Source organism: Hippoglossus stenolepis, chromosome 12, assembly GCF_022539355.2.
Source record: "Hippoglossus stenolepis isolate QCI-W04-F060 chromosome 12, HSTE1.2, whole genome shotgun sequence".
NCBI lineage: Eukaryota > Metazoa > Chordata > Actinopteri > Pleuronectiformes > Pleuronectidae > Hippoglossus > Hippoglossus stenolepis.
Window position 1 is genome coordinate 13,221,848 of NC_061494.1, and position 284,914 is coordinate 13,506,761.

The window sequence follows — 284,914 nt, forward strand, 5'->3', positions numbered from 1 at the left end:
CTCGAATGGAATAACGTTTTTAACCCAGCCAGGAGTGCTCCCTGATCTACGTATGTGCATTTTAATGTTTGGGCGACAAAAACATATATATCAACCGTTTTATGATTTTGTATAAGCTGTTGTTATGACCATATGTACGTGGGGGCAGGAGGGGGCAGAGCAGGAGGGGGAGACAATGAGTGACTGAGAGTCACAGAGAGTGAAAGAGAGGCTGTGTGTGTGAGCGAGGGAAGGAGGGAGACAATCACTCATTGGTGCTCGTGGACAGAGTTGATCAGCTTCATCCTGCATTTTCATCGGTGGAAGGTAAGTCTACTCATATCTGATCAAAACCATTACATTTAAAATATACATTAGTAAATGTAAAACTAGAATCAGCATGATTTTGTAATATACAGACTCTGCTGTCAGTGTAACAGGTTGTAGTGTGTGTGTGTGTGTGTATGTGAGAAATGTTAATTGAACATTAGGAATCCTGTCACACTCCTCTTAAATTACCCTTGGATGTTTGACAGATGAATATAATAGAGTGCTGTGCATGCTGTGCTCACTAATTGGTCTATTTTCATAGTTATTTAATTTACCCTAATTTATATATTAAACTGTCAATTTGTTCTCAAACAAGTGGTATTATTTGTTCTGATGGAAAAGGAGTTTGTGTGTTCATTTAGGATAACTGAATGAAAATAGTCATGTGTATGCTCATTGGTCTCCTACGTAATTCTTGCCCATGTCTATTATGCACTGAAGGACATGGTTTGTGTCACTGACTATCATCTGGATTTTATTGATTTTGTATGGTGTGATATAGAAATCATATGTTTAATATAAGGCATTAGCAACAAAAAAAAACATGGATAGCAGCAGATTCCCATCCTCCTTTCTGGGATCAAGATGCAAGTCTCTCATAAATATTTATTCAGAATGAGAGATCACATGTACAACAAGCAACCCTCTTCCTCATTTGTGCTGAGTTGATGCACAATACCATAAAAAAACGCAGCATTCTTTCACAAAGAGACTTTACTTAAACAATGGCTTCAGACCTAAATTACACACGCTAATATCCAATGTTACAACCTAACTCTGGCAAGACATTGTGATTCAAACGTTCATCTGTTACATGCTTATCCTCCACATTCCCCACCAGCTGCCTGACCATGAACCTCTCCGAGCAGATGTCGATCCTCTTCAGCTGTAACGTCAGCCAGAGTGAGATGCCACAGCTCAACATTGGTGCCACTAAAAGGGAGCCTCTGGCAATCGCTGTCCCCATGACCATCCTCTACACCACCATCTTCCTGTTCGGAGTATGGACATGTAATTTACTCTACGCACTTGACTCACAATCCAATTTTACCCTCTGAATTGCACTGGTACATGCGATGATTATATACTGGTATAGCTGCAACAATTCAGTATTGTGTTAATGATATACTGACAGCAAACCATGTTCACACTGCGACTCACTGAATGCTGTTCCTCTATGCTCCCCAGGTCTTATTCAATGGGGTGAGCATCCTGACGCTGCTCATGGATGCTCATATGAGAGCCAGCGCCATTCGTTTCTACCTGCTCAGCCTGGCAATATCAGGTACACCAGCATTCACTATATGGAAGATCAGTGGCCACAATATTAATCTAAATTATTCAATCAGAGTGAAGTTTCATTTATAACAATTTACCGAAACTGTTTTCATTTTCATGCCTTAAAACATTTAATCATCTTTGCCAAACATAACTCCACTTCAGATATAACTAGAATGGCCCTCAGTAGAGTGCATACCACTGCCCATACCCAACAGCCCCCATAAGTTCAATTAAGCTGCACCAAGATCCATGAATTATACCCCGGGAAAACTGAAAATGTTGAAAAACGCCCCATTTCACAATGTTGAAGAGTTTCGCCTCTCTGATTCGTACCTGCACCAAAATGTAATGGGTTTTCCCCTGCCCCATACCACATCCTTGGACCATGTTTCAAGGAAATCTGTTCAGTTGTTTTTGCATAATCGTATTAAAAAACCAACAAACGAACAAACAGGGCTGAAAACATTTCCCCCTCCATGGTGGAGGTCAGCAGGGGTTTCAGTGTGACAGAATGATCGAAAACCGTGTTCCTGCACTTTTGATTGATAACTTAATACATTTCAGTGTGTAAACAAGGCGAGAGAGACACACACTTATCAAATGCACTTGTCTTTAATGCTTCTAATTCCATTTCCTATAGACTTTGGAGTGCACTGAAAAGGTTTGGCAGTAAAAAGGTATTCCAAACTTTTTAAATTGAATAAAAATGAACAACTTATTTTCCTTTAGTATTGTCAAACCTAGTTTTTGGTAGTCCCTCTTAAACACCACGGCTACAGTGTATTAACCTGCGCTTTAAGGAATCATCCTCAATGCGACTTTGTCATTATGGTGAAGTCATGTCCATCCTCTTCTTCACTTTAACCCTCAGACATTCTGCAGCTGCTGACCATCCCAGTGACTTTGTATCGGTATTACTGGGAAAGCTACCCATGGCGACTGGGGCAATCCGTGTGCAAGGCCTACTTCATGGTCCGCCAAGTGTATTGTGCCACCACAAGCTGGGTCATCATGACCTTCACCACTGAGCGCTACGCAGCCATTTGCCACACCATGTGGTCTGTTTCCAGCCTGAAGGTGCAGTGCTTGCAGAAGAAGCCATTCAATTTCCTCATGATAGTGTTCTTGCAGAATCTAAAGATGAATTACAAGAGTTTTGGGCAGGAAAGCCTCTGGTTTCTGTTTCTTGTTTGACCAATCACGTTTGAGCAGGCTTTGGCAGCCCGCAGTTTACCAGTCTGTGTGGAGAGCAAAAGAGGCAGAACACATTGACTGAAATGCATCAGCAATCAGGTCTTTAATCTGCTTTCATATGCTTTTGACTCAGACTGTAAACGGTGTACAATGAATGGAAGACGGAACAGAGTGTTGGCGTGGGTATCCACTGACTAGGCCGGATACCCCCAAATAGTCGCCATTACCCCTAAAACATGTATCTTGTTCTTACTTAAAAATAAACTCTGCAAGTATATATACCTATAGTAAAAAAAATAATTAACTGCAGACATATTAGGACACAAATATATTTTGGAAAGCTACTTGATTTGTAACCTGTACTCACCAGATTACTTTATTTTATTTATAGTAGTACCCAAGAATATTATGCAATGAAATAAGGGGGGAAATACAGAAGGTGCAATATTCAAAAAACAAACTTTAACGTGGAATTTTCTACCCTCTCTCCTCTGCAGAAGTCCAGGCTGCCATGCCTTCTTTTAGTATGGGTCATTTCTCTGGTCTCAGCAGTGCCCTTCGCTCTGGTCTATGACCAGGCAAGTGCCTGTATCCTGGACTACACAGCCACCACAAGAGAAGACGCCTTCCACGTCTCCACCATGTGTGAGATGGTCGAGCCTGATCCTGCACACATCTACAAAGGAGCTTTACTCCTGAGAGCAGGATTCTTCTTTCTGGTGAAATTATTCGTATCAGTATTTATTATTTGACACATTGCATTTGCTGATCCGCACCAAACACATCAGCCACTCAACCACCCCCTTCTACTACAGGTCCCACTGGTCTCCATCTTCACTCTCTACCTGCTCATCCTGCTCTACCTGAAGAGGAACGGCCATCAGAGAAGAAACATGGGTCTCACGCGGCAGAATCCTGAAGGACGACGAGATATCCAGTGCCATCAGAATGGAAAGCTACTATTAAACGAGAAGAGAGCTCTGAAACTTATGGGTGAGCCATGGAAAATGATAAGTTACATAAGTTTAATGAGCTTTGTAAATCCTCAAAATGCTATGATTGATCTCAGTCTGATGAATGCCACGTAAAGGTATCTGGTCTCTCCAGATGGTGGGACACTGAATTTCCTTCACATGGAAAGTACTTAACACTGCATGACACTCACACACTGATGGTACAACCATGCAAGGGCAATTTGATGACACTGTCGACTGCTTCTTCAAACGTAAAATAACATCAGAAAATGCTCCATACTGCTCCTGTGGTGTAATTATTGTGTCCGTAAGCCCTGACATTCAAATTTGACTCGAAACAGCGTCATTTACATCAAGTAGTTTGCCTAAATGTCCACTGTTATCCTCCCGCATGGAGCCGCATTCACGTTTACATGCCCTTTAAGGACACATGGACATTTTGATGTCTTCCACTAACTAGCTAAAGAAGCTACTAAGTGCAAATGAATTGCTCTGACATATTGCAGTAATGTTGGTTACATATACTTGAGCTGCATTTTCTTTGTTTTGTTCCCCAGGGGCAGTCGTAGTGGCCTTTTTCGTCTGCAACTTTCCAGACATTGCCTCGTCGCTGATGCAGGTCTATGTGGTCGTGTGGTCCGACACCGTCCTCTCTGTATACACGATCCTGAAGTCGTATTTGTCGCTTCCACTGTGGTATATCAACGGCGCCCTGGACCCACTTCTTTTCTGCATCTCGTCCCACATATTTCGCAGAGCGTGCTGGAGAACTCTGGGCAGGCTCAGGCCTTACTGCTACTGGAGGCATTGGAGCGTGTCTAGGCTCTGGCAGAGAAGCTCTACTGAGGAAGCGAGCACCTCAGCTAGAGAGAGGATCAGTGGTAAATGCTCTGGAGAGCAGATAGACAAAAAGAGAAATAGAGTCACTAACAAATCAGATCAGAGCATCAAAGACAACCATTAAAGCCCCTGTCAACATAAGCTGCAACAACAAACACTCTGATTTGTCTTTTAGCATGTCTGATCCTTGGATTAGCCGAGAGCAACGCTTATTAAATTGGATGATGAGTGACACAGATGTGCTGCTTTACATTTTTAATTATGACTAATTCAGCCTGTAAGTTTCTTGATGTACAATTTATTTCAAATATGCATTTTATAGATTTGTGAATCTTGTTGTATTTTGCACTGCTCATAATAAATTGAATGTCTGTACATGCAGTGGAGTTAATGAGTCTTCTGTGTTGTCAAGGCACAGGCAGGAGACATGATGAAATACATTAGGCCTCTTCAGCCTGATGTTGGTTTGAATCACTAGAATCAAAATCCTTTGACGAAGCTACATTGTATCTTAAAGTACGGTGGCCGACATGCAAATAGAAGAAACACGTGCAAATTAAAAAAACAAGTTCATTAATTTTGACAACACATGCACTCAAAAAAGTCACAACACATGCGTACACAGAAACGCGCTGCAGAAATTGTAGAAAACAATTTTATAAAACGAAACGTTTCCAGGGGATGCTAAAAAGTGATGAACCTGGCTGTAGCTTAAAGCTTTGTGATTTTCCATCACCACTGACGAGTAGCAGACTTCAATAACTTCTTATGTTACTTAAAATCTGTTCTTTTGTATAAATTACATGTTGACATGTTTTATTTAAATTGGTGGGCACAGTTAATAATACTACTTAAGACTCACTACTTACTTACGTTTTAATCGAGTAGAAAAGTAAATGTGGTACTTTTACTTTTGTTAACATTTGATCACTGCCTGCTAAACATGCTTCCTAGTACAATAAATACATTTTATGACTCAATACTATGACAATGTTGTTGCACAACAACAACAACTAAATAATTTGACCTTTGTGTGAATACAAAATTACTGTTGTAATTTCACAAGAAGAGAAATCGGTCCAGTTACCATCACTTCCTGCTTTTTAATCCACAAATTACAACAGCTGTGTGGAGGAGATCGCCCCTCCCTCCGTGTGACGTCTATACAGTTACAACCAATCACAAACGCGGGGGAGGGACTAAAAATGAAACAGCGGAAGATTCAAAACGAAGATGGCGGCTGAAAATGTTCCCCAAAACAATCACAAACTGGGCCGGAGGTACAAACTTTTCTTATATTATTACGACAAATTAAGACATTAGAAAACGGGTGTATGAATTGCAGGATTATGGGACCAATACAATTGAAATGAGTTAATTTGTTACTACTCTTTCAGCAGTGTATCACTTCACCAGACGTGTTAGCTAACGTGGCTAACCTAGCAACAACGTTTTACACGTTGGCCCGCTTACTCAACATGTTTTATTCATATCTTCCGTTTTTATTGCTTCCTTGCTCATCAGCTGTGAGCTTTGTTGTTCCTCTTCATGTCGAAGCCCAACACAGCCTCCGTGTTTATCTGTGACAGGGGGACAAGATGCAGTGTGTTCAACAGTCAAGAGAAGCCGAACGCGAGCCAGCCGGTGATCTTCAACCCGGACTTCTTCGTGGAGCGACTGAGACACGAACATCCGCCGGCCTTTGCGGATCTAATACTCAGCAACCTCACCCGGCTCATAGACCTCCCGGGGGATGAGTTCGCCCAGCTCATCGGGGAGTCTGAGCCCAGGGTGCCCTCCTCCAGCGGCTTCCTCCGCTCCTTCAACTTCCTCAAGCGAAAAGGTGAGATCCTCACTGTCACGTTGTATAAAACTAAATTCAAGTTAAATCATCAAGTCATTGCTTTAGAAATGGGTACAAAAAACTAGAAAACGGCTCTTCAAACACATTTATACACATTAATCGAAATATGGTCTGAGGTTTCAAAATATAGATATTGTAGACATAATTAACAGTAGGCCTATAATAATCAGAATTTCTCTTTGTGATTACAACAATATGGGTACAAATTATATTAAAATTATCTTACCAGTCCCTATCGCTGATTATCAGAATAAAATTCTGCATTATTTCTTTTAAAGACAACAGTGAAGGTTGTGGTTATAACTGTTCTTTATGGATAGAGAATGACTTGTTAAACGACAAACATTACACATCTGAGGTGGGTCAATTATGTGTTATTCCCCCTCACTGTCACAATGCATACATATTATATCTATACATTTGACTTTTGTTAAATTGCTAACAATGAAAGTTATGTAGTGATGATTATTTATTTTATTTTATTGCCCAGTCCCAGCATTGATTATGCTTGTTATTTTCTCAATTATCTTCTGGTCTAAAAAACTGACATAAAACATTTAAAATGCCAGCCTCTGTATCTCTCTGCACACAACACCTGTTTTCATTTTTTTATTTTCAAAGTTGTCTTGATTCAATTCAATGGCACTTTCCGCGGTCCATGTGATCTACGTGAAATTATCACGATTGATTGGTGAAATGGAATTAATGCATTTTACATACAAATGAGACCAATAGTCTTACTGTGCTATTTGATGCTTTTCAGACAAAGGAGTGGTTTTTGGTGCGCCGTTAACTGAAGAAGGGATAGCACAGATCTATCAGCTCATTGAATACTTGAGTAAAAGTGAGTATCTCCTCCGTGCCGTTCAGAGGACAATGTCATCCAAAGCAGTTTGTGATATTATGACTACATACATTTTGCATGTGTGACCTCAGAAGGAAATTAATCTCTCACTAAAACCGTGTTCGTGTTACAAAAACACCACTAAACAATAACCTGATTTAATTAGTTATTATTTAGTCAAATGACTTGATAAGCCTGTATGTTGTACTATTTGTTCTGTAACTTAGCTGGAGAGCAGCAAAGGCAGTGAGGTGATGGTTTATTTCTAGAAAGGAATGATGTCATTCACTGAAAGTGGACACTGGGAGCAAATGGTTGAGTCAATAATTTATCTGAAAGCACTTTGCTCCTGCTGTCCTTCTCTTTCCATTTCGTTCACTCTGTCTCTCTCCTCACTTCTGTGTCTTTGTGTCTCCTTCGCTGTGTGTCTGCGTCTACACACTGCATCTCTTCTTTTTTCTCCCCTTCTCTTTGGCTGTCTCTCACCATCTTTCTCTCCCACCTCACAGACCTTCAAGTGGAGGGGTTGTTCCGTGTGCCAGGCCACAGCCTAAGGCAGGCAGCCCTGAGGGAGATGCTGAACACTGGCTCAGAGATAGATCTAGAGACAGGAGACTTCCACCCCAATGATGCAGCCACACTGCTTAAAGCCTACCTGGGAGAGCTGCCAGAGCCGCTGCTCACACAGAGACACTATCATGCTCACCTGAAAATTGGAGGTACTAGTTCAATTTTACGGACCTTCTTGTTGCAGCTCAAGATGACATTAAATTAAAATGAATATAACTTTGAGAAATGAAAATAATGACTCCTTGCTCTTTGGTAATAATTCCGTTTTCCGCTGTGTGCAGAGCTCACCCGCTTTGACGAAAAGGGGGATAAAACCAGCGTGTCTGACAAGGAACGCCAGATTGAGGCATTCCAGCTGCTTTTCATGCTGCTCCCATCAGTTAATCGCAGCCTATTGAAGCTGCTACTTGACTTGCTATACCACACTGCTCGCAATCAGCACGTCAACAAGATGTCTGCGATTAATCTTGCCACAATGTTCGCTCCACAAATCATCTGGCCGAAAAATGTAAAGACCTTTTTGATAAAATTTATTCTAACCTCCAAAGTGTTACAGCCCAACTATATCTCCATTACATTTGCAGTTAAATCAATGTTACGTCACTTTTTTCTATATATATTTTGCAGGTAATGGCATGTGATCTTCAGGGAAGCATTGAGAAACTGAACAATGGCATAGCGTTCCTCATCAGGCACTCACAAAAACTGTTCAAGGTAAGCAGCTTTAAAGCCCGTTTCTGTGGAAGTGTGGTGTTGCTTATTTATAATCCTTGTACATACTGAAAACTAATTGCAACATCATTTTTTATCGTTGCATTTCTCTCACAGACAAGAAAGCTTACATGAAGTGTCTTTTTATGTTTGTGCTCTATTATTAAAATATACAACAAAACACCGATGGCTCTTTTTAATAAGATTTTTTTTTTGAGTAGATAATTGGATGCCATTTATTTGACTGCATATACAGCACATCACAGCTATGTGGCAGAAATGTTTCCCCATTATCTCTGATCTCTCCTTTCAAAATGTACGACACATACATCCTCCCCTTCGAATGAACCCTTCATGACGAGTGCTGGTGTTGCCAGGCTTACAAGAAATGCAAACGTGGTCAATGTGAAGCATACAGAATTAACATTTTTAAAAAAATAAGAAGAAAGGGTGATTGTGTTTCCAATGTGTGTTTCTCAATTACGCACCTTTTAGATCTTGATGATTAGCGTAATTTCTTTAATGAGAATACATTTTATTTAATTTTCTTGGCCTTTAATAAACCATGTGTTTGCACGAGAATGAGAACCATGAATTTCTAAGTACCAGTTGTGTCCATTTCTGATCTATGTTAATTCTTCACAATAATGTTTTAATCAGAGGGTTTAACGTGCTCATTCACTCTCATTGCAGGCGCCTGTGTATATCAAAGAATATGCCCGCTTATACTTCACAGGATCAAACTCTCTTCAATCAAAGGTGAGTTTCTTTTCTATTTCTAACCAAGTTCATCTTAATGAAAAGAGTGTTTACGCTGCATTATGATTATTTGTAAAGTTACTGTCAAAGCTCCCACAGCAACATTTCTTTTCTTTTCTTTTCATTTTTCTTTTCTTTTGAATCTGTTAACTTTGTTGTCTTGTTAATTTTAGGTACTCCGTGTCTAAATTCAGAATCTGTTATCTGCTGCTTTGCACTCTAATAGACTGACTTTCTTAGAACCTTGAAATAAAACTCTGGACCATATTTGAATTTTGTTTCTTTCACTTGTTTGTGCCTTGTGAGACTCTGCTTCTGTAAGATAACAGAATTTAAAATTGTATGTAATGTCCGACCTTTTTTAGGACGACTTGACGCTCTGTTCTCGAAGCAAAGATGGGCCGATTGCAGCGGTAACGCCTGCACCCCAGTCTCCCTTCACACGATCTATTGGAAGTGAGGTCAACAGCACCACCCAGTCACCTGAGACTCAGCGTTATACTGAAACTGCTCTAAGAGAGCTGTACCAGCAGGTCAACAACATGCCCGAATCTGCCAAGAAGAAGAAGCTCATCAGACAAGTATGGTTGTTCGGTCTGGAGAATAAGATTTAGATTAAAGTTCTTCCAGCCCAGTCCATAAATGTGTTTTTTGGGGGGGTTTTTGTACAGTTTGAAAAGCAGCCTTTGCTGACACCATCGGCCGAGTCTCGCACACCGTTCAGCAGGAAACACTGGCGTTCACGCTCTCTGGGTGGAATTATCAAGGTTTGTAGACAGTTCTCCTGTGTCAAGTTACAACTTCACTTTTCAGCCTTGTAACTATTTTGTTCTGACCTTTCATGCTCACACAAGTTTTTTTTATTTATTATTTGTGATGCTGTTGAACAATGTTTTGATAAGTAGACTGCAAACACATGTAGAGCAGTAAGTTTGGGATTAAGAAAATGCATTGTGCATATTTACAAGGTCTTAATGTGTTGGTTCCACTACAGAATGTGTACATAGTAATATTCATCCCCCAATAGTAACGTTTTGTTTATAAAACAGAGGAAGGTGTTGGGAAGCCAAATATTGACAGAGAAAGAAAACGGCAAACAGCAGACTCCTCTCCGCAGCACTTCTGTTGATGGCCAGGGAACAGAAAACACCGGCTGTGACCAAGTGAGTATTTCCCTGTTACACCATAAAACAAACATTTCAATCAAGTCTTAGCTAATAGCAAATGTCATCACCCACCACTGTGGTCGAGTAGGCTACAACATGCACATCTATAATGCCAGGATGAGTGTCTGTTACCTTTGCTGTTATAACCGAGCCATCAAAACTGTGAATTTGTCTCTCACATTCCCATTAATTATCATGTTCATGTATGGAGGAACATTGAAGTAATAGTTCTCTTTTATTTCAACCAAAGCCAATCAAAACGTCCAATTTTCATAGTGGGTCAGACTGATTCATTCCTAAATCTGTCATCAACCAGTGAATAGTATGGTTGCAAGTGTGGCCTCACTTTGACTTGCTTATATTACTAATGATGCCTGATGTACACGGCTCGAGGATTCAAAATGACCTAATCCTTTATTTTCTCTCTCTTCCCATCTCATTCAGGATTAATCGTCTTTAAAAGAATGTGTCGTTTACAACAAAGAAATCCCCAGTGTAACAGTTATGTTGGGAGCATTAAAGGACCTTGATGCGCTGACTCAAACTAAACAGTGTAATCCACTGCACTGCTTTGTTTTGACACCATGTTTGGAACTGTTCTCTGCTGTTTTTAGTTTTTTTTAAAGTGAGTTTGAGTCTTAAAAGTTGTTACGATGGCAAGGAAATCCCCATATCAATCTGCAGACTGGACGTTTTACTTGCTATGCAACATGAAAGAGGTTAATGGACGAAAGTGAATGTCATATGCTTTATTGCTATAGGTCAATTTAATACAATTTTTCGTACGTTCATTAGTTCCCAATTTAATACAATTTTCGTGTCCATTTATGATCTTAAGCATGCAAATAATATGCATTTACACCTGTGAAATGTCAGTATGTAGTTTTATCTCCGACTGAAATATGTTTTTATTTAATTTGCGAACCTACTTGTATTTATTTCTTATTGGTCATCTGGCTGTTTCAAGTCCAGGTGCCCTGTGCATTGGATGATTTCGTACGATGTGATCTGCAGGCTTTTCTATTTAAATGTTACATTTGCTTTAAAGTTAGAGTAAGTTAAGATAGACTCTCACAGTCATCGCAGGCTGTTGCAGACGTTTATTAGAGAAGTGGTAAATCCAGAGATGTGCCTTAATTGAATATGTCTTGCTTTACTGTATAACAGTTTTTATTCAGCATCAACTTACAGGGGAACTTATTCCCCTCAAGTTTTCAATAGCTTTAAGAGTATACTGAACATTTTTATGAAGAATCCATTCAAGTGTGGGTAAGTTAGGGAGTGAAGACTAACGGGGAAAAGAAGAATAAAGGATGGGGGATACTGAGTGAAAGGCCAAAGGACCAGCTATGTAGATATATTTGGGTGTCAACACTGATTCTTTTAACTACTGCTTCTTTAAACCATATCTTCTCTTTGCATCTTTATATTTCAGTTTTCTCAGGATAGTTTGGATTCTTATGCAACATTATATGCAGCTTTGTATGCATGTTTTCAGTTATTCAGTTGTGGTTTATTTTAATTTGTTTTTATATTTTTATTGTCAGTTTTTATCTTATTTTCAATGGTTGGCTAAATGCAAGTGTAAATGAGTCTATTGCCTCCTATTGTGGTTGTCGACCCTTTCTGGGAGAATTTGAGCCATTTTTGAATCCTTGGTGTCTTACGCTTCTAGCAACTGGTTCAAGTTCAGTGGTGTCTGTAACAAGCTGTCGCAATTGAACTATAATGTGATAACTAGCTCATGATCAACTTAATTGACCATGTAAACAGATGTTATTGATAATGATCCTGCTGTGAAGCTATGCAAGTCGCTGTGATTAAAAGACATCAAGCAGTTTTCTGTCGTCTGTCATTTTTTCTTTTGAAATGTCAGAATGTGCTTTATTAGGATGTATAATAATAAACCTTCATTAATAAACCTTCTGAAACGAAGGCCTGGTGTTTTTCATTTCCTGCCGCCAGAAACTATGTGATGCGACTTGCAACCACAGGGTGATGCTGTTTAGTTGCAAAAAAAATTCAGTTGGAGCACCGAAGGTAGAAGATATGACGTCTTAGAGAAAAACATATTATATATATTGTTTTGTTAAATACCATAGTATGTGAATGCTCACTAAATAGCAATATAGGAAAAAAAACTATTAATTAATTGAACTGAAACACACAAGCCCAAGGAGCGTTGCATAATAAAACTCTTCCCTTAAATACCTTAAATCTTACTTTCTGTTTCTCATTCATACAACTTGTAGACTATTACGTGGCTGTGTCCGTTGCAGAAAAATGGAGAATCGGGAAGAACAATTTTTAAATCAACATTTGCAACAAAATTAAAATTAAATAAAAAAATAATTACCAGACAGCCACCAAAGCAAAAGCTTAAACTTACCCAGGGGTCTGTTTGCAGAAAACTGTTTGCCCAAATTGAACTTATTCTATGGAATTGGAGGATGAGTGGGTGGATAGTAAGGGAATGCAGCTCCCCACAATGGGAGGAATTTCTCAGTGTGTCATTATGGTGTCCATGTCAATGCATGTTTGGTATTGTAAGTATATGTTGTAAACGTCTGTGAGAATGGGTCTGCTCTTTCTCATGTTCTGTAAATATACAACAGCGTCCAAGTTAGGAATAGTATTGTTTTGCAGCCAAAAATCCAGACGGGTTATATTTAGCATTCCTACTCCACAGTGAGCATGATGACTGTAAAATGAGTCAGACTGTACTGTAATCAACTTAACATTATCGGGTGTGCACACAAACCCACAAGTACATATGATGACTGGATGGGATTTTACTCTAAAACGTATATACGGTAGAATTCCTTTCAGAGGGAGCTGATTGGACAGAAAAATCTGATTCGAAATCTTAGCCAGTCAATGTCTGACACTGAAACAAAATTGAGAGGGCTTTATTTTTTACATTGAATAAATGTCTTATTATTCAGTATATGCCTAAGGACATATCACCTAAATGGACGATCTTGGCTGCACATACAACCACATTACAATAGTTAGTTTTGCCTAAAAGTTTGAATGATAGACAAAATGTAAGGACTGTGAGACTATCAGTGGTTCACAAACATTTGCTTTAAGCATTAACTACCAGCATTAATAAACAATTTACATTCTGAGATCACTTTGTATTATCCTTGGATGAAAGATTAGAAATTACCTCCTTGTAAGTGACTTTCAAATGTTGTTCCTCATTACATAAAGTTCATTTTGTTTTCGCTGATATTTAATCCAGTAAAAACATCTGTGTGATAAAGTCCCACAAGGTTGTTCCTCAGTCCTCCGGTAATTTATAGATATCTTGGCAGTTTGTGTCAATATTGTTTAAATGTTAGTTTTTCAATATGAAAACATGGTCCCTTAATTCTAACTTGGTTTAATGGATTTTTTAAACATAGGTGACTGCTGTAGAAATGTTGATTTAAAGCTGAATTTTCTACTTTAACCATAAGCCATTGCAACGTTTCTCACCATAGCTCAAACAAGTTTAGCTACAACTCATAGTAACGGATCATTTGTGTTAAAATAGACAAGATAATAAATTTAAAGTTAACACACTTTCGTAGACTGACATAGTTTTGTGCTTCGACACTTCTCTCGTGCAGGAGTTTCTTTTCTTCCTTTCTCTCAAGCGCACAGCTCCTCTGTGAGTGAAATACAAATAACTTGGGTTGAAGCGTGCTGTGGAATTTTCTGGATGCCAGATTTGGCTTCTTTCTATTTTCTCACTCTTAAGAGGAGCATTTCAGTTTTTGTGTGGCGAGCATGCCGACGTTAACCGATTCATTCCCCTATTCAGCCACGAGCAGCTGCCAGCTTCGTCTCGGTGCACGTTTGCCTCCTTTATTTCTAAATGTAGGTGCAAGCTTGTTTGTTGCCCACAGCTCCGGCAGCACTGTGCATTTTTTGAACGTGGTGTTATTCCCCATTAATTGCTGTTGGTCCTTCATTTGAGTCGAGAGTTTGTGGGGTCTCTCTCTCTCTCCCCCAGACTTAATGGAAATTGCTGCCATGCCGTCCCACGTCTTTGAGAGCAGCAGAATAATTCCTGTTGTGTATTTGTGTGCATTCCTATCACGGCTGTGAGAGAGAAGGGACTTCACCCCCACCCCCCATTACCGCTAAACACCACTGTCTCCTCTTTAATTAGCCATTCATAGGAGGAAGATCTACGCTGCACTGACACTTTTACTGGGACAGATGGAGCTTCTTTTCCCTGAGGTGTGTATTTGTGTGTGCACCTGAATGTTGCACATATATGCATACGCACATGTTTTCGAGTTAGTCGAGCCTAAAGGCAGGCGGATGATCACAAAGTCAAATGTTTCGGCTTGCATCTTCCCTGCCGGTTTCTCTTTTCTCTTTGTCAGTTAAAGTGAATGGGATTCTTAGGTCTGTGGGACTGTGCTGCTGTTTGTGTTGGGAGGGATCCACCCCACTGCAAAGCCCCCTGCGGAACTAGACCACATATCAAGTGGCTTTAGCCGAGCTGAGACAAGGCAGGTTTAAGGTGAGCTGTATATTCGTATGCCACAATTTTCTATCAATATAAAAACTCAGAGTATTCACCAAGCACAAAGTAAGGAACAAATCAGAAATTGGACTAGTTTCTGAGTGACTCAGAATCAAGGATTTTTCAAGAATCCTTTATACACCACAAAAACAGTGACGGGGAGACTGCACGAACACAGACACATGCTCAAAATCTGTCTCGGTTGCCATTTTTGCGAAACGATTTCAAGCATCTTCCTTACGTGTGAGCATGTCAAACTATAGTAATTTATATTTATGCATAACAGGAAAACAGCCAAAGCATTCACTATTGGTTTTGTGCCTTTCAGCAGCTGACACAGCATTAATCAATGGTGCTTCATTAGGAAAGGGATCCACGCAGACTCACAGATACCTGGGATCTAATAATCACACATTGGTTCAATAGAAAAAATCTGCGCCACAGACCGAAGTGAAGAAGTGCTTATTGTTCTTCTTTCCCCTCGGTAACTGCTCACTTTAAACTGGTTTGATTAATTGAGCGGATATAACTGCGAACAATGCACTTTGAACTGAATCATAAAAACAAGAGGTCCGCTTCCTGAGCAGAATACTGAATGCTAATTTGCAAAACCCACAAGCTGCACTACAATATGCATTTGGAAAAGTTTCGTGAAAGCTACAATTACACTGTCAACAATGGCTAGACTCTAATACATCCCCTGTTTTAACTAGATGTCGACCTTTACCGAGTGATATTTGTTCAGAATTCCTTCAGAATAAATAATGGGCCGCAGATGCTGCTTATCATGAAATCCCCCCCCCCTTCTCAACACAGTCCCGTTTATGTCTCGATGCTCTCAGTCCATTTCAGGGAATTCACGGTCCTGGCACTAAGGGGGGGATTGTGTGCCAGTTCCTCCAGGAGCAGAGCAGGTATGGCTGTGAGTGAAGCTGTTTATATTTTCATTTGTATATGTATATATATGTGAGGATATAATCTCTGTTCCTGTACCCATGCTGCGCTTAAAATATAGTGTTGACTTACTTTTTATGGCTGTGGTCTGCCTTCCCAACAAATCATGAATGTGTGCGTGCGGTTGTGTGTATTTCGTGCTTTTTCACTCCAGTTTCATGCTGTAGCTTCTGTGTGTGTGTGTGGCCACACTTGATCTACACGTTAAGACCCACACTTAGGATTATTTATTCCTGCTTTTTTGCCTCCGAGGACCGAGGTGTTGATTCCTATCTTCCCCAGTGGATTCTCCTTCGTTACATGTACACATTCACACACACACACACACACACACACAGACACACACAGACACACACACTCGCGGAGCCCAGTCTCCCCGCTGCTTCTCCCTTCGGGCTGGGGTTATGCAGTGTCATGTAGGTTAGGTCTCTCTCTGGGGGGTTCGCCTGGAGGCAAACCTGAGAGAAAAGGATTGGAGTGAGTGAAATAAAGAGGAAAAAAAAAAGATACTTGGAGGAGTAGATTTGTATTGTGAATAGAATCAAGGGAGTGAAAGACGGATCTCAAGAATGAGAGTTCAGGCAGGGTTCTGGGGGGGTATGATGTGTGAGGAGGGAGAGGGGTGGGGGAGGAGAGGAGGGGCAGGGGTGGAGTCGGGGGCTCTGCTATTTGTAGATCCTTGTGATGGATGACTGGTGTGTGTATGTGTGTGTGTGTGTGTGTGTTGAGAGAGAGAGAGAGAGAGAGAGAGAGAGAGAGAGAGAGAGAGAGAGAGAGAGAGAGAGAGAGGGAGAGAGAAAGAGACTGGCTTTTTTTTCTTTCTGCTCTTTCCTTATTCCCTCTCTCTTCAGGCAGGCAGAGCAGAGCGGGACTGAGTGAGAGCAGGACAGAGACGCAGACGTGTGCACGCCAGAGCACAGCAACTCCTCAAAGACAAGAAAGGAGAAGAGTTTGCAAGGAAGAAGAAGATTAAGAGAAAGAAAGAAGCCTTTTTTTTTTTTTTACATCAACAAACTGTGCTGGATATCAGACCTACATCAAAAGAAATCTAGAAGAGCAAAAGGATTTGTTTTGCTTCACAGCAAAAAAAGGAAAATATTAGCATTTGTGACAGATTTCTTTCTATTTATATTCACCACATATTTAGAATTATTCTAGAGGACTTGTGAGGTGTAGCAGGACTCTTGGTTTTGCAGAGAAGCAGAAAGAGAGAGGAAGGTGGACAGAGAGAAGTAGGGGTTTGCTGAAGAAGAAGAAGAAGAAGAAGAAGAAGAAGAAGAAGAGGAGCAGGCTGCAGTGGTGGTGAATATGCCTGTTAGAGGTTGCAGTTTTGGGGCGGACATGGGCACTCGGGTCGGGCAGCCACTCTGGATGTGGGTGGTGATGCTCTCTGCCCTGCTCATAGGCAGCGCCAGTGCCTGTCCAGCCCTGTGTGCTTGCAGTGGCACCACAGTTGACTGCCATGGACTGGGTCTCAAAACCATGCCAAGGAATATCCCCCGCAACACTGAAAGACTGTGAGTACCATCTGCACTCTGCCTCGGTGTGTGCGTGTGTGTGTGTGTGTGTGTGTGTGTGTGTGTGTGTGTGTGTGTGTGTGTGTGTGAGAGAGACAGAGAAACTCCCTAACTGACCCTCTCTGCTCTTTTCTCACCGTTTCCTTGCAATCTTGTAGAAGTGCACATGACTTTGCTTAGACCAAAAGAGAACAATAGCCCTGCCCATAACACTGTGTGTGTGTGTGTGCATGTGTGTGTTGTGTGTGTGTGTGTGTGTGTGTGTGTGTGTGTGTGTGTGTGTGTGTGTGTGTGTGTGTGTGTGTGTGTGTGTGTGTGTGTGTCAGTCACTGGCATTCCAGTCAGGTATAAATAGGCATGAGGGACTGGAAAGAGCAGGAGCAGATGTGTGCCTTTCACATGTGTCCATAATTTACTTACGTGCTTGCTCATGCTTGCTGTATGTTTTTTATATTTCTGTCAATTCTGAAATTAAATATATGGAGTTTAATTTTTTGCTCCACTATTTTAATGTGTCAGAGTTTAAAAAGTAAAGTTTGACTGACTTGTTTAATTTGTATTAAATCAAATTGTGAGACAACCAGATTTGCAGCCTGGTCTGTGACGAGGATAAATTCTGTTCTGCTTGGGAATATGTTCCCCCCCACATATCAGGAGTCCTGTCTGCAGGGCGCTGTGTCTCTTTTTATCTCCTTTCTTCCCTCCATTCGCCCCCTTTCACTTTCTTCCACTCCTGGGCCAAAAACTCCCCTCTCTCCCCTTCTCATGCCCCCTGAACACTCGCTCCGCGAATTGTTAAATCATGTAGAAAATTAAGCAAATCTGCTACTTAAGTGAGTCTTGCAGGAGGATCACGTAGCTGTCTTGTAAAACCAAAGGGGAGGACGGGAGAGGGAGTGAGAGGTGATGCGGGAGCCGGCTCGCAGAGTGGAGTTTCTCTGTCTTTTCTGACATTCCTCTGAAATATTCATCAGTAAATCAGAAGTGAGGAGTGCAAGGGGAAATAGATTGTTCTATTTCAGCTTTTAGAATATCAGTCCTGAATAAAACATGCGGTGGGAACGGAGGAGAGAAAGCCTGTGTCAGAGGCAGCGTTGGCATAGTGGGAGCTGGCTGCATATTTTATGCTTTTCATATTTAATTTCTAAGAACACCTTTTTTTTTCCTCGCTTAGCAGTCGGCATGTTTCCGGGTTTAGTTATGCGCACATGCTGGTTCAACACTGAAGCAGAGAGGAAACATGGTCATTTTGTGGTTTCCTTTTACATGAATGGCCATTCACCCTGGAAATATACTCTGCCCCTTCGCTCAAGAGCATTTCTGTGTCTAAAGTTGTTTGGGCATTCAAAGGTCATGTACAGCAGAGGATTTTATCGCTGTAGCATCTCTGGACATTTTCAAGCATGTCTCGCACACTCAGGATGCTGCAGTTGAAACATGGTGTGTGTAGAGATCATGTGCAATTTATTCCTGGGTCCCTGCCTTTGTGTGTGTGTGTGTAGTGGTGCATGTACTGTATTAGCTGTGTGTGTAGGTCACACAGAAGATAGCCAGCCTCCGCAGAGAGTAACTACATAACAATGGAGACTCTCGTGTTTTTTTTTTGCGGGCCATTATACGCGGTGATTCATCAAGGTGATTGTTGCGAGTCAACACAGCCCTCACTGCCCCACACGATGGTCCCATGTGCACGGTTAGATTTATGTGTATGAATTTGGGAAATATGTGTTCATGTGAATGAAATTGTGCAGCTGCTACTGAGGTCAAACATGAGTAATGAGCAAGTTAAGTTTATACAGTACGTTGTCCCAGACGTTGGTGCTTTTTATTGTAGAAATGTATTGGAAGTACAACGATTTCAAGTGTATCACGTTGCAAAAATGTACTTTAATGGAAGGAGAGGGTGTAGTGTAAATGCTGGGAAGAGAAGCAGACAAGAGGAAGCCGAAAAGGTTGCACTTAACACTGTGTAGCTGGTCCGTGGTACGTTTATGGAATTTGGCGTGAATGCATATGTGTGCGTTTGTATGCAGGGTGATGCTTTTGAGTGTTAAAGCAGGAGGGGTTCGTTTTTGGAGAAAGTGTGTGTGAGAGTTAGTGGGGTGGGGGGTGTGTATGGAGGGGTGTTGAGACAGACAGCAGAATCCCATTTGCACTTGTCACTTAGGGTTTGGATCAGATCTGACCCCTGTGCTCCTCAGACTGAGGCCTGTAATGAGACGGCGAGCTCCACGTGTTAAAATCACACCCTGCCTCGTACGGGCCACCGGCCGCTCCCTCCCCCTCTACCTCCCTCTCTGTATCCATCCTCTCCCTGCCTCTCTTCTCCCCCGTCGTTTCTTTATTCATCTGCTGTGGCAAAATATCAAATTAACATGGTAATCGCATCGATATCAGACGCGGAGAGAGAATAATCTGCATCTGTGAGGCTGATTAAAGTGACTTTACACAGACGCCAAAGGTTGTTAGTGAAGCTTTTAGGTAGACTGGTATCGACCAAACCTGCAGCTTTTCTCTCTCCCTGCTTTATCGCCTTCTGCTTAGATTACATGTGTCTCCTCTGTGAGTGAGATGATTTGCAATAGCTGTGTGTGTGTGTGTGTGTGTGTGTGTGTGTGTGTGTGTGTGTGTGTGTGTGTGTGTGTGTGTGTGTGTGTGTGTGTGTGTGTGTGTGTGTGTGCGCAAACATGTGTGTACTATCCCCTAATTGCAAAAAGCCAGGGTATTGATGATGAATTTTCTGTGCCAGAAAATACCCTGTGCTGAGATTTGGGGGCATATTGGAGATCATCCAGAAGAGGGGGTGGAGGCTGCACACCATATGCGTGTGTGTGTGTGTGTTTCATGCATGCCTGCATAAATTTGACATTAACTTGTGTTTGTTCAAACACTTGAGCATGTACACCCACATGTGTTTGTGCATGCGTGCAGTGAATAAGTAATGTTCGATGAAAACACATGAGGGTTAGAGGTGTTTGAAGATGGGGGGCTCCCTCGATTCGATAACCATGTATGTATGTATTTGGGGGAGTGGAGGTGGGAGGTGTGTGTGTGTGTGTGCGTGCTTGCGTGCGTGAGTGTGTGCGTGCGTGCGTGCGTGCGTGCTACTTGTGTGTGTGCGTGCCAGGGAATGCCTGTGGTGTTTCTGGCACCAGCACAGAGCTGGTACAACTGATATCTCACCGGCCACCTGATCCATAATTTACACTGACAAGACTGAACACAGCCTGCCCACTACCTGCCAGCTCCGGCTATGTGACGAGACAAAGAAGTGGGGTGAGGGGTGGAGCTGGGCTGGTTGAGAGTTGGACGTGGAGATCCTTCAAGGCGAGGCTGGCACAGTAACTGAAGTGGTTATCGCTAATGAAGGGATTACCGCACAGATTGAAGAGACTTGTAACTTAACCACAAAGCTAATGAATGAACAAGATTATGTTATTTATCATAAAAGGCTAAATAGGTCCAGCCCAGGGGCAGACTGAATTTCATTCAGGTCCTTTCCCCCCCCCAGTCTAATATATCCATCCTCGTAGCCGCTAACCCCGTGAGGAGTGATAATGCCTGGAATGGAAATCATTCAGAGAATGTTTATGTTCAGTGTAGCATTGTAAAATTACAGACCTGGGACTCAGTCAGTTCAATTTACTGCCTGTGCAACACAGCTGTGGTCTTTTCTCCTGCACTGAAGACGGAGGTGGACGCCTTCTCACTCCATAGCTGTCATTTGAGTTTGAGGATTTTGTGAGTCGTAATAAGCTACTGTGTAGTTCATAGTTTGTGGCACCCAGGGCTCTTTTTATTTTTCGAATGGTATGTGAAACTGCAAGAATTATTTGAGTTTCTGTCATTGATTAGTTGATGGACAGAAAATGTATCTGGAACTAGTTGATAGTTGTTTAAGCTATTGCATAAACACCAAACTTATCACAGTTATTCCAATGTGAGAACTTGCTGATTATTATATTAAAATAAATATTTTGGATTTTGGTCTGTTGTCCGGACAAAACAAAACATTTGACATCATTGCCTTAATGGTCTGGATGGAACGTTTAGCTGTTTACCGATGTTTTATAAACCAAACAATTAATCCAGAAATTGATAATAATAGCAGATAATAATGAAAACAATTGTTAGCTTCGGTCTTATGTGTCTTTGTATCCCTTTTAAAATTTCACTTACATGCACAGGTAGTGTGTTGTACGTTTTAAGTGGAGCGATGACAGACTGCTTAGCATCAAAGCCGGCAGACACGTACTGACCTGCTGTCCCGATGAACACATCGACTTTCTGGAAGTGTTTGATTGCCCTCATGAGAGCTGAGAAATGACCCTCGCAAAGCTGTGAGCGTGTGTGTGTGTGTGTGTGTGTTAAAAAAACGCCAATGTCCTGCACTTTTTCTACTTGTGCATGTCTGGCACGCTTATATATGAGGTGTGTGTGTGTGCATATGTGAGTGCACATGCGTGATTGTTTTTCACGCCTGTCTAAAAGTGGCTGTATCTCAGCAGACCATGAAAATCTAATTTGGAGAGTCCACGTAGATCACCTTTCATCTCTCAGACGGGCATCTTCGCTTTTAACCCTCCTGGCTATGGCCAGTAAGAAGCCGGTGTTAGAAGAGTGAAAGGGTTGGGGGGATAAGTGTGTGTGTGTGTGTGTGTGTGTGTGTGTGTGTTTAATTGATGAACACTCTCTCACATTGTAGATATGCCTTCGTAATCCACAGTCACGCCTCTGATGTGATACAAGTTTGAGAGGAAACAGGATTCCAGATGCAGGGGCAGCTTGAGATCTGCACATTTATCAAACCAGTGCAAAACAGTTCACCGTCAAATAAATGAGTCGGTCAATTTAATTTCTAATGAAATAATGAAAAAAATACAAATTTATTAAACAAAATTCAAAATGGTCGCACCAAATACCAGAATTGTTTTCACACAATTGAAACAAATATATTAAATATAAAACTAAATTACTTTGCTTTCAATTTCTTTTCTAAATCTTTTAATCCATGAACTGTTTTGTCTTAAAATAGGAACGGAAGAAACCTTTATTGTCCCTCAGGGAATTTAGCTTTGCACAGAGAGCTTAAAATAATATTTAAAACAAATGAAAAATCAATCATACAGGACAGCTCACAATAAAAGATGAAACATAAGCGTGTAACAAAAATCTTAAAAGCATGTTAAGAAAGCACGATACAGAAATCAAAGAGACTGGGTTAATAATGCTCATGTTTGTCGGTTTTCTCCAAAAGTGGCAAAAATAAGTGACTAATTACCAAAATAGCTGTTGATAGATTTCCAACACTAATTGATCATTTAATTGCCTTGGATTATATATCTTGCTGTGGGAGATATCTCCGAGCAGATGAGCTTAGTTCTCAGTGTGCTCAGTGGAAGACAACTCTTTATTTATCGGGGTGAACAGACAGATTCAAGCACACGCGCAGCATCCATCAAACTACCAGTCGTCATTGCACATGCCTCAAACTTCTCCTCGGTCTTCTGCGTGGATGTGGCGGAGCAGATGTTTTGTCCATATGACACAGTCAAAGTACACATTCATACAGGCTCAATGCCTTCATGTGTGACTCAAAGCCACAACAGAACCTCGGCGTCTGTCGCTACACAAACTACAGATACAGTATAAGCCATGAAAGACCCCTCTGTCTCTGTCTCTACTACAGTCTGCTGTGTGTTCTTTTCCCAGCCTGTGGCAGCAACACACGTCGTCGGAACAGATGTTTAATTGATTCACTACGGCCTGAGAGAGTGTCATAAGTTATCTATGTTTGATCACAAAGTGTCTGCGTGCTACTTTCCTCCCATGCATTTTTCCCTGCCTCCCCTTTTCCCCTCCCATCTCCCGGTCCTTCCCGCTATCTGTCTGTTTTTTTTGCTGACAGCAGCGTGTTCTACTTGGGAAAAAACAACAACCGCGTCTCCTTGTCAAGGTTGTAGTTGTATAGTGTGAAGGCCGGGTAACAACAGCAAAAGACAGATGCTTGGGTTCGGGTCCCTGACTTTTACCTGTAGCTGTTTAGAAAAATGAGAGGGGCTCAGCAAGATGCAGGAGATTACACGGGTCAAGGCTCGACAAGGGGTTATGTGTGTGTGTGTGTGTGTGTGTGTGTGTGTGTGTGTGTGTGTGTGTGTGTGTGTGTGTGTGTGTGTGTGTGTGTGTGTGTGTGTGTGTGTGCGCCTGTGTGCGTCTGCTTGATGTTTACCTTTCCTATCAGCAGTCTTGCTTTTAAGGCCTGACAAAGCAGAATCAAATTACAATAAAAAAAAAAGTAAACATCCCTTGAGGAGCCCAGGAGCCGGGAAAACACTTGTGCACAGTCTTATCACGCTGAACGCACGCACACTTAGACGCTCTCTGACGCACACACGCGCACAAAAAATGTACAGTTGAGGGCCCTAACTGCACGTCTGAAAGCCACATTTCAAAGGAGAGGGAATGTTTTGTTCAAGCTGAGCAGAAATCTGACCTCTCAGTCTGGATAGAAGTGTTCCAGTTGGGTTTAAAGTGTGTTATTTTGGTCATGGTGGTCTGCTCTCTCTCTCTCTCTCTCTCTCTCTCTCTCTTTCTTTCACTTTCTCAATCTTGGACTATGTGAGTCTGGATGGTACTGCCCGGTCCTGTAGCCCGTTGGACCAGCTAGTATGTAGGTCACTTTCTCTGTACAGTCTACCAGCCGTTGAGGCATTGTGTCCTTGCTGACGTTTCCCAGACAGCCCATCAGCTCCTCGCCGCTCCCCGTCTACTCGTAACACTCCACCACACTTCTCCAGTCCGTCGCTTTCAGGCAGCTAACAACACTGTCAGAGAAGCTCTCTCTTTTTCTGTCTCGCGGTGACTCTATCTTTCCTCTCCTCCTGCGTGTTTCACGGCTGTCACGTCCATATGTTTTCGAGTCTGGAGGAGGAGAACCGCTTCGCTCTTTGGCAGCTTTTCAACCTGTTTACTTCATTCATTAGGGAGTGCGCTCACTGGCCGGTCAAATACCGTTATCAGTGTGGGATTGTTGATTAATGGGCGTCCGTGCTTCAACAGTACAAGACCTCGGGCTCCTGGTCATAAGATTGTTTCCTCAGCATGGAGCTCGGGCAGCGCTGTGCCACCGATCCTCAAATCAGCTGGCTTCTGTCTTCCCTGCCAGGCTAAACCTGTTCAGGACAAATGGTCCTGCGGTGCCAACAGCAGCCAAACAGAATGGCTGCACTGCAAAAAAAAAGAACCTTGATAGGTAATTTAAATCTAATTTCAAAGAGGAAGGGGGCCAGAGAAATGTACTTCCTGTCAAAATCCTTATGGTAGAGCCCATGTAGAGTTTGAATAAACTTTAACTTGCAGTAGAGCGGGTTTCACCAATGTTCAGTTTGGACCAAAGTCCAGATCAGGACTTTGGTCCTGATCTGGCCACAGACACCGGCTTGTTTTCTTTTTTCACACAACTTTATTTATTGGTGGCTATCGGGATGCGAAGAGGATTTCAACAAATATGATAAAAAAGTGTTTTAGAAAAAACGTATCTACCCTACCCTTAAAATTACGATGAAAGGAACTAATTTCAACTTGTGAAATACTTGCTTGCACCCCTGGACTCTTGATTTCTTCTCTTGCTTATGTTTTGCTACAGCCCACTACTACTATTTATATTGTTCATGTTTTTCTTTGTGGCTGAAAGCTGAAGTGTAAATTGAAGCTTGGTAGCAACAGTGACCCATCTTCGTGAGTCGTGTCTAACCCCAGCGAGGGAGCACATTTTCATATACATTGCAGAAAAAGAGTGCGACAACAACTTTTCAGTGCCCTCCCAACTCTAGAGACCAAAGTGGGACAGCTGATCAATACAAAAAGACAGCTTTGACAAGACTGTTGAGACGTGTGAACTTTATATTGAGTGGTCTGCCTTATTATACGTCGTTTTAAGAGACTGACTCATCATTTTGGCTTGTTTGCGAGCCCTCGCTGTCCCACTCCGTCTGTATTAATTTCAGGTCTGCAGTGTCTGCATAAATCGATAGTGCTGGGGGAAAGCTATACAGCCAGCAGTAGTTTCTCTTGTTATCATTATGTTCTTTGTTCCCAGCAGAACAATTGACTTTTCCCACTGGCTCTGTTTGTGTGCATGCCAGTAGGGGTGCTTGTGTGTTTTTTCCTCGATGCTGTATATTTATGTGGTCTTCGTGTATGAGGGTCAGCACATGTGGATATCTCTATCCGCGTGAGTGTATGTGGATGCAGGCCTTAGAGCGTTTGCTTATCCTCCCTCCAGTCGTGGGGTTTCATTTTATGTAAAGTTTCTCAATGCGAACCAGGTCCCCCTCGTCCCAGGGACCCCAGCAGCTGGCAGAAATAAACATAATGAGTTTTTCAGCATTGTAGCACTCCTCTGAGCCCCTTTGAATTATAGAGATGTAGAGCAGTGGAGCGTAGCTGCCGCGTGTCCACCCATGGGAAGGTGCACCAGGAAGTACTCTTAGGCATCAATCAGCTCGGGACGGAGGATGAAAAAGGATTAGATAGTGATGTCATAAATCCACTTGCTCTCCAGGAAGTGTGTCAGCACCGGGGATCCTGACAGAGTTTCCAGAGGATGGAATGGATTTGACTAAAGCAGCTGGAGGTGGAAATCCTTTGCTGTAGGAACTGGGAATGATACCTAATAATTTTCAGCCTCTGAAGTAATACTGAAGTACCATGATGTGAAAACCCGCATGAAGTCCATACTACAAAACATCTGTGTATGAAAGGAGTGCGCCCGCCTTTGCTGCTGTGCCAAAAACCATTTCTGAGCTCCTTTTGATTGTAAAACAAAGAAAAATACCACTGGCTGATATTGTCGCTAATAAACAGCAGATTTTCCTTTGAGCCATTGACTCCATATATTACTTTTGAACACAGTGCACTTATTTAGACGTGGAGTCAACGCAGAGATGAGAACCCATGACTCCAGACTGTATGAATGCCTGGAGTTCATATTCTCTTCTATAAGTTGTGGGTTCACCTAGACGTGTTCATCCATGCAGAACCATGCACCAATGTTCATGACATTTACATATCACTACAGTGTGTGTGTGTGTGTGTGTGTGTGTGAGCACGCACTATGATGAAAGTTACTTCCCAGTCTGAAGCTGATGGGAATCCCAGCTATTTTCCATCAGCCCGAGCAGCAGAGCATCCTCACAGACAAGGGAGTAACTTGGCAAGATCCCCCCGGAGACAAATCACTCCCCTGGGTCATCAGACATCATCAGATGGGTCAAACACCATGCAGGAGCTATAACAATTTATATGGGCCATGTGCTCTTTTCATAAAGCCAAGTGTCCACTTCAAAATGCATGCTTGTTACTGTGAATGTTAAAAAGTGCTATCCCCAGCTCTTCTCGTAACGGTTAACTGCAGAAGGTCATGTCCATATACTGTACACAAGTCATGAGTCCTTGAAGCATATGAGCTATAGTGGGACTGATATTACCTGCTCAATTTCAAGGTCTTGAGAACATTGCATGGTTTCTATTGCAAAATGCCAACGGAAAAGGTCAGAATAGGAAATAAACAGCGTTGACTATGATTATTTTAAACATCATAAGATGCTGGTGGCATTTGAGCATTGCCTAAATGTCACCTGCATTGATGAGCAGGTGCACGGCCAATGTGCTCTTTCAGATGACTCTTGCAGCAGGATATTGCAACATCCTCTGAGCGCAGGGAAATTAGTTCAGTCACCACATCTTAACGCACAAAATACTTTGAGAGTTTGTCTGATTAGTCAACCCCACAGTACAAGCTGAAACTATGACATGTCTCTTATTACAGGATGAATTAAGACTTCGTAGCTGCAGGATAAAAGTGTGATTTCACTAGTTTATGTGTGAGTCACACATTCTCCCTGCCACCCCTCGCTTTTACCGTCTCTTCCTCCTCTTCTATCTTTCTTCTTTTAAATGTTCTCCGGATGTCATCCGGAGTGACCACCCTGAAGATAAGACATTGGAAATCCAGAAGTGTGTGTGGGTGTCTGTGTGTGTGTGCGGCTATCTGCGTAAGCACCTGTAATGAGCACCACATGTGTGTGTATCAGAGCCCAGGCTAATGAAGCCCAGTCCATTATTTATTTCCCGTGGCCCTGTCGCTTGGCCTGTCGATGCACCTGTGTACACACGCATGCACGCACACACACACACACACACACACACACACACACACACACACACACACACACACACACACACACACACACACACACACACACACACACACACACACACACACACACACACACACACACACACACACCATCTGTCTATAATGACCGTTCTCTTTCGTACTGCATAACGCTACAGTCCCTGGAGTGGTCATTAGACGAGAGAAGGAGAGAGTGACTGAGGGAGAGAGACCAGCGCTTTTGGCGTAGATTTGGAACCAGTTTTTTGGTTGTACTTTGGGGCGGGGGGGTTGGGGAGGTCAGGGTAGGGTGGACCCATAATGCTTAGGAAGTGCAGTAGCACAGAGAAACTCTCTGTATTTTGACTTGTCTCAGCACCTGGGTGGCTCGTACGGTTTTGCGTGCTTTGCCTGCTTTTTTCTTTTCGCTCAGTCATGAGAATACAATCTGGTACTGAGGTTAAATATTAATCTTCCACAGAGTTCTGCAGAAACAAATAACAATACAAACCTCTCTTATATCAACAGATGAAACTGAATCCACCAAACGACCGCAAGTTCTGTATGCTACCTCTGGAGTTATCAAATACACGACACATTGAGAAGTAGAATGGCACTCAGTAGGCCGGACAGGCCCCTGAAGAAACCACATTTGAATTCACTGGATCCAAAATTTTTTGTTGGATCTGCACCAAATTGCGCTAACTCATAATTATCAGTCCCTATATGCCAGATGTTTTTCACCAAGACCCATGAATTATTCTCTGAGAAATCAAAGAAAATGTAGAAAAACTCCCGAAAATTCAAGAAAGTGAAAAACGTTCTGTCTCCTGATTTTGATCCTCACCAAATGTAATGCTTTTATTTTCTTACCCATATTGCATCATTCCACCAAGTTTTGTGGGAATCCGCGCATTCGTTTTTGCATTATCTTGCTTACAAACAAATAAACAGGGTGGTTGACAGAGGTAATAATTATTGTCAACCAGTTAGAAGATGACAATAATACTTGTAAGAAACCAAAACTAAATTCAAATCCTCTCTTTTTCAAATACTTTGTCTTTCTCTTTTTTAGCAGCGCTTGCCAGCTCTCAGCAGGGAGCCTGCTCCCATTATATCCACAGCACTTAGCTTTCTGGCCTTGTGGCCCTTCCCAAATCCCCTCCACTGGCTCCTGCTAATCCCCACCAATAGCGGAGGGACGCGGCAGACAGAGACGGGGTGGCGTTATGGGTGTTGGTGGGAGAGGGCTGGAATAGAAAGACAAACAGGCCACTCAAATGTGGCTTCCATTTTAATAGGACTCCTTAATTTCTCCCAGTGGTGTTAGAAATAAACATGAACTCCCCTTTAACGCAGCCTTTCCATTTCTACCCGGCAGTGTATGTTACATTTAACATCACATTTAAAGCAATTTGCATTTCATGAAAACACCAGCAATTAAAGACCTTCTCAGCATATATTACACCAGTAGTATGCTTGAACAAACAGCTCGGGGCAATGTGTGTGTCTGTGTGTGTGTGTATGTGAAGTTGTGCGGTTGTTTTCATGCTCCAGATAAGAAATTTGACTCAGGTATCAGTAGACAAAGATGCCTCCGTGTCATCGTCTGCTCCTTGAGTCATCAGGCTGAACTGGTCCAGAGGGAGGATAACAATGTATTATTCATATGTATTTTCTGTGTCTGTCTTCGCAGGGAGCTGAATGGGAATAACCTCACACGCATCACCAAGAGTGACTTCGCTGGACTCAAGTACCTCCGAGTTCTGTAAGTACTTGGCTTCATGTTATTGTGCAATGATGGGATGTTTGTATGTGTATCCCGCAGTGCATGTCTGTGTCAGAGTTTATCTATTCATGCCTGCCAGAGCTGCATCCAACCTTGCAGCTCACGAGTTGCACAGACCTGCAGCTCAAACTGGCACAAACCCAGCGGAGTGGAGATGCTTCCGTCAAGTGTGCTACTCGGGAGTACATTAAGCTGCTGAGTGACTGTAGCCCGTGATGTAATGGACTTCTCTCACTGTATTCAGCCTGTTGTAGTGGCACTTATTGTCCCTCAGACACACACACACACACACACTCACTTGCCCTCTGTTCCCACACATCAACATGTAATGTGTACACAAGCGCCACTACAACTAGGCTCTCCACACAGTTAACACATTCAGGCGAAGTCACTACCTCACCCTGTGCTGAAATTAAAAAGCACTTGTGACTTCAGGTAATAAAGTAGTTGTACAAGTGTCTATGTGTGTGTGTGTGTGCGCGAACACACTTGTGAGTTGTGGCATAGGTGTTAAAAACCTCCGCTGAAGAGGAAGCCGTGTAGACCTGAACACATTTTAGGTAACACGAGCTGCCCATAATTCCTTCTACCCAGCGAAGCCCGACTATTTTCGAGCCTCGACGTGACTCGCCCATCCCCCTGTTGTCCCCTTCTGTTTCCTCGCTTGTTCCCACCGCTCCTTGTCCCCTCTCGTCTTCCGACGCATGCCTCCTTTTCTGCACCACCCTCCAACCCCCACGTGGAGGTTAAATGCCTTCATGTCACCAGCTTGTCACGAGCAAGTAAGAAGGAAACAACTCCTTGCAGGGGTATTAAAGACAGAACTCCCTTTGCTGTAAAAAGCCAAATTCTCTCACAACACGACCCCTGCACCACATGTAACACACACACACACACACACACTGCACACTGCTCGCTTTCTCAAATGTCAGACAACCATATACATGATGCATGATTAGTATGGTGTGGGTGCATGGCGTGTCTGCATGTGCAACCAGAAAAAAGAAGTCTGTCTTTGTGTATTGGGGGGGGGAATCTCTGAGGGGCAACAGCCACAAGACTACCAGTAGTTAGACCTCTGACCCTGCTGACCCCTGGGAAACCCTCAGAAGGAGCCAAACAGGAACAGAGGTTTATCTTTACAGTCAGCTGCCACCTCTCCTGTCAGTCTAAAATCAACACAGCTGATTTACCACCATTCATCTGGTTCTGAGTGCTCGGCTGGTCTAGATCAAAAATGGGTGTGTTTGTGTGTGTGTGTGTGAGGGGGGGGGGATGCAGAACAACAGATGAACCATCTGAGAAAATTGAAGGCAGGATGACTCTCTGCAAAAAAAAAAAAAGTTTTCTCGATTCAAAAGTGCTCACGACAATTTTTCACTTCCATCTAAATTCATGAGAAAGAGATCAGAGGTGAATTACACTTTTCTCTGTGTGTTTGGAGTGCGAACAGTGATTAGCATTTATATTCGATGGGGAGGAAGCCCAGACTGCTGAGTTGCAGCGCGGCGCGGCCTCAGAGGAGACATGAGAGGTTTGCTTCAACACAGAACAGTTGTACACGTAATGAAGGGAAGCTCTTGTTGCTTCTGAAGCCGCTGGACGCTTTTCTCTCATTCCTGACCTTGTGTTGTTGTAACACATCCAAAACCATCCGAGCCTTCTTTTTGGTGCGTTGGCTTTGGCAAAGTAGGCTGGGGCAAGGAAGTGCAACTGCCTGTGTGTTTGTGTGCATCCATATTAGCATTTGTTTGACTAATATCCTTCATGTAGTGCCTTAAACTCAGATTCTGTCCAATTATCCGATCCAACAGGCACACATACACACACACAGCCTACTGTCTTTTAATTGTGCCAACTGTAAAAACCTCACAGTCCAACTCAGTTTCCCCTCTAACACTTTCTGACCCCCTGGCCACCTTTCATCTCGTCTCCACCCAACCGCTGCACCCAGTGGACCACACCAGAGCCCGGACCCACGGTTCCTGAGCCACCTTGGAAACTTTCCTGGCCGCTATTCCTGCTTCTTTTGCCAAGATTCCACACTGTGCCCTCAGTCCACACCACTGCCCCCTGTGTGAGAGTGTGTGTTTGAGGGAGAGAGAGAGAGAGAGAGAGAGAGAGAGAGAGAGAGAGAGAGAGAGAGAGAGAGAGAGAGAGAGAGAGAGAGACGTTGAATAAACTGCATGCAGCTTGAATATACATACTGCAAGAAGTCTCGCCACCCAAACCCGAGCCCCCCTGCACTTTGTTAAAGCCTGAGTGACCATCTACAGACTTGTAAAAAAAAAAAAGTCAAAGCCGCACTGTATCATGTAGTTTCTAAGCCTCTGTTTCCGTCCTCCCTCTCTCTTTGCAGGCAACTGATGGAGAATCAGATTACTGTGATAGAGCGCGGGGCCTTTGATGACATGAAGGAGCTGGAGAGACTGTGAGTACCACCCAGCGTGACCAGAAACAACACATTTTTTATTTCTTCTCTGAACTTGAACTCTTAAATGAAAATCTCACCCCTCCACCGATCTGTGCTCAGTTCTTGTATTAGTTGTGTGTAATGAGCCTACCAGGGGGAACTGACCGTAAATGGTGTATCAAGTGTGAGGCACTTCCCTGTCATTCCATTGTGGTCGGAGGGTGCAGAGAGGGCACGGTGTAGGCTCGGGAGTATTTTTTCTTTATTAGCTTTGCCTGACAGGAATGCCCTCATTGGGATTTGTGGGCTTAAAGAGGCCTCCCCACCGCAGACCCCGGCTCATCTGGACAGCACCAGGCCTCCCTCGCAGCTTGTAAACAGGCTGGGAAAACACACAGACAAACACAGTCAACCACACCTCAACCGGCTCATTAGCAAATCAATAGTGCTACCCGCATGGAAACCTGCACAGCAGATGATTTTATGGATACATGCTGTCATGCACACATAGTGGTTAACTTATAAAAGACTTTCCCCTGATCTGAAACCCACATTAACAATTTACATTACCAAAGCCGAGGCCATGTACAACTTGCCTTCCCTCCTCCATATTCATCTGAGCCCAAACATTGGGTAGACAAATCCATGTGCCAGACCAATGTGGAGGCTCGTTTCTCTGATGTTTAAAAGCCACTAACCCACCAGCAGGTACAGTTGAGTGTGAACGGAGCAGCGGCAGACCATTAATGCCCATTAAGCACTAAATCTCCACCTCAGCTGGCCAAGTGCTCTTCTTGGTGTATACTGTAAGTGGCACAGGTCCCAACATCTGTCTCAATGTGTCCAAAGGCATGGCAGCGGCCTGCCTTACAGATTTGTAGCCTCTCTGTAGCACAGCCGCTGCATTCACTCCAATGGGCCATTCAGAGGGAAGAGAGTTGTGGTTTCCAACAGATTAGCAACAGTCTGTTCCTCATTGACTTAATTGTTGTATTTGCATAAAGCCTGCCAGTCTTGGACGTTAGTTGTTTGACACGGAGTCTGTTGCCAGCCATCATTCCTGTCAGGGCTTCCTTGGGCTCGAATGGGCTTGTCCGTTTCTCTTAATTTTATTTGGGAACATCTTGTTTTGATGGTTTCCCCCCAGATAAAAATCTGGTCATGTTCACATAAGTGGTGTATTTAATTCATTTGTTTAAACAGGGAATGCTGTTGCTGTTCCATTTCTCTGGGAAAGTCGGGACAGCAGTGAATTCTACCAGGCGCGGCATTCTAATTTAACTGTGCAGAGATAATTTACAGCGCTGTCTCTTACTAGCAGTTTAATTCCCCTGAACTTTCAGTTGGATATTTATGTGACATTCAGAGCACACTGAAACACAATAGCCTGTGGCTAAGCCGATTCTACGGCAGCTAGCAGATATTATTCACAGCCTACACACTCAAGGGCACACACACACACACACACACACACACACACACACACACGCACACGCACACGCACACACACACACACACACACACACACAAACTCACTGGTTGATCATATGTTTTCCCTGCCGCAGGCGGCTGAACCGTAATCAACTGCAGCAACTTCCGGAGTTGCTGTTTCAGAAGAACCCTGCCCTGTCTCGACTGTAAGTTCACTTTTTTTATTTCAATGACTTTCTCTTTTCTATGAGTAAACACACCATCTATCTTTCATCTTCCTATCTTTTCTTTATTACGCAAGCCACTGTTGTTGCTCAGATGTATTGTGCACAACTACAACTATATACTGCACAGCATGGTTTCAAAAAAGTTTGAAATAAGTTGGCTTCGGTTTAAACATAATTAAAGGACAATTTAGATTTGATTACATTTGCTGGAAGGTGATCAGACCTCATTAACATTCAGACTTATTTTGTGACTATACCCTGTGATTTCCACTGCACTGTCTGTGTGTGAGACTTAATAAACTGAGCGAGTGGAAAGTTACTTGCACATTGTGGGGCCGCCATGCCAGGTCGTCTGCAGTTTCTCTGCGAGAGAATCCGCTGTTGACAGGGAGTTGGTGTGACACTGGGATTTGAACTAAGGGACACGCTAGACCTTAAACTCTGTTCCAGGTGAAAGAACGTCTGTGTCACCTAATGAGGTCGTTTTATGTCACTGGAGATGTCCCAAAGCTCACTCTGCCAATGGACTCAAATACCTCAGTCCCATGAATGAAATGTGTCGTCGCAGTCCTCATTTGGTTTCCACTTGTTAAGGCCTATCCCATGCTGCCACACACCCACGCATCCTTACACTCATGCACCCCATACAGCGAGACAATCCCACAGTAATGTTAAACTTTTATTCCCATCTGCAACAAGGCTCAGTGTTTTTTTTCCCCCTGCTTCAGAATAATCAGTGTCCCTGTTGCTGGCTGATCATTCCAGCTCCCATTATTTCAGTTCAGATTACCTGAAGCATCTGGGAATAATGAAACAGTGGGACATGGAAAAATCATTTCCCTCCCTTCTATCCACATAGCGGTGCTGCTAACCCATGATCCCCAGCCTCAGCCCGCCATCCGTTCATCTCGCGTTTGATGTTTAACACCATCTTGAATCTATCTGTCACTTCCTCGCAACTATCTCCCCATGTCACCTATCATTATGGCAAAACCAACCTGTGGGGCTGTGGGGGCAAAGCTTTACCCTTGTGGGGGCAAGGCTGGCCTACTTGTGGCTGGCTAACACTGAGCAGCGCTGGGTTGTCTGTCTGGCTGGAGCAGACGCAGAGCAGACCGGGGCCTTCCAGACCAGTGGATGGCCTTGAACAGGCGTGATTAGTCCATCTGGAGCGGCGAGCTCTGCCAACAGCCAGAGGATTGTGCTAGCACAGCTCCCCTGTTTCATCCAATCTAACTTCATGCTCATTATTCTAAACCTAGCACCCGCTTTCCTGCCACGTTCTGGAGAATGAGACTTTGTTTAACGTTGCTTAATCGATTCACTATGTGTCTGTGTATAAACTCATTTGTTCTTTATCCCTAGCCTGGATAAAAGAGCGCTGTAATCGACCTTGAAGCTTTTCAGGTGTGCTAGTGGCACACATTCTTTTCACAGTTAAAACAAATGTACCATCCAGGGCCGTGCAATTGAAAATAATACAATTTTTATGGGGGGCCTATGTTTGGTTCATTAATGAAAAGCCTCTTGCTTGTTAAAAATGAGGTCTAGTATGTGTGGAATCAGTAGCAGCGGTAGAAGACTACTTTCCTTGCGTGTTTCTTTAAGACCTGAGCGCGGTGTGTCTGGGTCACAGCATAAGTTCTGGTTCCAGCCTGACGTGGTTAGGTTACAGCCTCGTCTCGCTCCCACCAGCAGCTTTTAATGGACTTAAAAGGTTCTCGGCTCCCAGGGGACGACTTTCGCCGCTATTTCATTTCTGCGTTTGTGTGTCTGAGGACGGCGGAGAGCGAGAGTGAAGGAGTGAGAGAGTCCATGGTTGTGTATGGATTCGTATGAGTATGCGAGTGTGTGTCTTTGCACTTGCTCATAGTGCACACTGGGGCTTGTTAGTGTCTGCCTTTATGATCTTAACAAGAGGGGTTAATGTGAAAGCCCACTACCCTCAGGTGGAGCACTAACCCAGATGGTTTCCCTTCTCATAGACACAGGATTAATTGTCCCACTTCTCTTTTTCTGTATTTATTTCACTCTCCGTCTCTCGCGCTCTCTCTCTCGCGCTCTCTTTCTTCAACTCCACTCTTTCTTTCTTTCTTTGTTTCTCTTTCTCATTCTAGAGTGAGGGTTTGAGGAAAAGCTTGTATAACAAAGTGGCTGTTTGTCTTAGACGTCCTGCTGAGAGGACAAACGGAGAGAAGGACGTTGGGGATGGACGGAGGGTGAGGGTGGGGGTGGCAGATGAGATCGTTGCTCTCATTAAACTTTAGAGGAAAAGCTAGCAGGGTTAATAAAAGGCTGTCAGTTAAATGAGCAGTGAACTGCCGTTTTGTGGGGAGTTTTAAAGACTTGACTCCCAAGCAGTCATCAAGGTAACGGGGTAATGAGTTTTCACTACAAAGGGAAGACAGAGAGTTTTTAGCGGAACGTAGATTTTTTTAAAATGCCATAATTATCTCCTCAAAAAACGAACTAATTCATATTTACATGTCATTACTGTTTGACTTTTAAGGTGGTTGAAAAATTTCTTGATCTTAATGGAGAAATGAGGTAGTGCAAGCGTGTTACTGCTCTTTGCGTCGTGAGAGCCGACCTCTTTATCTTCGCCGCTGCTCCGTGTCTTCCCAGGCCCGAGAGATATCAGAGACACTGATGCATGAGGGGCAGAGGAGAGATAATTGGAATTGATTAGGGATGATTAGAGATGGTTAGAGTTAGTTGCTGGTGATGGATTGCCCTGACGAGAAGGTATGGGAACGGCGGCGCAGAGGTGAGAGGCGCGGCGCGGAACATCAGTGAACAATAACAGTGAAAATAGAGTTGCATTCATCACTGTTAACGACCTGTTGCCCCCCAGCCCACCACCCCTGACTTCTCCTCATTCCATTTCCACTGCACTTCAGATCTGTAATCTACTCATCCATGTCTGTAATTAGTGTCTTTTCGCGGTGGGGGAGCAGGAGGAAGGAAGGACAGCAGGATGGTGGAAAAAAAAAACCTTAAAAAAACCTAGGGATATATAGGTGAGCGGAGTTGGAGGAGTGCTAAGCAGTTAGCCTGATGGCTGGCCCCGGGGAATAGCATCTGGTTTGGGCTCAGGGTGGGGGGCGTTTGGGGGGCGGGGGAGGCGAAGGGGTGTTCTGTGGTTTTTGATTACCGTCTTGCTTGTTGCTGCCACAAACAAATGCTGGCAACTACACGGGCTTGTTTGAAGGGGTGTTTCTTTCATTAACGGCTAACGTGCAGCATTACGCTGTGGGGTGAGGGGACGGTTAGGAGAGGTCTTCCCTTGTGTGACTCCCCGGGAGGTAAGGGGGGATAAGGGAGGAGGGGAGGGCGTGGTGGTACCTGCTCTACAGGGGAGCCGAGGAATACCTGGCAAAGTATTGCAGAGGGGGGATGTCTCATACTTCTTCGAGATGCATTTTTCCATCTTATATTCTTGAGTTATTGCTTGACAACGGCTATCCTGACGTACACAAACTTTGAACACACACCATGATATACTGGTAGGGGGACATAGATGCACATGCGCGCACACACACACACAAGGGAGAAAATGTAAATAACTCTAATTAGACTCAAACACACAGAGAAAAACACTATAATTACATCTCTGTGTGCTAATGTGAGGATGGCAGGCATACACAAGGGATTACGTTCTTTATATGGCTTTGACTGTAGATAAAAGAGCGGCCTCATCTATGTGTTGATGCGGAGCTGCCTCCTCTGTGTTTGTGTTGGCGAGACGCTGCTTTCTGTTTGTTGATTGCTTGATGCTTAGGGAACGGTAGCTCAGTGTAAGAAAGAGAAGAAAGAATTATTCAAGAATAAATAACATGCACTATCATTAAACCTATGAATCATCTTGCTGTCACCGCATTCCCACTTGTTTTGGACTTTGTTGCTATTCAAAATACAGTATTTTCTCCTTTTCATATGGTGCAGATTGATTGGCTCGTAAACTCAATGTGGTGTTCCAAGACTTTTTGTGCCGCAAAGTGAGAAAGTTAACTCTTGCAACCTTTGACTTTTTGTGTATGACTGCATGAAAGACTGATGTGAATGTGTGTGTGTGTGTGTGTGTGTGTGTGTGTGTGTGTGTGTGTGTGTGTGTGTGTGTGTCTGGCAGGCTTTTAATGGTCCAAGCTGGTCTTGTCGTTTCCTTCCCTTTGTCTCTGCTGATGAATGACCTGCCTCGACGTGCTAGGTCTCTCTCTCTATCGCTCTCTCTCTCTCTCTCTCTCTCTCTCTCTCTCTCTCTCTCTCTCTCTGAGGACCGTTTGGGCCCCCACTTGGCAGCGGTCCCCATGGCAACCCGTCTTCATCAGGAGGTTTCTGTGCCACGGCAGACATTCTGATTTCTTGACTGTGGTTGATCTGACACTAAGTAAACACTGACAGCAAAGAGTTCAGTGAGTTGGGGGAACTTTAGTTCTGAGAATAAAATACCTGCGTGCATTAGAGGCTGCTTTACTCACCACGAGTGGTTTCCACCCTTACAATTGGTATTGGTTAAATTTTTCCAAGAGATGTGCTGTGCATGCTTTTTTCCCTATCTTTATACAAGATTTTTCCTGGTCTTTCAGTTTTTGATTTTATGTTCAGATTTAATAATGCTTTTACCGAAAACCCTGTGCTTGCACTCAAATAGCCCCTAATTGTGCCTAACTTAGCTCAGCCTGTTCTTAAACTGTGCGATTTCCTGCGCTCCAGCTTCAGTTCATCTCATGCTGCTTCTGTGTGTGCATGAAACGTCCATCAAAAAGCGTGCAGAGAAGAGCTGAAGCTGGAGTGCAGGAAATCTGTCCAGGCAACAAAAAATCTGAGTGCAAGCTCACAGTTTGAGCACAAGCAAAGCAAATCTAGGCACTAGGGTCTACTTGAGTGCAAGAGACAGGTTTTGAGTGAGAGCATTACAAAATCTGAACGTGATATCACCTCCTGCTCTGAAACTGAAAGACCATCCTCTTTGATAAAGATAAGAACAAACCCCCATAATGTACGACTCAGAGATTTGTGCTCACAATACTGAAAATGTAACAGCAACATCTCATTAAAACTTAATTCTATTAATTCATTATAGTCATAGACAGAAAAAAAGGCCGTTCTTTAAATCCTAAACTTTCTAGATGCAGGGCTAAGGCTCCGGCTTTTGGCAGGACTCGGAAATACCTGACCTGGCCGCCAACCCAACAACACCAGGCAGGCCTCAACTCCTTGCCCCTGCCCCTCTTCCTGCCCCTGTCCTTGTCAGCTGGTAAAAGTGGCTTTTATGGCTTGTCACTGTTTTCTTTACGAGTCGGACTGTGTGTGAGAGAGAAATGCAGACCAAACCATGTGAGGAGAGCGGAAGCCAAAAGGGGGTAATTTAAAAACCACTCCACCATCTGAAATATTCACAACCACAGCACAATGGTGGTGAGGGAGAAAGAAAGGGAGGACATAAAAAGAGGTAGAAAGTGAAGAAAGACGAGAGAGTGAGATGGTCAGAGGTGCAAAAGACGAGGAGCGAAGACGCGGCGAAAGCGGGGGAGAAAAAGGCAGTGTTTATATTTACTAACGATTCTGTGTCCGTCCTCATGAATAATTGAACAGATGGATTGAGGCTTGTTAAATATTCACACTAAAGCGCTGGGACATCAGTGCTGTTTTGTGTATGTGTCCAGCGTCTGGTACACACTGCTCTACATACCCGCACATACCAGCTCTGATGCTCTAAATAAACGCACAAGCATGCATGCACACACACACACACTTGCACACAACTTCTTCTGCAATGACCGTCCCAATCGTACACATGTGCGCAGACTTGTGTGTGTGTGTGTGTGTGTGTGTGTGTGTGTGTGTGTGTGTGTGTGTGTGTGTGTGTGTGTGTGTGTGTGTGTGTGTGTGTGTGTGTGTGTGTGTGTGTGTGCGAGCATGCATGTCTTCACATTGGGGACTGGCCTGGTCATTATGAATTGATACAGCATGAATAAGACATCACAGTGTGATCTAAATCCGTCATGAGTATACACACACAGGGATTTCAGTCGCGGGGCTGCCGAAGACGGAGGCCTCCTCCTACTCCTTTCTGTGCCGCTGCCGACAGTTAGGCTCTGTGACGGCTGCCTCTCGCCAGATTGGAACTGACACACGGGAGAAAAGGCTGCCCTTATGTCCTCACACACACACACACACACACACACGCACGTGCAAACACACATACGTACACTTTACTCCTTGGAATCTGGAAGCAGGGGCTTGTGGAATGCAGCAGTCCCAGCCAGGGATAACCTGCACAGTGCTAGCTGGGTTGTCCTGCTTGTGTGCGTGTGTGAAGCTTAATAGATATGTGTGTGTTCATGATGGCTGCGTAAAGTTAAGCAGCATGGAGCATGTGGGCAGCTATCAGAATGAGAAACCCAGCTCATTCATCACAGCCATAATAGAGTGCAATCTCCCTGCCGTAGGTGTTTCCCTCACTCAGCACATCTGTCCATCTCCTCACGGTTTTGGTTTATGATCTGGGGTTTCCATCGATGCTATCTGCTCAGCATCATCATGAGGTTGTGTCGTGTGCGAGAGGCTTAGCAGGAACACGACTTTGTGTGTGTGAGTGTAATCTCGAGTTATGAGCTGTAAGGGTCTGGATGTGAGACTCTGGAGCTCTGCGTTGGAAAGAGCCCAAGCAGACCCAAGCACAGCCTCTCATCGTGTGGGCGGGGCGGGGAGAGCCGGATCGAAAACCCTTCCCAACATCCTCCCGAGCAGGAAGAAGCAGGAAACGTCCCACACAAGCGCGTGTGTTGCCCAGCAAACCCACACGTGGACTGTAAATGGTTGCTTCAGCCCAATCTGTGGCCCCGGGCTCTGTCCCTGATTCTGAGATTTAAAAAGAACAAACAAACAGCAAATTATGCCTCCGCACACACACTTTGCCAACCTCCTGTTGACTTGCAGCAGCTAATGCTCTGCAGGTCTTAGACTTGGGCTGTTTACGTTTTCTGAGCGAGCAAAAGACACGGAGAAAGGAAGAGTTTGGGGGGGAAATGGTTAACAAAGAGCCTCATATTTTCTGAACGAGGTCTGATCCATTTGCATGGGAAAAGTGTGGCGTAATGGATGGAAAGAGATTTTTGGATTTTTAGTTGTGTGTGTGTCTGTAATTATAAGCTTTAGACACATCCCTTTATCCTCTGGAAGGAGTCTTTGGTTGAACTCCTTCCTCTTCCCCCATGGCTATGTGTGTGTGTGTGTGTGTGTGTGTGTGTGTGTGTGTGTGTGTGTGTGTGTGTGTGTGTGTGTGTGTGTGTGTGTGTGTGTGTGTGTGTGTGTGTGTGTGTGTGTGTGTGTGTGAGAACTCTGGGCTTTGTCTCCTCCCTGTCTGTGGTGAGCAGGTCCATCTCTGGGGCTTTATACTCAGCACACCTCAAGGCCTTTTGTATTTGACACTCCACAGGCTGCAGAGCTGCTGCCTCACTGCAGCTGAACCTGGAAACTTGGTGACCGAGTGTTTCACTGCGTAATGACAATGCCTCGTTTGCCTCCAGGTTGATGAGATTATGGCGCAGGCTGATGGTGAAAGAGGCAAACTTTGATTCTCAGCTCAGAAAATCTTGCTTGATAAAGTGAATGAGGCAACGTTTTTCTTTCTGCAGCTGCGTGCTGCCTCCTCCATCCACCTCCAGCAGAACTGCTAATTGATAGTTGTGGTGTGTGGTTGTGCTCGGAAGCTTCCATGCATTATACTATATATCACTGACGCCATTTAGATTAATTACAGTCATGACAAATTCAAGGCATCATTCAGATTTATGCACCTGTCATGTTAAAACTCACCAGATAATCGTGGGTCGAAATAGTTTTGTATGAATTATGTCCTGTCTCCACCTACGTGGGTGGCGTCTACTCATACTTGACATTGATTAGCTTGTAGACGGCTGTGTGTCTGATGTTGGCGTGTTTCAAGTTGGCTGTTGTATTTGCTAACAGTTTTGAATTAACTGCATAGGAAAAAAAAGCAGTTGTTATGTTTGAATGAAGAAAATTAATGAACCGGTTCACTTCGTTTTAGTTTTGTGGCCTCTCTAACATCTTTATGGTTTTATTACCAGCTAAATCAATGTTCTAGTCGTTCAAACATAATTTTGTTGGAGGCGAAGACAGAAAGCAATCCTGGGCGCCGCTTCTGCTTCTTTTTCTGCTTTTCTTGTTTAATGTTCAACTTCATGCGATTTGTCAGAAAGTCCTAAATATCCCAAAAAGTGTTTTTAAACTGCAAACAAACAAAACCAGGGCTCAGATCCATCTGGACTGAGACCACCTCTTCTGGTCGGACTAAATACCTGGTCTATTGGTGCGGACTCTTGCCTGAGGCACCTTTCACACTTGTTATTTTGGTTCAGACTAAACTGTTGAGTCCAAATGTCTGGATTAAACAAGGTAGGGAAAGACTTCAATGTTCCAACAAAAAAGTAGACCATTCATAACAGTGTTGTAAACTCAGTTTATATAAGATACTACCTCAATTCATCATTAGGGAGATTTTCTATGGAAGGGCCAGCGCTGTAAACAATGTTTCCCCAGTATCTTGATCGTTTTAATGAGTTTGCAAATGGGTCTGTTGCTGACAAATACATTTAGAGTTTTTACTTTTCCTCGTTAATTCTTATAATAGTAGGCTACTTAAAGTGTATTTTATGTAATTTATTATTTTCTTCAGCATTACTTTTAAACAACTTCTGGTCAGCCCCCCAAAAAAGCTCAGATCAAACAGAAGAAAGTATTAACACAAATATTATCAATCTCTAAAACCCTGGTTTGCAGTGCATCAAATTTAAAGCAGAATAAGTTTCAAGTTTCAACAAACACTGACAAAATCCATCTGTGGTCCCTTTTTTAAACCTTTCTATTGACCACCAGACACCCTGCCAGATGTTGTATTGACTTTCAAATAAACAGCCATACCCTGACTCATGTAAACACTTAAATCAACCTGTTTACACATATCGGGTTATTCAGAGTAATGAGTTATGTGTGCATGTAAACACACTCACAGTGACTAGTGAGGGCTAGAAAACAGGCGCAGCACCTGGAAAACGAGGTTTAAACACTCATCTATTACAACTTTTGTACATGTTGAACGTAACCAGAAGCTTCTCTCCTCTGCCTCTTTGCTCTGCACTCTCTCCTCAACCATCCCACCTTCTCAATAAACAAAAGACACTTGTCTGCCATGGTCTGTGGACTGCCCACATTCCTGTATAAAGACATATTGAGCCGTGCATGCGGGGCCCGTGAGCAAAGCAAACAGGGGAAAAAAATGAATTCTAGAACAAATGTCTATCTGTGTCCAATATTGGGTTCCTTTCACAATACTCTCCTGCTGGTATCACAGCATGTAGCAGTGATCTCATTAGCTCCAGTGTGTGTGTGTGTGTGTGTGCCGACATGCAGAGATATTTTTTGGTGAGAAACAGTATGTTGTTCCGTGCAGGGGGTGACTTTCCTTCTTTCCTTCTTAGCTTTGTATACAGTATAACAGGAAATAACAGAGGGATGGAATCGATTCCCCCTCCCTGCTGTTTTGACTTGAAGTACACACACACACACACACACACACACACACACACACACACACACACACACACACACACACACACACACACACACACACACATAGACAAACACATGCATGCCGGCTTTCATATTTACCCCAACCAAACAAAGCTTCCAGAAATCCCCCATCTGACATGCAGCCGGATCTAGTAAACTGTGTGTGTGTGTGTTTACCTGTTGTGCATTATAAATGGGGCTGGGTCTGCAGTCACACCAATCTGACACCTCAGAGGGAGCGAAGAGGAGGTGAGAGGCATTGAGTATTGATTGAGAAGGAGGGAGTCACCAAGCGATAGACGAGGCACAGCTGGAAAGCAAATAGGATTGAAAGAGAAATGAAGGTGAGGCAGGGGAAGAATACAAAATATAGAGAAGTCATGTTTTATTCTATTTATACAGCTCAGAAAGTAGATTTATTCTTATTAACTTAATATTGTTTTTTCAGATCGGCTAAATTTTTCTTCCCTCTAAATCCAGTGAAGTGCTGTAATTCAATCATGTAAATAGACAGAGAATGAGAGGAGTGGAAAGACTGTAGAATGAGCCAAAGGGCAATAGAAGTACCTGAAAGTGACGGACAGTGCCAGGGAAGCAATAAATGGTGGTGGGATGGAGTAAGTGAGGTTGACAGATTAAGAGAAAGAAAGAAAAAGAGGAAGGGAGAAGAAAGATTGGCCTCATCTGTAGACTTTGAAAGGATTTTCATCTCTTCTCATCTATGTGGACTGTGCTGGGAGACAGAGAGGGAGCCAGGGGCACCTGCAGTGGAGCATTAGCCAAAAGCCCCATTATCACTTCAAAGCTGGACTCTGCGAGAGGAGGCCTGTGTGACACTGGGGCCCTATATGGAGGATGAAACACTGCACAGAGATAGGAGTAAAAAGCCTCCTCCCTCTGTCATCTCTCCCCCATTTTCCCTCCATCATCCCCCCGGCCCCTTTTCCTGTACCTCACTTCCTCTATGTCATCTACCTTGTCCTACCTTCCTTATCGCTTCCCTTTCCTTCCCCTTATTGCTTCCTCCCTGAGCCTTATCTGTATCTTTAACACCTGGCTGCCTGAATGGCAAGCCCTATATGAGATCTCTTTCCATGCCTCTTCCCTCCTGGCTGAATTTCTCCATCCTCCCTGGCTTATAAAAGGCCCTGGGACTGGAAGCCCTGATGAGCCCCAGGCTGTGGTAATGAGCTTGCAGGCCCTTTCATGTGGAGATCAAGCCGATGGCTGGAGGGGGTGTTGTTGGTGCTGGTGTTAGTGGAGTGGATTTTACCAGCGCTGGATTGTGGCTGGTGGAATAGATGAGTAGTAGGTCAACCCAGAGACCTAGATCAGGAGATACAGACGGTTCCCATGAAGTCAAAGGTTTCGCAGCCCAGACACACAATGCGGTCAAAGAAATCTTTATTAGTCTGTGTAGGTTAAGCATTCCTCTGTCCCATACATTATCCCAGAGACCTTTCCTGATATTTACAGGCCACAGAGGGTCAGATACTTTAAGCAGGACAGGCCAGAAATCACCCAAACATTTAAACCTATACAACATCTTCTATTACTGCTGTCCGCTCGCTCTCTGAGTGGGTCAACACTTCATAAATTTGCAATCTGAATAAGTCCAGGGACAAAGAAAGAGCAACAGAGGGGTGTTTGAACAAAGTCTGATGCTCTTTGATTTGACTCCACCCAGAGGCAGCATCGCCACTCCTTAAATCCTGTGTGCCCACCCCAGTTAAAGAACCAATTTATGCGTGTGTGTGTGTGTGTGTGTGTGTGTGTGTGTGTGTGTGTGTGTGTGTGTGTGTGTGTGTGTGTGTGTGTGTGTGTGTGTGTGTGTGTGTGTGTGTGTGTGTGTGTGTGTGTGTGTGTCTATTAATCCGTAATGCCTAGCCACACACCATTATTGCTCCCTCCCCCTGACACCTTCATTACGCCCACAGACAGGGATTACCTCTACACTGTGAATGAGGCCACTTATCACTGAGCAATGTTTTGTTGCGTGTTTAGGGGCAACTCATTTTATTTTCATAAAAATGTATTTAGTATTTAGTTACCTGTCTGGAAATAGTGAGAATTCCCTTTACAATTTCACCGAGGCCAAAGTGACGTCACAAAATTGCTTGTACTGTCGGAGCAATACGTGTGTGTGTGTGTGTGTGTGTGTGTGTGTGTGTGTGTGTGTGTGTGTGTGTGTGTGTGTGTGTGTGTGTGTGTGTGTGTGTGTGTGTGTGTGTGTGTGTGTGTGTGTTACACACTGGAAGCAGAGGAGTAATGCCCAGGTTCCACTTCATGAAGCTGTTGTAAAAAAGAGGAGGCTATTCATGGCTAACAAAGAGTTTTCACATGGACGAGCTAGTTCCAGACAGCCGTCCACACTTCCTCATTTTGGCCATTTTATTCCCTCTCCATTTCTTCTCTTCCAATGACTCTTTCCCGTAAATGAATCCGTTAAATGTCTTGACTTTCCAGAGTGTGTCGGAGTGTCAATTTTAGGATCTGAAAAAACCTAAAGTTGTTTGTACTGTGAGAAACTTCAACAGAAGCCTGAAAGATGTGATACAAACCTCAGTGAAATCATTACTGCATGGGCCAGTTATCTTGGCGTGTTTGTCTTTGTCTTTTTATAGTTTCGCTCCTAATAGTTTCTATGGAGACTGGATTGGCAGAGTGTTGTTATGCTGTATTTGGCCCCACGGCAATCTCACCCTCGTTCACCTGCCTACCTGTGCGTCTGTATATAGAAAGCTGAAAGACGGTTTGTGTTAACACCCTCGCTCCTCCAAGGGCATGGAGAACTGAAGTTTCTCTCACAGCCGGAGTAAAGTCAAAGCTTTGGGACGTCGGTGTCAGCGATGCAATCTGTTACAAGCTCCCTTGGCTGAATGTGGGGAAATGCAGAAGTTGACATAATGTTGTCAGTCCTGTGATAGTCTGCGCAGCACAACAAAGATATTTTGACAGACGTCTCTGCGGAAAGGCGGATTACGTAATGTTTTATTTCCCCCCTGTTTTTTGCATTTCCTGGCTTCACTCCTGGCCTCCCCTCACACTGTGCAGATGCGGAGGAGAGGCTGGGATAGAAAAAAAAAAAAAAAGGTAGAGGTCAGATTGTTTTGCTACTTCTTTTTTTCTCTTTTCAAGTTGTGAGAGTGAGCTGAGCGGAGCGGAGTTGAACAGAGACGTCCAGCAGGGTTAGAGAAGCACAGCCTTGTTTCCCAGGCAGGCATCCCCTTTGTGACATGGTTAAAGATGTGTCCTAACACCATTCCCATCACCCCTCATCCCCTCCTCTCCTCCCACCTCGGCTCCCATCCCTCCATCCCTCCCTCCATCTCCAGAGAATAGCCTGCCCTTTGCTCAAGCCATTCCGTCTCCTTGGAGCTCATTGTTCCCTGGTTGCTAGGCGATAGCTGGGGCCTCATTTGGTCACCTTGGAGACAGGGGGGAGCCTGGGTATTTGGTTTGGGGTCAGGGCTGACAGAGGTGATGTGAAGGTGTGTGTGTGTGCGACCACGTACAAGGATGTGTGCACGCATGGTTAGCCATCAAGGTTTGTGTGTGTGTGGGTGCGTGTGTGCGTGTGTGTGTTTGGTTAAGGGTCAGGCGTGACAGCACCGGTACAATGGGGTGGGGTGTGACCAACCCCTCCTTCACCATTTATTAGCCTATTCAGTCACCCACTCCCCTGCTCAAAGCCAGGCTGGGCCAGGAGGCAGCCGAGCTGTCAGTCAACAGCGAGGGGGAGGTGCGGAGAGGGGATCCCAGAAAACATAATTAATGTGAAACACAAGCGCTGCCTTATTGCTCTAAAGAGGAAATTAAAGAAACAAGCAATTACACAGCGCTGAATGGACCAGTGTGTTTGAGTTGTCAATACAGTTTCAGGCACCCACACCTGCTCTGGCTTTCATCTCTCACCATCTCTCTCTCTCTCTCTCTCTCTCTCTCTCTCTCTCTCTCTCTCTCTCTCTCTCTCTGCCACTCTTCTTCTCTCTGTGCTTCTCTCTCTCTCTCATTCTGTAAAACACACACCAGGGGAGAGCCTCTTTGTTAACCGCCCTCCTGAATTCCGATCCTCAATCGTCAAGCTGGCCGTGGCTGGCCGGCCTTGGAGGGCCCTGGAGTGGCTTTCATGAACCTACGATACACATGCACATGCACGCAAGCACGCACGCACGCACGCACGCACTAACATATACTACTGTTGCCGAAGCTGAAGTACCCACCAAGAGCGTACGAGTTGTGAAATGAACAAATCGGAGAGGAAGATTTTTAGAGGCAGAACATTTATTCAAATGTGACCCATTCTCTCCTCTTTTCCTCTCTCCATCCCCCCCCCACCTCTCTCTCTTTCTGTGCTTCTGCAGTATAGTCTGCTCAGTGTGTGACTGTGATGTCTGTTCGCTGATATCATTCGACTCTGTGGTGCATCCCTGAGCCCTTCGAGCAAAACCAGCAACGAGTGTTATTTACCCTCCAAATTAAGCTTCATTAAAGGATGACTCACTGTCAGTGTTGTGTGTCTGTGAGTCATCAGTGTGTTTTATTTCCTTTATACAACTTCTAAACAGGTCACCTTTTCATCCTACTTCTGCCGCTCATAGTTGCCCCCTTCTCTCTGGACCTACTCACATTAACGACAACATACCACAGCCTTAACTTTTCATCCAGCGATAATATGAGTTGCAACAAACAAGCACCCAGAGCGGATTTTGCAACACAATGTAGAAAAGCTCTGTGGCTGCTGTGTAGAAAAAAATATTTCCTCAGGAATTATTTTTCCTCCTGCAGAATGTGCGTGTGTCTGTTTGTGTGTCTGTTTTCCAAAACCAAGCACGGAGCTGAGATTGTTGCCACTTAGCAGCTAAATCGCTGCATTGTGTTTGCAACGCTCATAATGAATCAGGAGGAATGTGGTGTCCTCACCTGAGCTGTCACTGATAGCACATATAAAGAGGCTCTAACATGCCCACACAGAAGGAAAAAGAAGAAAGCCTGGCAGTGTGGAGGGCATACCTGCGCTGGAAGGGTGTGCCTGGCCTTGCAGGGTTCACCATACAGACAAAACCGCAGTGGTAATGCAGCAGAAAATGACTCCAGTAAATGGCATATACACACACTTGGGCTCAGTGTGACATCGGGGGAGTCGGTTTTGCTTTTTTTGTCCCTGCCTCACACAGTTTCCGGAAGAGTCATTGAGGAATCATCGAGTGAGGAAGCAGAGAGATTCATATTCATGGAATTCATCAAAACAAGTTATTGAAAGTGGCCAACGCATTAATTTGAGTGGGTCGGCTGAATTCATCCGTTTGGGGCTGTATTGATGTGGCGCTGACCCCGGACCACAGTGTGCACTGCTGTCAGTGTGGCTTTGTGGGTGAAGCAGTAACCTTTCTTTGTGCCCGTGTTTGGGCCAGTAACCTTGCTTTGTGTTGCTGTGTGTATCAGGGTGTAGTGTGACTCCCTTTCTCCATAAATCACTGTCAGATTCCAGTGGTACAAAACAAAGCCCTCGCCTGAAGCTTGGATAATGGGGTTGTTAGTGTACATGTGTGTGTGCGTGCACCGGTACGTGCATGTGTGTCAAGCCTGTGGTGCTTCATTTACCAATCAGCACAGAATAGAGTTTATGAAAATTCATTGAGTGCGAGAGGGGCTTTTTTGTTTTTTTTTCTTTCTTCAGATGAATATTGCACGAAACACAACATTGGGTGACAAAACAGTCCATCGATTTCAAGGAAGGAAGAAGGGAGGGGGGCGGAAAGAGAAGGGTGAGGGAATGAGGTTGATCGCTGGTGCGTGATGGAATAAACTGCAGAATTTCAGTCACTCTGTGTGACTGTGTGTGTGTCTCACACAGGGGGCTGATAAATAAATGATGTTTGAAATGAGAGCAGCTCTCCGTAGACCATCTCCACTTCATGAGAAGCGCTTGTTTACAACTCCACACACACACACACACATATATACACACACACACGTATACACACACTCACACGCACACTCCACATCTATGGATACTAGAGCTGACAAATATACTGTCGCTCTCCTTTCCAGGAACATGTCTGTCCTGTGAGCCTCGAAGTGTGTGTTCCCACTCTCAGGACTTTGTCGCATTATACTCTGCATTCCATCCATGTTGATGGTGAAGGGATGGGAAGCATTACGGTGCAGGCCAAAGCAAACACACACACACACTCGCATATAAACACCTACCTTGTGAGAGAAGCTGGAGAGCATTAGCGAGCTCAGCAGAGCAAACACAGTGATAAAGGCAGGATTTGGGCAGATTCTAATGGGAGGAAGCAGTGGGCCAGGGAGAGGATTTACCCCCAGTATCCCCGCAGGCCCGGGCACGATAGATGCCCCTGAGTTTTGTAACCAAACAGTGTGCGGTGCTGACTCACAGTTCCTGTATTTGCTCTGCGGGTTGTCCTAACATATCATTACTTCTCCGTGGAAAGGCAACAACCTTTTCCTCAGGAGAGACAGCTGCCTATACCTTCCAGACAAAACCTGACCTTTTTACTTTGTCTCCCAACGGTAAAATGAACCGATGCCTTTTCTAGATGAGCTGCGAGTGAAGAGGCGATGTGGCGGTGGGTGGTGATGGGGTGCACATGAGAGAGAGAGAGAAAAGGAGAAGGAGAGAAGGATTCATGGGTGTCAAGGAGAGGGCAGTTGTTGCACAGAGTATTCCCACAGTCTCATTGTTTTTGGAAGATTTTCAAACATCCCATTTCTAGGCAACTGAAGCAAAGGTCAAAATGGAGGAAGGAAGACGAGACTAAAAGAGAGAGAGAGAAATGGGTTGATGGGGTGAGGGTCCGGGAAACAGCGTTGGAATGCTGCAATGGTTTTAATTACAGACGGAGGAATAGTCTTTTTAAATATTTAGAGTACAGATGATCTGAGTGTGTATGTGTGTGTGTGCGTGCACGCTTTTGTACATTCATGTGTAAGTGATTCAGTGCCATGTGAGAACTAAGCATCTCTTGTGTACATAAACACTTGAGTTACTGAAGGTATATTTATGTGGCTGTTTGTGTGTGTGTGTGTGTGTGTGTGTGTGTGTGTGTGTGTGTGTGTATATATATGGGGGCTCATTACAATGTTACATATGGGACAAACCTGTGGATTTCCCTGAGCAGCATTATATGTGAAGTAATTCAGCGCTTCTCATTTACTGCAGAGTCACTTTTGTGTCAAAATCCTCAGATACCTTCAGATCATTTTATTTATTACATTGAGAAAACTCTTGACTTCTTAGTTACTCAAAATATTAATTATACTTTAATCACCACCCTGATTCACAAAGGTTTTTTTTGTTAGATTCCTAAATTACATTCCCAAAGACATGTATCCACAGCAAGAACCTTCAAATATGTAATCCTTGGTCCATTTTAGCCTTGTTTAAGTTCTTAAAAAAAGCTTTTCATGTCGTAGATCATAACTTTCTACGCTCATGTTATCCATACTTTATTTGCAAATGCTGGCACCCAATGATAGACAGAAGAAGTGACAAATCAGACGTAAGACTCTGTTAACGGCACTATCCTTATCTCCCAGACAGATTCGAACAGAGATTCTCTTTCACTCCTCTTTACTCAAACTAGCGGGCCGTGAAAAAACAAGGACGAGCAGTAAAAATCAACAAATGAGATGGAGCAGGAGACAAAAAAGACATGGAAGAGTCAAGAGGTGGTTTCAAGGTGCTAAGTGCTCGATCTTGACAATGCGGGTCGTGCTGAGTGAGACAAGTCGGAACTGCTCTCATGGTTTTCGCTCTCTGGTTGGCTGCGTCCGCGTGACTGACGTTAGGGTGCAAAAAAGACAGAGGGGCCGTAATCTCCTGATCATTAGACAGAGAACTACAGGATGTAAAGAGATGTGGCTGCAGTCTGCGAGCGCTAAGCCGCAGGAAGTCGAGATGCCAGAGTTAAGTGGGCAATATCCTCTTTGCACGTGTGAGGGGGCTGCTCTTGTTTAATGGGTGCTATCGTGAGCGAACAATCTCCCCGTCTCTCGCTGCATTGTGTGCTTGTTCCGAGCCGCGCCGAGGCCAGTTCGGACTCGGACCCGGGACGGTAAATGGGCTGTAATTTTGAGGAAGCAAAGCCTTCTGCGGGCTCACATTGATCTGTCATTGAAAAAGTTAATGAGCGTGGACATAAGGCACGGAGCCTCGCCACAAAGACATCAAAGTATCCGCCGCTACGACTGACCCGCTGTGAGACTGGCTTTCAGGCAGACACCCAGGCTGCCGCAACCCCTGACTCCTCGGGAGGGGAGGGGAGTGAGGGGAGGGGGTCTTGGTCTCATTGCACGTCTCCATCCATAGTCCTGTCTCTCACACACATGTTTTGGTGCACGTGTTTGTGGTTCTAAACAGGGTTAATTGCAGAGTAGCAGCAACTTTTGAGCAGCAAACAAGATTCCTCAACTCCGTCCATACTCTCTGCTTGAGCTCACCACCTGCTGCCTGGGAACCTGCTGGCTACGCACACACTCTTACTCATGCACACACACATGCACAAAAGTCTTGCTACTAGGTAACCCGCTGGCTATCTGCCTTTTCATTCCTCTCTGTCAACAGCAAATAAGAGAAGGGGAAAAAGCAAAATCCAAGAGCAAATATTAGCCGATGCAGACAAAGGCATTCCAGACAGGGTTGTCACTCTCACTCGCTCATCGTTTGAGTCCCATCCTCCTCCTTCCCTCCATCTCTCGCCCTCACAGGGCCGCTCCTGTTCCTTCCTTTATATCCTCCCGAGATCTCTCTTTTCAGCTCCAAGCGAAGGCATCACACGCTGTTGTGGCTGAATGCATCTTCTTGTTTATGTGTAGAGGTGCAGGATGTGTTTGAATTGCTCGGCGATCATTTCGCACTTTCTTACCGGCAATGAAATAACTTCTGAGAGATCAACTTTAGTTCGTCAAACAATAACGAAGAATCAAAGTTGTTTTTTACTCTGACTTATGCCTCGTCTCCATGTTTGTGTTCTGCTTATTTATTTGTCTTAGCTTACTCTCTTACATAGTTTTGTTAATAAAATCACTGCAACCTGCAGTCGGCTATAGAAACAAACCAAGGATGCATCATTCCAGAAGTACAACCACAAGCACAGGGCAGAAGTCAACAGTAACTATTTGCTTCAAAGACTTCATCAATAACGTATTGTAAAAGTTTTTGGGACAGCAGCCCATGTCCTCCCACTCATTTTAGTAGCCCTCCTTCTGTTCATCGTCTTCCTCCCTCCCCTGCCTCTGGGGGTTCAGATGTCATCCTCATCCTTGTCAGAGGAGTCTAATGGATCGGTCACGCTCTGGGCCCTCCCAGCCTGACTCACAGTGCCGGGGTGAAAGGTCATGGCTAGGGTGAGATAGGAACCTCGGAGAGAGGACATCCGCTAGACTGTTCCCAGCCACATGTGCGTGCGTGTGTGTGTCTGCACAGTTGAGTGTGTATGTGTGCGTGCGTGTATTATTTTCTCAGTAAACATCTTCTCTGTGCCAGTGTGCAGGGTAGCTGGGGGGGAGATTTGCACTAAAGCAATAAAATGCACCAAAGAAAATAAATGGCAAGTTCAGCTACAGGATGTAGCACTGTCAGGTAAGCATACTGTGTGTACTTACACACACTAACACACACACTGCTTGTGTCTGGCATATCCATCATAGCCTCTCGGGGCCTCCTGTTCTTTCAGGAGGTCAGAGTTGAATATGGTATATAGGCATACAGCATGTGTGTTTGTGTGTTTGTGTGTTTGTGTGAGTGCATGCGTGCCAGAGCTGCCCTGTCGTTGATTAGGTCTAGACCAGTGGGGTGATCTATTGCTATCACAAGAAACACAAACCAAATGTATGTCTGGCAACACAGCCGGTCGACAGATATGATGATGTATGGTTTGAAGTTCTGAGGGTCAGCAGCACTTTTTCTCCAAACAGCTCCTTCTTGTGTTTTTTTTTTTCTTTGGATAGTTGTAGGATTTTCAGATTTTCTTTCTGTCAGATCATATTTTCCCCCCTGAAGCAGATATGGTATAGAGAGGAATCTCAGCAGGCATCATTAATGCAGAACACATTTTCACTCTGCAACCCAAATCTGCCAATTTCTTTTGTTTCCTATTTGACTTGGGTGATGTTATATCGCCTATTGTGTCCTGTCCTCCCCTCTGCATCTTTATTATCCTTTGTTTCTCGTCCGCCAACCCTCTCTCCTCCTCCTCCTCCTCCACCTCCCTCTGACTTTTTCTCCGCCTCACCTCCCTCTGTCCTAGGTTGTGAGTTTTAATTTCATGCCCCCTGCTCTGGCAGTGGTTCCTCTAGTGGGTGCCAGGCCGGCTTTGTGAGACGCAGCTTCCTCTGGTGCTACCAGTCTCAAACATACATGCACATACACACACACCCACATACACACACACACACACTCAACCACAAATATGCATGCTCTCGGCCCATGGATATGCATCAGCATCCATGCAGAACTTATAGCAATAAAACGATCCAGAAAATGCTCTGAAGAACACACGAAGACACACGCTGTCAGAGACGCAATTACACAAGAAAGCACACTGGCATGTTTGTACAAATGGCCTCAATATTGTTTTCACACATGTGGAACAAAAAGTCACTGTTTTCCTACTTATCCCTCATAGCTGTCATTGTTTCAGTAATTCATCTAAAGGTATTGTCCTCATCTGGCTAGCGACAGCATGCTAACTGTACTGGTATGCACTCATTACTCCAAACAGACGACTCGCAGCCCTGGGGAGTAATCAGTCTTTACGTTAATGCTCGTGGATGATGATAGATGTGCTTCACCTCCATTGTGTTTGACTCCATGTGTTAGAAAAGGGAAAGAGTGTTTCCTTCATTCAGGGATATATTTATCTTCAGACACTGCCAAGAAGAGTTACAACGATAATGTTGAAATACACTTCAGCTATTTTTATTGATGAAGTGTAGTTGAAGGTAGACAAAGAGATGCTTTAGCACAAGTCTGTCTGAGTGTGTGTGTGTGCATGTGTGTGTGTGTGTTTGGCCCCCATGTTAATAATCCATGCCTACAGCTGCACCTCTGTAAGGGTTCATTAACCCTGAACGTTCAGTCCTCTCAGGCCTCATCTTTACCTCCTGAGCACTGCGGCTCACATCTGCTGCTCCAGGCTGGTCACTCATTAATGAATACACATCAAGCCCATATCTGACAATTCTAAAAAAAAAAAAAAGAATTAAAGGAATGTAAGTGGGTCATATCACATATCAAATGAACTGAAGGGGCAGGAGGAACCTCAGGCTACATCCACACTACTATGTTTTCATTTGAAAACAACTCAACTCTGCTACGAGTACGCTTGGCGTCCACAATACTCCGGAGTCGTTAAAAACTAAGTTCAACAATGCTGCAGGCCCACTTTTTAGTTTAAAAACATTTAGTCTGGACGGGCAGAAACTAAGATGTTTGGAAACGATGATGTAGACACAACCGCTTGCTGATTTGGCTCTTTTTCGTTCACGATGCAGTCTTTGCTGATTCAAGAAAAATAAATTGGCATTAGCCTCAGCGTCCAGTGTAGAACGCAACATGGAGAATCAATTACAAGTGTTGTTGACCCTGTTGTCTTTGCTAACAGCTGCTGTGCAAATTCTGCATTTTACAATGACACAACTGTTTACATGTGTAAAAGACAAGCTATTGTTCGTGCAATTTCATTTGGAGCCTAGATCTCTCTGCAACTAGCAACACAATGCTTCCTGTTTACACTTGCATGTCCATGCCCAGTGTACGTGAGTGGTCACATAATATGAATTTCCAGGCACATTAGTATGGAGATGAAATAGGATTATGGGATTAAAGGTGATACATACTACATATAGTAGTATGGATGTAGCCTAACTCTTAAATCAAAACATAAAAGTATTTTCAAACCATCATTTATGGCATCAAACCTTGTAAGTTGTTTTGGTTCCACTCGTTCAACTTTTTAGATCTGTGCGAAAAAAACGGTTTGAAAAGAGCAGAATTAAATTGAATTTGTTCAAGGCTAAGTATTGAGAGAAGGACATAAGAGCGATGTGTTTTTCCAGAAACAGTGTTATGGTTACACTGGATCCTCCACAGACCTCAGCGTGAACAATTTTCTTTGGAACTACTTTTACCAAAGAAATAGTTCCAATGAAAACTGTTCACTTTGAGGTCTGCCATAAGAAATAATTGTAAACGTCTCGTTGGTCACAGTAGCAGCTCATTTATAACCATTAGCAGAAATTGTTGGTCTTTGTCTGCGGTTGTACGCTTTGCTTCACTCTTCACTCTCCTGCCTATATTGTATGTGGGCTGTCAGTGTGGGAGGATGAGGGTGTTCCAGAGCATTGTCGAGGGCAGAGCAAACATCCAGAGCAGTCACTGATGTCCATTGTTACGCGCTTTTTCTCAGGACGTCTCCCACCCACTGCAGCACAGCTGGGAACAACTCCATTGTCCTTTTCCTTCCTCTGCCAGGCTCAATCCTGCTACACACACACACACACACACACACACACACACACACACACACACACGCACACACACACACAGGAACACACAGATACGCTACCCTCAAGGCTTAGTCATAATTCCAGCTGGGTACCTTTCGTCTCCTAGCAACCAGCACCTCTGCATTTTCTGGCCTCGCACCTCTAGTTTGGGCTGAGGACCCATCCCATCATTAGGAGTACACACACACACACACACACACACACACACACACACACACACACACACACACACACACAGTTGCTGCCTGAGCGAAAATGAATCGGAGCAGTATTGGGCTTTTAGCTCTTGTGGAATGACTTTCTTTATGCAGTGAAGTTAATGAGGAGCACTGATAGAAAGCAAGGCTGAAAATGAAAGCCCAGAGGCTCTGATTTACATTCATTGCATTTTTCTTTTACTTTTGTTCTCCCTGAAACTGCAGCCGCCCAAGGTCAAATGACTCCACAAAAAACGTCAGCGTCGAAAAGCATGTGCATCAAGTAGAATTGCATTTAAGAAAACTATCACTAATGCACAAGTGATCAGAAAGGAGAAGATGTTAGTTGTTGCAACCAGATTAATTGTGAAAAAGATTAAACAATATAATCACAACAATGGAAGTTTGAAAAAGGTGAAATGTTTAAAACAATTCTTCTATTCCACAGTTTAGGGTTCAACACTTCAAACGGAAAGTTTTAAAAAAGCAAATGAATTTAAAGTTTGTGTGTGTGTGTGTGTTCTGTTGGTCTGTGTGCACTGACACCGGAGTGAGAGCATAGCCGTTTTCCTTCCTGACAGCCTCATGTAATATTCATGAAGATTTCCATAGTCTCAGAGACCCTGCAGTTATTTATTCATAGCTTCACGAATGCCTTTACTGACCCCTGACATGTACACACACCTGTCACGAGAAGGAAACTATTCACACACACACACACACACACACACACACACACACACACACACACACACACACACACGCTGCCAGCTGACCAGTGATTAACCTTTACCTCTTTACTTGTGTAACAGGGAGTCTGCGATGAACAGATGGAGACGCTGAGTTCTCCTGATCACTGAGGATGACTAACAAATCTAAGAGCAACTCTTTCGTTCTCAAACTATTGTTTTGTGCAGTATGTATCCACTTTATATGTTTTGGTCATCGGCGGCCTTGTTCTCTGGGGAACTCAGTCCTCCAGCTCCTCATACACACGTAGCTGCAGTAGCCACACGTCACAGCTTTGGTTCAAATTCCCGACGATGCAACTATGTGCTTCAGTAATCTTTATCTTTTCATCCAGTTAAGTTTTGTCAATCAGCAAACAAAGTTATCACAAAAATGACCCTAAATCTCTGCATTTAACTCCTCAGTAGAAATATTTGCTATTTAATAGAAAAAATAATTGATAAGTTGATTTATTAAATATTGAGCACATTAATCAATAATGAAAGTAGTTAGTAAAAGAGAAAATTGCCAAAAATTTAAACAGCAATATGTTTTTATTGAAGTTTGAACGACAATTCTCTCAAGGCAAACTGTCCTATCATTCTTCTACTGTAGGATGAAGTGAATCAATGTAAAAAATTACTTACATCTTTAATCATATACCCCATCGATATATGTAACGGTGCTCTCAACAGGTGAAATTTGGGGGACCTTGTGGCAAGGCTGTCGTATCCCGTGACGCACATGTCACAAATTCTACCTTCTGTTTGTGACAGAGCTGCTCTTGTCGTAGTTTACCACCAGTCACCTACACTGTGTATTTTGCAGAGATACGGGAAGATGAGAGGCCTGACCTGCTGCTGATTACATTGCTGTCATCCACGTTGAGATAAATCGTGCCTGCGTGTGTGTGTGTGGGGGAGTGAAAGCACTGTATGTATGTTGCCTCGGAGGGATCACTTGTTTGCATGTGAGCGTGTCCCGTTAAAGATAAGGTGATGCATGCCCTGGGTGAGTTGTAGACTTGACGTCAGCCACAATGCACCTGCCTCATACATCATGGAGAGGTGGGAGGCAGTGAAGGTAGCACGGAGAAGAGCCTGCAGCCTTTATTGTTCCATCAATTCACCTCTCTCGCCTGTCCTGTGGGACAACTACATCTCCCACTCAGTGCAAAGTGGCCTCACTTTCCCCACTGCAAAAAAAACTGCATATATACTATATATTTACTACATATTTGCATCAGTGCACAGCCACAAAGTGTTTATCTAAACATGTGATGAGGAAATAAAAGAGCAATTGGTTATGAATTTAGAGAAATAATTGTATATCCAATAAGAAGAGGAGTTAAAGGGGAAATTGTGCTTTTTTCCCCCTTCTATAATGAGTTTTGACCACATGTCCTTGAACGTGTATATTAAAGCTAGTACCTCTGGGCAGTTTTTAAGTTTAGATTTCCAAGGGATTTGGACAGAGAGCAGGCACAATATGGACATAGCTACCCTGCTCACCTTCCCTCCGGCTCAGTCCTCTCCTCTCCTCTCCTCTCTCCTCTCCTCTCCCCTCCTCTCCCCTCCTCTCGCGCTGATACTTTCCATGTGTGATGGCGGCTATCGTAATGACTGGGAGGTTTCACTCTCGACTACAGTGAGTCCTGACAATAGAGGAGGCTGTGTACCAGTCCCTGAGGAAGAGGGAGGCAGAGGAAACGAGCTGATCCATGCAGGGGTTCATTTTGGTCACCATTCATCAAATCTCTCTTTCTCTATGCTCCCACTTCTTCCCACGGAGCAGTGTCCTCACTCTGCATCTCTTCGAAGCGCATGGACTCCATTAAGTTTCCTGAAGCGTGCTGGGTTTGCGTGTTGATTGAAATAGCTCCTGACTGTGTGCATCTTCCTGACCGGCCTCTGATCTGGTATCAGCTGCCTGTGGTTAGGTGTGGTGGGTCTGTCATCAAAGCGGCTCAATAACACCGACCTCAGACCAGCGCTTCCAGGAAGAGCTGTCATCCGATCCCCAGGATCAGTTTTCCACTTTCTAGGTAGACAGCTGTTCACAAAGAGGCATCTATAAGTAGTTTAGCGGGACCACACAATGTGTTTGTGTGTGAGCCACCCAGATTGGCTTTGTCGTCTTCCTAAATGCCTCCTTCCTTTTTACTACTGTCCCGGCTCAGTATAAAACATTACTCCGATCTGCAAAATGATTTTCCAGGCCGATCTCAGAGATAGAGATCATTATTTCTGAAGCCTGCTGGCTAATGTGGGGATAGGTAATGGACGTGTTGAGAGGTGTGTTCTCTCTCGCCCTCCCTCCTTTTCTCCGTCTCTCTTGTCTCCTCACACTTTTCCTCCATTGTCCAGCAGGTATCAGCATGATGGATGGACGGGGCCTGGCTGTGTCACCGTGCAAAGCGGCGCTATCGTACACCCCGCCGTCGGTTGATAGCGCCTGTAAGCGCTTGTCATGATCGATGCCGCTCAGCCCCGCTCCATCACTCAGCCTGACTGCCAATGAAAGGCTTGGACATACTCAGAAACACAAGTACACATAATGGCAGGGGGAAATTAGGGGTGAATCGAGAGAGCCGGGATAGATTTTCCTCCCCTCCTTCTTTCTGTGCCCCGTTAACTCTTTCATTTACTTCACGGGTGGCAGCGGAGCGCACGGCCAAATGTATGCGCTCATATGGGATTTTTAAGCCGACGAATACACACAGACATCATGAATCATTTATGGTGAAAGAAGAGATGTGGGCAACAGTTAAACTAGCTCTGTCTTGATTCTCTTGCTGTATGTGTGTGTGTGTGTGTGTGTGTGTGTGTGTGTGTGTGTGTGTGTGTGTGTGTGTGTGTGTGTGTGTGTGTGTGTGTGTGTGTGTGTGTGCGTCTGCGTCTGTCAGCCCTCATGTGGATTTGATAAGTTCCCCTGACATTGTGTTTTCTCTTGGTGGTTGTTGAGCGTTCCAGTCTGGGAGCACTGTGTGTTTCTCATTGGTCGGTGAGCTGTAGATGATTAGAGTGGAGCCCATCCATGAAATCCCCTTTAGGTCCCATCGACAGGAGACAGTTTGGGGATGTGTGTGTATTATGAGAGCGGGGCGGAAAGGCGGAGACAGAGGGTGTTACGCTGGCCGTGTGTTTTTCAACATCGGAATAAATCACAAACCCTCTCCAGATGCACCCACATGGCCTCCGTTCCCCTCTGTCAGCGTGTACAGAGGCGTACGACATTAGAGGGTTAAATACATAAATGGGCGCTCTGCTATAATGGTCCGCGGGGTCTGTTGGAAATGAGATAATGCTGCTTGATGACTTATTTCCTGAAGTCCACATAAATAAATAGAGAAAACGATACCGCGGTGGAAAGAGAGACTGTAGTGATGTGACATGCAGCTCTACTCGAGCGTTTTCCCCGGCTGTTTGCACTAGTTTTTGGTGGACTGCTGTTGACATTAGCTTTCAAAAGGGAAAAAAGAATCTACAAAGGAAAACAGATGCTGTTGAATTATGCTGCATTTGGTATTAGTGCGGTGTTTGTTTTTCATTAGGATTCTTTGTAAAGTCTATATTTAGTCCTCGTAGAGGGACGTACGGCGGATGAGAGCCTCTCCTGGGTTTTTTTGTGCGAGAGTTTTCCTAAACCATGCCTGTTTATTCCTCCCTTTATAAAAGCAGCAGTTTCTCCTTCCCCACTTATCAAGTCCTCCTCCCACCGAGCTCCATCCAGCTCTCTCCTCCTCCTCCTCCTCCTCCTCCACCTCCTCCTCCTCTCATCTCCACCACAAAGGGACTCGAGAAACACTTTACACACTGCGCGTTCTCGCGTGTGTGCGTCTGTGCATGGTAATTTGCGCCAACATGAATGAAAGATTTTATTTTTAAGGCCGTGCTTTGACCTCCTGATGATAATGGTAATCACGACGACGATGATGATGATGGTGGTGTCTCGCTCCCTGGTCCAGATTGCACTGACTGCTGCACGGAGGTACTGAAACTGGGGAGAAAGTTAAGCGAGGCACGGCCCTGGAGGCTTGTTTATCATTCGTTCGAGCGAGAATTGAAGGTGTGTAGAAAGAAGGATGAGAAAGGGTTGCATGTGGGTGAGAAGGAAGGCGCAGTTACTGTTGACCACACACAGAAACACACTCCCTGGGCCACACATACACACACACACACACACACACACACACATGCCTGTGTTTTGGCAAGCACCCAAAGGCCCTGCAGCCTCGATCCATATACTCCTTCTCACCTGTTTTTGTTATCCTGCGCTTTTAACACCTCCCCTCTTTTCTCATCCGTCTGACACTGCAGTTTTCTTCTTCTTTTGGTCTTGTTCTCTGTAACTCAGCCAAAGATGTGTCTTCACATAAATGCAGTATGTTAACATATTCAGATTTTTTTTCCACTTCTGGAGCGGGGTGTCATGTATTCTTTGAAGCTCAGAAATGTTCTTAAACCATGGATAACAGCTACCTCCTGCCTCCATGGTGACAGGTCTAACAGCGACATTGTTACACCTACGTCACATTCACTTCCTCCTTCCCCTCCCCTCCCTGCTCCTGCTTGCTGGTGTCTCATCACTGACAGAAAGAGCCGATTTTTTTAATTCAACTCAGAGTGATTTAGGATGAGTCTAGGTTTTTTCAATAATTCATTACAGCTTTTAGACGAGTGCTTACAAATGAAATGACATTTCAACATCAAATCTGTGCTAATAAGTAACATGTAACTTTTCAAAGCTCAGTCAATACAGTGAATAAGTAGAGTTTAGAAATCATGCATTTGCCGCAGATCAAGACAAAATATGGATTTAAACATAAATAACTTTTTTTGCCCTTTTATTTGCAGTTGCATCTCGAGCCGTTTGCTGCTGCATTTCCATTTTCAGCCACTTCTCTTCTCCTCCGCTTGTGTGTGTGGTTGTTAATGTGTGCGTGTGTCTTGTGGGTTCTTAACCGTGCAGGGAGGAAGAAGGTAGTTAGCAGTTAGTGGCAGCACACTGCCATTCTTTTAACAGCCCGCACACACCTCATTAACTCTCTTAATGAGTAAGTAATCAGACACATTGCCGCTCTCTTTCTCCGTCTCCTTCTCCCCCTTTTGAACGGTGGAATGAAATTAAGGGCATTTTTGGCGAGGATAAACATTTTCTTATCATGCGGTTGAGTCGAGAAATCAAGAAAACAAACACTCTGTTTTGGTTACGCACACACAAACACACACTCTTAAAATAATTGCTCTTGCACTGGCACATATGCAAGCACCAAACAGGCGCCTCTTTTCAGGATCGGACGGTTTTTATCAGTATGAAATCTAATCATTATCCGAGAGGGATAAAAATGTTTTCTTAGCTTGACTGTAGGGCTGAACCGTGACTGTGAAGCTGTGGGACTGTTACCAGCAAAACTTTAAGTCAACATTTGAAATTGTATTTTCCAGAGCTGTTATTAAGAAATCAACCTTACTTGCCCTTACAGTGAGAAAATGTGTCCCTCTCAAGTTACATGATGCATAAGTTAACTGGAAAAGACAAACAAACAGAAGTAGTAAAGTAGGTGTTAAGTTAGGTCATTGAATTAAAGTGCAAATGTCCACGTATAACCTCAAATGACAGCGTTCATATCTCAAACCTTTAAGAAGATCAGGTCAAATTGTCTGATTTATGATCCATCGTTATCTGCCTAGTGTGGAGGCACAGGGTTATGAAATCATTCAGATATGAAAGACACAAATGTTTGCGTGGAGGCATGTGCGCACATGTGCATGTTTTCATTTGTGCATTAGAAGTTGTATATTACAGATACTCTCACGCTTTGCAGCCCTGAGCCACTGCAGCCTCCCCACAAACTTCTTTAGCTGTCAGGAAATATAGTTATACGAATTGAAAGTGTGATTATCATACATATAATATGCTAATCTCTTTACACAGATTTGTCTTTTTTCTGGATTGCTGGTATTAACGTCCCATTGTGTACAGTATTAGTGCAGTGCACTGTGATAGAGATCAGAGGTTAATGATGTGAATCAGACAGGAACCAGACATTACATTCGGCGTACGGCTAATCTCCAGACCAGGCGCCTTGAGCTATGTCTGATAACATTGCTCATTATTCCAGATATAGACTCTGCGGGGATTCTTGTAAACAGGCATATCAGTAGCTGAGTTTATTGTCGGAGTGCTTTACACTGACTAAACGATACTGCTGTTTGAGGTCTTGTGTGAGATAAACCTTAAATATCCTGATCGCATGCGGCGCGTTATGGGGGCGGCAGTTCCTACGGCGAGAACACACCTGAAAACATGTGTGTTACTCCATCATTAGGGCTACAATAGGAATGAACTGTGAGCAACGTCACCTAAAGAGAGCCAGGCTACGTTAATGAACTAACTGCCCACTTCAGGGTATGTAGTGCATTAAGGGTAAATCCATACCAGGTCGAGGTTGTTTGAACACACTCACTCTCGCTCACTCAGGCACTGCTCCACACACCTGTAATGAAAACAGACTGGTAGACATGGTGTGTGCAGGACATGAGGAAACACAAAAAGTTGCAGGTCTGACATCATTATACAGCCCTCTGTGAGATGCCTGGAGGCCTGGACTGAGGCTGGAGGCTGCAGCCGTGCCGCAGGATCGTTTTTTACAGCACTGTAATGAGTGCTCGGACGGAGTGGAGGCAGTGGAGGGTGCATGGCTCTGAAGGTTTCCATGAATCCTTTTACCCTGAACAAGAGGCCTGTGAGTGGAGTGAAGTTGGGGGTTAGGACCTGTGCTCCTGCTTCTGTCTGCTCTCCAGCCTCACAACCTGATGACCCCCACATTGGCTGAAGTCTGAGGCAAAATACAGAATCACATTTTGGAAACTGGATTTGGCCGGATGCTCAAAGGGAGGAAGGATTTGATGGAGATTTAAAAAAGAACAGAGAGGAGGGAAACTGTTTTTGATTTGTTTTCATCTTTCAAAAGCTGCTTTCAGACATGCACTGAACTCCGGATATTCTCCTTAAATTTGCTCCACGGAGAATATCCCTCATATGTGAAATACAAACTCCGGAGATGATGGGCTATAACATTAAATTTACTGTCATGACTGAGTGATGGAGACCATGGTGGCCAATATCCCTCTTTGCGGTGACTCCTCTCACAAAATCATGTCTGTTTTTCGAAGGGATCAGCGCTTCCCTGAAAATCTGCTTCCAAACTAATCAGAAATGTCAAACATCTCAGAGCCAGCACGGCCGGGCCCGAGCTCAGAAAATACCAGTGAGGGGCAACCACAGACTATGCAAAATACAGCATGGTCTCCCACAGAAATGTCCTGTTTGCCGTTTTGAGAATGTGTAAATGCAGAAATGTAACGTTGCTAAATTTAATGTTGCTCTGGCTCCCGTAGGAGATGAACCCGACGATAAATACTCAAAAGGACACAGAAGACTGCAGACTCCAAACCATGACCACTGTGATTATTCTGTTAGATGTGACAGGAGAGTGAAAGAATCAGGCAGAAGGAGAAAGCCAATATAATTGGGAGAAAGGCAGACTTTCTGGCACGATGGATAGCATCATTTGGGATTGTCATGGCGCAGTTTTTTGGGCACCCGTCGTCCCAGAACAGACCTGCAGTTATAAAGCGACCTCCCAGGACTTTAGCATCTAATCCAATCAAACAGCACCATAAGTGGGAGCATATAGATCACTCCAGCCAATCGCGTTACAGCGTGCTAACAGGATTATGGAGGATTTAGTGTGTGGATTCCACCCGAGAGCTTTGATTTTACTACTTACACACATTGCATTGTATTCGTATTGTCAGAGCCGTCTCGCCTCGTCTTGCACTCCAGCCTCTCTTCGTCTCTCCGTCTTTCTGTCTGTCTTTCTCTCCTTGCTGCCACTTTTGCCTCTGGCTTTCCAACATCACTGTCCTAGCACGGCAATCTGTTATCTCTTCTTGTTGTAACTCGGGGCCGAACACACACATTCAGACGCGCACAGAGGAGACATGCCGCACTCCAGATGTCCAGGGGGAGAAGTCATTAACAGTGTGTCTGCACTACGGCATGCATCGCCGTGTGTTTCAGTTGTGTGTGTTGCAGGAAGGTGAGAGGACTAATTAGTCATCAGGTAGAGTGCAGGCCCAGGTAGAGCAAAAGCATTCCGCTCACTTGGAGCAGCCGCCTTGATAAGAGGCACCATTATATGCCGGGTGCCAGACTGACTCAGCTTTCAACTCTGCTATCAGGCTGTTTTGCCACTAGAACAACAAGAGAGCTAGAAGCAGCTCAACTGCTCTTTGCTCTGATTCCTGCCAGTGAGGAGGCCTGAAGCTGGTCTGAAGTTTGGGATGGGATTCTGCAAAATGTGGCAGAACAGATAGATTATTATTGTGTAATTGCTGAAATTGCCTGCTAACTGTATTACCGGACTTTGTAAGCGAGTGCAGATGTTTTTCAGATTTGCAGAGGGAATGAAAGTCACAAAGCTCAGATGATAAAATTAGAGCGTGCCATCAGATGGAGTATTTATGCTCTCTTTGATGACAGGCCACATGTCTTTGATGTGCGTGCTCGCATTGCGTTACATTTGACTTGAGAATAAAACTGTTGTTTTTCCAAGCTGCGACCGTGCTCATTTTATGGTCATGTGACGTTAAATAAACAGCCATCGTCTAATGGCGTGTGTGTAAAGATGGGGCAAGACCCAACAAGTTAGACTGTCAGTTTGATCCACTCACTGTACACACGCATTCGTTTCCCATGAAACACTGGGACTGTGGGAAGAAAAATGCAATATTTTATTTTGGTAAAAGTTAAATAGCTGTCTTGGATTTAATATAATAAGGCAACAAAAAAGCAAACACACAAATTCCATTTTTAATTGTGGTGTATTTTGCCGCGGCCTACAGAGCGCTTTTAATTTCTGCTGCACCATAAAGGCACAACCACCCATTCATTAGACAGATTGCACAACACAACCGCTTGTGGTGGGTTTTTTGCTCCCATCTTTTGTATCCCACCGAAACAATGTGCAATATTCTTTCCAAGGATGGACCAATGGGTATACTGTGTGAGCTTGATGTGTTGTGGCAGTCATGGGAGATAGTTTTAACATCCCCCCATGGAGTTTTATAAGTGTGGATAGTCGTTGAGTGCATTGTGGGATTGTGTGCTGTGGTGTACATGAATATTGAAAAAGTAATAATCATCAGAGCCCTTAAAAAAAACTCTTGTGTAGTTTTATAGTTTCTGGTTTTGAACTTTGGCCTCTCTGTGGGCGACCATGAGCACTTTGTTTACGTCCGTCTGTGCTGTGGGAGCCCTCCGTGTGTGTGTGTGTGTGTGTGTGTGTGTGTGTGTGTGTGTGTGTGTGTGTGTGTGTGTGTGTGTGTGTGTGTGTGTGTGTGTGTGTGTGTGTGTGTGTGTGTGTGTGTGTGTGTGTGTGTGTGTGTGTGTGTTTCAAGGCAGGAGCCTTAATAGCGCCTTACAGTTTCTCTGTGTATTGTGTGTGTGTGTGTAGAGGAGCGACAGAGCCGTTCACAGTGAGGTTAGCTCACCATTTAAATGGCAGACAAAAGACTCCGCTAATTAGAACTATGGCTACTTGTGTTTCTCTCATTCTCCGTCCCCCCTAACCCTCCCCTCCGCTCCGTCACTCTCTTACTTTCCACACATATGCACTTTTCAAAAGCCTTATTTGTACCCTCCCAAGTGCTGGACACACACACACACACACACACACACACACACACACACACACACACACACACACACACACACACACACACACACACACACACACAGAGAGCCCAAAGATAATGTTCTTTGTGCAACCGCGTCCTAATGAATCCACCCCACAGGATCGGTGAGGACCCCTCGCTGGTCGCTGCCCTGCTGCCTGCTTGTTCGGTCTGTGCGCAGGCAGCGAGTTGGTCACCTCACACCACAGTGTGGTCAAGGCACAGAGAACAAATTATAGCATGAGTGAACAGTGAATAACTCGCAGCCACTATAAAATAACCACTCCATTGTGAGCAGAGCTCCCCATGCTGTAACACCTAAGGGCTTTGGTGCACATTAGAGAGGGAAACAAACTGCCCTCAGCTTTCTGTTCTACACCGATGACTGTGGTAACAAGGAGGGGACTGAACAGAGTGGGAATAGCTCTGGTTGAAAAAAACTGCTTTGACTCTGAAAGGCTGCCTTTATGCAGGAAGTTGATAAAATGTGTTTGTACTCATTCCAAACAAATCCAAACAACCAAACCTGCACATTGACTCCCGTTGTCAAGTATAAGTTATGTGTAACTTATGTCTGCTTATTGTCTCCACAGAGATCTGAGTGAGAACTTCATCCAGTCCATCCCCAGAAAAGCCTTCAGAGGAGCCACAGACATCAAAAACCTGTGAGTACCTCGCCCTCTCCAGCAGGAATACATTTACTCAGAGGTCATTACCTCCGTCCAGGTTAGATTTTCACCCCTGTCCATTTGTTGGTTGGTTTGTATGTTTGTTTATTTGTTAGCAACACTGAGTGTGTGAAAGCTTGATTGAATTTAAAGGGCATGTTGGGTCTTGGTGCAGGTATGCACTCTACTGCTATAGTTTACATCATTGATTATTGTGTGATCTATAGAATTTTTGCAAATGGTAAAACAAATGCCCATCACAAGTTTCCAGAGCCCATTATGATGTCTTAAGATATTTCTTTTTTGGGGTCTGTCAGCCCAAAAAGCTAAAGATACAGATCAGTGATAATTAAAGGGATAGTTCACCCAAAAATGAAAATTCACTCATTATCTACTCGCCACTATGCCGATGGAGGGGTGGGTGCAGTTTTATTGGATTTGGCTGCAACGCTGTTTACCCCTGAAACTCCAAAAGTGTTTTGTGGACTCAAACACTTCACCCACCCCTCCATCGGCATAGTGGTGAGTAGATAAAGAGTGAATTTTCATTTTTGGGTGAACTATCCCTTTAAAGCACATCACACTTAGCTCCTGTTCATTCACAACTCGCTCTGATTAATTCCAACATGTTCACAGTGTTTTTTCTTTGTGGGTTAATAGCCCTCTGTAGTCGTGTTTGTGTATGCATGTTCAGTGGATTGTATATCACTCTGATGGAGTAGACTACCTACCTCGCACTCACACATGCAGCTCCCCAAAGACGTCTCGTAGCAACTGTGATTTACATCCTCACCAGAGTGTATGCACATTCACACGCACTCACAGATTTATGTCGTGTATCAATGCAGATAAACAACCAGTAAAGTCGTCTTGCGCTGCTCTCGGGGTTACATGAGCTGCGGTGACTAAACCAGTATCGATTTACCATGGTCCATCAGTGTACTACTCACAGTATCGATGATTACAACTACTCCACGGGGAGACTGAAAGATTGTGCATGTGTCTTGTTTAACAAAGCCTCTCTCTCTCTCTCTCTCTCTCCGTGTGCTCTGCAGTCAGCTGGACAAAAACCACATCAGCTGCATCGAGGATGGAGCCTTCAGAGCGCTGAGGGGCCTGGAAGTGCTGTAAGTATCTGAAGTGATGGTATTCATCCAGCCCCGCCCTGTATCATTCCATTAAAGTTTGATGAAGAAATGAGATAAACGAAGACCTTGTTTTGTCCTGCCAATAACCACAACTAATATATACACATAGCACAGGCCTTTAATTAGTATGGCCTCGGTTATTATGCCAAAATACCCCCAGTGGGCCTCGTGAGGGGGCCTGCATCATGGAGACCAAGCTCCATTAACTCATTGTTCCACACATTTGACAGACGCGTTCCCCTCCATCACATTAACACCCCACCTACCCGCCCCACCACCTCCCTCCGCACCCCATCCAGCCCTGGGCGGGCCATCTGACAGGGGAGCTCCAACCATCTCGAAGCTAAAAAACCCCCATTCATGTGAGCGTGCCACCCTGGACGACCACGCTGTGCAGCTTTTAAAGCGTTTAATTAATCATCCCTTGTCAAAACTCATAATCACAGGCTTCTGTTGGAACGCTCCACCTGAAACAATGTGGACGAACAGCGACAAAGGCACTTTGACAGCCTTGTTGTTTTTATGGGGAAAGACGGAGCTGTGCATGTGTGTTTGTGGTGGGATTTCTTTTGAGGGGGTGGGAAGACAAAAAAAAAAAGCCATTAAAGGCTGCTTTCATGGCATGGATGGATTGCAGATGTAGTGATAGGGTTGTCATATTGGTGAAAGAGGCAGAGGTGGGGGGCGTGTTGATGGCGTCTGTATGCATAGGTTTTATGGGGGAGGAGGACAGGTTGTGTTAAAAGGGGGAGCAGGTTGAAAAATGGTAAAGGGTTATTAGGCTGATTGAAATGACCTGATTCTCTCTCTGCAGCTGATGCCCAGGGTTCGAGAGAAGTGCGTCCGTGTGTGTGTGTGTGTGTGTGTGTGTGTGTGTGTGTGTGTGTGTGTGTGTGTGTGTGTGTGTGTGTGTGTGCGTCCGTGTGTTGTGTGCGTCCGTGTGTGTGTGTGTTGTACATCTCTCGGACTACAAGTCTCTTGTGATCGTGCGTGTATGTGCTCGCGCGTGTGTATATTTGCATGCATGACTGTACGTATGCGTGGGAGGTGCAAGGGCTTCCCATCTGTGTGGAATGAGGTGTTATTCCCAGTGGGACACCACAAAGAGAGATGGAGAGAAAAGAGAGGGAAGGGGGGGATGGATTTATAAAGATGGAACGGAAGAGGACGGGCGCAAAAAAACTCTTTTAGAAGTATAAATTTAAAAACCACATTTCTTACCCCCCCCTGTGCTGACAACGTGTTGACATGTTTGGTCATTTCTGTTTTTTTAATTTACAGAACGCTGAACAACAACAACATCAGCAGCATCCCAGTCTCCAGCTTCAACCACATGCCCAAGCTACGAACCTTGTAAGTCACACCTGGGCCACCACGACGATTCTCTGCCCCTCTTGAGATTTACTGTAAGATAAAACTTTATTCCACTAACATTGCACAGAAGAGACAATGCAGCAGTCACATATGATGGAATGGGAGTAGATACTGTAGGTTTCTATCATTCCAGGCATTGCTGGGAGGCAGCCATAACAACACCACAGAGGGGTCTGTAGCATTGCCAAGGGCCATTATCTCCCCCATCTAAAGCACACACAACAACAACTTGCCCAGATAGACACAAATAGCCCCAGAAGCCTATTGTGTATTGTGCCTCGTATGTGATTACTAAATCTGAAATTACGTACAAATTAAAACAATTATACGAGCTAAAATGCTCAGGGCCGTGACTCCACTGTTCTTGTGGTGACTCTTTGGGCTTCCTCGCTCTCCGTGGGGTTGCATTATATAGCCTCTCTGTGTGTACACACATATGTGTCTGTGCACATGGGTTTGCAAGTTAGCATATGTGCTCCAGAGGTCCACCGCACCACAGCAAGAGTTATTCTGGACAGACACAGCATTCCTGGAATGCTGTGTTTGGAGTACTGGATTTAGAAAAGTCCTCTTTAGCGTTCCTTCTTTTTAGAATGTGCCATTTACAATCATCCATGAAGCATATTATTTAGTGTGTTTCCCCACAGGGATGTGATCATTGAGTTTTGGAAAGAATAGATGCTATTTATCCTATTTTCAGTTGGAGGTATTTTAGATAGCAAAGAGGTGAAGATCTGTTAATGCATCCATGTTCATTTGTTTGATGTTTTTTGCTTTTTTAACAGCCGTCTCCACTCCAACAATCTCAACTGTGACTGTCATCTGGCCTGGTTGGCCCAGTGGCTCAGACAGAGGCCAACAATTGGTCTATTCACCCAGTGCACTACCCCTCCTGAGCTCAGAGGACTCAATGTGGCAGAGGTGCAGAAACACGAATTCAGCTGCTCAGGTAAGACTTCTAGAGTTACATAAAATCTGCTTTCAGACGTGCACTGGACTCATGTGTGAACTCAACTGACCGAGTGAGATGCTCCGCAGTTTCTACGGACTTTATCCACCTGGCCTTCTAGTATAAAGTCTGTAGAAATCCAGGAGAAGTCGATGTTTGAACACAGCAGGGGGTTCCCCCGCCGGATTCACTGCGAGCGAGTCGTTGCTGTCGTGAACTCGTCGTGTAGAGAACCTCCCGCTGCGTAGTGAATGTGTGAAAGGCAAACTCTGGGTAAACTGTGTAGCTAATTACCTGGAGGTCATGTCTGAAAGCATGTCTATTATTAATTAAGTCATTAACATGCACAGGGGAAAGGGAACACTTCTTTTCCAGCATCTCAAAAAGAGAAACTTTTCACAACAGATGGTTACTTTGATCAGATCATTCGATCCTTCATGCCAAAACCTCCTCGCTCTTGCTTGTAAATATTCTCCTCCCTACACTCACCCTTTGTTATTGTCTCAGTGTCTTCACCTGCTAGCCACCTGACCGCTCCTCATGCCGCCGGGCAGCCCCCTGGCTCTCTCCTCCTGCCCTTTCATGTGTCTCCAGCTTTCAGGAGCTGGCAGCAGTGCCAGGAAAATGCCTGACATGTATAAAAACCCACAGCTGGCGCAAAGGCAGCCCCCGCTGACAGTAGTACCTCGCTCCTCAGTTGTCATTATTCATGACCTCTCACCTCCTTGCACATGGATCACTGTGGCTTTGAACTTGCAGCGTCTGAGGGAGAGAGCATGTGCATGTGGGCGTGCACCGGGGTTATCATATCAGGACAATGGAAAAACAGCATGAGAACCTTCACTCCCCACAAGGCCATCTCATTCTCAACACCAGCTGCGGGGAGCGATTCTGTCTATATGTGTGTGTGTGTGTGTGTGTGTGTGTGGATGTGGGTGTATGTCCCTCTCTCTCCATGGGTTGTGATTTTTACGCAGCCATACGGCGTGACAGCACAGATCATTAACTATTCATCGCCCAGGGAAAGAGACTCAAAGCGTGGGAGTGTAATGATACGGAAGGGGAGCAGGGGGTGTCAGGGTAACTTTGGGGTCTGGTTGGTTGAAGACAAAGAAAGTTATGGATTAGCGTGACTGGCAGTTGCAGATTAGGAAACGTGCTGATATCACGTTTCATCTTGTAAGAACTGGCTTGTTTTTTTTCTAAGGAAGATGTTATTAGATCAACACTGATTGGTTCTCTGCGAATCTCAATAGCGAATGATCATTCATGATTTTTCGGTCAAAACAAACAAGGTGGACACGAAATCTATTGCTTTGTTTCTCTGCCTGTGTCATGCATTCATGCATTCACACAAACACATATTCCCAGTTTCTTCTGGAGTGGATGAGTGACCAGAAGTTGAACTCCCAGTGAAGGACTCATTAGGAACTGGCTCACTGGCACACACACTTTTTTTTTTTTGTATTTCCAGTGTTCAGCACAGTGTGTTTTTCGCGTGCTAACTAGTTTGTGTTGCGACCAGGCCAGGCCACCTGCGGGGGATTTGGGGCGGGGTGGCGCTGTGTCGGAGGAGAAGAGAGGAGGGAGCGGAGAGGCGTGTTGTTGTTGTGAAATCCAGGAGAGGGAGAAACGGGGTACAGCGAGTTATTAGTTTTTGCAAAATGTGATAAAATTCTGCAGCGCTCTCGGCATCACGACTCACTGACTCCCAGTATTCGGCTGGAATATTGGACATTTTTGTCAGTAATGAGCAGAGCAACACGTTTACTGCTTCACTTTGAAGCGTAATATCACATTTTTCCAGGCAGTCATTTCTCATCATCAACCCAGAGCTCGTTATTTAAAAAAAAGCTATGAATTTTAAATGATTGATTAAAATAAAAAAATTAACTAAATCTGGTTTCAAATTTGATTTAAGAATTATCATTTTCAGAGCAAACACTTCTTCTTTTATTTTTAATTAGTTAAGCAGACTGTGGTGCATGACCACCAGCTCATTTGAGTTTTCTCTCCGTTTTCATCTGCACTTTCCAAGACCCCGAAGCAGTTTGAGCTACTCTCAGAAAATCATCTTGTTTATTTTATGCGAACAGAGGGAAACAAGATTTTTCACTGTGAGAGGACTTTGTGTCTGCATCCATTAGCTCCTTTTGAGAAACTCAGGAAAATATGAGGGCTTTACATAAATATCTCGACCATTTTCATCGTAATTATTCATAATCCTCTGACTCGAGTTTAGATTAGAGCGACTTAAGTTTGTCGGAGAGCGGCTTCTGCAGTGATTCTACCAAGCAAAACATTTCCATGTACACGCCCCCTGATCATTCACATGCTGCTTGCGCTAATTTAGGGTTACAGAAGAGAAAATTAATGACTCTTGCAGTGAATTACTGCTCCCAAGGAATAATAAATGAAGTAAAAATATTATGTTTGAAATGGGCAATGAGCAATAAAGTAATAAAGTGCTTGAGGGGTGGAATAAAATACAACTTGTGCTGTGGGAAACAGGGAAGAAATGACTGTGAAAAGAAAGAAAGGGGGGGAGAGAAGAGAGGGGGAAGCTTGCTGTTGTGCTAGAAGGGAATTTAAGGGAAGGGACAAATGGAAAAAAGGCGAACGATAACATTTTGAAATGATGAGAAAAAAGAGGGGGAGTGAGGTTAAATGTAAAGGTGTGTGAGGACAGGAGGTAATGGGCTGCAGTGGCAGGGATATGGACGTGGAGAGGCTGAAAATAGTGAGAGAGAGAACGGAAAGAGCAGCTGTAGGAGGAGAGAGAAGAAAGCAGATAAAACAAGGGAAATGAGACGGGAATAGAGTGGAAGCGACGGCGGATGGGGAACGATCTAATGGGGAACACAGCACTAAGACAGAACGCGGGACGAGCGCACATCAAACAGCCTCACCTCAAGTATACCTGTCAGAGAGCTGTCATTGTTAAGGCCGCTCCAGCTGTGCTGTGCACTCTCCCTGATCCCAGACCTGTCAAATGTGCCATGTTAGATCAGAGGGGACTTCTTCTCTGCCCTACACCTGATCCCAGATCTGTCAAACCTCATGCCATACCAGATCACAGGGCCTCAGATCACGCAGGTTGAGCGACTGCGCACTCTTGATGCTATTTGTTGTGTTTACCCGCTTCCCAGTTCCATCAGAGCATCCCCTCCCTTCAGTTAACTGTTCGGCCACGGACATGAAACCTGACCTCAAACTTTGGTCAATAGCTAAATGGTCCAACTGCTAAAGCCACTGACCTCATGGTAAAGTTTGGGTGTTGGGCAGCGACCTTTCTCCCTGTTTAAGGGAGTGGCGTTGTGAGCACCGTGTTTTCCCTGTCGCTGACTTTCACCATCACTCACTCTGTCTTCCTCTCACTGACTCTACACCCCCCCACCCCTTCACTCTCTCTCTCTCTCTCTCGCCAGTATTTTGCACACAAGCTGAGCAATAGATAGGAAGGTAATCAAATATTCATGGTTTGAAACTTGGATTAGTAATGCTGTGTAAATGAGGCCATTTAAAAGTCTGTTTTATTCATTCTATCTGGGTTAGACACACATCTTTAACACACACACGAGCAACACAACACACGTACCAAACGCGCCGTACTGGCAGCGCGAGCGCCCGCTCTTCACCACATCGCTGACAGTGCCTTAGCTATTTGAACAGGTGTCTAGAGACAGTGTGATGGGTTGCGCGCTCTGTATGCAAATTGAAAAGTTGAAAATGTTTTAGAACAAATGGAAGTGAAGAGGTGGGGGGTTGTAAAGCTGAATTTGCAGAATGGCATCAATTCCACCCAGGGAACGCAGACTCAGGAGGAAAATTTGCAGCGAGATCAATGGATGTTATTGGGAGGCCATCAATCGCCCCACCCCCCCCATCCCCCCTCCAACTCTATTGTTCACGTCTTTCTCCTCCTCTCTGTGGCACTCCTTTAATAGATAACCTACTTTCTTGCCCATTGATTCTCAAGGATGTACAGCTTTACAATAAAGTCAAGAGAGGGATGTTTCATTTCTTACTCTCAATGTCAAAACATCTCAGGGAACGAGTTCATTTGCAATTCACTTTACAAAGCAAGCACAAAGGGCCGATGACAGTGTTTGAGCTCCACTTGAGTGCAAGAGCTGCTCCGTGTCACCGCGCAAATCCTCCGGCAAACAATCTCTCCCTGTAATCCTGCTGAAAGTCATGCTGCTATGATTTAAACCAGCCCGATCCACCTGTGCTCGCACACCTGTAGGAGCTGCATATTCCTCTCTTCTCGTCTAATGTTCCTCCTTGTACACCTCTCATGCAGCTTCTTCTCTCTCCCTCTTTTCTCACCAGGTCACCAGGAGTCTTCCAACCTGCAGCCGTGCAGCACGGGCGGAGGCTCCTGCCCCGCCATGTGTACCTGCAGTAACAACATCGTGGACTGTCGAGGGAAAGGTCTCACCGCCATCCCGGCCAACCTGCCCGACACCATGGCAGAGATGTAAGCATGCACAGAACGTTTTTTAAGTCAATGAAGGTCAATAAAAGATGTTTACGAGGCCAATTTCACCACATACAGATGCACAATCCTCTTTGTCCCAATTATGTATAGATTTAAATAACTCTAAATCTTATATGGTTGTTCCATAAACAGTTTCATGTATCTTTTGTATTAGACTACTTGGCATGTTTGAGAACATAAGCAACTTAACCCTTTGTAAACATACTATATTAATATTAACCAAGTATCAAAACCGGATTACATTATTAATTGTCAAAGATTTTTCATTATCTAATGGCATCTGAACGCATATAAATTCCTTCCCCCAAGAGGATTTTTATAAATCAAATTTTTATTTAGTTTATTCAATTTGCAGATAAAACTACATTTTTATTTATTGCTATCCATCATGCACATCTCAGAGTAGTGGTTTTGGTTATATTAATGCACAAGATTACTCCCAGTCTGCGTGATTCATATTTAGGACATATATATATTTTTCACATAAGTGCTGATTGAGCAGCAGAACAGGACACAGAAGGCTTTCAGAGAATCACAGGCACGTCCTCAGCTGCGTTGTCCTCTGAAGCCTGGCTCTGCAGGGCACTTGTTTGAGTTAAAGATGTGTATATGAATTTCCATTTGAATCTGTCGGCGTATACTCACGCAGGGGTTTAACCAGGCTGAGGGAATTTAAACATGGATGTTGTATGCCGTTCCAGCTTGCTCCTCTCACCATGCATCACCTGGCAGCGAGATCATCCATTTGCTGTTCGCTGAGAGAGACATGCAGACTTTAAAACTCCGACTGCAGGCTCTCACCGGCTCAGATGGCTGCGAACTGCGTGCGAGTGCTGTGCCATCATCCCTCCCTCGCTTTATCAGTCCTGTAACATCTGTCTGGGCATTAGCTGTTTACGGCCCACATGCTATCAGCGCTCTGCGATTCATGGGAATGCACAGCTAGACTTTTCAGGGTGGTTCTTTTTACACTCTTTATCAGTGGTTTAATGCCCCCTGGCAGGAGTCCGCATGAAGCGGCACAGTAACTTCTCGATTTACGCACGGTGAGAAAAGGGGAGGGTGAAGGGAGAGAGCCAGCGGTCGTGTTGCATGATCTTTGGAGGAGCATGTGTGTGCTTAGGAGGACACAGCAAGTTTCTAGGTCTCCTCCTCCCTATGGGGTCTGTTTATAAATACCCAGCTAGCATGGAAGTCACAGATCCCATGTTCCCCAACAACCCTGACCTATTTCTCCTGGAGCTCAGTTTCCAAATTTGGACAGGCAGTTCACACTTCTGTGTGTTCTTGTCTTATTGTATGACCACCCAGGATATATTGAAATACTTAAAATCATTTAAAAGTTCTCACACATCCTGTGTATTGATATGTGAATAGTTCAGTCTCAGTTTTTGGCATGTTTCATGATTTGTAGACCTCTGCCTGTAATGTTCCACAAGTGGAGTGTCTCATTGGAGACTGATGTGATCTATGATCCCCGTAAGTTGCCAGCAGCACTGATGGGAGAACAGGGAGACAGCTGAAAGATGGGTCTACTAAGAACAGGTTTTATAGACATTAGATTCTCTGTGCACAGCAGATGAGTAAAGACATTTTAAAAGTCTCCCTGCCCTTCACATGTAATTGGTACTTAACCGCGTCCTGCTAATAAACTCTGCTATGCCCTGATTCATCTTTTACAAGACCGGGGTGAAACTCTGTCCTGCCCATCGGGGCCGTATCGAGCAGGTTATTTTCACACAATGCTCTTCTTCACTCCTTCTCCTCTCTTGATTTTTTACTCTACTCCACTTCTCTCCCTCAGCTTGCCAAATCACCACAGGCAGGTTGCAGGACGAAGATCAGGCAAAAGAATAAATACAGAAGGGGGGGGGGGGAGTTGACTCAGTAATTTGGTGCAGCAGGTTTGATCTGTGCTTGAAGTTCATTATAAAATCAGTTTCAATTACAGCAAGGCGGGCTGCTGGGTATCAAGGCCAGCCTAATGCCTTCTTAATGAGGCACTCGGAAACTCACATACACACACAAACACACACATGCTGCTCTCATTATGTACAAATAGGAGAATTGCAACCTCCCTGCCTTGCTCTCTCCCCCTAATGAATGCCAGCGTTGTGTTTTTGGCTGTGAGGATGTGAGCTGGTTTATGTACTCCTCTCTTGCGAGACCAGGCCCAGTTGGCCTAAACACTACCACAACAGATTATTATGCACCATAGTCTCTGCCTGCAGTGACTGAAGTCTGCCATAAAAAATCTCCCCCCTCCGCCTTTCATCCGCTGCTGAGGTCCTGCCATCCATTTCTGACACACGCACTGACTGGGTGAATACCCAAAGGCATAATGTGTTTCCCCTTAATGAAAACCATGCTTAGACCCTAATGAAAAGGATGAAGAGCATTGATTGGACTGACACAAACACCAGCTCCCAGACTCACAAAGACAGACATACATACAAATGCTCAGTCTGATAAATTGGATGGGAACCATTGATTTTCCGTCCGAAGACAACTAGAGATTTTCTTTTTTTTTTCTCCTCTGCCAATCGGACAAACGGCTCCTTTGTTGATTGGAGGGATTAAGTTGCTTGCACAAATCGATCTGCGACGAGCGACAATGTGAGGCCATAAAAGTTGTCACCCAGCAGTGTGTTTGTGTGTGTGTGTGTGTGTGTGTGTGTGTTTGTGCCCTCGCCTGCCCCAGAGGGTTTTGCTATATGCTGACACACACTGGAGGACCACAGCACGTATACGCGGCCGACACTGACACTGCACACACATGCAGGCAGCATGTAGAGTGCCAGACTGGTTTGGGCCAGTCAGACAGACGGGCTGATGAGAGAGGGCGCTAAAGCCACTTGGCCCAACACTCTGCCGCATGGTGAGGGCAGAGGAACCACAGCGTTGTCACTCCGCTGTAAATCCACGGACACATTGGGACCGGCAGGCGAAAACAGACGGAGAGAGCGTGTCCACCGCAGGAATCTGTGGTCTGGAATCACTGCTATCCAAAGAATGTCAATTACTCTCCTTCCATATCGCTGCATAAATGTAGGCCACTCCATTGAAGGACAAAGATTCTTGATTGAAAAATTTGGAAACTCAAAACCGTTAAATGGCTGTGGTTAATGTCTAACAAAACATTTACCCCCCATGAATAGACATAAACACAGTGATAGCCTCAGGCCTGAGAGGCACGCGGTAAATCTGAAACGTCTCGAACAGAATAATTAAATCATGTGGAAATGGTCCCGAGCCAAGAAATCACACACTTAAGAGGCGGAGAGTTAAATCTATCAACAACGTTTTGTTTGCCAAGGGGTTTCGCAGATTTTAAGATATTTCACATTTTTCCTGCGGTGGCAAAAATAATGGTCTTTAGATTCCGTCGCTGCCGCTCGTCTGCCGCTCCTCGCACACGCATGCAGGACCGCGCCTCCTGTTCCGCCGCCAGCTCCTCTGCTGGGAGGCAGCATGGTAGGACAGGCCCACAGCTGGCTCCCGCCGGGCCCTGCTAAGCCTTGTTAAGGACAGTTTTAAAAGCTGTGAACTGACCTGCAGATAAACAGCCCCCTGTCAGCTACACCAGGGAATTGTTCTGGGACTGAGCTGGGACATAAGTAGCAGCCGGCCTGAAAACACAGACATGCATGCCCACACTAATGGGGTTTGGTGATGTCTGTTTCCCTGGGCCCATCTGAGACTGATTAGAGTTTGTGACTGTTCGGTATTAAATGACCGAGTGCATGCTCGTCTATATATTCATTTGGTTCTCTGACAGTTTTTTTATTGCAAGATTTTGTCAGACCTTTTTCTTGTCAACTCTGCGTCAGCGGCTCTCGAGCTCACAGGGGGAAAAAAGTAAACTAAGAAAAGTAATATTTCACCACCCTGCACGGGTTTCACCGAACACTCTGCAGACAACCCACAGGATGAAGACAAATTTCACTGGAACCAGTCAGATCATTATTGATTTCAGGATGTCATGTGAGAAACGTAAGTGCTGGAAACTGTAAATGTTATAACAAGAAGAAATATGACTTTTAAGTTGAAGGCCTCAACACCCTCGTACAAACCAAGACAGAGCCCCCTCCAGTCTTTTTCCACAGCACTTTAGTATTCAGATTGTTTATTGGTTCTGAGGATGTTATGACTCCGACATGCCTGGACCTATTACAGCTGGGGAATAGATCTCCCTAATATAATCAGGCCAATCACCAAGGGTCAGAGGTTATGGGGGGGATTACTCAGCACTGTTGCCATGGAGAAGTCTATTGTTTGGTTAACTGATGGTATCTCCTCTTCTTCTCCTCTCCTTCTCCTTCTCTTCTCCCCTCTCGTCTCTTCTCCAGACGTCTGGAGCAGAATGGGATTAAGTCTGTTCCTCCCGGAGCCTTCTCGCCCTACAAGAAACTGCGTAGGATGTAAGTACAGCAGTACACTCACCTCAGGGCTAAATAATACAGATGAGAACAAGAAGTTGAGGGCTGAAAAAAGAAACGACAATTGGCAGTCCTCTCATTCCGCTGCTGAGGAGCATGCAGTATTTATTTTGTCAGGGCCTAAAGAACATATTCTTGTTCTCAGACGTAGGGTGGTATGGAACGCAAGCACTCCGATGTTACACGAGCATAATAACAGCTCTCGTCTTCCACTGCTGGGCACTGGTATTTCCCTGGTGAGTGTTGTGTCCAGTTTGTGTGCGAGTTGTGCCTGCGCGGGCAAAATTGTAAACTGCGGCTGGGATGATGATGATGATGAGGAGGAGGAGAGGCAGAGTGTGCCGGAATGAGGCTGAGGCTTCACTCTCGCTTGGAGTGAACGGTGGCAGACTGAGAGCTGAGACTGAGTGGGTTTTTCGGGTCCGGTCAGCCAGCTGCCTGGTCAACCAGCCAGCACGCACCAGTCGGCCAAAACCATAACTCCAACAGCACCAGGCCTGACCGACATACCAGCAGGGAGACGGAGGAAACGGAAGGTCAGGGAGTTTCTCTGCCCTTCTTTAGAGGATTCCTCGCCGTTTTTATCATTCAACTCCCGGGACAGCGTGAGGTTCAGACGAGGTGAATACTGAGCAGCCGGAAGACCGGAGCAGCTGCTATCTCATCGTAGCTCCAGTGAAGCCTCACGGGAAATTAATATTTATTCTCCCAAAAATAAATGTTTTTTTATTTCACAACTCCATGTTGAAAATTATAGTGAACCATCTGAACTCAGCGAGGCCATATTTCAATGTCGGAGTAAAGTTATAGACACCACAAATCATACAAACTGGGAAAAATAACTTATGATAAAATATCTTATGTCATGATAACAGTCAAACATGAAGATTTTCCAATCTTAAATGGCATAAAATAATATATCAAAGTAAATTGAGCTCTTGTCAAGCTAATAAAGTTTTGTTTTGCTCGCCTTTTTGCGTCATATAAGCTTTACCTGTAGCTTTGTCCGTGACAAACGACGAATGATGGAGAAACACACTGCTAGCCACTTAGCCAATTTGCCAGTCTGCATTTTTTTCCTTTCACTGTTATATCGGTCACACGTAATGGGACCATCTATTGCCATTTGCTGCGTATCATGAAAAAAACTTGAATACATTACCTTATCCAACATGATTTGTGCCTCAGTAGATTTTTATCAGCAATGGTGGTAAAGACAACAACTCCCATGATCCCACTCTGCTTCGTGACATCATCAAACTAGGTCTTTTGTTATTGTTTTGGTTGCGGCCGAAGTTACATATTGTGCGTTTAACAGCAATTAAAAAAAAAACAACCAAAAAAAATTGTTCTCAGCACTAACAACCTGATGTGTTATCATAGTAGTCCTGACCCTCATCTCAAGGGTAATTCATTACAATCTTTTCCAGTACAACTATAAACCGCCTTTTTTTGCCATTTCTTGTGGATTCAATCAAGCGCGTCAGGATTTCCCATTTAGTTATGTGAAAACCTAAATATCTGAGCTGAGCCAGAATCAGATTTTTTTCTAAAGAAAATACTATTAGTTACACCTCGTTGTGGGAGACGCGTCAGAATCTTGTGGTTTTCATCAAACATCCACAAACCAGATTTAGCCGCAGTGAAAATGTGCTGCTCTCTTCCATCTGGTCTTCCAAACACACACGACCTGCTATTGTTGCTGCTACTGGTTCTGCTTTTAGTAACAACAATGTGCGTCTGCATGTCTGTGTTGACCCACGGCGCCTCTGTTGATTCAGCTGGCTGTGTGCCCTCACTGGCCTGTCCCATGTCCAACAGACTCAGTGCGAACTGTGTGTAGACAGCATTCATCTTTCATGATGAATATGGTCACTCATCTGGGTCAGGCTCTGCCGTTGTTCATTTTGGTTTCTGGCACACTGTGTGCGCACGGAAAATAGTAAAATAATTAGTAATAAGGCAACATTAGATAATAATAGGTTATACATACTTTCCTGCTTGTCTGTGTATTTGTTTGTTTATTTGTGGCGCACAGGTATGTGTGCAATGCCTCTCCAGACCCTCCTCCTCCCATTAAACGCCAACCACACACAGACTCGTTCACCTTGTCCCAGTTTGAATGACCTACACGTGAACCGCTCCTTAAAGAGATGGATGCCGAACCAACCCTCAGACACCGACACACACACACACCGACACACACACACACCGACACACACACCGACACACACACACACACACACACACACACACACACACACACACACACACACCAGCGTCTGAGTTCGCAGACACACATCAGTGCAGATGTTGGCTCCTTTGCCACAAATTTTTTTTTGTTTCCAAGAAACCTCAAGTCCTTTGCAAGAAGACAAATGGGTACTTATTTAACTGTTACCCCCAAATGAGAAAATATCTCTCCTCTTCACCACATGATGATTTTCCTTCAAAGGTATCCAGTCGACTGGAGTTCAGTCCACATACTCCATTAACTCTCTCTCTCCATCTGTCTTTCTCTGTCCCACTGTTCCTCATTTAGTGTTGCGTTTACTCGCGTAGAAACACACATGCGCACACATAAACACATAGACACATAGGCTTAGTGGTTATCCTGTGGGGAGAGGCCTGTGGATCCTATTAACGACAGCTATGTTCGGAGGCAGTCTTCTGTATTTCGGTTTGGATTGCACCCCATTTTTACCCGTACACACAAACCCTGATACAACACAGAGCTGGCTCATAGGCCACAAATAATACAAGTAAATGTTTTGATTGGCTACAAGACTCTAACCAGCTCCATTTCATCAAATCCCCCGAAGGGACACGCCATCAGATATGGGAGAGCTGGAACTCATCTTCGTCCAGCTCACACTACATTTGCCTTCTCGTCACGAACAGGGGCTTCACATCCACCCCACCTTCCTGTGAGGGTGATACCCAGTTGACGTTGGGGGTCAAACCTCCCACAGGAAAAAAAACGACGTTGACTCCCCCCCGAACCCCAAAAATCTAAATTTCTGATTCTTCTACACAGAGACCTGAGCAACAACCAGATCTCTGAGATAGCCCCTGATGCCTTCCAGGGTCTGCGCTCCCTCAACTCCCTGTAAGTGGCCCAGAGCCCAGTTTGTTTTATATGCATGTGCAGAAGTATCCACTTGGTTGTCATTTCCCGTGTCTAGAGCAAGTCTGTGTTGTGATTTCCTAGCGTGCTGTATGGAAATAAGATCACCGACCTGCCCAAGGGGGTGTTTGATGGCCTCTACGCCCTGCAACTGCTGTAAGTGGAACACACACTTCACTCTCTGCTGATACACTGCGAACATACACTGAAAACCAGGCAACCTTTACTCCCACTCAGGGAAGGAGTCATAACCTTCATGTAAAGCCTGCGCATAGTTTTCTAACATGCATAATGAATGACTGTATAAAGAAACTTTGACAAGCTTCTTCCCTCCCTCCTCATCTTTCTCCCTTCCTCCTTTTACCGTTCGCATTTTTTTTCTTCACTTTTTTCTCCCAGGTTGCTGAACGCCAATAAGATTCACTGCGTACGTGCCAACGCCTTCCAGGACCTGCAGAATCTCTCGCTGCTATCGCTCTACGACAACAAGATCCAAACCCTCGCCAAGGGCACCTTCACTTCACTACGAGCAATACAGACCCTGTGAGTCAAACGCACACACACACACACACACACAGACCTTCTGCTGCACACTCTCTGACACATACTGAGCTGTCACCATAAAACATGAGCCAACACAGGAGTTGTTTACGCGCAAGTCTGTGTAATAACACAGGAATGGAATCATGAGGTAGAGAGGAGAGTAAATCTATCATCTTCACAAACACACACACACACACACACACACACACACACACACACACACACACACACACACGGCCAGATGGAGATCAAAAAGGCAACCACCACTGTTCCAAGTCCAAATGAAGGCCTCCTATTTTCTGATCCAATAAACAAGGCACAACCACACGCTGTTATCAATACGGACCCCACACTGTGGCGCGTCCACCACGTCTGAAACACATAGCGTGATAAAAAAATCTAAGTTGCAAACATAAGACATGCAAGACACCTGTTGCACACATACACTTTGCGTAAAGAGGGGTTTAACGGTCGAAGTCTAAAAGAGGCTTCTTGTTTTGCCTGCATTCTGAAACCACAGTCAAACATAGACTTGAATACACAGCACCGCAGCCTCTGGTCATTGAAGTTGGCTACATTAATTGGACGGCAGCACATATTCTTTAACCTGGGCTGAGAGATTTGTCGGATATGGCAGTAAGAATATTTTTGCAATGCAATTAACTAGCAGCTCAACTACAGCCTCTAAAAGAACCATAAAGTTTTATGTGCAAAATCACGTATAAACTTTGAGGGAAATTTTGAAAAACACCTTACTCAAAATTCCTGGATCCATCCCATGATCCAGATCAGCAACAAAATGTAATGGGTCCTTCTCTAACCCAAACCACATCCTTCCACCAAGTTCAGTGGTAATCTGTCCCATAGTGTAATACAGCTACACAAAACACAAACAAATACACACTGATGAAAACAAGAGCTTAAGTAGCCACATTTGTTTTAATACAGAATACCACAAAAATCTATCATACATAAAATAAATAATTTGAAATGTCTTTAAATACTGTTAAATAATTTATATTCACTTTCTTGCTGCATGGGGAGTAGATCTACATCACTCTCCCGTGTGTATGGCAAACAGGTTAGCTCAGCTCATCCCAGGGAAACATCTGCTGTGGCTCTGTTATTGACAGACAGAGCCAGGAAAGCTGCTTCTCCCCGTTTCCCGTCTTTATGCTAAGCTAAGCAGCAGCTGCCAATCGCTTCACAGACACGGGGGTGCTCATCTAACCTGCAGAGAGTAATAAAATACAAAATAAAAAAATAAATGCCAAAATGTCAAACTTTTACTTGAACATGATGAGCTCATATTATGATATGAATTTAATAAATTCAATAAATAATGATATTAAATTATTGCTAATCTACACCTACAAACACGGGTTATTATGGTTCCAGGTTAGAGTTGTAAGTATATGGTGCTTATTTTTAAATGTAAGAATATGACTTGCTACTTTTTAGTACTTTTTATCAGTTTTCATTAGTGCTCCTTTCCCCTCCTCTCATTCTCTCTTCCCTCTCCCTACCTCTCTCACCTTTTCCCCATCTTTCCAACTCACCTCTCCCCATCCCTCTCTCTCTCTCTCCTCCAGTCACCTGGCCCAGAACCCATTCATCTGTGACTGTAATCTGAAGTGGCTGGCAGACTACCTGCGCTCCAACCCCATTGAGACCAGCGGTGCCCGCTGCGCCAGCCCACGCAGACTCGCAAACAAACGCATCGGACAGATCAAGAGCAAGAAGTTCCGCTGCTCCGGTAGGCCGGTGCCTCTGTGTCACTGCTGTCTGTTATTTCTCTTCTGGGCTCTCTGTCTGTCAGATTTTGGTGTTTTTTATTCTACCTGTCTCTACTCTTACCTTCGCCTCTTCTCTCCACTGGGAGTGGCTGTTTTTATCTCTGCATTTCTCCCTCCACCTCATACCAAAATTAATGAATGATCATTCCTGGCAGAAGGTTTTATACGGCCCATCATTTGCCGTGCCGCTTCTCCTCAATCAATATCTCCCCCAGACAAAGTTGAGGCATAGGGGAGAGGCCTTGTTGGCTGTTTCTCCATTTCCCCTCCATATTACCACACAGTGAGTCTGGTTTCACATGCAAACCGCACTGGGCTGAGATCACCGGGCGAGGCGAGGCTGGGTATACTACGGCTAGAGTTTCTGCACGTGCCCACCGTTCCCCCCCATGCCCTCTGCCAACCTCCGGCTGCCCTCCCTCACAGCCTCCATCTCCTCGCCCACTCATCGCCCTCTGCCTGCCAGGCTCAAGTTCCCCTCACGCCCCCTTAACCCCTCAGTCCTCTGCACCACCAACCCCCCTGGGCCCACTATTGTGTTTATGCAGCGTGCTATGCTGTCTGGCACTCTGCACTGCTGAGGTTTCACACTCCTTTACAGCCTCGTTTGTTTGGCTAGACCTGGTGAAGACAGGGGAGTGCACGTGTGGTTTTTCTCTTTCATTTGTGTACTTTTTCCCTTCTTTTGTTTTTCTTTCTTTCTTACTTTCCCCCTCTTCCCCTCATGCCACTCGTCCTTAGCAACAGCCAAATATTGACCACCTCTTTTCACATTTCTCCACCATATATCATACACAGAGACAGTGTGATGCTTCTCTGTTTATCTGTCATATATACGTTGAGTCATGAGTCGTCATATATAAACTCTATATATGACTGTTGTGAAGCATAGCGACGCCACAGCTATGCGGACCAGGCTGGTCTCACTGACACCCGTCCCTCTTTCTTTTCTCCATCACAGCCAAAGAGCAGTACTTCATCCCAGGTGAGTGTAAATGTTCACACTTCTCATCACCTTTCTCTTTCCTTTAATCATCCACTCACAGCCCTGTAGCAGCATCAATTTTTCCATTACTCACTCTTCATTTCACATTAAATTCTCCCAGAGGTTAAAGGATAATTTCAGGTTTCATTACAACGTGGGTCATGTTATTGTAATTTTGGCCTCGGTCCTTTTGGAACATTTTATTTACAGAGCTGGGAACATGGTGAACTTGTGGGGGGAAGTCAGACGAGTCAAGCAACATAAGCAGTCGGTTGATAATACAGGTGTTCCAAAGCTTCTCGGTTCAACTTTGGCCAACTATTCCGTTTTTATGCACAACGAGGGATTTAAGACATAGGTTGCAATAAATTCTATTTTAATGAGGATGAAGGAAGGATGAACCCTTGGAGGAAAGAGTCTGCACGGCAAAAACATTGGGCCTGTATGTGTAAAATCTGTGGAAATGTTTGTACTGGTGGTAGTGGAACGTAGGTATTTAATGGTAATTGGGCCCATGAGTAGCTTCACTTATGTGTGTGCATTTTAAGGTGATATACGTGCGAGAGCTTCTGCTTCTCCTCAGCTCTGTTTTCCTTAAAGTCTCAGCAGATAGAGTCCAAAGGAAGTGGCTCTTTGCTTTGGCATGAGCACAGACAGTCACTCACTGAGAGGGGCAGAAGAGGAGGGGGACAGAGGGAGGACAGGGGGGAAGGAAAAGTGTGTCCCTTCTATCAGTTAACGCTAAAGAAAATAAAGCCCACCAGAGGACCCAGATTCCTATCAGCGGATGTTTCCGGACCTCTTAACAAGAGCACTTCCAAGAAAATAACTAGGAGGATCGGTGATGTGTGTCGGACCTCTCGTGTGTGTGTGTATGTGTGTGTGTGTGGTGCAGACGTCCATTGTCCATGCCTGTGTGTGTGTACGTGCGTGCGTGTGTGTGAATTAATGTGTGCTAAGCTGAGATAAAGCTCGACACTGGCTTAGAGAACAAATGGGAGTTCTGTGTAAGCAGAGGAAAGATCAAACTCAATTGTGATTAATGAGAATTTCACCCTCCCTGAATGATAACTAGAAAGAGCCTCCGCAAAACACACATATGTGCACTGAACACACACAATCAGAGAGTTCTCAGGGATTCCATAATACACTCTTAATGAGGAACCGAGCTGCAGGGGAACTGTGAGAACTTCCACAACTCCAGCGATGAGTCATGTTGTGCCTCAGTGACGGAGAAACCTCGCTCCCTCTCCGCTGTGTTTTCTCCGGTTTCCTTCCAATCTGCCGACAGTAAAAGTGTCGCCACCACGCACTTGTGACGATGATGATGACTCAGGCTCACAAATCCTCCCCTGGCTCCTCTACATCCTCAGGATCAAAGTGCTGTGCTGTTACTTTCATTGCTTCCCCTGTAGCAGGAAATGCCTTGTCCCGTCGTCTGGCAGGACAATTCCTTAATGACCCGCATTACTGTGCATGCTCCGGCGAGCCACTCGGAGTGGGGGCACATTTCCAGAAGAAAGTCCTTACCCATGCAGGCATGCAGAGGAAGTCTTTCCGTAAAAAGCAATTCCCCTTTTTTTTCACTGTCCGACCATATTCTAATAAAGTCAACGATGAGGGTTTGGGGTTGGGTTTTGGTTTCAAATGCCGTTCTGTCTATTTGGACGGATTTTTGATTCTCAGCTGTAGGATTTTGTCTGGGTTGTTTGAGGTTTTCCTACTCATGGTCTCGGGTTGGGAGCCCCACGCCGTCCCGCTGACGTCATCTCCAAACCTCAGGCAAAGAGGTGCAGTGACGTGCGCATGCAAGCGGGACACAACGATATCCTGACACAAAATTCAGGGCTATTCCCTCTAAATGGAACATATTCACACACATAAGCTCTACACGCACAGATACGCAAAGACAAGACACACACTCACAGACACACACACACTGTTCTGAGTGGCTCCCACAGCTGTTTCATTATTGAGCAGCCATGATGTAACTGTCAGCACGCTTTTTGGCACGTAACGTCTATTCATAGACGGAGGTGGTGCAGGAAAACGTCCCACACTCCCCCTCGCTGCCTCATTCTTGCTCCTCCTCTCTCTGCACCTCTGCCACTCACCTTCCACTTCTTTTCTCATCTGTCTTCTCTGCCTACCTTTTCTTTCCCTGCATGCGTTTATGTCCCTCGTGCTCTTTCTGCGTCCTCCCCTTCGACCCCACCTGTCTGCTCACTCTCCCTCCGCATCATTTCAACCACCTCTCTCCCACCATCCCCTCTCTCTCTCTCTCTCTGCTTCATTGAAGCAGGCTTTCCAAATCCTCTTTGGCATCCCTATCTCAATCTCCCCTGCCACTGTTCTTTTCACCCCACTGCTCCCACTCTATCACCTCTCTAAAATAACTCACCCCTCGTCTCCTCACCCCACCATCCTCCCGCCCTCACCCATTTATCTCCCTCCTGTGAATGGCAGGAGAGCTGCAGGATGTTCTCTAGGACGCCTAAGGTTAAAGATTATTTGGGGAAGCAGCTTCCCAGGTCACAACAGGACAAACCACTAAAATACAGCGGCAGTGGGAGCAGATGCGTGACTGAGAGCATCATGGGAAAGTGCGGCGCCTGGGTTGGTTCAGGGACAAGGCTGATATCATTTTATTTTTGTGACAAGAATATTTGTGTTCTCCTGTTTAGGTACAGAGGACACCCGTGTGAACAATGCGTGTAACAGTGACCCGGTGTGTCCTCCCAAGTGCCGCTGCGAGTCCAACGTAGTGGACTGCTCCAACCTGAAGCTCACCAAGATCCCCGAGCACATCCCCGAATCCACCACTGAACTGTAAGGAATCAGGAAGAACTCTGTTGTACACTTCTGCTCACAGGAAGAGATAAAGGGAGGGGGAAACCATGAAGCCATGAAAATAAGTAGAAAAAGTAACATGATGTTCCTTTGAATTTTATATGAAAGAGACTCAAAGTTGTTGCACCCATCAAATAAAAAAAAAACATCTGGACTGTGAATTCAAATGGATTTATTTGTTTTAATGGTTTAAAATGTTTCAACTTTTCTCTCTGTAGCCGCCTCAACAACAATGACATCACCACTCTGGAGGCGACAGGAGTTTTTAAGAGCCTTTCCCAGCTCAAGAAAATGTAAATGAAACTCTCGTTTAACTTTTTAACTTGACCTTTCAGCAGCCATTCTCTTAAATCTCATTCTCTGACATGCTTCTGTTTCCCACAGTAACCTCAGCAACAACAAAATCACAGAGATCGAGGATGGGGCGTTTGAAGGTGCGTCGTCTGTCATCGAGCTGCACCTCACAGCCAATCAGATCGACTCTGTGCGGAGCAGGATGTTCCGTGGCCTTGAGGGAATGCGTATGCTGTGAGTGATGAAGAAAACACAAACACTCAACACACATGTTTCTGAATCTTTGGCTGAAGTATTTGATTCCCTTCGTCTTCAGGATGCTGAGGAACAACAAGATCAGCTGTGTGCACAACGACAGCTTCACAGGAATGCACAACGTGCGCCTGCTGTCTCTGTACGACAACCAGCTGACCACGATCACTCCCGGAGCCTTCGACACTCTGCAGACCCTCTCCACCCTGTGAGCCTCTGACATACACATACACTCTTAACTGTGCATTTTAAACTTCTGGATTTTAACAAATCTGCTACTTTCTCCCCAGTAACCTCTTGGCCAACTCGTTCAACTGCGACTGCCGGCTGGCGTGGCTCGGTGACTGGCTGAGGAGCAAGAAGATTGTGACGGGTAACCCTCGCTGCCAGCGTCCCGCCTTCCTGAAGGAGATCCCTCTACAGGATGTGGCTCTGCCTGACTTCCGCTGTGAGGAAGGTGGGTGGTACCGAGACAAACCACTCCCTTTAAGTCCATCTCTTTCTCTCGCCATCCATCTGAAGTTTTGCTGCAGCTTCTCCACTTTAGATGAACTCATCCGTCTCTTTCTGAAGGAGACAAACATCTTCACGTTAGATGACCCCCTCCATGTGAATGAAACTCGCCCGTCTGGGTTTGACTGATGAAGATTTTCACATTGTGCCGTGCTGCTAGATAGATTATGAACAAGAGCTGCTTAAAGTGTCTGAGATCATCTTAAATAATGACCGCTATTGTGCGACTCTTTTGTTTGCTGAATAGATTGCTTCTCAGCAGTTCCTAAGCTCCTGGTCGATGCCGGCCTGAGTGCAGCTATTGAACTGTTTGCCTTATTGACCAGTCAGCCTATTTGCACCTGAATTAATGTTAGACTTGTCTTCGGGCCTCGGGCAGCTTCCATTCTTTGCTCTCGCTGGTCGATATTACATTAGCGAGGCTCCTCTCGCTCTGTCCAGTTTTACTTTTCGCATTTTTCACTTCCTCTTTTTTCATTGTCTCACTGCCTCGCCATCAGCTTGAGAGATCACGCTGTCTGTGTCTTTCCTTTTGTTTTATTCTGCCTTTCCTGATCTGCCACCGTTTCTTTTGGTTGTTCTCCAAGGCTTCTCCACCCTCCTCTGACCTCCTCCTCCTCTTCGTATCTGACTCCCCTCTTTCTCCTCCTGTTTTCCCAGGCCAAGAGGAGTCAAGCTGTGTGCCCAAACCCCAGTGTCCCAGTGAATGCACTTGCCTGGAGACCGTGGTGCGCTGCAGTAACAAGCACCTCCACACGCTGCCCAAAGGCATCCCGAGAAACGTGACTGAACTGTGAGTTCCCCGGTCTTAATTATGCTAAATGCATTTGCATCGTATCAGTTTCAGTTGCAGGTATTGTTGTTCCTTTCTCTTGGCTTTTATGGAGAAAGGTCCGGAAGGGAAAACCAAAGGAGACAATAAAAAGGTAGAGACGATCTGAGGAGGTATGAAAAGCGATAAGAGTTAGTGAAAACAAAGGAGGTAAAGAAAACAGATCTCATCATTTAGAGAAGAGGGAAGGAGTCAATAAACCCTGCAGTTATTCTCTCAGACATTCTTCTCCTGTGTTCCCTGCAACCCTCAGGGCGAGCACTGATGTCACTCTCACACTCAGAGCCAAGGATCAGTGTGTGTGTGTGTGTGTGTGTTTGTGTGTGTTTGCATATTTGTGTGAGGGCCAAAAGCCTGTCCACAGGAGTATAGGGGAGCAAGAGGACATTTTAATGAGCAGTTTTCAATGGAAAGGGGAGGGAGTGGAATAGGCCTGGAACTTTCCAATACTGCTTCAAGTGCCTCAGTCTAGCTCACACACACACACACACACACACACACACACACACACACACACACACACACACACACACACACACACACACACACACACACACACACACACACACACACACACACACACATGCTGTGGAAGCCTTTAGGCCTGTCATTGTCCCAGCAGGTGTGACCAGGTGTGCCCCTCTGTTCTGGGCTTTCATCTAGTCATCTGGAGAGTTTGCTACTCCATCATTATCCAAAGTGTCCTCTCCACCGTCATTACCTATCATTACCTCTGAACCCGAGGGTCCCCCTGAGCTAACCAGCAACCGCCAACCCCCCCTGCTCTTCCCGCCCTGTGTACAGTCAACAACAATGGCAGGAGAAAGCTCCTGTAGCTTCACTCAGAGGGAGCGAGCCCTGAACTCTGTGGTGGCAGCCGGCAGGGTGCCTGCAACCCTTCAGGCATGATGTTGCATACACGAGCGTGTTAACACACAGATGCATGGCTGCCCCCACAAGTGCTTGTATCTCAGTCACTTCAACAAGTAATACGTTGTTTTCGTTTGCAGCCTTCGCCCAGTTATTCGATCTCAGTAGATTTATATAACAATGTATGTGTCTGGAATAAAAAAATCTATGTTTACTAAACCCTGATTTCTGCTTCAGACATAATATTGGGTCATAAAAAAGTAATCGAAAGACAAAACATTCTGCTGGTTAATGTATGTAATATTAAATTGGCTGCAGGCCAATGGGAAAATGTGTTCTGAGTGAAAAGTTTGACATTCTGAAATTACTGCCTCCAGGTCTTCTCCAAAAGAAAAACGAATCGACTGAAAGAATGTGCAAATATAAAATTAAATCATCTTTTTGCACCAGCTTTAATATAATAATTCATATAACCAGTTTATGTCATTCAGTTGTTCCATAACAAAAACCCTCGTTCATTACCAGGCAGTTTGTAATTTTAAAATCAACTACATTTACTATCTATGTAATCATGTAATCCAACAAATTACTACAGAGCGTGAGTGACTGAATATATATACAGTTAATTCTGGTGGGTTAAGGTGACATGACAGGATGATGGATACTGATCAATAAATGTATGTCTCATCAAATGATTCACTACTTCCTGGAGCACCTTCACAGTAAAGGTCATAATTCTCGGCACGACTTTTATTCTGAAGCAGCTATAGTTGTGTTGCTGAGCCGGAGCATTCATTCTTACACCGCATGCACCTGCTTTCTGACAACTGCAGTAAAATAAAACCTTTTTTAAAAAAATATTAAACTAAGATCCTGCAACAACATCATTTTTTAAATGTATTTAATTCAATACATATTTTCTCCTCCCTCTCTTTCTCTTACTTTATACTTAATATACATTTTATAACATTCCCCTAATGCTGAGCTGACCTGTTCAACACTTTTCATTCTGCTGTTGATCTTGTTCTAGGATTCAATCTGTAGTTGTTCGTAGTGTTGTGAAAATACTGTATTTGAAAACTCAGGATACACATCGAACCCTGACTGGATCATTTCATGTCCACTAACTCATTACTGAACTGCTTGTCTGTCTTTGTTCAGGTATCTGGATGGAAACCAGTTCAGTGTTGTGCCAAAGGAACTGTCAGCGTTCAAATATCTGCAGCTGGTGTAAGTTTTCATCTCTCTGTTTCGTCTGTCTCACTGTGCCGAACAGTTCGCTGAACGTTTCCCTTTTTTCCTTTTCCTTTTAGAGATCTGAGCAACAACAAGATCAACTCTCTGACCAACTCTTCCTTCGCTAACATGAGCCAGCTCACGACTCTGTAAGTCCTGACCACCCTCAAAACAAAGAGCTAGTATTTCTTCTCTCGTGCTGACAGCAGGGTGGACATTTTATATTCATAAATTTGTGATATGTAATTATTTTTACATTGCAGAATCCTGAGCTACAACTCCCTGCGCTGTATCCCCAAAATGGCCTTCAGTGGACTGCACTCTCTCCGACTGCTGTGAGTTTATACGTGCTTGTGTGTGTGTGTTAAAAAGACGACGCTCAAAGCAGCCACTTTATTGCGAACAATTGAAGTTATTTTGAAAGGAGAGATTTAAAACAGGATAAGGCTGCCTTTGAGACGACCTGAGATATTAAGGAGGATATTTTTGCAGCTTGGACTGACTACAGGGACGGTGCAGCAGATGCCGAGAATCTTTGATTGACTCCAGGGGACTGAAGCGCAGTCTAAACAGTTATGACAGCTTGTGAATTCACTCTTTCAGACACACACATACACAACCTCCGACCTATTTTCTCTGTTTAAACGGCAGCCGTGTTCTTCCACCCCGTCCTCAGACATCTGCACAGTCTGCCTGCTCACCTCCAAACATCCCCAGCTCATCGCTGCGTCGCCATCAGGGCCAAATGAGCGCCCGGCTCCCCCCACAACCCACTGTGCAAAATCACTCTGACACTGATTACCGGGGAATGTTTGTCCCGCTAACCATAATGGTTACGACTGCCCCCGGGTTTTTATGAAGTTATGAGGTCTTGAAGTCTGATTGTGCACTCGCAGTGGCCGTGGGTTCCCCGTGGATAAATTGGTCTGCGAAATAACTGAGATGTAGAATGCAAATGCATTTGACAGATGGATGACGAAACCAAACCAATCTTTGGACCTGCATCCAAAGATACAGCAGCTGGATGCCTCACACTTTAACTCAAATGTACAGTTTAGTTCTGTAAGACTGAAACAGAGACCAGGCCCACCGGTAGCGCTCCTTATGAGATTACTGTATGTATTCATCAGTGTGTGTGTGTGTGTGTGTGTGTGTGTGTGTGTGTGTGTGTGTGTGTGTGTGTGCATGTACTGGTGCCTGTACTCATAATGTTTGTCATCGACTTAGTGCCGGTTAGTATGTGTGTGGGAGTCGACTTATCCACCTTCCATGTGTGCTCATAGCAGGCACACTTTTTACTACTGACAACAAAGCTTCAACAAAGCCTCTTTTTACGGCGAGATTCGACTAATGCCCCCCGATCATTACGAGACACAAAGCATAAGAGCCCTTTTAGCGTGGAATGAGAGTGAAGCTCGGTCATCATTAGCTGATGCCGCCTCGCGAGGCCGGGCGCGGTGCTTTGATCTCTAATGAAGCTGCGGCCATTATTTCTGCTCTTACTCACTCACGCCACCTTTACTTCTAAAATACTCCCTGTGCCAGTGTTCTAGACGCCATGTGAGGCCCTGCGCCAACACAACACACACACACACCGTACAAGGCTGCAAACTACATACAAGCTCGGACACACACACACACACACACACACACACACCCGTATATACACGTACAGACTGTCTGGTCTACCTTCTTGTCTCAATCAGACAGGAGTCCAAACGAAGCAGAAAACTTTGATGTCTTTACTGCTGCCGTGATCAATCATACGTCTCCCATTAAATGTCAATTGGTGCCGTTGCTTTTCTTCTTTTTTCTTTTTTTTTATTATGCACGTCTGTGGGGGCGCAACAAAAACTGAAGCGACAATGAGCTCCATTTAATAGTTTCGACTTTAAGACTCCGCACCGGGTTCAAAGTTCAAAGTTGGAAGCTTCATAGAAACCGCAGTGAGATGCCAAAACCGGCTACGAGCGGAGAGCGCTCACACACACCGAGGTGCCAAAGCCTTTATAAAGCTGCACCTTTGGCTTTACAGAGCAGTAAAGAGGAGAAGAATCATTAACGCTCGAGGCTTCAAACAGACCAGGGGCCTGAGCCTGGCATAGATGTGGCGCGGTTTGGTGTAAGTGTGTGTGTGTGTGTGTGTGTGTGTCTGTGTGTATGTGTATGTGTGTGTATGATTGTGATAGTTGTGGTTTGAGCTGTAGATTAATAAACTGCTAATTGGCCTGCTGGGTATTAGGTGTGAGGTGTGTGAGCTGAGACAGTGCTAGGGTGCGGCCAGCCAGGGTTGGGGTGGGAAGCTGTGAAAAAAGAAGGTGGATATGAAAGCTTGTGATAAAGAAAGAAAAGAAAGCCAAGCCTCAAACAGACGAAATCAAAACAGACATATTCTCAAACTGCTGTTGGAAACGGTGCAGTGAGAAACCAGCATCACATGATTCTCAGCACAAGAGCTAAAGCACAAAAAAAAAAAACATGCCGCTCAGACGGCTCATGTGATCGCTAAACATTATTAAGTAGTTGCAGGTGAACGGGTCAGTGGGAAATCTGTGAACGAGCGCAGTCAGACAACAAATCCAGCGAGCATTTTCAGCCATAAACCATAATTTCTGCCTGTCAAGTAACATCACATGCAATTCCATTCAGACAACTGCGCCAAGCTAGAGATCAGTTGACATAGGAAAGATGGAGTGATGCAACGATATACAGCTGTAGAGAAGAAAAGCAACACAAAAAAAAAAGTCACACAGCAGAGACGGACCGAGAGAAGGTTAGTAGAGGAGCATATCGAGTTTCTTCCTGGAGACTCTCTGGCTCCTTTCTCCCATGAGATCTTTGCCTGGCTGGCACACAGCTGCTGGCTTCGTGCCCTCAGTATCCGAACTGCTCTCCGACTACCACAACCCAGCTACCCGCTCCACACTAATAGGCATTCTCCCTTATACACAGGCCAATTAGCGTGTTGTCTCAGACGGATACGCTGTATATTTTCCCTTTCGCATCTGAGCGCGGCTGCGTATCCGTAACGCTCACCAGCTTTTGCTCTTTGTATCTTTCCCCCCCCCTAACTCTTTCACGGCTTAGCGGTAATTCGAAGATCAAACAGCAAGGGAAGTGAGGCTTTAAAGTGTTTATACATCAGTTGTCTTCATCCAGGCATAGAGAGCACATGTGTCTTGTATTGGTGCTGTGGACGGAGCTGCGCTAACATTAGCGTGCGGTCAGCTGAGGGCTGGAGGTGGTAATGACCTGCTGGATTACAGCAGCCATCAGTCATCTCGCCATTAAGCTGTGTCGGCTCGTCACCCTGGACAGTAGGCAGAGGACTGCAGGCAAAATAACAGTACACAATGTAAAAAAGAATGCATATGCACACAAACATTAATACACATTTGTAAATATACATGTATACATGTTCAGCTGCTTCGAACAGAACTCGCCTAATGCTTTTCACTGTCCTACATGTGGTACAACTGTGTCACCCCCTCTGTGCCCTTGTTGGCCCTGCCAGCCAGACACATAGAAACCTGACACCAGTCTTTTCCAGACTCACAGAGCCTCACATCTCTGCCAGTTGCACAAGGCTCGAGCAGAAATACAAACCACCTACCACCCATTTAAAATACCAACACAACCCCGAAATATTCCTCAACCGTTTTCCCCTGTTATTTCTGCTTTTTGTTGTCTGAAAAAACAAAGTGTGCCGTTCATTATTGAGATCGATCGATGTGATGTTTTTTTTTCTCAAGATGATATATTCAAGTTCAATCAGTTCAAAACCTAAAGATAATAAATTATTCCATTGGGAAAGATCAAACCCTCACACTTCAATCAATTATTTTTATGGTAATCAAAATTGTTACCTAGAGGTTATGTTTTAGTCTGTTAGTTATCAGGATTATGCAAAAACTAGTGGACAGTTATCACAAAACTTGGCAGTAGGATGCAGTTTGGATCGGGAGAGAACACATTACATTTGGATCAGGATCAGGGGGCAAATCCAGGAATGTTATTTCTTTAACATTGGAGGATTTGGGTGATTTTTGACATTTTCGTCGATTTCTCAAATAAAGATTTGGATCTTGTGGATTTACAAGTGGTTTCGTAAGGGGACTGTTGTTTCTAGTTTTCTTTTAATTTTATGTCAATCAACAAACCAATAACGTTTTCTCCTATGATGAAATATGTTCTTGGTCAGATTGTTTTTTAACATCTCCTTCTTCCATCACTCCAAAGGTCTCTCCATGGCAACGAAGTCTCAGAGCTTCCTGACGGCATCTTCAATGATGTGGCCTCACTCTCCCACTTGTAAGTTGTGCCCCACACACACACACACACACACACACACACACACACACACACACACACACACACACACACACACACACACACACACACACACACACACACACACACACGACTGTATGCCCCAGTGCCAGCCTATGTGATGCTGTCTGCACTGAGTTTGTTAAGTCTACACACACGTAGACACACACACTTTCAGACACCAAGGGGGTCTGTTCAGACAGCCGGAGAGTGTGTCTCACAGTGGGCTGTGTGTAGTCCTCTTTGGTGGGCTCCACATGAGTCGAGCCCTCCCTCAATCAGCCACAGTCCTGTGGTTAAAGCAACACACAAACCCCACTACTGTCTCATCTCCCTGGGACATCTCCGAAACACATACGTTCACTGACACACACAGATTCTCCATGGTCTGTGGACTTTAGAGTTTGTTTTGGTTTGTTTATTTATGTCTGTGATTTTGCGTGTGTTCGTCGGGTGTGCGGTGCGTCGCCGTTGCCTGCATGGACTCCGGAACGCAAAAACTACACACACAAGTATCTTTGCCGCGTGCCCTCTGCCACACATCCCAGATATTCACATCATCCCCTTACAGCCGCTGATCAATAGACCTATCAGTGTCAGGGCCGGAGAGGAAGAAGGGAGGATGGAGAGAAGCAAACAAAGACATTTCATGGAGAGAAGGACAGGGAGTCAAGGCTGCATGAAAACAGTGTGGAGGGGAGGCCATTGATCTGCAGTCACACTCAAGTGGCTTTCATGTTAGCAGATGTCAGGTGTCAGCTATTGGCGCGGCCTGAAAGATGAGCCTGTGTTTCGCCGTAATGGAACAGCATCGATTCAGGAGTGTTTGTGCATCCAGCGGGAGGACAGAGCGCCATTGATTCACGACCACCATGACAGAAGTGGTTAGGAGTGCCTTCTGTTCACACCTTTGCCTATAATTGAGACGCCCTCCTCCACATGATGTATGGTACAGAGTGGCATCCAGCATTGAACTTTGAATCTGTTTTGTTCTCAGAGAGGCAGTGTTTGAGTCGTTCAGTTCACCAGCCTGAGTTTGCAATGGTTTGTTTTACGAAAGGGTGCAGAGACACCTGCTGGTAAAAGGTTGTACTGCAGGGGGCATGACCAGAATTTGTCACTGAACTCCTGTGTATAAAGTTGAACAGTATAACTCAGCTGTCGTACATCACCAATTCATTGATGATTTTAATTTCTCCTGCTCCCTCAGGGCGATTGGTGCCAACCCGTTGCACTGCGACTGCAACCTGCGCTGGTTATCTGACTGGGTGAAGACAGGCTACAAAGAGCCGGGGATTGCCCGCTGTGCTGGTCCGCAGGGCATGGAGGGGAAACTGCTGCTCACCACACCTGCAAAGAAGTTTGAATGTACAGGTGAGTCATTCACTGTGTCTCATTTCAGGGGCTGTATCCTTCTGGGGACATGGTCATCCACGATGGAGGCAGTCTTTGTGGGCCAGGTAGACCTCAAAGGCCGAACTGAAATGAGACCGTCTAGTCTACAGAGGCTTTCTGTGATTGTCGTCACCAGCTCATCCCGCTCTTATTGCTGTTGCCTAGCAACAGAGCATAAATTGAAGGCTACAGAAAAGTTTTAATGTCCTTTGATTTTTTTAAAACATGTGTACTATTAGCTATTCAGTTGAGTTGAGGCGTGATACTAAAACATTGGATGTTTTGTCGCTTGCTGGCGCCATTAATTCTTTGAAAAACGTTTTTTCATAGAAGTGCATTTAATCCTGGGATAGGTTGGGCCAACAGGTGGATCTGTTGGAGCTTTCCTTTCTCTGAGATGGAAGGACGCATTTGTCAGCCGCATACGAAAAAGACTTAAAATGGGACAGTCAAGTTGCGCCGCTGTGACACAATCGGTCTTCAAATGCGGCCTCCGAAGAATGTAGCCCCTCAATTTAGACACCGCGATTGTGTTGAAAAGGGAAACACAGAATAACACAAGTAGCAATGAATACAAACAATTGATTCTTATCGGTCTTGTCTTTTCCTCAGGAGATGTGGACACTGCTGTGTTGGCCAAGTGTAACCCCTGTCTGTCCAGTCCCTGTCTCAACCAAGGCATCTGTCACACTGACCTGGTGGAGATCTACAGGTGCAGCTGTCCTCCAGGGTTCAAGGTCAGAGCTACACAATGCTGCCACCCAATGTGAGTATTTACATTATTTATAGTGATAATAAACATTATCCCCGTTCTCTGTCTCAGGGCAAGAACTGTGACACGGCTCTGAACGCCTGTGTTAGTAACCCATGTTCCAACGGAGGAACCTGCCACGTGAACGAGGATGAGGAGGGAGAATACAGGTGAGGAAGACGAGCTTTGAAAGGAATGTGGTGAAGAATGGAAAATTGTAATCATCTCATAAGGATCTTGACATGATAACTTGATGAGTGTAACATGTTTTCACAGTTGCACATGTCCCCTGGGCTTCGAGGGCCCCACCTGCCAAACCAACATTGACGACTGCGAAGACAACGACTGTGAGAACGGAGCGACCTGCGTCGACGGAGGCAACAACTACACTTGCTTTTGTCCCCCATATCACACAGGTCGGTGCACTCAACACAACTGAGGAGTTGATGAGACAGATTCTGCTTTTAACACGGGGCAAACACTTTGCAGTAATTTTGGTTATCTTGCCTTGAAATACACAAAGCCATCTAGTTTTCTCTCAATATGCTGTATGTCAAATTGAGCATGCAAAAATAAATACAGTATAACTTTCTTATTTCACTGTTTTTGCAGTATGATTCTTGCTCTGTGTGTTTAACAGTTTTTTGGATATACATGTATCTGTGTAGGGGAGATGTGTGAAGAAATTGAGGACGTGTGTGCCCCAGGACGAAGCCCCTGCCAACATCAGTCTACCTGCCTCATCACCTCCACTGGACCCAAGTAAGACTTTGCTGCCAGTACAACAGATACAGAGACAATTTTAAATAAATGATATACAGACTTGAAGGGGGTTTTCTCTGCTTTCAGCTTGATTCTAGAATTGTGTTTGTGTGTTGCAGGTGTGTGTGCTCTCCTGGTTATGTCGGTGATGACTGCAGCGTAGACTATAACGACTGTGAGGAGCATCGCTGTCAGAACGGAGCTCAGTGTGTGGATGAGCTGAACGGATACTCCTGCATCTGTCCTGAAGGATACAGGTGAGAAGAGCAGTCATGTTACACACCCAGGCTTTGTTTTAGTCTGCTCCCACTTTACCGACACCATCTTCCCAAAAATAATCCCCTCACTCCTCTTCTTCTTGTAGCGGCCAGCTGTGTGAGGTTCCCCCGTCCCCCCTGTCCCTGTGCGAGCTGGCCGACTGCCAGAACAACGCCCCCTGTGTGGAGCTGGGCGGACGGGCCCTGTGCCAGTGTCCCCCAGAGTTTGGGGGCCCACGCTGCGAGAAGCTGGTCAGTGTCAACTTCATCGACCGAGACTCCTACCTGCTGCTCTCCGACCTCAAGAACTGGCCCCAAGCTAACATCACCTTACAGGTAACCACAGATGGCATTAATGCGTAATGCACTCCAGAGGATGTCCACAGAATTGGGTCTGGACTTGTTCCAGAGTTTCCCTTTCACACATGAACAGTGCAGCAGGAGATTCTCTTTCACAACAACTCTCCAGAGCATTCAGGTCAGGGAAGGCAGAGGCAGGATGTAGTGTATTAATTCCACTACAGTGTTTTTCAGTTTTGCATCTGTTGTGTGTTAGAAACGTCATCGGAGGATCTCCTGCTGTCTTTGTACCCTCTCTGGAGATTATGCATGGGGTCTGGCAGGAGAAACTCCGGAGAAAGTCCAGAGCCTCTCAGTTGGACTTTAGCATTTCCACATACAGCTCCTCTGGAGAATGTTCGTAGATTATCCAGAGTTCAGTTTATGTCTGAAAGCAGCTTGTGATTGATACTGATTCTGAGACCTGGAAAATTCTAACTCGCAAAGCAAACATTTTCTGTCTGCAGGTGTCAACAGCAGAGGATAATGGCATTTTGCTGTACAATGGAGACAATGATCATATTGCAGTGGAGCTCTACCAAGGTCATGTCAAGGTTAGCTATGACCCCGGCAGCCAGCCAGGCCACGCCATCTACAGGTGAGGTGCCACATATTAACCGAAAGGCTCAACTTAACTTTTCACCTGTGGCTGATTCCAGACTGAAGCGACTCTTATCTAATGTCGGATCTTTCTGTTTTTCTCCAGCACTGAGACTATCAACGATGGCCAGTTCCACACAGTGGAGCTTGTGACCTACGACCAGATGGTGAACCTGTCCATCGACGGGGGTCTCCCTACCACAATGGGCAGCTTTGGGGCGGTGCGGCCACTCAACGGGGAGGCTCCACTATACGTGGGGGGTAGGGGCCCTCTCCAGAACACACCTCCCTCCTCTGCAGGCACTCTTATCTACTACACTACTGTCAATCACCACCCCTCCCCCCTCGCTTTGTCACCACCGCAACCAACCCTTCCCTTTAACCATGCAACCCTGTCCCACCTCCACCCAAACCCTCCCCTTCACCAACTCCATACTCACCTTCATTACTGTGTTTGCTAGGGGCCACGTTTTATTGTATTGTTACTGAATAAAAAGATAAGCGTTGAGCATATGCACACAATGCAATTGTAATACATGCATATGGTGACTTGATAAAAATGACAGATCATAACTTGTAGTCGATGATAGATATATCAGTAGATCTATTTTTGTTACAGCGCATTTTTTTACAGTGTGCATAGTCCACCCTCTAGTGATAACTATGAGAACTACCAGACACAGTCCTAAAACATTTTTGTATTTACATGGATTTAGCTTGCCCCAGATAAAATTGTGTTTTTTAATGTGTGATTGAGCCACTCTTGACAAAATTATATTTAACAATATTCTAAAATTTGAACTTGTAAGATTTACCTGATTTATGACAGAAGAAACTTACAGATCTTACATTTGTGGCCATGCAGCCCTGCTCTCAGGGTTGATTTGACTCTTTGCTCTGGAGTGGCTCACGGTTTGTTTCAGTGCAGTGATGTGAGGTGTTGTGTTGTGTTGTGCTGTTCATTCATACAATACTACAGGAGACATTACCCATACTCCTTTGCCTTCTTCTTTCCTCTCTTTCAAGCATGATGTGTCCTGTGGTGCAAATGCAAAAAATCCAAATCAGTCAAAAAGCAAATATTGTTTGACAAGCTGCATCTGCACTGGTGGGATACGTGTGTTTGAAAATGCTTTCCTCCATTACACTCATACCAGCCCTCTGTTCGCTGTCTGTCTGTGGCCCGGTGTGTACGTCTTCACACATGTAAACATCCATCTCTCTTCTCTCCCTCCTCCAGGCATGCCAGTGGATGTGCACTCTGGGGTCTTCCGTCTCTGGCAGCTGCAGAACGGCTCCAGTTTCCACGGCTGCATCCAGAACCTGTACATCAACAACGAGCTCCAGGACTTCACCAAGACCCAGATGAAGCCCGGCGTGGTGCCGGGCTGCGAGCCCTGCAAGAAGATCTACTGTGTGCATGGCATCTGCCAGCCTGATGGGGTCCAGGGACCGGTGTGCCACTGCCAGCCGGGCTGGAGCGGACCGCACTGTGACCAGCCTGCTAGCAACCCCTGCCAGGGCAGCAAGTATGTTAGCAAGTGCAATAGAATTTAGATTGTCCTGAAAGTATCTTATTGTACATTGGTTTCCAACTCAAATACTTCAAATTTGAGCTCTAGTACAGTACTTTTACTATTATTGTTTTTTTTATTGTTATTCACCACTGATAAGTAAGAATCTTCTTCAGTGCTGAAACACCACAATACTTCCCCTGATTGATCACTTTTTTGAGTTAAACGAGACTATTTTCTCTTACCAGGTGCGTCCATGGACAGTGCATCCCACTGGACAGTCAGTCTTACCGCTGCGAGTGTTTGGAGGGATACCGCGGTGCCCTGTGTAACCAACAGGGGGAGCTGTTCAACCCCTGCCGCCGCCTGTCCTGCAAGCATGGCCGCTGTCAGATCTCAGAAACAGGGGACGCCTACTGTCACTGTGAAAGTGGCTACACCGGGGAACTGTGTGATGCAGGTTGGTTTTCTCTGATGTCGCACTCGTCCTAATAACAAAGTTATGAACATGGAGTAATCACTAATATCTTTGGGTGTTTCCTGTCCTCCAGAGTCTGAGTGTCGAGGGGAGCCCGTTAGAGACTTCTACCAGGTGCAGCGAGGCTACGCCATCTGCCAGACAACGCGCGTCGTCTCTTGGGTGGAGTGCACCGGGGTGTGCGACACGGGGACCTGCTGCGCCAGCCAGAGGATGAAGCGCCGGAAATACACCTTCGAGTGCAGCGACGGAACCTCCTTTAGCGAGGAAGTGGAAAAGACCATCAAGTGTGGCTGCGTGGGCTGCATGTAGCACCATTCGCTCACGTTTCCTGCCGCTGCTGCAGAGCAGAAGAAAGATAGAAAGGAAGGAAGGAAGGAAGGAAGAAAGAGAGGACTGGAGGAAAGCGAGGGAAGAAGAGAAAGAGAGAGATTATAAAGAATATATATAAAACCTCTATCTATATATTATGGACAACAATGTTTGTAAAATAGGACATTTCCTCCCCTTCCAAGGGTGTGTGACCTACAGTAACACAGAGAAACATCTTAAGCAACAATGTAGAAGTGACAACAACGGCAACAAAACCAGTGTATCTGCGACATTGTTCCAGGGGGTCCGGAGATTTCAAAGGTGTTGCATTCAGAGCGAGGCATCCCTCCATCCCAATACACCCAGCGCGACTTCCCCACCCATCTGTGAGGCCTCTGACAGCCCGGCCACCATCTTCAACCTTTACTTCGTGGAGGCAGCGAGGACAGCGGCGTCCGGCCTGGCTGAGAATGGCGAGCAGAGAGGCAAAGACGGACAAGCAGAGAGAAACCGAGGGATAAAAAGAGAAGCTGGACCGTTTTGACTTGGCAAAGCTATCTTGAGTTGAGCTTGGCTGGGTTACCTGGACTGGGCTGGATGTGGTTTTGGGGCGTTGAGTTGAAGTTGTTGTTGGTTCGGTGTAGCAATTTTTCTGCCAGGATCCAGTCATCCATCCACACACATGCACACGTAGAGGCGAACAAAGAAACGTTAAAGAGTTGAGAGCGGCACATAATCCAGTGCGGATGGCCGTGGCTTCGACGGCCACGTGGTCCGGTGTCACAGTTGTTTGCTGTGAGGTACCGTAACATAGAAACTCCAGAAAAAAAAATAGAGACTGCACTGACTAGCAGCACTGAAAACTACAGTCCTACACCTCTCTGAAGTACATGATCACACATGCATGGCATACATACATTTATACACAGTCTTACCATTTGTAAAAGTGAGAGGGGCTCGTGTGGCGCAACGATCAATCCTGTTCTGTACGGCGAACCAGTCTGGCGCTAGCGGTTGTCGGTCACCCAGCATGCATTGCCTCAGGGTTAGGATGATTTGCCCCTTCTCAGCAGGGGCCCATTCAGCCCTGCTCTTCTTGATGCTTGCAGTATTAAACTTGTGCAAAGCTGTTGCATGTGTGGAGAGAGTTTGCCGACTAATATGTAGAGCTTCTTAATATCACTATAAATGTTACTACGAAACAAACGGTTGCAGAATCAACTTCTGTATTTTGTTCATGTCTAATTTCTCATATTGATTTGTTTTTATTTTTGTTATATTTTGTTATATTTTGTCTCATGATGCAACCTAACTCCTTTAGTTTACCCTCCACCCCAAAATCCCTCCCCGACAACCCTTTATATAGAAATGCCTAACAGATTCTAATATATATATATTTGTATTTCATTTTGGTATAGTATTTTTCTATGTTAAAGAGTAAGTCTGTTTCTGGAAGCTTTGGGGGCCAGTGGAAAGACGTTCACTCGGTTCCCTCTGTGTTTTTATTTGTTGATCTCACTTGCTCCAACAAGGTAATTAATTACATTAATTGGCCAAAAATAGAGCAGGAGGTTGACCTTGTTGTATAGGAGGCAGTATTGGTCTAGAAATATGTTTAATATTGTATATGTTGTCTTCCATGTGAATATTACATCTAATTCATGAGATTCTGTGCTTGTTTTTATTTATTTTATCTAAAGGCGTTTTTTTTTGTTTTTTTTCCAAAGGCATAAATGTTGCCGACTTTCAAAATATTTTCAAAAATTTCAAAAAGATGAAAAAAGGTAAAATGACAAATAAATAAAAAATAGCATAAAAAAATCTGTAAGGTATTGGTAACATCGCGTAGCGGCGAGTTACGACAGTTCTCTCCTCGCCGGCTCAGACCTTCTTCATTTGCTGCAGGAGCTGGGGTCACGAGACGTCCCCCCTCGAATTCACCTTGTAATTACCATACCACACTTACAGGCTTCTGATTGTTTTCATGCTCATTCCGTCGATGTGCTGGGTTGTATTTCTATCATTTTCATTTGAGCGATGTTCGCCACAGAGAGAAGGCGTTTTTTTGTTTGTTTTGAAGTAGTCAAGCTCAACTGATCATAAGCTGCTGTCAAGCCAGAAGAAATAGGATGAAGTTGCCTCTGAGGACAATGGTCATGTTACGCTACAATCATCCTATATCTGTTGGAATAGGCGACCATGTGAAGCGCTACCCGCCTACAGCTGACAGATAATAAACGAGAAAGATCTGGACATTTCAGTGTCTGTCAGTTCTTCCTGGCTGTCCACATTTAAAAAAAAAAAAAAAAGAATAAATGGTGCCAATTACAGTACACAACAGTCATACCTGAATGTATAAATGTGTATAGATAAATATGACCTATGCTTACTCATGAAGTGGTAACTTTTAGCTGTTATTTAGTTTCCAATGTAAGATATAGAAATCACATACTGTTGAAGAAGTGACAGTCCATCAGGATGGCTCCAGGCATCGCAGACTGTGTTGATCTAAAGGTTTAAAGTCTCTTTATAGTGTGAGCGGCTGCAGACTCCGATCTCAGCTCAGCACGATACCACGTCACAGAGCTCCGACTCATGTTGCTACCCATGTTAACTTTGTTTTCCATGCTGTTGATGTGATCCCAGTGGTGTACAATAACATTAAAAAGTAGATCTCATAAAGGATACTGATGAACAGTCACTGTAACTCTTAAGCTCTGTGCCTCCTAAAGGTGCACGTTTAGTCCAATGTGGCTTTCTTTTCATGTCTCCTTTCCTTCCTCTGCACTGACCTGTAACTGGACCGGTGCGTTCAACTTCCTGCTAGACATCTTAGTGGTGCTTGTGCTATATTGAGATGTAATTCAAGTCGTCTGGTCACATGACCGGAACCACAGATTATTTCCATCATATGAACTATATACATAAATATGTTATTGTAAACAACACGATGTCTCTGTTGTATTGAACCAGTGCAAAAACTTAAATATCCCTGGTCGGGTTCTGTCTGTTTGCTTTTTTTTGTTTTGTTACAGGATTGATGGTGGGATTGAACAGAAAAACTCCCAAATAATACTGAATGTATGTAGTGCCACCGACAAAATGTTTACCAAACCTCCACTCTTTTCATTAATTAAACTTAAATGTGTGTGCTTTTAAGAACCTGTTGTCTTTTTCTTTAATGTCTTCGCTGTAATTTGACTTGAAAGTTTAAAACTGAAGTTTATCTACTTAATAGCCCTTGTGTGGGATTTTTTTTTTCAGAGAGGGACAAGCTCCCCGCCAAAAGTGAACAAATCCGTTTTCAGACATGAACTCCGGTGGATGTCCGGATTTTCTCCAGAGGTTTCCTTTCACACATGAACAACGCAGCAGGAGATTCTCTAGAGAGATTCTCTGTGACTAGATCACAGCAGCTCCCTGGAGCGTTCACGGGGGTGCAGCAGGCAGGATGTAACGTATGAATTCCGCTTTGGCGATCACGTGTTTTTGTTTACAGCACATCGACATCTGCATCAGCCCTTATCACCAAAAGCTCTCTTGACATCTGCGCCGATGTCTTCAACGTGTTTGGATCCTCTTATCATCCAGAGATGTTTTCTTCATTTTTGCGTCTGTCACATGTTAGAAACCTCATCAGCACACCCACTCGCTCGAGGTGAATCCTGCAGAGGATCTCCTGCTATTTTATCACATAGGCTCAAACGGACACTCTCTGGAGTTTATTTTTTCAAGGGGGGCTGGCCGGAGAAATTCGCACAGACAGCCCTTTCGGAGAATCTGAGGAGATTATCCGGAGTTCAGTTCAGTGCGTGTGTGAAAGCAGTGTGAGTTCACTAAGCGCACAGCAAAAGGCTGTGCTAAAGGCTAACCTGTACAGACCAGCACTACCGTTTTTGTCCACAGAGGCGCCAAAATCAGCGAGTTCCTTGTGGGACCTTTAAGATGTGGCAACACGATACTTCCTATTTGCTCCCCCCCTGCTCACTGAGGAAAGTTGCTGAACATAGAAGCTTAGAATATCAGCAGCGGGAAAGCCACTCACTGCAGGAGCTTACTGTAGAGTCACCGTCTTTGGTATTTATTAGAGGAAGCCACAAAGTGTCGCTGAACAGTCATTGCTTTAAACCCCTCAGCTATGCTCATATTCTAACAGCTCAGCTACAAACAGCAAATAATCGGAGTCACTATTTAATTAACCTGTCTTTTTAGTTGCTGGTGGACAGAGAAGATAGGAATCACCATTTTCCTCATGTTTGGTTTGGTGAGAAGTCGTCATTTACTCACCCTGCTTTCTGCAGTGACTAAGGTGAAGAAGGCAAACTGTTCACCAATCTGTCCCACAGTGGGAACTTCCTGTGGGGCTGTAGACTCTCGCCTGTGAGCCGTATGGCAGGTCATGGCAGGTCCCCGTCATGTGAAATGCCTAGATTGGCTCCGTCAAGGCATTTCACAAAGCTGGCAATAACATCCACCAGGAGAACGGATGCCTCAACTGCCCAGTTCTCATGAACAACAGGAGATATTTGCGAAGTATTCAGGCGTCATTATGCTTCAAATGAGCAACACATTGGATTGCAAAGGGGAGACAGTGTGCTGGGTTTTAACTTCTCTTAACTTCTTGCAGAATGCCTTCAAGGAGAGATGGTCCAAATACATGTCATTATGACCATTTGTAAAATTCATTGTGGAGACAACAGTGAAAATCCAGGAGGAAGCTAGAGCAGGTACAGCTTTGTATTTCAATCATGTTTATTTCAAGTATTCTATTGAAAAATGGACGACATGACCGCTCCCAAAAAGTGAAGCCAAACCATATTGATCGCCCCCTGGTGGCTGGCTACAGTATAGGTCATAAATCCTGCCGTCTCCATGTAAGTGGACCAAATTCAGGTAAAAGTACACATGAGACACTTTAGGTAGTTCTTCTCGTGCTGATGTTTATTTGAGTGTAAATTTGTTCATTGTTTGATTTTAATTAGGTCATTTGATGCTATAAAAATGAGAAACTTGATTGACACATGAGACAACGGTAAGTGGAGATGCCACCTTACAGTTTCAAATTTTATAGAAAATAAGGACAAAACCTCATCTACGGACAAGATTTTCTTTCAGTTTTTTTTCAGCCCCACCCAGGCTGCATCCTTCAGAGGACGCGGTCTACTGAGCCCATGAGAGCTGCATCCTTTGTGGGAAGTGAAGTGAGACCTGAAATGAGACGGTTTGGTCTACAGGGGATTCATGTGATCACTGTTGGACACGCCAAATAAACACTTGATGGTATAAATGAGCCAAGAAACCAAATATAAAATTCAAACAGCTTTATATCAACTCCAGCAAAAATACAAAGTTCTTAACATAACGATGCATCATTCTTGGGATTACCACAAATAAAGCAGTTATTTCTTTCTAATATACAAAATCAAAATCTTTTAAATAGCAACTGTAAAGAATAAAAATGATCATGTCTGATATTTGGTGGGCTGTCTGAAGATGTGCTAAAATATATTAGCCTGCATGGAGTTCTTAAATAACAATAAAAACATGACTGACATGTTTTGCATTTACAGATGATTCACCCTAAAGAGAATTGACCAAAATAAGAAAAATAACACTGTGCCAAAACTGGGACTTTTCCATTGACAATACACTAATGCAAGGTACTACTGTGGAAGTAAAACAAAATTTCACATTATGAGAACATCCTCCTGACAGTCAATGACAATAAAAAAAAAAACACATCACAATAAAACTGCAACATACGTGGATACACAACTCAGAAGTGTGATTAGACTACCTCAAAAATGTTCATATCCAACTTGTAAATAATCAAGAGAAAGAATTTATCACCCTGTAATATGTCATTAATGCTAAAGAGGGCATATACTTCATTTGGATTAGCCAACCAAATTTACATACTTTTCAGGGCTTTAATGCTTGGAAATATTGTTGCCACAGTGGCACAAACGCCAGTTTCCCAAAGTCATCTTTTTTAGTCAACTTTTTTCAGTACAATCTTTTTAATGCGCACAAATTGTGCATGCATAGTCTTGTAGGGAATTAGTATTCTCAAAGATGAGGGGCATGAAAATAGTTTTGTCCTGGAACGGTCTCGTTATAAAGACTTCACACATGCAGAATGAGGTTAAACACACACTAACAGTGGGAGGAGATGAAGAATGACCCGAAACAACATAAAAAACACAAACCTCTGTCATGACACATATAGAACATGCCTGTCTGATTTAACAATTCAGCCTCAATTTTGTTTTAACACCAAATACAACTACATTAAGAACCAGTTTATGTTAATGCTCTGGGAGAGTGGGTATATAAAATAAATCTGTCAGTCAACATATGAATTTACAGATGAAGCACGAGGAACAGAAACTGTTGAACGTCAACTGCCTCGCAACGGACTGAAACCTTTTACAACCAGATGACAGGGATTTTCACATTTAGCAAAACATTGTATTATTTTTACACTTCATAAATAAGGCACCTGGTCACAGCAGTCACATATTCACAATGTTGCGATTGGAAGAGAGGCTGGAGATACAAACTACCTACTGCCTGGAGCCGTCCTCCCTTCTCACAACAAGCTCTCTGAACAGTAAATACAGTGCATGCTATAATCTAAAACAAGAACTATATACAAAATGGTAAAAAGAAACAAAAGAGAATGGTAAATGACTTTGATGTCACCTAGGAAACTGCATCATAGCTTGAGTTTTGTTATCCTATTGTTATCTCCAGCTGCGTCGAATGCTGGAACATAAAGCCAAACAGCAACTACATCAGCTAGACATCATGTAGGACTTGTGTGTCGTCCCTGAACACAGAGCGAATGCTCAGAAAATAATCCGTCACATCCACAATTTCACACTGAAGCTTTACAAAAGCATAAATGAGTTTCAAAATCTGTTCCTTCTTCACATATTTGCCTACTGAGAAGGTATCCTCTGACGAGTCTGCCGAGGATACTTAATAGATGCTTCTGTTCCTTCTGAATATATTCTAGGTAAAAGAAAAAATCCTCTATACAAAGATTCTATTTTGAGAGCGACGTCCTGGTGCGCTTAGCTGGGGTCTCTAAAAGCTCGCGAGCCCTCTTCTTTGCCGATTTGGTTGGACTACGTGGCAGCAAGGCAGCCCGACCTCTCTTCGCAGGAGATTTTAAAGCGCTCCTTCTCGTCAGCGCAGGTACCTCTGCTTTCCTGGCTGGTTTTGGAGAAGCATTTTGCGCTGTCATTGACTTTGTGGCCCTCTTTGAAGCATGGCTGGGGCTCCCACTCACAGACACCTCGATCTTTCTCTGGGATCTTGTTAGTACCTGGTCAGGTGAACTGGGACCCTTGACATCAGTGCTCTTTTGAGGGGTTTCAATAGCATTCTCTGAAACTTTGATTTCAGTGGTTGTACTATGTAATGATTCCTTTGCTTGGATTTTGACAGGATGTGCTTTAGTAACTGCAGGTTTTTCCACCTCTGCTTTCTCTGCTTCACTTGGCTTTTTGTTGTCAATCTTGCTTTTAGGTGTGTCCGAAAGTTTCTGCTCAGATGTTTTTGGAGACCCTATCCGTTGAGAACATCTCTTTGGCAATTCTTTTGTAGTTCTGCCTCTTGAAGCTCGGCCTTTAATGCCGCGAGCCTTGGCTGCCCTCTCTCGAATGGGAGGCTTTACAGCTCTTTTGCTCGCCAATTTTTTCCTCCTTTCCATTTTTGTTGCAGATTCTTTCATTCGTTTACTGACAGGCAGGCGGGACTTCTGGGCCTTCAGAGACGGTTTCAGGTTGGACTTTGCGGCCGAATTTGACCTGGCTAGTTTTTTCATATTGTTGGTTTTAAGGGTCTTTGCAGCCTTTTTCAGTCCAACATTGGTTTGTTGAACCTGCATCTTCCCTCGGATATTAGAGTATTTCCTCAAGATCCTTGCACTAGCTGGGTTCTTTGATTTACCAGAGGATTTCTGGGATTCACCGATCTGTACACAGGCTTCAGCAGAGGAGTGTGCCTTTGTCGAAGTCTGAGTAATACTGGGAGGTTCTCTCTTCTCTCTCCCTCTGACTGCATTTGCCTCTTGTTCCAATGCTTTAGCAATCAATTTCATACTTTTGGGGTTGTTCTTTACGGGAGAAGCAATGGCAAACTTTTTCAAATGTTTCTTTAAGCGCTCTGCCTGTTGGCTTGGAAATACCCCCTGAGAAGTTCCTGAAGAACTCGAGCTGTGAAAACACAGCTGAGTTTCTGATGGAAGTCGTGTATTCACCTTCTTGACAATGACAAGGGACTTTGTCTCTGTAGATTCAAGGAACCAGCAACAAATATTGGTAAGATTAAAACCTTTCATGAAAAGCATTTGGACCGGAGAGTATTTCTGGTGCTCTGAAGACTTTTGTTTTCGGGCCCTGCGTTTACTTTTCCATATAGCTGCCTGTCTGTCTGCTTTGTTTTTGTATTTTGCTGTTGGCGGACTCTCTTTGTCCATTTGTACCCAACCCTTTTGCATCTTATCATACCTAACGTTTAAGTTTGAAATTAACTGTTGGTTATCTTCTCCTGTCAGAGCCTCAAAGAATTTGTTAGTTGTGTGTTTTGGGGGCTCAGGCCTTGCAATGAGTGGGACTCCTGAACTGTGCGGCAATACAGAGGCACCTGTCACTGCAGTGGGCTTCACTGGAGTTTTAAATATTCTTTCTGGCATTGTTCTGACAGGGGAAGCTGCATCATTCTGCCTTCCAGCTGCAGGGAGAGCACTGGTAGAAGGTCCAGCCGATGCTTGTGATCTCAAAGCCAGTTTCTTGTTTTCCACTGGTGGCGGCTGAGCAACAGGCTGGTGGGACATTTCAGCCTTAATGCTTTCACTCCTTAACGGCATTCTTGTGGGTTTTTCTATTTCAGAAGAATTGCAACCGTCTTCACTTGTTGACGTGTCTTCTAAAGATGCTTCATTTGGCTTCTGAGACGGGCCGATCTCACTCGCTCCTGCATCCTTTCGGAGAACCCGTTTACTTGTCAGTTGCTGTTTCTCATTCGTATTCTCTTCTTCTACAACTTTTGAGGACCTTAGTGTCTGTTTGGAAAGCAATCCACTTTCTACTTCTTTTTTGGGGGTTTCTTCAGAGGTGTTCTCTACTGGCTGAGATTTTTCTGTGTTTAGTTCCAAAGTTGTCTTTGGGGCAGTGTTCTGTTGGGACTGTTCAGAGGCTGCAGGGGGAAATGGCCCAGTTAGAAGAGAGGAAGTAGCAGGAAGTGGAGTAAAAGGGGGAAGAGCTGGGAGCTCTTCTGGAGATTGAGGAATATTGGTAACAATTGGTTCTTGAGATGAGGTGGAAGTGACATCGGGGGTTTCAGCCGGCTTCTGGCTGGTTGATCTAAGTTGCCGTTTGGACTCAGTGCTCTGAGGACTATCATCAGGCTGATCAGCGATGACGGGCAAATTATCGTGGTCTTGTTGAACTCTCTTTTGTTTCCGGACGTGTTTGGTCTTTGTGGGAACTTTCGATTTTGGGCTTGTTGCTGTGTTGGAAAGCGGTTCTGTCACCTGCTCGATTGCAGGAGCAGTTTCACTGGGATTTACAGGAATGTGCGTTTCCGGTAGATGTTTTTCGAAATCTTCGCTTTCAACAGATGAATCAATAGTTGAATCAGCAGAGGTTTTATCGGCTACATTTTGACTAGATTTCACTGGGGTTTTGTTAGGTGAGGTGCTGTTACTTGATCTACGTCTCAGACTTCTGTCAGAGGCCGATATGGGTCTACCATTAACATACCCAACTATCACCGTTTGGGTTTGTTTTAACTGCTTTGGCACAGAGAGTACTGATCCTTTTTTTCTACGCCAAGGGGGTAATTCCTTCAAGAGCGAATCAAGTGACTTTGAGGACACGTCACAGTCGTTATCATCCTTAGTCTCTAAAGGCAAAACACTGTCAACTGTTCCAGATGTTTCCATTTCTAGCTCTTTCACAATTGGCTCCTCGGTTGAAATTATGCAGCTGGACTCTTCTGTTACTTCAGAGTTGTCATTGAGTTCCTGTGCCTCTGGCTGAAGTTCCTGAAGTTGCTCATCTTGTATCTCCTCCCTTTCATTATCCTCCATCTCTGCCTCAACTTGATTTGTGGGTGATGGGGCTCTATCCTGCTGTAGAACAGGTTCACCATCTGACAGTTTATCGGCTGAAACCTCAGTCCCAACTTCCTCTATATTGGTATTTTCTAATGGTTCTTCTGATGTGTTTTCCTCTATCTGCTCAGTACTTTCTGGTATGTCCTCTTGAGGTTCAGGCTCAGTATCTTTTTCTGGTTCAGATGGAGCCTGAGCAACACTCTCTTCACTTGCTGTTACTGTTCCTGAATCTCCAGTTGTATTCTGTTCTACATCTGTGTCCATATCTGTTTCTTTGTTCTCTGTTGGGGGCCGTATTGGAGATGGAGGAGTAGACTGCCCCTTGCTCTGACACTCTGTTTGACTAGTTTCAACTATAACGTCTACTTCACTGTCTGCTACCTCCACCACGTCTCCTGTTCCTGGTATCACACCCTCATCTGACTCCTCTGTGGACATCTGCTGATTTATTGTCTCCCTGCATGCTCCAACAAAGGTTATATCCACTGGGGGTACACCTTCAGGCTTTGAAAGGATTTGTTTTGGGGTCACCAATGTGATCAGATCAGACATTGGATTAGGACAGTTGCCCCTTCCAGCCAATGTACGGACAGTTTTTAACTCCCAGATTTCGTCTGAGTACAAATGTCCTCTGGTGCTTTTTCTGGCATTGCGGCGTGGAAGTATTCTTCGCTGCCGTTCCTTAAAACACTCTGTAATTGGTTTGTCAATAAAAACGATGTCACAGTTGCCAAGATCGGGGTCAGCCATTCCTCTACATGCAGAGTCTCTTGTTCGGTAATCAGGGGATGCCCTGATGGTCTTCCTGGCAGTCCGTGGAGAGTCTGAAGGAATGGTCATGTGGACTGAAAACAGTTTGGTTGGTGTTTCTTTACCACTCCCAAGAGTCTCTCTTTGCCTAGCGTGATGTGTGTGACTAGTCTGACTGTGTCTTTTCACAGAGGAGCTGAGCCTGGCACTGTGACTCTCTGTTCTGCCGGATGAATTTGAGTTTCCCTGTCTATCCTCTGATGTGTCAGAGTGAGATGAAAGAGAGGTATTGAGCACGCATGACAACTTCTTGCCATCAGCAACATTGCTGGCCATGATTTTCATCTTAAGAGGTGCATGATCACCGTGCCGGTCTGTGTCTACTGGATTAGTGGCGGGACTGACCAAAGCATGGTTACTCCCTGCCCCAGGGGTGCAAAGATCCAAAGCAGGGCTTGATGTTTTTAGTGACACTGCATTCTGCGGAACTTTCTTCATTGCACAACTGCTTGCGATGGAGTGGGACATATTCTGGACTTCTGACTTGGGAGTAGAATCACAGGAGTATTTTAGCTCAGGGCTCGACTTCTCAGGGGTCAATTTTGCATCAGAACAAGCATTTCCCTGTTTCCCAGAGGTAGAGTTATAAGCTTGCTGAGTATTGGAGGATGCAAGTGCTTTGACCTCGGTCTGTAGAAAACCTATGGCATCAACCATCCGCCTCTGATGGTGTGGGCAGAGCTTGGCCATAAACTGTTCCAGCGTGGCGGTGGACTGCAGGTCCTTCGCCTTAGCAACACGCAAGTCAGGAGATTCACTGAGGGAGGAAAAAAAAGAATAGATATAATTATGCAGCAAGAATAAGCAACATTGGTTCATGCTACAGGCTAGTAAAAGTGTCAAATAGTGGTGGAGGTAAATGCTTGTGAAAAATAAATCACAAATACATTGCATTTTGAATCATTGCATATTTATTAGAAGAATAAGTGATTTTAAAAGTGAATCATTCGTCCAGTGAACTTTACCAATTACATTGTTACAGCGATTACATTTTAATTCTTTGCACAGTGGTGCTTTTTGTTGCAGTATACATAGAGAAAATTTTTCACATGCAAAAGACATTTAGTAATGAGGCCCACTTTGATTAAAACAAGTCAAACATGTTTATCACTTGAAAGCAAATACATCACGGGCAAATATATAGTACATCTTTTCTATTAAGTGTTTGTGTATTCAATGATTAGTGTAAAGGATGACATTTAGATACAAGTGCTCAACAATTTAAGAAAATTAACAAGTAAAAGAAACAAGTATGACTGAACATATGCAAAATTAGTTATCCTTCTGAGGTTCTTTGTGCCTATGCAAATTAATTAGTTAACTTGAGCCTATGACTTTCTGTATATGGCTAAAGTGTCAGTGAGGTAGAGCTATTACAAAATCCTCCGATTCGTTAGGAGCATTTATACCATCACATTATGCCAAAATATATTATATTATGTTTCTGAAAAGTTTACTTTCTGTGAAAACGAGTCATTCTCAAGGTACACTGTGGTCTTTTCACAAGAAAATGAACTGACAAATAAAACCACATCTGGATTCCTGAGATGACATGTGACAAGGCCATATTGAGTAATAAAAGAGAGATAGCTTTGAAGAGCAAGAGGTGCTAGCAATATGAACATTATGAAAATAATCATTTTTAAAAGTCTGAAAAGAATGAACCACCAATCTTTTTGTAACTTGAAATTTGTTGCGCTTCCCCTTTGAGCTCTAGCAGGAACGGTACAATATCTACTGCTAAGCTTGCTACATAGCCTTTATGGTAGTTTTCAGCTATATAGCTAAGTGGTTTGATGAGATTTCACAGATCAGGCAGGTAACCGACAGGAAACCTGAATACAGATCTTTTTTTCTTTATTGAAATGTTTTGGTGTAAGTCCACTCAACTAGATGGGTAGTCAAAAATATAGAAAGAAAACATTGTAGTGTTCATCTTTAAATCCCGAACGCAACAATACAACCTAAAGGTTGAGACATGAATGATGAAATGCATGTAGTTATAGAAAAAATATGAGGACTTTATGTTATGAACTTCAGAAATGTTTTTATGTAACCTTAAATTGTGTTTTAATCAAATGTGTGCTGTTTGAGGAATTGAACTGTAAAAATACACTTGTTGATTTAACAACCTGGTCATCGACACCTTACCTGAACTGAGTTTATATTAACATTCATCATGCAACAAAGTAAGACAAATGAATCAGTGAAAATGTTTAGTAAGGTTTTGTTGGCTGTAAAACACAAACTTGACTTGTAGAGCATGTCAAAATATCTCTAAAGTAACTATCACAGATTAAAAAATAAATTTTTGAGACTAAAAAAATAACATTTGCTGCAAATGGAACCTGACCAATTTTTTTGCTAAGTTCAATCACTTCACATTCCTGCTTGTAAAGTCTAAGAGGTAAACTGGAATACCTGAATAACAAATGATAAGGGTTTCATTCCTGAGGGTTTTCACTGTTTTGTTTAGCATCGCAGTTAAGGACCTGACACAAAGGAAGGGCCTTTTTCTTCCAGAGTAATAAAATAATCAAACTAACAAGCAGAACCAAACTACAACCAAATTCCACAATATTATACAACCACACAAACATGGACATGTTAACTCATCCACAATGTTCATATACTGTACATTAAGGGTATAAATAATCTTGTATTTATCAACTACCATATGAGGTTATTTTATCATACAACTTTAGTGAACCAATAACCAGATTTGATCTGGTTTGGCCATATTTCAAGACCACAGTTAATCTACTTGATACATTGTTGACTTGACAGTAAACACACCAATACATCCTCAAAGAACTTTACCATATACAGCTAACATCCCACTGGTACCTAGTCCAATCATGCAAACTACACCCATTGTCATTCCTTTAAACAATGTCAATGTCAAATCAAATATAAAAAAATCTGTTCATAGATTTTGGGGATTTTAGCCATTTGAAGAGCTAAACCATTTGAAATCAACTTAAAGTTTGTCCTCATAATATATTGACCTAAATTATGTTGGAATAAAGTAGGAAAATCTTAAATGTTATCCCTTCACAACTAAAACATAAGACAGTCAAATAGATCTCTTAAGTATAATATATGTATGCCTATAAATACGTATAAGAATTACTTTGTTTTATTAAAGCCATTTACATTCATGTTACTTAAATTCTGCTAAAACCATTAATAATAAATATTGATTAATAAATACTGCATTTAACAAAAACAATTTCAGACAAACAGGTTTCTCTAAAGCAGGAGACCATCAAAAAACGTTTTGCCACGACTGTTCAAATAACAATGAGCCCATATTGCTCTATCCACACCCCCAAAAAAAGAAAACATTGAATAGATCAGGGAGCAACTAACTACAAGGATACACTAAAATATTTACATATAGCAGAACTCTTTCTGTGAGCTATGCACCATTACAATAAAGTAGTATAATATATCCATTAAAATACACTCCACGAGAAAATGAACTGATATTTGAATTATGCTGGATGATTGTCAATGCAGCAATAAATTATGATGTTAAACAGCGTCTAGATAACCGGACATGTAGACGTGAATTAATTGCTTAAAAAATGATCATGTAGAATGGTTAATCGTTTACAAAAACTTTAACAATGGAGGGAGGGGAGATGCATAAGATGCAATAAGAAAAAACAACTAAAGAATACCTGCATTAATGCAAGAAGTGGCAAAATCTAAAAGAAGCCTGTCGATTTAGTCAGAAGTTTAACATCTAAGATATAGTTAGTTAGAGTGGTTTTAACAAACCAGTGTGACAATCTCTGAACTAGGTTTTACTGCTTACACCAACTCTCACCTCAAACTGCTTACAAACTGCACAATTTCATGTCATATATAGCTTATGTCCGTGTTGACTGCAAGTAGTTGGTGAATTATTTCTTTAAAAGAAAACATCCATGTTCATCTAAGCAACATTGAGTACATCTAAAAGGCTGTAAGAATTCCACAAAGATAATACCAAGATGTACTAGAGCTTTGTATCAACCTGGTCAAACAATAATGCGTATGGTCTCATTTTGGAATGTCCTGAGGTATAGATGATAATGCACAATGAGGTGTCCCGATAGAGTAAAAATAATGAACAAGTTAGAGGTAAAACATGGAGAACATGGCAAAAGATTCAGTGAAAATGACATTTAATGGCTACAAGCCACAAGCTTTTAACCTTAACCTTTTTGTATAGTAATATCACCATGACCAAACCGTCTGTATAGTATCCATGATAAGGACACGGCATCAACCTGAGAAAAGGTTAAAAGAAAAAATATAACAAAGGTTTAAAGGCAGGGAATCGTCATCCGCACCCTGAGTTTTTTTTACTTTGGATAAAAAGAAAAGAAAAAAAAGAAAAATCAGTAAAACATAGTATTGATAACTGTTATGATCCACACAGTTATTCATTCAAAATCATCAGCAGTAAATCTGGGCCTGTCTGTAACAAAATAACTTTTATCAACAAAAAAAAAATCAAAATAATATTTTACTCTCCACGGGGAAATATAATTTCATTGAATTGAGAAATAGCTTAATGTGAAATGAGGCATGGTTGTAACAGTAACTAAAGAGTTAGCTAACTCTGCTAGCTAGCAATTATTAGCAAGTTAGCTTAGTCGGCTAGCACTTTAAGCGCTGAATGCTTATATTGCTCGATAAATTTTCTAATAAAATAACTGTATGGAGGCTAAGAACTTTTTTAAAATGACATTACTGCACCTACATTTTACAGAGACTCACATGAACACAGGACTCATCGTATTTTTTTTTTTTTTAACCTGAAGGTAACATTTTCAAAAAATACCTGAATGTATTTTAGAGAGTTAGAAGTTATCTGCTGCCAAGAGTTAAGCTAATGCACTATATGTGACTGTGAATGATGACGTCACTACGACGGAGTATCGTCCTCACAAACCAGGCAAGTGTTGATAGTTTACCTGAAGAGACAATTCTTTATCATGTGCCATGGGCAAGCACGATGTGTGTGTGTGTGTGTGTGTGTGTGTGTGTGTGTGTGTGTGTGTGTGTGTGTGTGTGTGTGTGTGTGTGTGAACTGCAATTCATTGTACATATGTATTGATATACTAAAAATAAAAATCTGCCTTTCTCATGTCTTGGAGAAAGAAATGCCAGAGATAGAACCTGAAATCAGATATAAGCGGAGCCCTGAAACACATAGACCTGAAATGTTCTGAAGGCTTCCACTGGCACTGAAATGCTACTGAGAACTAGTTAAGGTAGATTGTGAAGACATCTGAGAGTCTCACACACACACAGTCAGTGAGACGTCCTGAAATGTTCCCTCAACAGGGTTCTACTGGTACGCTATCCTTTCCCTGTCAGAGGGGACTTGTATGAGGCAATGGTTATAGTTAAGCATGTAGCTGAGGTACACTGTATTTATGTTTACAGTAACTTAAGATCTAGTAGACACATTTTCTTTGACTGAAAAGTATTGCATTCCCAATCTGAACTTCCTGTATATCCTGAGAGCAGTGAAGGCAATGAAAAAACTATTACCATTCATATATTACAGCAAAACATACTGGAAAACAAATATAGGTGGCAAACAAACCTGACATGCTCATAAATATAGGCTTAAAAAGGAGAGTGAAATTCTGGACAACACACCATGCTACTCTGACGGACAAATGTTTTGGATAGTGTTTGGAATTGATGACCATTTGGAGTCATAGTGGTGTTTCTCCATTTCAGTCCTTGGTATTAGCAAAACAGTGACATAGACTTTCACTGTCATCCATAAACACTTTAAAAATAATAAATGTTGAATATTCTTTTTCATAAATTTGCCAGGCTTATTTTCTCAATATAATTTACGTATGACCATGTGATCTGAACAGTACTGAGAGAGGACACCGAGGGGCGCCACCGCCGTAGAGATGATTCAGTTTGGCCCTGTATGTAAAGAATACATTTGTTCAGCCAGGCATGACTATTTCTAAATATAACCCAAATAAATAATCATTAGTTAACAATATACTGTGGTACATTACAATTCTTGACAAATACGTATTTAAGTGCGTCTTCCAAGCACAATATGTAGGGCAGGTAGATAGATGGCCATACATAAACATATTGATGTATAAATGACCAGCGAAGGGTAAGATTACATAAGTAAATTATAAATATGAGTAATTTGGTTCAAAAGTTACACAAATGTTAAGGTTTTATGGGAAAAACAAGTCAGCTACTACCACTGCCCAGCAAATACAACATTAGTGTTAAAAACCACATCATTATTGGGATTTCACGGGTATCACTCATTTGATGAGAAGCTTCCATCGTGTGAATCATTCCCATTCTCCTCAGATGTAGCTTCTCCTTTCTCAGAAACAAGTTGCTCTGGGATTTGCTGTTCTTTCCTCTCGGGGTTACATGCACCGCCCTGCTCCTCTAGCTGGCTTATCAGCTTCATTTTCTTTTTTGGGGGATGCTTCAGGGTCCCCAGTCGCTCTTTAACTTTGTATTCCAGGGTGCTGTGTGGAATGCCATAGATAGATTGGGCTTTGGACACGCTCATTTTCCCACCCATCACCATCGTAATAGCCTCGTCCAGCAGGTCAGTGTTGTACTGCCGATATCGCCCGCGTTTCTTTCTCGGCTGTTTGTTACCTAGGTCTGCCTCTGAATCCAGAGGATAGTTTCCCCCCAAGGCTTGGCGGTCAGTGATGTAAGGCCAATATTCCTTCTCCGAACCTGAGTTATTAGCACCTCTGCTGCTCTTTTTCTGGATCTGCCTGGGTACAACGGAGTGCAGCTTCTTTCCCACACCATTCTCACAAAATGAAGCTGAATACTCGGTGGACAAGGAATCCCAAGACGGGTCTGACCCTGCAGCCAAAACTCGCACCTGGGGAATCTTAAGGTCGTAAGATGATGAATGAGAAAGGGAGAGGCTGTGGTCCATAAAGGCCTCCTGGAGGTTTCCTTTCTCACAGGCAAGTGACTTGGTCAAAAGTCCAGCAGCTTCCAGTAACTTGGGGAGGTCTTGGAAGTGGTCAGTAGCCTCACTGTTGGCTTTGAGTTTGAGGAGAGCCCCAAAATGAGTAGATCCATTTCTGAAAAGGTCAGTGGGTCTGGAACTGTGGTTATGGCCGAGAGGGGAATCTGGGTCGCTCTCCAGATCGGCCTCCTCTTTGATGTGCAGCGAGTATGCGAGAGACGAGGAAGGTTTATAACGGATGGAGTGGCCGATATTCTCCCTCCTCCTCCCATCCTGTAGGCTCTTCATAAACAGCCCGACCTGTCCGTCCGCTCTCAAGGATCGCCTGATTGGATGGAAGGAAACTGGGTGTAAGCAGAGCTTGCACAGTGCCTTTGTATTTTAAAAAAAGGAGGATGGGTTGGGGTGGGGAGGATGTTGGCCACTCCTTTATTATATGATCTTGCTTTGGTAACATCACTATTTTTTAGAATGACTGCATTTGTGTGTGTGACTTTTAAGAACAAAAAAAAGGCTCAAGTTAGACAATCTTTTATTTGCTTGCTTTAAAGATTGTGTACAAATTTTGCATCAACATAAGAAAAGAAAAAAAGTAACAAAAAGAAAGGGCAAAGAAACAATGAAAAATAAACCAAAGAAAAGGAGTACTTAACCGTCTTAGAATTCTTGTGGCTCAAAGGGCACAGCCAGAAGGAGGGATCATTTGTTATTGCAGTAAGGCAGCTTGGCATGTAGCTATTTAACAGGGCATAATAACTGTGCCACACGAAATAACTAATGCAAATAAAGCTATTGACATTTTGTGTGTGACGTTACCACTAAACAAGGACAGCAATAAAAGAGTAAGCCAGCAGGGTTGTGTATCAAACTCAAAACCTAATTATCTAACTGAAGTGTGATGACTTCAATTAATCAAAAAATAAATTAATCATTTCCCCCCCCAAATACTCAAACAGGAGTTCGTTTCCACAGCATACTCATTTTATATGGGTCAAATTGCCTGAGATCCAGCTATTATTTCATATTTATATCCCAGCTGTTCCTTTAAGTAACAAAATAACTAATTTGAGGTTCATTCTTCCATAGACGTTGAACGCAGAGGGTTTTTAAATAGATACTATCCATTGTTATCAAACTGAAGAGTGTGCATATTATTATTATCAAAGTAAGGTGAAAATTAGAAGCAGCTTTTTTCGTCACTAGACTGTATCAGCTATGTTGTTGCTTAATTATTCCAACCATTATATTATAAAGCATGTCAAGTCCAAAATAAAAAAAATTATAATTCTAGCTAAAGATGTATTTTTTAATGTCTGATTTGATTAAATAGAAATAAAGTGGTAATTTGTCTACATAGAAAACAATTCAAATTGGATGGAGCCCTCTGATTTGAATGAGTGGGATTATGAGGAAATGTTTATCTGACAATGCTCTAGAAAATCATGTGGGAATATGTCTGTTGGAAGCATGTGTGATGTACAGGCAATGCATACATTTAGATACTAAACCAAATGAATGCAATCTTCCCTTCGAAGAGAAACATGGCATGCAAATGTGAATTAATTAATTGAACACCTCTGCTAGTGGGGTGTTAAATTACAAAAGCATATCTACTCTACTGCCATTTTGCAAGGTTTTAGTCCTCAAAGAACATTTGCTAGTTTTCTTTTCTTCTTTTTTTGACAAAAGTCATTACTCACCTTGCATATAGATGCAAGAATATTAGCAAGGCTGCAAGTCCTGCAGTAAATCACCATTAGGCCAGCAGATGCTTTGCCAGACATTAATGAACAAAAAACTAAAAAAACAAGTCCAAAACTAACAGAATCCTTTTAAGCCACAATAGCTCAATATGCTGCCTGTGCTGTCTCTAACTGGTAATGCCAGTGACCTTTCAGACAACTAATTGGGAAGAGGCAGATGCATATGCATGAACTTTTAAGTCTGCCGGGTAAAGCATTCTGAGTGAGAGCATGGTGCAAACTGCATCCTCAATGGCGCTCTGGAGTGAGGTTTAAAACCAAACTCGAGCAGCAGAAGCAAATGGAAGATGTTGCAGTCGGTAAAAACGTTTACCTTTTTCTTTGTGGCAAAAAAACATTTCTGTTAGCACAACCCTGTTTGTTGTTGTTCATTTTCATCAAGCAACCAAGTGGCTGAGTAATCTCCAACTTCAGGACTCAAAATTTAGGACTCAGCTACTGACCATGCAGTGATACCACTGCACATGACCAGTAGAACATATCCAGTTGATTCTGAACTACATGCTATAATATACTCAAAAACATTACTGGGTGTGAAGACTAAAGAGAAAGAGAAAGTATGTTATCTTACCCCTTGAGCGTGGGTGGGGCTGGAGAAAGGCATGGACTACGGCCAGGCAGGTTGCTGCTCTTGCGATTCTTTTTGATGGATAAGTCAAGGACTCCGTCTGGAAAAGAGGCAAGAAAAAAAAAAAGTATTTAGATTAAACATTATGTTCAGACTGGCCCATCACGAGTACACTACTTCAGTCCTGAATGCGCTGCTCTGTTGGGGAAATGTTTAACTTCACACTACCTTGTTCACTAGGCTCAGCAGGGGTCTTCTTGATGGTGAGGTCAAGAGGAGCATCCTGGTCAGCCATGAGGAGCTTACTAAGGACGGGGTTCTGGTTGTGCGCAGGCCCAGCCCCGCTGGGAGCAGGGCTGGCAGATGGAGGAGCCCCTGTAAGCGAGGGAGTGGTCGGCAGGCTTTGGTCAGAGCAAGGCTGAGAGTCTGAGCAACTGTCCTGAGGGGGGCTGGTTTTTGAGGTATATTCGGCAGCAAACTGTCGGATCATTCTCTGAAGGATCTCTCGAGCAACTACTGGAATGTGTGGGTCCGAGAAATTTGGCACATCTGAAAGGAAAAGAGCGCAAAGAAAAACTGTTTTGACTGCATTCCTTCACTGCTATTAGCGATCTTAAGTAAACAGTCACAGGTTCTCTTGATCTGAGCTCCAGTGTCATATTTATTCAAAATACTGATTCACGCGTTTTAACTCACCTTTTCTGTAGAGGACTGCATTGAGAAATTCCTCTGCTTGTTTCTCTAGTCTGCTGATTGAGCGCTGATCTTTCACCAGGAGAGGTTTGGGTGTATCTTCAAGCTCCTCCTTGCTTAAGCCAATTAAGTGCTCCTGTCAAATGACAAATCTGTTAAGTCAGTTGTTTTCACACAGTCCATGTCAATGGTCAGTCAGTGGTATTCGGAGAACAGAATACATGTATACTGCACAGGACATAAGACGTTTGTTTATTCAGTTGACTGATTTCCCTTAACTTAAAAAGGTAATTAATATCCTATGCTCTTTCACCACAGTTACAAGATCGTAGTAACAGAATACAATTTATTGAGAAAGCTACTTTTACATAAAGAAAACAAGAAATCTTACCTTTACTTTGTCTCGTCTCAAACAGCAGAACAAACAATTTTCATCAAACGACCAGTCAGACACTGCTACTGGCTCTAAGTCTGTAGACACAAAACACATGATTGACATCTTTTATTAGTTTGTGTTGTGTAAATAATGTTCTTCCAAGGCACGGACTGATGTGGATATACTATATATTATTTTCTTTAAAAAATACCATCTCTTTCCATACCGTCCAACCACACCGTCAAGCTACAAAGATAACATCATAAAAACATGCAGGGTCCGATATTCAGTTTGAATCTAATATTCTTCAGAGACCAACTTAATAGGAGAAATACATAACTGGTATTAATGAGCGGACCGTAATGAAGATTTTATTTGTTTAAAAGAAACTGACAGAATGAGCAAGACTTTTACTTAAAAGAATTTTCAGTACACTGCCTAACCATCTACTGTATAAAGTCTAAGTAGACTTTGACAGCCCTCTTACTGAAATGTATTGAAAACCTAAATAATGCACACTATTGTCTCATTAACATCATGCATTGTAGACTTTAACACTGGCCCCACGCCATCTAAAACACCAACTTTGTGGGAACACAAGACATCTTCTCTTCTGCAGCCAGAGGGGCTGTCTTGTAGTGTCGATGTAGAGGGGTACCAGATGGTACAATGCAGCAGCATTGTCAAAATGAACACATACCAGATTGCACTCACAAATGTCTCATTCGTGTCATTCATACATTTGCATGTTCATGGCATGATGAATATAAATGGTCTGAGATACTTACCCTTAAATAATTTTAGGTCTTCTACCAGCTCTGGACCAGACAGACCATCAAGAATGCTCTCGAACCCTGAGGTAAGAAATGAAAATAAATGAAATGTGCTGTTGTCAATCAAACAAAAGCAAACTGAACATACCGATTTTGAACTTTATATATTTTTTATTTCAGTCCGAATCCAGGTTTGGCGCTAAACCCAGCAGCAGCATCGCAGAAAATCAAATGATTTACAACACAAGATATCACAAGTGCCCAAATACTTGTTATACTGAAGCAAAAACATTTTGAAAGAACTTGGCATTTCATACGATTGTCTTATCCATACACTCTGGCTTGTCTTTGCAGTTCTACTTCATCTTAACAACGCTTGGCTGCAAGCAACCCTGTGCTGTTAAAACACACATTATCAGCTTTCACCGCAGGTTTTTACTTCGACAGTAAATACATGCACTCCATCCTCCTGTTGCCAAGCAACTAAAGCACCTACAGAGTTGGGAGTGACTGCATGTTTTAACATTAAAAAGAAACAGCCAGACAGGGCTGGTATTTGACGGTGTCAAAGTACCTATAGAAAATCATGGATCTGGAATTCAAGCAAAAGCAAATCAAACCACTGAGTAATGGTTCACACATTATCAACTCAACTCAATAGCAAAACATCCTATATCACGTATACAAGGCTGATGAAGAATCTTATATGCACTGCTGATGAGATGGTGGTATGCTACAGTCACAGCTGTTTGAAACAGTGTGGTGCGCTGCATTGGGCTTCGTTAAACATGCATTAACCCAACAATATGCAATGTCTGCTTACTGCCGCAGGGTCAAAATAACCAATCCAAAATAACGACATGCATTAAATGAAGCGCTAAAGAGGTCAGAGGTAACATCTGTCTACTGAACTGGATCATACATGAGAGAGGGAACACTATCCCGAATGTTCTATACTCACTTATACAAGCCACAAAAAATCCTGGATCAAACCATCCATTAATAAACATAACACAGAGAGAGAGGTCTGTCAAAAAGCTATGTCAAACACATGTGAAAAAGTAGCTTTGAAAACTATAAATATTTAAGTCTTAATAAAAATGAATATCACAAATTGAATTAGCCAATGCACTGAATTGGTTAGCTACACATTATAGTGAAGGCCTACTTACAGCACGTCTTCTTCCTAAACTCGCAGTGAATTTATATAGAGGCTGTCATCTGTTAAAATGCCCTCGCTCTGCTTCCCCACAAATTCCCACCCACTTTTCAACAGCCAAACATAAAGGCGAGGGGGCAAAGTGGTGAAACACAGTCTTGCCTATAGCTGCAGCGCGAGTCTGTTTCTGGGTTAGTGCACAGGACTTCAGCTGAAGCCATCCAATCCTATTTCTGAAATATTTCAGAGGCAGGGGGAGAAAAGTAGGTCATCCACTTTCGTTTGACAGAGCAGCGGCATGACATCAAACTACTCTTCAGGAATTCTGTTTAGGGCATTTAAAATGTGTCATACTGTAAACCATGACTTTGAGGCAATATTAACACTTGGCATACCAACTGACAGAGCACAGTGTGCTGCAGAGGCTGATGAAAAGAGCCTCTCTGCACAAGCCTCGTTTTAGGAGCAGCAACTTAAATTCCGAGGAGCAAGCTGCCTGCATGTGCTACGGATGAAATATTAATAGCGTGCGTAGCTGTCATGCAAGCTCTACAAAATAAATGAGTTTATAAAAAGATTGAATAATGGCCACAGTTAAAATGCACAATATATGGAATAAAAAACACCCACAAGTAACTGTATTGCATGCCCCACACTTAACTAGAGATCCAATCTGTCGTGCACTTTTGGATGCAGAAATAACACAGCGGTGTTACAGGTCTATTTCCAATTAAATGCAACTTTTACCAATTAGTTATGGTGAAGAGGGAATTAGGCCACCACTGAGCTGCTGCTACACATATCTGGTTTGATATGCAGTGATCAGATAGCCCCCAGATACAATAATAAGCGCAGGGTATAGAGGTATAAAGTGAAAATGGGAAAAAGACAAAGAAAAGGAGGAGCCAAGTATTTTGTGCCATCGGGCTTATCGTAGACAAATGTAAAGAAATTCAGGACAAAGATTATCAGGTTAATGAGGCTGGAAATCAGCCACTGCAAACATGGGGGGAACGAACGCCTACAGGCCAAACTGCATTGACAACATGACATTGAGCCTCATTAGAATATTTAGTCCTTTATCCAGAATTGTTGGTGAATTTTTTTTTCTTAGCTTTACCCTTTGTGGGAGAGAGTTAGTCACTTACCATGTCAATCATCCAACTCCATATTAGGGAACGATGATTCAAGAACATTTCTATTTCCATCCCTTGCTGGCTTCTTTTTTTACTCCAAATACATATTGTGACTTGCCTTCAGGTAGTTTATAGTTGAAGCTTAATTCGCACAGAAGTATGAAATGAAAAAAATATATATCATATCCAGCTTTGCTGGAATGAATAAAATCAAATCACAGCCACTGTTACTTCACTTTCGGCCGATATCAAATAAGAAATTCAAAGCCCATACTTCTTTTATCAAATGCAGCATTAATAATTGTGTTCAATTCTTTTGCTGTCTGATGTGGGCTTGGCCATGGGTGAATAACAGAGAGGGCTATGTGATTATCCATATGCACCTGAGAGAAAGAGACTAGTTTGCAGTCAAGGTTTTTCATGTAGGAAACCAGGGGAGGAACTCTTCTTGGCCAAGGAAGAATTCATATTAACTAACACAGTTTAAATCTTAATAATATTTAGTTTAGTTTTAAGTTATAGCTCATCAAAACTTGATATACTGCTTTAAACATCATTAAAAGAATAAAGTACAACGTTAAGTCAGTTCAAATAAATTAAACCTTTTAAATTCAGGATAATTCAATGACTTTTGAGGAGAGATATTAACATTTCAAGACTTTATAGGGTCTTCACTCATGTTTAAAAGCACATATGGTTTATAATTGTGTCCACTGGGGCTGCGATGTTCGACAAATTTCCGCACTTCCTTTCTAAACATTTATAAGCTTCTACGTTTGGGCCTGTACCTCAATAAATTATTTAAGTTAAGCATCAGCCATAAACCTTGACCGTGAAATATTTTTCAGGTCATTTCACGTACGTGCACGGTGAGCAACTGCTCTGCCCAATCTGCCTTAGCCTTCCCCTGACCTACATCTCTGGCCAATGAGAGGAGAGTAAGAGACAGGAAGAGAGGGAATGTTTGGATAGTGTGACATCCTTGTCCTTCCAAAGAAATCCCACAGCTTAACCTTTGTAAATCCTAACATTAACCTACGCTGTACTCTGCTGTAAACTGAACATTATGCATGAAATAAACCTCTTTTCTGCTTACTGCTGACATCTTCAACTATATTGGTTGGTCGTATAGACAAAACTTAAATTTTCTCTTATCAGACCTCGCACAAAATCCCAATGAGCAACCCCTTCATCATTTTTGCAAAGAAGAACTACAATACAGTGCATACTCATTATAATGTCTTTAATTAAATAAAGCTTTATGTGACACTATACTGCAGTACACAGTAGACTCATTGGCAGTCGCTGAAAGACGCCAACCAGAATCCAAAAATGATCATATTCACAGTGCTCTTTCAGCAGCAAAACACTACATCATAGTTAGAGTTTGAAAACAGAAGTGAATTGATTAATGCTCCTGAATGTATTCAGCAAGCTCTACAGCGCTCAAACTCTCCAATATGCCAATAGCGGCATACACAAAATGAATGTTTATATTGCTCTAGATTTATGTTCCATCAATGCATATTTAACCCAAAAAATGACATGTTCTATAAAGCTCGAACAGCAAGCCATGTAGCATCTTTTACTTCAACAACCTCGCCCACTTCTCTGCTTTTCATGTTGCACTGGTCCAAGTAACATCCATAAATGTGGTTAAAGGTTTTTACCTGACGAAACACACATCATTTGCTCATGCCAGCTTAAGACAAATATATGTTTTAACTCTCTCCATGGTGGGCAGCGGGGAGTCAAGGAAATTCTAAATACTAGAGTAAGTGTGATGGGCTTGGAAAAAAGTTCCTCCGATGTGTCTTCTGTTGTCACCCAATTTAAAATTTCAACAATGTTAATGCATGGTTTACATAATCACAAAATGATGATATAACGCTAACATTTGGCCTCATTATGGGACTGCAGAGCCTTTTCTCCTGGATGAGCTACTCTTCCCTCTGCCGCTCTGGTGCTGAGGGTGTACAGTGCAGCATCAACCCCCACTCAACCCATCCCCCACTGTAACTACTGTACACATAGGATCTCTGAGGGAGTGACCACAAGCTCACCGAGCAGAATCTACCCTGAGCTTAAAAATGTATTTCTAGCCAAAATAAACATTGCTGAATCTGTTATTTCTTGGCTACAGCCTTTAGATACACTACAGGGTTTGATCATTGAGAAATTATTTAATCTTTCAAAATGGGATCATGCTTTAAAATCGATGCTCAGATTGTGAGTGTAATTTTGTATGATGGGAGTCACTAGTGTCCCTGAGCAATGCTCTATAAAGATGCAAGAGGGTGCTGGGGGCTGAAGACTGAGGATGAGTGCAGAGATGACAAAGTTGCACAAATTAGTCGAGCTACAGTACATGACTGAATTCATCCTCATCACGTGGATATCAAGACTCACTGCCCAACCATCTAAAAAGCATTTACTGTTGCCTTCTACGCTACAACAAAAAGGAATTTGCTACAGGTCAACAGTCAAGCTTAGACATTACATGGGCTTGAGCGAAGCAGTGCTTTGCAATGTAATTTGGCTCCTACACACTGTGCTCATTACAAGCATACAGTAGTTGGATCAGCAGGCTGTGACGTAGCAGCTTTGAGCAACATCTACAGTGGTGGAAAAAACACTCCATGAATACTTAATGTGATATGATGCAAACTGACAGTCAAATGGTGTAATGCTGCACAAAGCATAACTTTGAATAACAAATATGAGACCACCATGGTTTAAGGAAGATGTGGAAAAAAGGTACACGCAAAACACACATACACAAACACACAAAGACGGTGCATTCGATAAGGAACAGCTGTTGGTCATGTTTCGCAGAGTGTCAACAAACCTCAACCAGCTATTTTTTGCTAATGAGGAAAATGTAGGGCAAAAGCACATCACAGTGATGGAGCAGAAACTGGGCCACGCTAAAGTTTAAATTATGAAGAACACAGTCGGCCTAGTGTCAATACTTGCTTGTTATTTGTTTGAGCAAACCCTCGGTCCCCCTCATCCATATGTCAAATGCAAGTATGAATAACTGACATTCACCGCATTTCAAATGTCAGCTGGTGCCTTTTCAGTCCCAATTTTCCCAAAACCCAGACAGAACACACATTTCAGCCACACAGTTTGCATCTGGAGGCTGATGGAGCATGAACACATGTATAGGCAAACATACAGACAATTGTTGCTGCTGTTCTATGGGACAATTGCCCTTGTCTCTGCCAAGCAGTTTTACTGCTAAATACACAAAGACAAAATGTCCATTTCAGCGTCAGCGGGGTGGTGGTGGCGTACAGCCCTCTCCACCAAAAAGCCAAACAAAAGTATGTCCTTGTTGTCATGGACAGAATGCCATTCTGCAGGCAGCAGACTAATGCTGTTGTCATGTACTCTGCAGCGTCACAATTATAGCCCAAACACAAGGGACATTTGTAAATCATAAAGGGGATACTGAATAAGTGAACAGTCCTGGGTCTGAAACTAGTGAGGAGTCAGAAAGCTATTATTCTCTCCATTTACTTTTCAATGATGAGCACACAGCCCACCTAGTATTGTAGCCTGTTAGAATCAATTTGCTCTGGAACCATCCACACATATTGCTAACATACATCATTATAAAAAACTGACAGTCCTCACCGAAGTTCTATGTAAAACCGGTGGTGTCAAGTGCCAACATTCACCTGTACAGTTAAACCCTCACTTTTACAACAGACTGTGATGTTGATTTAAAGCATCAAGCATAATGCTGGACTCTGTTTAAACTGTTTTGACTAACTAGTGGGCTGATAACCTGGTCAGTGTAAAATGTTTTTGTAATTATTAAGTCAGCATTTATCCTGGCCCAAAAAAAAGAGAGAAAAGAGCTGACATTTTTAACAGCAACCGTGCTACAACAACCACAAAATGTTTAAATTATGGGAAAACTAAAATGCATTGCTGTTACATGTACTGTTGCTGCTTTCGGAGACATAACGCCTTCAACTGTTGTCGAGAGCGCTGTACGAACACATAGCCCGTGCCTTGCACATACTGTACATCACACATTCAATAAGACTGTACATGGCAGCCACTAGCACTGAGATTGATTTAATGTGACATTTTGAGATCAGCAGAGTCACAAGCAATATTCTGGCTTTAAAGGGTACTTTAGTGTCCTGCATTTTAAATTCAGTTTCAAGTCAAGTGTACATTCAGCCCAAACAATTAAAAGAGAAGGAAAAACACATGTTTAGGTCTTAAAATTGTGAACTGAGAAATTCATCAGTTGACATTTTAGCGATCATGATTCCGGTTCGCATGTCATTTCATATCATGCAAAACACATGGAATTCAGTATAATGTGGAACTAGTCCCTTAATGAAGCATGCTGCATTCCTTAATTAGCAAATACAGGAAACACTTTGTTCCCAATGAGACAGATAAAAGCGAAAATAACCACAATATAAAACACGGTTAAACTAATAAATATTTAACAGTAAAAAACTGCATCAACTAATGTTAATGAAATGTTTTCATAACTACCTGCTCCTCATTTGCATGATCAATCTGTGTGCGATAGTGCCAAGTGTCCACATTTGCTGTTGCTATGTTACCAAATCTCAAGGAGGAGGTTGACAAGGCATAGGTTTAAAAATGGCCACTCAATCTTCTTCAAGCCCTTCCATCACACACTGTAAAACTACTAATGTAAACGTAAGCCATTCATAGGTATGTGCAACAGGATAAAACTTATCACAGAGAGCTCCATATTGCCAAAGGAGGGATATGTTATGACAAGTGTTAGAAAAGCCATATTCAAAAACTGAAACCTGCTACAGTTAAAAAACAGCATTGTCAAATTGTTTTCATCCACTTTACTTTAAGCAGAGTAATAGCAAGTAAAACCAATACTGCAGGTTGTGTCTACTTTCCATCCATGAGGAGTAACACTACATTATGTTGTTCAGTGGCAGGATATAAGTCGCACATACACTGCCCCACAGACCAGTGAGGATTAACTTGAGATGTGGTTAAATTGATTTTTATATTTTATGTACTTCAAATTTTGTAACCAGAGCTCTGAAGAGTCTACAGCCATGCTATCAGCTTTCTGAAGTTGCACTTGTACACAGTGGAACATTTATACCTGCTTTACATGAGCATGCTAACATGCAAAACATGTCTTATGGTTACCATGGTCAATATCTTAGATTAGCATGTTCGGGCTTCAGTTTTTTTTTTTAATGGCGGTTGGTAAACAACTTTTAGGCGCATTACCGCCACCTCCTGAACTGGAGTGTGGAACACTTGCGTAATTAAACGTGACTTCAAAAGAAAAACAAATATGCTGTTTTGCTGCGAGAAAAAGAAAAACTATGGATGTGGTCATGGCTGAGAAGGCAAATATATTTTGAAGCGCAAGCTGGAGGTAAATTGGAAATATATTTCTGTTTTATATTTCTGATTATCCTCTAGTGTGCAGCAGCCTTTAGCTTGGTAACATTTGATAAAAATTGCATTAAACACACAAAGTCCAGCTGGGAGTAATGGTAATGTTAGTTTTGCAGCTAAGAAGCTAAGTAAAGGTCATGGGATCAAAAAAGTTCCAGTTCATCCTATGGGGACCATGAACACATTCCAAATTCCAGTGCAATCCAGTCAGAACTCGTCAAGATACTTCGATAAAACTGTAAGTGTTACCCTCATGGTCATGGTGGCAATAAAGTCAGAGGATTTACCAAGGTCAGAGTGATACATCATCTGGGAACCATGAATGTACGTACTGAATTTTGTTAAAATCCATCAAGCAAATGCTGATATATTTCACATGTTAACAGAACATTTGAATGCTAAATTAAGATATTTCAATCTGCAGCCACTGACAGTAATTAGCCTGCATGGCTAAATCAATTTGCAGCCCAGAGCCCTGACAGTGAGCTAATACCTGTTCTGATGGGATCTGTGTATACAACCACACAGCTTAGCTTCCCCCTGCAGATCCACACACATACAAGGAGCTTTAACCCATCACCTGTCCTTTTAATCATTTGTTTGAGAGGCCACACTCACACACACACACACACACACACACACACACACACACACACACACACACACACACACACACACACACACACACACACACACACACACACACACACACAGGGAAGTTTATAGTCAGTCGTCGGAAATGGAAACTCCCACAGCGGTGGGGTCTCAGCCACTTCCTCGATGCAGCAATGCGCGCCCACAGGAGGTGATGTGAGAAAACAAGTCATCCCGATGTTAAGTGAAAACACGCATCGCGGACATGAGTCGCCCTCCCCCCATCCAAAATACAGTATCATCACACGGGGGCGCGCATTTCTGCTGAATCCATCGGCCGACGCAGCGCCCGGTGACACTCCCTTTAAAACAAGTACGCTGCCCTTTAAACTAACTAACGCCAGCACATCGCCGTAAGTCCACGGTCGGTATTCACAAAACAACACAAACAGCGAGGAAACACGAGAAGTAGCGCCACACTGTCACAAAGTGCACGGCAGCGGGCCGAGCCGAGCTGCCGAGGGAAGGAAACAGCGGAGGACAAAAAGTCGCTCGGAGATGAACCAAGTGGGTCCGGTAATCGCTGGTTATTTACCCCGATGACGGCCCCGCAAAGCCGGATTTCAACCCGAAAATCGGCGTAGTGCGTCGCAGGCTTTGTCCTTACCTACACAGTGAATGAGTTTGTGTCGCCACGAGTCAAGTTCCTGCCGAAAGCCGCGCCTGTCGATTGTGCATTGCTGCCTTTTGCACTGACTCGCCATTTTCTATCGTTCTTGTCTGGCGGGCACCAGCACGGGAAGAGGAAGCGCTCGGCCCTCGTGAACGCGCGCGCCACAGTGGTCGAGGAGGAAGCGGCTCCAGAGGAGGAGGAGGAAGGGGGAGGGGGAGGGGGGGTTTCTGCCAAACACACAATACATCAGTAAAATAAATAAACACACAAATAACTGACGTATTATATTCAAACATCGACAACAATGGTGTTTCCCTTCAATAGGACACAATGTGGGGGGTTGGGGTTAGAACCTTTTGTAGTTTATATCCAAACAAATGTGGCTGATGTATTTGTTTTCACCTAAAAGGTCAGTTACTGGGTTTCACCCAATCAGCAGCCAGGCGAAGCGAGCAACTGCCCCAAAGACCCTGACCTTGGGGCATGTTTACTGTGAGACTACATTAAACAAGAATTTAAAATAAACTAACATGGCGCTCAGTATATGCCTCAGTATACCCAGTCCCCTTATTAAACTACATTAACATTCACAGATTTTTATTTGGATCTGCACCATATTGCACACACTCATAAATATCAGTCTGAGATCGACGAATTATTTTCTCAGAATTCAACCCAAATGTTGAAAAACACCCTATATCACTATGTTAAAGAAAGTGAAAAGAAATCCTAGACCAAAAAATCCTGCATCTAGTGAAATGTCTTAACAATTGTTTGATGGTTTGCCACAATATTTGGATTAAGGATTAATTGTATACCACTGGTGCCTGGTCAGTAATTGTTTCAACTTTCACTGCAGTCAGTTCAAAATTTTAACGTGTCTAATAATTTGGTTAATGACCAAATACGACCAAACAAATCACCCTGAGCTGTACTTTGTTTTTTGTGCTAACTGACAAATGGTAGCATGCTAGCAAGCTAAACTAAGTGGAGAACATGGTAAATTCTAATGATAAAAAGTATTTATCATGAGGTATATTGAATTTAGGGAAGAAAAACTATTTATAGGGGCCTGCTTAGCCTGACGCACAAGTAAAGTAAATACTATCAAGTCAATTTAGATGCTATTTAAGACATTATGTCCGACTTAAGCTACTATATTACCAACTAACCCAAAATTACAAATTAAAATATTGTATCACATATATATTACATATTAGATAGCTAGTCGCCTTTAATTATAGTTAACACTCTATGCTTAACACATTACACAGCCTAATAGATTTCCCCAGACTACAGACCAATTAAACGGATAGATTCACTGTTAGCTGTAATGTTGAGCACTTTAAGAAGTTTCAGATTATATCCCCTATTTCAAATATGTCTGCCACTCTCTGTAAACTGTAGCAGACCAATCAGAGACAGTTTTAATAAGAGAAATCAGCATGTAAAGAAGCAGCCTGCAAGATGCTGTTGTAATGCTGCCTTCAAGTGTCGTCGGAGGAACTGCAATCCTGAGCTGCAGCGTGCAAATAAAAAACAACAAAAAAATTACACAGGCCTGGTAGAGGGTGGACAGTTTTATATAAAGATTTCTAAACTGAGTCTTTATGGGTCAGAGACAGAGAACATGTGAAGGAATACCCACAATGAAAAGATTTTAGTTTTATTGTTTTGGAAGACATCAGAGTTTACATTGGAGTTGCTGTAAAACTGAAGTTCCTATACATTTATCAGATAAAACAGCCACATAATTTATTGTCATCTGTGGCCAAGATAGCGCAATCGAAGCTTTATTGAATTGTGCTGTAATACTCTGATTACCATATTCCGGAGCTCACGGGCAGCACCTGAACGCGACATACGTCTCCCAGCCGGTGTTTTGATAATTCTACGCCCTCCGGTGCTGTGCGGTGCTTTCCATGCTTCAGAGACGACTAACGTAGCGTGCAGGTAAACGATGGCATTTGTAGGTGTTGTCGCCTTTTCACTCGTTGTTGTGTTGCCACAGGACTCAGTCTATTCACACTGCAGACGTGTCATTATAGAAGATAGAGTCTATTCAACAACATGCATGTAAAAGGCTGCACAGCATCCAACCACGTTGGCAGCACAAGTTGGATTTCTACAATAACGTGTCAGTGTTGGTGTGAGCTGGCGAATTATTATATATTAATGGCGCCTGCGTGTGTAAAACTACACCTAACTGCCATTCTGCAACACACTGTCATTTGTTTCAAAGCAAACAATCATTTTTAAAATGGTCACCAGCTTTTAGTTTGGGTCTGCAGTCAGGTTTTTTCAGTCTTTCCCCTTTACAGATGGTTTATGCTTCTACACTCGGTATACACAAGCATCACCACCACTAGTATGGATTAGATATTGTTATTTATCTATTGATCCATCCCCAATTTCTTGTTCTATTACAGCAGCTTTTCACCTGCACAACTTTGAAAATAATTTCCACCCCATTTAAACATCTGAAGACTTGAAACCCTACTCAGCTTCATGTCCTGAAAGATAATCCTCACACTCATTTATTCATGTTGTCTGGTACTGTAGCGAAATAAATCCAATGTTTCTAACATGAGGCTGAACGGTGGTGAGCCTATAATGTGTGTGTTTTGTGTGTGTTGAAAACAGGGATACCATGACTCTGACCAGGGGATCCTTCACCTATGCCAGTGGGGAGGAGTACCACGGCGAGTGGAAAGAAGGCAAGGCATTCGTGCAGTCAGTTTTCAAGTTTGTGTGCAAGTGTCACTGGCTTAACTGCAGAGATAAGACAGACTTTCACTTTCACCATACTGCATAGTACATCTAGTCCTTATAACTCTGTTCTCTTATCAGTCGAGAAAGAAGGAACAGTGTGACACTGAGTCCGGACAAATGCATTCAGTGTTTGTCGTATAAAGTTTGATTTAAACTGTTTAAGTTGCAAAGGACAAAATACGTAACATTTATTCCACCAAATTATTTATATTACTAGTTGTTAGTGAACATAGTTTTTGGCATGGTGCCCTGCAGCACATGCTAATACAATAATCTTTTCCATGTGTACCAGTACATTAGTTCAGCTCAACTCATACAGTTTATCACTATAATTCAAACGTGGTCTCATGCACACAAACAGGACAGTTGTGACCATATTCCATTAAGCTACTATAGAGAGTGCGTAGAGAGGTGACTGACCTACCTCACCATGTTGAAGATAGTGGTCCATCCATATATGCTCCTAAGTTCTTCCTTGGCTCATTCCCTAATGTGCACAAACTTTTTAGTTAAATTTGTTTTTCAGTTTTTAAACAAACAAACCAATAGCAATGGAAACATAACCTCCATGGTGGAGATTTGTTAGTTTGGGCTTTATGCTCATATAATCATCATTCCAGGGTAAGAAAATCTGTTAACTGTTATAGGTGCTGTGATATTTATCCACACCTGGAGTAAATAATATTTAATACTAGTAGTACAGGATATCGATGGCAGAAAATTCAGAATATTATGTTTTCTTGTCCTGACTGCCCACAGGAGAAAGTATCCTCATCCGCAAAATCATGAAGATGCTTTCACTGCTTTTACTGTCTCTCTCTCTCTCGCGCACCGTGATGCTAGTGACATGCCCGCTAAAGCTATTTAGTCAAATCCCAATTAGCTAGCATTGGCAACTCATGACGAACAGAGCCAGATTTACCAGCTCTGGCTTTGTCAAATCTTCTGGATTAGACTTTGGAACCGTTTGGGAAATCTCACAGGGTCCTCTGTCAGCTGCTGTAAAGAAACCAAAGCAGTGGAAACACGAGGGGCAAGACTCATCCAAGGGTTTTTATTTTATTTTGCCTGCTTTTGTGTCAATGCAAACAAGGGTGTTTTCCTTAACCTCTCAAAGACCACTTGCATATTTTTCCATTGTGGAAGTTGCAGGTGTGAGGTAGTCCAGAAACTTGTAGATGCGTCCTCTGACATGAGTTTACGCCTCAGCAGTGGATCATAGGCTACTAGGAGGGGACTGCATGTACATTCCTTGACTGTTTTCACAGTCTGGATCCTAAAGTAGAAATCCCTGCTAAAAAATCTGATGGATTAGACTGCTGTAATTCCCACCGCACAGGAGGCAGATGGGACTCCTAATTCAGTAGTAAACCTTTAGCTGACAGAGGGTGAGGGTGGTGGTGGTGGAGGGGGAGTGCTTAAATCCGAGCACGTACCGACTCATGTGACATATCTAGTGGTTCTACAAAACCAAGGGAATATTAAACCCTGAGCCGCATTGCAAGTTCAAATGTCAGTTAGTAGTCTCTTACAGTGTGTTACTACACGCTATTACTAAAGAGTAATCTATAAGAAGCTAAGTGGTTAGATAAGGCATGATGGCACCCATGTAGATAAAATTTGAAATATAACGGTATCACAATCTCCTCTCAAGGCTGTTTGACTTGACGGGATTTCCAGAGTTTCCATGACGTGTTTGTAGTCTGAGCGATGACTGATTGATGGTGTGTAACTTTCCAGGTCGGAGGCATGGCGTTGGTCAGCTCAAGTTTCAGGATGGAACCTGCTACACCGGCCAGTTTGAGAACGGACTCTTCCACGGCTCTGGTGTGCTGCTGTTTACAGATGGATCCAGGTGTGTGAGCAATCGTGAGACAGTTTTGTCCTCTGTCAAAAGTTACAAATGACACCCCCCCGGTCTCTTCCCACCACCACATCAGGTACGAAGGAGAATTCGCTCACGGAAAGTTTCAAGGTGCAGGAGTCTTTAGCCGATACGATGGCATGAAGTTTGAAGGAGAATTCAAAGACGGACGTGTTGAGGGACGTGGTAAGTCTGTTACACCACTGGAACAATTTTTCCATCCGGATGTCAATATTATCTCTGTGTGGTTGGTCATAGTGTTCTGTGTCTGTGCCTCCAGGGCTATTGACTTTCCCGGATGGAGCTCATGGTGTCCCACGAAACGAGGGCTTGTTTCAAAACCACAAGCTGCAGAAGAGAGAGAAGTGTCCAGGAGTGGTGCAGCGTGCGCAGGCCTCAGCCTCCAGTGCTCGCAGTCTGGCACTTTGACCGTCGTGGACCGTGACAGAGACGCCACGGTCAGGGTTACAGCACCTTCCAGGGGGGCCTCAGGGATGTGTACTAGTATACTCCCCTCCAGCTCTTCTCTCTGTGTCTTTCTCTCTTTTTGTCACCATCACTTTATTTTTCTGCAGCTTCCTTGCTTCACCCTCACAGCAGCTCGGGAAGCACATGCAATTAGACCAAACAATGGCTTCCTGTATGACTGACTTGAAATGCACAACACCATGAAGCACACGTTTAAGTCTGCAAGTCACAACAAATTCAGCTGTCTTTCTCTTGAACAGTGTCTTAGTGTTTCACAACAGTTAGCTTTCATACTTCAGATGACTGAATATGGAAGACCTCTTCTTATCATGTTATTACACATCTGGTATTTAAAGAGTTTTCTATTGCATTAAGGTGTAAACTGTAGATAACGTCAGATAACGTAAAGATTTTGACCACTAGGTCCCCATTTAGTTTTTTTAATAATAGGCCATGAGGATGCACATGTGCCCAAGTGTGTGGGTAACATTACACACATTCTGTTTTCACACTCTTGGACATTTGAACAAAGATGCATTGCAATGCATCCACAAAGGTTGCAAACATGGACCGTTGACTGTATATAAAGGTGGACGACATGACAGATCTCAAAAGTGAAGCCTGATGTATGTTCAAGTGTTTCATTTTCTGAAACCACCAGTTCAAGATGGCAGCGCTCGTGTACGGGACATTCTGGCTTCATTTCTTCTACATTGGCAGGAAGTAGACACACACGTCGTCCATCTTTTTGTGCAGTCATTGTTGTGGATCTGAACCACGCAGGATTCAAAATATTCAACAGAATTGGGTATACAAATATTTGAATTGTAAGTAGAATGATTCTAAATGATTTTTTCAGACCTCAAAGATACACAGTGAATGTAAACATAACTTTTGTCTGTTTACAAATATACTTGACGGGGCCCCTTTAAAATCTCCATCCATAGTGCTGCTGCAAAATCTATCATTCAAGAAATGCATTTAATCACTGGTGGTCTCTTTTTTTAGAAGATCACTAATCACATTTGCCTTAAAAAAGGTTTTCGTGTAGTGGAATAGTTCAAGGCCGTCCGTCTGAAAATCCGATGAGGCACAGCGCCCTCTCCTTCCCCTCTCCTCTGCATCATTTGCCCTACAGTGTCTGTCAGCCTAATGATTTTGAGGTCTGCCTGAAGACTGTTACTAAGCTGGTGCTGACTTCCATCTCCCATCAAGTCCTGCTGCTGCCCTCCCTCAGATAAACCTCCCACTCCCAGTGGAAATCTTTGGAAAGGATGTTTAACTCATTTGGATAATTCTCTCCTGTTTTCCCCTGTGTAACCTGAACACCTGGACGACTGGAAATCCTCAAAGTTGATAAATAATCATGATTAAATGCATTAAACTCGGGACTTACATCTTAACTGAGGCAGCTGAATGATAGAGACTTTATACATCAGACGTATTTAAGGGTATGTGATTCTAATGTATGTGTTTTTTTCTGTGAGATGTATAGATATTTATTGTCATTGATTGTGTTTGTTTTGACATTTCAACGGAATTATGAGCTCATTCTTTGATTGTTCTTGTAGAGAATGGTGTCCCTGAGTTATTTAAGACTAAGTGTGGTTGAGTATTTTGAAATATTGAGAATTTGGGAACCATTATAGCCAATCATAGGTATTCTATGACTGCAGATTAATTCAGTGTACTTGAATCGTTATAGGCCTTACAAAGCATTTGTAGACGTGGTTTGTCTAGGGTTGCTTACATAGCACTTCCACCAAAGACAATCAAGTGATATTATAGGTAGGGAAGCCTGGAATATGTGTTATTTCTTACAGCTGAACAACAGAGACAAATCGATGGGGACAAATCCCCCTGGGGCTTCAGCGCGCAAGGAGAACAAAAGGAGAGAAGATTAAACAGATATTTGGTATGAGATTGTGTTGTAAATATTCCTGAAGTCTCCATTCTGGATTCTTATTTTCTTTGTTATATTATACAAGGGGGGGAAAAAAATATCAATACTCTATTATGAGCCCATACGGTTGCTTGCTTCAGTTTAATCTGAAAGGTAGCCGAAAAGCAGAGCAGTGCATGCATTAGTGCCGCTATCTACAAACACACACTACTGTCATGTTTGCTGTATGTGCAAAGTGTGTAATATGCTGCATTTCAAATCACGTAGAAGCAATTTGACTTTCCTCTCTGTTGGAAGCGACGCCTGCTCGAGCCTTCTTTGCCTACACACTCCTGAGTGGAACTGAACACAATGGAATACCGCATCCATTTTCCCTACTACAAACAAATGGTGCTTTAAAAGCGTGCCTGTCCAGACTTTCACCTGCCTGGAAAATATCATTGCCATGGTTACCTTTTTCTTTTTCCAGTAACAGTATAATGCTGCTTTGAGTGCTCTCAGAGAAAACTACTGCACGGTATCCTGTCATTCTCCCGGAATAGGTCTGAGTATGTATCAACAAGGTGGTAAACGCTTGACGTGTTAAATAAAGCCAAGTGTTGAAAAAGAAACATTTGTATTTGGGTTGGATTCGTACATTTAGACACGTAAACAGTTCCATTGTAGATCATTTTACAGCCATTTCTGACGTTCTAACACAGATACTGGAATGAGCGACGTTCGCAGCTGTACAGGGAAGTTTAACCATTTCATGAATAAACAGGTTTCTCTGGTTTTTGGCTGCAACACAGCACAAAGCATGAGCCTCCAGTTCCCCCTTCTTATTCTCCTTCTCACTCCAGCCCCCTGCAACATCAGAGCACAACAGCACACGGCTATAGTTCACATGGAATCAAAAATGACATCTAACTAAAGCTGTAAAACATGTATGAGTCCAACATATTTAAGAGCGCGAGTCGTTTTCTTCCTCACTGCATTATATTGACAATTCACAGTTGCATCTCTGTTGGGTCGCATTGACAAAATAAGTCTGTGACCTTCTGCTGTGACACATGAAGTCCTGAACAGTTAACACAGCCTTGACTGGAACAGGAAACATTGCGTGCGTGTGATACTGTATCTGATGGGTTGTCTATGGTGAACACATTGGTATTCAACAGAAGGCTGCAACTGAACCTTTTTCAAAACAGCATTTTCACATTCACATTGTGAAGTAGAACGGCAGTAGAGAGCATATAACTCCAACAAGGCCCTTCGGTCTCCTTACATTCAATCAAGCTGCATCAAATTTCACACACTCAGTTCAGAATATACCTGATTGTTTTTTTTTTTTACATCTAGATCCATGATTCATTCCTTGGAAAAACAGCAAAAATGTCAAAACATAAAAGAATAAAAAACCCTGGATCCGCCCCCTGATCCAGAACCCCAACATCTGATAGGTTTCGTGGAAAGCTGTTGTTTTTGTGAAACATATCCTACTCAATGGATAAAAATACAGCAGCAATGCTATACTATATCATTGTATATACATTTTTATGTCATTTTTATACACATTTCTGTTTTGTATTATTTGTATCTATTCTGTATTGTTGTACTCCTTCAACTTATTTTAAATATTTTAGAAATATACAGATTTGATCCTTTATATTTCTTTTACCGTTCAGGAATTTCCCAGTTTGGGATCAACTATCTCTTCATCCATCAATCCCTCTATCTATTAATTTATCTATCTGTCTATCCATCCATCTATCTTAACTCTGTGTGGTTTTTAATGTACTTGTACAGGACCTAGATGAAATGAACAGCAAAACAATGAATGGCTGTATGTATAATGACTAACTATACAACCACATACTAAACGGGAGGTTTGTTTCTGCAGTGTGAGCGACCAACCTCCCTCAGGAACATTTGAGCCACTGATGATACGAGGAAAATATGTCCACTGAGCTCCCGCTGAACCCCTGACTCGCAGCCATCTCCGCTATCGACAGCTGACGTCTCCAACGCGGTCCTGCTCTGAGCTCTGGCCGTGTCTGTCGCCTCTATAAAACAAGGCACCTTTTGATGTATATTCAAATTCAGCTTCAACACCATCTGGTAAAGCCTGTGAAGACTCTCAGTCATTCAGGTCAAGGTTCTAACAGAAAACAGGACTCGAGGGCAACTGGACTCGGCTGTAGATACTTGGAGATGTTTCATATCTCATCAGAGCGGTTTCTTCAGCTCTGACAGAGCGGGGGGGTCTCAGATGTTTAACCTCTGTGGCTTCACTGATGTTACTTGGTTGGTTCGTACTCCTGGCTGTTCTAACTAGGCAGGGGAGTCACCTGAGAACAAGGGTAATCAAATTCCATTTTTGCAAGTGTGAATGGTTGTTAGATCCCATGGGAAGCGATGAAAGGACAGCAGTGTATGTGGATATGTATGTGGTGTTGTGGTGGTGTCATAGTTCTGTTGCGAGGTGGTTTCTCTACTTTGAAACTAAAGACAGTCCCTCTCCCTTCTTTCAAACCACCATCTCTATTTCAAATATGTACAGTTATTTTTATTCTGGCCCTCCTGTTTTCATCTGTGTGCCCGTCTGTCTGTGAGTTAGCAGGATTACACACAAAAACTGGGCGGATTACTACCAAACTTTGTATAGAAATGGGGTATGGGTCAGGAAATAACCCATTAAATTTTGGTGCCGAGCCAGGACTGTTTCTCCACATTGTTTAGCAAGACAAGGCGGTTTTCCACATTTTCCTTCATTTCCCAGAGAATAATTCATGGGTCTTGATGATAAAAACCAGACATGTTTAAGGGGCTGATATTTATGAGGGCGTGCAATTTGGTGCAGATCCAAATAAAAATCCAGATCTTGTGAATTTAGATGTGGTCTCACATATATATGTCTGTGCATTCCTCACTGCATTGGACCTCACACACTAGATTGCTTTTCTCGATGTGCAGCCTTTAGGATGAACCAGTTTCGTTCTTGGGCGAGGGCTTTGCCACGAGCTTGAAGTACATCCCTCTGGTGTTTGTGCTCCTCTTAGTGGCACATCCTCACCTCGGTGTCGCAGGGTTCTGATAACTCTGTGTTCACCACCGACTGGATGGATGGCCCTCGATTAAACTTTTCTTGGATTATGGTCTGTTAGCAATATTCAACCTCCAAAGGCATCACAAATCAGATATTAAACACGAGAGTGCTCCTAAGATCACAAAGCTCTTCAGAATTGAAAACCAAAGCCAAAGCTTAGCGAAAGAAGATCGTTTCGAATCCAGGCAAATATTTTCTACACTGGTGTTTAGACTAATCTCAGAGGTTAACGCTCACACCATATGGCCCATAAGTTAATGCATCTACTCAAATACGACATAAACAGATGTACAGTGGAGTGAGAGAATGTATTTGGACAGATAAGCAACATTATACTGAATGAGTAGATTTTCATCTTTCACTCTGCATTATTCCCTCCTCTCTTGAGGTGTTTCAGGGGGCATCTGTCCCACCTCCCTCAGCGTCTCCAGCCTCTGCAGCGTCTCCATGATGTCAGACTGCCACTGTTTGACCTGCTGCAGTGCCGTCACTCCCTCCTGGAACACAGTTCATACTGTCAGTTTGTCAGCACGGGGTCATACTGTATGTATGTACGGTGTTTGAAGTGTAAAGTGTTGATTAGGACTAAATTGCTGATATGCAATCTGTTATAAATGTGGCAAAAAGTATTTGGGACTTGGACCAGAAGAGCAGCAGCAGAGACTGAGCTGCCAAAAAATGATCTGGAACGTATCCCTGTGTGAAACAGTGAAATGTCTTTTTTATATTTTGGCTTTTGTATGGTTTAAAAGGGAGATATAAAATGTTATTATTGGATTCATCCCAGCCTGTTTTTATGCTTTATGCTGAGCTAACCCACAGTGTTGTCTGGCTGTAGCATCATAAGACGTAACTCCTTAGGGGAAAAAGCTAATAAAAAAAAAATGTTCCTTTGAAATCCCCTTCAAGCTAAACTAGACGTAAACAACAGCAAGATAAACTCACGAGATTCTTTATTCTGGCGTCGGCTCCTGCATCGACGAGCAGTTTCACTATCGTGTATCTGTTGAGACGCACAGCATCATGCAGGGCTGTGTCTCCTTCCTGAGAGAAGTAAACACGTATTATTGACAGAACGAAATTATAGAGGTGATGAAAACTGGACAGAAAGACGGCTGAGCTGCTTCCTGTATACCCTGTCCCTGCGGTTGATTTTGGCACCACAGGACAGCAGGTACTCCACAATGGTGCTGTGGCCTGTTCTCGTGGCCACATGCAGGGGAGTGCTGTTCAGCTGCAGTGTGACAACAACACAGTGACTGTTATTTGTATGCAAATCCACATGCAAACACACAACCGCATTTCAGTAAATGTTCGCAGACACGCGAGCTTTTGTCCCAGCGCAATTAAAATGCCCGTTCACCTTATCTCCCATGTTCAGGTCGGCACCGTGACTCTTCAGGATTTCAACAACTTCCAGGCTTCCCCCTCTGCAGGCCCAGTGAATGGCCCCAGAGCCCAGCTGGAATACAGCAGCAGGGACCCATCATGTTAGCTGTACTGACTTCAGGCAGCTAGAAGAATCTAATCTTCAATCTCATCATCATCTTTACAAAGGAGCAATGTGCCTGCACATGTCTTACCTGATCTTTGAAGTTGATGTCAGCTCCTCTTTCTAAAAGACTGTTGACGACTGTGGCGTGTCCTTCCAGAGCGGCACGATGCAGCCCAGTCCTCTTCAACTGGAAAATGTAAATTTACTATTGTAGATGTTATTTATTTATTGTTTATGCTGTACATTTATCTGTGCTTGAAACATACCTCATCGTGCACATTAGGATCCCCACCATCTGCCAGATACTTGTCTATCACATTCAGTTTGCCTTGAGTGGCTGCATTCATGAATTCTGCAGTATCAACGTGTCCTATCTGTCAATGCAGAAACACACACACGCACACACACACACACACACACACAGAGAGAGAGAGAGAGAGAGAAGAGGCACAGGCGAGAGACAGATCCAATTTGATATCTCTTTGTGCACATGAAGATAAGGTTTCAAAACGGCAGCTCACCACAGGGATTTCCGCAGACAACCTGGGTGAGTCGGTTTTCTTCTTGATCATCTTTTTCTCTTCGCACAGCTCCCTGACATTTTCCCCTCCACTCAGCTCCAAAATCTCACAGCGTTGGTCTGAAGAAACCCTCCTCACTCGCTCCTCTGCCTAAAAAATGTCAGAAGCAATTATAAAGTAAAAAAAAACAGTATTAGATAAGCTCGGGGAGAGAAGTATTATAGGAGGGGAGCCAAGTAGGCCAAGGTCTGCTGAGAGTCAGGAATGATGTACTGTGTTAATGTCCAAGTAAATTCATAACTTAGTGTGAGCTATTTTTGGCTTTAAACAAATGTAATGTTCCAAATAAACTGCCTCCCCTATGCTGTTAATATGTTTTCACATCATCTATCAATGAATGAGTACAAGTTCCTTGTATTAATGTTTACTCGATTAATGTGACTGAATAACGTTGTTATTTATTCTATCGATGACAGGTTGTTTTTGGCGGATTCTTGATTGTATATATTTTATATGTATATTTCTCTTGTGAGTAAAAAAAACCCTTTAATTTAATTTAAATTCATTTAAATTACCCTAGAAGATAACTCCTAAGTAATTCCATTTTATTTAAAGTTAAAATCAGCAGTAATTATTTGACAATCATATTTTCATTACACAATAATACAAAATATAGTTCCATGTTAGAATAAACAGAAATATTACATCTATGTGTGTTAATGGCAAAACATGAACAGGAGCCTTTAAACTTCAAATTAAAAGTCATTGACAGGTTTCACTAGAGCTCATAAGCTAAATTAATTCAGGGTAAACAACAAAACATCAAACAAAGCTACAACTGCCACTACATAACACACTGTACCTTGGTTTGCATTTATTTTCTATCTACAAATGGATCTTCAAAAAGACTGTCAGACATTTTCTCCTCACGTCTTCCACGTTGACATGTTTTCTTGAGTGATGCACATCCCTTCACATAAAGCTCCTGTGATGTTAACAGTTGACTATAATTCAACCTGCAATGCCTCATACAATCTCCCTGCAGGTGAGTGATTAATGATTATCCCTATAGGAGCCATATTTAATGTAAGGCACTATAAATAGAATACCATCACATGTGTCACAAGTATTTCACCTACCGGAATTTTCGTCTCGACTTCTGTTTTATGGTCCATCATCACCGAATGCTCACTGCTTCCATTTCAATTTACAATGGAAAAACACAGTTAATAAAGAAATTTCAAACAGCTAAAATCTTTCTAACATTAACTACTGTGCTAGAGGTGGTTTAAGAAAAGCAGCGGCAGATGAATAAACTCTGCTCTGCCGGTCCGGTGGCTTTCTGGCAGGAATGCAGGGTTCACTGTGGGACATTGTGTTACCCCAACAAACAGGTGTGTGTGCACTGTGGTGTGTGGAAGCATGTTCTGTATTTGTGTGCTCCTGCCAGCTCCACTCCCTCTCTCTTCACCTCTTTGTTATGTGTACACACACACACACACACACACACACACACACACACACACACACTACAAACTATCTCTAACCTTCAGGCATGAAGCCCAGGTCATGAGCTGAGGGAACTTGTCCTACACATGTCTTTTTTACACACACTGTTTTGGGAGGTTTTGTTATTTAAAGAGGTTTCATTATCTTCAAGTGAAACCTTTAAATATCTTTTTGACCAGCACCACGACAACCAATCACTGTGCAGCTTCAGCTTAGGTCAATTTTTTCATTCAACTAAACCATTTTATAAGTAAACACATCTACATACAGTAGATGAATGAATGAAATCTACTTTTTAGTGCATGAAACCTTTCTGGTGTCCAGCCATCTTTCCTTTTAGATGGACAGTTGGTCACACACTTATTTACATGCATTCCTGCCATAAGGTGACCTGTTAATGGTTAACCATGTGTTATTAAAGGGAAGTGGCAAAGTTCAGCGGGGTAGGAGCCATTTTAGCTCCACGGGACATGCGTCTTGCTGCTTTCCCATCAGCCATGGAGCAGAGGAAAGCCGTCGGTTAACTCTCAGTTTATGTCTCTACCAGGCTGCCTGTAAGTTATATTGTTATATTGTTCAAAATAATGTTCCTCTTGATGCTTTAGTGAGTAGAAACCTTCTGAATAGACAGTGTTTGTTGACATTGACATAACGTGCTTACAACTGAGCTCTACAAACACTTATATGATACCTTTACTACTAGATAAGTTCGTTAATATGTCATAAAATGATGTAGATCCAAATCTACTCTGTGAAATCAGAAATGTGTATGTTTCACTGGGGGGTTGCAGGTACCATGGTGACGCTGGATCACTTGAGTGCAGAAGACACAGATGACGACTCCTTGCTGTTGCCTGAGGCTGCGGAGGCTGCAACACCAACACCTGTCTGTCACAGGCAACTCGTGGTCACAAATACCGACTCCAGGGATTTTTTCCTCACCAGGTCCAATCATTGGCAGGAACATATTGACTCATTTGTGGAGTTGTTAATATATAGTCTTTTTTCCCCCTCTCTGCTGTCCAGGGGTGAGAACCTTGTCTTCAGTCTGGTGCTGCTGATTGGATGCTACTCAGCCGTTCTGATTCCTGCCTATTTCCCCATGGATCAGGTGGCAACACTGGGCAATGACTTTCAACATCCCAAAGACCTGGTATGGATACATCCATCCAACATCACCCATTACCACAGTCATTAAAGCAACTCTTCTTCACCATTACCAAACTCTCTGTTTTCCCCTCTCTTCAGGTTTTACTAAACAGCTCAGCCACGCTGCTGTCAGGCCCCTGTCAGCCTCACTGGAGTCTGAACCACCTCAAGTCTCTGTCCTGGTCTGGGGGCCTCGTGGACATCCCCGTGTTTGTGCAGCAGGACAGGCCCGTGACCTGGGATCTGTCCCCTCCTCTGGGGCTTCAGGGCAGCGAAGAGCCTCTGGCCCTGGCTCTTGCATCTCTGCCTGAGCATAACCTGCCTCCATCACTGAGGAGAGACGGCAGCTGCAAGCGATGTATGGTGGTGGGCAATGGAGGGGTTCTGCACGGGAGCCATCTTGGATCCCATATAGATCAGTATGACATCATTATCAGGTATGTTTGCCAGTGTCAGACAAGCAGAAGTTGAAGTAAAGCTATAGAAGCAATTTCAAAAACACAATTTTCATCTCTGTTACTAGGTTGAATAACGCTCCAGTGCCCGGCTTCGAGAGAGATGCTGGTTCCCGCACCACCATCCGCTTGCTTTACCCAGAGGGAGCGCCTCTCTCTGCAAAAGAGTACAAAAATACCTCCATGGTCGCACTGGTGGTTTTCAAGAGCCTGGACCTGGACTGGCTCACTTCTGTCATCACCAAACAGCCTCTGGTAAAGCCCTCATCACGTGAACCATTGCACACAGAAATGCCGTATTGCATAAGCTGTGAGCGGCACAGCGACACTGCTGTCACACATGCATGCTCAACATCTGCCACGCTGATTTTATTTTAACAGAGCTTCTGGTCCAAAATGTGGTTCTGGAGAGAGGTGGTGGACGATATCCCTCTAAGACCAGAGAACTTCAGGATCCTACATCCGGAGATTATTCGCAAGACGGGACAAGTGCTACAGAAATATGCAGTGAAACATGGAAAAGTGAGTTCACGTGCATGTTCTATATTTAACTCCCTTTTGGCAAGACACTCACCCTCTGCTCATGCTTCACATGCCATCAACATTGCATGCAAGCAGCAAAAAAGGGGCATAGAAGACAAGTCTTTAACGTTGCAAGATGTTTGAGGCATTTTCACCAGTTTCCCAGGGAATAATAAATAGTTCCTGATGAAAGAACTCAGGTATGTTTAGGGGAGTGATATCTATGAGTGTGTGCCATTTAGTGCTGCTCGGTTGAATTTAAGAGGACAGCTGGGCCTTGGCAGAGGTATCATCCTAGTTATCTGTTGCCCTTTAAAACAGTGCAGCTCTGGAGGATATTCAATCAAATGAAAAGCTGGTTCTACATATCATAGAGTGATTTTCCTCTTCTCTAGTAGATGGTGCCCACACTAGGTGCCAGCGCGGTGGTGTTGGCTTTGCAGCTGTGTGACCAGGTGAGCCTGGCAGGGTTTGGCTACGACATGCAGCACCCAGAGGCCAGGCTTCACTACTATGAGACAATACGCATGGACGCCATGAAGGCTCAAGTAAGTTTAGATCCATTACCAAACAGTGGCTCACACTTTCCTCTCACGCTCCTACCGATTTATTTGTACGTTATTTTCATTATCCTCATTATCGTCATCCAGGTGGTGCATGACGTCAGTGCTGAGAAACTCTTCTTGAGGGACCTGGTGACTGTGCGAGCTGTGACCGACCTCACAGGCGCATTGGGAGCCAGCAGCATGGAGACCAATCATATAGTGAACTCCACGTGCACTCCTCCCTCTCACTGTGAGCATGTATAGCGTCCTCCATAAGAGGCTTGCCCAGCATGGACTGACCTTTAAAGCGCCCACAGTCTCTGGATGCTGCACGAATCAACGATTGTGGAGACAAAAATAAATGTATGTTGTTTAAAAATCAATGAACTATTTACCAACAGTTTCAAGAGTAGTTATCATACGGGTGAATACTGTGTAATCACAAATCAGGAAAATGCTCAGAAAATGACTGGATTTTTTTTTTTTTAAACGAATACAATGATCCATGTTCCACACTGTGCTATTTACATTATGTTTACAATGACGCAATAAAAAGTGAATAAGAAACTACTGACATTTATTGTTTCCATGACAAGAATCTGTGTATGAATCCGTATTGTACATAAATACGACTGCATGTTGATTCATACAAATTATGAAACTAGAAGTAGTGAAGACTGGAGAGTTTCGACATTTATACAAATCCTTCAGCTGCAAATTTTTAACAGTTAGAAAAAACACATCTACAGTAGTAAAGCACGTCAATCTACAAAAATTTAAGGAGCGATATTATCAATACTTAATACAAGATACAAAATAGTGCACATCTGTGTTTGCTGATAATAAACGTAAGTGCACGAAATAAATTATGTTACGTCCTTATAACCTTATACAGATATAGGACACAGTATATATAGAGTGCGAGAGAAGTATTTCTGGTCCTTGTCAGTAGTAACGCAGTGATGTCTACCTCAGCTACTGTGACTCAAGTGTGTGTGTGGGTGTGTCTACAGCAAGGGATTGCGTGAAGGCTCCCACAGTTTGCTCGCCAGCTGTCGGCAGTGCTGGAGGATGATCTCGGTGGGGATGACCCCCAGGTGGACGGTCAGCAGCTCGTAGCACCTCACCCCCTCAACCTGGTGATTCTTGTTGTAGTACCGCAGCAGCTTCCTGATGGACACAACACGTCCTATAGTCAGCGGCACTCTCGTTTGGATCAATCACATCCATTTCGGCCACAATGCTGTCGCTTACCTGTAGTAGTCCCAGGCCAGCATCCCGATTGGGGCAGAGTCATCGGGTAGGATGGGTATGTCCCCGGCCTCTAACTTGTAGCCCTGTTTGAACGGATATTCACATTATATACATGCTGTGTTTTTATTATTTTTACAGTATTTCACGACACTAAATACACTTAGTTTTACAAATTGGAAACAAATACAGGCCAATAATTTACCGTTTCATTTTCAAACCAGAGGAAGTAGCAGAAGTAGAAGTCTCCATCACGCAACGTGACAGTGGAGTAACCCTTCCGGAGAAAGCGGCGCGTCGTGCTGACCAGGTTCCAAACCTTCAGGAGACATCAGTCCAGAGAGATTAATTTAACTTAGATTCATTTAATGTAAGGAGCATTTTAGATAATACCAGTTAAAACTCCAATGGCCCACAGCAGAGGCCAAAGGCTCAACAGTCCCCTTATGAAACCGCATTCAAATTCACTCGATCCAGATTTGTATTTTGATCTGCACCAAAATAAAACACACTAAATAAATAAATAAATATCTGTCCCTTTAACATGTCTTATTGTTTCATCAAGAGCCATGAATTATTCAAGGAGAAATCAAAGAAAGATTTTCTCACAATGAAAAAACATCCTGTATTCACCCTTTCATCCACTCCAAATCTCCAAGGCTTCTTCCTTGGGTCACGCCCCACCCCTCCACATAATTTCATGGAGTAGTTTTATTCATAATTCTGCTGACAAACAACCTCCTTGGCAGCGGCAAATATGCTGATTCTACAGCTACGGACAGTTAGCTTGGCTCAGCACAGAGACTGGAAGTGTTCACAGGTTCTGGCGTGCTCCTTATCTGCCAATGCGCAATTTAACCCTAATTAGCTCTACTCTAATTAAAAATGTGCACTTCAAATATGCTTGACCTTGTTTTTAATGAACTGAGCCACCGGCCCCTTCCCCAGCTCAGACGTGGTGCGTTCTGTGATGCTGAGTGACGGTGCGATCATTTGGCCGGTGGACCGGTCCACGCAGATGAAATGGATGAGGCCTGGGAAATCCTCCAGGTAAGTGAGAAGAACTGGGTCAAGATCAATACACTCAGGATAAAAGTGCGTTATATTTTTTAAAAAAAAAGGTTTTACAGGAGAACGCCTTCGGTTAAAGAAATAAGCACGTAAAAAAAAAATTATAAATGTGGTTTTGTGAAGAGATCTGACACATCATCGGCATCACAGGGAGCAGGATTATTTTGCTGAAAGGATATGAAACCATGGTGATATTCCTCTTGCTTTTCACCAACAGAAAGTCCTTCCAGTCCATGAGTTTCTCTCTGGAAGAGAAGAAAATTAATCAACAATCACTGTCTGTAGGAATATGTTTGCTAAAAACTGCACATTCTTAATTGATTGAGAAATGAAAAACTAAAATCCTGACTGATACTCACTGCGCCATGGTCTGCGCTCGCTCCTGCAGACCCTGGGAGAGACGTTGAGGAATGTCGCCTGGTCCTGGTTCAATGAGGAAACACTGTCGGTATATACCACAGAGCTGCGTCTTCATGTGCTTACACCACGGGATGAGACTGAAAAACAAAACATGAATGTAAACATTCCTGAGGAGAGTACAGCAGCTGTGCTATGATGCATTTTGGCCAGCAGAGGGCGGCAGCAGACCTACTCTTTGTTGAACCCAGGTCCTCCTCTGGCATAGGCTCGATTCTTGAACTCCGTCCAAACATTGAGTAACTGAGCAGACTGGATAGAAAACAGAGGAAGAAAGGGTTATTTCATTTTTACAGGTTCAAAAACTATAACTAATTCTCGAATGAATAAACTGTTTATTTCGGTTAAGGGGACTTTTCTATAAACTGCTTGTCCTTTACTGGATTATCGACAGATTAATTCAAATTAAGATGAGGTGACGATAACAAAAAAGAATTTAACAAACCAAAATTTTGTATTATAATGTATTATAATGCACTGAGGGAAAAGAAACACTTCAGGCAACTTTAATTGTACTTTTTGTTTTACAACATATACCTTATTAATTTATAAACCTTCATGGTTTTTGAGATACAATAATAATGAATGGGGACTGAAGAAAAGTTGACAGTTTACTTTCAATAGAGGTTGTATTAGAAAAATACATATAGAATATTTTAAAGAAAATAATTGTAAATTGTTGTGTTTTACATGAGAAGTCCGCTTTAAATTGTTTCACAGAGATACTTGAGATAGAAAAGTCGAGTGTAAAAAGCACGTACCTGTAACTCACTGGGCCCCAGGGCTTTAATGAATTTATCCAGTTTGCTGCGGATGTCGTTTATCGCCAGTTGTCCTCGAGTCGAAGAGGAACCTTCTTGTCCTTCATTTAAACACTTCTCCAGTTTGGCAAAAGCCTCCAAAAACTTATACACCGACATGGCCACTGCATTGGTGGGAATCTGACATGGACAAATACAGACGCTTAGAAGTTGTTCAACAAGGTAATAAAAATGTATAAAATTGTAGTTTCTTAAATAATTTAAGACGAATGTGTGATAAGTGAGCTCCCCCGACTGGCCACAAATGTTAAGACTGATACAAAAATTGTGTACACATAAACAAATATAATTATGATACTAATAATAATGGGTGTTGTCATCCACAAACCTTCGTTAGCAGCACTAGCGTGATGCCGGGCCACAGTGGCAGACAGTACATGGAGTGAGGCATCATGGGATATAGACCCTCTTTGCCTGAGATCTCTAAAAAGACTCTGCGAGGGGTTGAAGGGTCGGGAGGAGGAACCTCCAGAGCCTTCAAGCTGTCCTCTGCCATCTGAGGAGGATTATCATTTCATCCAACTGTGAGGTCTCGTTCCAAATAATGATCAATTTATTGTTTAAACAGAATATTAGATATCAGGATAAACTATTGGGAACATATTGTCTCACCTGGATGTCTGGGTCCATGAACTCAAACATAGGGAGACTTTCTCTCTCGGCCTTGTCTGGAGACAACATACACAACATACTGTTATTTAGAAACTGTAAGACTGTAATGATGAAGAATACACTCAAATTACACAAATGTCACTCCCTCAAACAACACGTCAAATTACTGCCGATTGGTCAGTGATATACAACTTTAAAAATTATTACATAGCCTAATGTGTTCGTGTGCATAACGTTACATGTATATGGGCTGGGATGCAGGCAGGGACATGAATGTAAATGCATAGATGTGGCAAGGTGTATATTTTCCGTTTTATGTATATCAGTGTTTTCCTGTGTGGTTTATGTCAGGCTGTAAAAAGAAACTCCCTCTGGGGCGATAATATTGTAATTTCAACAAGGACATGTAGAGAAATAAAAACCGGTGTAAATACAAATATGTAGACTCTGCTACACCAGTGGTCCTCAAGCTTTTGCACTTCAAGGACCCCAACACTGATACATATCAGACCACGGACCCCCATATGAAGAGATTCTTTGCATTTGTGTGTGACAATTAGATGAAGTTATAGTGAAAAAGACAGATTCCCCTCTTTGTCAGGGACCCTCCTGGAAGCCCCTCAAGGACCCCTGGGTGTCCCCAGACCCTACCTTGTTCTACACAACCCACCTGAGCTGCTGGAGTCTCTGTCTGTAGGCGACGGCTCGGGGGTGTAAAAACTCTCATGACCAGAACCCGAAGTACTCTCCACATCCTTCACAGACACACACACACAACAAACACAGATGATAAACAATCAGAGACAAGGTGACCAACATGTTGTGGTGCTGCTTTGGGATTGCTTTAAATTTTCCTACCTCAGGACCCGGGTCATCCAGGTCTTCGTTGCTAGGATACATATTCTGTGCCATGATGATGATGGCCAGGAGGTCGGAGGTGGCCAGTGTGCTCGCATTGCGGCTAGAATAAGTGGAAGAGTGTTTTATGTCTTGTATAATATGAATTACCGTGCACTTTGGAATAAATGTGGAGAGTTTGTGGAAACAGACCTGGAGTAGAAAGCCAGCAGTTTGGTGTGAACTAAGATGAAGGCGTGCAGCACCTCCTCTCCCGCTCTCTCCGCGCTGCTGTTGAGCTGCTGAACTAAACGCCGCTCCAGGAACTCGATGCACTGCTCGCACAGCGTGGGGTGGATCAGCCTCTCCACTGCCTGAGAGGAGGAGGAGAAGGCATGAGAGTGAAAGTGATCGTGAGGATTTTAACCCTGGTTTTCATCCTGGGTCGAGCATTTTTAATTTAACTTAAAAATGACTTGACACAAATTCTGAAATTATCAACCTAAAGGAGAAGTTAAACCAAGAGTCATTTTATTTTTAGGGAAATGTGAGGTTTTCTGATTAGACTTCCTCTAAAAAATATGATAATTTCTACATTTGATGGGAAAAGCTAATTCAATGTCAAGTTGTTACTGCTTCACAGAAAAAATAAATAAAAATATAGGGAGCAGACAAAATAATATAAACACAAAAAATGTTTTCAACAGTAACAAAATGTTGGTTTCCAGCTGCTTCTGCCATCTAGTGGTGAAATGTTTATATCATATCTGATTTAACAATACACCAAAGATAGTCAGGGTTTTAGTTACAAATGTTGTGACTCAGAAATAGAAAGAATAATGACCATTAAAATGCCAAAAATGTAAGAGGGGAAACTATATATAATAAATCCAATTATCTTTCAAAGAGACATACTATGATTGACTGAAGTGGATGATGTTATACTGTAAGTTACACTACTCATAGGGAAATCCAACTGAAAATCGTGTAGTCTGGTTATGTCTTAGCTCAGAATGCTTGCATACATGCACAACATCTAAAAGATATTTATTTTGCACAGGGGCAAAGATGTGGTCTGGATCAGGGAGGAACATATTTAATTTTTGGTGCGGGGGGGGGGCAGATCCAGGAACATTTTTTTCCAGGGCCTTTTTTTTGCCATTTTCACAGGTTCATGATTTAAAAAAAGCAGGAACATTTAAGGGACTGATATCAATAAGAGTGTGAAATTTGATGCAGCTTGATTGAATTTAAGGGGACTGTTGGCAGAGCTCTGGGTTCTCCTGAGTGAAAAATAGTTACAGAGATGAGAAGAAAAGAAATCCTTTGGGGATAAAGAGATTGGCATAAATCATAGAGCTGTGTCTTTTTAAAAGATGTTGCAGAATCTAAGGCAAAACTGTCCACATAAAAAGAGAAAATGCCCAAGAGTTAAGCTGAAAGCTCGGCTGTTTAAAAGGAGCCTCGCACTGCACCTCCACTAAGAAGCTCTGGTCGTTCTCTCGAAGGTGGCTGTAGGTCTCCAGCAGACTCTGGAGATGCTTCCACAGCCTCGCTCTCTGCTCCGTGTCCTGAGGTCGCAGTCTGGGGACAAACAGCACAGTTCAGACATCAAACCAGCCGCTGCATTTCAACTTCTTAGTAGGGTTCGCACTAAAAGTCTTACTCTCTTCTGAGGAGCTGGGTGCTGAGGGTGACCATGCCAAACATGACCTCGACCATTTTCTTCATCACATAGATCTTCCTCCTCAGAGCGTCCTCTCCCTCCTCGCCGTCTCCATTCACAGCAATGTAGAGACACTCGTCGAACTGGAGACAAAACGACCTAATTAGCCAAGAACTTGAATAAAATGGAAAGTAAAGTGAAGATGTTTGTATTTAACTGCTTTGTGTTGATTCTGAATTGACTTTAAAAAAGTCATGCATCATGCGCTGCAGGCGGACAAAGCCTGGTTTGATTCCTTAACAAGACTCACATGACAAACGTGACGCTGCACTGTAAGAGAGGAGCCTGCATTTACATCACAGTGCTGTTAGTGTCGATGAGGGGAGATTCGTTAAAGCTGGAATCTGCTTTAAACATTGTCGTGTTTCCTAAAGTGTCATAAAACATCACATTCTTTTTTTTATTTCTTAATGGATATGTCACATGAAGCAGAGCTAATCTGGGGGATTTGTGCAGGGGTGAGGAGGGCTTTTATTTTGTTATTTTGAAGGGCAGCTGCTACCTGGTGTAGGACGTAGATGTGGTTGTTTTCCGTGGTGAAGGAGGTGTAGTTGTCACCGAGCCTGTCCACCATGGTGCTGCAGGAGATGATGATGGGAGCGAACAGAGTGCTGATGCTGTCCTCAAAGGCAGGAAGCTGAAAAGACAAAAGGAAGGGGAGGAAAAATGAAGAGTTATTCGGACAGCTATGCGAAGCCGGTTAAAAAAAAACTTTAAAACTACATTAACACTATTTTCCTGTCTTACCCCCTGGCCCTCCTCTTGAGACTCCCCATACTGCTGCTGGATGTTCTGCTGAAACTCTGGGTCAGTCCAGTGGAAGAGGACCTCGGCGCTTTCACTGGCTATCAGCAGGCACTTCATCTGGACCACAGATGCGCTCCTGTCCTGCTTCACTGGGGTGTCCTATTTACTCCATGAGCTCCACATGCATTATGCTATAAAAGAAAAGGTTGAAAGTATTGAGGCAAAAGACATACCAGAGTCTGGGGGGGGTGGGGTTGTGGGAGGATTCAGAGTCCTGACATGTTGCTATTCACAGCTGGGTCGAGTCCAAAAAGAAGAGGGTGTTATGATCATATATGTGATGGCAGAAAGAAAATGAGATTCGTGATTAAATGTTGAAATAGCACTTAATATCTAAATGATCCTGGACACTTTTTTAAAAAAGACCACGATTTCTTACAGTTAACTTATTAATGTGACAAACTTCTGCTCTTCTGAAAACACATCTGTCTCTCATTTCTGACAATGCTACACTGAGAGAGTTGTCAGGAAGTAAGGACTTTAATTTGAAATTGTGAAACGCAGCTCAGTTAAACACTTTAAAGACATCGAACCGTTTGATGTGAAACCAGAAATCATCTGAACATCATCATTGATCAGGCCGTGCAGTTCAAAGATATAAACAACTGTCTGATATTCAAGCCAATTCACAGCCGGACACTTGTTTTTTATTGAAATTTTTTCAGATTGGATACTGAACCACACATTTTTCTGGGAATAAAGATGGCCGAAGCCATGGGTGTCTGTACACACTAAAATGTAACCATCCATTCGCTGTCACTGAATCACTGGAACAAATACTTTCACACAGGCCTAGTTAAGAATACACTGGAGCCACTGGGGCCGAACTCTGTGACCTTTTGACCTAAAAGCCACAGTCTCTGGCAGATGATATTTTATTACTGACAACCTCTGGTGGAAAAAACAAGTAGAGTCAGTGTCAAATGTCAACTGTGAGACCAAAAAAAGAGTCCACAGTCCACATGTATACCTTCATAAATCCAGCCTCCTCCATGTTAGTAGATGGGAAAGGGATGAAACAATAAAGTCAAATTACACATCAGATACATTTTTTTATCAAAGATGGTTTCCGACATTTAAGTTTGTTCCTATCACACTGATGTTTGTTCAAGTTTTCATTTATCCAGTAAGTTTGGTTTGAATTAGTTATTTGATGCTATAAAAACATGAAAACATCATGACAGCTGAGACGGACTACCGTTTCATCGAGCATGTGTAAACATTCCACTTTAGCTTATGTGATTTAGTTCATGTGCATATTTGTGGCTTCATATTGAATTGGAGTGTTGCATTGTATCGCTTAATATCTATGATGCATTTGCTTGTTTATAATCTTGGGTTTGTTGTACAGTTAGTTTGTTTTATACTGCACATGTATTATATCCATATATATTTGTAATTATAAAAGACAGGCCATTTTACTTTATTTAAGGTTGCCATCTGATTAATCTGTTATATATATATACACTCTGATTCATTCAGTATTTTGTCTGTTGATTAATAAACAAACAAACAAACAAACAAACAAACAAACACAGCAGATCCTGTTAAAGTGCTGTGACCCAGCATGTAGTGATATTCTTATAACTGATCTTTCTATTTACTGTTTGTAAGTGTTCTGATCATCTGATCCGATCCGTCAGCTACACCCCGTGTTTTACCTCAAGCCTCAGCTCACTTCCCCTTTACTGAACCTTTCACTGCTGCACACACACACACTCCACAAACACGACACTTCCACTACACGTACACAATCTCAGGAGGACTCACTGTGGGGACGATCCCAGAATTCTGCGTCCTCTCCAGGCTTCGTCCACTCACTGTTTCCTGCAGATCGAGGAGGTTTTTTAACTTCTCTGTGTGTCTCAGTGTGTGTGGGTGTGTGTGTGTGTGTGTGTGGGTGTCAATCCGCTTCCTTCCTTCCGCACAACACGTGGTCATGTGACAGCAGCAGCAGCAGGTCTTCACTGTGGAGGAATGTCACAGGGCTGCAGGGTGAGGACTCTGCAGGAAGCGACTGCTCCTTTCAGTGCCCCCTCTCCTCTCCCCCTCACCCTCCTCACCCTCCACAGGAGCCCAATGATCACTGAGGCAAGAAGAAGTCATGTGCTGCAGCCTGAAGTGGGGCACATGACACACACACACACACACACTCACACACACACAGCCAGAGAGAGTAAGGGGCTGTGAGGTGGACAACACAACACACTGGTATTTGAGGAATGCAGCTACCAGGACTGAGACCTGAGATTAGACGTGTGTTTGTGCTTTGTTCTTTTTAGTTTGCACAATCGTTTAATACTCAGAGGAACAATAGACATAGTTTACAACATGTAGGTCACTGTAATACACAGACTGAGGCTTGTGGGCGGGATTATCTTTAAATACCAAATTAAATTCTCATCAAAAAGGTAAAAGTTATGAATCATAATTAATTGCGTTCCCATAACATATAAAATATCCTAGTGATGTGTTCACTAGTGTGTTTCATCTAAATTGTACGAATTGTTGTTTTGTTTACCCTAGAATGGGCCCTTTATATTTAAAAACTTTATATTTACATCAGGAGTGGATTCTCTCTATGGAGGCTGCCATGTTTTTTACAGTAGCCCAGATGGGACAAACTAAACACCTTTTGAGTTTTTTTGACAACTGAAGGCTACCACAGGTTCTCCTTCATGTTTGGAAGGGGAGGGTGAGGTGAGGGGTATTCAGCTGCAACATGAAACTTCACCACTAAATTCTACACACTGAACCTTTAAGCAAATTAAAATGTTACTGCAAACATTTAACACAAGACTAAAGGTTAGAGTAATAGAGTTATATTATATTATATATTATATATGAATGCTGTGCATGAAAACATGAAACTAGCTAGAATGGCAATCGATCAAGCTGCACCAAATCTCACACACTCATAGATATCAGTCCACTACATATGCCTGATTATTTTAGTCAAAATACATGAATTATTCCCATAGAAATCATAGAAAATGTCAAAAACCCAATGTTAAAGAAAGTGATAAAAAAACAAAACAGGAATTGATCTGGATCTGCACCATCTGAGTTCTTTCCTGACCCACATCGCATCCTTCCACTAAGTTTTGTGCTGATCCGTCCAGTCGTTTTTGCCTAATCTTGCTTAAAAACCAACCAACCAACCAACAAACAATTGATAAGTTACATATAAGTTATATAAGAAATTCACAGTAAACTTCCAACTCACTATTGCCTCAGTTATTTGTTCCCACATACATACATACATACATACATACATACATACATACATACATACATACATACATACATACATACATACATACATACATACATACATACATGCATACAAGCATACATACATAATTTACAAACATATGTTTTCTTTTTGTATTATATATAGAAAACATGTGGAAAAAGAAAAAGAAAAAGAGAAGACACACACACACACACACACACAAACACAGAAAAATCCCCAAAAATTCCAAATGAACTCACACAACTATTACATATCTATAAATTGAATCAAAAGAGACAGTGTTTTTGGAGGTCTTAAAAAGTCTACAATTTAATTATTTGAAACAAAGCAGGAAAAGTCTTATATATGTTTAAATGTTACGTAATACGTAAGTTATTCTCCACTTGGCTTCTTCACCTTATCTTCAATATATGGAGAAGTGTAAGTAATTCTGAGACTCCTTCATATCTGTTACACTTAAATTTAATTCATTATGGTTTTAGGACTTTTTGAAAGCCGCCAAAACTCTGAAAGAGCTTTTCTCTTCTTGGTCTTTCTCCAAATATCCAACTCAGTCTTTGCACAACATCCATATTTGTAAGATCATCTTTCTTTATCTTACTATACAGCGCATTATGCAGCTCATAATTAAATGGACAGTGGAAAACAAAATGAGTTTCTACATCATTAAGACATTGGACAGATCCTGTATGAATGCTGGAGAGAAGGGAACACCTTGTAGGAGACATGCTGCACATGCTACATTCCCAAATACACACTCACCAAACACCAGGCTGTTTCTCAGAGACTGTTTCGATGGCTTCAACATATCTGTGTTGTATCATAATATTCTGCACTCGTTGTATGCTCGGCTTCTGAGCGGCGCATGGAACCCCATAGCAACATAAATATTTATGTTTTATTAACCTTTCATGGGTCAAAATGGTCCAAAATGCCAAGAGTTCTACGTCGTCGTGGGCCAGAGTCTAATCAAGTCCATCAGTTTTCAGGGATCCAGCGTTCGTGGAAGCCTTATTTAAGCTGACTCCTGTATATACAGAGTAAACATCACGGACTCCTCAGTGTTTGCTAAAACGGCATGGGGACCTTGCATGTCTCAAAATGAATCACTGAGTGTAAACAGTGCTGGGCAGGCCCGGGTAACAGTTACCTCCGCTAAGGAGGCACTGTCACGCAGACGTGGACAGACACCAGACACGTCGCGTCCTCCTGCATCAGCAGACAATTCGATTTCTGTCAGAGGAAGTGACGCTGGTCAGTTGTTATCGCAGGGTTCAGGTTTATACGAACCAGGTTTGTGTGATCCAAACCATTTTCCATAGATTGAGTTGATAAGATCCTGAGCTGAACGTCGGGAGGTTCACAGAGGCCTCGTTATTACTCAGGTCAGTGATTGTTAACCCTTTACTCCGAAGGTCAGACGTACTCAATTCACTCAGGGAACAAACCAGCTGCAGTTTTTTTCGAACCTGTAATAATGTAGTTTATGTTTTGCTCTTGCATTGAAGCACATTTTCTATCATCCGTATGAAACGTAGCTGATCTGAGAGTTTTTCAAACTAACCTTGACAACTGATTTCAAGCAATTTCCTTGAGAAAGTCCAGCTCGATTCAAGGTACTGTACGTTAACATGTCTGCCGTGTCCTCCAGGTTTCTACGCACTTTACAAATAAAGCATGTCGGCACATTCATCTAAAAGTGCTTAAACACAGCATGGTTCACATGGTGAGTAATATTTTTCAGTGGACCAGGTGTTAATGAGCCTGGTTTGATTCTTACATGTCAACAATGTCGGCCCGCTTAAAATGAACCACATGTGAACGGAGGAGTTCAGACATTTCTGTCGCTGACGTGAAAGCAGAGAGCCAATTTTCCATGAGTGGAACTTAAAACAAAAATATAATTAAAGGTACATGCTTTGGATCACAGCTCTTGAAGGGTCGCCAGTGTTAATGACTCACAGTCGTGAAACTTCAGATGAAGCTCGAGCCCACCTTGCTTTCGGTGTAACAATCTGCGCCCTGCAGTTCTTGCAGTGCGGTTTTTCGCCGTGCAGTTCTTCGCGCGCCATTGCTTGCCTGGGAGGAAGTGAAGGGTCTCGAGCAGCGAGCGTTTTTATCATTATCAGGGCAGAGCACAAGATCTAAGTAGTCCTTCATCTCCCTGCATGATCCCAGCGAGCAGATGCATCAGCAGACACCGAGCCAGATCTGGCCCAGGTTTTAGTCTATCCGGGCCAAAGCTGAGGTCTGGAGGTTTACCCCACCCCGGCTTCATGTTTCCCATCAGCAGCTTCCTCGTGCAGTGACAAGACAGCTCTCTTCCCACTACAAAGACTCGCTCCGGCCGCTTCCACAGTGTGTGCATGTGCGTGTAAGAGCGAGCGAACAATGCTAACGCCAATCCTCCACTACCTTTGTTTGAGGACGTTTCTAGAATGTGACGGATTTCATTTGTAGCTTCTTCCTTCGAGGGCATTTCTGCTTTTCTACCAATCAGATCTTTCACGTCTCTTTCTTCTTATTCTTGTGACCATGTGCTTCTGCAGATTCCTGTCTAATGTCCAGTCCGGCTGCATTACTCCATGTTAATTCACGTGAGTAATTCACGCACAACTTGCAGCACAGTGAGTTTATTGTAGGCTTTTAAAGGAATATACAACTTTTCAGGTATTTGTAGGTGTTTATTATCAATGTAAACTCTTTCTTAAACAAAAATAATATATCGGCACACTTTACATATTAAAATAATGCTCTCCAGAAATATAAACATCTCTACATTAACTATAAAACATTCAGAGGACAAATGTTCTTTTTATTGAACATGTTCAGGCTCCTGCTTTGTCTTCCACCATGTACATCTACAAATATTATTTCATTGTTCTGTTTTTACTCATTCTGTGGTTCAGAGAATAACAAGCTCATTGTAAAATGGTCCAAAAATTATGAAATAAATGCAGATGTGAAACTTGGGTTATGGATCATTCTAATGGAATTACGAAAAACGTCTGTGCCTGTGACATTTGCAAATTACTCATAATGAAAACGCTCTTTAAACTATTTTAAATTTTGCTTTAGAGTTTGGGGCATATTAACATAACCGAGTCCTAAAATATAAAGAAATATAAAGACAATGTATTTATTCATATAAATTATACTGTTTGTAAATAAACATATGAAGCTTAAATCCCTTATTTCCAATATTCTTTTTTTATGTACAAAACATTATCTAATAATATATAACAGTAAATCTGTACACAATTATGTAAAATATATAACGTACATTTTCAAAAACTAGCAGCATGAGAGGATTATAAACGGTGAGATCACACTGAAGAGATAGTGATACCTTCAACTAAACCTGAAAAACTGGATTTTCGAATCTAAAGCAAAACCCAAGTTTTGTGTGGACGTGGGCTACGTGGGGACAGATGTTGTGGACGGGTTCACATTGTCCTTCGGCTGTGCATCTGATGCAAAGCAGCACCAGCGACACATTACTCTGGATTTAAATTGAAACCTGCAGCAGAAAAGCAACAACACACAAAAACAAGCAAAAGAACAAAAAAACACAGCCTTTGAAAGAAACAGATTTCCCTTTGAGCCACTGTGATGTGGCGAGGGAAAGAAATTTATACCTTCAGACTGGACAGACACATCAGTAGCTTTTATCAATTTAACACATGCATAGACGCACACACACACACACACACACACACACACACACACACACACACACACACACACACACACACACACACACACACGGACACACACAACACTTGGTTAGTCCTGGACTGACCTCATACACACCTCTGCATTTTGTCTTTGTGGAAAGCATCAACTCAAACTAAATGTGATGTGTGTGTGTGTGTGCCTCAGAGACGCTGCCGGCTCAAAGTTTTCTCTTTCTGTCAATGGAAGATTAGAAAAAGCTTGTAGCAGACACAGAGATAACTTGAGTTGTAATCAGTAGAGCGCATACCTCCGCCAAGGCCCAACAGTCCCCTTAAACACACACTCATAGAAAGGGAAAAAAAGATCCTGGATCCGCTCCCCATTCCAGATCCTCACCAAAATGTAATGGGCTCTTCCCTTACCCACACCGCATCCTTTCACCAAGTTTCGTGGAAATCCGTGGTGTTGTTTTTGTGTAATCTTGCTCACAAACAAACAAAAAACAAACATACAAACCAACCAACCAACAAATGGACAAGGGTTAACAAACATAACCTCTGTGGCGGAGGCAACAAAAAAACATTGCTTAAACAAGTCCAAGAATTTGGACCTTTTCTTTAACTTCAAAACATAAACTTCATACACAGACATAGAACAACCATTGTCTATACATATATAAACCTTATAGCATATGAGGAACTGCCTGTGAAAAGAACTGAAAAGTGTTCAGTGCAGCCCAGAGTGTGTGTGTCGTGGGCAAATCTGTCTTTGCTGGAGGAGGGAAGGGCTGAGTTTATTTTAATTTGGATGGTAAAAATATTACCGTTGAAATAAATGTTTGAAGAGGCTGTTGTTAAAGCTGAAGACTCAGCTGTACTCAAGCCATGTGTCCACTCTACTGAAGAGTCCTAAAGTCCTGAGTCCTAATTCTGTTTTCCTGGACAATGCAGATCAAAAATGAAGAGCCACACTGTTTTTGAAGCTGTTAGTCAAGCTGACAGAGGGTTGGTGGTTTGAGTTCTGAGCATCACCCCCGTATCTCAGCAGCGAAGGGGGTCTGTGTTATCTTCGACAGGCGTACGCGTTAATATTTTTGATTACGTAAAAGCCTATGGTCATGGGGGGCATGGCGATGGTCCGTCCAGCCCTCAGCGTCTTGGGCTTGAGCTCCGGGAACGTCTCGTTGTCCAACATGAGCAGCTTCTCCCCGTTCAGCTGGACGTCTCTGCAAAGAGGAGTAGACGGGAAACACGGACCGCGTTAGCTCAGTCAGAGTAAAACATGTCTGACAGAAAGATGAGGCCGGGAGATGGATGGAGATTGGATGATTTGGCTTCAGTGGGTCAGGGTAATGATTTTGTCAGTTGTCACTAGGGGGTGCTGCTGCTACAAAACTGCTAGGTCACAACTGCATGGCAGCAAAACCTGAATTTGTGAGGGGGAATCTGCCTAAATGAGAGAAAGCTAATTTATTTGTCCACAGCAGTTTCTTGGAGTCAACTGCATGGAAATAGTCAATTTTAAGGCAAATTATTTATTTGCCGTGTTTGAACTGCAAAATCTTTACAACCTAGAATGGCACTCAGATCAGAATTTTTACTCCAATCTGCACCGAATTTCACACACTCATAATTATATAAAACATCCCTGATTTGTCATCAAGATCCATGAATTATTCTCTGAGAAATCAATGAAAATGTTGAAAAACTCCTTATCTTACAATGTTTAAGAAAGAGAAAAAATATCTTGGATCTGCCCCTGATCTGGATGCTCACCAAAATTGAATGGGTTCTTTCCAGACCCATACTGCATTCTTACACCAAGTCTCATTGAAATCTGTCAAGTAGTTTTAGTGTGATCATAATAACTATCAGACAGACAGAAAAACAAAGAAACCCAGATGAAAACATAACCTCCTTGGAGCAAGGTTTTCAAGTACAAATTGTTTAAATTTGTATTTTATATATTCTAATTTATCATGTTTCTTAAAATGACCTTTGCCGGTTGCTATAATGCTGTGTATTCAACAACTTGATTTCACAGTAGTGTCAAAATGAAGTAAGTTGTTGGAAACAGCTTAAAAAATTCTTTATTCTCCTTGAGGGGCGATTTCAGCACAAACTAGATCTACAGTGATGTAACTGAAAAATGCTGCGGACTGTGAAATACTCCTATTCAGCGTTGCTCGGTTAAATGGAAAACCTTCTCTACTTTCTTTCTTGCACGGGGAACAGAGTGAGATGCTGCAGGTCTTTTATTCTTTTGATTCCTGATAGTTTCACTAATAATTTTACGATAGCAAAACACAAAACATAAGAATTATTGCCGCAGAGTAGTTGCGTCCAGTTTTTGTAAGTTAAAGTGAACTGGGCACACAAATCCATCATCAGCGAAATATAAAGACAATTATCACAAAAAAGACGGGACTGTTATTAATACGGGGAAAATAGATCAGTAGAAAAATATAATGAAACTTTTTGCTTGATTTATTTTACCCATTTCAAATCCATCGTTTACATTTATCCATAAAACCTGGTGTTTAAGTACCATATTTTGGCGTTGATGATCACGCTATAAATTTAAACTATTAACTTAAACAGTATTTATACACTAGTGTCACCTTTAATTTCCAGCTTTTGAACTTGAAGCGCGGCTGTTATTAGTAACCATTTTTATTATGTTATAAAGCTGAGGATTGAGGCCAAACGTCTGGATATTTTTACGTAAGCCTGAAATTCAGTAAAACAACTTGAATAAAGCTCCTCTCAATAAGAAAACTTATGAATCAAACTGCATTACACAAGACTTGCTATCGACATTCAAAGACCTGCATACTTGGCCAGTGATATAAAGAAAAAACCTACTACTCAAATTTATAGACATCTGGTCTTGCTAAATTTTTCATAAAAGTGTCCCTGCGCTGCGTGTGGCAACAGGAAGCACTTAAGGCCTGAAAAAGGTCCGTCGTTAACTTACTCTCTTATTAATTCTGTTGTAATACCTAAAACATCCTCCATCATTATGCTGTTATTGAAGGATCATGGCTGAGCCTCTATTAAGGCTGTTTGTAGGTATCGTATAACACAAAGACGAACAGACAGACACACACACACACACACACACACACACACACACACACACACACACACACACTCCTGTTATTCCAGGATTTGAGGCTTAAGTCGGAGTCAGAATAACAGGACAGGGAGAACTCTGGCAGCCAAACGGTTAAAGCGTTTCCCACAGAATTGGTGTCTCTCTGTGTCCGGAGCTTTTATAACTTAGTTGGCGAGTTTCAGTATAGCAGTGCAATATATTATTACTATGTGAATTAATAACTAGCCTTAAAAGTTCTTCACCGATAAATGAAAAATCGATGTACCACTTAAATGGTTCAATAACAGTTTTATGACTTAATGCGACTACAATGTAGATAAAGACATCTTAAGTGTATGTTAGCATGCTTTCTGGTGCGTATTCACAACGCGACCCGACGTGATCTATACAGCTCAAGAGCCGTTTTCTAGAAATTCATTCACTGCAGCTATGGATGAATGTTTAATGGTTGCAAAATAAAATTGCTCAAGACCCATGAAGCTGTTATGAAAACTCATTATCCCTTTTCCTCATCTTGACGGTTTTCAAATCTTAAATATTGTTTTTACTTATTTTCCTTTATTTTATAAAAGCAACAACAGGACTGGAAGACTCATGTGTGTCTCCAGACCAGTGCATTTGTCTCGTCCGATCAGTGTGAATGAATGGAACCGAAGAATACCCCAGTGTTGTCCGCACAGACAACATACTGAATGCCAGCTTGTGTGTATTTGTCTATGTGCGTTGAGAGAGTGTTACTAACTTGGCTCCGAGTCCGTCAGCGCCATAGGGTTGCAGCAGGTACTGATGGACCGTCTTGTTCCGTAACGTTCCCGCTAACTTGATTTTCTTCCGCGACCGATGCAGGTTGATGATGTAGATGGTTATGGAGCCTCTTACATAGTTATGGCTGGTTACACAAAGAAAAAACATAATAATTTTCGTTTAGCTTCAGAAAGAATATTCCGGACGAAAGAATAAAAAATAAAAAAAACTGCTCCTCTCCACATCTGCTAATGGGGATTCATTATATATTATGTTGCCATGTCGAATAAAATTCTCTATAATTAAAGATGACTACAAAGAGGGGAAAGTCTTTGATATTTTTATTACATATAGTAATGGAATCAAACCGCTACTCCTTGATCTAATCGAGATCAAAAGGGCCTGCAGAAAAATAATAAAGATAAAGCAAGCTCAAGATGGGAGATCCGTCACAATGTCCTTTATCATCCTCTATATTTAGCATGACTGATGATAAACCATATTTAAGTTTCAAAGCCTGTATCATGCTCACAAAGGCGCTGTGATGCAACAACGTGCCGCTCTCGTACAGTACCCAATATTAAAACTTGTCACTGGGGTATTCCGTGGCGATGGAGGGTGTGAACAACAACACTTCTTGAGTTACACAGTCAACAGAGCGAGTCCCTCTCCTGAGAGCAAAGCACTGGGGACACGAGTTGATAGGGATACGGGCCAAAGGTAAATAACTAAGTCAGACAGATAAGACAAACATAATAAAATCTAATAAGGGCCCCGATATGAGGACAAAGACAACACAGCTGTAGTGAATACCACATGTCACCCTTGGTGGTCATTGGCTTAACAGACTCGTAGACACTTCTCCTACCATCTCCAAAATCTCCTTTCAGTAAAGCTTGGTTTTTAGGTTTGAGGTTTATCTTTGTTCTTTCGTCCCCAGTTCAAGTAATTTATTCCATTAATTTTGCTAGTTGACTAATATTCAACGTTTTTACCAAGAGAGATAAAAAGTGGTGAACACTGTTGATGGGAACATGTCTGGTTGTGTTTCTGCGAATCGTGGACCGTGGCTCCGAGTGACTGATTCGATGCTCAGATGGAAGGAGGAATAATGACCTCTAAAGGCCTTTTCAGACGATGAGGTTCTTGCGGATCCAAACCGGGAACATAAACATGTTGATGCCGTTTGAGGTCGGAGCATCTCTGGAAAGTAAAAGAAGAAAACTGCAGTGCAAACCGCTAAAAGGGGTAAAGGGGCGGTGAAAGTCAAATATCTAATCTGCAAAGACTTTTCAAACCGCTGAGTGCCTGAGCACATATACTCCGCGCTGTCTAACACAGCACAGTCAAACCACTAAGACTACAATGGCTCGTCCACTTGTGGGCTGACTCAAACCACAAAGTGGCAGAGATTATGGCCACTGAAGTGCCTTTGGATTTGAGAGGTACATCCCGAGTCCTTCACTGTCGCATCGCATGAGCCCAGCGCTGATAGTTACATTAAACTGAGCCGACCACATGTCATCAATGTCTCTCGGCTTTCAACTTCACCGGGAGGACAAGTGAGTGAACGCTCGCTGAGAACAATTTCAAATATTTGCGTGCATGTCATCGAGCCTCGCGCGGCTGTGCGTGCTAGTTATGCAACTCCCGCCCATTTATCGGCCGTCTGTCTGTGCCGTGCTCCGCTATTCCTCTAAAAGATGCTCCACCTGTAAATGAGCCCTGTCTAGGGTAAGGCCGTAAGTCTAGCCTGGTGCTGACAGCCACCGGCCTGGGTTAAATGATAACCTTGAACAGGCCACGGTGGCACTCTTCATCTCCTCCCGGCACAGACCGCCTTATTGTCCCCCTTCCCCTCGAATACCCCCCTCCAGCCAATCCCGACATGGGATAAAGGCCTCGCACACCTTTCAGCGGCTCTTTGACGGCAGCGAGACAGAACCCACACACCTGATAAGTGATACCCGTTAAGTTTATAGGCTCTGAGCTGGGAATGAGCGGGTGCCTGCGGTCTGCTTATTTATGAGAAGCCGAATGGGCCAGCTGGGGATTTTGTTCCTCCCCACAAGACACCGGGCCACAGGTGTTTGAAGGAGGACTCGGGGCACAGAAAAAGCCAAAACCGCAGCGATCTGTTTTCCATCCAAATCTTCCAGGACATTCCCAGAGCATTACTACACATCACCGAGGAGGATGTGTGTCTGTGTCATCTGTCTGCCTCAAAAGAAAAACATTTTCCAAAATCATGGTGTACAATGACAGTGTTCATGCTCGCCGTGTTAAGGTGCAGGTCACAAACCGCTCCGGGGTGGTTGGGCCTGGTGCACGTACTTGTAGTAGCTGGTGCAGTGGGCGTAGATGCGTAGCTTGTCTCTTATGACTCGTCCCGGTTGCGGCTTCCTCTGCAGTCCAGCCACCCGCACCGCCAAAACCCTCGGTCCTACCAGACGCTTGAAGACCAGAGAAAACCAGTAATCCTGTCGGAAAAACACCAGGGAACATGCACACATGTTACTTTTATGACATTACGGGTTGATTTCATCATCCTCAGCTCAGGACAGGATTCACCTGGTTGTTGTCGAAAGGTACAAAGCCAAAGCAGGCAGGTGTGGAAAGGACGTTTTTAAAGAGCTGAACTGACTGACGGCAGGAAAACACTTTATAATCATTTCCAACTCCACTGTGGTTACGTGCATCGGGACTTTTATTGAAAGAGACCATTTATTACAACAGTCTCTGGATCTGGGATCCCCCTGAAAGGAAACATTGCATATTGTATATTCAGCCATGAAATGTCCCGGTGATTGTACAAACAGATTCAATTTCCCAAACTGTGAGAATTAATAATGTGCCAGCAAATCAGCCAGTCAGTGATGGAGTGAAAAAAAAAAAAAGATACATTCCACGCAAATGTCTGACACGTCAGCGCTTTGACACTTTGACATTGAGCTGGGGCTGATTGTCACGTGCAACCTGCCACGTTGTGTATAACAGCCGCTGACCCGCTCAGAATTGACAGGTCTTAAATGTGACATTTTGACAAAATATTATGCTCGATCATGAATTGCTGCCTTCTGTTATCATTGCTGAGGGGTCCGCCGCACCGCGTCTCACTCTATAGACTACACAGACTCAACACCTCTCCGAGAGACCCAGAACAACATGTGTTCCTCAGGAAGTTCCCATGCAATCCTGCATATGGCAACATTTAAGGGCTTCTTTTTTCCATGCAGGCTTTAACTTAATTTGCTGCCAAGGCATCGAAGAAGCAGAGCACAGTATGGAACTGTATAGCGCTGGCCACAGGCACAGGGATGGATGGTTGAATGTATGGCCAGACCTAGGATCTGTGATTATTACATAGTGTATAAAACACAGACACAGTTACACGAGTCGGGGGTTTTAATCATGCGAAACGGCCGGAGAGGTGCTAAACTCTTGCTTTGGGATGAAATTACAAAAAACTCAAGTAAAGGAAACCATCATAAATTTATATATTTGAAACTTGGGCTGTGTTTAAATCCCCGACCAGGAGATGAGTTAAACGGACATAATGCTTTTTTTTTTTTTAGGGGGGGGTGAGCGTTTAGCTGAGGCCCAAAACTGTCTAAATTGTTTTCCTGTCTAATTGCTTGTCTGTCTCCCTGTCTTTGTTGCCCGCAGCTCTTCTTATCTGGATAAACAGACAGACAGACAGACAGACAGACAGACAGACAGACAGACAGACAGACAGACAGACAGACAGACAGAAGGAGGAACAGCGATCACATCTACATCTAATCAGAATGTCTTGTCTGCCAAGAAACAGAGAAGGAAGACAAGTAAACCAGAAACATGTCAAGGACTCCAAAACAAAGTTAAACAATACAACAGAGAGCAATCAAACCTCAGCTGCCTGGCTAAAGGAAAGGAAGACGGTAACAAAGAGAATAGCTATTTCAGTGTTCGGCTAAATAGGTCAAATGAAAGTCTGGTCGGCTGGTTGACAACCTGTTAATCTCTCATAATCCAGGAAGTTCAGTGTTTTTGGTTTGATTAGATTCTAATCTTATTGGCTTTCCGATTAAATACCAAAAAGGTGTTCAAAATTAAGAACATATCCAGAACTAGAGTGGCACTCAGTTCCCTTAAATTCCCTCAAGCCGCAACTAATTCCACACAATCATAGAAATCAGTGCTCTAAATATACCTGTTTTTAATTTTTTTCATCAAGGCGCAGGATTTTTTTCCCTGGAAGATTAGTGGAAATGTCATCTCACAAGGCAACGTAGAGATCCGCCCCAAAAATATAATGGATGTTCCATCCTTCCACAAAGTTTCGTGGAAATCTGTTCAGCAGTTTCTGCGTGATCCTGCTGACAATCCAACAAAACCAAGAAAAAAGCGGACGAAAACAAAACCTCCTTGGTGGAAGTGAAAAGCTGAAATATCTCCCACAGTATTCAGAGTCATTAGGTTTGCACGTTGGTAGGTTGAACATGGGGAGAAGGGGCTGTTTGTGACCCTCTAAACTGTAAGTGCAGCCTTTGCACTGTATCTGGAAATGGAGACGGTGACGCCCACATATATAAGAAGATATTAGAAGATATTAGAAGATAAGAGCAATATGATTTCACCTGCCACACACTGTTTACTGACATCTCACTTGCTCAAAGATATAAGGGATAAAATAAGCTTGTGTGGAGTATATAAAAAAAGAAACCATGGAGGGAGTGGATGGTTGGAGCAGGGTGGGTAAAGTTAAAGGTAGAGTTAAGTGGTAGAGTCATTCAGTGGACTTGGACTATAGGGGAAGAGGCCAGGTCATACATTTCCCACGCAGAGGACGGGTTGGCCCTGCAGTGAATTCTCTCAGCAGGTAGGCTGCTGCTGCCTTCAGACACCCAGCCATGTTTAAAGCATTGGGAGCCAAGCAGGACTCCGTCATTCCCAGAAAAATAAAGGAGACGACGAGGGAATAAATAAAACAAGACATATCGATCGTTTAATATCTGGTGTTTTAAAAGAGGCAAGAAATGAAAAAATGTCCACACCTCCTAGAAAAGGGTTTTAATAAAAATGTAAGTGTCATATTTTGTGGTTAGCTCATGAGCCCAATAACATTGGCAGTAAATTAGCATTGCCAATATTGATTCTAGCAGCTATTTCTGACTAAAGGGAGAACAAAGAATCTTGAATAACAATAAATGTGTGATAAATACCTTGATTCCATCATTCCTTTCTCTTTTATTATAGGAACATAATATATTAAGCCTCAGCTTAATATAAATCCTTTTTAATATGTGTTTTTATGCACTTGGCTCATGATGGTATTTAATCACTTCTTCACAATGCAAATAAAAGTTTTTCCCATGCAGCAAAATAAGATCAGTTGAAGGCTAAGACAGAAAAGCTCTTATTTTATAAGAAACAAATTACTGTGGAACATTTAATGTTCAATAAAGAAACATTACGACCTGAAACATGTGTGTGTGTGTGTCCATGTCTGTGTCGTTAAATTTCACACCGATCACGCTCAACTAAATAAAAAGAACGATGCATTTTAAAATGTGTTTTGGACAGAGCTTGTTGCACTGGGGGAACCTGGGACTGTGCAGTTCTATTTCACACAGCGTTGCAGGCTATTTCACTAACATGTCTGCGCATCAGCATCTCAGGTTACAGATCTCTCACCGGCCGACTGTCCCGCACAGAGAAGCACACATGATGTGAGGGAGGATGAGGGGAGCAGTGACACTGTCCCGAGCTACTGACAAAGGGCTAAGGTTACATGGCATTTCGCCCCCGCGTCTATCCACTCATCGCCACTAAACGGCTTTCATCTCAACTAATAGCTCCCACGGGAAAGAGCGAGAGGTGCCATCCAGGCACTGGGTCTGATCCAGATAGAGGTCCGGGGCACCGGCAGGACTGCTCGGATCAGATCCTTGTTATTACGATGGAGACGTATTAATCAAGGCCTTGACAATGGAAAGCATTTCTAATTCATGCTGAGCTGACAGTGAGAGACTTACAGGTAAAGGGTTAAAGTGCTGATCCACAAGGTGTGTGTATCCGTAGTCAAAGAACGAGTGACGCAGCACAACATCGATCCCCTGCACGGAGGCCATACCCAACGTGTTCACCCACCTGGAACATAAACAGAGAAAAACTATATTACAGAGGATTATGATACATTTTGCCAATTAACTGCAGTGGGGATAAAGACATTTTCTTAATAAATAAGTTATCTTGCTGGTTAATCTTTACAAAAGACACAACAATGGTGGTGGATGGCCCCGGTACTTACAGAAAGCCAGCAGCGTATGTGTCAGAGAGATTACTGATGCCTCCGGTCCACGCCGGCCCCAGTCCACCCAGCCACACCTTCTTACCGGGAGTGTGTGCGTTCACAACCTGCAGTGAGTGATGGGAACACGTGAGAATCAACAAAATCCAGGCTGCTAAGAAAATCCAAAGCTCCATTTGGATCTCACTTCTGGGTTTTTGAATCAATGCATCAAGATTTTCACATTTTCAATAATCCATGTAAATCGTCACAGTGCCCTAGAATCATAATTTTGTTGTGCTGGATTTATTTCTGAGAGTGACCTTTACATATGAAAATATAAAGGTGCATAAAAAATACGCAAACCTGAAATACAAAACGCTGACTTTGGTTTGGCACAGATGAATCCTGTTACATGAATCCTGTTACATTTCACTGAATGTTTGAAGTTATGTTTTTTCCTTGAGACACTTCAGCTCTGTTCATCTCTGGCAACTTTACAACAACAGCCAGTGTTTACACAACCCTTTTATTAAGATGTTTCACTCTCCAGTCGGTATGTGTGTGGCTCTATCATCACAAAAACTTAGCTGAGGTCTGAATGTTTAATAACTGAGCTCAAACTCGATAGAAAATCAACTTCAAGATTCAAACAGTTATTTCTTCATATCATCCCTCAGGTCTGTCTGAAAGACTAAACTGATAAAGTCTTAGGGCCACTGAAATATAAACCACATATTAACCTATGATTAAATCTACAGTAGAGATTTGACTCCAGACAACTTCCGAATCAAAATTTGTTGATGTGGATAATACAGTTTCCTATACACAACAATTATGTCTATATTTATATATAGCAAGTGCTCCACAAAGAGGACTTATATCAGAGACAACAGATAGAAAGACAGTTTAAAATATAACAAAATGGAAATAGCACGTAAATCACTTCAAAGTAACTTTGAAAGAGATAAAAGTAACAGATAAAAACAGTTGTGAAAAAGCCATAACGTAAAATTGAGTTTAAAAAACAGTTTGTATGAGTTCCTCAGGTCAACTATTCCAGGGGTTCATGGCCCTGACAGCAAAGGCTCTGTCACCATTGGTCATCAGCCTCAACTGAGGACTAGCTAACAGGGTCTTATCAGCGGATCTCAGGCTACAGGCTGGTGAGGACGGATTTTGAACCTCAGCCAAGAAACTCGGTGCCAAATCAAGCAGGGCCTTAAAAGTCAAGAGCAATATTTAAAAATCAGTTGTAAAACCCACAGGCAGCCAGTGAAGAGAAGCTCAAATAGAGATAAAATCATGCTTCTGTGATTGAATTCTGGGGGCTGACGGTACAATCATGTTTAGGCTTAGGCAAACAGTATATATACAGTCTATATATAAACTGAGATTATTTGTCGTGGAAGTTACTTTGAGGGAAGCGTTTATACCTTGGTCACTTTAGTTATCTGCTCCGTCAGAGTGTCCAACAGACGAGTCTTTAGAAAGTCCTCCGCTTTGCTCACTCTGCCGTCCATGTAATAACTGTGGAGTAAATTCAGGGTGAAGGCTGTGAGAGAAACAATCTTTAAAACGAGAGCAACTCACATATGAATTTCATTACAGCACATGTTAAAAAATATAATGTGCAAAATTCATTTTGGTTTTCTATCCATCCTCCCTTCCTGCGATAGGATTTTACTTTTGAAAATGAATAATATATATAATGAAAACCATGTATATTATTTTATATATTACATATAAGCATTTACTATCTATTCGCCAACTAAATGTTTTAAGGTGCCTTCCTTTTATTAAGATACTTTATTCAAAAATGTTCATTTTCATAGGGAAATGTACAGCTGACAATCCCAGTATCATCTACCTTAATCAATAAGTTAAATAATATAATAACTTTTCCGGGTTGGTCAATTTAATGTAAAACATTGACAAGAAGGTGAAACATCTTTATAAAACACACTTGGATTCTCCACCACTGTTTGTTAGAAGGGCTCTTTACAGACTACAGGTTGAAAATACAGAAAATATAGAAAACAGATTTTCATCGGCTTTTCACAAAAAACAGCTCTGATGAACAAGCTTCCATATTCAATTACAAAAGTGAAGCAAAAGCCCAATTCTGTGTCAAAGCGTGGGATTGCACAAGAGAGAAATTGGAAGCTCTGACATTTTCTGACAGAACAATGCAGACATTCATCTGCCTGGATCCTGTGTTTGAGCGATAAAGACAAAAACACAGATGATAATAGGAGACAATGTTAAGTGACCATGATGAGAGAAGAATTTATCGATAACTGAGCCAAAATCTTAAAGGAACATCCCCCTGTGGACGGAGAGAACGCCTCTCCAGGATCCTCAGGAAGAGGAGAAAACAAGAGAGCAACAACCACACACTACAGATCACGATCCAGGTGCCATAATATACATTGCAAACAGCAGACTGAAAATCGAACCAATTCAGCGTGAATGACAACCAATCAACTACACTCATCACCCAACACTGTTGACATTGTTAATAGATAAAGAAAGAGTAGATTCCCTGGTTTAGTTACAGAACTGGCAGGCTTCTTCTTCTTTCCTTTTCATCCTCTCATTTTCATCCTCTCATTTCAGGTTCTTCATTTTAATTTGTGTTATTATTTGAAAAGGTTTTTTATGCTCTAATGTTCAGAAAACACATCACTTTCCTCAAACTGTATGACTACCTCTTTTCAGCCTCCGTCTGAAACACATGGTTTTAGCTCCTGTCTCTGTTTACTGTGGTGGAGAGGAGCTGCCTTTACTGCTGACTTTAGGCTTTTTAACTTTGCAGAACTTTAACGTACACAAAAAAAACAAAACACAAGCAAAATGTCTCCTTTAAATCGAATAACAGGGTTTCTTTTTAATCTTGTTTTATCTTCCCCGGCTGTAAGACTTTGATGTTCTGATCTGTCATACCTGCCTCCCTTAATATTTATCAATTACTTCTTGGCAGAATGAGAAATGAGCTGTATTTATATCATATTTTTCCACTCAAAGCACTTCACCTAATCATGCACACATTAGTACACTGTTCTATACGCAGCGCTTTTTCATACACTGTTGGCACAGCCATCAAGGGTAAGTTGAGGTTCAGCTTTTTGCCCGACCCCCTTCACCACAGCTGTGCCACATGGCAGCAAGATTTAAATGCTAACTTTGTGGGTGTAAATACTAAATGTTCAGAATTTAACAGTTACAACCTGAATAGAAAAGCCCCGTTGGATGATGTTTTGCTTTGCCCTGTATTGGCAGAATGGCAACATTACATTTACTAATTCAATAGCCCCCTACCTGTGGTTTAAATTAGTGTATCAAATTTACTAATTAGCTGCTGCACATAAGCAACAGAGGAAGTTGCATAAGCTGCACAGTGACTCACGATGAGGCATCAGTTCTCACAAAACCCACCAAATATTTAGGGGAAGAGAAATGAAAAGAGGTAATCGCTTAATCCCTCCATCAATTTGCATTCATCATCAAGACATTTAAAATACCATGACATAATAAAAGCAGCAACAGAAACAGATGTAACCCCAGTTAACAAGGGATTCGAAATATCTGTGCCTCATTGCTGAGCAGATTTCTCTTACGCTTCCTTTCGAGCAACAAATGTTATTGATAACAAACCAGAGCGGCTCGGGTTGAGTTTTTCTTAAAGCTGCAAATGTTTTGAGCAAATTTTACTTTTCTTTTTTTCTTTCTTTCCTGGAAACTGAGAACATTCCAAGAAAGCTATGATCGGCAATTTACAACTGAGGAAATCACGTTAGCGATTATAGTCGGCAGCACATTTTGTCAAAAGTTCAACAAAGTACATGGAGGGACGACGCCAAGGAAGAATTACAGTAAGTTGCGAGTAATATATTAAGTCGAGTAGATTTCAAAACACACGTCAAACCTCTGTTGAACCCGTTTGTGGAAATGACAGATGTGTGAACTTAACTGCTGAAAATGAAGCTGAATTTTGTTCACGTGGGGTTTAACCAGTGTCGCAATCTTGAGTGTAAATTTTTGTCACAGTGTTGGAAAACTCCCAAGTTCCAGGCTTCAAGCTGTAAACAAAGCAGGGATTAAGTCATAGCTTTACACAAATTATTTGGTTTTCATGTCTTTCCAGAGATCACACAATAATTCTTCAGTCCAGATCCCAGGAAAAGACATTCCAGTTCATATATGGGAACAGAAGAAAGATCTGTGCAGTATATTGCACTACGCCAGTCCTGTATTAGTATAATGGTGGGAATTTTTTTTTTATAAAAGCATCAGGTAACAAGGAAAGATCAGTTTCCTTCACTAAACTTTGCATGTTTGGTTTGTTCATTAGAGCAGAAACCACACAACTTATCTAATAATAACAGAAATCCCATCTGCCTGTGGCTCAGATATCTCGTGAACAGTTCTTCTTATCAGCTTCACATGTGTATTGTTAAGGGCCCAGGGAAATGCAGTGTTTTATTTGGTGTGATTTGAACACGCCATATGTTGAATATTAATTAAATCTAAATAAACAGACGACCAGAGCTCTATAGCCGCAGCGACTGGAATTCATCAATGCAAGAGGCGTTGTCGACCACAACAACAGCGTGTTCACAACGACGGCAGCAACAATTCATTCTGGGTTCTGCGTCCTGAGTCGGCCTTCACTGAACAGGGGAACAGCTCTTTGTGCAGCAGCGGTGTTGCAGCTTCTTGGTTGTGCGGACTGAGTCCTGCAGCCGGGTCTTCACTTGCAGCGGCCAAATTACTGCAGGTCCCTTTTTACGGTTTCTGAAAGAAAAGCTGCAACCAGCATCACCACAGGCCAAGCAAACAGCTCATTCCAAGCAGGCACGTTCAGATCGGCCACTGCGCTAGAAAAGGACAATGTAGAAAAGCTGTTGCAGTATTTTGGCCATGCAGGATTGAGGGGGTTCATCGCTTCTTATTCCTGAACATTGCTTAAATCTAAACTCGTCCTTTGTTCATCCATGACTTTTGATGCCAGACTGAGCTGAGCCCAATAAAAAGCAACAATAACACTGTGTCCAAGTGTTTGCAGACAAAGATCCACTTGCTCAGCTTGTTTTACACAGGCCTCAGTGAGTCCAGCACCACATCAAAGACTTGCAGCGCCGTGACACAGAAAAAGAGCACAGATGAAGGAAATGCATGCGATAAAAATCAAACAGGGACAGATGGAATCAGAGGTGAAAGAGCGTCAATACCCCAAAACATTTTAATTGAATTTAATAATATTGGTTCCTTTCACATTAATGTAAACAAATTCGGAGATTCCCTGCATAGATCCCTGATCCCATCTTTTAAACCCTTATCCTGTGAAACAAAACACTGGTAACCAAAGCTGCAGCGGAGTAAAATGGAAATATTCAAGCAAAGCACAAATGCAGTCTATAAAAGTTGACTTGTATAACTGCACTTTTAAGTGTCAAGGAACGGCCATCTGGCGCGGCGATGTTGAGATTAGGAGCGAGCGGAGGAGTAGCAAAGCAAGAAGAGGATGTGTTCCTTGATGCTGTCCAGCAGGTTACTATTAGATCAATCATTACATAGCAGCTAAAGGATATGTTGCTTCCCTCAGGAATGCCATCAGCAAATTTATAGCCCCCCTGTGTCTGAACATCTTTAACATGTCTCTCTCTTTTTTCTCCCCTCAGCTATGAATAAGCAGCACACCAGGCTCTCTGGCACTCAGTACCACTGTCATCCCGACGAGGAACAAGAAGGATGTGGGTATAACGTGTCGTCTGACCCCCCGTTTAAATTGGGACCGTTTGGCAGCAAAGAGCAAACAAGTACGAAGCTTGTGACTCATTTTTCATGACTTCGTTATCGGGAGGTTTTTGCTCACTTGCCTCACACTAACACTACTAACACCCCCTGCTGGAACAAGTTGGGTAGGCGGTCTTTCACTGTGGCCCGGGACACTTTCGCACTCACGCTACGAAAAGAATGTGACCATATGCAGGACAGACAACCTCCGAATGTGCTCGGATCTCAGTGTCCTCGATGGTTGAGTAACTATCGGACCAAATTAGAGTCATTAGTGAAATAATGTTGGAGTTTTACGTCACCATTTGTGTGGGTGGTCTCAGGTTGTGAGACGCTGTTCTTGTCTTCCTGCTGTGATTAATCCCATCTAACCTTTCAACAGAAAAGCTGCAGTTAACTTATCTTAACAAGGAAGTAGATCTTAAATTTAGTTATGAAATATCTTCCAGTGAAATTTGTGAAGCCAAAGTCTTAATTAATGAAATAGTGCTTGTGCTCAAAAGAATTCATGGAAATATCTTTCAGGCTGGGCTGCACGGTGGAACTCCAGCTTCCACCTACAGTCAAAACACTTAGACTGGTGGTTCGGTTAGAAGACTCTAGATTGACCATAGGTGTGAATGTGAGCTTGAATAATTGTTTGTCTCTGTATGTCGGCCCTGCGGTACACCGGCGACCTGTCCACGTGATATCAAACCCGGCATCTGATTGTTAGTTTTAACAACATGACCTGCCTTCACTAAATCCACTAACTAAAGAAATATCTTGACCCGGCACAGCCGTCTTTGCGACACGCTGATGTTTACATCACGGCGTTGGTAACGTGTGTGCATTACCCCAGCCCTGACAGACTGTTGTGTGGTATTCAGTTGATCTGTTGATCAGTTGATCTATTGAGAAAATAATCGAGAAAATCAAAGACAGAGAGATTGTCCAGAAAATAACAAGGGCACTTTCAGTAGAGAGAGATTTCCTCTCAGATTTTTGAATGCACACTGAGGAGCAACACAAAATAAATTCTATTCACCTTCATTGTATGACAACGAGTCTGAAATCACACTGCAACTCAAAAACTGAGCAAACCAAAACAGTCTGCATGGATACATAGGTAAGAGAGAAATGTTTTTATTTTTTATTGTTTGACTGACTCAACCTTTTAACTAACTTGAGACATTTCTGAGTAAAGCAACCCGAAAAGAAAACAAAAAAACTGTGCATCAAGACATCCAGGTGAGCATGTTGTAAAAAAACAAAAAAATTGGATATCGCAACAGAGAGGCAGAAAGATTAGAATGAATAAACATTCTGATCAAGTTTTGCCGGTGAATCCAAAAAATGGATACAGCCCTAACTCAGACAAGATGCTGCAAATTTGAAACTAAAATGTTATGGAAAAAACGTCATAACATAATGCGAACCACATATCAGCGTGTCGTGATCCGGAGGCAGTCGCACACGTTTTCACTGTCGACACGTTTCATCACCGCAAGCAGGACACCTCCGACCGAAGGCCACAGACAGACCCCCCCGTCTCTGACCGAGCCATGTGACGCTCTGCACCACATCACAACCAACGCTGCGTTTCCGACCCACCGCCCTTAATTCACCAAAAAAACCCTCACCAGCTGCAGAAGAGTAAAACCTGTGTCGTAGACGTGTTAATGAGTGGTCTCCTCTTTTATTGGCTGGGCTTGTTTTGTTGAGGTCAGACTCTCTGTCACGCAGGCTGGTTAGACTGGAATCTGCACCTCTAGTGTAAAATGGGCTAATTGACAGGGGGAATGAGCCGCAGCATATGGTTTGATTTTAACAGTGTGGGTGGTGTTTTCATAAGCCTCACTGACGGCCCTTCCTCCTTCCGTTTCATCTAATTTCTCCTAATTAGACCTGACCTTCACCTTCATGACCACTCGCTCACTCAGCCACTCAGGGTTCTGTCTGAGCTTCTACGAGGATGTGTGTGTGTGTGTGTGTGTGTGTGTGTGTGTGTGTGTGTGTGTGTGTGTGTGTGTGTGTGTGTGTGTGTGTGTGTGTGTGTGTGTGTGTGTGGAGTGAGTGTCTTTTTGTACACTCATTTGAACATTTTACATGTGTGTGTCAGGAAAACGATAAAACATGGGGGAGGATCAAACCGCCGATACGTCTGCATGCATTCCTCTAGTGAACGCAATAGACAAATGGCAGGTGTTAGTAATTTAACTCTCTCGGCCTCCTTTTCCTGTTGTTCCGCTCGCAGGATAAACACAAATCCTCCACATTATGCATCAGCCTCTAACTAACAGTGTTTAATAATGGTTATTACTGGCTACTGTATATACACAGTGAGGAGATAATGGTGCAAAAGCACAACATGGCCTGCGGCGTTAGATTGATGATTAGTCAGGGGAGCATAGTGTACTGTCATTTGCAGGTTTTGATTCAGAGGGTTCAAAAGAGAAATAAAAAGGGTAAAATACCTACTGTTGCCACGTAACTGCATCTACGACCGAGCCAGCGTTCTTCATGAACCTGAAAATGAGACACAAAACAGAGGCGTCTTTACCTGACGGGTACTTTCTCTGTCGTCATTTTGCAGAGCCGAGAACTGGTTTTCTTCCAGTAATATATCTGTTATTAATTTAAGAAATGTTTACCTTCCTTTTTCCATTACCACACAAGGATTTTAGGTAATATGGAAAAACTGAAAACCATAAACTCATGTGGGGGGGGGATCAGTTTAAAGCCCCAAATTAAGGGTTTTCTGAAGCCGTTTGTGCAGCCGGCAGTGTTTGATTTCACTTAGTTAAATGCAAATGTTTCTTGAGGACACGAAAACGGTTGAGAACGCCGTGTACCCTTTTAACGGACTCACCCTGTGCACAAACACAAACTCTATCCACATGCGGTCCCTCCTGTTGTCTGACTACCTTCCTCCAAGCTTTGGCATTTTGTTTGTGTACACATGTGTGGGGTTTTTTTTGTCTACCTGAGCCAAATCGCTCCATATTCGGGGGGGGAACAGCTTGTCAGACATGTTCAGAATGTGTGTCTCTACACACCGTGTCACAGAAACACAACTTTCACCGCTCGGGGCTTGTTTAGTCTGGGCAGCTCTGATATTTGGACTGTTGAGCAGCTCAGTGTCTAATTCGTCTTATTTCCTGAGAGCAGCAGAGTAGTCTCGCTGTCAAACACAAGAGCCCCCCCCCCTCCTCGTAACAGTGTCAAACACACAAGCATCACCCCCATGTTTAATGTGACACCCGTGACTTGTGGATACTCCTGCCCTCTCCTCTTCATCCACCTCAGTCCTCCTCCTCCTTTTCCCAACATTCATCGTCTACACCCTCCCTTTCCTCCGAGTCCGAAGCTCATCCGTCAGTCTGGACTGTATAAATACATATATATGCACACTGCCGCACACAAACACACAGCTTTTATTTAGGAGTACATTTTAACTGTCAGTGTAAACAGCGGTTTGTAATGGTTTCACCGGTGTAAGTAGCTCCAGTGCATAGAGGAGGGAGATCCATATCCAATTATTCTTTCTCCTCCGTCTTCCAACTAGCTGTCAAAATGTGTGCGGCTGCAGCGGGAAGCTGGACACAGATTGGGTCTGAGACATTAATCTGTTCCTGTGCACGAATCTGCACATGAGATGGCCCAATTGAGCTTTTTGGACTCTAGTTATGCTAAAAGGAATTCTGTTTCCTGTTTATTTAACATTGTCAGTTAAATCAAGTGTTATATATTACACCAGTAAAAAAAAAATCCCATTGATAGATTAGTTTAGCTTCCATTCAGCCAGAGGAGAAAGTACATCTTTAGTGTTGATGGTTAACTCAAAGAAGGTTCGACCGAGGCCAAAGAAGGTTCGACCGAGGCCTTTCTGTGCATGCTCTCTCTCCCACTCCTCCCATAGTCCAGAGATGAGCATCTTGGGTTCACTGGAGGTGTAAATGTGAGCATGTATTGGATTATTTGTTTCTGTATGTCGGCCCTGTGATGGAATGACCACCTGTCCAGGATGTACCCGACCTCTCGCCCAGTGTCCGCTGGGATTGGCTCCAGCCCCCTCACAAGCCCCAAAGGATAAACAGTATAGATAATGGATGAATAATGGATATTTCATACTGAATATCTGAATAATGTTTTTAATCTTTAAATCAGCTTTTTATGCAATGGAACATGCCTTTGCTTTTATGTATGTGACATAAATTAGTTTAAAGCATACATAGGGACATGTATTGTATTTTCATATATCTATGTCAAATATATATATAAATAATGTATATTGTAGGTATATGTCAATAATTCAACATATTTTATATTACTATAGCTGAATTCTACCATATTATTTACTACATTTATCATTCAGTATCTGTTTAGACACTGATCTCCACTTATGAGTGTCCACAAGAGGAGTTATGGTTTAAAAAAAACACACAACTAATACTTATCTACCTGCCAACAACTCATGTTTTATAAAGAATGTATGTTTATATACTGCTAGTTAACAAAGGGGGTTGAAGATGGGAACCCATGTCGTCCGGTTAGATAAGGATCTTTCATTGTTTTCTTACTGTGGGAACTGTCGGGTTTCTCTCTGTAAGATCGTAAGGTCTCAACCTCACCCTGTGCAGTGCTGTGATTCGGCGCTACACAGATAAAATTGAATTAAGTTTAATTGAATCAGTCGAGAAAGAGAAAACATCTCTCCATGAGCTCCGTGCTTCACCCACGCTTTGTTTGGATTGTCCCACTTTGTCGCAGTTGTGTATGTCTATACAGCAATGTTTGATTTCAACTCTGGGTTTGTTGTACAAGGCCACTGGTGCATCCATTTGAGGAGAAACCTGTTTCCATTTCAACAGACAGAAAAGCTTGGAAAGGCTTAACTTTATTTATGAAGTGGTGAATATGTTTGAGAAAAAGCGTCATCTGTTTGGTGAATAGAACAGAGACAAAATTAGCCTGTATACCTACGTTCAATGTGTGGGGTCTGTGGATAACGTTAATGTGCTCAGGGTCGAGTTAAGACTTGTGAATACCATTGATGTGGGCAGGAGACTCATCTCAATTTTTTTGAAAGAGTGAACAAAAAAAGACTCTCTTACAACTACATTACATTTTGGCCATAATGTCGCTTTGTCACTTCAGTGTGGTTTTTCATTTGGACCTGAATGGAACCAGTGGCTGATTTAAAGATAAAAAGTCCATCTAATGTGTTCAGACACATGTTCACGTGTTTGCTTCAGAGAATCTTAATAAAAGCTTGCAGTTAATATGCAGAATCTAAAACTAACAGTTTTTTTAATTGGAAGTTTGACATTAATAGGTCACTCGCTGCAGCTGAGAGCGAGATGTTATAGTGCAACCGGAGCTGGTGGAGCTTCTGGGTGAAACCAGCAGGTGGAACATTGTGCCGCCACGTCATCAGTCAGATGACACTTTATTTAGGTTGACATGATCTAACCGGAGTGGAGAACCTGAAACCTGCAGAGTGGAAATCCATAAACACTGAACACTACGGACAATGTGTGTGTATGTGCGGGTGCATTAAACAGATTAAAGCCCAGTAAAAGTCCCAAACTGCTGCAGCATACTTTCCACTACCCCAGCAGGATAGCCTAACAAGGAGTGGAATCCTGTCAATGTTTTACTTGCCGACTCACCCGTCCAGCAGCGCGATGGCGTTCTTCCGGGGTCGTCCCGCGTTGGGGCCGTAGAGGTGAGCGCGGTGGTAGTAGCGTACCGACTGCAGCAGGGTTCGCAGCTTGGTGTAGTCCTGAGCCAGCTGGGTGCTGTTGACTGCACGGCCCACCATGCTGCGGTACGCATTAGGCTCTGGGAAGAGGAGACAGCGTAGTGTGAGTCAGTGAGATAAGGTTTACACAAGCAACATCGGGGAGGTGGCAGAGAATATTGTTGTTGTTATAGTCTGATCTCGCTCTCCTAGAGATTATCCAAGTAGAAAACGGGAGGATCGGGCTACTTGAAGGAGAACGTACAGATGATTCAGTGCCGGGGGAACGGTCCAAGCACACAGGGTGGCCTTGGAGAATCAGTAACACAAAGATAGTGAGGAAGCGAGTTTCCCTGAAGGAGGAAAACTAAACATCAGATCATCTGATTCTCTAGAATAGCTTCAGACGAACCCTTAAAACCTTCAATCTCTTTTAGACTCGTGTTTATGCAGCTTTTATGTAGTTGTGTAATTTACTAGCATCAGACATTTTTATTACTTTCAGGGCTTTTGCATTTTTTTGTATCACATCTTTTCATTGTATTTTTGTGTGGATATGTATCTAGTATAAATACTGCACATCGTCCTTGTTCAGGTTCCGACCAGAACATCACTTACATTGCAAGTGTTTAAGTTTCTTTTCGTAATTAATAAAATACTGTTAATATACATGTAATATATACAGTATATATATATATATATATATATATATATATAGATAGAGAGAGAGAGAGAGAGAGAGAGAGAGAGTTAGCAGAAACTACAGAGCGTCTCACTCTGACATTTGCGTCCAGTGCATCTCTGAAAGCAGCTATACAGACAGACAGTATGTATATATAGTGTATGCATGTAGCCTATTTTCTAACTTTGAATTTTTTATTGATGTAAAGCACTTTGAGCTGCACTTGCTATATAAACTGTGCTTAACTAATAAAGTTACTATCATTATTATTATTAATAATATTATTATTTCAAATAAATAGAGTTCTCTACTGAAGAACATTGTGTTTATATCTGTACCAGTTTGTGTCTGAGCTGTAAAATAAAAGTTGTCTGTATCTGTGCTGTAAACCCTGAATATCACTGACAGATTTCAAAGGATAACCTTTTCAATCAGCCCCAAATTTACTGTATGTCTGTACCATCTGGATGATTTATTTGATATTGTTTCTTTCGGCACGGTTCAAGACCTTTCTCAAATTTTCACATGGTGCAATCAATGGATTATTCATGGTACTTTCAGGCTTCGGCTGAAATACAAGTTTCTTTTGTGGGCTTTATTACAGAAGAAATGAAAAGAAAATATGAAGTGATGCGCAACAGGCAAAACATGGGGCTCTGTGCACTGCAGCTCCCAAGAAACACAGATGGTTGGGATGACATGAGGACTAGCAGTTCCTTTCATCCCTGAATGAACCCTTGCCTTCACCCTCAATCTGCTCGACACACTGTGACTGGTTGTTCTCTAAATAATGTTCCTCTGACCAGTTAATGTTGTTTGAACAAAATATGTGACTGATTTGTCATCGCATCATTTTGAAGGAGACCAAACTTGCATCCTGTGTCCTCTAAATTATGGAATAGTGCTATAATTGGCAGGAATGACAAAGCTAAAGACAGTTTCAAATAGTTTTAGTTGGTTAAGAGTTGAGATTTCGTTAGTAGATTTAGTCAAAAGCAGCTCATCTGAGATTGTTGCCTTTCTGCTTCTAGCTTGATAATTATAGTTTTCTTTTACTGGAGTTTCAAAAGATACATATTATACTCATTAATTCATAATTTCAATTTGGGTTATTACTTGAAAAGGTTTTTATGCTCTAATGTTCATAAAACTCATCACTTTCCTCAGACTGTCCATTGCTGCTGCTGCTTCTCTTCACAGCCTCTGTTTGAAACACTTTGAGCTCCTGTCTCTTTAAGGCCCCTCCCACTGAACCCCAGTCCGCTCTGATTTGCCAGAGGGTTTGTTGTTGACCAATCTTTTGTTGTGATTGGTCAACAGCTTCCAGCATGTTTAGGAAATGTCGGCCTCTGCTGTTGCTTTACCTGTCTTTGTTAGGGGGCGTGCCAGACTAGCTACCAGCTACTTTTCCTTCCTTTTGCATTTATTTAAATTCTCATTTATATTTATGTAAAATGTTCTTCATAATGCAATTAACTAAGGTTTAAGAAAAAAGTATTACTTTTAGTTTAGTTAAGTAGGAAAGTCCAACCATCCTATGCAGAGGCACCTCAAAACTGTACATCAATATCAGCAGCATGCATATGTATTATATTTATATTTTTTAGTAGGTAACATGTGGAGTGATGCTGCACTGACCGTTTCCCAGCTCCCAGGAGATATTGTATTTCTTTCCAGCGCCGTACTTGAGGAGGCTCAGTGTAGACGAGGTGTTCCAGGAGTTGTCTGGGTTCCTGTGCAGCGCGTTCAGCCCCAGGATCAGGTGCAGTCCAGCACAGTCGGCAAAGTTGTACAGTTTGTCTAAAGACCTGGCTGGGAGAAACCCACAAAGCAGTTGTAACTTTGATTCTTCCACGCACCTGGGGTCATGTGAGCGTATGAATGTGTGAACACGAAGGAGGGAATGAGAAACACACAGACCTACTGATTCTCATGTTCATGTTCTGAAGGAAACTCTTCCATTACTCTGCAATCATATCTGCAACTCGGTTTTTGGTTCTGTCTATCCACTATCATAGAGTAAAGATGGACGACAAAACAGCTCACCAAAAGTGAAGCCAAAACATCTCGATTGCCACCTGGTGGCTGGTTGCAGTATAGGTCATAAACACTGCCTCCTCCATGTTAGTGGATGGGACATGGACCAAAGTAAAAAGTCATGTTTTCTCTCAAAGATGGTTTCTGTCATCTTAGGTAGTTTTTATCACAGTGATGTTTGTTCATGTGTTTGGTTTTAATTAGTTATTTGATGCAATAGAAACAGGATGAATCGACGTGATTGACAGCTGAGACTGAGTCGCGATTGGTCTGGCGTGTGAACCAGTGGGACTGCGATACCACGCCCCCGCACCACAATCATTACTGCACGGACTCTGGTTCCAAATAACATTAAAACGCAACATGGCAACACCTGTATCTTTGAAGGTTTGACTTTGTTGTGTACAATAGGAGGAAGTGGAGATGTTTCATCCTTCTTATTATGTTTATGACCTTTACCATAACCACATGTATTTACAGCTTTCTCAGTTCTCTTATAATTTCTTAAATCAAATAACACATATGGTAAACTGCTGTTGTCACAAAATAACAGCTGCATTTTTAAAACTTAAGAGAAGGATAAAACTGCAACAGGATCAATGTGGTCATTAAGTACATATGCAACACGTCTAGATAAAAAATAAACATTGACTATATTGTTTTCATATGGAACTCTGCAAGTTTTAAATGCTGAGAAATGGTAAAAATTGTTTTTAGAAAAAACTAAATGAAAAAATCATTGGAAAAACCTTGAGTTTGTCCATTTACACAAACGAGCTCTTTCCCATGTGACTCTTAAAAAAAGGGGAGTCTTCTTCTAAATTCTCCAGCCTCAGTGACCCGTAACATTAAATCAATGCAAGAATGTCACATCTCTCTGCTGCAGTGTGACTGGAAATTGAGCGTCTACTGTGTTTTGGATAAACTGCTACAGGTACTGAAGTTTTCCATCATGGATTCCTGTGGCGATGCACTCTTTAAAATCAGCGAGCATTGGATGTTTGTTTTGTTGCTGTTGTGCAGCTGACTCCATCAAAGTACATTCTTCTCACTGTGCCGTAGAGGACAACTACAGATGTTGGCATATGGCGAGAGTGGCCAAAAGTGTTTGTTTATGTCTTAATGTGTGACTGGAGGCGGCTCCCGGACACCTTGGGCTCTCGTTTTGAAATTGAATCTGTTTGGAGTCATCCCATTAACATAAATATTACCCTGAACTCTGACCCTTACTTCCGAGGTTAAACAGGAAACAGATGAAGAGCGAGTGGCAGTCTGGACCCTGCTCGAATTTGCCCTCAGCTGTAGGTTTGGCACCAGCTGAGCTCGCCGACTGCATCCAGTGTGGAGACCACAGCGGAGCGGAACGGAGCAGGGTGCGTGTGAGGTTATTCTTCTGGACACGTGTCAAACTGTTCAAAAAGTGCAAGCTTTCCTAATATTTCATCGATTCATGTGAGAGATAAAAATCGCTGGCCTTAAGTTGGAATCAAAACACATTTGCTTATCATTTATAAGTCACGCTTGAGCTCTAGTGTGTTCTTTTATTCAGCGTTTACTGTAAGCCTTTACTTCCAATAACGCAGTGGTTATGTATAATCCACAGAGCAAATAGAGAGAACAAAAAGATTGCCTGTTGCACCTGGAATTAATTCAGTTTCCAGCAACAGCAGATAAAGTCTGGAAAGAAAAAAAACGCAAGCGGCAACAATGGTTTTATTGCACAGAGCGAGTAACCTGTCTGTTCTCCATCTCATTAATAACCAGCAATAACGTTATTATCATAACTGCTATCATCATACGTCCTTCCCTCTGTGCTTTAAGTGGTGTCTGTTTGCAGGAGCAGAGTGGAGGGCAACAGGAGAGAGAAAGTAGCGCCAGATGTGGCTGTCAGGGTGAGTGATTCCAGGCCTTTCCTCACCTGAGATCTGAGCAGAAGGCGAGCAGCCTCGCTCAGCGCACACATCATCAGGGCACCGTGAGCTGCATCAAGCTGCTACAAGCCATGTTTCCCTGCTGGCAGGTCTCACAGCAGCATGTATGATCAAATACATCACACACAACCACAAAGTGTTTATGTGTCAGTTTGGTTCCTGGGGAATTTTACTATGGTGAATTTTACAGGTGAAGAATTGATGACAATTTCTGTTTCAACTCACAACAGCTACATGTAGGCTACTGCTACTACTTAAAATAACAATAATCCTAATAACAAATATTTAATATATTAAGGGGAAACCAGTCAGATGCGTTTGACATTGGGCTGTCAACGATCGCTCTGACATCATCAGACATAGGAATCATCGTAGACGTTCACATGAACGAGCAACGCTAAGACCGAGAGTAGTGAAGACTCGTCTTAATCTCAATTGGTGCAACCATTCTAAAAACAAATGCCGAGTTTAGACTAGTCTGCTCACAGAATGACACATTGATCCGGACCAGAGGTGATAGTGTTCAGTCCATGGACATCACAATTGTATAGAAATGAAAATTCATGGTAATTATTTTTCAACTTTGCCATTAACGATGTCATATTTTTTCTACAACTCAGGAAAAGTAACTTACTAATTACACCCTGATATTTAAAATTAGCCTACCACTAAACTGATTGTTATAGTAATTAGCATAAAAGCAATGTGGAAAAGTCAAGGGGCACCTCACCACTACTACTACACCTTCACCTTCACCCCATCCTGCGCCACCCAGCAACGATTTGGCTCAGATCTGTGCCTTTGCTGGCGACTGGATTGGATTGGATTGTGATCTAGTCTTTAGCGGATACGACCAGACAAGCAGCCCTCGAGCACCGAGTATAGCGTTACCACATAGCACAGCCAAGCTCTTGTTTATCGACTGACAAGAGCAAGGACATCTCATCTTTTCCCCCAAAGAGAAAAGGATGCCGGGAGAATCAGCCCTCCTGGTGTCAGGAAATCTGAAGATCAAACATGAAAGAGCTTCTCCACAGATACTCGAAAGCCCTGAAGGTTCAAATCTGTGATCTCGGTTAGACCAAAGTAATGACATTACCAAGACACGGTGAACATGTGTGTCTATGCACAAGCACTCGTGTGGAATGTGTGTTTGTATATGTGAGCTGCTGCAGCTCAATATCACATCTGTGAAAGGCTGATGTGGAGAAATGCAGTAGGATTCAATGAAAAATGGAGATAGATGGTGATTGTAGTGTGGAGCAGCATCACTTGTTGTTATTGGACAATCACTCTCCCAAATGGAAACAATACAGATGATTGACTGTTGCACAAACACAGACATAGACAATCTATCAAGCAACTGTCAAACTGCCTTTTACTTCTGTTAGACGCATCAAGCCAGTAACAAATGGCCGACATCCCAGTGACACTGAGTGATCTCTTGAAGTCAACATCGCCGATCGGGTTTTCTGTTTCTGTGAGAACGACCGTTTCTCATGTTGTAAATATGGTTTAAAGTGGGTCTCAGAATTCTCGATTACACGTAAAACAGTGAAGGCCTGTCTGAAGGGTCAGACTCGGCTGCAAACTTCGCTTTTATCTTACAAACAGTGCAGCCAGAGAGAGCCAGAACGGCCCCAGAGAGCTGTACGCGCACGCATGAGTGTGTATACGTGCCTGTGTGCATGCGTGTGTTGGTGTGCCTTTGTGTGTTTGTATGTAGCGGAAAGAGCGGGGGTCTGGATATTGTCGAGCTGTCTATCTGATAGAAAGGCCAGCGCAGTGGAGCAGAGAGGCCGGCAGCATCAGTCGGCGCTATGCCTCATTTCTGCAGCTCTGCATATTCCCTCAAACACAGAAGTACACACACGACCATGTCCACTGTATGTTGGTTTATATACCACCCACATGAACCAGACACACATCTGAATTTTTCCTATGAAATCACATTTGTGAGTTACTGTCAAACGACAAGGCAGGTGCTACTTTTACATGAGAGTTACCTGCCAGCGCAGCTTTAACATGCGATTGTTTTTACTTCAAAGCTGCAAGAATCACTTAACGTATGACATATATCCTCATTAAGTAAAGAAATATGAAGTGCTGTTTCTAACCATGAGACACAGCTGCCTTAGGGACCTTTGGAAAGTTATGAAAATCACATTGCCTAGCGAAAACGACATATTTCAAAAGTCTTATAGACAAAAAACTAATGCTGTGTTATAAATATGTCTGTAAGAAGGAAAAAAGGCAGGTGGTTTATTCAAAAATAAAAAGGCTTTGGATCTAAACCGGTAATCCACTTGTCACAATGAAGCCAGAAAAGCGAGGCAGGCCATTGATGTCGAATTTATGTCTAAAATTCAAAGCAATCTCGTTTTTCTCAGGGATTATTGTTTACCTCATCATGAAATGAATCCTCTGTGGCTTCTCCTTGATCTACTCTCTTGGATTCGACCGTATTACTGCACATTTGGAAAAAAGCACAAGACTGTAAATAACTGTTAATACTAAGACTTAAACATAAGGTTCCTTGAGTCAAGATCTTTTATTTATTTAAGAGAAATAAATATATTTAAAATAAAGGGATTACTAAATTAAAAGCAAACACATTTAAATCGATATTAACATATTAAATATGTTATATTTAAATACAAACCCATCTGTATTTATGAGAGGAAACAAGTCAAGCCAAGCTTTTCTGGCTTCAATGAGGCCATCAGATCCGTGAATAAAGTTCTTATATAATATATTAATATCATGTGAAAAATGACGATGATACCCGCAGGTTAACTCAATTATAGTGACAGCCAATAATGATATTTAACTAGATGAAATAATGTGATCACATGACCAGAATAGAGAGGAAACACTAGAAATAATTTCCATTTTTCTAAATCAGGTTAAGGATGTATTGTAAATAAGCACATGAATCTTATTAAGTTTTTTACTGAGCGATTATTTTCCCTTTTTGTTTGATAATGAACAAACTTTTTTGATTATATGATGCAACATTTTTAAATCATGTCAGACTGCTGCCAAAGAGGAGAGGAAATAAGTCGGATGAGGTCAATCTGACTGAAATGTTAATTTACAATCATGGGAAATAATTATTTTAACAAAATACATCAGAGGGTTTAGTTTTTTATTTCTAATTCTCGTCAGTCTCCTTATGTTGTTCTGAACTTCAGTGAGAGAATAAGAGAGTAAAAGCATCAATGCTGTCAAGATTGAATCATGAATAAAAAATGATGGATTCATTTAGTCTGTTTTAAAACCAGAGCAGACACATGGAAAGTAACAGTCCAATGTTATTTTTCAATTGGTTTTCTAGTTATCTGATTGGTCAGTAGTTCGGGCATATAGAGCAAGTATTTTTGGAGCAAATACCACATCAAAGTTCACCAAAGTTAAACGCTGTGATTTGCTTCGCCCCAAGAAGCAAATGTTTTATTCGCCCCCTCACTCGCACAGACTGGAAGTGAACGGGAGGCGAAGGTTGGCCACTGATATATTCGAGTATGTGTGACCGGGCCCTTAAGCAGTTGATCTTCTGACATTAGCCCTCTCTGGAGCAGGTTAGGTGTGTAAAATCTGGCGACTTAACCCTGTAAGAAGTGAACCATTATTGAAAATGTTACCTCGCTAACCCCCTGATCTGTAGTACAAGCCTCCAGTTTGGCTGGAGGTCACATTAATAATGTGACTGGCATCCATTCAAGCTTCATCCCTTTGTGTAGGGAGAGGAAAGTGAACACAGTCCACAGTTAGTAGAAGGAACAAACATCGTCTTCTCCATACAAATTCAGATGATTTGTGAAAACAAATCTGGTCTTAGACTTCAAGATTTCGGTTCAGAAAAATGCTGATCTATTTATTTCTACATTCTCCATTATTTACGCCTTGGGAAAGACAATAGAGCACAGGGAAAAAAACGCTTTCTATGTCTCTAGTTACATTCACTAGAGAAAGATATTGACTTACTGCCAGTCTACACAGCTTACTGCCCTAGCAAATGTCAAATACGGACATTTAGTCCCATCAAAGTCGAGAATACGAGCAAACACACTTCTACACACACAAAGAGAATGGAGCAGAGTTATGGCTCCCTTTAAAGCCAAATCAAAACCAAATCCTCAAGAGACATGTGCAGACAAGTGAAAAGGCCATTTAGAGAAATCGATTCTGAGCCTTTTTTCCCTGTTTATGGATCCAATGTGTTTTCCAATATCCAAAGATGCACATGTTGCGCTCGAGTTTCCGGAGGCGCTTAAAGAATTCATCTCAAGTGTCAACACTGCTCATTATCACAATCTCAAAATAGAGCTTGGATTTTTATATATTTTCTTGATGCTTTGTGGATAAAAAATCCTCGATTCTGAGGCAAATAAACAGATGCACGAAGTTGCATCATGTTCCCACATGTAAGAGCAGAGACGCTTGTAATTCCTTCCGTCAGCTGTAACAACTCAAATTACATCAGCTCGAATTATGCAGTGAAACACACACATACACACACACACACACACACACACACACACACACACACACACACACACACACACACACACACACACACACACACACACACACACACACACACACACACACACACACACACACACACACACTAACTCACAGGGGAAAACATGGTGGAAACTGCTACTCTCAGACTGTTCATCTATCAAACTGTTTCGAAAGGCTGGAGAAAATTGATGATGACAGTATTTAAGGTTTTACCAGACGGCCTTTAAAGTAATTTAACATTTTAACTTAACACACACCACGTGAACACAGACACACAAACAGACAAAGACTATGACCAGTCATGAAATGCATTGGGAGTAAACTGCTAAAATATCTTAGAAAACCAAAGTGTGTCGCATTTATCATCAGCTCCTCTGACATGGCTTGAATCCGATTCGTCTGGCAGCTCTGAGCCTTCTGTTTCTCATTGGACCAGTTCCTCCACTAACCAGATCCTGTGGCTGCAGAGAAAGACACTGTGACTGCATCAAGGTCATCTCACGGCTGACGTTTCCAATTCGCCATTTCTCAAAAGAGATGGTCACAAGTTTAGGAGCGGCTATCGGTGCAGTTTGATCGTTCACCGGCGTCGGTCAGAGCCAGACCAGGATACAGTTACGGTCGCTGTATCGAAAGCTATTAAATGCGGTAGTTTGCTATGTTCGCATGGTGTATCTGCAATTTATCCTGATGTTAACTTGACACTGCATGTACGGGTTGAGCGGGGGGGAGAAATGTGGTTCCAATATAGTGCGAGTCTGTGCTGCTCCACTAGCATGCTGCACAGAACCGAACGCCTCCGTGTTTACACACACACACATCTCCACATGGACTCTTCTTTCATACGGGGTGGCTCCGCTCCAGTAGAACCGTTCAGGTCAAACCACTTTTGTATTTTGGAAGAATGCAAGATATGTGGTGGGCACCTGTTTTCAATTCTGTAAGTAGAGGGTGACCAGTGTGTGTGTGTATGTGTGTGTTCTTATGTGTGTGTGTGTGTGTGTGTGTGTGTGTGTGTGTGTGTGTGTGTGTGTGTGTGTGTGTGTGTGTGTGTGTGTGTGTGTGTGTGTGTGTGTGTGTGTGTGTGTGTGTGCGGAAACAAGAGTGTGAGAGAGAGATTACCTCTAACTGTGAATTTGCTGTGACTCTAGACTTGTGTGTGTGGCCCTCCTCTGTGTACCTGGTGTGAGCTCGACACTGAGCCAGTCGATGGAGCTGGTGAGTAAGATGAGTGGTATGTTAACATACGCTGCTCTCAATGTAAAGTGCGTGTGTGTGTGTGTGTGTGTGTGTGTGTGTGTGTGTGTGTGTGTGTGTGTGTGTGTGTGTGTGTGTGTGTGTGTGTGGGTGTTCTGTGTGTGTGTGTGTGTCGGCAACAGGCTGCAGTAAACCACAAATCAAAGACAGAGAAGTGGACAAAATAACATCAACTGCCTTTCACTGCCTTTGGGCCATGTAACTCAAACCACTTGTTGAGGCAAATGTGTATGGGGTGTGAGTGGTTTGCACATCTGTTTGGCAATGGTCACTGTCTATCACTCCCTTAAATGAACTTTTTACATAATAATAACCTGACTGTGTTTGGCTTGTAAGAATCAAGGTGTGAGGAAGTCGGTTTCTAAGGAGAGAGACGTCTCCTCTCGTCGTCGGCACCGTGCAGCTACCAGCAAACCACAACCAGCGGAGGAGGAATTCAACATCCGTCACCATGAGCCGGGGCTGTTTACACATCATCCACTTATTATAAACTGACTGGCTGTTTAGTCCGTCCTTAATCTAAATGAAGCTTCAGCCTAAGGAAAACAAATTCATTCGGAGATGTTTTAGCGAGACACACATACTAACCACATACAAACGTACACTTTTCACAAAAGTAAACCCCCAAAATGTTGAAAACTGCTGTTAGTATCTTATTATTGAAGGCAGGTTAAAAAGAACGGTCTTTTTAGATTATTTAGAAATACTCCCAGTCGTCTTCGAGCTGCAGAGATAGAATGTAAACAAACTTGTGTAACAGCTTACAAGCCAAGGACGGGCAGTGTTTGTGAGCAGTGGTGTTGAAGAATAAGGACTGAATGATTTACCGTTTGAAGCCGACTTATAGACTTTCCCTTATTTTCTGTCATACGGATAAAGTGTTACAACGTAGTCTATTACTTATACGTCACTGCGTTGCTGCCCCGAGTGGAGAACACTAGTTTAAATATCTCAAGGTCTTGTTCACGAGTGAGGGGACGATGGAGCGCCAGATGGACAGGCAGGTCGGTGTGGCATCATCCTTGTTCCTGACCACTGTGGTGAAGATGGAGCTGAGCCACAAGGCAAAGCTTTACGATTTACCGGTCGATCCACATCCCAACACTCGCCCTTGAGCCCTGGGTAGTGACCAAAAGATTGCAAATACAAACTGACAAGCTGAGTTTCCTCCGTCGGGGGGCTGGGCTTAGTTCCCTCATGTCGAAAGGGGACAGTTGAGGTGGTTCGGGCATTAATCAGTACGCCTCCTGATTGGAGGTTTACTGGGCATGCCCAACCGGAAGGAGACCCAGGTGTCGACTCCAGGACTCGCTGGCCGGACTACATAACCCATCTGGCCTGGGAACGCCTCTGGATATAGCGCGGGAAAAGGATGTCTGGAATACCCTAATTGTCCGGCTGCCTCCGCCTTACTCTCAGTCCACAGCGCAACTCCTTCTGTTCACTCTCACTGCTCTCATCAGTGTCACTTCCAGCTGTGGCAGGCAGCTGTTATCTGCTCCTAAAGGCCACTGTAGAACCTGCTCTGCACCAAACAGCACACAGACTAAATGAATGACTGGGTGAATCTTTCAGCAGGTGAAGCTTAGGTTCTTCCTCAGGGATTCACGTGTCACATGGCCAGAAACACGGCTACATGCTAATGATGCATCTGCTGAATGTGTAACTGGGATAACACACAAGTATCTCAAGTGGATTTCAGTGTTGTGCTTTCAACTAGTTCCATAAAATCCAATTGACGAAGAACCGTAAAACTAAATTCAGGTTTTACATGTGCAGTTTTTAAGCTTTTCACTGGGCTACACGTGACCAAGGAGTTTGTGTTGTCACCCATGTCCATTTGTGTGTTGGTTTGTTTGTTTGTATCTTCTTCAACAAGCCAAGTCTTGTCTTGTCACACGTTGTGTTTTATCACCCACTGCTGTGTCACTGTCCGCCAATTACTAAATGAGGACAAATTGATTTTGCAATATTCACACAATGACATTGTGACAATGTTCACACTAATATTAATAGGTCTCACTTTTGCAAACAGTTTTTCATCTTTAAAGCAAAAGCGCAGAACTATAACTACAGCCCAAGACTTTAAGGGGAAATATGTTGTCCAGCAGAAGGGGTCTGAACAGAGGATTTATATCAGTTCTGTGAAGCATCTCTGAAGACATAAAACATCAAATCTGAATTCTGTGTCAGACAGTGACTTTTCGTTTTTTGTTCCTGCAGGTAGAGGCTGTTAGAGGAAGGGGCGTGAGAGCCACACCTGACATTTTTACTACCAGAGATTAGTAACACTGTCACCTCCGAAGAGGCTGGTCGTAAAGCTTCCACCTCTTATCCAGTCAGCCATCTCGTCACACACCTCTGCTGATGCTGTAATTGAGCGCTGATTGCTCTGTAATTGCAGAGACACAAGACTCCTCTGGGCAGATCCACTGAAACAAGAGGGTGGACTAGCCCCGGGCTTTACTGCCCCTCAACTATCAAAGAGTTTGGACTTAATGTCTGTGGCCCTTCCCACGAAACACCTGCTTATGGGCTGCAAACCCTGCAGATCACTCATCAACAGCAGGAATGTTTTCAACTTCCTAACAAATGCCTCTTTTACCACATTGAAATTCATTATATTAAAAAATATATATATATCTAAAAGGACTGGCACAAACCGAGGGCAAACAAAAACATTTCTTTTGGTGTATTTAAGACATTTTCTACATTCCCAGCGTAAGAAGGGTAACTTTGATCCCAGGCCGTGTGATGGATGAGGGTTGTGCAGACCAGATCCCGAGCAGGGCAGCAAAGCAAACACACGGTATCCCAGAACCCCCTTCCACTGTGAGAATAATCACCATAATCACAGCAATCATCTTCCACTCTCAAACTATATCCACACACATTACTTATGGTTCAGTTAAACTGGAGGTTCTGTCTCCAGCTGGGCGAGCAGAGCCAGATTAAACAGGCGCACAGTCACCAGCCTGCGTCTCAACTGCTTTACAGGCAATTATACATTTGTAATATCAGATGCTGGGAAAATGTTTTCCTCAGGATGCTACTATGGCGTGAATTGGCCGCACTGACGACGTAATCTATTTGTTATTTAGTGATTTGAATATAATGACGGATAATTAACCCAATTAAATATAATTTAGTGAACAAGAGAATAATATTTTATAAATTTATGGAATCATTATCAATTTTCTGATTATACCTGTAAATACGAAGGCCAAATGTTTTCCGATGAGTTTAAGCCAAGGACATTGTTTTTATAAACACTGCCTCAACACTGCCTCCACAAGAGCCAGATTTTCTTTTTTGTAATTCTAATTATTTTGATACCATTATTGTTTTTATTGGGCTGCACGTGTGTTAATTTGCTGACTCCCATATTTACATTATTTTGTGAATGTTAATTTAGCATTACCTAATTTTCGTGAATTGTATTATTTAATATTCAGAAAACCCAGTGGCCTTAAAACAAGCCCACTGGGTTTTCTGCCTCCCACTGCACTGCGTATTATTATGTGTCGTTTTTTATGTGTTTCTGTATCTGTACTAAATAAAAAATATAATCCAATGTAATCTACTTTTAGTTTACGATAATCGAAGGCGAAACTTTCAGGCTTTAAACTGAGTGAACTTTAAGTGATACTAATGACGTGGCGCTACAACGATTCCGCTCATATAACACAAAGGGGAAAAAAATCATCACGGCTCCTCCTCAAAATGCTGGCGGGTGTTGGACTGACACTGCGGGGGGCACCTGCCTCAGCCAGTGGGACTGACTCTCTTCCCATAACTCTTAACTTTTAAGTCCCATTTGAGTTTCTGCAAAAAACGGTTATGACAACGCTGGGACTTGTCTCCTCTCTCTGATGGATATTCCTGCCAGATGTTCGTGGAGGAAGGGAATTCGACTTTTTCCAACCATTCACCTGAAATATCTATCTTTTCATCAGTCTTCTCTCCTAATCGTTTCTGTCGAGCAGCTAAACATACATTACAAAAATCTAAACCCATTTCCACACTTGAGAACATATTTGTTTTCCCTATTTGTTCATTCCAGCCACTCCAGCTAAGAAGTGTTGACAGACGTTTGCACACCAGTGAGATGTTGACTTATCATTTTGTTTCATTCAACTAATCCATTTAGATTCTTGGGGTTTGGAAAATGACATTCTGCTTTAGTGCTTTGACGCTCGCTTGCCAAAAGCTTTGAAATCAATCACACGCAGATTTTTTCAGATTTCCAACCCCCCAAAATTAAATTCATCAAAAAATACTCGGACATTTGGTGTTTATTTGTTCTATCGGGCTGCACAATATCGACATTAACGTATCCACAAAAAACAACCCGAGTAAACCAAGTGACAGAAAATATTGACGTTAAACCTGTGATTAAATAAGCATCAACTTCACCTTTGACAAATGTCTAAAAGCAATAAAATCTATTGCACAGATGTTTTACTTGCTTTGCATTTGTATTCACTCAAAGTTTCCAATGCCAAAACTTGTAAAAGTAATATAATATCTGCGTAATAACAATAATGGCAACTGACAGCTTTTGCTAGTATGTGCCTCTTATTCTGAAAGTCCTGGTGGAACTAGAACCGCACTCGGTACAGTGCATACCTGCACCAAGGCCCAACAGTCCCCTTACATTCAAACAAGCTGCACCAAACTGCACACACAACAGTCCTGTAAATATGCCAGTTTTTTCCATCAAGATCAAAGAATTTAGATTTTTTGAAAGTGAAAAAAGAATTCCTGGATCTGCCGCCTTAATCGAATCTGCTCTAAAAGCTTCCTTGGCCCAAACCATATCCTTTCACCATGTTTCAATGAAATCGGTTCAGTAGTTTTTGCGTGATCCTGCTCACAGACGAAGAAAACACAACATCCTTAGTGGAGGTAATCACACCGGAAAGCTACGCAACAGAATAATAGACTCTGTAAAAGAAGAAAATTGTGGTAAATGTGAAGATTAAAAAAAATATTAACAAATGAGGTGTCATGATTACAGCATCAGCGTTAAGATGCCAGTGTGGGAGCTCTCCTTGGCTTGGCTCCATTCCCGTGTCTCTTTTCTGCACCCACAGTATAGAGGCCACGCTGTTAGTGCATTAGCGGGGCACGCTGGCTGCATCAGACCCCAGGTTTCCCCCTCTGCCAGGGACAGCACCAGGCCAAGCCGAGCCTGCCAAACATCTGCTCCTGGTTAGAGGTGTTGGCTGCTGCCATTCACAGCAGAGGTTCAAAACCTCAGGGAAAAGGTTTCATTTGGCCTCGTCTTGCCTGGGCCACTGCAAACAGTCCTGTGCGCTCCCTAAGGGAACGCAGGTCTGAGGAAAATACCACAGAAAATTCAATTCCACTTTTCCTTTCCGTGCTTCACTCCTCTGACCAAGGCAAATTTCATTACACACTTATGGACTCATAAAATTCCTCCAATAACACGGCGCAGGGTACCACAGACCAGAGTTCCTCCAGAATCAAGCGGCTTCAGAGTGAAAGAGGTTGGAGGGCAACCAGCCATGATCCTGTCAAGAGTCCCGTCCAGTTCTTTCTCTCCCTATTCCATCCTTTTTCTTTCTCCTCTTCCTTTTTTTTTATCTCTGAACAACGCATAAACAGCTACAGTAAAAACATAGATTAACTCCGTTTTAAATATGTGGCACGGCTCAAGTGATGAAAGGCCATAAAGCAGTTTACATATTTTCTCTGTCATCTTGTAACCATACATCAGCCGGCATCTAATAAAACCCCCAAATAAAAACCAGAGGCACCAATTACTGGATACTTAAGCCAATTAACAAAAACAGAGACAAAGAGAAACTTTGGCAAAGGAGGGGGAAAACAATTTGGTCACACATCCAACATTAAGCTTCCTTTATCCCTCTAATGAGCCAATAAACATTTCGGAGGTGACTGATCTTAAGACGTTGCCAAATCGCTATCTGTTGTCGATGTCGGTAAAAGTGGGTTAGCGGAGCCTGGACTGGCTTCCATGTGCGTGACATGGGCTCTAACTTACAGACCAACTATGTGACCTAGAATCAGACTTTCTTGGCTTGTCAGCATGATTATGCAAAACTGCAACGGATTTCCATGAAACCTGGTGGAAGGATGAAAGATGGGCAAAGAGAGAAGTCTTTACTTTTTGGTGTGGATCCATACAAAGAGGCGGATCCAGGATTTTCTGTCTTTAACATTGCACATTTTTTGACATTTTAACCAATTTCTCAGGGAATAACTCGTGGATCTTGAAGAAATAAAGCAGCCATATTTAGTGGACTGAAATCTATGGGGGTGTGTGTGCTATTTGGTGCAGCTTGATTGAATTTGAGGCGACTGTTGGGCCTTGGCGGAGGTTTGTGCTCTACTTAGTGCTTCTGCTGTGAGGACAGTTTCCTTTTCAGAATTTGCATTTCATCCGTTTCATGTTGTTTGCATCCTTGAGTTAAAACCTCCGCTACTCCTGTGCGTTTGTTTGTTACCACTTGTGCAACAAAGACTACAGGGCAGATTACCACGAAATGTGGTGAACGTCTGCACTGAACTATTGTTTTACCTTGGTTGCTATGGTTCCTGTTGATGATAATGGGACACATATTAAGCTACAGAAAAGTAGTGGACTTTGGATATTCAGTCTGACCTTGCCACATGTGCAGAGTCTTACAGAAGAAGGGAGGCCCACTGAATAACATAGTACAGATCAAATATGAAAGAGAATAAACCTAAATAAGAGAAATAGATCTAAAGCAGAGAAACAACTTTATCCGTTCGGAAGTAGCTTCTTCACATGTCCCTCTGAGGCACATGCATGTTGTCGTTTCATGTGGGGGTCACGGGGTCAGAGGACAGACACAGCCAGCAGCCGTGCCTCTGGAGCAGGTTGAGCTTTAGTCCCGTTCGTTGGGACACGTTTTCTCAATTACTCTCTTTTTCTCTTTGGTGATTTTCTCTCATAGAACAATGTGAAACTTATTTAGTACAGGTTTACACACAAAATCAGATTGTAGGTTTGACCTTGATGCAACCAAGAATTGTTTTATTACATATAATATATAGAAAAACCATGCAGATGTAGAAATATGCACTTCTTGATGCAAGGGAAATAATATGAAACATGCACAGCTCTGTTTTCCATCAGAAATTGACGCAGATTTCCAAGTCAATAGCTTGTGAAAGGTTTTGGAAACACCCTTTTTATTAAATATAGTTTCTTGAGAGAGCTCTGACGATATCATTTGTGCTCTGGGGCTGTTTTGGAGTCTAACAAGTGTGAAGCTACTGAACCCTGAGCACTTACAGGTGTGTTCAACCTAAAAGGCACAGTTTTACACCACAGGTGTCGATGGGGCCTTTGGCTAAGAGCATCTCTGAACTGCCAGAGCTGGCTGGGATGGTAAAAAAGTAAAAAGTTCGGAGAAAAACTAAAAACACTTGGGCTCATACGAAGAAAGCTTTTAACTTTTATTAATCTTAAAATTTTCCTTTACCATTTTCCCCATCTTCTCTTTTACCATCTGTCTGTTGCTGTTATTTCATTTTTCACTCCTCCCCCCCCCTTCCCCTTCCCTCTCTCCCCTCGCTCTTAATCTATCTTTGTTCCCTCTTGCTCTTGTTTTCTCATTTTGAGGGCTGAGGCTGCGCTGTGAATCTCCAACTCAGCAGGACACCATGGAGTGATAGATGGCCTCTGACAAGGTCCAACACAATCCAACCAGCCATATGCTCCCAGTGAAAAAGAGAGAGGAGAATTAAAGAGGATTCCCAAGTGACCAGAGGAAAAACACGCCAAGCTCTTTTGGAAGCAAGTGTTTCAATAATATACAGGGGACATTGGCACCGTGAGAATTAACTTAAGGGAAATTCATTAAAAAAAAAAAGAAGGCGAGAAGTGATGCACTTTATCAAAAAGAATAATTACCTCCTCCAAGGAGGTTGTGTATTCACACATGTCCCTTTGTTTGTTAGTGTGTTTGTAAGCAAGACTACACAACAACTACTGGATGGATAACCACAAACCTTAGTGGAAGGATGTGGTGTGGGTCAGGAAAGAACCCATTACATTTTGGTGCGGATCCAGATCAATGGCGGATCTAGGAATTTTTATTGCTTTCTTTAACATTGCGAGATAGTGTTTTTCAACCTTTTCCTTGATTTCACAGAGGGCAAGTCCTGGATCTTGATGAAAATCAGGCATGTTCAGGGAAGTGAAATTTATGAGTTTGTAAAACTTGGTGCAGCTTGATTGAATTTAAGAGGACTGCTGGGCCTTGTCGGAGGTATGCGCTCGACTGAGTGGCATTGTGCTTCACACTAGGATAGAAAAGTTGAATTAAGTTACCATGATGCATACAAACTAGAGGAAGTATTAAACTGTTTGGAAAACCAATTTTCTGTTACAAAAGAATATTATATAAACACAATCTATAGCTCAGGCAGTTCCAAAAAAATAAGTGCATTTATAACTACAATGTCACTCAGAAGAGTGCAAACCTCCAGCCAAGGCCCAACAGGCCCCCGGTGAAACCACATTTAAATTCACTAGCTCTGGATTTTTATTTGGATCTGTACACGCATTAATATTAATCATGTCCAATTTTTTTTTCTCCATCAAGATTCATGAAAATGTTGAAAACCCCTATCTCGCAATAATCTGAATTCGTACCAATATTGAATCAATTCTTCGCTGGGTCATTCCCTCCCAGTCCACAAAATGTCATGGAAATCAGTTGAGTAGTTTATGCGTAATCTTGATAACAAACAAACACAGACCAAAACATTGACTGAGGTAAACATCCACTAGCTGGATTAAGTCAGAGAAAAGAAAGGGCAGGTTATGTGTGAGATATACAAGACAGTGGTTTGGTCTATTCATGCTAAAAATGGGCCGAACTCCCCCGATCAGATCAGTACAGATGATAACTCTCGGTTACGGTTTCTCTCTAAGAGGAAAAGTAGATGCTTTCTATGGATTCACACACTCCCACACGGTAGAAACGTTGCAAACATTTATGTGACACTAATGTGTGTGTTAAATTTCAGTGTTGAAAGAAGAAACATCAGAATAGCTTTCTCAAACACCGGGTCAAATTCCCTCTCCAATGGTGGTTACAGCGTACTAGCCCCTACTTCGAGTTCAAACTTCACCGACATAAATACATATGGACACTCACACAATCTTTTAAATAATGGATGACAGCCTGAGAGTCAAATTAAGGCAATAAAATGTAATGAAGTTAGCATGTTTCCCCTCAGGATAACAGCTTCACCTGCACGAATACAGAGCTGACACACACACACACACACACACACACACACACACACACACACACACACACACACACACACACACACACACACACACACACACACACACGCACACACGCACACACACACATGCACGAGAGCTATGAGCATTGTGCTACAGATCCATCCCCTTGCTGCGAAAGGGCTCAGAGCAGCAGCGAGCACGGTGCCATGATATGAAATTTGACACAAAACGTATGTTTCTGAGGAGAAATCTGGAGGTTGGATGTCACGCCAAACAATCATAGGAAAGGAAAGACTGCTTTCAAACATTTCCCATGCATCAGGCTATTAAAATGACATTCGTTTGCAGGTTGCTGGCACTTTTCTCAGGGCATATTGCAAACACATGGAGTTGCATGTTATGTCCATCCATGATTTAAACACTCTAGGTATTCTCCCGATCAAGAAAAAACAGACATTTCTGGATCTGTGCAGACCATGTGGAAAGAGTGAGCGGAAGAAAAAAAGCAGGCAATATGGCAATCAAGAGTTTGTCACGCTGGACTTACATCCCAGTTTATAATTGTTAACTGACAGGTTAGCATTAAAAGTGGCATGTAATAAATTCAGCCAAACACATCAGAAGTTCATGTCAGTTTCTACATAATCCTGTTCCAACAGACCACCTCAGTCTGAAGACTCCCTGTCATACTGTAAAGAATCCTCCATGTGTGAAACTCTGGTGGTTCAAAGGTGTGCTGCAGGGCTCGATTCTTGGTCCAGAGCTTTTCGCTGTGTACATGAACATGACCAATCTAATCACACGATGTATTTCAAGAATGTTTCTTATTAGAGGCTTAGAAATTAAACACAACTATGCTAAAAAGATGCACGTGCTGGCCGAGAGTCCAAAGGCAGCAGACTAAATCCTCGGAAACCACAGATACACGTCCCTAAAACTTCACTGCAGAGATAGTTTGGAATCAACCACAGAACAAATGAACATGTTTTGTTTCACGCAGACAGATATGAGTCATATATCTTGAGGTTGATGTTATGCAGTAAATTTTTTCACCTGTGCAGAAGATGAAGATTTAAAGTTTAAACTTTTCTCTTTCTACTGAAGTGTTTTTTTTTTCAATGGCTGCCAGACGGGTTTGGCTCTAAAGGCCATATTGGCTTTGTTCTACGCAACCACCTCGAGCCAACATTTCAATTTTCTGTCCCGAGTTCACGCCAGCAGCATTGTTGGCAGTTTTCTCTGCACACCTTGGTCTGGATCGAATACATCATCATCAGCGTGCTGACAGTCGCTATCACTCAATCCAATGCCACACATCATTTGCTCGATTAAAGATCATTTTTAAGACACGTATTTGAAGGAATCCATGATTAAAAAGCGAATTGAAATTTAAAGAATTTTCCGAGATATTGTTTGGATTTAAGAAGTAATTTCTGCTCCATTGGTGCATCTCCTCCTCTTATCGCTCTCATGTAGGGAACATCTCATGTAGGGAACATCTCATGTAGGGAACATCTCTCTTTGTCATTTATTTTTTCATATGGCATTTTTTGTTTGTTTGTGTGAAGGTTCGCAGGATTATATAAAAACATTGTGAGATAAGTTGTATTTCAACATTTAAGTTGATTTTTCACGGAGTAATTCATGGATCTTGATAAAAAATATCTCTGACATATTTAGGGGGCTGATATATATGAGTGTGTGCCCTTTGATGCAGATCCAGATCTAGTGAATTTAACCGTGGTTTCATAAGGTACGCGTTGGACCTTGACAGATGTATGAACTCATGAGTGCCCTTTTCGTTAAAGTTGTATCAGGGGAAGAAATGTGGTAAAAACACATGATTTGTGCATCTCAAGTGTAAAAGGCACAAGCCTCCTTGTATTTAAGAAATTTGAAAAATATTTACTTCATTAATACAAACAAAACAGTTGTTTCAACAGTTCTGCTTCATTTATTACTAAAATATAGAAGCAGAGAGATTTTAAAAAGTATTAAAATGACCCAAATAAAAGACAAGGATTTACCTGCTAATTTGTGAGATATGAATTAAATACAAAAACTCTCAACCAAACAAACATCTGAAATTCATTAGGAGGCAAGAATCCCTTCTTTAAGAGAATGAACATTTATTTCACTGCAACTCTTGAGTCTCTGCTCGCGTTCTAGTTATGCTTGAATCCACAGAACGTTTGGAAGCACTGTTCATGATCAATATGTGCATCTGATGACGTTCCAAAGCTTAATGCATTTGGATAAAAGCGCCGCATACAGGACCTACAGCAGAATTGTGATTTTAGACTCCCTCGTTGTTGGCAGTGAAGCACAGCAGGCTTCCAGGTCCTTCTCTTTTAACAGAACACTAAAGCAAACAGTAAGTTGAGCAATCAGTGATATGTAAAAACATACACACTAGCTTGTAATGTTCTTTGTCTCACCTGTGGACCGTTCCAAGATCCACAGCGACTACTCACATCCATTAATATCATTATATATATCAACAAATTAAAGTGGGTTATACTAATTCTCCTGCCGTCATGAAAACTGGCTGAACGTCAGTGTTACAGTGTGAAACTTGGCAGGAGAAACTCATAAATCTGCATTCATCAGTGAGCTGGAGATGGAGCGGGTACTTAAGCAGCTGCAACACGGTGTGTGTGTGTGTGTGTGTGCGTGTGTGTGCGTGTGTGTGCGTGTGTGTGCGTGTGTGTGTGTGTGTGTGTGTGTGTGTGTGTGTGTGTGTGTGTGTGTGTGTATTCAGTGGGAGAAATTTAAATGACAATAACGCAGATGATGCAAAAACAATTCAATTTCCTCCTCAGAAAAGAAGTTTGACAGAGGAGATTAAGGAAAGAGGCTGGGAGGAGGGATGGAGCGTTTTCCCACTGTTACAAGAAAATATGGTTTGATTTTCAAATGAGTAAAAACAGAGAGTCATATCTAGAGGCTCTTTGACTGTTGTCAGCTGTGCCCGGTTGTTTTGATGAAAACATTTTCAAGCCATTCAACATGTTTAGTGAATTCCTCTTTCTGTGTCTGCTCCGAATGTTTGTCCTTACAGATTCTGACCCACACAAAGCTTCACGTCAGGAACATGAGTTTCAGTTTCTTTCTCAGAATTTTGCACATTAAAATCCTTTTGTCATAACTGAGCAATTATAGAATGTTAGATGTTCCGATTCCATTTTTCTATTCCCCATACTGATTCCAATATCTGGCATTTATAAATTGGATACCACTGCATAAAAAAAAAAAAGAGACTCATATAATGTAATAAATATGTAACTAAGCCTGTATAGAGGTGATTGATATCATTGTTGTGCGGCCTGGCTCAGGATAAACCCTCTAAAAAAAAACTTTAGTTCTAATGATGGTTCTTCAAATGCTTCATGAGATTGCTCGTGTTGAAATTGGCCAGAGTCGCAGCCAAATCCAATAAATTGAAGTAACTGGTGATCAATTCTTCAAACGTAAAAAAACCACAGAATTTCAGAGCTTACGGACGCTTGGATGACACCACAGCCGCAGTATTGAGGCATGTTTTGTTTTTTATCGTTGTTGTTTTTACCTTTGAAGAATTGATCACCAGTTGCTTCAACTGATTGGATCTTGGCAGAATGGCGAAGAAGTGATGCACGATTTGGCAACCAAGTTTAGTTTTATCCAAGTGAAACTAATAAACTTTTCTAACCAGGCGGTCAGTGGTTTGATCCCCAGCTCCTCCAGTCTGCATGCCTAAGTGTTCTGATGCAAGGCATTAAACGCATAAAGACGTGACATATGAATGTGAGTGCAAATGGGTGAATTGGACTTGTAGTGTAACACTGACAACATCAGCACAACCGAGGTTTGGCCAATTTAGGAAAAGACAGTCAGCCAAAAGGCAACAGAAACAGCAACAGAAACAGCAACAGAAACAGCTGCGTTATTGTTGGTAAAAGACTGTTACTTATTGAAAAAAAGGTTAAATGTACTGCAGGTCTGCGACACGGTACCCGCTCGTCCACTATGAGCTGCAGATTCGTCCAACGTGGCTGCACTACCTCCTGTCACTGCCAAAATGCACATGATGGAGGTCTAAGTTCAATTTCAATTAATCTTTGGATGCAAAATCCGGTGGAAAATCTGACGTCTGGAATTTGCAGCTCTTCGGGCGTGTGTAGTCGCTGCCTCAGTTGAAAATAAGGCCCCCTCTCTGTTGCACCTCTGCAGGGTTGCACGAGCACTGCTTCACACTCCTGATGGTATGTCTCCTCTATAGTGTCCTTCTTCTCGTGTTTCGTTTTAGTGGAGGCCTGCAGCTCTCGATGAGAGGCTCCTGGCTGTGACTGCTGCACCTCGGTGTCAGTTCAAAGAGAGGGGCTCCGAATGTTAGTGTGTGATATACCCTCTGCGATGTTTACTTAAACCTAACAACTGATTAGACATTGTAAACAGTCGTGTCACTTGATACGACGCACGTGAGATCAGACTAAGAAAGAGAGAAGGTTTAAATCAGGCTGCATACCATCTACCTGATCAGGACGCCAACCTTTGACTCATCTAGCGTTAAGATTATGCTCTTTAATCCGATTCCTTTTAGCCTTACCACAATTAATGATTATATTAATAAAAGTATGACCTCACAGATTTCAGAGTATAGGTTCAAACCAGCCTCCTGCTTTGTTTCATCCAACTGCCTAGTCTCCTTGCAGCTGGCTACTCTAATTTCTGCAGGGAGGGATTCATTCCATTCAAAGTGCTGCTTCATTTACTCTCACATGCATAATTCCTTTTGTGATTAGGAACATTCGAATTTGTGAAACAAGAAGTTATGAATGAAAATTAGTGTCTAGATTTATTTGGATTTCCGAAATTAACTAATGTAGGTTATTCTTCACTGGGAATCTGACCCCGTCCCATTTTGAAAACTAGGTTAGTGGTTGCTCCTTCCTGAGGAGATGTCCTACTTGTGACTTAGTCCCTCGGTCTCATCCACACCACTCCTCTTCCTCCTCTCCACTGCCTGTGTCCAAAAATATACAATAAGTGGTCCAACAACATGTGATTCAACACCCTTTTTTAATCTTATTATTTTTGTATCATTTTAATCATTATATAAAGTGTTTCTTACTTTTTTCTTTATTTATGAGGTTGTTTGTACTAATACATATAGTGAGAAAATGCTAATGTAGACCATCCACAGCCTTCTGCCAGGTTTTGTGATAATCAGTTCAGTTGTTTTTGTGTTATCTTGCTTACAAACAAACGAGGTGAAAACATAACCCCTTCAGCGGAGGTAAAAATCTGAAGATAAATCCTTGACACAGAATTAGTTTCCACCTCACTCTCTCAAGAGCAGCTGCCCACCTTAAAGCTGATAACATCCTTTCTTTGAATCTTGCTTCTCTAGAAGCTTCTCTAGATTTTCTTCTTGTTCACAAGTATTGCTTGGTTGATTCCTTAATTGAGCCATGTTTATTCTTAGAGCCTTAAAACACACAGACAAGGGGGTCACAAGTTTAACAGAACGACCGCCTCATTCTGCGAAGTATCAAATAAACATAAGGACTTTGGCACAAAGTCACAATATACACAGCTAAACTGAGAGTAAACATGACAGAGAGACCGGGGAGAGGTGGAGGAGAAGGAACAGATGAAAGAAAGGGAAGAGAAGAGAGAATTTGAAGAAGAGATCCCTGATGGAGGGATATGTTCCTGCAGAGCGAGACATGAAATGATGCTGACCATGACCTTGTCTGAGATCAGGGTATTTTCTCAAATTAATTCCTGTGTGTGTGTGTGAGAGAGAGAGAGGGGGAGAGAGCGAGAGAGAGAGAGAGAGAGCTTGGACTGGCCCCATTATGGATGGCTCTAACAAGGGTGGGTCAAAGGTCAGACAGTGGTGAGTGGAAAAGGATGGAGCAAGACTGTTAAAGGTCTTTTAAACACCACCTGCCTACACACACACACACACACACACACACACACACACACACACACACGCACACACACGCACACACACGCACGCACACGCACGCACACGCACGCACACACACACACACACACACACACACACACACACACACACACACACACTGATTGTTACCAGACAGTATTTAAACAAATACCTATTGCATCTGTATCCCTGTAACTCTCCACCTCAGACATGGAAGGTCCTTGAAAGGATTGTAGTTTACACAACATGCTTGAGTGTGATAATGAGAACATAACACCAACACGTTTGCCCTTTCACAGCTTCTTCAGCGTCATCACTGCTCATTTTGCTGAGTTATACTTCCCCTCTAAAACTCACAGACAAGCCTTTGTACAATAAATAATAATGTAGCAGCTCCACCTTCACTATCTTTGAAAAATACACCTCAGACTTCTGAAAAACATTCCCCCAGGGGCCGACCTTCAGCTCGTGTGTGTGCTTTGGAAGAAGAAGAGTTTCTGTGAGAACACTTCACAGTAAATCAGCCTTGGGTAAATAAAGTCCTTCTGCTTGGCTTCACTGCCCTCTCTCTTCTCTTCTCTTCTCCTCTCCTCTCCTCTCCTCTCCTCTCCTCTCCTCTCCTCTACACCAACATGTCTGACAATTATGGCACCTGCTCAGAAACAGCATGGTGCCACCCTTTGCCTCTCGACTCCATTTCTACCTCTCAAACCTTTATTGTATTCCTGTGGGGGATGGGCACAGAACTTATGCCAATGGTCTATGCTGTTGAGGGAATATATACTCGTGAGCTGGTTTGTCTCTGTCCAAACACCGGGTGGCGTTGTGGTTTCTATGCCACTTACTCAAACTGAGCGGATCAATAGCTACTTTTGCCACTGAGGGACATGGACGAGACGTTACCAAGCCGACCTACGACAGTTGCAGTCGGGCTACACCGCACCTACGCCGCCAATTCAACGCAGAGTTATAAACCGGCTTTTAATAAGAACCATTACAGCAGGAGTTAAAAAGATAAAATCCTCCATATGGTTCTAATCAATCAATTAAATTATGCAAAAACCTCGACTATGTGAGAAAATAACATTCATGCGGTGATTCATTATCGCCATAACTTTTACTGCATCAACACTCTCACATTGTTTTCACACCTGTCAAGTGAGTTTCAATGTTTACGTTTTTCAACCGAACATTCTACCGAACAGTAGCTTAAAGGAGCAACGCTATGTTTTGTCATCGGTAAATCATCATTATTTAAATTTTTACTCCACCGAGGAGACCGGATGACCTCCACGCTGCAGCACAGCAAAGTGAGCAAGTGGTAACATCCTCTTTGTGACAGGAAGCACTGGGGTTTATGGGAAATGTGGTCTTAATTTCGAGAGACATAAGCGCGACACCACATGTGTGAGACAGAGGCTTCATTTCTCAACCGTGGTTTTATGAGTTTACAGTTATACTTGATACTAAGATTCAAAAGTTCAGATTAGAGATACAAGAAAAGATTGTGTCGAGATTTTGCATTTCCAGATCCTCGTTTACACAAGGTGTAATTTTGATTACTTGTGGGCTTTATTTTCATTTAAAATAATAAGTACAGAGAGGATTGCAGAATTACTTTAGTAAAAAGAGAAAATGCACTTTCTTATTCTTAAATATTTTTCTATTTTAAAGTGAATTATCAAATATTCAGCAATTTTGTGTCCCATTTGTAAATATTATTTATGTTGTCTGTTATCAGATGAAAACATTTAAACAACAACATAATATGAGCATTATATGTACCCATCATCCTTTCATAACTCATTGAAAACCAATATCAGTCAACCACTAATGCAAAAAAATATAGTTATTGCGATAAATGTCACCTTATTATTTAAGTTTGAAGACACATCTCTGCTCCTGAGTAAAGATTGTGGTTCTATGTTCTAACAGCCAGAGAATCACAAATATCATATCGAAAATGGGGTTTTGTTATATTACCATTGACGAAAATTATATTGCAATAATTATTTATATTGATTTATTGCCCAGCCCTACAATGCTATTTTACCATTATTAAACTAGATGTCACATTATTATTGTAGGAGACTATTGTACAGTTAGATACTGGCTTTTGCAATAATCTGTGTTGCTCTTCCTGTGTGACCATCACACCCACACACTCATGTGTTTTACTGTTTCTTAAAAAATGAGCTGATGTAAAAACAATCTGATAGAACCCCACGTCCCAAAAAAATCTATAATTACTATCAGTATGTTTGATTTGAAATAAACATATATATTTTACTGATGAAAACTACTACAAAGTCTAACATGCTTGGCCCGTGTGGAACAACCTCAATTACTGTGGTGTCAAAATTAAAGGCTACGTGTGTCTCACTGTCTTGTAACACAAAATGTATGATAGTGTGTGTTACCATGTGACTCCCGACCTGAACTCGTGAACTGACTCCTCACACAAACAGCTCGAAATTCTTCTTTTATGTATTTGACTACTTTGATAAATGCAACAAAGACGTGTGTTGCCTGTTGCACTTGAGATTATATCTGAAAATCCACAGCTATGTTAATAATATTCGCCTCTATCGCTCACACTGCAACACACAGACGCACACTGCAGACCCACTATTACAAGGTTCTGTATATAATGATCAAACAATGTATTAAGACATTGAACTGGGACAACTCAAGGTAGATTTGGAGTTTTATCAAACTTATTGATATCTTTTCAAAGCTCATGGCCAAATATTCCGTGGGTTGTGACCAATACCACCTCTACACTTTTAACCATTTTAACACATTACAAAAGAGATGAACTCGTTGTCTGGGTTGCTGGTCAATGTCCGAGTTCAGATTTTTCTTTCTAGAGGTTCTTTGACGATCAGGACTCACATTCTGGGATGTTAGCGCTCCCAGTCCACACCACTGTCTTTTCAAGATGACGAATGTGTTTCTGTAGGAGATGCCTCCAGAGTATTATTATCGTAATAAATATTGTTAAATAGTTGTCTCACTGCCGTTGCTCCATTTAGTTATAGCCAGGGGTCAGCAAAAGGTTAAAAATCAGCACTATTTTTACTCTTCTGTTTGTTTTGTTATCAAGCTTCAGATCATTTTCTCTATTTCCTTGTTTTACCAACTTCGAACTTTTAATTCCAAGCTCTATTAGGAAAACTCAGCGTTTTTAGTCAACTCATTGACAACTCCAGGTTTGTGGACACATCCCAAAACTGTTGCGACTTTAACAAACAGTTCCTCGTTTCCATCGCAGTCAATCACGGCAACAGATAAGAGACGTAGCCCACCCAAAACCAGGACTCCAGAGTTCCTTCTGCGGTCAGGTTGAGTTAACTGTTACCAGTGAAAACGTCAGTGCTCTGTTTACTGGCCTCTGCTGCTGCACCCCTCTATCCATCCCCACATTCCTCCTTTACAAATTACATTTGTCATTCTGAAAGCTGATGGTTTACATTGGCATGCTTTGAACCTCGTGTGAGTGCACGCGCGCATACGTGCACATCTGCATGTGCATGACACAAAGTCCAAACTATGCTATTTGAGCACGGACAATGTGTCTCTTAGGATGTGAGCATGTGTCAAAAAAATACAACCCTTTACATATGTGAGTGTGTTTGTGTGTGTGCGTGTGTGTGCGTGTGTGTGTGTGTGTGTGTGTGTGTGTGTGTGTGTGTGTGTGTGTGTGTGTGTGTGTGTGTGTGTGTGTTTGATCTCCTACCTGTTATTGTGATGTTGCTGTAGATGTTGGACAGTTGCTCTTTCAGCAGGACGAGCTGTGTGGTGGCGGCCTTCTCCCTCTGCAGCTCCAGCATGATGTCGGGATGACTGGCCAGTTTGCAGCCCTTCTGGTTGTCCAGTGCAATGTCACTGCGCACTATATCTGCAGAGGGGAAGAAACAAACACAACTTCCTTATTTTGTTCGAACAATTAATTGCTTCCTTAAATCAAAAGTTAAAAAACGCTTGTTTGTTCAGTTTGTTTTGAACTTGACTACCCGGGGAAAGGTGCAACCTTTTTTTACTCATTTGTTGCTTTTTGATGCATTTGTTGCTTTTCCAATACAGAATATGAGTTGAAATCAAACTATTTGTATGCAGCTTTAAACTAATATAAATGAGTATACTATACTATACACCCTGTTAGAAAATACAATATCCATAGTGTCCTGTAAACATTCAGATGGCGTTTTATTAGGTACGCCTACATAAAACTCATGCAGTCCAAAGTTCTTACTTCATGAATGTTGAGACTGTTTTAAACACATGTTGATTCAAGTCCTTTTTGGAGGCTTTGAGGTGCAGCGAAATTGTGTTGCCCTGAGAAGTGTTTTCGAATATTGTGTCCACACTGTTTACTGAGTTGACAATATGTTAGAAGCACCTCTCTGCAACACTTTTTATCCGAATCCCAACATTATCACATCCACAAGAGTGTGGTTCACTGCAGGGTCCATAGACAAGCATGATAATTTTAGCTCGGTGTCCCTAATAAACTGGCCACTGCCTGTGTTGCAAGGAAAAGGACGCTGCGTAAAACAAACGGCCTGAACAACGCAAACCTCAGCAAGAATATAAAGTTTACTCTGTGCGTCACGGACAAACGAGGATCAGACGCCTGTTGTGCGTAAACACCGTCCAAAATTATACGTTGAGGCAGCCAAAAAAAAAGACGTCGTGTGTAATCACCGTCCTCGTAGTTCTTCAGGTAATAGTCCGGTCCCGGCCCTCTGAACTTAGCGAGGTTCTTCTGGTTGTTAAACTGCAGGAAGTCGGTGCGTTTTCCTCCAAAGCGCAGGAAGGCTGGAGACAGGCCGCGCGCCAGGGTCACCAGCCGCTTGGAGCTGGAGACACACAGAGAAAAAGAGTCAGAGACCAAGAAACACACAAACCAAAAGTTATCTGTGGCCTCAGTTTAGAAATAGTCCACAGGAGCAGAACACGTGAAAACGAATATGTCCCGTTTCCTTTTCCTTGAAATCCAAATATTAGGAAAAAAAGGCCTCGAGGAGAGATCTACAAAAAAGTCATTCAGCTCCACGGGCATGGTCGTTAAACATCTGCACTGTTTTTCTCCTTGACATCAGCGGAGACTTCAACATCTGTCACCCGGTGGAAAAGGCATCAGGAAGCAGCCACAGCAGGTAAGAGCAGCTACCTCAGGGAACAAAGCATTACAACAACACACGCGCACACTAATGGTTTACCCTGCACGAATTTAAACAGGAACAAGTTGAAGATTTATATGGACGTGAAATGAAGGAGTATTTATTAATCTGGTGCTGCAAGGCCGAGTTTAATTTTTTTTTGCCATAGTCAACTTAATTTGTACTTTCCTTTTGGTGCTTTTAATGTGAAGTTTGAAAGCAAAATGTTTCCCGTTTCACATTGTGTAATATCAGTGCATAAACTCAAATTAAAGCATAACACAATTTAAAACAAAAGTAAGTCCTGATGTTTTCAATATTAAATCCGGTTTTTACCTCATTCAGCAGCTGAACACCGGGTTTTCTCTACAGTGTTTGTAAAGTCCGTCTCAACTCGGTTGCAGAAGTTGTATGTGTTGCACTTGTAGTTTGCATTGAGTTGATGATTTGTTCTACTTCCTGCTCTATAAGGCCTGTTTTATATTAAACTAAATTCACATCATTTATTTGTTATACTTTTTTTTTTCACTTTTTCTGTTAATTCATTGGAAATGTTGTATTTTCTAAAACTTTCCACTAGTATTGTAATACATTTTCACATGAAAAAATACATTATTAAAAACGAAAAGGCCTATTGTTTTACATTATAAACTGAAAAGCCACGTGCAAAATGGTTCATAGTTCATATGAAGTGTTTCCAAAAGCGAAAAACAAGTTGGAAAACTTTTGCTTTGTTCAAAACCGCTTGGAAAAAAACTGGGATAAACTGTGGCCATCAGCCTCAGCAGTATATATAATAATAATAATAATAATAATAATAATAATAATAATAATAATAATAATAATAATAATAATAATAATAATAATAGAAAAATAAAAAAGTCACAGCCAGCAGGCCTGTAGATATTTATACAGTAAAAGCTGTGCAGGTTATTTCAGCTTTATCAACTATAAATCGAATTGAAGCTTATGAAGTCACATGTTTGTTTGTATATAGTAAAGTAAATGAATGAATAAAAGATGGAATAATAGAGAAATAAGTCATAAAAAATAGTATCAGGGGAAGAATGGAGCACAAGTAATCTGATCGCTCTTTTACCCACAAGGTTCCAGTTTATGAAATGTGCTGTAGAATATGGTGTGATTCTTTGCTCCATAGATCATCGACAGTAGATCACGTCTGACAAAGACTCGTACGTGATTTAGAAGCTGAACTAAACAATGTTCACGACGCTGTTAAATCCACATCCAGCACCTGGCGAGCCATCAGTCTGAACACTGCCCTGATCTACAGTTAAACATTAGAATAAGCCCGGAATTTATGGAGTTATTTTGCCAGGTTTGAATTTCAAAATGTCATGTTTCATATGGTGAAAACGTGTGCGAGTTATAGTCTGCGCTGCGTCTCCGCTGAAATCTTTGAAATGCTCTGGAGTGAGAAGTCGCAAAAATAAATGAGAGCTAAAAAAACTCACCATGCATTTTATAAAAACATTGAAGCAACATGGCTGGCGATGGACTCGAGGGATTTTTCTGTGGTTTTAAGAAAAACAAATGAAAACCTCAAAACCAGATTTAATAACTTGTGACACAGACACTCAGCAGAGTGAACGGGTGTGGGGCCCACGGTTCAGTCCAGTGTTACCAGGCGCACTGGAACAACAGTTACAGACATAATCCCAGAATATCTTATTAACAAAACCTTCACCTGCAGTGCTGCAATATTAAATCATCTGAAAGGTCTGGATTATATCAGTCTCGATAGAATTCATTCAGTAATGTGGATCATTGAAGTGAGGGGGAAACGTGCTGGCTCACTCCATAGTAATTACACAACGTGGCTTCGTGCGTAATGGATAAAACCACCGCAACACGTTATAGACAGCGATACGAATCGGGCTTTTGGTAAACTGACGCTGTTTGGTACCTCAGGAAGTCCAGCCAGCCGTCCTTGATGATCGAGGGGTCCAGCTGCAGAGAGAGGAAGTTCTCGTTGAGGACTCGGAGCGGACTGCGGGTGTTGACATCCAGGAGAATCAGCGTCCTCTCCATGAAGCCCGGCCGCTTCCCGCCGGCTGCAGATCTCTGATACGTGGAGGAGGAGGAGGAGGATGAAGAAGAAGAGTAGGAGGAAGAGAGCACCGACTGCACCATCAAAGTAGCCAAAGATGCCAGCCACATGGAGGACCAGGGGAACGCGCACGGTGGGGATTTGGGCATCTTTTTAGGTTGGAGAGTAGGAGGATCACTGTGCGTAATGACGTTTAAATACGAGGAGAAGATTGAAAAATCCCAACTAAACAAACCTCGCTGCCGTAAAGTTCGATGGTGGATCTTTACCTCGGTCTCATCGATCTGCTCATGTCTTCCTGTCTGCTTGTCTCACCCTCTCTCTGCCCCCCGCCCCCTCTATGGGTTTTTTGGGAGCTGCTCACAAGAGCGCACGCCCCGAGCCAGCCTTCCCGGCTGTGAGAGCCAGAAGCTGGCAGGAGGAGAGGAGGCAGCACCGCCCCTCCAAGGTTCTCTGAGGTATGAGTCCAAACATCTCCAGCGAAGGTTTCTCAGCTCGTGTGGCTAAAAATACAATCTTAGGTGGTGAGGCTGGGATGTCTTGGAACAAATTTAATTATAGTAGTGATTTCTGGTTAAATAATTCTTAATATTTTTCTTAAAACGTCGTGAAATGGTACAATAATAAAAATATTTTTTGTACAAAAGCTCATTTGATTCTGAAAACAAAGTGAAACCTGATTTAAAACATGGCTTCGCGTATTTACCTGTTTTTAGGACGTCTTGATGAGGGTGGAAATATGATTTCTGGTTTAAAAAGTTAAAACGCCAAGTGGCTGACACACACGTTATTCGGATAAAAAAAATAATCATCTATAAATAATGGAAATATTATCTTCCATTTGATGAAAAACATGATTCTAAGTAAAAATACAAAACTTTAACAGTAAAAAACTAACTCGTGGACTTGTCTGTGCTGCGTTTAAACGGTGCGTAAAGGCCTGTCCGGGAATGGAGTTATGGGGTTAAACTTGCTTTGGAACAGATTTTACCATTATAGGTTCATTTCGACGGCATAAGCTAAAATCCACATGATACTTAGATCCCTGACTGACGGTTACCGTGGCACATTTCTAAGACTTTCAACTCTTGTAAATCAAGTGTTCCAACAGAAAATGTGTGTTATGGGCCCACAACAATCCAAAGGCTGCACAGTTAGAATAACTGCTTCAAAACAAGAAAAGAAAGTTGTCAACAGTTTTTGGACAAAGTACAAATTTATTTCACAATATTCTTAAGACTTTTGACATTTGGTGATTTTAAAGCGCTCAAAGCCAATTGTGGATTTTAAGTTCCCACACAAGGAACTCACCTATAAACTCTTTATATGACCTTTCTCTCCAGATGCTCTCGGGCACAGTCGAGAAAGAAACGTACCAAACAAAAAGCAGTGTGTTGTGATTTTTTTTTAAAAGTTTAAACTCCAAGTCTCCTCGATGTGGCGGAGGTTGTGGTCGTTCAAGGTCACTGCTGCCTCACAGATGAGCCGCATACACGACATGTGAAGAAAATGTACAACGTGTAAAGCCCGGTTTAAATTTTCCGTTCCGACCCACAGGGAAAAGAAAACAGCTCAGGAGTATATGTCAAACCGCAACAATTTTCCAGGGTGTGAACATTACGCGCTTTTACGCACGGTGGATTTCCATTAAAAGCTTTGAAATAATCCAGCAGGATGTACTGATAATACCGCATCTGTGAAAATCCTTCTGCACATAAAGAGTTCGGGAGGTCGGGGTCACTCTTGAGTGTCGTACAAAGATGCAGCCGATACGTACAGTGTCTTGGAATCGTGCATTAACTTTAACAAGCATTGCATAATTAACTTTATTTTTATTTTATTATAGTCCTTTATATCCTGCAGAGGCCTATACAGTGGATCAGCAGAAAACCAAACATCCACCCTCGACATCATAATTAACATGTGGTTTCAATGGAAGCAAACTTCTTGTTTTCAGTAGAAAGTTATTTAAGTATCTAAAGGCTAAATGTGGAATTAGCTCCTAAATGTTAAACTGTGTTGTGGGACATTAGCACGTCATAGGTATAATTGTTGGGGATTTCCATTTTTTTCTCAGCAAAGTAAACCCGAAACTTTACCCAAACAAAACACCAGTGTAACTCTATAATGTTTCACAAGGAAATTAAATGTTTACCTGTGTGATTATGGTGGTTTAGAGCGTTTCTATCAACTGTTGTACTCTCTCTATATATATATACAGTATCGTTTACTGTGAACGTTGCAGCAGCTTTATATGGATGACCTCACCTAGTGACCGACAATAGAGGAGGAACCAATTAAAGCACTTTCGAAATAAAAACTGAGTTCATGTTTGTCTGACTGATTTTATTAATTGATGAAAAAGCAGCCATGTGCAGTAATACAGAAAATTGTGGATGTGATACATTGAAATGCATCGTTCTGAATCAAATCGTTGACTCCTGAATCATAATCAAGTCGTGAGGCTAGTGAAGATGCACACCTCTAGTGTATGATGGCCAAAATGGCCACTAAATCCAAAATGTCCGACTTCCTGTTGCATTAATCAAACTGGTGACAGGACTTTTTTTCCGTCCAGTCATGATACACGTGTGTACCGAATTTCGTGAAGATCGGTTAAACCAGGCAGAATTGCTGCGTTTTAGGGGGGGCTCTGTTGAGTCATTTTGCCACAACCATTTCCAATTACTCCAGAATCCGTAAATTTTCACCCATGCCTGATGAGCCTGCGAAGTCTGGTGAGTTTTCAATATGTTCAAGCCTTCAGCTTTGCTTTGATCTCATTGTATCTCTCCTGAAGTTTTCTCCAGTCCGTCTGTAAACTCAGCAGAGTCTCTTCTGTTTTGCAGAGCTGGATATTGAGGTCAGCACTGAAACTCTTCTCCTGTACCAGCAAATCGAAGAGCTCCAGATTTGGATTTAGCAGACTCTCTTTCTCCTGACTGAGTTCTGATTCCCGCTCACATGCCTCTAGAATTATAGTGTCATCTGCCACCTTTTACTTATTTTTCATTGTCACCACTTCCTCACTGGGCTCCTGATAGTCATCGTACATGATCTTCTGCAGTTCTTGTCTGCTCTTCTCTTCATTCTCCTTTGCCCTCAGTTCACTCATTTACTGCACTGTTGAGTAAGTCTGAAATGATTGCGACCAGCCATACTAACACTCTGGATAAAGTAAATCAATTATATGTAATATAATATTTTCAAATGCATATCAATCAGTCTATACAGTATATACTGTTATATTTCGAGTTTTATTTTGTTGATCTAGCTATGGTTAGCTAGCTAGAAAAGAAGCTAGCTAGCTAACAGCTAGTTAGTATTGTACATATTTCTCTTTCTCACTAGTAATGGATTGTAAAATAAGAATTACATCAATTACATCAGCTGTGTGAAATGAATGGTAGGTGTTCCATAGTGAATACATACTGTATGGGTCATTTTTGATCACTGTGTGTAAAAGTGATGTAGAAATACAAAATTTAGGTTTGTTTATAAAGTAAGAAAGAACAAAGGGGGGAAATTATTTGTGGTAATCAAAAACCAAATATTTCATGAATACTTAGAATATTAAATGATAAAATTCATTTATTTTAAAATTATAGCAAAGAAACACTCATGCATGAAATAACACAGGAAATGAATACTGGTCATATTTGACCCATGTTGTGCATTAGAAGGTGATAGTGATACACAAATGATTTGTATTCAAAAACTAACTAAGGAACATTTTAAATAAGGATTTGAGATGATCAAAAACAAGTTAATTTGGGAATACCTGAAAAACTGAATGATGAAATTCATTCACTGCAAAGATGTAGAAAATACAAACTGAGCTGGGTTAAGCTGAATGAATAACACTTGTTTGTGACTGACTATTTAACTCCAGCCAGGCTTTATATAAAATAACACTTCAAAGGATTCATTAAGCAAATAATTCATTGTTGTCAGTTTGCTGTGATGTCACGTGTCAGTGGTCATAGTCTCATGTCTTAGACTGTTGCAAAGAACAGATCTTAGTGATAGGGATAGCGCCACCTACTGCCAAACGGAGGTAAGCCTCGTTTTACAACTTTAATTCGATTTACATTAAGCCCTAGTTTTATATATGTTATTGCATAACATATAACATGTTGTGGACATCTATTAACTTAGAAGTACTGGCCATGGTATTAATGGGACCAGGTGAGCTTTTAATACACGATTCATTTAGCAGAATATCCCATAATAAGTTTTTTGTTTTTTTAAACATCCTGGAGTTTAGAACAAACATACAAATGTTTTGTTGAGGATCCTGAAGTGATTTTTACAAGGAAATGAACTATTGACTTAAGTTCTTATGTTTTATTTGGTCACTTATTACACCACCCACATATATAGTCTTTACATTATGATACAAGTGAGGGGGTTTTAGGCAGAAAAGGCACTTTTTAAAAGTTCATTATTAAACATTTTCATTGAAAAACTTTTTCCATTAGAAAACAGCCTGTGTGACTTTTATTTGTTTTATAAAAACCGGATGTGATGGAGCAGTGAGGCACTGATTCGTATTTCACTGCTGATCCTCGGAATTTTGTGTTTGTGCGCAAAGTCTTTTTCTCGCAGTTTTATTGCGGATGTGTGGCTGATGGGAAGCAGAGAGCGGCTTTCACTGGTTAACACTTGGCACGACTGCACTTCAGTTTCACACCTCGTGACAAACCAACAAAGTGTGGTTCCAGGAAATTATTAGTAACAATTATTATCATTATTATGATAATTATGATCATAATAATGATAATCTTCTTCTTCTTCTTCTTCTTCTTCTTCTTCTTCTTCTTCTTATTATTATTATTATTATTATTATTATAAGTAGTAGTAGTAGCAGTAGTAGTAGTACTAGTAGTAGTGTTTTTCTGACCTTTCTGCACATAATAAATATTTCATTTGTATTATTAACATTTGCACTTCATCTGTATTCGCCCTATTAATAGCTGGAACTTGTGTAATATATTCCATGAGATATAAAAGTTTTATGTGACAGTCTTTTCCTTTTCAAAGCTTTCAAAGGATGAACGTTTGTTCTTCTAAAAATATAATTTGATATTACAATTCTTTTATCTGTCCAGGGACGTGTATTCAGAAACAGCTGGAGTTGTTTTTCTTCTAGTTTTATACTTGAAAGGAAAATAAACCTTGCACACATCAGCCCGTGTGTTATTTAAAAAAAGTCTGAAGTTTGCACCAGGATAAGTTTCTACAGTGCAGGCTGAACTGAAGCAGGCGATAGTACTGCCATCTAGTGGAGCCATTGAGCCAGTGTAGTATTTGTGTACTATTCCAGATGCCCAAACATCAATCACTCATCGTTTTAATCACACTCTGAGTTTTAAGTCTCTAAATTCCATGTTATATTTGTGCTAAAGCTCTAAATGTGCGTATTTGTATTATTGTTGTTGTTGTGGCCTAATTATTAGTTTAGATTTTTGAGAACCATGAGTTTAATAGTTGACTATAGTTGTTGGGGGTTTGATCCCGGATGTATCACATTAATCATTTATGATTGGGCATTTCCTGCTTTCTATTTTTAGAGACTGGCAGAAAGCAAATAAGAGAGCTACGTCACTAATGTCATGTTTTTTTTAAAGACTCTGATACACCCCCCTCTCTCTCTGTATCTTACCCACTCTTCTTCATGGATATGGCCACCCAGCTGCTCCATCTATCCCATCCGCAGACCACGTGACCCACTTCTCCCGCGTCCTTCACTGGTTCATTCAGCATGATGGCTGCGGATGCTGCGGATGCTCTCCGCCGCATCCTGCATCCGCGCCGTCTCTCCATCTTCTTCCTCGCCGTCACCCTCTCCTCTCCGCCGGCCCCGACGCAAGCGCTGCTCGGCGTCCGGCCGGAGGACACCCAGGTCGGAGAGCTGTCCGTGCAGGACGGGATGCTGAGGGCGACCGAGGGCACCCGCTTCATGCTGAGGGTTTACTACTCTGCAGCATCCGCGGAGCATCCCAACAGCCTGAACATCACCGGCAGACCCGACGGCGCGCCCGCAGCTCCGTGGATCGCGTTTATCGAGGAGCCAGGCGGGGACAGCAGCGCGGACGCGGAGAGGAAGCTGCGCACCAGAGGTAACCCGTGTGAGGAGGAGAATGCCCGGAGCTCTGATATCGAGCTGCTGGGTTCCTTCAGATCCACATTAAGTCACAACTCAGTTTTGGTGGAGCTGCTCGCTAAAGACCTGCGCAGAGGCGATGTGATCAAATACTACTCCATGTGCGCCTTCGATGGAGTGAAATGGGAACATTTCAGCACCAAGGACTACTGGTTGGCGGTGGTGGAGAGACCTCCAGATGCAGATGTTTGGCTCCAGGCGGGTGTCTCGGTGCTCCTGCTGGCGCTGTCAGCACTCTGCAGCGGTCTGAACATCAGCATGCTGGCTCTGGACCCCGTGGAGCTGCGGGTCCTGCAGAACAGTGGCACAGAGAAGGAGCAGAAATACGCGCGGAAAATAGAGTCAGTGCGTAAACATGGTAACTACATCCTTTGCACTGTGGTGCTGGGCAACGTGCTCACAAACACGTGCTTTGTGGTGTGGATGTGCCAGATTTTAGGAATGACTGCTCTCTCAACTACCTTCTGCACTTTGGGGATCTTCTTCATTGGTGAGATTTTACCTCACTCCTTAGCGTCCAGGCACAGCCTCGCCATCGCCTCCAAGACCCTCTGCGCGACTCGTCTGCTGATGCTGCTGTTCTTCCCCATCGCCTACCCGGTCTCCAAGATCCTGGACATCATGCTGCACCAAGAGATCAGCAGCTTCTACACCAGGGAGAAGCTGGTGGCCATGCTGCGCGTCACGGACCCGTACCACGACCTGGTCAAGGAAGAGCTCAACATCATCCAGGGAGCGCTGGAGTTGAGGACCAAAACGGTGGAGGACGTGCTGACGCCGCTGTCCGACTGCTACATGCTGTCTTCGGACGCCGTGCTGGACTTCTGCACCATGTCTGACGTGATGCAGAGCGGCTTCACGCGGATCCCGGTCTACGAGAACGACAGGTCCAACATTGTGGACATCCTGTTTGTGAAAGACTTGGCCTTCGTGGACCCCGACGACTGCACCCCTCTGAAAACCATCAACCAGTTCTACAAGCACCCCATGCACTGCGTGTTCAACGACACCAAGCTGGATGTGATGCTGGAGGAATTCAAAAGAGGTGAGTCCCTTTCCTTTCTTGACTTCTGATAAACTGAGTCAATGAGGTGTCACGTGATATGGCACAGGCCCAAGGTTTCCTCCTCAGAGTCTTTTGAAGACTTCAGAGGAGAAGCCATCCCTCCACTGACACACAGTGGGCCTAAACCTCTGAGAACCATTATGTGAAATCTGATATAGTGTCACACAGTGAGCGTGGTTCAAGCAGAGGTTAGAGGCTGCCATGGAGCAGGATGGGGTTAGGCCAGCTCAAGAATTTATGTAGTGAAAGTAATTTTCCCAGGACAACAACTCTGTGAACTTCATCTAACCCCCATCACTCCTTTCCTTATTCCAGCGGCTGAGTTTGCCTTCAGCAGACGGAGAACACCACTGGTTTACTGTGATAAGCATCGCTGCCGATAAGTGCGTTCACAGTGTAACTGTCTCTCATACACATGATAGCATCTGTTCACTACTGAGCCGAAAGTGTTGCTCTCCCCGGGGACTCCATTCAGTCTGCATGATAACATTGAGTGGGATTCTGAATTCATGCTCTGTATGAAGCAGCTCAAACTGCTCCTCTGACAGCTCCACGTGGTAAAGTGGAGACATACTGCGACACACTGGAGCTGCTGGATCAAAGGTTACGTAAGGATTTCATTGACATTGGTCGATGCTGTGGGGGATTAAGATGTGAATCTGTTTCATTGACAAAGGAGGCCCGATACATTTCAGCGTTTCTCCAATCACAGTGTGAAAGATGGCACACATGAGGCTGGATCATGAGTTGGATTACCACTCACAGCTCAGGGGGTCATCAAATTGTCCAGCATTGCGACTGATAGCTTTGTGGTCCATCAGCTCAGGTTTTGAAAATAAAGGGGGGAAAGGTCGCGTCAGCCGTCACTTTTAGATTATTTGTGGGCACCTAATTGTCAGCCTGCGGGGACTTTGAACATCCTTCCTCTCTGTGGGTCGCTGCCATCCAAGCCTGCAGAGAGATCCATAAAAAATTCAGCTCCGACCTTTTTCCCTTGCTCTCCACTTGGCTCTCATGGATTAAAGGCTCCTGCTGCCCAGGAAGCCATGGCTGGAAGCTGTGAGGATGCCTCACTGAGAAGGGTGAGGGCCAGGGGTGAGGTCAGTGTTAGAGCAGAGGATGGAAATGTCACCAGTAACTGTGAACATGCTGTGCAGTGGGAAATTATATATGGCAAGCTATGCTCTCTAATTTATGCACTTATGCTTTGATGTTTTATGAGTAAACTAAATCTGGTGCAACATTTATTAGGATGAGACATTCCATCATTTTCTTAAGTAAAAGTGGTTAAAGTAATACACCACAACAAAAACTTTCCAATACAAGTAAAAGTCATGCTTGGTTAAATTTATTTGAAGAATTATTTACTGGAATGGCACTCACCTCCGCCAAGACCCCAAAGTTCTGTTAAATTCAATCAATCTGCACCAAATTACACAAACTCATAACTGAAAGTGATAAAACACACTTCCTGCATCCGCCCCTTGATCCAGCACCGCACCAAAGTGAAATGGGCTCTTTCCTTATCCATAACACTTCCTTCCATCGGGTTTCGTGGGAATTCGTTCAGTAGTTTTTGCGTAATCCTGCTAACTAACAAAGAAACAAAGCAACCAGCAAACAAAGGCCAACACCCAATCTCACTATGTTTAAGAAAGTAGAAAAAAAGAAGCCTGGATCTGCCCATTTATCAAGATGTGCTCCAAATTTAATGAGTTCTTTCTTGGTTCATACCCCAACCCTGCACAAAGTTTCATGGAAATCGGTTGAGTAGTTTTTGCATAATCCAGCTAACTAACAAACAAAACACCCTTGAAAACACTGGAATGGCTCTAGGTTCAGCACATACCTCTGCCCAGGGGCAACAATCCCCTTGAATTACACACACATACTAACACATAAAGATATCATCACCCTAACCAAGCATCAGGATCCATGAATTATTCTCCCAGAAATTGGTGAAAAAGTAAAAAAAATATCTCTCATAACGTTGAAGAAAGAAAGAAATCCTAAAAAATACAACTCCACTTAAAAAAAATGTATACATTAAGGAATACACAAATCCAATGCTTTTATGCCCATTGTATATGGCAGCCAATATCATTTTACAGACTAAATGTTTGCATGAAAAAAGCTGCTGCAGTGATATAAACAATGCATGAATCCAGCGTAGGGTACTGTATGTACGATATGGCTGCAAATATGCAGAAAACACAGACGGCAAATAAACACAATCATATGCACGTATATTGTGACTGATCTAAAACAAACACATGGAGCTCAAACATGAACTGGAGGAGCCTGGGAAAGTGGGGGAGCGGAGACATTTGAAAAAGGAACATCCATGGCCGACCCACTTTCGCCCTGGGCCTGTGTGTCTGCATGTGTGAGTCTGTTAAGTGAGTGTGCGTGTGTCTGCGTCTGAGTCTGTTGTGAGTGTGTGTGTGTGTGTGTGTCCTCTTCTGGAAGAGTGTTATGTAACATACAAATGATGTAATGCAGTGCCCGGGCACAGTAGCAGCTGAGGGCACGTCCACCTCTGACTCACCTGAGCTCTTCAGACAAGCTGACCGGAGAAAAAACCCCGTCCACCTCAGCCAATCTCCCACAGCCACAGTCTCATGTTTGGAGACGGCTGCCTGTCGGTCAGTCAATCAGGATTTTTTCCCCTCCCCTTGTTGCAGTGGATTAAAGCATTTGATCCATTTTATCCCTTGGCGGTGATCCCCCCCTAAATCGGCCGATCTCATATGAGCCGCTGATTTTGTTCGAAGGGAGGACGGAGACGGTTTATGTGTTTCTGCTGAAATCTGCGTCCTGGTGACATCATACATTTGGTTAGATAACTTATTTGGTCATCGAGGCAGTGATGTAAGGAAAGCCGTGCTGTGATAACAAAGCAAGAATTTAATTTAACAAATCTTAATGCATAATAGTTGACATAAAAAAAAGAAATTCTATGGGCCGAAAATACACCTACATGCAACACAGCCAGTTCCTGCTTCAGAAAGTGAAATGGTCTCGGCCATTGTTCCGGTTTTCCTGTGGTGTTTGGTGGCGTCGTTGATTTCCTGTCACAATAGCTTTATCGTCTCGTTCCACAGACGCTGCTGGCGAGTTGTGTGTCACCGTATCTGGCAGGCTCGTCATGTTCACCCAAACGCTGACTTGAGTGGGAACAGGGTCAGCTCATGGATGTGTAAAGAGTGGTGTGTGTGTGTGTGTGGCATGCGTGTACAGTATGTGTCGTTGCAGAGCTGGCAGCAGCACGGGCAGGGTAGTCAGCAGATGCAGGCATCCCCAGACTGATTGTGTAATCGCAGCGTTTACATAATGGGCCAAGACTCCCAAACTGTCAAAGTGTCTCCAGACTAATCCCCCAATGTCCACTTACTTTTTCGTCTGAGTCTCCCACACACACACACACACATACACACACATGGAAAATAATTACATATTGAAGCCCAGAGACAGACCTCTCCTGTGTTTACAGCTCGTCAGCTCCTGTTGGTGTATTAATGCTGATTTTCATCTTGACTGCACAGTTCCAGTTGGAGGCTGTTGAGTCGTATTATTTTTTATTAATCCTCTGACGTCGCCTCTGCGTCTCCACCCGGTGATTAACACCGGGCTGGCGTTTTGAAAACACTTGAACTCACCCTCTCTGCTTTGTCGCGCAGGTAAATCCCACCTGGCCGTGGTGCAGAGGGTGAACAGCGAGGGCGAGGGAGACCCCTTCTACGAGATGATCGGCATCGTCACGCTAGAGGACGTCATCGAGGAAATCATCAAGTCTGAGATCGTGGACGAGACGGACCTGTTCAGTACGTACACAGTGTAAACATGCTGATTATGAAGCTGTGAGGTTTTAAAAGCCACCGTTGCATTAGCTATGAATCAATTTCTTTTTTTTCCAGCTCCCATGCTGAATAGATTTTCCCTCGGTTCGTCACAGCCGCTGATTGAGTTTGTTCAGCTCTGGGTCCGAAACATCACGAGGAAATGTTTCAATTCAACAGAATATTTACACGCTCATTATAAGGGATGTTATAGTAGAATTAGTACATTGGAATTTAAAGTCTTTCTTCTCTTCTGTTTCTAATTAAACTATTGATCCCTCCATCCCACCCCTGCTGTTCCTTCCTAATGCATAATTAAATCATGTGAATAAATGTCCCAGTCTCACAGATAATCACCATAATCCGCTCATCTTTAATTGGCTGGAAGGAAAGGCTCTCCACTGAGCGGAACTCAAATGCCAATATCATTTCACATCCAATCTGCTCCACACTTTGAATTTCACTATTTACATCGTGGGAAAAAACTTATATAATATGCTTTTTATTAACTTTGAATTATATGCTTCTAAAAAAAAAACCTGCTCTCAGAAGAAAGGGACATATTGCTCTATTGTGTGCTGCAGTTTTAATTACATGCAGATTGTGCGGAGCGGCCTCTGTCATACGTGCACGTGTGTGGTTGCACAAACCCTTCTATTGTGTGTGTGTGTGTGTGTCTGCACGTGCATAATTATGTGTGTGTGTATATATGTATTTAGAGCAAAGGGGGAGCTCATCTCTCCAGACTTTGCACTTCAGGCATTTATACCACCAGCTGTTCTGGCTGCAGCTTTGATGCATTTAATACTATATCATGTATTAATACTCCTCCTCTGTAGAGAACAAGTCTGTTTATCAATGAGAGGTGTGTTTCCACTGCGCAGGATAATCTCACGCGATCTGTATCCGTAAATAAAATTACCGAGAGAAATCCTCTCCATCTGTGGTGTTAGTTAGCATGACGCGTAAAAAGCTGCATCAACTAATAAGGTCAGTGAGACGTCAAAGTCAATGCTAATTCCTTGTAGTGCATGAGAAAACTGTATTTATTTGGATTATCTCATAAACCAAATGAATGAAAGAGAAGCACTTTTCCCTCAATCAGCTGTTCACAGAGCATTTGTGCGTTCACAGCTGATAATCGGAACAAAAGACGAGTGTCCACCCAGGAGAGGAAACCACAGGATTTCTCCATCTTCAAACTGGCAGAAAATGAGCTGAAGGTGAAGGTCTCGCCGCAGCTGCTGCTCGCAACCCACCGCTTCTTGGCCACAGGTAGCGTTTCATGTGTGTGTTCATGCACGTGTGTGTGTGTATTGTGTGCAGATTATATGTGAACATTGGATCACAGGATAGAACAGGGCTAAGGAACCATAACAGGGACCTCGGTGTTCTTTCTCTGAGTCTTGTTTTTGTGTGCGTGTGCACTCGTGTGTCTACATGAATCCGTCTTGCAGAGGTGGAGCCCTTTAGGCCGTGTCACCTGTCAGAGAAGATCTTGCTGCGTCTCATTAAACATCCCAGCGTTGTGCAGGAGCTCAAGTTCGACCCCAAGAACAAGCACGCTCCTCAACACTACCTCTTCCAGAGAAACAAACCCGTCGACTACTTTGTCCTCATCCTGCAGGTAAACCGACAAAAAAGGGTGTGAAGCTGTGTTTGGTTTTGTTATAATTATTATGTGTTGTTATGTCCTGCATGGGAAGCTCCATTAGACGAGTAATCAATTCAGAACTCACACCATGAGGCCCAGACCTTTATGTGTAAATGGCCTTGTTAATGTTGCAGGGGCGGGTGGAGGTGGAGATCGGAAAGGAGGCTCTCCGCTTTGAAAATGGAGCTTTTTCATATTACGGCATGCCAGCACTCATCCCACCACTGCCTATCGGTAAGTAAGCGTGCACATGAAGCGATATGGCTCAATAATTCTGGGGCACTCACATTGAGCATGATGGTGATGATGACGACAATAACAGGGAGAGATCTGCTCATAAAGCTAATGCAGTGCAGGTTGCTGGACCTGTTTTTACAGTCTGAATCCCAGCCTGTGTTTGTGCAGCATCACTCTGCAGCAGCAGCAGCAGCAGCAGCCGTGGGAAGTAAGTAATTAAAAGAAGTGATTTCAGAGAATTTCCCAGTGGAAGGACATGACCTGCACAGGATTATATGAAATCCAGCTAAGACTGCAGCGCAAGCAGAAAGTCTGTCTCTCTCTCTCTCTCTCTCCCCCTCTCATGTGTGATGTTCGGGGGGGAACTTACAGCTATTGGAAGACCCCATTAAAAATCCCTTCATGTGTCATTACAGGATACTGAATTTACTCCTCAGCAGCATCTCTCTCTCTGAGTCATTGCTTTACAACAAGCAGCTGGCGCTCGGTGAATGGAAAGTCCTGTAGGTCTAATTTTATGTTTGTTCGCTGGAAATCTATATTTGCCTCTGAATTTGAGAGTTTACCATCCTCTCTCTTTTTTATTTGTTGTGTCTCTAAAAGCACGATGCTATACAGAAAGAGATTATATTGTTAACAATGTGAGAGAGGGTCTGTCAATAAGCGGCTGGTGTTGAAATAGGACATTTTTAGTGTGAATCAAAAGGGAAATTAGAGAAAACAGTATTTTAGTTACATTTTATGAACCCTTGGAGAAACACTTCTAAGTGGTTTGAATGTTTTCGGTAACATGATCATGCTCATTTCATAAAGATACTTTCTATACTGAGATGTGAAATAAAGAGTTTCTCAGACCGGAGTTGCCTTTGAGTTTTTTTAATAGTAAGCTGAAAACTGGAACGGAAAAAGAAAATGAAAGAGCATTTTGCATTAGTAATGATGCATGAATGACAAACCGAACTGCAAGACTATTTTCCTCTTCTGCTCTGTCCAGGTCACAGGTACAGTTCCCGCTGCAGTGGTCTGAACCAATCAGATTCATTACTGAGTGGAAGCAGCGTGGGTCAGCTCACTACAGGAGGACTCTATTTACCAGACTACTCCGTTCGACAGCTCACGGACCTGCAGATCATCAAGGTCACACACAGAAAAAAGCATCATGCCATTGTGTATATAACTGGAATGATGCTCAGTACAGTGGATATCTCCACCAAGGCCCAACAGTCTCCTTATGAAACCACATTTCAATTCACTGGATCAGGATTCTTATTTGGATCTGCACCAAATTGCACACACTCATAAATATCAGTCTCCTAAACACGATTTATCTTATTTTTATGCCTCCACAAAATGTCATGGAAATCAGTTTTGTAATTTTTGCGTATTTTTACAAACAAACAACTAAACAAACTAACCCAAACCATAATGCATACGAATACATGACCACCTTGGTGGAGGTAATCTCACTACAATTAAATGTATCATTTCCTGCTTCCTGAGGGGGAACATTTGAGAGCACCAATAAAAACAACTGCAGCTCTCACAGCTGAATCTTCAAAATTCCCCAAAATGCTAAGTCTTCCTCTGCTGCAGCGTTTCCCTTTGAAATGTCTCAATCGTAGTTTCTGACTGAACGCAGACATCCTGTCTCTCTCTCTCTCTCTCTCTCGCCCTCCCTCCACTCTCCCTCTTTCCTCTAATCACTGCGGGTAATTGTGCTCCATTTGAACCATGAATATTCTAGCCTCAAATGACGGATGTGCCCTCTCACTTCACGTCTCCACCCCTCTCACTATTAGAGTCCAGGTTTCCTCCTCGTCCACGCCCACTGCGATTGTGTACTGTAGTCAGCCGTGCACGTGCAGACCGGATGCCGATGATGAAGATTTGCTTTCTGTGTCGCCACAGATCACCAGGAACCACTACCAGAACGCCCTGATGGCCTCCAGGATGGACAGCTCCCCTCAGACACCGGACCCGTTGGATCCTGATGCCAAAGGGAGGCCGCCGGGCCCAGAGGCTCGCTCGCACAGCATCGCCCTCCCCCTCACACACACGCACACTCGGATGGGGCTGGCTCGCCTTGCACATCTCCATCCCCACGGCACCCTGTGCAACACGTCCCAGCTCAATGAAAGAAACCGTATCGTGCGTAAGTAGAGAAGCTTAATAACAGTGTGGTGGTTATATAAACTATGCATATGAAATTCTAACTGTTTTCTCTTAATAGGATTTAATAAGAATTACTGATAGAAACTGACACAAAATAATGCTCATCAACAGCCTGATGCATCATCCTTCAAAGTTTACTTTCCATATTTCCATAAGCCCTTTGCTTATGGAGCAGTACAGCACTTAACCTTCAAGCTACACCAAGTCCCTGACATGTATATGATAATCCAGCTCCATGAGGCTCGATAGGAATTTTACGATTCATGCTGGTAGAGGTTTCTGTTGAAGAGGAAGAAAGAGGAGGCTCAAAGAATCAAACACACTGATTGGAGAGATTCATGGGCCAAGGGCCAAGAACCTGTCTGAAAGGACCAATACATGATTGATCTAAAGAAATTTATGATCTGACGACAAGTTGGGCAGCTGTGGTTGAGGGGTACAGTGGTCATCCTCCAACCAAAAGGTCGGCGGTTCGATCCTCAGTCTTCCCCAACTGCATGCCGTAGTGTCCAACTAACTGCCATCGGGTCCATGCACTAATTGTAAGTTCGCCAAATAATGTAAAAGTTTAAGAAAAAAATCTGTACCCTAAATGGAGAAAACATCATCAATTTGTCAACGCATGTTTGACATAAGGAAAATGCAAATACTAGCAACATACTAACCAAAATATACAACACAGCCAAATACTCAATATACTACCAAACACTCACATTACTATCAAATACTCACAACACAACCAAATACCAGCAACACACAAACCAAATTGTACACAACACTGGTAAATACTCGCAAACCAGTCAAATACTTACATTACTACCAAATTCTAACAACACTGCCAAATACTCACAAGTGAAGTGTTTTGTGTATTTATATGTGTTTTCTTAAGTTGCAGTGCTTTGAGCTCTCAGGGCCACCGAACCAAGGACTAATACCAACCTTTTCAAAACAGAAGATTAAAATCATGAGAAAATTAATGAAGATGTTGAATAATTAATCAAAGTTCACACACGATGACGTCCCTCAGGTCACTGTTCGAAAAGATTAGCTCTTGTATACATAATTAAATAGGATAAGAAATAGCACAGAAGTTAAAAATAGCAGTTTTCATAGTTTTCAACTATATTTAAGATTTCTGCAAAGGAAGAATCTATAACTTGAACACAGACGGTGGCTCACTCACACAAAACTGATGCAAATGTGGCATCAACCAATCAGTACTGGTTTCGAGGCTTAACGGATTTCCTACACACCATCTGTCTTACACTCAGTGTAACATGCAACCCACTTTGTGTACGTTTGTGTTAGTGACATTAAGGAAAATCATTGGACAGATGTTTCTGTTGGTTGTCGATGGAAACGTGTCAGGTTATTGTCGTGGAAATTTATCATGAGATTTGAAATAATGAGTTTCTCAGCCTGTTGTTTGAAAGAAGAAGTGGTAGGCGAGCCACAGATTTAGCAGCAGCATTCCCCCGAAACACCACATCCGTAGCACGTATATGTGCAGTACATTTGAAGATGTGAGGAAGTTTCTGTTGTGCCAAAGGGCGTCCAAATCATGAGTTACACCGAATGCATATCTGGAGTCAGTGTCGACTGTGAGTGTTTTACCAGTAGCCAATTTTCATACTTCCATGCTGTCTGGGCTGAGAGGTGATGAGGAGGAGAACTCGAGAGGAGAACATCGTTATCTGAACAAACAGAAAAACCAACACAGTTAGTACCAGAGACAGGGTCACGTGAAGAGGACCCATCTACATACAGAGTCAAGTCAGAGTTAGAAAGAGGTTCGTCAGAAAGGTCAGGTCGTGGTGAACACTGGACTTGAAGTTCAGCAACACAGTTGTGTTCTTCCCCGTTGTCCATAAAAAACATTGGATAAGTCTATAACCGAAAAATATTGGACACATTCAGAGAATCATCGGGAAAAAGCAAAAACAGAAATTCATAAACGTGATCTGGCACATGTGAGGTGCAGTGCAATGAATCAGTGTGCATAAAATCAGAAAAAGGGGGTGAAAGAGAGCATGACATGGAGAGCAGATCAGTTGAGGTATTTATAGGAAGATGCCACTGATATACAAACAGCTGCTCATGTGTGGTTTGTGAAATGAGGAAAGGAGGTGAAGAGGAATCCTGCGTAACCGTCACTCCATCAGGGGAGGATACCAAATCGAGGCCTAACGCAATCATCAAATCTCTTCCTAATCGATTAATTGAGCAACAGGGAGACAACAGAAAATCTTGTTCAAACCTTATGGGATGTTTGTCAAATTGAACCGTGCACGGGAGAGGTTTTGTGAAATTTTTCTCTACTGTTGCTGTTGAGCCTTGAGAGAAAATAAAGTGACCACTCATTTCAGGAGATGTGGGTAAATCAGAGATCCTAACCACCGAATAACCTGCACCAGAGTCGACCAGGAAATGAGTTTGTGACCGTTAACACAGTTCGAGTTGAGGCATTTTCTTAAAAGCATAATTTATTTAACATTATGTGTGTGTGTGTGTGTGTGTTTCACTTCCCTTTCTTTTTTTTGCTCCTCTGTGGGCAGGCAAGTCGTCTTCTCTCCGCCTGCTCCCCCCTCACTTCTGTATTTCAGTCAGCAGTGAACGTTCTGCTGGGGGCAGTCCTTTGCCCAATGTCCTTGACCTGCTGAGCCTCCTCCATTGGTTGTAGTCCAGCGTTAATTGGATTTTAAACCTCGTATTTTTAACCCATAACTGTTTACAACTGAAATATTTCACACGGACTGATAAACAGTCAGCTCTCTACCTCCCTCTATAGGCAGAGCTAGAAACCAGTTGTTGTTATGTGGCTATTGCAGCTGGATTACAGCTGATTTGGTCTCATTCTCTCTTCACAGGCAGTAAATCTGATGGGCAGAGGAGTCCCAACGATACCGTGTTCCTCCGCATGGATGAGATTCCCTACATTCACGAGGACAGACCAGAAAGTTATGGAGAGGATGGTGAGTGCTATATTTTTTAATATATATATATATATATATATATATATATTGCTGTGACAACTTCTCACCTGCAGTGAAATGTACCTTTCTGGGCTCTATACCTACTTCACTATAGGTCTGTTTTTGTCATTTCCGCTGTAACCCCTCCATCTTGCTTATCACTTTTCAGATGTGCCTACGGAGTCTCAGCCGTCCACCTCTCCTCTCATCAGCTCTCTGTCTCTGTCCAGCTCCGAGGAGACGATCGGAAAGAAACTCTTGCGTAAACTGAGTGAGTGAGACATTTGTCGCAACACTGACGCATTGCCAGCACGCTGCTGCCCACACACATGCCGTCAGATGTGCCCAAACTTTTCTGTCGGGCATAGCAACAGCAGCAGGTGTATCTTAGCAACCGGTTATGTGTCGCGTCCCTCGGCTGCGAAACATGCAGAGCAGATTCTCCAGCATCTGTCCTTGTTGGCTCGGAGACGGTGTGACTAATGTATTTCTATTCATTCATCTAAGGACATCTAGTGCAGCGGATCGTATTGACGTAGTTTGAAAAAAAGTGGCTTTAGTTCAGAGTAAAGCAAATATAAAGAGAGAAAACTGCTTGGCTTCAGTTTCCGGCAGCTATTTGAACCTGTGATGACCTGAATTACAGCATGTTCTCCGTTTCTAGGTAACAAAAGGAGGAAAAAGTCTCGGGAAGGAGATTATAGTTTGGAGGAGGGCTTGGAGAAACCACCGTTGACGAGCTAGCACAGCGGCACAGAGGAAGAGGGACAAAGCCCACATCTTCCTCCTCGTCATCCACCTCAGTAAATAACCGCTCCTCCGTAGACTCACTCCTCGACTCTCAGGAGACTGAGCCATCCTTATCCTCTCTGCTGTAGACACCGATAATTCTCAGGTCCCCACAGACACACACCCTGTCCCACCTCTGCCTGACGTCTCACCCTTGATGATTACTTGGACTTATTGGATTTATCCAGCCTTACTCTGGACTGCACAGATCCTAGCAGGTTTTACTCAAATGTTTTGTAGTTAATGGGGCAAACAGTGTCCACGTTAGCTTTTCAATGGTTGTTCTATTCATAACGTTCACATTCAATCATCTCCATTCAAGACGTATGTGTTACGGAAACTGATTCATAGCTTGCAATTTAATTTAAGGAGATCAAGCTCATCATGGTCTTTAGAGCTTTTACTTGAACAATGAATACACAAGTATTAATAATGTGTCACTATGGGGAAGTTCCCAAATACTGAAAATGTTGTTTGCACAGGGAACTGTCCTAACGCTGCCACGAGGCTGCCACTGCCACCACAGCCCGACACACGCATCAGCCTCCCGACAAGAGCACAATTTTTTACACCCAGTTAAAAGAACACAGTTATTCTTAAAAAGCCATACATGAATTACAGCTTGAAAGACTTCCTTGTGCACTGACCAAGTGTTGAGAGGAATGCACAATCCTGAAACAGAAAAAAAACACAACTTCTTAATTGATTTCTTATACAAGTGCCAGAATTACTAAAAGTAATATTTCAGATAGCAATATATATATATATATATCTATATATAAATAATATAAGTCAATGTAGAGACTGTAAAATGCTTGAATTCATCACCGCAATACCACATACTCAAGTTTTCAGGACCCAACTGCAGACACTCTTGCACACAGATGAGACGCCTGGAAGACGACAAGGGCTGGAATAGACTGAAATAACTCAGAGCAGGGAGCTGGTCCAACAGAAAACTCACAGGAGCACAAGAGGAGCACAAGGGAACACCGGGGAAAACGGAGCAGACAAACTGACAAAGAGGACTCGGAGCGCTGAGGCTCAAACACACAGGGGAGGAAGGGATAATTGGGCACAGGTGGGGCTGAAAATCTGAAGAGAGAGAAAATAGACAAAGACAGGAAGTTAAACATCCAATTATCACACAAGATAAAAGATATCAAAATAAAACAGGAAATAAGAAGGGTCAGTCTGAAAGTCCAAAGAATCACTTTAGAAGCCCTTGTAGGGACAGATCATGACTTACATGAATCTCTCTTAACTTCAATATGTGTTTTTTTATTTACCTGCTGTTTTCTGTCTGTCGTCCCTTTAAAGCTCACCTTTCTCTCTGCAGATGTAGTTTTATAGACACAGCCTCAGTGTTCACGTCTCCGCCTTTTTCTTCATCTTACCACAATTCAAAGAAATCATTAGCCTCTCTTTTAATGGCACATCATCACACCGATAGAGAATTTCATTTCTTACCATTAGCTACTGCGTTAGCCACTTTTCTGTGTACAGTTCGTCTCTCACAGGGTCTTTAAGCTGTGTACTCTATTTAAAATAAGCTATGGGGTTTGGGTGCAAAACGATGAAGAAGAGTAGTTGCTATACTTGCATGTTTGTTAATGCTGCTTCTTACCTTAGAATATTCGCCCTGTAGAAACCCGTCTTTCTCCATGTGCATGCTTACATAAGAGGATGCATGAATAGGATGATACCGATCTGCATTGATGTCTCCCCACAGAGGTGCAGTGTGTGACATAGTGAAATCTTACACAACCGTAGATACTAAAATAAACTCCACAGAGACTGGAGGCTCAACTTTTAGAGTTGAGAAAAAGCGGAGCTGCAATTAAAAGTGTTTTTTATAATAATAATAATGTTTTAACTGATACTACTAACCATCGACTGTATATAAAGATAGATAACAGGTTTCCACTTGCGATCCAGAAATGAAGCCAAGTTGTCTCAGATACGAATGCTGCCATCTTGTGCCAAAGATGCCATCTGGAGCCAGAGTCTGATGGCGCCATGGTAGCGAGGTCCCACCAATACATTTACTCGAGTCCTAAAATATTACCTTGTTTTTATGATATCGAATAAGTAATGAAAACCCAACATACCGGTAAAATGAGCACATACACTAGTGTGATAAGAACTGCCGTAGATGACAGAAAGCATCTTTGAGAAAAATGTATTTGACGTGTACTTTGACTTCTTCGTTAGGTCCATGTCCCATCCAGTAACACGGAGGAGGCAGGGAGTTTTGACCTATACTGCAGACTCTGTGGACTCTCTGGCTTCACTTTTGGGGAGCCGCCATCACTTCTATCTCTATATACAGTCTATGCTATGGGGCTTTAGGGGGAAGTGAGGTCAAAAGTACTGTCCAAACTGAGGAGGGCGGGGGAGGCCATGAACGCTGCTCACTGAGGGAAACTTTAAAGCCATTCTTATAGAAAAGAAATAGTGCAATAATAACCTGATTGGTTAGATCTTTCATAATAAAGAAATAACTTGATTGTTTCTAACTGGGGAATCTACCGGCACAGGTTGGACTGTGCTTATCTGCATTGTGAAATCCTGGCAGGTGCTCTGCTCCAGAGAACTGACAGAAGTACGTTTGAAAGAGGAAAGCAATATGACGCACGCTGACGTCAAGCCACCACCTCCTTTCAAACACACACGCACACGGGTGGTGTTTGGGGACATTCAGCGATATAATTCATTCTGCCTGTGGAAGTACAAAGGAGACTGCACTGCTAAGCTATTCACATTGATCTGTCTGTATACACTGAACACACAGGCTGAGGTCTTCTGATGTGACCACTGACTCAGAGCCAGGAGGATTTGTGTGATTTAGAAACTGTCGCAGCTTTCACAGATTTTGCTGGTTGGTTTACACAGATTTATATTCATAGCTGCAAGGACTGTTTGTACAGGATAAACCATTTTGTAATGTAAAAAATTATATAAGTCGCCCAAAGATATGAAGAGGGAGAGCATATGCCCGGCACAAGGGACAAATTAATTATTAATAAATTAAATGAACTACTGTTTGTGTACTTTTTGTTTCTGTTGTTTATATTTGTCTATTTCAAACTACATTGTGTGTTTTTTTAGGGTCACTCACATTATTTGTACAGAGGCTTGTGAGAGCTGCTGCATGAATACAAACCATATCCTTAAATCCACATCAACTCCAAAATATATGAGAACAATACAAACACTATTAACAGTTTTTATTAGAGTGGTTAAAATGTCATTTGAACTTCTGAAGAGGACATTTTCCGATTCAGGTCACTTTCTAAACAACTGCTGCAGATTGTCGACTATGCACAGTGCTACAATAGCAAACGGGTTGATCATTAGTGTGTTTATGCAATTGACTGGAGTCTTACGTAATAGTTTAGACGATCACTGTGCAAACTAACAACAACTCAACGTTCAACCGGCAGCAGAAGACACCGAGATGACTTTCAGAGCAGTTCAATGCCACGGAATACAAACACTGCATTAAAGAACGATTGGAAGTGAGGTAATTAGCGTTGCCCCTTTGGGTCGAGGACAGTATAATTAATAAATTTCACAGTTCAAGTTAAAATGTCTTCCTGAGCATCTCTTATTCACATTTCATCGAGCAATAAACGTACTCCAGCTACTTCCTTCATGACCGAGGTGGTAAACGCTTCCTGATCACAGCTACATTGTGGCAGTTTGGTCATGCTAACAGCTAATGGCTGTTTTATTGTTACTTAAGCACGGTATTTGTGCATGCTGATTGGAAATGTGTGGTTAACACTTGGAATGGATGAATCAACAGTATGACATTCAACATTTTTAGACAGGTGAGTCAGCACTGAGATAATTGTAACACAGCCACAGATGCACTAACCCTCCAGAAGGTCCTAGTAATGACACATCACTAACCGAACAGAACAGGCTGGACAAAAAAAAAACACACTGTGAGTAAGTGACACACACACACAGAGGAAGCTGGGGGGGAAATAATGAACATAATCATTTAAAGGAATAGTTCCCATATTTTCATAGATGAGAGGATCAATATTTAAACCACCTTCTCTGTTTTCAGCAGAGACATAGGTCCTGGGTGTGTTTAGCCTAGCTTAGCACAAACACTGAAGAGAAGAGGGATACGGAGCCAATGAGCTGTCTGTATATTTGTGCAAATGAGATGTTTGCTCCAGGAAATCTGCCGGACACAAACACAGTCCCTGGCATCAGGACGGCTCGGGACCAAGTGCTGGGGAATGTGGGTAATGTGGTCTTCTACTGGACCTTAGTGACGGCCTCGTGGATGGACTCGGCCACGTAGTTGATGTTCTTGCTGGTCAAACCACACATGTTGATGCGACCGCTGGCCATTAAGTACACGTGTTTCTCCTTCACCATATATTCCACTTGTTTGGCTGCAGGAAAAAACATCATAAAGAAGCAGATTTAATAATCTGTTGATAATTAATGTGATAGTTTACAGATCCTGTCAAGATCTCTGTGTATAAAATATCTTGTGTTGCATTATGAACTAATGCTTCAATTCCTGCAAGTGCACAATGAATCCATACAACTTCTGAGACGTGCAATATGTGGGTTATTTGTTGATAACCTTTTCACTTCCACTGACATTTAAACAACATGTATAGGGAATAGAAAGGGCTGCAGCCGAGGTGTGTGTGTGTGTGTGTGTGTGGTGGTCCCGATGTTGCGTGAGAGAGAAAAACGTTTTCTGTCTTAATGGTCTTTGCACTCACTGTTGAGGCCTGTGAAGCTGAACATGCCAATCTGCTCCGTGATGTGGTCCCACGTCCCCGGTGTCCCCAAAGCCTGGAGCTTAGCTTTCAGCTGAGCCCTCATCAACAAGACCCTGTCGGCCATGGTCTTCACATTGTCCTTCCTGGAGTCAAAGACACAGAAACGAGTCAGTACCCGTCAGAAAACACTTTACATTAACACGTGTTGCTTCTTTAGTGATACATTGTGCTGACCATTCAGTGAAGAGCTCAGGTGAGTTTAATGTGACAGCAACAATGCGCGCTCCCTGAGACGGTGGGTTGGACCACGTGGTCCTGACGATCTTCTCCATCTGGGACAGAACTCGCTTCAGGTTGTCTGCATCGCGAGCCACGATGGTCAGGTTGCCCACGCGCTCATCTGATGGGACAAACGCATCACATTTAAAACAATGTAGTAGCATGTACTTTACCTGTAGATGGCGACATTGATTAATCTGCATGTAGTTTAGAGTCTAAATTGCTGCTCCTAACTGTTGGCCTGTGTAAAACTGCAGTGACTGAACAGCTCCCCCTCTGGACAATCCACAACTTGCTAAATGTGAAAAGAATATAATTTTATTATTTTTCCCCCGATTCCTTCTCTTCAGTAACATGTAAACTGTTTCTGTTGTAAGTGGCCAAACAAGCAGTATCTTGTGGCGTCTGTGTTCAAGTTCAACCATGAAAAAACAAATAAACTATAGTTTTCTGGGTTTTTCTCTGCACCATAATCTAAATTCCAGGCTTATCCTGTATTCTGAAGTTAAAATGAGGCCATATGAAGCACTTCATAGCTGTCATTCTGTTTAACAACACTAAAATGAATGTCACTCTTGATCAAACTTTTACAAGCACATGATGCACAACACAACACAATGCACGGGTCACTCACTGTAAAGGCCAAAGTTCTTGGAGAACGACTGTGCGCAGAACATTTCAAAGCCCATGGAGACAAAGTAGCGAACCGCCCAGGCATCTTTCTCCAGGCTGCCGGAGGCGAATCCCTGATAAGCTGAGTCAAAGAACACAAACAGCTTCCTCCTCTGGAAAAAGAACACGATGAAAGATCAAACGATCATCGGCCTGTGATCAGCAGTGAGTGATGCTTAACCTGACACTTGTGTTAGTAGTGAGACAAGAGAGAAGACATTGTATGTGTGTGTGTGTGTGTATTATACCATCATAACTTCAGCGATCTGCATCCACTGCTCCTGTGTGGGGTCTGTGCCAGTTGGATTATGGGCACAGGCGTGCAGGACAAAGACAGAGTGCGGTGGACAACTCTGTAGGAGACAGACAAGAGGAAGAGGTGCTGTGAACTCATTTCAACCACAGAGAATTTCATGAGTTCTTATCACACTCCTCTTACCTCTAAGTCACCAAGGAAACCTGACAAATCCAGGCCCCTCTTCTCTGCATCCCAGTACTTGTATGGACGGACGTCCTCAAAGCCGGCATTGGCAAACACAGCATTATGATTTTCTGAAACAATGATCACAACGTTCTCACTTGACTGTTTATGTTTGCTCTGAATACAAGGCTGAATATTGTTTTGTTAATGTTTCTGACATCTGAACTGATTAAAAATCCATGTCCATTATTAAACCACTGCGCTGACATGTTAAATCTAAAGTCTGTGGTGAGTCTAAAGATCAAAGTCCTTGAACAAGGAGACTTTCTAGGAATGTTAGTTTCCACTCTGTGCTACACTGTGTGTTTGTGTTTGCATGGATGTACCCCAGGTAGGCGCGGACACATAGACGGGTGTTTTGGTGTTGTTGTTTCCATTGTGGAAACGCCTGAGAAACTCAGCACCCATTTTCAGGGCACCTGTGCCGCCCAGACACTGGACAGCTCCCACCTGGCAGTGACGGACACAGACAGTCAGTTTAAATGTGAATATATATTCAAATCTATAACATCTTGTGGTCTCTTAGCACACGAACCCTGTTCTCCTGGATGGCAGGACTGTCGTCTCCCAGTACAATCTTGGAGGCTGCAGATCTGAACTCAGGAAGGCCCAAAATGGGGAGGTACTCGTGGTTCAGGTTTCCATCCTGCACAATGATGTTTTCCACTTTTTTCACTACTGGTAAAACCCATGGCTTGCACTCATCGGTCCGGTAGGCTGAAAGGAAAAATTAAGGCAAACTGTTAAGATACATATACTTTATACTTTTAACAGTGCAGCCAACAGTGATCTTTTCACATTTTAAGAAGCATCTCACATATGTAACTGTGTTATCTGAATCTGTATTAACCAGTTGAACTCTAGTCAACACCTGATAACGACTGTAGAGCACAATAACCTTTATACCCTAAGAACAAAGACCGGCTCACTAATAGATTCCAGGCACAGCGACTTTATTTTTCATCTATTGTAAAAAATAATTATCAACCTAATAGAACTGGTCCTACAACTATTATTTTACACACAGACTGAAGTGTAAAATAGTGACATAGCTACAGATCACAAGATTGTCAATCCTCAGGTGAAGTATTCAAAACCCACAGATATTTACTTTGTCAAATAAAAAAGAGAGAAGTGTCAAATCCTGATACTAAGAGGTTGATAGAAGTATTTCCACAATTAGTAAAGCAGCAAAATAAGATCGGATTCATTTTCTAGAAACCTAATTATCAGTAAGGGACGATTTATTCAGCTCTAAATATGACTTTTCCTGCCTTTATATTCAATTTAAAAGAGGCCGTGTAGAAGGGCCGGGGACCTGTGGTGCATGCTCTGCCCGGTGAGCCACCAGGTCAGCATGACAGATGTAGCTCTAGATATTGAGTGGCCTACATTTCCCAGTTTCCCCTGAGCCGACCGACCATCTGCAGTGCAGAGTACTGTACAGAGAGAAAGGGGATTACCAGGCCTCAGCCTACCAAACTAATCATGGGACTCAGGTAGCCTCGTCCTGCCGGGCTGTTCCTTTGCAATGTAAGCAACAAGGATTACTTCTTCCAATGAGACTAACACAGGAACGTGTCGTGCCGAGGACAGAAATATGTCATTTGCTTGCTTTGGAAGAGAAGCAGGACTAATCCACACATATTTAAACTCCTGTCAGTGGCTCGCTCTGGCTCCAGTGAGGGAGCAGTAATCCAATCGACTGCCTAGTCCACACAGAACAGGTCATTAAAGTGCAGAGGGGGAGAGAGAGGAAACCAGCGAGGATCAGAGACGCGTGCACTGGGTGTATTACACTGTTACATAACAATCAGACATTAGCTGGTCTGGTTTGAATGGGCAGATCCATTTTATTTACAATCAACAGGGTCTGATGAACTAGTTAATGGTTCACGTCACAATCTCCCTGTCAGTTGATAACATGCGTACGACTGCAAGTGATAGATAGAACACATACATGTTGCACACTTCTTATCCACAATATGGGAGAAATGCTACGTTACAGGTGTTACAGTGAAGTGTGTCCCCTTTCACATTCTCTGACTCTGGACAAATAACAGCACGATTTACCAAATACACTGACACACACCTGAATGTCCATAGATTCATACAGTTAGACTTTGTGACTGTGTCTAAATAACCTGTTTTTAAAACTTAAAGTTATATCTTAATGTTATGGAGTTATACTTCCACATTAACACAATTTGTATCAACTGTTATCACAATAAAACGTGCAACTATCTACAGTACATAAATACACTGATAGAGACGCAGCTTCGTCAGCTGGTGCAGCATTAGCTCTACGGCAGGTTGCTCCAGGACCCAGTTCACAGACTCACCTCCCACTCCGAGGTTCACCTTGTCCGGACACTGGTCGTTGTTGAAATCCTGCGAAAGCTTGAACACGGCCACGGGGGCGGCCTGAGGAACCTCGCTGAACACCGACATGACTGGAGCTGGTTTCACCGGAGGCTGTGGACGGGGCAGCGGGCAGAGGACGAGCAGTGACCGGGACGAGAGAGGAGCTGCTCCTCCAGGGAGGGTTCGAGAGGAGGCAAAGTGGGCGTGAGCGGATCCACCAATAGAAATGCAGATGTGTGTGTTCAGCCAATCACCGCGCTGCTCCCGGTCAGGTCAAAGTTAAAGAAAACGCACGCGCAGGAGCATTCGACCAATGAAGTCACGTGTAGCTTGACTGACAGTCTGACAAATGAAAGCCGGTGGGTGGGGATTTTAGAGCAATAAAAGATTTGGCCACAAGATGGTGCCACAACCCTGCTAAAGAAGTTTCTTTAGTTTTCTGTCTTCCATACATCACCTTACCTAACATTAATTTATATAATATTAATTTATTATATAACATTACATTATACTACATCATACTATATTACAATATATTAAATTATACTGAATTATATAATGTTATTTTATATAATATTATATATCATTATATTGTATTACATTTTACTATATTACATTATACTCTATTATACTATATTACATGATATGACTTTATATTACATTTTATTACTTTATATTATATTACACTATACTATATTGCATTACATTACTTTATACTACATTATACTATATTACATCATATGACTTTATACTACATTATACTATGTTACGTTATATTATATTACATTACATTATATGTAAACAATTGTTTATATAAAACAATATGAATAATCATTTATGTTAAATAATAATTGTGAGGTTACTCACAGACAGGCTGATTATCTGGCATGGTGTCATCTTAACAGTGGAAGCTCTGTTTCAGAAGGTCGGGCCGCACATCCCACCATGTATGACCATGTTTGAACACTGCCTGAACAGTTACTAAGCTTGCCCCCCCCACACTATTTAACTCTCTATATAAAGCTATGTGGATAAATTAATGCAAGGATCTTTATCTGTTCTGTTTGGAGGGCTTTGGCTGAGCCGTATCTTTAATCCTCCAGCTCCTCTGTTTCTTCCCCTGCAGCTGTCAGCAGGAGCAGGGCTAGTTGATAAATGAAGGCCACTTCAACCTGCTCCCCATCCACCAGGAGCAAGACTGAGTTAGAAAGCTTTTCAGCTGCACTGGAGGCAGAGCTCAGTGTGTTTGAGGCCTCAGTGATCACTCTGGATGTTTCTGTCTGGTGAAGAAGAAGCGGCTGTTGCATGGCTAAAACTAGTCATGTGGTTAAACAGAGAAATGGAGGGGTGCATTAACACAGTCTCAACTTCTAATCAGGGATCACAATGGTTTATAAAGTTTGGCTTTCAGGAGGCTGGTGAAATGTGATTAAGTAAATTTACCCAGTGCAGTACTTTATTTACTTAATAAAGTACATAGTCAAGTACTTTTGAGGTACTTGACTTGGATATTTCCATTTTATGCAGCTTTGCAGCTCCACTACATTTTCCAGGAAAATGCAGCTTTTACTGCACCACATGCATCCAGCAGCCATAGTTACTGTCGCAATAGTTACTGAGTCACAGTTTAAGTGATAAATATGATCACATTATAATATATGCATTGCAGCAACAGAGTATAAAGTAGTTTAAATTACCGCAATTTATCTAGATACAACAGTAAAATATTTATTATAAACTAATGAGGCAGTAACAATAAACTTCTTTAATCTAAAATAATATAATAAAATGGGCAGTTTTTCATTACAAGTAAGTTACTGTTAAGTCCTATTTACTCCTAATTAGACTCAATCAGTAATGAAGCTGTTGCCTTTGTTGACTTTGTTGAATTTGTATAGTTTTCCATATGGTGTATTGCATTAAAGCTTATTCATTTAATAAATGAATGCATGTTTCTTAAAGGATTTATGAGTTGTAGTTCACACCTTTAATGATGTTTAATACTTACTAAAAATGACACCTCAAAAAATAAATGGGGTCCGCTCAGTGTTTTGTCATTTGCGTGTTTGACTTTCACTGAGCAGAATGATTTATGTGCGCAGTTTGACACTGGAAGGTTTATTTTTTTCACATTCATCTTGTGAAGGGGCAAAGTTTCTCTGTTCTCACGTTAAACCTCAGTGTTACATGTGTACACATACGTCTTGTTCACAGCCTCCAGTCAACAGGAGACATCGTGTGTCCAGCAGTTAAACTTCTAAACTTTTTTTTTTGATTTATAACTTGGTAAATAAACTGGAAAACTATATCAGCCACAAATGATTATTCCAAGCAGCATATCTTTATGGGTTTTAAACCATGACTCAAGGAGCTTTTTAATAGTTTATGGATCTGTTTTAAGACTGTGATTGTTCCTAATGTTTCTGTCATATTAAAACAAGGCCGTTGCATGACCCCGACCAAGTTTGTTTAGCTACGTTAGTTAAACAGTAATTCATATTTCTTACTCACAATCAGTCAAATAATGTCACGCAATGTGAAACATGTCACGTCTCATTGTGATGAATCATCAGACTCTGCAGTTCTCTGCAGTTTATGGAGTTTTCTGGTGTCTCTCAGCTCATTGTTTAGATTTTTATAAGGTTTACAACGTCACTGTCTTGGATCCGTCTTATCACTGCAATTATCTAATAGTTTTGGGGTTTTATTTTTATACAAAATACAATCGACCCCTTCACAAACCACATAAATACAAGATATAAGGAAAAGAAAAAGAAGTAAAAACATCAATAACCAAAAATAAATTGCACAAGTTACAGAGATTATGATGTATTATCACAGTCTTTGTTTTCAGTGAATAGGCTCTGATAAAGCAACTGTACACTACCTGCCCAAATCCAAAGTAAATAACTAGCCTGTGAAAACAGTTTAAAACTTAGTGGTTAAAGAGGTTCATTTTTTTCTTCCTACTTGGGGCTAAGCCGCAGAACAAAAGAACTGAGCAGTTGTGTTTTCTGTTCCCTTGATTACTATAAATCCAACAATTTCAAATAAATACTATGATGTGGTTGACGTCTACTATAGGTGAGCAAATGGGGACCAGTTTATACAGTTTACACAGAGATAAACCAGTGTTGTGTTTACATCTCGTTCCACTGACTCAACTGGCACAAACGTGCTGCTTCAAACTCACTGATAGTGGAATACATGAATAAATAATAAATCATTAAAATGATCAGTTAATGCTTTACAGTTCAGGAACACACTGAGGTGAACAATCTACGTTGTGAAAAATCAGTTAAACTCATAAATCTACAGCTAGTTGGATAATGTCTTGTGCCTGATAGATAAACCATTAATCCACACCCACTATTAAAGCATCATTTACACCTCATAATCCCATATAAAGTTGACTTTACAAAGCTGATCCTAAAACCAGTTATTATAGAACATCCAGTTACTGTTTTCTCCCTCTGTTGTGTCCCAAAGGTTACTCACTTTCTCCACAGCAGGTACCACCCCCACTCATCTCCTCGCTTCACTTTGACAGTAGATGTTTTCATTCTTTCCGACCAGGTGAGGGTTTCTTGTATGTTAGCTATAACTGTCAGCCCTGCAATTATGGGATTTGAGCTCCCAGAACAAGGCTCGGGGGCCCAGAGGAGGGTTTTGGTGTGTTCGATACCAGGATGCCCCGGGGGCCACGGTCTGCACTGTGAAGTGAAGTGTGAGTCAGAGCGGGGAGTGACAGCAGTAGCCTGTGGCAAGACAGTGCCCAGAGGGAGAGTATGTCACATCGAGATGAATGCATTACTCAGCCAAACATTCACAGAGCATTCACAAGAACCGTCTCTTTATTTCCTTGACGTTGATATGTGGAACATTTATTTTGGCATCTAGCAGTCTAATACAAATATGACAAAAAAAAAAAGAGTTGTGCCAACAAGGTTTCCTTTATCAAAGTGTTTTCATTCTGCATGCTGGTTATCACTGCTGCTGCAGGACGCTGACACCGAGACACACAAAGGCACACATTCAGGCACAAGACAGTCACATTCCAGCTGTGGTATCACAGAAACACAAACAAGAGCGTGTGCACGCACACACACACACACACACACACACACACACACACACTGGAGCACATTCCAAGGGGGACGCTGCAGCGCTGCTCACATGTTACGATGGCCTCTGTGTCTCTGGGTCAGAGAGCTGTGGTGAGTGACCACCTTTTTAGCTTCCCGCCGTGTTTGTTTTCCAAAGACAGTGTCATCAATTCTCTAACAAGGGACTAGACACAGCAACAACAATGTGCACAGGACCTCCCTGTTGCTCCTTGTGTAGTGCAGTGACTGATGGAGCATGCATTCAATAACACACACCGGCCCTGTGTGCGTCTGTCTACATTCCGACCAGTGTATTCGTACTTGTATGTCTGTGCAAGTGTGCATTTGTATACATACTTGTGTGTGCGCCTACTGATATTATAACAGGATCATTTGCCGTCTTTACTGCATCATATAGAGTGAAACTTAAAGTCTTATCATCTGCATGAGTAAATATGATATCCCAACACCTGAGATCAAGAAGTTGCTTGGATTAGGCTATTCAAATGAAAAACAAATTGAACCTGTCAAGGAACACTTAGACTTTCTTTGGAATATGCAAATTCTCAGAAATCCCTTAATAAAAACCCCCATGGCTGTTTATATTTTAGATGTGCAAATACATGAGTGTTTACATTGTAACAACAGTGTTTCCATTGTTAAAAAAGCTGAACACAATATGTTTGTCTAGACCCATGTTTAGTCAAAACACGTGTTCTGAAAAGTTTTTTTCAGATGTCAGAGGAATCCTGTCAGTGTCACTACACATGTCGCTCATGGAAAATCAGGGAATAGCTCAACATTGGGGGAAATAAGCTTCTTTGTGTTCTGACTGGATGATCGACACCACTCTCATGTTTGTACTCGCATCTGTATGATAAATATGGAACTATACACCTTAGCTGGTTAGATTACGATAATCTAAGACCAGACAGTAGCTCTGTCCGAATGTAACAAAATCAACCCGCATCTCTTAAACTCACTAATCTGTTTAATCCATACAAGAAGTAAACTTTAAAACACGTTGCTGTGATAATTAGTGAGTGTCGGAGGTGCTGCTTGGTGGCTCTGCACTTGGGACTGAGCCAGACTTTCTGTTTCTTACTGTCTCTGAGCCATACGCTCACATGGCTACAGGCTGCTAACCTTATATTTATTGTACAGACGTGAGACTATCATTTTACTCAATAGCTCCTTAAACAATAACAATTTGAGGCCCAAAGATTCCCTTAAATTCTGCACCAAATCTGTCACGTTCATTTAGACCTAATTATGAGATTATTGAAGATACATATAAATTGTTGATTCCCTTCTGATTCCGCATGATCTCAGCTACACTTGGGTGATAGTTACATGTTTGTTACAGCATCTTAAGAAAACATACTTTCCTATGAAGCAGATTTTGTATTTGGATCTGCAACAAAATTACACAGATTAAATATCAGGCCCCTGAATTATGCCATATATTTCTGTCACCAAGGATTCCATGAATTATTCCCTAAGAAATCGTTGTCAGAAAATACAACACCTTGCCATGTGGAAGAAACTGTCTGGTTCCATAATTTCACTGGCTCTCTCTTGGTTCGGCCCATATCCCATCCTCTCACCCAGTTCCGTGTGAATACAAGCCGTAATTATCTGTGTAATCCTGCTGACAAACAAACAAACAAAACGCACAGGGGTGAAAACATGACCCCCCTGCTGAGGGGGAAAAACATTTTAAACCAATTTTTTGTTAGTTTCCTTTCACATATTAGATCTAAGACTTGACTTTGATCATCTTTTTGAGAAGGATGAGAATGACTATGAAAGTGTCAAAGATGTGGCCTTCGCCTCATGAGGCTGGGTGGAACCTCCAACACAGAGTCTCCACAGTGGAGCTATTCTAATTGATTGATGCCGTCTTTTGGCCAACTCTCCAGACCACAGCTTTATGCTAAGAACGAACAGAAGAACAAAGACAGGAAGCGGAACACTCATGTCTGAATTTGTTACCCTATAGCTGACTGCTCTTTTTAGTCTGCATAAAGCAAACTGCCAAAAAATTGGTATGTGACATGAACCCTGTGATATTTGATGAATCCACGCGGTGAGCTTTTCTGATTTTATTCTTCTAGTCACAGAGAGGTCAGAGGTCAGCGTCAGCTACAGAGCAGTGGGGCTCAGTATCTATATGAGAGCGGATGCCTGCAAACACTGGGGCTGGGACCAAAGTCATCCAGCTGAAGTCGTCTGTGATGTTCAATCTGAACTGCAGCATTAGCAACAGCCATTGTTGTTATCAACACAACAGCAATACAGGTCACTGAAACTGCATTGCTTGGTATTTTACACAGCAACTATTTACAAAAATCGAACTCTATTCATAAGGAGGCCGAGTTTGGCCAAAACAAACTGTCACAGTGATAAAGATACGGCCGTGGCTACCGGGGAGATTGTAGCATTTTCTCTCAAGGATGTTTACCTCTTGAAGCCAGGATGCTTTTACTTTAGCAACATTGTCTTCCCCAAGAGAGTCATTATGGCCGGAGCGAGTCAGAGAAAGTCCCTGCAGAAGCAAGATGAACTCGATTCAACCTTTGATATTATGAATATTTTTTCACCCGCTCGGGCCAACATAGAGTCAGCGAGAGGGAACGTCCATGGCCCACACATCCTACTCAGAGAGAGCCCGCCTCCCCACAAAGTCTTTATCTGCACGGCCGGTGTGGCAGCCGGGAGGATAAGCATATTTAGGTTGCATGTTTCCTCCTGAACAACATTCCCAACACCGTAGATCATGGGCATTACAGCCCTTACATCCCCTGTTAGCGCTCATGTATACAAACACACACCTGCTGGGGCAAGGCCGTCTGGGGGAGAATTACAGCGGGCTAATTTATGAGACCCAGGGGAGGCCAAAGGGCAGGAGACCCAGACTGGCCTGAACTCACTTCCTCCTCTCATGGTCTCCACGTTCGATGCCTGACTTTCAAACACCGTCACCCTCTCACAATCTTTAGGTAACAACTTACCTAATTAGAGTATTTTTTTTCTTATTATAACCTCATCAACCCAATGAGCCCTTGGGGAGCTGTTGCAACATGCAACTATAGCTACTGCCTTGGGTCCGCCTTCGTTGAATATTTGGCACTCTTGGAGACGAAGGTAAGTGGCTGAGAGCCTGGTTTTTGGTAAAAAATCTGGCCCCGGGCTCGCCCCTGGCCTCCTCACTTCCTCCAGTGAGAAGACGCTGTCATCCGTCACTCCGGCTCAGGCAGCGGCACAATAGCAGGGTCTGGGTCTTGGCTACTGACACCGTCGCATGCGCTGCTGATAAGACTCACCTTCCGGGACCCAAGAATTGAGCCATTACCGACACACACACAACAGTTTGGTCCTTTGCCATTCCAACGGATGACCGTGAAGTAAAGAGGAAGAAGGAAAGTCAGGCAAACACACTCTGCATGCGATTGTGCTTTATATTTTAAAGGTCCTCTAATCATTATGGCCTCATCACTTCCACATTGCCACACGGAATAAAGATTGTGCAGACACACTTGAGCTGATCTATTTTCCCATTGAAACAATCTATTGTTGTTATCAGTCTATCCAGAGCTGTGTAGGACAAATGGGTCATCATACTTCAGTTCCTCATCACACGTCCAGGCTGTAGCACCTGTAAACAACCAGCTGCTTTGTAGCAAGATGTTAAGTGCTACTCCACGAAGCTCTGTCATGTCATAACACACACACACAAACACACACAAGGCCTGAACAGTGCACCCACAGACACAAGAGATATTGATGCTTTGAGTGCACAGATATGCCAGTCGCCTCTTGGCTTTAAGGAAGCATGAGAGACCCCAGGGGAAAAGTCATTACCAAGTCATCAAACTTCCAGAACATTTAACATTTCCCACAGGAGGCCTGCATGGTTCTGCTGAAACCACTGCTGCCTGCGACTGTACACCTGCCACTCTGCAGAGGAGACCCTGCTTCAAGGCGAGCCTGCCACAGCTATGGAGAGATAGAAGGAGACGAACAAGAAGAAACATGTTGAGCGCTACCTGGCAAGCCACCAACTTTAAAGCGCTGCACCAGAAAGTGAAGTGGAGAGGAATGCGTCCTATATCCACCCCTCATATCCATGCAGAGCTGAGCTGCCGCAGCCTGAACCGAGTGCTGGGCCTGACCTCACCCAGCTTATCGCGATGATTCTGAAAACGTGGGAGATGATGTATTGAGGGAGTCACATTGAGCACCGAGCAGCTCCTTGACACTGACTGGGAGTCTGGGTTTTGTTACAGGCAGGAAACAGACTCTTCCGCTGCGTAAACACCGAGTCTCTGCTTGGCCACCTTCGGGCCACCGGTGGCACGCGAAGACCACCGATGATGGTCAATGGAGGCTGCACGCGCGTGAGTGCGCGTTTTGGGGTTGAGGAGCTAATTGTGCCATTAGTGAGCTGTGTCTGTGACCCGTGAACTGACCTGAATGTAAGGAGCGGATTTCCAGACGGACACAGAAAGAGCCTCAAATAAACCAAATAAACCTTCTTACTTTAAACCACTTTCCACTTTTTATCTGTAACAATTTGGACCTAAATACTTAATCTGCCAAAGTCATTAGTATTGATCACTGTTTGTTTTGAAACACTGCACTCAATAAACAAAAAATTGCTTTGTAAATATTTGGGGAAACAAATAGATCCGATTATTGCATTTTTACGCAAAGAACTTGTGCAAAATCTTCTTCCGTTTATCAGCAATCTTTCCTTTGAATTAACCTCAAGATAAACTATAGTAATGGACTGTTTAAGCGTTGTCTCATGGTGCAAAATCTCTGTTTATCTTTTGCTGGAATCGCTGAAGTCTTTGTGTTGAAAAAAATGCCCATTTTCCCCACAGACCTAATTCCTCCTCCATGCTTTCACACTCCACTTAAAGGGAGCATTTTAAAAGACCGAGATCTAAAAGAGGAGGTGGGTGGGTGGTGGAGGTGGTAATGTGTGTGTGTGTGTCCGTGGTGGTGGTGGTGGTGGGGGGGGTGTCTCTGTCCTAATCTAAACAGCGCCATGTTGATGGGGAGCGGATGAGATTATGTCGGCGTGTTTCTCCTTTTCTTTCCACACGGTTTACGCGCAATGGGCCTTCAGACCCTGGCGCCTGCACTTGGCCACAGATTGGCGACCCTCGCAGAGGTGTCCCGTTTCACAGGACTCGCCCTTTGGCGCGAAGGTACAATTAAAGCAGTTTGACATGTTAATATTTTTGTCTTTATTTATTGGACACCTACAGAAATTATTCTGGTGATGTCCCAGGCCCACGCCAAACTTTAAGAAGGTTTTCTGATTAAATGAATAATAATCGTTAATGTCAAATTTCCTGAGCAGGCATTATTATTATTGATATTATTATTGTTATTATTATTACTATTAGTGTTGTTGTTATTATTACTATTATTGTTATATTTTGCCGAGGAATTCCAAATTTCTTTACCCTTCTTTAGTTTTTTACGCATAAATATTGTTTCTAATACTATTAATTATTATATGTCTACTTTATATCATTACTTTATTACCTGCCGCACATTAATCATTTGAATTAAGCAAACTTCTCTTAATATTTTACTCAGGGCTTTTGTTCCGCAACACTGACCTAATGTCAAGGGAAAACATCGCCGTGGCCAAATTTGTGTTGAAAAAAATATCCTGCACAACTTTCTCAAATCAGTGAACCATAAATAACCAAAAGAAGCACTACATTTATATTCTTCGGGCTTCTTGTGTGTTGCCAATTTTATCTCATTTCCCACAGTCTTGGCACATTATCTTATCCAAGGATTGCCGAGACAGGAAACGAAGATATGCGTAATCTTAAAACCACCGCAGTGATGATGGGAAGAGCTGTGATGTCTTGGGACCATTCGGTAGAGACGAGGGGAAAATGGATGTAATGCCATTCCAGTCAGCGAATATATAAAAAAATACAAATAAAAGCGCTGCATTAAATTAAGACTTATTGAAAATTCAAAGACTTCAGTGTTGCTTCTTCTGTTTTCTGCAGTGAAAAATAGCATAACTTTAAAAGTTTGGGGGATAAATGGTTCTAATATATTTTATTTATTATTTCCCAGAGAGAGAGAGAGAGAGAGAGAGAGAGAGAGAGAGAGAGAGAGAGAGAGACTATCAATCCCTCCCTCGCTTCAGGACGTCACTGAAAGGGAGAGGACAGCGTCTTTGCTGATCCAGCTCTGTCTGAATTCAGCCAACCAAACAGGATCGACTCTCTCTCTCTCTCTCTCTCTCTCTCTCTCTCTCTCTCGCTCTTTCTCTCTCTCTCTCCCTCTCTAGCCATAGACACACATCAGCCAGAAGAGAGGGATGTCACAGCTGAAGGAAAGCCAGTCCTCTTCCTCGGTCTGCATGACAAACAAGCGCAGGGCAACCATTCTTCACCATTACGCACGGGCTATTTTCTTCTTTTACGCCCTCTCCGGAGACAAATCGGTCCAATTTCGGACCCACTACTGACCGTTTGTCTGTCATATCTCTGCTCCTGGTGATAATGCTTCCCAGTCCGGCCATAACTTCTTCCACCACGCCTTTTTCCGTGAAGGATATTCTCAAATTAGAGTTGCAGCAACAAACCCAGCAGCACCAGCTCCAGTTAATCTCCTGCTTCGGTCTTCCTGGTGCGCTGTCACAGCCGCTGGGCCCAAACAAACCCCTGCGCTCCCACTCGCCGCCCTCCTGCATGCTGGCCGGCAGGGACAGTCCCAGCCCCATCAGCTCCGGCCTCTCGGAGAGCGAGGACAGGATGTCGTACCTCAACACCATGACAGTGCCGGACCGGCTGGTAGGATCAGGTCTGCCCGTCGAGATGTTCGGCATCCCGGAGCAGAACCACTCTGCAGAACTCCGGCTGGAGACCGAGCAGGAGGACCAAGACAGCAGTGAGTACAGAAGCTTACTATAACCCACAGGGATCCTCAAGCGAGTGAGGAGGGGATGAAGCTGTCGTAACTGCATATTTACCAATACAGGAATAAAAATCCGATCAACAAGTTCACAGAAATAAAAGTAATCATCTCTCTTGCTAAATAATTACAGGCAATTTTCTAAACTGACTTTAATAGACAACATGGCGGGCTACCATGTGTTGATTTACTGTAAAAACGAAGTGGTTTTAACTGATGACCAAATGAACAGAGGAGGAACAGGTCATATAAAAAATCGGAGCTATTTTTTATCAATAGGCTGATATAAAATGAATTTAATATTAGAATGAATTACCCTGTTTAATTGGTTATTATTTTCTGTAACGATAATGTCTAAAAAACACCATATATATATATTTATATATACATGCTATTTATATATGGCATGTGCCACACCTTGAGCAATAGTAACCCATAAAATGGTTGTCATGCTGTTCATTAGCTTCAATAAATGTAATTGCTCTACATGGAGCTTGAGGTTATTTTAAGTGCTTATACGTTTACACTGATCAGTGTACTTTAAATAATCAAAACAATAAAAATATGAAGTAAAAAGCATATCTAATCACAGATTCAAAGATTCAATCTGTTTATATTTAATTAAATCTCAATATATAATATGTATATTCCCATCTTTAATCTCCTTTGTCAATATTTGTGTTTGGTTTAGGTTCAGGTATGAAAAATCAATTACCTCATCAAATACTTGAAAATGTAATCGTAATTTATTCTTTCAGTGAAGTCATCGATGTCGGTTTAATTCCGAATAAATATGAGCAAAAATGTTGGTAAGAGAATTTCCAATCCAGAGGCTACATTTCCACTTTATATATTACAAATTATTCAGGCCACATATATTAAATATGTACAAAATGTTATATAAACAATATTATGGAAAAAAAATTGCTGATATTAGGGAATATTTTAAATGCCCATAACAAAATAAGTTTTATGCTTCAACATTTTTCGAAAGATTTATTTTTTTAAATATATAAATGAATATGTGTAGCAGGGTGTAATGAAATTAGGAAGTCATTGAGTGCTGGATAAATATTTAAAAGAACTTAATAATTACCATGTCTTGTTTAAGTTTTGGTGTGCAGGTATTAATATACATTTTTCCATTCTCCATGCAGACAGCTGCGGCGTGTTGCGGGGCGAGTGCGAGGATGGAGATTCGGAGAAACCCGCCACCAAGCAGCAGAGGACCCGGAGGAAACCGCGCGTCCTCTTCTCCCAGGCTCAGGTGTTCGAGCTGGAGCGGCGCTTCAAGCAGCAGCGGTACCTGTCCGCCCCGGAGAGAGAGCACCTGGCCAGCTCCCTGAAGCTCACCTCCACCCAGGTCAAGATCTGGTTCCAGAACCGGAGGTACAAATGCAAGAGGCAGCGGCAGGACAAGACTCTGGAGATGGCAGGTCACCACCACCACCACCACCACCATCACCCACCGCCGCCGCCCAGGAGGGTGGCTGTGCCGGTGCTGGTCCGGGACGGGAGGCCTTGTCTCAGCGGATCCCAGAACTACAACACGTCCTACACAGTGGGAGCTCCAAACCCGTACAGCTACAGTTATCCAGCCTACAGCTACAACAGCTCGGTGTACACCAACACTTACTCTTGTTCTTACTCTAGTTTACCTGCTCTGCCGCCCAGCAACACCTCTGCCAATGCTTTTATGAACATGAATTTGGGAAACCTTGGCGCACAGACGCAAGGCCAGGCTCCCCAAGGACCAGTGGTCACACCCTGTCAAGGAACTCTGCAGGGCATACGGGCATGGTAGCGCAGTATCTGTGCGCAATCACAACTGGGACAGACTCCTCTGGGATGGCTGAATATAGACTTACGCACACAAATCGGATCAACTGATGCAAGGATGGCACAATTCACAACTGTAACACGCTACAGAAAGTACAAATAGTGAGGAAAACCCTGACCCACAGACTGAGACACAGTATATGCTCCTTTTTCTCTGAGCCACAAAGTATAAAAGACGTTTTTAAACCTGTTGTTGAATATTTGATTGTATGATTGGATGTTGTCGTTGAACAAAGACAAGTATGTGGCCTGTGGTTCAAACCGTGCGACAGAAAATGGACCGTTTGGACATTTTTATAAAAACATACATGTTTTATGCACACAATAATCAGCACATAATGAATTGACTGGGCTCATTGATTTTAAACCCCAAAATGCATCGGGATTATCAACATGGACCATAACAATGCAGTCTTATAAAGTATTATGTTTTTCTTTGTGACGGTGTGATATGTGTTTGAACAGGAGCCTTTGTTTTAGTCTGAAACAGCTTTTCTTTTTTGAAAATGATCAATGATGATGAAATTAAATGATGCAATTGATAGTTTCGCACTGTGCTTCGTGTGTGTGTGTGTGTGTGTGTGCACGCACTCTTTTATTGTCTTATTTAAACCATGCAGTACACATTTTTATAAAAGTGCACATTTTCGTATACGCATATGATACTGTAGGAGGCACATTACGTTAAATTTCCACATTCATATGGATGTGAATAGAAAACTCAAATAAATACCTTCTGAGTTCCGCATGCATGTAGCTTCTCATCGTCTCGAATTGTTTGTCAAGCCAGGAAAGTTTTTTTTTTCCTCTTCTTGTGAGAAAAGCTCGTGATAGACTTTGGTCTGAGACAAGAACCAGAAACTCGGAGGCGACCTAATGTCCGGTCAGGATTCACAGACGGACATTAACCAGACAGCCAAGATCCTCGGGACCCACAGAGCGAATAAACTCAGAGATTTGGATGATAATTATGGTTGGAAAATGTTCTCTTGGTCGATGTAGCCCGCAGAAATATATAATTCCTAATTCTAAAAATATAACAATATAACCATCTACACAACAAGGATAACAACACTACTACCACTATATATGTAATATATATAATAATAATTTAATCGGTATAATCTCAGGATATGTCTAACGATAATTATATTATATTACTGCGTGCGCACAAACACACAAACACACAGACACGCACACGAGATGAACGTAAACAAACACCTTCGCCACCCAGACATGGTCGGATACGCAGACACTATTAATGGAGATGGATGGCAACGCAAGGCGAGTGTTTGTCTCCTCTGGTCGCCTCGCTGGCCACTTCCCCTGGCTACTGCGCTGCCGGTAGGACATACCTGTTGTCAGCTCTAAGTGCTGCGGAGTCACAAGTGTAAATAGAGCTGGCGACAGGACGGCGATGCCCGAGGACGCGCGGCCTGGCCACTGCTGCTCTGACAGGCGCTGCGATCACTATCTCGCATCCTTCCAAAGATAGCAGCTCGGCTCATCACTGCGCGAGGCGTGGAGATCCCAAAACAAAGTCTCCAATGGCAACCACTCAAGTAGCCCGCAAAAGAGCCAGGGCCCAAATATAGAAGGAAAAGTGTGTTGAGAAGCCGGAGGAGCTGGAGTGAAGGCTGGTGGCGGCCCTCCGAGTCACGTCCCAGCAGCCGACATGGCATCGAATGGAAATGAAAAAGTTGTGCAGGGCTGCAGTTACATTTATACCAAAATTGTACCTTGAATATTATGACATCAGAATTTTATGTAAATTTGCTCTAGTAAGATTAAAAAAATACAATTTAAACTCTACATGTTAAGTGAATGAGAGTTGTTTGATTAGAAAAAAATATTTAGTTGTGCAGACTGAAAACACTTCAAAACCAAGATTGAAACGAGTTTTTTCTTGTGTGCGTAATAGAAACCATTTCTTTTTGCGCATGACTTCAGTCCCGTAGAATACATTTTCAGTAATTGCTGACTGTAGCGATTTAGCCCACGCACATGCAGAGTCAGGATAAGTTGAGACAAACTGATCCCGTGGGCGTTCAGGAGGAAACTACCTCGCAGGGAAGAAAGGGATAGTGGAAATATACGTCTTTTTATTCTCAGATTATAACGCAGGCATGTAATGGAGGTGAAGGAAAGGCTGCTTGATTCAACACCGACATAATTTATTATGAGTATGTTATTTTAAAGAACTTAGTAAAATGTCACGTGGTGTAATTGTGCCAAACTCTCGTGCTTCATATTGCTCTGACACTGGAGCTGTGTTGAGCTCTGTGGCCAACAGAGAGATGTCTCTGTTTTGTCAGAGGAAGAAAACAAAACAACCCAGCGGAGGCAGATCATCGCGTCTGTCATCACGTCTCCTCTCCGGGGGATAGGCCTGCTGATTGCGTAATGCTCGGGCTGGTGTATGAGTGAGAGAGGAGTGTGTGCGGATGTGTGTGTGTGCATAGTCGTCGTCTTATCTTTTTACGCACCAAAATCATGACCGCACGGCGGCGCTACTCTCCTGTCATGTCAGCAACAAGGCTGGAAGCCCCTTTACATAATAAAATACTCCATCTAGTCATTCAGTGACATTTTTGCTGTGAGTTTTGTTCACACACTTTATGGCATCATGGTCTCCAAAATCCAAAAACATTCATAATATTACGCATAAAATAGAAGAATGGCTGGCATGTTAAATTCTTTTAAGAATTAGAAGTAAAGGAAATCTTAAGTCAGTGCGTTTCCACAGAGAAGTGTAGAAGTAAAAACAATTAAGCATAAATCAAAGTAATTAATATAATTAGTACTTCTACCAAAAATAGTTATTCCAAAATTGAAAGAACACCCATTTTACGCACGGTTTGGGAACTTTATGCATCTGGTTTTCTTACAGCAGTTTAAATACTCTGTGGTAAACACAGTGTCACAAACAGCTCCATTTTGTTAAACGGCTTGACAGCATCCACTCTAGGTCCCCAATTCATGTAAAATAGTCACAGTATTATGATTTGCTTTACTCGTCTCATCTCCATATTTCTAACAAGTTCTGACTGGTGTAGCTGCACTGAGCTATTAACTCATTATTAAAACCAATTCCTTCCGTTCCTACAAACAATCTGCTTACTGAGGTCAAACACAAAACTGCTTCGACAGAACCACTGACCCTCGTCCTCAGTCAGAGCGCAGATCCCAGGGCGAAGCTGGGCGGTGCGAAGGAGGGACCAGGCAGAGAAAACAGCCTATCAAGAGCACACTGGAGGTGCTGCTGCTGAGAATATTGTAATAGACCTGACAGGTCCTGATGTGGGCTGATCATTAGCAGACCAACAACTTTGTCCACCACAATTAAATTAGAATTAAAGAGAACAGCGAAAAGATCAAACCAGTAAGGACGCGTGCTTTCCAGAGGCTGTTCTCTTGATGCTTCCAAATAAAACGCACCCGAGCGTGAGGGACTATCCGCGCTGTTGTTTCAACCATGACATTAAGTTTTTCGTCCTTCTCCATCAAATCCATCCTCAGCGGACGTAACTCTCGGGGAAAGCTCGGCACCGGGAGCGCAGAGGAGCAGTGCGGAGCAAAGCGCAACATCTGCAGCGCGCAAAATGGCACCAGAGTCCCGGATCTGTGTCGCCAAGACGCGGAGGAGAGCCGCATCCTGCCGGGAAGACTTCCTCCGGATCTCAGGCTGCCTTCTGGAAACCTCCGAGCTGAGACCTACAGCGAGGAGGCCACGGGAGAGGAAAGGGAGCTCACAGAAGGTGAGGAGTTTTATTCCGTTTGGCAGAATAGGACTGTAAAGATAAAATCTGGTTTTAATTCAAAACAGCCAAATTAAATGAGATATTTTAAATTTTTTTAACAGGGAGGGATTATATGTATTTTTAATCTTTGTATAAATTCAAAGATATTAAAGGACATATTTTGATCAGAGACACTAAAGTCGGGGTCACTGTTGTTAAAGTTTTTTAACCGTCGGTTTTTGCTGTTTGAGAGAGGTAGTCAGGGTGTGGAGGAAAGATAAATCACAAGCAAAAGGTTGTGCTGGGGAACCTGAGGATTAAATTTGTGAAATGTTTGCCTGAGCTCATTTTAAAGTCTTGTTTATTTCACGTTATCCTCAGAGTGAAATTAATTAACGAGGAAATTCTTACATTGGTTGAAGTGACTTTCAGCAGCGGATGACCTTGGCTGAGCGAAAACACTTTTTGTCGTCACACGTTTTTATCATCTTTTCTAGGCTTTACGCACCAGCAGCCCTGCTCCGTGGACCCGGGTGAGCGGCACAATGAAGAGGCGGAGGCAGAAGAGGATGGATGTCACCACAGCGAGGGGATGGTCAGCAGCTCATCCGACGAGCGACAGTGCCGGCCCGGCACAAAGAAGCGCTCCAGGGCGGCCTTCTCTCACGCACAGGTTTACGAGCTGGAGCGCCGCTTCAACGCGCAGCGGTACCTCTCCGGTCCCGAGCGGGCCGATCTGGCTGTGGCTCTGAAACTCACTGAGACCCAGGTGAAAATCTGGTTCCAGAACCGGAGATACAAAACCAAACGGCGCCAGATGGCGGCCGAGCTGGCGGCATGCAGCTCACCTAAGAAAGTGGCTGTGAAAGTGCTGGTGAGGGACAATCTTAACCAGTACCACCACCATGTGAATGGAGTACACATCCCAGTGACTGTGCCACTGTACCAGGCCCACCAGTACTACCCTTACCTGCAGTACTACAGTCAGCCCTGGAGCATGAACAGCATGTCCTGTAGAGGGATGATGATCTGAAGCTTCCTCTTTACTTTGGACTTCAACATGCATCGCTTCAAATATAAGACTTCTGACTTTTTAGTAGCTGTGGGCAGCTTTTTCTTCAGTTAATGCAGGGTGCAACACTGGGGAGGTTTTTGATCAATTAATATTTTTCTTCAAACTGATTTTCTCCCGAAATATAAAGGATTTTTAATCATGATTAATGTTTGTCTTATACCTCTATGTCACCATGTTTTTAAAGTCAGAGATTCTGAGAGACACCCAAAGTTTTTATAACCTGGACATTAAAAACATAGAGGTCGTATGGCAAACTTCACCCTGCTGTGAACAAGCCATGTTGCGAAGCTCTTTTGAGACTGTCAATTAGATTATATCTGCATGAAGAAATCTCATAATTCTACACCAAGATTTAAGTGTTTTTTTAATGAGTTTTAAAAGTTCCAGAAAGGCAGAGGCCGAGGCTTCATATGTCTTCCTCTTACTAAGTGTAGGGCAGCCTGACATTGCTGGGAGAGCAGAGTTTTGATCACCTCACAATTATGTTAGCATTCCCCCAGAAATGCTTTAATTAAAATAAAAAAATCTACAAGATTTAACTCCGAGGAGAAGAGGGAATAATGTCTAAATTCTAAATGATATCGTACAGTTAAAATGCACTTGACAAAAATACATGCTTTGAATTCAGCAGCACAATTAATCTAAATAGTAATGTAATACAGATGAAATGCTATTTCAATTATTCGGAAAGTGTATCAGTAAATACAGGGAATCAGGTCACGTTTAAATCAGCTATTAAAGTCAGCTCCTGACTTCATGAGCCCATTTGATGATCTGTAAGCTGCTCTTTCCCTCTCCTCCGTCACTGTCACAGTCCATTTTAAGAGACCAGACCGAGCAGAAAGGAATCCTGAATTTATACAAACCCAACAGGAGAAAGCAGCTTCTCTGGAAGTGTGAGAAGTATGACCTGGACGCTGACATGTTTAGTAGGTATTAATGTTATTTATGGGACGTCTCTATTGATCATTAGACTCAACGCAACACCTGTGAGAACATACACTCTTACAGGAGGTTTATGACCATTATGGAGAGAATGTCTGTGTGTGTATTGGCCGTTTTCTTTTCCACACAATGCTAAAGCAACAGATTAAGCAGCAACAGGTTGAGCAGAGACAGCATGAAAAAATAACTCACTGTACGCTCTTTCAAAATGTGTGTGTGTGTGTGTGTGTGTGTGTGTGTGTGTGTGCAAAGGGACATGCCATACCAACATTTGCATGCAAAGAACTGCATACAACAGCAAACTGATTTTGGCATTTACTCATTTTATTAGAACACAATCTGGCTCCTCCAGATGATATTTAGAAGCAGAACATTTGTTATTGTAAAAAAAAAAGAAAAAAGGAGTGTTTTATGTGTGTGTGTGAGTCCTGCATAGGCCTGTGTGCTGCATGACTCATAGAGGGCCAATAGACCGTGGAGATGTTGCACCATGAGACCAGGGCTGCGCAAGACAGCACACATTAATCATGCCTTACTGAAAAGACTGCACCCTCATCCCAAAGTGATACAATCAATAGCCACACTTGATGTGAAAATAAAAACATTAACGTGACTAGTTCTTTGGAGGAGTTCTTAACTGATTCCATGTGACAGTCGTGTTTGTTTTAAATGCCAGGGTCATGATGCAGCATAACTGGAGCCTGCAAAACGTAGAGTCTGCCCTGACTGATGTGCGACAGATAAACGGATAAAAGACGTTCTGAATGTGGGCAAGAACCACAAGATAAAATACCTATTGTATACTTGTGCCACAAGTGAAGTGATATCCCTTTGTGTCATCTTTGTACAAGATGTTTGCAAGTATTTGTCGACAGCAAGGCAGGTATGTCTTTGTAAGTCCAGAAAATATTATAAATAAAAAATGAAATCAGTGAAGAGGCTGTGACATCGGAGAAATGAGATCTAAAATAGGTACTTCAACTTCCCGTTTCCCACAACAAGCTACTTTGGGCCACAGGACAGGATCGCCCTGCACCAAACGCTGGCACCGACCCAAACCTCATTCATCTCTCACATCAAAACACCACTTCAAGCTCTCCTACTGTAAGTGGTTGGCATTGTGTTCAACAGGTTTCTGGGCATGAGAAATAATGCATCTCTTTTTGACTTGTAAGTCAGCAAGGCACAATTAGGTGACTAATTATCTTCTCATTTTCACAGTGTATTTGCTATTCAGCTACGATTCCAACACAAAAGGTCAGGGCTGTGGCTGTGAAGCAGGCCACTTTCTATGAGCTCCGATTATTCTCGTTGTGCTGGTGAACGGTCGAGTATCTTCTTTTCCTGAAGCCTGTCTGTGGTGCAACACACACACAATTTCCAAATAAAAGAATGTAAAGGAAAAGTGACCCGGACAAACCCCAGGATGATCATGTATACGTGAAGTTCAACATTAGATCGTCTTTGGGGGGGGGGGCCTTCATCTGGCAGCTGAACCAGCCCTGTGATTTATAACAAATTAGGTCTTGGTTTTTTTGCTTCAGCTTTTTATTTTGTTCTGTTTTGATGTTATTATATATTAACATAATTGCAGTTGTAACAGGGCTACAAGAAAGTCTAATGGGGACGGACTACAAGCAGTCAAACAATCACAGAAGTTAGAAAACATGCAAACAGCTTAGATAAACTGTTTATGCATGTCATCAAGTATGTCAGGTCAAAGTTGAACAAGAATTGTAAAAACTGACTTTTTTATAGCAATGTCCCCCCCCGTGGCACCACCACTTCAGTCCAGACGGAAATATCTTAACAACTATTTGATGGATATGTTGAGGATCTGCTCTCACTGTGCCTTCATGAATTCAACATGTCTCAACAGCCATTACATATCAACATAATCTGGTGCACTCTCTCCCCCGTCACACTTAACGCCAAGCAAATAAATGCTTAACCAAAATAAAATAGAAAAATATAGAATGTAGAAAAAATATAGACTATGGAACAATGTAGACTATAGAAAAATATGTAGAATGGAAAAATATAGAATATAGAAAAACATACAAATCTTTAGCAAAATTTAGCATGTAGATAAAAAAAAAAGAATACAGACAAAAATATAGGACATAGAAAAAACTGAATATAAAAAAAACATGCTATTGTAAAAAAGTGAACATGGACAAATCACCAGCTTAACATCAGCATGTTAGCATGCTTATATATTAGCCCCATGGAGCGGCTAACATGGCTGTAGTCTCTTGGGCTGTGTCCGAAAAACACAGTTTCCATTCCAGTGACGAGTGATTGAATCAGGCAGTGACTCAAACACCTACTTTGTCTTGCTGCTTTAAGTTCAGCAACAGTGGAACTTGGTTGGTTATTGTCTCGCTCCAGTTATCGATAGCAAAATCTCAGCAAGGGAAACATTCTGAAAAATGTGAAACCTGAATTCTTTATCCATTGCTCCATCATCACTGAATCACTTTGAGGTCACAGCCAGTGCCACTTCTTTAACTGCCTTCTCGGCGAGGAATGTGCTCCAGCCAGTCGGCCTCGGAGCCATCGAGCATTACTGTACGTATAAATAGTAAAGTTCAAGTATGTAAACATTTTGAGTCGGGCTTTATTTATGTGCCTTGCCATGAATGGGCTCATAAAGCAGAGAGAGAGAGAGAATAAAAGGAGGCGGACAGACGTGCAGAAGAACATGTTTGTCCGCCTCATTGAATAATTACCAGCAACAGCTTCCGCGACATTAAATGGCAGATTTAAATGGGACTTATCAACGCAGGGGAAACATGTAATTTTCTTTTGTATTTTATGTCGCTGCAGATTTCTCAGCTGGGAGGAATGTGTCGAGGGTTGGGCCGAGCTACTTTTGAGCAGCCCAGGAATGACAGTCCTCACCTAACACACGCTTGGCTGCACTTTTTAAAGATACACATCTATTGACAGAGCGTTCTCTCAGGGCTCCTGGGCAGCAATTACACAATGAGTTTCCGATGCGCCTATTGTAACAGGAATCTTTTTCTCAAGGGCCTTGTTGATTAAACAATATCGTATTCACTTAACGGCTGCTGGCACGGAGACGTCTGGGTGAAGCAAGGTTGGGTGAGGCTTCCCTCTCCAGAGATGCAGACACTGACAATTGTTGATTGTTCTATAAGAAAAAAATATAATTAGCATTAAATGTTTTTGCTTTGGGGGAAATGCGAAAAAAAAGTGTGTGTGTGTGTGTTTTGCTGCCATTAATGCGTTGGCCCTCAGCAGACACAGGGCAGGACTCAGGAAGGAGAGAGGTCATGGTTAATACCTCTGTTTAAAGACAGATCTGCTTCCCTTTGACCTGGTCTCTCTCTCTCTCTCTCACACACGCTCACACACGCCAACTCGCAAACACACACACACACACAAACAGCATATAATCCCACCCAGAGGACTCTTCAGGCTTGTTCCAGAAACTATTAGCAGATAGCATCAGTGCATGCAGGAATGTAAACATTTACAGTAAAGCTATAAGACATCAACTCCCTGTGGGGAAGACACATCCATCACATGGAAAACACATCAGCTCTCACAAGCCCCCTCTGGTTTTAAAAAGGAAATTAGACATCACACCTCTGTGGCCAATTTGAGCCGCTCCACACAATCAGCCCTCATTGTTGTGAACATGCTGCAGTGCAAACAGTGACTGTTATGCAACCGAAGAAGAAGAATTTCATGTAACTGTACAATTCAAACTGCTCTTGATAAATCTTGTTCTTAAATCTTGGACACAGCTATTGTAGCCCAGTGGTCAGAGCATCGTGTCTGCAAAGAGAGGCACTGATTCCAGGTCTGTTTGTCAGAGCAGGGGAGCAGAGGTCATGATGAGGATTAGGGAAGATAGAAAGATGAGCCCACCCAGGACTCATAAGGAACAGGCTCATTTTTAAGAAAGTGTGCGTGTGTGTATTTGTAGACAGACTGAGAAAAAGGTGAAGCTTGTGAGGGAGTCAAAAGTAACAGAAAAAAGACACCACATCATACAGGCAGAGGAGAGAAGTACAAATACTTTTTTACTGTACCTAAGTAAATAAGTAGTAGGTATGTATTTTACTTGAGTATTTTTTTTTCTGAATTTTTACTCCCTACATTTTAACAGTACTTTCTACTCCTTACATTTTCAAAAAAAGTGTTGTTCGTCTTGTTTTAATGTATTTGAGGGTAATTATCTGTTTTATGTATATATATATATATATATATTTGATTTTGTAAGTGTGGTTTTATAAAAACTTTATTTTGATTAATTTCTCAGCCTGCACTTTTACTTGAGAAGAGGTTGAATCAGTACTTATACTCTTACTTGAGTCGTTTTTTAACTCAAGTATCTGTACTTCACATTCTTTTGCTACCTCGGCATATACGTTATTCAAATTTGTTTAGAATATGTTTGCATTATTTCTAAAACAATTCCTATAATATACAACTAGAGTAACTAGTTGAGTAGTTTTTGTATAATCCTGCTAACGAACAAACTAACAAGAAAACAAACAAATGCATACAAAAACCTAATCTGTGTTGTTGTCTCTGCATCCATAGAAACAGCATGTCTGTCTGTGGTTGAGCTCCTCTCTCCATAGATGGACAGGAAGTATTTCAAAGTTCTACATTTCCTTCCTCTGAATCCTCTCCTCACGTCTCCCACACACATGCTCAGACACACACAGACACACACAGACACACAAACACACACCAACTCTCCTTCAGAGCCAGCCAGAGGAATCCAAATGTTTTAATTAGCGGTGATAAGCAGAGACAAGGAGAGCACTGAGCAGTCTCATATCAGTGAGTTGATAAAAAAACTACTCAGGCCCCACTTACGGCCTCTCAACCTTCCCTCCTCCCCCTCCTCCTCCTCCACCTCCTCTTCCTGCATGGTCTGCACCTCCGGTGAAAGAGACGCTCATCACTGCTGTGTTAAACAGAAAGCATCCAGGTGTCATATTTTAGTTATCATCACAACCACAAATAAAGCTGCACTTTTGCCCACTTTGCTATTTGCAGTTTAAATTATCACTTAGAGCTGTTTTGTTTCATCCTTTTCTTTTAGGCCACATCAGTCACCACCGACTGCAGATTTAGGATGGAGACTCACAGCTAAAAAATGTCCTAACCTTGAACCAAGCTGGTGCTCACTGAGGGATACAGTGTAAACTGGGAGGGACCTCCCTGATGTTGGTAACAAATTCAGACTTTTAACCTGGACTCTCCCAATAACTTTGCACAACAAAAAACAAGGATAGAAAAAAAATTAAATAAGTTACATTAATTATAAAAATGGCTTTAGTATAAATCACTGCTGATGATATCTGTGTGTAATGAAAACTGAATTAGTACGCTTGTTTTCAGTTAATAATTGAATGGCTCTCGATTTCGCCGGACCAGTTTGTGCGGACGACGCTCCAAGGCATAGGCAGTTAAGCTTATTTGACAGGATGGGAAGACAGCTTTCCTTTCAAGATCAAGTTCAAAGGGCAGCAGGCCTGTTTCTTCCTCAGTGTCCCTGACTGCACCTGCGTCGCTTCAACACACACATGCACGCACACAGACACATGGGTGCAAATGCAAGGAATCTTGTCCACACCGCCTCCACGCCACTGACAGACAACTTCAGTTTTGGTCTCAGGCGGTGTGTGAAAAACAGTGTGTCTTTGCGCTTGCACACATGCTGGATGTGCACAGAGAAAAAGAAAGAGTGTGTGCGTGTGTCTTAGGTTGCAGTTTTCTGAAGTGTTTGTTAGAAGATTTTATGACCTCGCTTACCTTTTTAAAAGGGATTTGTCACAACATTGGGGGAGGGGGTGCTGGACACCTGCAATCAGCCGTAACATTGCTGCAGTTCATCAGATCCAGCTTCACTCCCAACGGCCCAAAGGGATAAGTGTGTGTTTGTGTGTGCAAATGCATTTAGCTTTTTGCTTTGATCATGAAAGAACTGTGGCAGTTTTCAGTAAGGGATCCCTCCTTAGGCAACACAGTGAAAATACTCCATCTTTACACTATTGAGATAGACGACGCGTCTCCACTTCCTCCCACTGCCCAGGAATGAAGCCAAATTTCACTTATGCTACAATCTTGCACATTTGGAGCAAGAGCCCGCACAGTGGTGATCGGGGTGTAGAGCAGCACTATCAAGGTCCCGCAGATACGAATGCTCGACCATTCGTAAGTCGGTCTCAGCTGTCAATCTTGACCACACTCAATCATGGCTGCACAAAGAATAACTAATGAGAAAGAAAAAAAAACTATTGGAAAAACTTGCACTGGACAACCAGTGTGATAAGAACTACCTAAAATGACAGAAAGGACATCTGCGCTTCATTTTTAGTTTCGCCCATGTCCCATCCACTAACATGGAGGAGGCAGGGTTTATGACCTGTACAACAGCCAGCCACCAGGTGGTGATTGAGAGACTTTAGCTTCACTTTCAGGGAGACGTAATACAGCCCATGCTTGACACACAGTACACATAACATAACTATAGACTCCCACTGATTCCATATTGTTTATATAATCACACTTTGTCTGTTCATGTAAAAAAAAAATCAGTTTCTCTGTCATGGTAGTGTTATTACATGTCTTACTAGCATTGGAATTTCACCCCAAACACAATGGAACAGATTTCTATTCAGTTTAAATCCTCCATGATGTTTTTTTTTTATTGCGCGAGAAGTGAGAAGGATCACAACTCACACAAACTATAGCTGCAGCTCTCCATGTTGTCCAGCATCCTCTGCAAGCTTACAGTAACACCACATGCTGATCGTCCAAACAGCTGTTTTCTTCCACTGTTGCAGCTTTTTCTCACAAAGGAACTGCTGTGTGGGTGAGTATGTGTGTGTGTGTGTGTGTTAGTTAATGATCATCTTGTATCCTTGACAGTGGTGGGAAGAATTTCTCCTCCCCAACTTGTTCTCTTAAGTGATGACAGGAGCCGTATCTCCCCACAGCAGCCTAATTCTCTACAGCAGTGTATCATGGGAAACAGTCAAGCCACAACTGGCACAGTTGGCTGATGGGTCTGTTTGGTCGTCCCTTATCTGGGATTCACATTTTGCTATGCTTCATTATTCAGTCTGACGCTGCATTCTTGGTGTCTTCTTAGGTTCATGTTACAGTTAATGATGAATTAACAATAGCCAAGGACCATTTTTAACTTGTCTAAATGTGAAGACAGAAGGGCCTGTTGGAAGAAATGTAAAACATGGACTGAAGTATATAAGTATATAGGTAATGAGGGCCAGGCTTCAGGACGTTATTGCTCCAGATATCAATATATCCAGTGAATTGTAAAATCACACTTAGTAAAAGCAACACATGTCAAAACACAAGGATTCATTGCAACAGGTTTATTTAACCCAGTATAAAATGAAATAAAATGCTAACAATGACCTGGGGTTATATTTCTCAGTTTATGGTACCATGACATTTGGTGGTATGCTGGAACTCATTTTGAAAGCTCAAGGAAATATTGTCACTACTCACTGTCCCTCGGAAAAAAGGCAAGAAGCTCTGGACCCGTCAGTCCAGCGGTGAAGAAAACCTGTCCTGAGGCTCCATCCTTCATCCAGAACCTTAGTATAAACTGTACTTTCACAGACTCATGGGCTTAGTCCCTTCTCCTCCAGGTGTGAAGATGAGCTATCAAACAACAGTCCAAACAGTTCACATGTTGTGTTTGTGCTAATTTAGCAACATTACTGACTGGAGCAACATTCCAACCTGCTCTCCTTTCCTTTTTAATAAGATACATACTCTTATAAAACCCTTGGTTCTCTATTCAAATTCAAATTAACAGAGTTTCATGAACTTTTTACAGAGCACATGGTCTCAGCCTTCACCTGCCTCTCCAGTGACACTTGCTTCCGGTTCTAACCGTGTGTCCCACCCCGCCAAGAGTTCCATTGGTCACAATATTCAACCCACCTTGACACTGATTGACTGATACTGATTGATTGACACCTGTCAAGCCAATACTCAAAAGGAAACCGACCTGAAACGTTCAAGGTCTAAAACAAAACATGGGACATTTTCATTGTCTAACCAAAAAATATACATTTCCCCAAAATAATGTACAAAAGAACAAAAATCTATAAACATTTTGTAGGGCACTACACACATGAATAGACTAAAGTAACACCTACATTTAAAAGCAGCTTGCAGTTTAATAGGCGTTTCTTTGCCACCGATTCTTTACATATATAAAACCAACTAACTAGCTGAGGCATATCTGAAGTTTTAATTGTGAAACCTGCAAATCACTAGTTACCAAGGAGTTAAACAAATGTGGGCCACTGATAAATTTATGAAAACCTGAAGCAAGTCATAGATTCTCCAGGGCCCAAGTCAACTGTGGGGCAATTAGATTGTGAAAATGTGATTCTGGACAGTTTGTTCAGTTATATTACACCCATATAGCAAAATTGCCCAGTTTTGGCCCACATTGCACATATCCCATATGCAGCCCATATACCCTGTGGAATGATGGTACTGTTTGCCAGAGGTAAGCTGTAGCAATACCAAATGTTAGCCAAAGGTGGCCCGAATTTGTTTTGTGCTATTTGGGCCATATTTACCATTTACCACATGGGCCACTTCAGGTTAACATCTGGATTACACCTTACCTAGAGCACTGCATGTTTGTCAGTAAAGGCCCACATTTGTTTTGGGGATATTTGGACCATATTTGCTATTTTACAAGTGGGCCACTTTAGGCTCACTTCCACAAGAAGGCCAGAAGTGCTGCATCAATGACTGAGGCTTATGCTAGCCACATACACAGCTAAAGAATCTGAAATTGTAGGTGCTGGTGCAGTTTCCCCATTTAGCCTTTGTCTTAAGATCAGAATTCAGTTTCCCTTTTTTTTTTAATTCCTTTAAAACTATCCACATGGTGCATGTTCTAAAATAAAATGTTGTTTGATAAAATTACAACCTAACTAAGAATGGGACCCCATCATGTCAGGGACCTACAGCCCATGTCCATCACAAGAGCCCCCAGTGTGATCCGACCCTAAAGTGGAGTTAGATTGAGGATAATATTACAGCATCACTTCAACAAAAGAAAAGCCCTCTTTTCTCAGAAATACAGTTGATATCAAATTGCATAGATCCAGTTAGCACTTCGCTTGTGGTCAATAATGGGAATGGAACATAATGAAAATCAGAGATTATTTCTCATTTCATGATTATCTTGTCGGCAGATCAAGTTTTACAAAAGGCCTCTAAACAAATCATACCAACCATAACCACGTATCACATGTTGTTTTAATTGCTAAACATTTGGTGAAAAAGGCTTTCTGCTTCGGTCTCTCGTCTCTCCTCCTCTCCTGGCTTCTTAAACCTCCTCTTCTCACTCCAGAGAGGGAGAGACAGCAGCAGCCAGAGGGATTACAGCAGCTCCTTTATCCAGCAGCACCAGCAAGGAGCATGAGATCACAAGCTGTATGTGTCTGTGTGTATTAGACGAGGAGCCTGCAATCACACCTCATCTATTAGCCGCTGCCGCGGACGGGATAAAGTGGACATTATGGCACAATCCAGTATCACTCTGTAATTCATGCTGAGTGGTGCAGTCATGATTTGGTTTAATATATGGAGAGAGATCTGACAAGAGGAGCAACAAAAGAGTCATAGATATGTGGAGAGGGAGAGAAGGAGAGTTGTTTTAGAGGACCTGAGTCCTTCAGGCATTCACATTCCTAAGTACCCTTCGAGAGTGTGTGTGTATGTGTGTGTGTGAAATACACCCCTCCACAGGTGCTTGCTGTATGGGGCTATGACCGGAGGCTTGAGTTTCCAAAACATGGGCTTACACCAATACACAAGGGAGCAAATATGCGTGTGTGTTTCTGCCAGCCCTTCATCAACTTGTACAGATCGTTTCCACTGTACAAGATGGACGTAGTGTGTGTGTGTGTATGGGTGTGAGTGTGTGCGGGTTTGGGCACATGTGTTATTGTCCAAATAAAGTCAGGCGGGACGGCCTTGGATTAGGGCTGATATTCACTTGAGAAGAGAAAGTGTTCCAAGTTTGGTTGGTGAGCAAAACAGCTACTGATCTTCACACACACACACACACACACACACACACACACACACACACACACAACTCCACAGTGATTATGACTGACAGAATAAAGTGTGTCACTCTGAGAGCAACAACCACATCCTCTCTTTCATAGCTCTGTAATTACAACTGTCACATTGTTCTGTTTAAAGGGTGTAATTGGATCATTATTCATTGTCGTGGTGTAGCACTAGTATCATAATGGAAGACCTTCGATTAAGACCTTTACTGAGCGACATGGTCCCCCCACCCCACACACTCACACACTTTTCTCCCTCACTGACGTGTACATGAAACATTTTGACCAGCTTATCCAGTGGCTTCTAGCTTCCAGCTTGGTACCAGTACGTGGACAACACATTCTGACAACCTGATCAAGCTCCTCTTTGCTGATGAAGACAATAAGATGAGGTGGAAAACTTCAGTTTCTAAGAGAACAAGTGGACCTTTGAGTTGAGATTATTTTTGTCTGATCTGTAACGTTGCATCATACATCCATGCTCTCTTACCTCTGTGAAGCTGCGGTGCCAATAACGAGGTCGATCCCTCGCTCACACTGAACACACATACTGAACACTAAAATGCCCCTGACTGTAATGAATGGGCAAAACTGTAGTGTAAAGCGCTACATACATACATATCATTTACTTTCTCTTTATCTTCAGGATGTGCACACAGACACACATGTACACTTACATGAACAGAATGAAAGAATCGGAGCAAGTGACCAGACTAAATAGTTCACTCTTCTCAAACTGCTGAGATTTGGAGCAGACTCTCCCACATGACAGACACTCATTTTTTTTTACAATAATTCCACACGTGCCTTCTCAACCCATACCTATGTTAGTCAGTCTGTCATGACATTCATCTCTAGATACATTCAGACTTGGTAGGCAAGCTGTAGCTGGTTAAGCAGCACACACAGACACACACCATTCTAACAGCATAAACTATGAGGCCACACATAATGTCTACATGCATGTAGAGATAGTGAGCGACAGAGACAGTTCATTAACACTCCCTGTTTGAACAGGTGTCTCACTTGGCTCTGTGTGTGTGTGTGTGTGTGTGTGTGTGTGTGTGTGTGTGTGTGTGTGTGTGTGTGTGTGTGTGTGTGTGTGTGTGTGTGAGGCCTGGGTGCGGGGAGCTGTCACTCTTCACTATGATCTGTCTGAAGGGCACACAGATTCTAACCAGAGGATTTTTTTTTGGTGTTTACATGGAGTCTCCCAGAAACAGTGAAGATCTGAACATGTCAACAGACCTGACGTAAAGAAAGACATTGTTCCAACACATAGGAAAACATTAAGGGATGAAGAACCTTTTTTATGAACTGAAAGACAAAGAATTTCATGCAAATTACAGACAAATCTGAAGTCCTAGCGTGAAATTTTGATTTTGTTGCTAAATATGGTAATCAACCCATGTATGAAATGTCTATTTTTAAAGTGACACAGTCAACATTTATCTTAATTTGCACGGATGTAATTCTATGTTTGGCTTGTTATCTCTTATACTTTAAACTTCTTCAGCACTAATATTTTCAACATGTAATCTATTTCACCTCCATACCAAATTCCACTTTTGCCTTTTCTGGTTATCAAACTTAAAAGTGCATCCTGCATCATGTGCGGAGCGGCTCTCTCCTTACTGTTTGAATGCAGGCAAGTTCAAATTGTGTTTTCACTGTCGTGGGTCAAAGTTGAAACCTGCACCTGTGTTGGAGACTAAACAACTGTACCTGCCTCAAACTGAAAATAAATACCTGAAAACATACACAAACTCACCATGTGTCTTCCAGATGTGGATTAGGGCACCGTCTCCATTTCATCCATCCATTTGTTTACTAGGGACCAAACAGAAAAATCCTTGAAAACACAACTAGATAAAACGGCAGTGTGTAAGAATCTTCTATTCATCTTCACACAAAGCATTCGGAGACTTTTAAGGAAATCAAAAGACAGCTCCCATCATTTATGAGCAGAGAGTAATGCGTGCCCTGCTGCTCAGTCTTTATTCATCGAGTGCAATTCAGTGTCTGAGACAATCAGACATCAATCATTAAGAATGACAGCTTCCATTTATGTGTACAGATACATATCTTATGAGATACTGACCTCCATAAAATCCGGGGTTAAATTCTTCTTTCGGACACAGTACATTGTACACAACCTTTGCGGTCAAGCAAGATATTGAAACTCAGTAGTTTACAAGCTGAGAACAGGCTCACAGCTACAGTTAATGGACAGACACGCCCTCTTAACGCTGCCCTGATCTGATCTGCCAAACAGGTGCACAGGACTAAAGATGAGTGGATGATCCAGGAGTTGAATGAACACATGAATGGAGAAAACTAATTTAAATCATATATTTGCTGGAAATAAAATTCAATTAAGTAGTTAAGTAATTAAAAATAAATTACACACACACTTCAGAAACCTTAGAGCTACTGAAAATTTGAATATTTGTTTAACGCAATTGGCACCGCCCCTCCAGCTGCGGGACATGACAAACCAAACATACCTCGTCTTTTTTTTAAACTGCCAATAGCCAAACAAAAATGTCACCAAAATCTGAACTATGGTCTTTTAGTTAATCTATGGAATCGTCAAATTCTATTGGACTACATTTCAAATAGACCGGTTCAATTATTAGGGTATAAAAGATGGTCTGACTTGCCAATGTGAGAAGGGCTCCTCTTAATTTCTATAAAGGTATCTGAGGAAATTTAGCGACAAAAGTTCTCAGCTGGGTCAGTTTTCTATTAATTCTAAATGGCTGAAAAACTTTGAATTTGGAACAAATCAATAACTTATTTCAGATAAAGAAGTGGAAAAAAGATTGGGATCTGGGCTTTCCAAACTCAAACTTTGAATGGATGTGAAAAAAAATCTGGTCCTATACCAACGTTTTGTAAACTACTGTAACATACAAAGAAACTCTACTGCCCTCTGCTGACTACCTTTCTAAATGAAAACTTGTGCGTTCTTCACATTTATCCTTGGCTTGGACAAACGTATTGGCCTCTAGAATGGCTGTGAGTCAAACCATACCTAGTCTCTAAAAGTCGCAGCAGTAATATGCCTACTCGAGCTGTCTTTCTTATCTGCTATGTCTGAAAGGGATGGGACATCTGAGGTGGACTTTAGGTCAGATTCTATATGTGCGTATTGAAGTGTCTCCTCACAGGGAGGGCAGAGCGATGTTGAGAGGAGGTCTCTACATCTCAGCCTCCTTGTGCGGCGCTCTCCTCTTGTTGTGCTGGTGCTTGGTGAGTCCGTATTTGAAGAACTCGTACACCGACCAGCTGATGGCTGTGGAGGGCACCTGGTAAATCACCCTTGCCTGGACCCCTTTGAAGAAGCCCTTCAGGCCGCCCAACCTATACACTGTCCGGAAGGCGTGGGCAAGGCCTGAGATCTGTCTGTGGGCTCCTTGGCCTTGGCCCTTGCCGGGGCCTTGGCTCGAGGACAGGCAGCTGAGGGTGAGAGACTCCTGGGTGTTGAGCAGGGTCTTGCAGACGTCTAGCGGTGTCGTGGCCGCAGCTGCGATGGCTCCGGCCAAAGCTCCCGACAACATGTGGGATGAGGGATTGTATTGTCTGTGGGGGTTGAGCAGCTCCTGTAGGTACTCGTAGGTCATGAAGTGGAGCGCCTGGAAGGGCACGTTCATGGTGAGCTGGGTGGTGTAACTGCGGTAGAAAGCAGCAGGGCCCTCTTTCTGCCATACAGCGCGTATACAGTCCGACACGCCGCGGTATGGTGAATTATACATCTGCATGCGCTGCTTCACAACTGAGGACACGTGTGTAGATGTATCAATGGAGGAGAGGACCATAGATGATCGTGGTTGGCCAGTGCGGAGATGGAAAAGATAAAAGAAGAAAAAAAAAAACATTAGTTAACTATAACCTGCAGTGGTCTTAATACAGGTTTGTTGAACACACAAAGATGCCGTGCGTCATTTAAACAGTTTCTGCTTAGACAGCTGCAGCCCATCGACCAGCTGCTCACGAGGACTTGGACCAGTGTCCTTCTACTGACGTGTTAGGGCAGCTGGACTAGAGGCAGCTGTGAAAGACAATATGTTGGACTTCAGAAGGCCAACATGTGAAGGTGGCCAGGCATAACACCTGCACGTTTCTTTATTGAAATCTCTTATGGAAAGCAGAGAGAAATAATGAGCTCAAATAGCATTGGACAATAAAAAGTTGCTCTTACCTTCGGTGGGGTTCATGGCTGCATCATGAAGAAACGTTGCCACACACCCAGCGGCTCCTGAAATAAACACGCCTCAGAAATTACTACACATTATTATCATGAAGAACACGCAAAGAAAACAGAGGCTAAAATAAAGGGTAGAATAGAAAAGCATTTTGCAAGAGCAAGAGACTCTCTCATCGTGTCACAGCCTGCACTGCCTTACTCCTAATAGCTGCAGATAACATTTAAAAAAAACAATATCATCAGAGCAGAACTGGTGCTTAGTCAGGAAACTGCACAGGTGTAAACTAGAGATCACTCCAGAACAAATGCAGGAGGTCAAACCTGAGCAAAGAGAGACACCTGCTGGACAAGTCAGTCCATTTGAACCAAACCCAAGAGCTTTAAAAGACACGACCTACAGAGGATAGAGCAGATGAGATGGGAGAAAGAAGACTTACCCAGCCTCCTACTTAACTGGAAAAGAATGAAAAGCAAGAGAGTCAAGAGATTAAGCGCAAGGTTTCAAAATTGAATCTTTGCCTGAATCTTTCTATTTTTCATAGCTTTACTAAACTTGACCCAAATTGTTTCACAAAATCCAGCAATAGATTTGACAGCTGACCCTTGGCCTTCTTTAGTGTACAGCTGGAGTTATTAAAAGGCTCTATCCAATTTGTAGGCCTGCCAGGGGTTTTCAAGACTGATCAGGCCACGTCAGCTGTGTGCAGGGATTAGAGTCAGCCTAACCCTTAGCTGTCCAACGTACCAACTTATCTATAGTGTTAAGAAAGCCATACATATTTTTGTGTCTATACGGTAAATCTGGAAAGTACACTTTTTTCACAACTTGTTATTTTGCAGCCTCATGCTAAAACTACATTGTTTCCCTCATCAGTCCACACTGAAAACCTCAAAACGACAAAGCAAAAACCACATTTCAGAAATGTGCAAAGAGCTAATAATGAATATCGGAGCAAAAAACCAAGCCACAAGGTGTAAGGGCTGCCCTAAGGTCGCAGAGACAGTTGTGTCTTTTTTAATAATGACTTGTCCGATCAATTGGATTTACCACATCTTAATTTAAAGTTAAACCATAGCAATAGTCTAAATACCTTGGTTTTGCTGGATAAATGTGCTAAATTCTGTTTTTGCGTTTTTGTTTTGGGGTATTAAGTGTAGAGTTATGGATCTTTTTTAAATTTTAGCATAAAGCCTGACTTTATACTTCTGCGTCGTTGTGAGCATTTATACTCGTGCCCTGGTGTGTCTGTGTCGCTCTATAATTAAACCACCAAAACGTTTGTTAACCGCCAGGCTTTTATGCCACTTTGTGTGTGTGTGTGTTTGTGTGCGTACTTCAAACCCTGGCGATTACAGGCGAGTGGATCACATTGGAGTTGTAGCTAATAAAACGGAAAAAGTGTTAGTTTTACTTAAAAACGGAGTTACTGAAAAGAGAAAAGACGATGGAGATAATGTGAATGACTGTTAAACCGAATGAGGCAGGAGAAAGGTGAGTGTTGTGTTATTGCCACTGAGAGACATGGATAGGACGCACTACCGAGCAGACTAATCCCAGTTGTTGTGCTCTTTGTCGTCACAACGCGTAATGACATTTCTAGTTTTTCAGGCTACGGCATAAAGTACCAGGCCACACTAAACCTGCAGTGTTGATCTAACCCAGAAGTATAAACCGGCTTTTAGGCTTCAACATAAAAACATGTGAAAGAAGTGAAGGGGTCAAAACACTTTCTGAATGCATGTATGTATGTTTGTGATACCATTAGCCAAATGACTGTTTGCCCCTGGATGAATGAGATCACTAAGAGTCTTTTTTAGTTTCTCATAGCTGGCGAAATACAGGGCATGGGCAGGTCCCGCCCCAACTGCCGTCACGTTGAGCCCTCTCATCGGCCGCCAGACTCCCTCCGTGGCTACTATTCGGCGAAGAGCATCCATTACATTTCTGTAGCGGGCTGCGGGATCGGGCTGGAGGCTCTGCATTCGTGTCTGGAAAAGATGGAATGAGACAAAAATTCGAGGTCAAAAAAAGCATGTTGCCTTTCCAGCCTACAGGGTTAGGGAAACATTTTTAATACACTCTAAACATAACAAAATGTGATGCATAATTTAAGTCTATTAATATGTCTGCCTATGACAGCAAATAATAAAACAGCGGGGAGAGTCCTGAATACACTGCAGTGTGAATAGGCTGTTGAGTGAGGGAAATGAGAGGTGTGTGTGTTTGTGTGTGTTGATGTATATGCATAATTGAATAGACGGAAGTTTCGAATTACAAGCTCCAAGGTCACAAAGGGACATAAGCACACTTCCTGTAAGCCTCTCTTCCCACTGAGACATACCTTTCTCCCCTCCTCCGAACACACACACAGATAAATAAGACAAAACAAACATTAACTAAAGGATGTGCAGAGGATCAGCGTTTGAGCCTCCTGTTGTGTAGCTTTAAAAGAAGGTTGACATGTCCGTCTCTGAAAGAACAGCAGCGGATACAAAACTTCCAGCCAAATGGAAAAACGTGCACCCCACTGCGTGTGTGTGTGCATGTGGTATACTAGTGTACACATGGCCTCGTATCATCCTATGCAGCTGTGGAATGCAGGGCATGAAGAGAGCTAGCTAACCGTGGTACAAACCCATTCATCAAGTTACTTCATGTCTGGCACACAAACATGAGAGTGAGGAGTGGCTGTAGTGTCGGTAATCTGCTCCTCACTCATTCATTCATGGCTGTGTGATACACACGCACAAACACATGCATGCACAGAGGTCCTTCCAGCCATGTTATCTGCTGTTTGTCTTTACCATGTGCTTGCATATCGATAAAGAAATGACCTTTTGTGCCCAACGTATAGACTTCGTCCCCACACTGTTGCGAAAACAGGGCAGACTTTTTTTGGTTTCTCTCAATGGCTGGAAATACCATCCACATGTGCCGTGAAGTGTGCACTCAGACAAACCTTCAGATGCAGCAAGCTTATTCTAAATCCACAACCAATTACTGGGATTTATGATACCTTAAAATGGGGAATGGCAATCTATTGTAAACTATAATTACACAATCTCTTAAGTGAGGAGATTATCATGCAGGAGTGAGCGTCTTTATTTGACACAACGGGAGACGTTAAAAAAAAGACGGAGATGTATTTACTGTATACAAAAGGAATGTGTTTGAAGCATGCCAAATATTTCTCAAATTTATGCAATAGCTTTTGCAACAGCTTTGAGAAGTGTTTTCCTGTTGAACAGTGGACAATGCCCCAGATCTCTGTTGTTTTGTTTGGCCAAAGGCTGAGCTCCGTTAGCAGACACCGTGCAACAACGAGAAGGATCTGTAAACACCGGTGTTGTCCTGGATCAGGGCCACAAACAGAGGTGGACCACAGGTGGAGGAGACGTGTGTGAAGCATGGGCACATTGAACAGCTTGTCAGCCTGACACGGACAGCTGACCATACCAAGCTCATTGTCTCTCCCAATGATCACATGTGCTGCAGCCAGCTGACCTCTGGGGGGCAATAGGTCATGCATCCTTAGCTGTGTTGACAGTAGGAATAACTTTTTTTTTTAAAGCCACAGAATACAACTAACACACATAACAAATGAGATCCCATGTTCAGAAGCGGCCCTGTGTAGTTGCACTGACTCGCATGTGATCAGGAGAACTATGTAAACAATTGGACATGATGTGTGACGCAGGGGGCCTGAGGCTACCACACTGTCTGCTGGGAAATAAACGCAGCAGGATGAGCTGAAAGGGCCAAAATACTTTTTTAACTTCAGAGCAATTCGTCCCCATGTGTGTTAAAGTCAGAGAAACAGCTTTAGCTAAAAGGATATAACGTGGAAGCAGCCTCTGGTTGTTCGCAGCTTAGCTTTGCTCCCCTTGAACTTTTACACGGATGCTGCAGCTGTTTACTTTTATTGGCATATCTGTTACTTAATATTGTCAATTCCCTTACACGTAACACTGGTTGTGCAACGTTATATCACTTGAGGGTGGGGCGACCGTTTGATTTGATTATGCTTTTGCAGCTTAGCACAACGTGTCCAAACGGGCGACCCTGCTAAATGTTGTCATAACGACCCTAAGGCTCAACTTAGAAATAGCATGCTAGCAGGTTAGCTAGTGTGGGTATGAGATGCTAACGGGGCTGACTGACCTTGCCTCACGGCTAATGAGCTATGCTACCAAAACACGCGAAGCTACACGAAACAACACCCGCACGACACAACCGAGTGGGGCCGTGGAGGCTCGTGGGACGTAGTGGGGGGTTAGCTGGTTAGCCGCCGAGCAATGCTATGCTACCTTGACACAGTCGATGGGGAACATGAGGCAGTGCTCCATGATCCCGGCCACGGCTCCGGCTAACATGTGGGTGCTAGTGGAGGCTCCCTGTGGCAGACCCTCATAGTCCGGTTCGGTGTCCTCTGTCTCTGCATCCTGTGCACTGCGGATGAACTCAACAGCCTGCAGCTCCGTCTCGCCTCCGATCCGGGGGGTCAGGCTCCCCACGATACTTTCGGAAACTCCCCAGAATCTGCCCCCCAGCCATCGAACTTCTGCCCCGGCAGA

At 42.8% G+C, this 284,914-nt stretch overlaps 14 protein-coding genes across 21 annotated transcripts in view; 8 read left to right on the plus strand and 6 right to left on the minus strand.

Annotated features, from left to right (window-relative positions):
• Positions 1–1,157: 1,157 nt before the first annotated feature.
• LOC118119157 (pyrokinin-1 receptor) lies at positions 1,158–4,722 on the plus strand. Its single transcript, XM_035172872.2, has 6 exons — positions 1,158–1,310; positions 1,498–1,594; positions 2,462–2,667; positions 3,282–3,503; positions 3,600–3,777; positions 4,316–4,722. Exons 1-6 carry the CDS (start codon positions 1,161–1,163, stop codon positions 4,720–4,722), a joined length of 1,260 nt encoding a protein of 419 aa, XP_035028763.1. The 5' UTR covers positions 1,158–1,160.
• A 1,064-nt stretch (positions 4,723–5,786) lies between these two features.
• On the plus strand, positions 5,787–12,352 carry LOC118119519 (rho GTPase-activating protein 19). Its single transcript, XM_035173605.2, has 11 exons — positions 5,787–5,878; positions 6,188–6,441; positions 7,226–7,306; positions 7,816–8,025; positions 8,158–8,384; positions 8,504–8,590; positions 9,281–9,346; positions 9,712–9,927; positions 10,018–10,113; positions 10,396–10,509; positions 10,957–12,352. The coding sequence occupies exons 1-11, from the start codon at positions 5,832–5,834 to the stop codon at positions 10,960–10,962; spliced, it is 1,404 nt and encodes a 467-aa protein (XP_035029496.1). The 5' UTR covers positions 5,787–5,831; the 3' UTR covers positions 10,963–12,352.
• A 4,394-nt stretch (positions 12,353–16,746) lies between these two features.
• Positions 16,747–106,624, plus strand: slit1a (slit homolog 1a (Drosophila)). Of its 5 annotated transcripts, none has more exons than XM_035172683.2 (37): positions 16,747–17,508; positions 29,382–29,453; positions 31,834–31,905; positions 33,453–33,524; positions 66,942–67,013; positions 68,072–68,143; positions 69,446–69,517; positions 70,324–70,487; positions 74,823–74,970; positions 79,341–79,412; positions 82,468–82,539; positions 82,642–82,713; positions 82,957–83,100; positions 84,693–84,856; positions 85,858–85,881; positions 88,566–88,710; positions 88,950–89,024; positions 89,116–89,259; positions 89,342–89,485; positions 89,568–89,734; positions 90,451–90,583; positions 92,654–92,722; positions 92,806–92,877; positions 92,992–93,063; positions 96,968–97,039; positions 98,268–98,431; positions 99,068–99,189; positions 99,276–99,373; positions 99,480–99,619; positions 99,872–99,965; positions 100,085–100,222; positions 100,330–100,558; positions 101,029–101,159; positions 101,268–101,461; positions 102,402–102,690; positions 102,924–103,135; positions 103,227–106,624. In XM_035172683.2, the coding sequence occupies exons 1-37, from the start codon at positions 17,300–17,302 to the stop codon at positions 103,463–103,465; spliced, it is 4,644 nt and encodes a 1,547-aa protein (XP_035028574.2). In that variant the 5' UTR covers positions 16,747–17,299; the 3' UTR covers positions 103,466–106,624. The 5 variants fall into 5 exon arrangements, with proteins under 5 accessions (XP_035028574.2, XP_035028573.2, XP_035028576.2 ...); XM_035172682.2 differs by having other exon boundaries at positions 16,748–17,508; positions 99,065–99,189; XM_035172685.2 differs by having other exon boundaries at positions 16,748–17,508; positions 99,065–99,189; positions 101,268–101,422.
• Positions 106,625–108,771: 2,147 nt separating this feature from the next.
• Positions 108,772–134,718, minus strand: wu:fc17b08 (ligand-dependent corepressor). 2 transcript variants are annotated; one of them, XM_035172243.2, is made up of 7 exons: positions 134,567–134,711; positions 125,590–125,655; positions 124,817–124,896; positions 124,429–124,561; positions 123,961–124,281; positions 123,736–123,832; positions 108,772–115,161 (listed from the first exon to the last, which is right to left on the minus strand). In XM_035172243.2, exons 1-7 carry the CDS (start codon positions 134,661–134,663, stop codon positions 110,517–110,519), a joined length of 5,439 nt encoding a protein of 1,812 aa, XP_035028134.1. In that variant the 5' UTR covers positions 134,664–134,711; the 3' UTR covers positions 108,772–110,516. The 2 variants fall into 2 exon arrangements, with proteins under 2 accessions (XP_035028134.1, XP_035028136.1); XM_035172245.2 differs by lacking the exon at positions 108,772–115,161 and adding an exon at positions 118,563–121,726 and having other exon boundaries at positions 134,567–134,718.
• A 1,720-nt stretch (positions 134,719–136,438) lies between these two features.
• On the plus strand, positions 136,439–142,190 carry morn4 (MORN repeat containing 4). The gene is made up of 5 exons (XM_035173137.2): positions 136,439–136,525; positions 137,216–137,289; positions 139,085–139,199; positions 139,285–139,394; positions 139,489–142,190. The coding sequence occupies exons 2-5, from the start codon at positions 137,223–137,225 to the stop codon at positions 139,635–139,637; spliced, it is 441 nt and encodes a 146-aa protein (XP_035029028.1). The 5' UTR covers positions 136,439–136,525; positions 137,216–137,222; the 3' UTR covers positions 139,638–142,190.
• Positions 142,191–145,035: 2,845 nt separating this feature from the next.
• Positions 145,036–146,509, minus strand: ankrd2 (ankyrin repeat domain 2 (stretch responsive muscle)). The gene is made up of 6 exons (XM_047342398.1): positions 146,429–146,509; positions 146,251–146,349; positions 146,031–146,129; positions 145,803–145,901; positions 145,613–145,711; positions 145,036–145,164 (listed from the first exon to the last, which is right to left on the minus strand). Exons 1-6 carry the CDS (start codon positions 146,507–146,509, stop codon positions 145,036–145,038), a joined length of 606 nt encoding a protein of 201 aa, XP_047198354.1.
• On the plus strand, positions 146,073–151,430 carry st3gal7 (ST3 beta-galactoside alpha-2,3-sialyltransferase 7). Of its 2 annotated transcripts, XM_047342414.1 has the most exons (8): positions 146,073–146,709; positions 148,984–149,137; positions 149,219–149,345; positions 149,441–149,778; positions 149,865–150,051; positions 150,178–150,318; positions 150,717–150,866; positions 150,969–151,430. In XM_047342414.1, the coding sequence occupies exons 1-8, from the start codon at positions 146,508–146,510 to the stop codon at positions 151,125–151,127; spliced, it is 1,458 nt and encodes a 485-aa protein (XP_047198370.1). In that variant the 5' UTR covers positions 146,073–146,507; the 3' UTR covers positions 151,128–151,430. The 2 variants fall into 2 exon arrangements, with proteins under 2 accessions (XP_047198370.1, XP_047198371.1); XM_047342415.1 differs by lacking the exon at positions 148,984–149,137 and having other exon boundaries at positions 146,144–146,709.
• On the minus strand, positions 151,420–160,464 carry hps1 (HPS1 biogenesis of lysosomal organelles complex 3 subunit 1). 2 transcript variants are annotated; one of them, XM_035173132.2, is made up of 18 exons: positions 160,176–160,464; positions 158,346–158,536; positions 158,101–158,235; positions 157,539–157,681; positions 157,348–157,456; positions 156,086–156,246; positions 155,894–155,996; positions 155,706–155,790; positions 155,036–155,091; positions 154,752–154,919; positions 154,364–154,543; positions 153,778–153,854; positions 153,545–153,682; positions 153,365–153,430; positions 153,024–153,168; positions 152,320–152,433; positions 152,118–152,200; positions 151,420–152,033 (listed from the first exon to the last, which is right to left on the minus strand). In XM_035173132.2, the coding sequence occupies exons 2-18, from the start codon at positions 158,460–158,462 to the stop codon at positions 151,871–151,873; spliced, it is 2,043 nt and encodes a 680-aa protein (XP_035029023.1). In that variant the 5' UTR covers positions 158,463–158,536; positions 160,176–160,464; the 3' UTR covers positions 151,420–151,870. The 2 variants fall into 2 exon arrangements, with proteins under 2 accessions (XP_035029023.1, XP_035029024.1); XM_035173133.2 differs by having other exon boundaries at positions 160,156–160,464.
• A 5,371-nt stretch (positions 160,465–165,835) lies between these two features.
• On the minus strand, positions 165,836–220,192 carry hpse2 (heparanase 2). Its single transcript, XM_035173217.2, has 12 exons — positions 219,743–220,192; positions 217,358–217,512; positions 216,390–216,551; positions 189,316–189,489; positions 186,925–187,096; positions 183,731–183,778; positions 176,908–177,001; positions 175,493–175,599; positions 175,218–175,332; positions 171,535–171,680; positions 169,199–169,345; positions 165,836–166,564 (listed from the first exon to the last, which is right to left on the minus strand). Exons 1-12 carry the CDS (start codon positions 220,033–220,035, stop codon positions 166,402–166,404), a joined length of 1,776 nt encoding a protein of 591 aa, XP_035029108.2. The 5' UTR covers positions 220,036–220,192; the 3' UTR covers positions 165,836–166,401.
• Positions 220,193–225,565: 5,373 nt separating this feature from the next.
• LOC118119401 (metal transporter CNNM1) lies at positions 225,566–241,834 on the plus strand. Its single transcript, XM_035173349.2, has 10 exons — positions 225,566–227,097; positions 230,799–230,942; positions 232,092–232,232; positions 232,415–232,584; positions 232,746–232,845; positions 233,843–233,985; positions 234,757–235,000; positions 237,888–237,992; positions 238,162–238,263; positions 238,657–241,834. The coding sequence occupies exons 1-10, from the start codon at positions 225,651–225,653 to the stop codon at positions 238,734–238,736; spliced, it is 2,676 nt and encodes an 891-aa protein (XP_035029240.1). The 5' UTR covers positions 225,566–225,650; the 3' UTR covers positions 238,737–241,834.
• Positions 241,835–241,996: 162 nt separating this feature from the next.
• Positions 241,997–247,518, minus strand: got1 (glutamic-oxaloacetic transaminase 1, soluble). The gene is made up of 9 exons (XM_035173351.2): positions 247,316–247,518; positions 245,509–245,690; positions 245,300–245,423; positions 244,932–245,044; positions 244,741–244,845; positions 244,455–244,605; positions 243,776–243,941; positions 243,542–243,684; positions 241,997–243,199 (listed from the first exon to the last, which is right to left on the minus strand). The coding sequence occupies exons 1-9, from the start codon at positions 247,422–247,424 to the stop codon at positions 243,060–243,062; spliced, it is 1,233 nt and encodes a 410-aa protein (XP_035029242.1). The 5' UTR covers positions 247,425–247,518; the 3' UTR covers positions 241,997–243,059.
• A 10,284-nt stretch (positions 247,519–257,802) lies between these two features.
• nkx2.3 (NK2 homeobox 3) lies at positions 257,803–260,585 on the plus strand. Its single transcript, XM_035172960.1, has 2 exons — positions 257,803–258,379; positions 259,561–260,585. Exons 1-2 carry the CDS (start codon positions 257,992–257,994, stop codon positions 260,205–260,207), a joined length of 1,035 nt encoding a protein of 344 aa, XP_035028851.1. The 5' UTR covers positions 257,803–257,991; the 3' UTR covers positions 260,208–260,585.
• Positions 260,586–263,539: 2,954 nt separating this feature from the next.
• Positions 263,540–265,199, plus strand: nkx3.3 (NK3 homeobox 3). Its single transcript, XM_035171826.2, has 2 exons — positions 263,540–264,000; positions 264,480–265,199. Exons 1-2 carry the CDS (start codon positions 263,718–263,720, stop codon positions 265,013–265,015), a joined length of 819 nt encoding a protein of 272 aa, XP_035027717.2. The 5' UTR covers positions 263,540–263,717; the 3' UTR covers positions 265,016–265,199.
• A 12,882-nt stretch (positions 265,200–278,081) lies between these two features.
• Positions 278,082–284,914, minus strand: part of slc25a28 (solute carrier family 25 member 28) — a 7,133-nt gene continuing 300 nt past the window's right edge. The window contains exons 1-4 of the mRNA XM_035172585.2: positions 284,648–284,914; positions 282,100–282,328; positions 280,334–280,390; positions 278,082–279,907 (exon numbers count right to left, since the gene is read on the minus strand). The exon at positions 284,648–284,914 is cut by the window's right edge and continues 300 nt beyond it. Of these exons, the coding sequence (XP_035028476.1) occupies positions 279,333–279,907; positions 280,334–280,390; positions 282,100–282,328; positions 284,648–284,914 (1,128 nt within the window). The 3' untranslated portion in view covers positions 278,082–279,332. The remainder of the gene's footprint in view (positions 279,908–280,333; positions 280,391–282,099; positions 282,329–284,647) is intronic.

Excerpts from the sequence above, each read along its gene's own strand:
- LOC118119157 (XM_035172872.2), top strand. The coding sequence starts at position 1,161 with ATGAACCTCTCCGAGCAGATGTCGATCCTCTTCAGCTGTAACGTCAGC. Across the intron at positions 2,668-3,281 it reads GGTCTGTTTCCAGCCTGAAG|AAGTCCAGGCTGCCATGCCT; the intron begins GTGCAGTGCTTG and ends TCTCCTCTGCAG. Across the intron at positions 3,504-3,599 it reads GAGCAGGATTCTTCTTTCTG|GTCCCACTGGTCTCCATCTT; the intron begins GTGAAATTATTC and ends CTTCTACTACAG.
- LOC118119519 (XM_035173605.2), top strand. The coding sequence starts at position 5,832 with ATGGCGGCTGAAAATGTTCCCCAAAACAATCACAAACTGGGCCGGAG. Across the intron at positions 8,026-8,157 it reads TGCTCACCTGAAAATTGGAG|AGCTCACCCGCTTTGACGAA; the intron begins GTACTAGTTCAA and ends CGCTGTGTGCAG. Across the intron at positions 9,347-9,711 it reads CAAACTCTCTTCAATCAAAG|GACGACTTGACGCTCTGTTC; the intron begins GTGAGTTTCTTT and ends GACCTTTTTTAG.
- slit1a (XM_035172682.2), top strand. The coding sequence starts at position 17,300 with ATGCCTGTTAGAGGTTGCAGTTTTGGGGCGGACATGGGCACTCGGGTC. Across the intron at positions 69,518-70,323 it reads ATGCCCAAGCTACGAACCTT|CCGTCTCCACTCCAACAATC; the intron begins GTAAGTCACACC and ends CTTTTTTAACAG. Across the intron at positions 100,559-101,028 it reads AAGCTAACATCACCTTACAG|GTGTCAACAGCAGAGGATAA; the intron begins GTAACCACAGAT and ends TTCTGTCTGCAG.
- wu:fc17b08 (XM_035172243.2), bottom strand. The coding sequence starts at position 134,663 with ATGGCGAGTCAGTGCAAAAGGCAGCAATGCACAATCGACAGGCGCGGC. Across the intron at positions 124,897-125,589 it reads AGACCTAAAATTATTTAAGG|ACTTAGAGCCAGTAGCAGTG; the intron begins GTAAGTATCTCA and ends TTGTGTCTACAG. Across the intron at positions 124,562-124,816 it reads TGAGACGAGACAAAGTAAAG|GAGCACTTAATTGGCTTAAG; the intron begins GTAAGATTTCTT and ends GTCATTTGACAG.
- morn4 (XM_035173137.2), top strand. The coding sequence starts at position 137,223 with ATGACTCTGACCAGGGGATCCTTCACCTATGCCAGTGGGGAGGAGTAC. Across the intron at positions 139,200-139,284 it reads CTGTTTACAGATGGATCCAG|GTACGAAGGAGAATTCGCTC; the intron begins GTGTGTGAGCAA and ends CCACCACATCAG. Across the intron at positions 139,395-139,488 it reads CGGACGTGTTGAGGGACGTG|GGCTATTGACTTTCCCGGAT; the intron begins GTAAGTCTGTTA and ends CTGTGCCTCCAG.
- st3gal7 (XM_047342414.1), top strand. The coding sequence starts at position 146,508 with ATGAATTCTGCAGTATCAACGTGTCCTATCTGTCAATGCAGAAACACA. Across the intron at positions 146,710-148,983 it reads GATTTCCGCAGACAACCTGG|GTACCATGGTGACGCTGGAT; the intron begins GTGAGTCGGTTT and ends GGGGGGTTGCAG. Across the intron at positions 149,138-149,218 it reads AGGGATTTTTTCCTCACCAG|GGGTGAGAACCTTGTCTTCA; the intron begins GTCCAATCATTG and ends TCTGCTGTCCAG.
- ankrd2 (XM_047342398.1), bottom strand. The coding sequence starts at position 146,509 with ATGAATGCAGCCACTCAAGGCAAACTGAATGTGATAGACAAGTATCTG. Across the intron at positions 146,130-146,250 it reads ACATCAACTTCAAAGATCAG|CTGGGCTCTGGGGCCATTCA; the intron begins GTAAGACATGTG and ends GCTGTATTCCAG. Across the intron at positions 145,712-145,802 it reads AAATCAACCGCAGGGACAGG|GAAGGAGACACAGCCCTGCA; the intron begins GTATACAGGAAG and ends TACTTCTCTCAG.
- hps1 (XM_035173132.2), bottom strand. The coding sequence starts at position 158,462 with ATGAAGTGCCTGCTGATAGCCAGTGAAAGCGCCGAGGTCCTCTTCCAC. Across the intron at positions 158,236-158,345 it reads CTCAAGAGGAGGGCCAGGGG|CTTCCTGCCTTTGAGGACAG; the intron begins GTAAGACAGGAA and ends TTGTCTTTTCAG. Across the intron at positions 155,092-155,705 it reads CAGAGACTCCAGCAGCTCAG|ACAAGGCCGAGAGAGAAAGT; the intron begins GTGGGTTGTGTA and ends TGTTGTCTCCAG.
- hpse2 (XM_035173217.2), bottom strand. The coding sequence starts at position 220,035 with ATGCCCAAATCCCCACCGTGCGCGTTCCCCTGGTCCTCCATGTGGCTG. Across the intron at positions 217,513-219,742 it reads GGCTGGCTGGACTTCCTGAG|CTCCAAGCGGCTGGTGACCC; the intron begins GTACCAAACAGC and ends GTGTGTCTCCAG. Across the intron at positions 183,779-186,924 it reads GCCATCGCGCTGCTGGACGG|GTTCATGAAGAACGCTGGCT; the intron begins GTGAGTCGGCAA and ends TCTCATTTTCAG.
- LOC118119401 (XM_035173349.2), top strand. The coding sequence starts at position 225,651 with ATGATGGCTGCGGATGCTGCGGATGCTCTCCGCCGCATCCTGCATCCG. Across the intron at positions 232,233-232,414 it reads CCACCGCTTCTTGGCCACAG|AGGTGGAGCCCTTTAGGCCG; the intron begins GTAGCGTTTCAT and ends TCCGTCTTGCAG. Across the intron at positions 237,993-238,161 it reads AGAAAGTTATGGAGAGGATG|ATGTGCCTACGGAGTCTCAG; the intron begins GTGAGTGCTATA and ends ATCACTTTTCAG.
- got1 (XM_035173351.2), bottom strand. The coding sequence starts at position 247,424 with ATGTCGGTGTTCAGCGAGGTTCCTCAGGCCGCCCCCGTGGCCGTGTTC. Across the intron at positions 243,942-244,454 it reads CAAGAACTTTGGCCTTTACA|ATGAGCGCGTGGGCAACCTG; the intron begins GTGAGTGACCCG and ends TTGTCCCATCAG. Across the intron at positions 243,200-243,541 it reads CAGCTTCACAGGCCTCAACA|CCAAACAAGTGGAATATATG; the intron begins GTGAGTGCAAAG and ends TTTTTCCTGCAG.
- nkx2.3 (XM_035172960.1), top strand. The coding sequence starts at position 257,992 with ATGCTTCCCAGTCCGGCCATAACTTCTTCCACCACGCCTTTTTCCGTG. Across the intron at positions 258,380-259,560 it reads GCAGGAGGACCAAGACAGCA|ACAGCTGCGGCGTGTTGCGG; the intron begins GTGAGTACAGAA and ends TTCTCCATGCAG.
- nkx3.3 (XM_035171826.2), top strand. The coding sequence starts at position 263,718 with ATGACATTAAGTTTTTCGTCCTTCTCCATCAAATCCATCCTCAGCGGA. Across the intron at positions 264,001-264,479 it reads GGAAAGGGAGCTCACAGAAG|GCTTTACGCACCAGCAGCCC; the intron begins GTGAGGAGTTTT and ends CATCTTTTCTAG.